The sequence below is a fragment of the Bubalus bubalis genome, chromosome X (genome assembly GCF_019923935.1).
Source record: "Bubalus bubalis isolate 160015118507 breed Murrah chromosome X, NDDB_SH_1, whole genome shotgun sequence".
Classification (NCBI taxonomy): Eukaryota; Metazoa; Chordata; class Mammalia; order Artiodactyla; family Bovidae; genus Bubalus; species Bubalus bubalis.
Genome location: NC_059181.1, coordinates 3042824 through 3331181, shown reverse-complemented (window position 1 = coordinate 3331181; position 288358 = coordinate 3042824). Strand labels below are relative to the sequence as shown.

The 288358-nt window shown below is 42.9% G+C and overlaps 1 long non-coding RNA gene and 1 pseudogene across 1 annotated transcript; both read left to right on the top strand.

Annotated features, from left to right (window-relative positions):
- Positions 1–53420: 53420 nt before the first annotated feature.
- LOC123331822 lies at positions 53421–152108 on the top strand. Its single transcript, XR_006548615.2, has 5 exons — positions 53421–53553; positions 78658–78761; positions 109952–110108; positions 150681–150737; positions 151032–152108. It is a non-coding gene; the product is annotated as an uncharacterized LOC123331822 (long non-coding RNA).
- On the top strand, positions 94504–94943 carry LOC102393568 (annotated as a pseudogene).
- Positions 152109–288358: the final 136250 nt, after the last annotated feature.

Below are 288358 nucleotides of genomic sequence, written 5' to 3'. Positions count from 1 at the left end.
GTCTGACTCTGTGCGACCCCATAGATGGCAGCCCACCAGGCTCCGCCATCCCTGGAATTTTCCAGGCAAGAACACTGGAGTGGGTTGCCATTGCCTTCTCCAATGCACGAAAGTGAAGAGTGAGAGTGAAGTCGCTCAGTTGTGTCCGACTCTTCGCAACCCCGTGGACTGCAGCCTACCAGGCACCTCCATCCATGGGATTTTCCAGGCAAGAGTACTGGATTGGGGTGCCATTGCCTTCTCCAAATATATGTTTGCATATAAGTAAATAAATAAATGGGCTTCCCTGGTGGCTCAGACTGTAAAGAATCTGCCTGCAACACAGGAAACCTGAGTTTGATCCCTGGATCAGGAAGATCCCCTGGAGAAGGAAATGACAACCCATTCCAATATTCTTGCCTGGAGAATGCCTTGAGTTTGATCCCTGGATCAGGAAGATCCCCTGGAGAAGGAAATGACAACCCATTCCAATATTCTTGCCTGGAGAATCATAGACACAGGAGCCTGGTGGTCTACAGTCCATGGGGTTGCAGAGAATTGGACATGACTCAGTGACTAACACTTTCACATTTTCACTTCATATATATGTGTGTGTATGTATATATGTATGCATATACCCACATACATGTTTTACTATATAGTATATGTAGACATATGCATGTGTATATATGTATATATGCATGTGTATATACATGCATATATATGCATATACACACATGTATAGTATTTATTTTACTATGCCATTAGAAATTGTTTCTATAAAGTTGTTCAGGGCCCTCTGCAAAGGTGTCATTAGATGAACATAAGGCAAGGGTTTTTTTCATCCATTCCCTCCATCTCTCCTGAGACATGATATTTTGTGAGAGGGCTTGTCTGAAACCACCCTGATTCCGTTCCCAGCTCCCACACTCACTAGCTGTTGCCCCTTGGACACATGACTCATATTCTCCCATTTCTTCCCTCCTATACTTTTAGGATGGTAATATAAATAATGTCACATATTAATACATGGGAGGAATGTTTTAAATATTTTTAGGTTTCCCTCTTCTTCTAGTGCATGTATAGGAATGGTATCATCGGAAAAGCATATAAACATTTTTTTAAAGATTTTTTTTTTTGAAATTTATGTTTCACCATGCCAGTGGTCTTTGCTGCATGCGAGCTTCTTCTTGTGCTGACTCCTCTTGTTGTGGAGCATGGGCTTGAGGGCATGAAGGCTTCAGTGGTTGCTGGACATGGGCTTAACTGTCCCAACGCATGTGGGATCTTCCCAGACCAGAGATCGAACCTGGGTCCCCAGCATTGGCAAGCGGAGTCTTTACCACTGGACCACCCAGGAGGTCTCCAAAATATTCATTTATTAAAAATCAGTTCTTTATTGCAAATTCCTAGAAAAAGAATGAGTACTTCTACAGCCTTTTGTTATGTTCTGTTACTCTGGCCACTGTAAAGTATTTTTGTAAACGAGGGTCTTTACCTATTGGCACGTTTTGTATATGTTCACCTTCTCGTCTGCATTGATCCACATTTTCAATGAGTATATATTAACTTTCAGTACTTTGACTTTTTGTTAAGTTATACCTTTTTATTTTTGGTCAAGTGAATTACCTGTAAGTATACTTGTATCCCTTGTTTTTTGGGTTTCCTTCCCTTTAGGTCACCACACAGCACTGAGTACAGTTTCCTGTGCTGTATCTCAATCATTATCTGTTTTATACACAGCATCAATGATGTATATGGGTCAATCCTGATCTCCTAATTTATCCCATTCCCTCTTCCCCACTTGGTGCCCATGCATTTATTCTCTACGTCTGTGTCTCTATTTCTGCTTGGTACATAAATTCATCTATGCCATTTTCTAGATTCCAAGTATGTGTGTTAATATATGATCAGTTCAGTTCAGTCGCTCAGTCGTGTCCAACTCTGCGACCCCATGGCCTGCAGCACGCCAGGCCTCCCTGTCCATCACCAACTCCCAGAGTTTACTCAAACTCATGTCCATTGAGTCGGTGATGCCAACCAACCATCTCATCCTGTCGTCCCCTTTTCCTCCCGCCTTCAATCCCTCCCAGCATCAGGGTGTTTTCCAATGAGTCAGCTCTTCACATCAGGTGGCCAGAGTATTGGAGCTTCAGCTTCAGCATCAGTCCCTCCAATGAACAAGGGAACCAGGCTCCCCATCAGCACCCAGGAAACCTCTGTTGCCTGAAGCCTTGGGAGTGGCCCCGTAGGTGGCGCAGTCTGCTCCGTGTCTGGAAAGACAGCAAAAATGTTGAGGAAAAAAAAAAAAATGAGGCCAGGATGGTCAATGGTATGACACACACAGAAAAAAATGCAACCCAGGGAACCGAGCTTCCCATCGGCACCAAGGAAACCTCTGTGAGGGCACTCATGAGCATCCTTCATAGGCAGCCTCAAGACTGTCAAACTCATTTGAAAATAAGAGCAGGATTCTCTGGTTTCGTAGACTTCCCTTCCACCTCCCTGAGCACTCTTTTCAATCCACTTCCCGGAGGAAACAAGCAAAATCCCAACCAAGATTTTCCTTTCAACCAGCAGCCAAGGAGAGCTATCAACAGGAATATATGAGCATCTATTTTATTAATACCCTTGAATTCCCAGTATATCCTCTGAACATTAAAAAAAATTTTTTAAATCTCTGCAATGAGTACATTGGGAAATTGTGACATCTCAATTGGAGAAGCGTCCACTGCATCAAATACACAAATTAGAGAATGATTTCCGCATTTGCTTCTTGTAAAATCGGACCTAGGAAAGGATGCTGCTGCTGCTGCTGCTGCTAAGTCGCTTCAGTCATGTCCGAAAGGATGCTAGTTATTTCAAAAGCTTGGGCAGAGAAATGTACACAGACGTTTCATCCTCATGCTTCCCAGGTGGCGTTAGTGGTAAAGAATCCGCCTGCCATGGCAAGAGGCACAAGAGATGTGGGTTCGATCCCTGGATCGGGAAGATCCCCTGGAGAAGGAAAAGTCAACCCACTCCAGTATTCTTGCCTGGAGAATCCCCATGGACAGAGGAGTCTGGTGGACTGCAGTCCACAGGGTCACAAAGAGTCAGACAGGCCTGAGCACACACACACACACACACACACACACACACACACAGACATCATTCTCAATCACACTGCTTAAAAGAACTGAGTGATGTGGTATAAACCTGGGGGGTAATGTGTTTTGCATCATTTAGACCATATTCTGTATTAGAATATATCGACTCTGAGGATCCCTCATGAGATGGTCTTCTTTTCACAGCTGAGTCTTCTGTTTCCAAGTGCTAAATGATTTGTATCCAAAAGTGCTTTCTTAAAAATCGGTCTCTTCCAGGGGTGTCTATTGAGTGATTTTTTTTTTCTTTAATGTGTCTGGTTTCCCACATGCTTCTGGGACACGGTTTCACATAGAAGCTGAGCTTCCGGTTTCGCGGAGAAGGTAAATAATAAGAACCTGGAACCAAGAGGCACGTTTTCAGACTGCATTTTGCACGTACAGAACAGAACAGTTTCCTGGTGCATCCTCAGGCAAGACGTGCCCAGGAAACGGAGTTTGGTCTGATGAGAACTGAAAGAATGCAAAAGAGCCCATCATTAGAAAGTTTCGGGGTGGGTGGGAGGAAAGATACAGACTGGAAGGAATTCATTGTCAGGTCAGAAACGTTATGAGGACTGAAGGAAGCCTTGGAGGACTAGATGGAGTGCCTGGGCGTCCAGGCTATGTTGCTTCAGTCGTGTCTGACTCTTGTGACCCCGTGGACTGTAGCCCGCCAGGCTCCTCTGTCCACGGGATTCTCCAGGCAACAATACTGGAGTGGGTTCCATTTCCTTCTCCAGGGGCTCTTCCCAACCCAGGGGATCAAACCTGGGTCTCCTGCATTGGCAGGTGGGTTCTTTACCCCTAGCGCCACCTGGAAAGCCCTTGATGGAGTCCATGTGCTAAAAAGGTGAGGCCGTAAATGTGAACAGGAGTGAAATAGTTATGAGATAGTGGTTCTGTTGAGAGATGGATGGGTTGCTGGCAATTCACAGGGAAGCGACTGCTTTAAGCCAAACAGTGACATGAGGCTTGCATCCACAGAGCTCTGTGAAGCTTGGCAGAGGGCAGAAGCAGAGATGCTAGGGCGAGGTGGGCGGTGAGGAGGTAGGTTTAAAGCCAACTGGTGAGGGTGAGAGAAGGTGGCTTGCATGACATGGTACAGATGAGGAAGGCTGGGTGGCTTCTGTATGGGTCGTGGGCATAGGAGCTCATGGGCTTGCGCTTGGACGGGCCGGGGCAGAGATGGGAGAAGCCAAAAGTCTCTGTTGTCGTTCAGTCGCCCAGTCATTCAGACCGCCTCTTTGCGACCCCATGAACTGCAGCACGCCAGTCTCTCCCTGTCCTTCACCATCTTCCAAAGTCTGCCCAAGTTTATGTCCATTGCATTGGTGATGCCATCCAGCCATCTCATCCTCTGACACCCTCTTTTCTGCCCTCAATCTTTCCCAGCGTCAGGGGCTTTTCCAATGAGCCGGCTCTTCCCGTCAGACAGCCAAAATACTGGAGCTTCAGCTTCAGCATCAGTCCTTCCAACAAGGATTCGGGGTTGATTTCCTTTAGAATTAACACCTTTGATCTCCATTCCCAAACTCTACTCATTGGGAAAAATGCTGAAGATGCCTTCTCGGCATTAGGCAGTGTGGAAATAACTTCTTTTCTTTCTAGGCAAGAAATCAATACGTCTGTCCTGGCCATGAAAAGTGGGAGAGACTTGAGGTGTGATGTATTTGAATGCCTATGTCAAGGGTTCGACACCAGAGCTCACAGAAGAGAGAAAGTGAGCCAAAGTCAATGGTATATGCTATCTGATTTGGGAATGGATGGTTCTACCTATAGACAGAGGTGCCAAGAAGTGGGTTTTTTTTTTAATTTTTAAAAATTTATCTTATTTTGCATTATAGTTGATTGATAATGTTTTTATTATTTTCAGGTGAACAGCAAAGGGATTCAGTTATACATGTATCTATTTTTTTTGACGTTCTTTTCCCTTGTGAAACTGAAAGTCACTCAGTCGTGTCCAACTCTTTGCAACCCTGTGGGCTATACCTAGTCCATGGAATTCTATAGGCCAGAATGCTGGAGTGGGTAGCTGTTCCTTTCTCCAGGGGATCTTCCCAACCCAGAGATTGAACCCAGGTCTCCTGCATTGCAGGTGGATTCCTTTACCAAATGAGCCACCAGGGAAGCCCACATAGCTTTTCTTATATAGGTTATTACAGAATATTGAATAGAGTTCCCTGTGCTGTACAATAAGTCACTGTTCATGATCTATTTTTGATATAGTTGTGTATATATCTTTTTGGGGGCTTCAAAATCACTGCAGATGGTGACCGCAGCCATGAAATTAAAAGATGCTTGCTCCTTGGAAGAAAAGCTATGACCAACCTAAACAGCATATCAAAAAGCAGAGACATTAGTTTGCCAACAAAGGTCCATCTAGTCAAGGCTATGGTTTTTCCAGTAATCACGTATGGATGTGAAGGTTGGACTATAAAGAAAGCTGAGCACTGAAGAATTGATGCTTTTGAGCTGTGGTGTTGGAGAAGACTCTTGAGAGTCCCTTGGACTGCAAGGAGATCCAACCAGTCCATCCTAAAGGAGATCAGTCCTGGGTGTTCATTGGAAGGACTGATGCTGAAGCTGAAACTCCAATACTTTGGCAACCTGATGTGAAGAAGTGACTCATTGGGAAAGACCCTGATGTTGGGAAAGATTGAGGGCGGGAGGAGAAGGGGACGACAGAGGATGAGATGGTTGGATGGCATCACTGACTCAATGGTCATGAGTTTGGGTAAACTTTGGGAGTTGGTGATGGACAGGGAGGCCTGGCGTGTTGCAGTCTATGGGGTTGCCAAGAGTCGGAAATCAGTGAGCAAGCAGACAGAAACAAAGACATGGAACATCTTGTTACGTGTTTAGTAGCCATTTTTGTCTCTTATTTGGAGAAGGATTATTCAATTCTCAATTTTTCAAATTGGGCTATTTGTCTTTTTTTTTTTTTTTTTTTGGCTGCTACACAGTATGCAGGGTCTGAGGTCCCCCACCAGGGATCGAACCCATTAGACCTGCAGTGGAAGCAGGTATTCTTAACCACAGGATTGCCAGGGAATTCCTGGGCTACTGGCATGTTGCCTGCCGAACGAACCTACCTTTAACGTTTCTTTTGGTGCGATAACAGACTGATTTGAGTAGAGAGAATAAAGCTAACTCCGTGGGCGTAGTGATAATGTAAGAACACCTGTAAGATGGTTGTAAAATACAGCCTGTGTGCCTCTCCAATCTTGGTAACTATGTCTGCTTAGTTGCTCAGTCGTGTCCAACTCTTTGCAACCCCATGGACTGTAGCCCGCCAGGCTCCTCTGTCCATGGGGATTCTCCAAGCCAAGAATACTGGAGAAGGTTGCTATACCCTCACATCAAACATCTTTTTTTTTAAAGCTGTACACTGGCTTGACTGTTGGATGATGGGTAGGCTGCAAAGCAGAGTTATTAATACAGGCTATATTTTGTTGCAGTTTTAGCAGGGACAGATACCAACAGTGCCCTCTATGTTTTTAATCAGTAAACAATACACGCATACTAGAAAATATGTCTTATAAAATTCTTTTATTCTGTTATCATGGCCGTGGGCTGACTCCTTTAATTTAGTTACTCTTTAGAGAGTATTTTTGATTGCATTGTTTGCAGCTAGGGAATGCATGCTAAGTTGCTTCATTCGTGTGTGTGGACTGGACCCCGCCAGGCTCCTCTATCCATCGGATTTCTCCAGGCAAGAAGACTGAAGTGGGTTGCCGTGCCCTCCTCCAGGGGATCTTCCCAACCCAGCGATCGAACCGGAGTCTCCTGCACTGACAGGCAGGTTCTTGACCACTAGCTCTACCTGGGAAGCCCCAACTAGGGTATAGCCCCAAAGCAATCATTCCCCCAGCCCCCTGCTCCGACCAGCAAGACACGGATGCCTGACATGACGTGAGTAATACATCATCCTTTCATGAGGAACTGCCTTCACCTTACAAGCCCTGTTCTAAGCTGCAGCATTTCGAAGCCAAAAATCTCATACGAATTTCTCCCATTGCCTTCTAACTTATCTTTCTATCACATGCATGGACTTGACCCATTTAGCGATTTCACTCACGTACACTCTTGGTCATACAAGCTACCTTTCCCTTCAACCACGTTTGCATTCTGTAATCTGAAATCTTCTGCTAGAGAAGTGAACTATCTGTCAGCATCTACTTCTTTCTTTTTTTAAATTTTATTTATTTACTTTTTAAATTATTATTATTTTTGGCTGTGTTGGGTCTTTGTCGCTGTGTGTGGGCTTTCTGTAGTACTGAGCAGGGACTATGCTTCATGGTAGCAATATGGGCTTAGTTACCCTGTGGTATGTGGGATCTTCCTGAACCAGGGAACTAAATCCTGTCCCCTGCATTGGCAGGTAGATTCTTAACCACTGGACTACCAGGGAAGTCCCTCAAAGTCTATTTCTATTAAGGAGTAACAAATGATTCCCCTTTCATTTTTTTTATTGTTGTGGAATCGGAATGATTCTGCCATATAAAGATTCCTAGGACTTGGGCCCCCTTCTGAATGCTAAATTTTCAATGAAATCCAGCTTAAGTCATTTGCGTTGAAGTGTGAGAGCACCTTTCCTCATTCTGCCTTTTGCAACTGCAGAAAGAAACTGCTCTCTTCTGTCCCCTAATATCTCTCTTGTCCTCTTGCTAAATGCCGGTGATGATTTCTGTGGTCTCCACAGATAGATCCTGCTGAAACATAAATGAGAACAGAGTCCACCCCCCTCCCCCAGCCATTTAATGAGCTAAAACTGAGTTACGCCTGTTCATCGTAATTCAATTCTGTATGATTTTCATGTAGTTAGCGCTTCGAGCTTGTTATTGCAATAAGGAACAAGAGACTTAGCACATCAAAGAGAGGACGGGAGATAGCTAATGTTTTATTAAGCACCATCGTCGACCAGGGTTTGTCTGATTAAAGCAGAAGCCACTCTTTGCATGAGTTTGTTCCAGAGTGTGTTCACAGCCTCCCAAATGAATGACTCCTCTCGTTGATTGAAGAGACCTCATTAACAATAATTTTATTGGATGAAGGTCGTGAATGATTGATTTGCACTCTAGAGAAGTTCTTCGTGGTAACAGTAGCAGTAAGGTGCCCCCTACCCGGGCTCTTTCCCCTATATGACATGCTTTCAGAACCCAGGGGGAGGGAACAATTATTTTTTTTCCAGCATCAAAACTATCTTGGGGCTTGCCTGGTGGCTCCTCTTTATTGCTGCATGTGTCCAACTCTTTGCAACCTTGTGGACTGGGCAGCCCTCCAGGCTCCTCTGTCCATGCGATTTTCCAGGCCAAGTATACAGGAGTGGGTAGCCATTCCCTTCTCCAGGGGATTTTTCCCAACCCTGGTCTCCTGCATTGGCAGGTGGATTCTTCACCACGGAGCCACCAGAGAAACCCTGTGTCTCCTTTACTTACTATTAAAGCCAAGATAAGACCCAGAGGCTTTCTCCAATCAGCAGGTAGATGAAGAGTGGGCTTATTAAAACCTCTACCAGTGGTTGTCATCTGACAAGCCATCCAGACCAACTCTGTTGATTTTAATCTGGACTAAAATGCACGCTTCCAGCATCTAAAATTTAGTTGCCTAACTCTGAGAAGTCAAAAGCAACTGAGCCAGCTATGTAAGCTGTAAAAATCAAGCAAGTTTGAATGCATTATTCATGAAGGGTCCCAGCCGCTGAGCTCTGGAATTCGTCACTGCATTTGAATGAAAACTTCAGCCTGCCAAAATTCCTGGCCCGGAAGAAGCCGGGAGACTAAGGCAGGCTTTTTTTTCTGGATGTCACATGATGCCTTTGGCCGGTGACTTTTGACTTTGAGAATCCTCCCACCATCTTCCAGAATTGTCTTTGAACCGCCCTGCAGGGTAGACAAGATGCTTCCTTACCACCACCTCGCTTTCTTCCTTCCAGGGGTCAGACGCTCATCACGGTCTGATGTCTCCTCCCAGCCCCTCCTGGCTCCCTCTCCGTTTCCTCTTACAAGAATTCCTGTTCATAAATGTTTTGCACGTCGAACTCTGTCCCATCTGTTTGTCCCTGTATCCGGACTAACATACAATCCTAGCTCAAGCTAAGAAAGGGCGACAGTCTCCCAAGTAGATGCAAGTTTTCATTCTTGCTTTATTTTAGTTTATATTTTTTAAATCCTTTTATTTTTTTTAATCTGTTAATTTATTTATTCATGGCTATGATGGGTCTTCATTGCTGTGCAGGAGCTTTGTCTGATTGCAGCAGTCGGGGTCTACTCTCTGCGGTGCATGGGTTTCGCATTTTGGCGTCTTCTCTTGTTCCAGACCATGGACTCTAGGGCGTGCACACTTCAGTACTTGTGGCTCCTAGGCTCTCAAGCACGTGCTCAGTACTTGTGAAGCACGGGCTTAGTTGCCCCAGAACATGTGGGAACTTCCTGGATCAGAGATCGAACCTGTGTTTCCTGCATTGGCAAGCAGATGCTCAACCACTGGACCACTGGAGGGAAGGGGGCGTCCCTTATTCCTGCTTTAAATCATGTATCACATCCATCATTTTTTTCATGGAAAAATAGAACTAGTAATTCTCTATTATTTTATTAGCTTCCTTATTCCTGAGAAGAAGGCCCCGACTGTGGGGTAGCCTTTGTTTTTTCCTACCTTTTGACATCCGTCACAGGCACTCACGGCCTCAGATGAAATAGTATCACCAGGAGTGTCTGCAGCTCGACTCAAGACAATCTCATCTGTTTACCAAACAGCGGGTCCCTAATGTTCTATCTGGCAGAGAAGGCAATGGCACCCCACTCCAGTAGTCTTGCCTGGAATAGCCCGTGGACCGAGGAGCCTGGTATGCTTGGGTCCATGGGGTTGCTAAGAGTCGGGCACGACTGAGCGACTTCACTTTCACTTTTCACTTTCCTGCATTGGAGAAGGAAATGGCAACCCACTCCAGTGTTCTTGCCTGGAGAGTCCCAGGGACGGGGGAGCCTGGTGGGCTGCCGTCTATGGGGTCGCACAGAGTCGAACACGACTGAAGCGACTTAGCAGCAGCAAGGTTCTGTCTGAGGCATTCAGGATTCTCCCAAATTTCAGTCCAGTGCCCCGTTCTACTGCCTAAAATACACTCCTGTGAGAACGTTTGTGTGTTTCTTCAAATCCACGTGAAGTGCAACTCCCTGACTTCAGTGGAAGCTGGATTATCTCTCCTGTATCTCTGCCCCAGTAGCAGCCCTTCTACCCACAGGCAAGGGCCGTTTAGATCCAGGGGAAGGCACTCAGGGGAACCCTGATTGCATGATCTGCAATGCATACATGTGACTTCAAAAAAAAAAAAAAAAAAAACTGACTCTGTCCAATAAATTCATTCGTTCGTTTCTCAAGGCTTTGTCCCTCAGAGCAAAAAATTCCGTCAGACCAGAAACGATTACCACAATGCCTTTTATCGTTGGCTCAGACGGTAAACAATCTGATAGCAATGCAGGAGACTCGGGTTCAATCCCTGGGTCCAGAAGATGTCCTGACAAAGGAAATGGTAGCCCACTCCAGTATTCTTGCCTGGAGAATCCCATGGACAGAGGAGCCTGGCGGGCTACAGTCTATGGAGGCCATTCCATGAAGTGCAGTCCATGGCGTCCCAAAGAGCTAGACACCACTGAGTGGCTAATATAACTCCTTTTTATCTGGATAGCAATTGCCAATCTTTTTGTTGTTGTTGTTAAATGGTGAGATAGTAAATATTTTTGGATTTAAGTGCAAACTTTTCAACTTTGCCATTTTTGTGAGAAGGTAGCCATAGATAAGACTTTGATCCCTGGGTTGGGAAGATCCCCTGGAGGAGGAAATGGCAACCCACTCCAGTATTCTTGCCTGGGAAACCCCATGGACAGAAGAGCCTGGTGGGCTACAGTCCACAGGGTAATAAGAATCACACACGACTTAGCAACTAAACCACCACCTACCCATCTGTTTACTCTCTTAGTATTAAAAAAAAAAAAAAAGGATTATCCATTGCTATCCAGATAAAAGGCAGTTCCAGTAGTTTAATTTGACCAGCGCTTGCCAAATGCTGGTATCCAAAAAGCTAGTAGTAATTTTTTGTCTAACAGAACTTTTGTTCTGACGGTCAAAGACTTGAGAAAATAATAAAATAATTTGTTGGACAGAGTGATTTTTTTTCTTTCAACTTGGAATTTCAGACGTTCCATTGAGGAGAGGAAGAGTTAAGGCTTTACTTACATACAACACAGTGTTTTGAAGACCCACCTCACGGTCATCTGATTAACACAACATTGAGTGGTCCTGGAAGTAGTTGAGATTTATCTTGTTACATAAATTCCAGCTGTTTCCTGCTGTGTTTGTTTGTATGTGTAACCAAGCTGGTAACCCCTAGTTTCAAGTACCACTGTTATGCTGGTCTCTGCTGCTGCTGCTGCTGCTAAGTCGCTTCAGTCGTGTCCGACTCTGTGCGACCCCATAGACGGCAGCCCACCAGGCTTCCCCGTCCCTAGGATTCTCCATGCTGATCTCTAGAATACTATAAAAGTAGAAAAAAACATCAAGACAAAGCTTTGAAAGCATTCCTCATACCTTTGCCTTTAAAAAGTGATTTTTGTCCCACACCCTATAACATCAGTTACCACTCACCCTCTTAGCCAGCATTTCTATTCTGTAAAATGACCTTCAGTTCAGTTCAGTCGCTCAGTCCTGTCTCTTTGTGACCCCATAGACTGCAGCACCCCAGGTCTCCCTGTCCATCACCAAGTCCCACAGCTTACTCAGACTCATGTCCATCAAGTCGGTGATGCCATCCAACCATCTCATCCTCTGTTGTCCCCTTCTCCTGCCTTCAGTCTTTCCCAGCCTGTCAGTTCTTCACATCAGGTGGGCAAATATTGGAGTTTCAGTTTCAGCATCAGTCCTTCCAATGAACACCCAGGACTGATCTCCTTTAGGATGGACTTGTTGGATCTCCTTGAAGTCCAAGGGACTCTCAAGAGTCCTCTCCAACACCACAGTTCAAAAGCATCAATTCTTCGGCACTCAGCTGTCTTTAGGATCTAACTCTCACATTCTTGTATGACTACTGGAAAAACAAAAACTTTGACTAGAGGGACCTTTGTTGGCAAAGTAATGTCACTGCTTCTTAATATGTTGTCTAAGTTGGGCATAGCTTTTCTTCCAAGGAGCAAACATCTTTTAATTTTGCAGCTGAAGTCACCATCTGCAGTGACTTTGGAGCCTAAGGAAATAAAGTCTGTCACTGTTTCCATACTTTCCCCATCTATTTGCCCTGAAGTGATGGGACCGAATGCCATGATCTTCACCTTTTGAATGTTAAGTTTTAAGTCAGCTTTTTCACTCTCTTCTTTCATTGTTTTAATGCAAGAACTAGGGGCTTCCTGGTAGCTCAGCTGGTAAAAAATCCACCAGCAATGCAGGAGTCCCCAGTTCGATTCCTGGGTTGGGAAGATCCTGGGTAGGCTACCCACTCCAGTATTCATGGGCTTCTCTGGTGGTTCAGATGGTAAAGAATCCACCTGCAATGCAGGACACCTGGGGTCAATCCCTGGGTCTGGAAGATCCCCTGGAGGAGGGCATGGAACCCACTCTAGTATTCTTGCCTGGAGAATCCCATGGACAGAGGAGCCTGAAGGGCTGCAGTCCAGGGTTTGCACAGAGTCAGACACAACTGACCGACCAAGCACACAACACAGCTGATTGTGTCTATATGAACATATTAAGTGTACAGTAGTTTAACATCAGTTCTTTAGCTACATTTTGTAAGATTTCCCTGGACAGTAGTATTCAGATTTTGTTGTATGGGTTTTAAACCTGAAGTGTGTACATTTGGGCTTCCCTGGTGGCTCAGACAGTAAAGAATCCACCTTCATTTGGTATTTTGTTTTTATTATGAGCGTGTATCCTAAGTCTCTTCAGTCCTGTCTGACTCTTTGCGACTCAATGGACTGTAGCTCACCAGGCTCCGTCTGTCCATGGGACTCTCCAGGCAAGAACACTGGAGTGGCTTGCCATGCTCTACTACCTAAAATTAAATCTTCGTTTACTTACAAAACAGGGTTGTCTGCATGTTTAATTTCCTATCCATAGCGTTACAACTTGAGTTATTTGACTAGAAATTTTCCCTAGCATAATTATTACCCTTTGCTCTAAACCTCTAATGGGTGTTTTATATTGAATGTTGCTTCTCTGAATTAGAATCTCTTAATCCTCTTTCACATTTTCCTTATAAATGTGGGGCAGTATTTCTTTCTGTAACACCCAGCAAAGTGCCATATCTAAGTTATAGGTGGTGCACATAAGTAGTTCAGAAGACTCATTTAAATAGTAAGTAATTGGGTCATTAAACTGAATTATTTCCAGAGATATAAAAACAAGAAATTCATTTGTTTAAAGGTAGCAAATCAGGAACATTTCTAAGCAAATATTTCCAAGTACAGCCGACTCCAACCCAGTGGCCAAGGCAATATAACTCATGTCCATGACTTTAAAATATTTATCCTATATGGTATTCGTTATTAAGAAGTAGTACGGGACTTCCCTGGCAGTCCAGTGGTCCATACTCTGTGCTTCCATTGTCAGGGGAGGGGGCAAAGGTTTAACCCCTGGACAGGGAACTAAGATCCTGCGTGATGTGACCCCCCCAAAAAAAATTAATATGCAGACTCCATCTTATGGCTAAGACCTTAATCAGCACATATATCGCTGTGATTATTTTTAACCAAAAGTCAAAGGCCTTTTAGAAATATGCCCAAATGCTCATACAGAGATGCAGGTTCGATCCCCTGGGTGGGGAAGATCCCCCGGAGGAGGAAATGGCAACCCACTTCAGTATTCTTGCCTGGAGAATCCCGTGGACAGAGGAGCCTGACGGGCTATGACTCCCCGTGGGGTCACTAAAGAGTTGGACACGACTGGGGGACTAAAACGAAATAAAGATACAGACAATCCTGGCCTTCTGATAGAGCTTCAGTTTCACCGTCTCAATAGGAAAGACACAAAACCTTAGGTCAAGAAAACTTAGGGACTTCCCTAGGGGCCCAGTGGTTAAGACTATGCCTTCCAATGCAAGGGACGCAGGTTCGATCTGTGGTTGGGTAGCTCCGATCTCACATGCCTCAAACTCAAAAAAAAACAAAAACAAAAAAAAAATGAAGCAGAAGAAAAAAACATAGGAAACAGAAGGAATATTGTAGCCAATTCAATAATGACTTCAAAAATGGTCCACATTAGAAAAAAAAAACTTAAAAAAAAATAAAGGAAAGGCAGAGAATGTAGTCTATTCTCAGTTCTCTTATCAAGTAGCAAACTCCTCTTTCTCATTGTGGAAGAACCCTTGTAGAACACACTAGCGCTTATCAGCCTCTCTCGTCCCAAAGAAAGGAAGAGAGAGGGTCTTCTTCATGCAGGGGGAGCTCTGATGTGACCTTTGGATAAACCAAGCGAAGGCCACTTGACTGATTTCAGAATCAAGAAACCCATTGGAATTACCACCCTGGCTCGAAGCTCTCTCAGAAGCCCAGTGAATTTTGTCCATATGAGTTAGCCTCCGAGCACAGACTGCCCAGGTGGTACCAGTAGTAAAGAACCTGCCTGCCAATGCAGGTTAGATTTAATACATGCAGGTTTGATCTGCAGATCAGGAAGATCCCCTGGAGGAGGGCAAGACAACCCACTCCACTATGCTTGGCTGGGGAATCTCCATGGGCAGAGTCGGACACGAATGAAGCGACTTAGCATGCAGAGAATAGCGAAAACAGACAGTGACTCTCAACAGGCAAATGAAAGGTATTCTTTTTTTCCTAATTCTGGTATTTCTCAGATAGGAGCCCAGGCCTGGGCTATGCTCACTTGTGTCTGACTCTTTGCAACCCTACAGACTGTAGCCCTCCAGGCTCCTCTGTCCATGGGATTCTCCAGGCAAGAATCCTGGAGTGGGTTGCTATTTCCTCCTCCAGGGGATCTTCCCCACCCAGGGATCGAACCTGCATCTCCTGCATCGACAGGCAGATTCTTTGTCTCGGAGCCACCTGGGAAATTCATGACCCTGTTCTTTGATCCAAGAACGTTTCTATGTCGCTTTGCATCATTTTCCGGAGTCTCATCATTCTTTTTTGAGATACATTAGACATACATTATTTTCTTGTTGGGCTTTGTAGGACCAAAGAATTCAAGATTTTGCCTCTTTTGAGATGATTTTTTCCTTGCCAGAAAATTTTAAAATGCAGTGTTAATATTATTGTTTCTTTCAGCCCAGATTGAATTTAATCAAAGACCTCTTACACTTTCATGATTAAAAACATGAAAACTGTGTGTGTGTGTGTGTGTCCAATAAGTGGTTCAATGTTTATGAGAGTTGATAAATGCATCAGGGTCAATAAGAGCCAATTACTTGTACATATGTTAATCTGAAATTATTTATGTGAGTTTGGTTTGTGTAAAATAAATGATTAACATTTGCATATTTAATTTCAGCTTCAAGTGATACAGTTCTTTAAATAAGATCTGCAATCCCAAATGTTCTCACTTGTTATTTTTGCAAAGACCAGATTGAGATTTAACCATCCCCATCCTAAATCAGTGGACTGACAGAATAAATCAGCTCTTAGGAATAAAATTAAACTGAAAGTGAAGTCGCTTCAGTCGTGTCCAACTCTTTGAGACCCCAAGGACTGTAACCTGCCAGGCTCCTCCGTTCATGGGATTTTCAATATTTTAATACCCCGCTGCCAAGGATGTAGTTGCTTTTATTCTGTCTCTCAGTCGTGTCCAACTCTCTGTGACCCCATGGACTGCAGCACGCCAGGCTTTCCTGTCCATCACCGACTCCCGGAGCTTGCTCAAACTCACATCCATCAAGTCGGTGATGCCACCCAGCCATCTCATCCACTGTCCTTCCCTTCTCCTCCTGCCTTCAATCTTTCCCAGCATCAGGGTCTTTTCCAATGAATGAGTTCTTTGCATCAGGTGGTCAAAGTACTGGAGCTTCAGCTACAGCATTATTTTCCTTCTAATGAATATCCAGGGTTGATTTCCTTGAGGATTGACTGGTTTGATCTCCTTGCAGTCCAAGGGACTCTCAAGAGTCTTCTCTGGTGAAATTATAAAATTAATGAAACTGACTTATATTCTCCAAAAAAGACATAGCAATTTTCTACTCTCTTCCAGTATAAAATCACATTATAAATGCACTTCGTGCACCTTCTTTGTGACCAGAAGTACCAAATCACGGTTGCACAACTGTGGGGATTCAAAAACAGGTGAACGGTTTTGTTTGCTTTAATTTTTCTTCTTAGTTTTTGAACAGTCTGAACCTTGAAAGGATTTATCAAAAGGTGAAAACTTTGCTTTTACATAAACCTTTGCTGCCATCTGAAAGCAGGAATATCTGTTCTTTAACAACCAGCAAATGGTTTCCCTAAATTACAAGACATGATTTTTTTTTCCTGACTTTTCTCAAGATATCAGCAGGGTTAGACACGATATTATTATTTAAGCAGCAATCAGTGACATTCTTTCAGTCCCAGACACCTATGAGTCTCTCATCAAAATGAATGACCTTGGCCAGAAAAATGCACACAGCTGCTTTGCACATAACACACGCTCAGGAATCTTCAACTCACCTATGGATCAGTGGTTAAGAATGCCTCCTTCGGAAAGTAAATTATCCTCAGAGGAACAAGCCGTCTTTCTTAATTTGGGAGGAAGAAGAACTGAAAGGGAGAACTACCGGCAAAGATTCACAATGAAAATGATAAGTTACCAGCATTTCCTGAATGCTTCTGCCTTAAATAAAATGATTTCCAGGAGTGAGACGTTTTCATGACCTCAGTGTTCATAAAGATGTTCAAAGAATAATAGGCGACGCTGAATGCTCAAACACGCTTTTCTAAAGCTGAGTGTTTGTTAGGTAGAAACCGAAGCTAGAGTCGGATACCGATGGATTCTCTATATTCTGTATTCTGATCCGATTCTATATCCCTAATTTTATCACTCTGTTCTGATATCAGTGGAAATCTGGTATCAGTGGTTCCTGGTGGGTACCAGAATGATCGACCATCTTTCTGTTGCGCTCATGTTAGATTTTAGACTCTGCCAAGTTCTGTTTCAGAATATGGAACCGAGGGTTACAATGTCTACGTGAAGTCTCCTGGGCTTCTGTGGTAACTCATTGATGATGCATCTGTCTGCAGTGCAGGAGACCTGGGTCCAATCCCTGGGTTGGGAAGATCCCCTGGAGAATGGAATGGTGCTAAATTGAGACTTTTAAGAGATTAGCATTATTTAAAGAAAAGCCAGACATCTCAAGCTAATGCATTTAACACTTTCTAAGCCTGGTGATTCACTGGTTAAGAAGCCACCTGTAATGCAGGAGATATGGGTTCGATCCCTGGGTCAGGAAGATCCCCTGGAGAAGAGAATGGCGACCCACTCCAGTATTCTTGCCTGGAGAATCCCATGAACAGAGCAGCCTGAAAGGCTGTGGTCCATAGCATTGGACACGACTGAGTGACTGAGCACACAGCATCATGAGCACCACAGAAAATATCTTTGCTTTTGGTAGACATCTCCAATAAATGTAATTATTTGGGGATAAGCATACAACGCTTTCAGCTCCTTAGAAACTGGATAGCAGCGTGGGTCTCCCGAGTGCCTTTTACATCTGAGAATTCTGTGATGTGATAGTTAAATCTGTAGTGGTTCATTTTTAAGCCTACTCGTTTCATGAAAATTCATGAAGGTGGATTTTTTTTTTTCCTCCTTAACCACTCAGTACACGCTAAAGCTGAAACCTTCAAGGCTTCCAAATGAGACCCAAATGCTTTGCCTCACATTCTCAGCAAAGCCATGTGTGTTGAAGATCCTGACAGACCCTTTTAACTTAATGATCTTTGCACGGCTGCCTGTCTCTTGTCTCCGTAGATTTTTCTCTGACATTTGTAAGTAGGACTGCAGTTCCATTTTCGTCTGCCACTGGTAAACAGGTCTGTTATTTATATCAGCTACAGCCTCCACTTGGAGAGAGGTCAGGAATTCATTCTCCCTGGAGTGTGAACACCCAGCTGACCCAGAAATGATTAGCGATACCATGGTTATCATCAGTCACCCAACAAGAAGCCACTTACATCTGTGGTTTGTTTTCACGACAAATTAGAATACAGTGGAACATAGGAAGCTGACATTGCTTGAATCAAAATGGGATAGAATTTGAATCTGGAGCTAAACTTCTTCCCACCACTTCCCACTAATTCCATCCAACTTTTGGCTACAGATTGACCTATATAGATTACAGTCATCTTTTTTTGTTGTTGTTGCTTTTGTTTTCTCCTGTGCTGTGCTAAGTCGCTTCAGTCATGTCCAACTCTGCAACCCCATAGACAGTAGCCTGCCAGGCTCCTCTGTCCATGGGATTCTCCAGGCAGGAATACCACAGTGGGTTGCCATTTATTCCTCCAGGGGAATCTTCCCAACCCAGGGATTGAACCCACATCTCTCCTGCATTGGCAGGCAGATTCTTTTCTGCTGAGCCACCAGGGAAGCCCAAGAATTTACTCCTAAAACACAGAGAATCAGGCCAATAGATAAAAGAGTATGTTTGATAAGTCATTGGAAGAAAAATATAAAGCAATGAAGAATGGAAACTTCCTCGAAGGTATTGGTAGGACTCCAACTGGATTTTTCTTTTCCTAACAGCAGGATAATTCTCATTCTAAAATCTCAGATAGGTCACAGCAGTTACATCAATTTGCATTTGCTTCTTAAATGAATTTGTGCTAGGTTTTAAACCTTTTTTCTTTCATTGCCTTGTGTTGGAGAGAGGTAATTTTCTTTCAGGTTGTATTAAAAGATATTGAATGTGGTTAAGACCAGCAGTCCAGTGGTTAAGATTTGTGGTTTTTAACTGCCGTGGTTCCAGATTCAATCCCTGGTTGGGAAACTTAGATCCCAAGGGCTGTTCGGGGTGGCCAAAAAATAGAATAAAATGAATGTTGGACATTTTCAATTGCTCAGCATTTTTTCTTGAGATACCTTTGGACACCCAGAAAATGCACTGATTTTAAGTACTCATTTTGTTACTTTTTACCAGTTTATGCATTCATATAATAATCCCCTGATATTTGCACAGAATATTTCCATTGTCCTTGACTGTGCCCATCTGTAACCATCCCTCATCAATTAACTCCCCACCAGAGGCTAGCTTTTGTCACTCTGAGAAGCTTTCCCCAGTTCTTATTATTTTTAAAAATTAGACAATGTTATATATTGTGTTTTTCAGACTCCGTATAACATTGCTGAGATTCATCATGGTGCTGTGTATATCAACGATCATTCATTTTTATTTCGTGTTAGCACCCGTGCTGACTTGGACAAATATTCAGATGGTTTACCTTTTGTCCAGATGTTGGACATTCAGGTTGCTTCTAGGTTTGGGCTTGTTACAAATCTAGGTTTTGTAAACATTCCTGTGCATGTCTTTGCATGGACATATTTCTTCATGTTATTGAGACTTGCTGAGTTGCAGAGTTGATGTTCTCTTTAGAGTGTTGATATACTTTTAAGAAAGTACTAAATAGTTTTCCAAAGAAGTTCTCCCGTTTTGTAGTCCCCTAGCAATGGCACCCCACTCCAGCACTCTTGCCTGGAAAATCCCATGGACGGAGGAGCCTGGTGGGCCGCAGTCCATGGGGTCGCTAAGAGTCAGACACAACTGAGCTACTTCACTTTCACTTTTCACTTTCATGCATTGGAGAAGGAAATGGCAGCCCACTCCAGTGTTCTTGCCTGGAGAATCCCAGGGACGGGGGAGCCCGGTGGGCTGCCGTCTATGGGGTCGCACAGAGTCGGACAGGACTGAAGCGACTTAGCAGCAGCAGCAAAACATGAAAATTCCAGTTGCTCCAAGTAGTGACCACAATATGTGGCTTGCCAGTCTTTATCATTTAGACTGCCCTGGTAGACATGGCTTGCATTTCATGTTGAGCAAATTGTTCATAGGGTTATTGGTAATTTTAATGGATTGCACTCTGAATTACACATTTTAGTCTAAGCCATTTCATTCCATTGTTCATCCTTTATCATTTGTTTGTAGGAGTTGTTTGTATAGCATGAAAGTGAAAGTCGCTCAGTCGCATCTGACTCTTTGAGACCCCAGGGACTATACAGTCCATGGAACTCTCCAGGCCAGAATACTAGAGTGGGTAGCCTTTCCCTTCTCCATGGGATCTTCCCAACCAGGGATCGAACCCAGGTCTCCCACATTGCAGGTGGATTCTTTAGCTTCTGAGCCACCAGGGAAGCCCAAGAATACTGGAGTGGGTAGCCTATCCCTTCTCCAGGGGATCTTCCGGACCCGGGAATCGAACCAGGGTCTCCTGCATTGCAGGTGGATTCTTTACCAACTGAGCTATCAGGGTAGCCCTTACATAGTACATACAAATGTAATTCTATTAAATTATAGAATTCAATATAATTTTATCATTCTAAGGTAGGGAAATGGCAATCCACTCCAGTATTCTTGCCTGGGAAATTCAGTAGATGGAGGAGCCTGGCAGGCTACAGTCCGTGGGGTCGCAAAGAGTCAGCTATGGCTAACGTGACTAAAGCGAATTAATTATTAGATAATTGTGAGACAGAAATCTAGGTTCTCGATTTTATTTTTTTTTCAGTTTACTAAATAATATTCCAGGATCATTTATTGAAAGTTGTTTACATACACTTGAGTCTGCTCCTCAATCTCCTGTTTCTTTCTGGGGTATCCTTATCCATGTTCCTGCCACAATGTCACTATTCTGAAAGTAATATTATAGTATATCACTGTCTCTGTTGTTCAGTCGCTCCGTCGTGTCTGACTCTCTGTGACCCCAGGGACTGCAGCCCACCAGGCTTCCCTGTGCATCACCATCTCCTGGAGTTTGCTCAACCTCGTGTCCATGGAGCTGGTGATGCCATCCAATGCCTGGGGGTGTAAATTCTCCCTTTGTTCTCATTTTCCAAAGTCATAACATAACAACCTTTTTATACGTTGCTGGATTCCACTGCCTGATATTTTACTGGGCGTTCTTACCTCTAGATTCGAGAGCTTACTGTCCGTTATTGTCCCTGCTTGTTCGTTTCATCAGGGTTTCATATCAAGGTCATGCTGACTTTCAGAACAAGAGGGAAAAGCATGCATTTTGTTTTCCAAAAGTGTTTCTGGGGTATTGGTGTCACATTTCCTTTAAAAAGTTTTTTTTTAGAGAATTTGCCAGTAAATCTATTGGCCTGGAGGGAGTGTTTTTATGGTAGTTTAAAATGATGATTTTTCAAGCTAATTTGGTGGCTTTATATCTGTTCGAGTTTAATTTCTCCTTATGTCACTTTTGATAAGTGTTTTTTTTTTTTCGTTTTTTTTTGGCAATGTTTATTTTTGTCTAAGTTATTGCGTTTATTACCCTAAAGTTATTCATGGTTATTCATCATTTTAACATCTGTTAGCCTTTTCCCATTCCTGGCTTTAGTAATCTGTGTTTTCTGTGATTTTCTTGATCACTCTTCTGAAACATTTATCAATTTTATTAAATTTTCAGAAAAAAAAAAGACCACTTAACGGTCATGACTATCTCTATTTTGCATGTTTTCTAATATATTATTTTCTACTCTTTCTATAATTTCTTTTTAGTTTCTTCAACTTGCTTTGGCTTCATTTTGCTCCTTTTTTCTTTTTAGCTTGTTCTTGTCAAATCTTAGTTTTTGTTTTATTTTTCCTTAAATCCAAGCACAGTTTAGCTGCATTGTATACACATTGACTTTCGTGTTCTTTTCATCTTTGAGTGTCAACATTTTCTAACTGTATTGTAATTCTGTGTTCATTCTCTGGGTTAAAAACATATATATATATCTTCTTAGTTTCCAAATACGTGGATTTTCTCTCTGTCTCACACACGTACACAAAACATGTATACATACCTCTTGCTTTGTTAAAGTGTTTGAGATGTTTTTTCCTCTTTGATTGCCATTTCCTTCTCCAGGGAATCTTCCTGATCTCTGGATCCAGCCCGTATCTCCTGTGTCTCTGGCACTGTCCAGGCAGATTCTTTAACCCACTGAGCCATTGGGGAAGCCCATTTAATTGCTGCTGCTGCTAAGTCACTTCAGTCGTGTCCGACTCTGTGCGACCCCATAGACGGCAGCCCATCAGGCTTCCCCGTCCCTGGGATTCTCCAGGCAAGAACACTGGAGTGGGTTGCCATTTCCTTCTCCAATGCAAGAAAGTGAAAAGTGAAAGTGAAGTCGCTCAGTCGTGTCCGACTCTTAGCAACCCCATGGACTGCAGCCCACCAGGCTCCTCTGTCCATGGGATTTTCCAGGCAAGAGTACTGGAGTGGGGTGCCATTGCCTTCTCTGCATTCAATTGCTAATGACATCTAATTTCAGATCCTTTTAGTCTGTGAATATACATAATTGCCAACATCCACTGGATCATGGAAAAAGCAAGAGAGTTCCAGAAAAACATCTACTTCTGCTTCATTGACTATGCCAAAGCCTTTGACTGTGTGCATCACAGTCAAATAAACTGTGGAAAATTCTGAAAGAAATGGAAATACCAGACCACCTGATCTGCCTCTTGAGAAATCCATATGCAGGTCAGGAAGCAACAGTTAGAACTGGACATGGAACAACAGACTGGTTCCAAATAGGAAAAGGAGTTCGTCAAGGCTGTATATTGTCAGTCTGTTTATTTAACTTATATGCAGAGTACATCATGAGAAAACGCTGGACTGGAAGAAACACAAGCTGGAATCAAGATTGCCGGGAGAAATATCAATAACCTCAGATATGCAGATGACACCACCCTTATGGCAGAAAGTGAAGAGGAACTCAAAGGCCTCTTGATGAAGGTGAAAGTGGAGAGTGAAAAAGTTGGCTTAAAGTTCAACACTCAGAAAAGGAAGATCATGGCATCCGGTCCCACCACTTCATGGGAAATAGATGGGGAAACAGTGGAAACAGCGTCAGACTTTATTTTTCTGGGCTCCAAAATCACTGCAGATGGTGACTGCAGCCATGAAATTAAAAGACGCTTACTCCTTGGAAGGAAAGTTATGACCCACCTAGATAGCGTATTCAAAAGCAGAGACATTACTTTGCCAACAAAAGTTCGTCTAGTCAAGGCTATGGTTTTTCCTGTGGTCATGTATGGATGTGAGAGTTGGACTGTGAAGAAGGCTGAGAGCCGAAGAATTGATGCTTTTGAACTGTGGTGTTGGAGAAGACTCTCGACAGTCCCTTGGACTGCAAGGAGATCCAACCAGTCCATTCTGAAGGAGATCAGCCCTGGGATTTCTTTGGAAGGAATGATGCTAAAGCTGAAGCTCCAGTACTTTGGCCACCTCATGCGAAGAGTTGACTCATTGGAAAAGACTCTGATGCTGGGAGGGATTGGGGGCAGGAGGAGAAGGGGACGACAGAGGATGAGATGGCTGGATGGCATCACCGACTCGATGGATGTGAGTCTGAGTGAACTCTGGGAGATGGTGATGGACAGGGAGGCCTGACGTGCTGCGATTCATGGGGTCTCAAAGAGTAGGACACGACTGAGCGACTGATCTGATCTGATCTGCAAGCCATTAATGACTTTTGAGGTTTCTTTTAGGGCATAGCCCTTTATCATAGCGAATGCCCGTGTGCACTTGAAAATCATGATACATCGCAAACTTCTTTGAGGTCCTGTTACAAATGTGTCAGTGAGGTAAGTTTTATTAATCATGTATGGCAGATCTGCCATATTTTTACTGAATTTCTGTTTGCTCCATGCTACGAGATGTGAGTGAATTTTTCCCCTTTCTTTTGCACTTTGTCGTTCAGTCACCCAGTTGTGCCCAACTCTTTGTGACCCCGTGGACACCAGATGGCCCTGTCCCTCACCGTCTCCCAAAGTTTGCTCAAGTTCATATCCATCGAGTTGGTGCTGCCATGCAGTCATCTCATCCTCTGATGCGCCCTCTTCTCCTTCTGCCCTCAATCTTTTCCCACTTAAAACTGCATCATTTCCTGCGTTTCAAAGCTGTATCATTAACATGTCTTGTTTCTCAGGTCTGCACAGAGTGCAGTTCCTTCAGCAGTTCATAGTCTTTATACTGTTGTCTTCCAGGCTCCTTTGTTTACACAGAATTGTCAGCATTTCTCCTTCTCCTTGCTTCCCTGAATATGTGTCTTTATTCTGTGACGCCTTTGACATTTATCTTTCCTTTGACTTTCAACAGACTGTGCTGTAGCCGGTCCGCTTTTCTATGTATTTATTCTGCTTGGTGATTGTCAAGCTCCTTATCTTATCTGGGCGATGTATTTTTATCAACCTTAGAATTTTTTTTTTTTTTGGCCATTTTGCTTTCAAATATTTATTCTGCCCCTTTGGGTGCGTCTCATCTCTTTCTGAAATAATTTGTATGCTATAACTTTCGATGTTGTCCATCAGATATCTGATGCTCTGGTTTGTTTTCCACTCTTTTATTTAAGATTTTTGTTTATCATTTTGGATACTGTTCTTCCCTCTGTGAAATGTATATCTACTTTTCATTTTACTGTTCCGCTCTCTTGTGGGGTGAATCCAGTGAATATACCATTCCATAGTTTTAAGTTTCCAGTATTTCTTTGTAATGAGGTGACCCACTCCTGTCTTCTTGCCTGGAGAATCCCATGGACACTGGAGCCTGGGGGCCTACAGTCCATGGGTTGCAAAGAGTCGGACACGGCTAAGCGACTGAACAGGGCTTTTAGCAGTTTCCATATCTCTACCAAAATACCCACTCTTTTTTGAAACTGAAATATATTGGTGCAGTGATAAAGAATCTGCCTGCTAATGACGTTTCGATGCCTGGATTAGGAAGATCCCCTGGAGGAGGAAATGGCAACCCACTCCAGGATTCTAGCCTGGGAAATACCATGGACAGAGGGACTTGGTGGGCTACCATCCATAGGGTTGTAAAGAACTGGACCCAGCTGAGCACACAGACATGCATAGCTGATTTACCATATTGTGTTAGTTTCAGATGTATCGCAAACAGGTTCAGATATCGATGCATAGATAGATCCTTTTCCAGTTCTTTTTATTATAGGTTATTACAAGATATTGAATGTAGTTCCCTGCACTATATGGTGAATCGTTTTTGTTTCTCTTTCTTTTTCTATTTTGGCCATACTGCACAACTGGAAGAGTCTTACTTCCCCAGCCAGGGATTGAACTTGGACCCTCAGCAGTAAAAGTGTGGTGCCCTAATGACTAGTCCATTGGGAAAGTCCCCTGTGTATCTATGTTGTACATAGTGGGGTGTATCTGCTAATTTCAAACTCCTATTTTACCTCTCCTTCTGTCTCCCCTTTGATAACCATAAGTTTGTTTTTGAGGTCAATTAATCCGTTTCTGCTTTGTAAATAAGATCATTTGCATTATTGTTATGGTATTTGTCTTTCTCTGACTTACTTCACTGAATATGATCATCTCTGGGTCCATCCATGTTGCTGCAAATGGCATCATTTCACTGTTTTCTTTTTTTCAGTTCAGTTCTGTCGCTCAGTCTTGTGTCTGACTCTTTGTGACCCCATGGACTGCAGCACGCCAGACTTCCCTGTCCATCCCCATCCATTGTTTTTTAGGGCTGAGTAGTATTCCATTTGGAGAAGGCAATGGCACCCCACTCCAGTACTCTTGCCTGGAAAATCCCATGGACGGAGGAGCCTGTTGGGCTGCAGGCCATGGGGTCAAAAAGAGTCAGACAGGACTGAGCGACTTCACTTTCCCTTTTCACTTTCATGCATTGGAGAAGGAAATGGCAGCCCACTCCAGTATTCTTGCCTAGACAATCCCACGGGCAGAGGAGCCTGGCAGGGCTACAGTCCATGGGGTCGAAAAGAGTCAGACAGGACTGAGCACACAGCACCCTTATATATAAATCCATATGTATGAATCTACCGTGAAGTCTTTTGTATTTTTGACATTATGTAAGGTCCAGCAATTGCATATGGAAGGTCCAATCATGGAAACCTTTTTTTTTTAATCCATACTTAGTATTATAATGAGTGAGCAGTGGAGAAGAAAGAGGCTCACTTTTCCCACAATACACACTTCCATTTCACGTACTACTTTGTAATCCCTGCTCATTCAAGTCTCTATAAAGTTATATTAATAGATTTTATACAAAATTCCTATCTTAGGAAGGCATTCAGTCCTTTGTAGCCTCACATATTAGAACGTTCAAATAATTACAGTTTTACAGTGATGAGAAGAAGTATATTTTACTTTATAAATTGAAGGACGCACATGTAGAATGAAGATAAAGGGTATTACGCATTTTCTGTGCAAGAAGAAAATCTTGGGAATCTGAGGCTGTATGTTCTTTTCTGTGGAGAGGCAGGTGGAAATGATACCCTCCAGGCTCAGACACCATGAAAGGGAAAAATGACATTTTCCCCAAAATCAGAGGTCAAATCACTGTCTTTTCTGTGCCGTCTCATATTTTCCTGACATTCCTGGTTGAATTCCAGATGTTTTCTATTTTGTTTTTACACAGTGAAGAAATGAAAACGTTAGTCGTTCAGTCGTGTCCAACTCTTTGCAGCCCCATGGACTGTAGCCCACCAGGCTCCTCTGTGCATGGGATTTCCCAGGCAAGAGTATGGAGTGCATTGCTGTGCCTCCTCCAGGGTGTCTTCCCGACCCAGGGATCAAACCTGCACCTCTTAAGTCTCCTGCATTGGCAGGCAGGTTCTTTACCACTAGGGCCAATGTGTGTGTGTGTGTGTGTGTGTGTATCAGCTCAGTTCAGTTCAGTTGCTCAGCTGTGTCCGACTCTTTGCGACCCCATGGACTATACGCTCCATGGAATTCTCCATGCCAGAATACTGGAGTGGATAACCTTTCACTTCTTCAGGGGATCTTCCCAACCCAGGGATCAAACCCAGGTCTCCCGCACTGCAGGCAGATTCTTTACCAGCTGAGCCACAAGGGGAGCCCAAATATATATACACATGACCATGTGTGAAATAGATCGCTAGTTGGAAGCTGCTGGGAACTCAGCCCAGGGAACTCAGCTCCGTGCTCTGTGATGACCTAGATGGGTGGTGGGCTGTGGTGGGAAGGAGGTCCACCAGGGAAGGAATTATATGTATACACATGGCTGACTCACTTTGTTGTACATCAGAAACTAACACAACATTGTAAAGCCATTATCCTCCAGGGGAGGAAAAAATAAATTTCATGATGAAAAAGAAAATAAAGCAATAGGAGAGTATTGATGAGGAAAACAAAAATCCCTTGAAGGCTGAAGGTTGGTCATCAAAATGATCCTTAGCTCTCACACATGGGCTGGTCTGCTCTATGTGTGAATTGCTGTTGCATTTTTTAGCAAGTAGTAAGTTAACAGGGGAGTACAGTTTTCAATGGATGCTGAGTGGTACCCAGGTAACAGAGAAATCAAGCTGGACTTTGCTGCCAATTGTGGTCTTACTCATAGGCTGGTGGCTGAAGCATCGTATCCTCAGGCTGATGGTCGCGTAAATGCTGTATGTTACTAACTTCTCGCTGGTCTTGCAACAGGTACTTTCTTTCTAACTGAGGAGGCTTATTTCTTAAATATTGTAATGTAGTTACCCAAGCGTCCTTGGAATGCAAATAGGTCAGCCATTCATCTGTGGTTGGTTCAAGGACTCTTTGCAAATGGTCTTCAAGAGAGAAGCACACTCCATTCGAGAATGCATGAAATGGGGGGCTTCCCTGCTGGCTTACTGGTAAAGAATCTGCCTGCAGGACATGCAGGTTCGGTCCCTGGTCCGGGAACATGGCACATGCCCCAGAGTAATGAAGCCGGGGAGCCACAACTATTGAGCCCATGCTCTGGAGCCCAGGAGCTGCACATACTGAGCCCACCTGCCAAGCACTGATATCCACCTGCGCTGTGGCCCGTACTCAGCAACAAGAGAAGCCCAAACACCCCAGCTGGAGAGCAAGGCCCTGCCCACCACAACTAGAGAAAGCTGGTGCAGCAATGAACACCCTGAGCAGCCAAAATAAATTAAAAAATATAATTATTTTTAAAGTGCATGATCTGGATGATTTACATGGACCATGAGTTCAGTTGAGAGATTCCTTTGTTGTATTTGGAGAAATTCCATTTCGCTTTCTCATTTGGATACATCCTGCCTTCCAAAGTAGTTGAAAGGATTGATGGAGTTGTTGGCTGGAGGCCTTTGCCCCGTAGAAGATGGACTTGGATGGAGGGTGGATCAGGGAGAGCCTGGCCTCTTGTCTTTATTTCTTTTTTTAACTGATTAATTTTTGGCCACACTGCATGCTGTGGTGGATCTTAGTTCCCCTACCAGAGATTGAACCCATGCCTCCTGCAGTGAAAGTGTGGTGTCTCCACCACTGGACTGCCGGGGAAATCCCTGGACTTTGCTTAAGAATACGTGTTTGAAAAAGGGTCATTAAATCCAGGGAACACTTGTTTGGAAAATGGGATTATGTCCAGGGGAAACTGAGGACATGGAATGGTATGGTCGCACACTTACATTCTCAGATAATGTTTCAGACTATATCCTGATGTTTTCTTTAAGAACTTAAAAGCAACGTCGGCCAGGTAATAGAAGGAAAATCAACATTAGTCCCACAGCCCTTGCTGGCCGCCATTCTGAAGTCATGAGCAAGATTGGAATTAGGTGAGCGGCTCACATCGATATACTGCTCACAGAGAACGCGTAAGCCTCTTGTCTTTCCTAAGACCTGATATTTATAAAGGCGGAAGCTAAAAGGGTGGATACATGCTGGAGCGTTTACAAAATGGCTTGCACATGCATTAATTTAGCTTGTTAAGATTTCCTGGAAATACAGTTATAGATGGTGGTCACCGTTGGGCACTCCTGCTTTGAAGTGACCACTCATTAGGGCAAAAGTAGAGGTTGACGTGTTGTACAAGGTAGAAAGAGAAAATGCCACCCCTTGAAAATGCGTGTTCATGATGGTGACTTCCAGAAGCATCTACGGCCACTCTATGGCATCACAGTTTTGCAACCTGACCTCCTCACTTCTAAATTCTGAAAAAAAAAAAAAAAAAAAAAGTTGACACAGGGCCCGTCTGAGCCACTCAGCCCCAGCCTGTGAGTAGAGACCAAGATGTAATGTGTTGTCCGTATGTCTTGTCTGCATTTTTTCTACAGCCCACTTGCAGGCAGGAGGTGACCGTGACATAGATCACAGGAACTCAAGGATAAGCCCTACCAGTGCTGGAAATGTTCCATCCTCTCCTCCTATAATATCGGTTCGTGTCTTCATGACCAAAGAGAGTCATGCTGTTGTTCATTTGCTAACTTGTGTCCGAATCTTTGTGAGCCCATGGACTGCAGTACGCCAGGCCTCCCTGTCCATCACCAACTCCTGGAACTTGCTCAAACTCTTGTCCATCAAGTCAGTGATGCCATCCAACCATGTCATTCTCTGTCATCCCCTTCTCCTCCTGCCTTCAGTCTTTCCCAGCATCAGGGTCTTTTCCAATGAGTCAGCTCTTTGCATCAAGTGGCCAGAGTACTGGAGCTTCAGCTTCAGCATCAGTTCTTCCAGTGAATATTGACAACTGATTTAGGATTGGCTGGTTTGATCTCCTTGCAGTCCACGGGACTCTCAAGGGTGGTCTTCTCCAGCACCACCATTCAAAACCATCATTTCTATGGTTTGCATTCTGTAAAGTAGGATTCACAATTTGATGGAAGGACTGGCAAATTGTAGCCATGAGCCTCAGACCCCTAGAGCTTTGTGAGTTTGCTGAAGTCACTTAGCAAGTTAATGATATATCCGAAATAAGCAACTGATGATTCTCGAAGCCGTCAAAGAAGGCAGAATATCCACAAGCCTGTTTTCTATGTCGGCATCTCCATTGCTGCCCTGCGGATAGGTTCATCAGTACCATCTTTCTAGATTCCACAGCACAGGACTCTTCTTGACACAAACCTTAAGACAAGAGTATGAGTGTTTTGTTATTAATCACCCATTGTGCTGACCTCGATGTAATTCTATGACACACGTTATCAGGGACTCCTGATAATTCTAGAAAATTCCATTTGTTCTGTTTGCCAAGGCAGCAGTGTGTGTGATTATATTTTTCATCGGAGTAGAATTGCTGTACAATATTGTGTGGTTTCTGGCATACGTCAACATGAATCAGCCATCGGTATACATATGTCCCCTCCCTCTTCGACCCCCCTCCCACCTCCCTCCCCATCCGACCCCTCTGGGTTGTCACAGAGCTCTGGGTTGAGTGCCCTGAGTCACACAGCAGATTCCCACTAGCTTTATCCATGTTACATATGATAGTGTATATTTTTCCATGCTCGCCTCTCAATTCGTCCAACCATCTCCTCCCCCTACTGTGTCCACAAGCCTGTTCTCTATGTCGACGTCTCCATCGCTTCCCTGCGGATAGGTTCATCGGTACCATCTTTCTAGTTTCCACAGCACAGGGCTCTTCTTGACACAAACCTTAAGACAAGAGTATGAGTGTTTTGATATTAATCGCCCACTGTGCTGACTTTGATGTAATTCTATGACACACATATCTTGCTAGTATAATCTGGTGCAATTTACTATTTCGTTTGTTTTGATAGCCTCACTGAGGTGTAAATGACAAGTAAAAGTCCTATATATGTAGATGTAAAGCATGATAATATGAGTTATGTATCTATTTTTAATAATGACGATAATCAAGGTAATTCACGTATTTATCACCTCACATACTTGCAATTTTTCCACGTGTGATAAAAACACTTAAGATCTACTCCATCAGCAAATTTCAAGTACACAGTACAGTATTATTAATTAGATACATCAAATCGCTTCTACACGTTTTCCTTGCATAACTGAAATTTTTTAATCCCTTGACCGATATCTTCCATTTCTACCAGCTCCCAAGCCCTGAAACTTTAGTCACCTAGTTGTGTCTGACTGTCTGCGACCCCATGGACTGTAGCCCGCCAGGCTCCTCTGTCAATGGGATTCTCCAGGCAAGAATCCTGGAGTGTGTCCCCATTCCCTTCTCCAGGGGATCTTCTTGACCCAGGGATTGAACCTGGGTCTCCCACATTGCAGACAGACTCTTTACTGACTGAGCCACCAGGGAAGACCTCCCAATCCCTGGAAACCACCATTATTCTCTCTGCTTTCCTGAGTTCATTTTTTAAGATTCTACACATAAGAGCCAAATCACCAGAAAACACCCTGATGCTGGGGAAAATTGAGGGCAGGAGGAGTAGGGGGTGGCAGACAATGAGATGGTTGGATGGCATCAGTGACTCAGTGGACATGAGTTGGAGCAAACTCCGGGAGATGGTGAAGGACAGGGAAGCCTGGCGTGCTGACTGTTCATGGGGTCGCAGAGAGTCGGACACGACTTATCCACTGAATAACAAACGACAAGTGAGAGCTATTTGTTTTCTGCAGTATTTTGCAGTATTTGCTTTCTTGTGTCTGCCTTATTTCACTCAGCATGGTGTTCTCATGGCCCATCAATCTCATCATACACAGCTGCATTTACTTCTCTTTCAAGACCCGATAAAATTCCCTTGTCTGTGTGTCTATCTCTACTATCGGTCTCTCCATCCACTTTTTATCTATCTATCCATCCTTCTAATCTATTATCTATGCATCTATCTCTACTATCTTATCTCTCATCTACTATGTCTATTATCGTCTATCTATCTATCTACCTATCTCTGTTATTATCTCCACTATCCATCTGTCTATCTGCCCACCCATCCTTCTATCTCTTCTTCCATCCTTTTCTCTTTCTCACATTTGCTTTATCCATTCATCCATCCGCAGACACGTGGGCTGTTCCCACATCTTGGCCGTTGTGAATAAGACCACGATGAATATTGTCCTGCAGTTACCCTTTGAGGTCCTAATTTCTTCACTTACTCCTTCTTAACCCCTTGTTCTTAGACCGTCAGCCTTGCTAGATCATGCAGGACGGCACTCACATGCCGATCTGGGATATTAATGCTTTTTTCTGCAGTGGGTGGTTGCCTCTAATGCCATCCTTAAATGTTGGCCAAAACCTTTTAGAAACACTGCAGTCGCTAGATGGCTTTGGAGTTCAGTGGCATATTACAGAGTTAGAATTGTTAGCGAGCCAAAGCAAGCTGCTGGCAGTAGAATGAAGAATGAGGTGGCACCATTTGTTTTCTGAATTTTTCTAAGAAGCATTCCCAGCTTCACCCACTCCTGCCACTTAAAATGACTTTCAGCGTCGTTGCCTGCTTTTGTGACAACCAACGTGCATTTTCCAGGTGAGATATTTAGGGATGAGTAACCTCGCAGGTGGATGGCAAGACATGTTATAAACGGAGACAGGTAAGTGCTGCCTTTCACAGTCTTTAAATTTCACACGTGTCTCCTGCAAACCCGACAGTTAATTAGATTTTCATTTTCTCAGCATTTTTCTTTTTCCAGAATAGAAGCAAGCTTGAAACTAAAAAATGATGTTCCTTTTGCAACTTCTAGAAGGATGGGAGAGATTTCAAAGTCTTGTGTCTTTTCAGGACCTCTGTGTATATGAATATGTTCATCATGCATGAATTGCAGCTGAAAAAAAATCAGCTTTAACAATAGATTTTGAAATTCAACTGAAGATACTCTGAAGGATGCATGTCTTTATGTTCTTACTACATTGGAGGAAGGTAAGACCATATGGGGAAAGGATATATTGTATGTAATATATAGATATTTCCAAATAACACATCCTATTATCAAAAATAAATTTTCAGAATTAATAAATGACAAAGTGTGACAAAGGAGTATAATTATTATTATGTGTGCATGCTCAATTGTGTCTGACTCTTTGCAACTCCATGGATTGTAGCCCGCCAGGCTCCTCTGTCCATGGCATTCTCCAGGCAAGGATACTGGAGTGGGTTGACATTTCCTCCTCCAGGGGATCTTCCTGACTCTGGGATCGAACCCAAGTCTCTTGTGTCTCCTCCCTTAGCAGGATTTTTTTGTTTGTTTGTTTTACCACAGAGCCACCTGGGAAGCCCACAGAAGTGCTATCTTGTGGGAAAAAAATAATTACGGCCAAATCAGGTCATTATTATCATCAGATACAAATCTTCCAATGTGAAAGGAATCTTAGACACTGTTTTATCCAACAACTTAATATATAGATGAGAATGCTGAGTACAAAACTGTGTTTTATTTTTACTCTCAGTAATAAAAGACAATTACTGTTCAGTAATTTTTCCATTTTTTTGACTCTATTTCTCAAAAAGTTATGCCCATACTTAGTAGGGAGGAGGAAATTCCCTTTATGTAAGTATGTGGATGCTGGAAAAAATAGGATCCTTTGTGCAGGCGATTTCAGAGATTTTAATATTCTTGTGTAGATTTTCCAAATCTGTAAATCTTATTAGATGCCAGAACACAGCCCCACGTTTTTCTTTTAGAGAATCTCCTTAGATGAGTGTGTCAAGTCATGATACAGTTTAGAAAAGATGAAGGTCTGTTATATCCTTGCTCTTTCCCCAACTTCCGTGGAGATTGTTAGCTTCAATGAGTCCATATTATTTCTGCCCCTCCAAGACTGTGTTGGTAACTGGTCTACCATGATAAATCTGTAGGAAATGCTTTGTTATGTGCCCCTTTCCTGTCTCAGGTGGGTAGCCCTCTGCATGACCCTTAAGGAGAGAGAGTGCTCCTGAACTCGCTGAGAAGGCTTCAGAAATTTCACGGTGACCTCGTATACCTGTTTCGGAACAGAATTTGTGTAGGTATGCCTAAGTCTTCCTTTTTGAAATACTCCTCTCCTTATGCAGTTAATACAAAAGAAGACGGAGTAGGTTCCTGCTTACTTAGTCGCTCAGTTGTGTCCGACTCTTTGCAACCCCATGGACTGCAGCCCGCCAGGCTCCTCTGTTGATGGGATTCTCCAGGCAAGGATACTGGAGTGGGTTGCCATGGCCTTCTCCAGAGGTTCCATAGTAAAAGAAATATATACCACTTGAAAATAAAAAATGGATCATGCTTATATCTTTATAGTTGCTGATGGAAACACATCATGATGTCATGATGAAATATATATCCAAATAAATATCATAAGCACATATGTGTATGTTATATACATAGATAATTTGTAATAATACATATACAAAATATATATATTAATGTATGTAATATATTAGTGTATATTGCATGCTCAGCCACTCAGTCATGCCCATCTCTTTTGTGACCCCGTGGACTGTAGCCCACCAGGCTCCTCTGTCCATTGGATTTCCAAGGCAAGGATTCCACACTGGATTGCCACTTCCTCCTCCAGGGGATCTTCTCGACCCAGGGATCAAACCTGCACCTCCAGGTCTCCTGCAATGCAGGCAGATCCTTTACCCACTGAGCCATCAGGGAAGCCCTCAAAATTTCTATACATACAGAAAGCAAAGAACAGTTCATATAAAAAAGAAAATTTATAGAATACCCTTAAAAAAAGAAATATGTGGTATTACAAAAATGTGTTTGTATTTTATTCCTGCTCACTGAGTGCTAAAAGCATTAATTAAAACAAAAAGACAACCCAGGATGTTAAAAATAGATTTGGTTTAAGAGAGGTAAAGATGGAAAAACAATGTTATAGTCAGGAAACACGCGATAAATGCCATTTCACCGCAGTGCCCAGGGCCAGTTTGGAAGGATCCCAAATCCATTTGTCAAAACTCAAATTGCCTGGAAAATTTATGGAACTAAATTTGATTTAGCATTCCTTGAGAGGGTAATATCATAGACCTTGCCTCCTTGGCTTCAGTTTCACTTGAATTACAGTGTTCATTCTTGGCAAGGAAGTTCAGGATTATTCAAAAATCCTAGTTACCAAATTACATCCGAAAAAAGGCATTTCCGTGGCATCTTGCAATAACTGGAGTTTCTGTTTTGATTAGGTGTGGTTACAGGACTTTGGTTTTGTGAAGGAAAAATCCACACCATTATTGAAATCAGATCTTTATTCGTTTTTTTCAGAGGGTTTCCCTCAGACATGACCCAGATGGTAAGGAGACCCAGGTTTGATCCCTGGGTCAGGAAGATCCCCTTGAGAAGAGAATGGCAACCCACTCTGGTATTCTTACTTGGAAAATTCGATGAACAGAGGAGTCTGGAGGGTTACAGGCCGTAGGGTTACAAAGAATTGCATATTCTCAGAAGCCATCACTGAATTCATTAAAAAATCACTTGAAGCAGTTGTAGAGATCTATTTTTTAATCCTGTGATTAAATTGAATCCAAATTCAATTCCTTTGAATCCATTTTTTCTCCTGTTTTTCTCCTGTTATCTAAACACATATATATGTTTTTATTTCTCTTTGTTTAATTTCCATTTCACATTGCTTTTCCTAGTAGTTCCCTTTCTGAATTTAATTAACATTTCACATTTCTTAATTTCTTTCCTGGATTTGGGTAATTTTGTCTTATTAGCACTTCAAAGTCAGACGGAGAACCTCAAGGAGAGGCCTTAATTGCGTGAGTGGTTAATTTCCTATTACAGACAAACTCATACATAGTAAGTGGTCTTTAACGTCTTAAATGTTCACAGGAAAGCTAGACTGTGAATGCCATACATCCATTTTTACACATTAATGTTTTCCAAACTTCCATGAAATAAGAAGCTAAAATAATGCATACTCCTGCCATTCAAAAAAAAAAAAGTCAACATCTATTGGGTTTGCTCATATGTCACAATTTTTTAAGCATCTATTTTCCTAAGACTCGAGCTCTCAGATTTGCTGCAGGGTAATTTTTTTGTTGCTTGCCCTTTTTGGAAGAAGTTTCAGCATGATTTTTTTTCATTTTTAAAGCAAGATGATGTATATTTATTTTAGCAATTTTCTTTAGGAAAACGATGGACAGTGTGTTAAGGGTTTTATATGCATATATATTGTATACAGATTATTTATTTGTATTGATTTATTTAACGGTACTGGGTCTTAATTGCAGCAAACAGGATTTTTAGTTGCAGAATGTGGGATGTAGTTCCCTGACCAGGGATGGAACCTGGCCCCCTTGCATTGGGAGCCTGGAGTCTTAGCCACTGGACCACCAGGGAAGTCCCAGGGTTAAGTTTTCTGATGAGAATATTTATCACTATCACCTTTTATAGCTTATAAACAGGATACTTCAGCTTTCTAAATATATAGCAGTAGATTACTGCACAAATTATTTATACTATATGCAAATGTATTCCGTGGATTACTATGGTAATACAGAAAAGTACATAATAGAAAAGGGGAAATTCTTTATAATATTTATCAATTGAAAAAAATGTACCTTTCAAAAAACGTGAGAATATGAAAATATTATGATAAAACACCATATAATATAAAAAGAGTTCCTTGGGCAGTGAGGCCATTAAACCAGCCCATCCTAAAGGAAATCAACACTGAAGATTCATTGGAAAGACTGATGTTGAAGCTCCAATACTCTGGTCACCTGATGTGAAGAGCCAACTCATTTGGAAAAGACCCTGATGCTGGGAAAGGTTGAAGGCAGGAGGAGAAGATGGTGACAGAGGATGAGATGGTCGGATGGCGTCACTGACTCAATAGACATGAGTTTGAGCGAGCTCTGGGAGTTGGTCACGACAGGGAAGCCTGGAGTGCTGCAGTCCATGGGGTGTCAAAGGGTTGGACATGACTGAGCAGCAAAACAGAAATTACAGCAGAGAATGATTGGCAGTTTATAAAGTAAAACGTTAATAGTTACCTCTCAAAAAAAAAAAAAAAAAAGAATAGTCATCTCCAGGTAGCAGATAGAGGCAGGTTATTTTTTCCCCCCTCCTTTGGGTTTTTTGATGCAAGGTAGATTTTCTTTTGACAATGTCTGTGTTTACATAATGAAAGAGTGAAATTGCATTAACGTATGCTTTTGGAAATGTATATTTCCACTGTTTTGAGCAGCTTAGAGTAGGAAATGGCAACCCACTCCAGTATTCTGGCCTGGAAAATCCCATGGATGGAGGAGCCTGGTGGGCTACAGTCCATGGGGTCGCAGAGTCAGACACGACTGAGCGACTTCACGTTCACTTTTCACTTTCAGAGTATATTTAGAGGCTCATGAGTCTAGCAACATAAGGTTGTGTGTTATAACTTAATATACAATAACAACAATATTCACTGTTTCTTGAGTATTTTCACAACCATCTGTTCCCTCCTAGTCATGGATAGCTGCAGGGTGACATGACCCATTGTTGAAACCTTCCTGATTAAAGAAAGCTGAGAAAGAAAAACCAGCATCATATCAGACCTGGGATATGTCACAGAGAACAGGTAATTATTTACTCATACTCCACTAGAAAGCCTGTTAATGTGAGAAAACCATACCCAAGCTCATTTCTTCTTTGCTTTCATGACTATTCCTTTGGGGCTTCCCAGGTGGCTCAGTGGTAAAGAACCTGCGTGGCTATGCAGGAGGCACAGGAGACCCGGGTTTGATCCCTGGGTTGGGAAGATCCTTTGGAGAAGGAAATGGCAACCCACTGTAGTATTCTTGCCTGGAGTATCCCATGGACAGAAGAGCCTTGTGGGCTACAGTCTGTGGGGTTGCAAAAGAGTTGGACACGACTTAGAGACTAAATAAAAATATACCCTTGTCTTTAGCACCTTATATCTGTAAATGTGGCATTTAGAGCATCCTTAAATTGGCCTGAAATGGTTGCCAAGGAGTGACTGACACTGAGGCTTATTTAGGAAAATATGAAAGACTTGGGAGAGCTTCATGTCGAGAACTTATTTTGGGTTCAAGGAAGATGGATCCCATGGACAGAAGAGCCTGGAGGGCTACAGTCCATGAGGTCCTAAAGAGTCGGACAGGACTGAGTGACTGCTTGTCATGGGAGACGGATCCTGTTTTCAGAGCTGCGTACTAGTCCCTCTCTGCTGGAAATGGTGGCTGCTCCAGGCTCCATCCCTTTCTGAGAACAACCCTGGACTATAAGGCATTGCCTACTCTCAAGTCCAAGTCCGTGCCTCCCACCAAGGAAGGGCCCTTGACCCTTGATTGGTTGCTGGAGGACCATAAGCTGGGAGCCACTTAGTTCAGCTTGGCAGAACTCTGGGCATTCTAGGCATAGAGCTCCCCACCAGGTAGGCGAACCTATGTAGCAACTACCTCTGCAGAATCTAGATTGCCAATCTGCTTCAAGACTCTTACGTTCCTCAGAAACTCATGTTCAGCTGGAGCCTCACAATGGCATGTTATTTGGGAACGGGGTCTCTGCAGACGTGATGGAGTGAAGGGTCTGAGATGAGGTCCTCCTGAACAAGGGTGGCCCTAAACCCAGGGACAGGGTCCTTATAAGACACAGAAGAAGAGAGACATGGACACAGAGGAGAAGCCACGTGGAGATGGAAGTGGAGACAGGAGGGAGGTGGCCACCAGCCCAGGGATGGACGCCTGGAGCACCCAAAAGTTGGAAGAGATGGGAAGGGAGAACTCTGGAGGGAGTCAACCCTGGGGCACCTTGACCTCAGAACAGGACCTGACTTGAAAACAGGGTCTTTGCAGACGTAAAATGAAGGATTTGGAAATGAGGTCCTCCTGGATGCTGGGTGGCCCTAAACCCAATGTCAGGATCTTTACAAGACACAGAAGAGGAGAGACGTGGACACAGAGGAGAAGCCACATGAAGACAGAGGCAGAGATGGGAGGGAGGCAGCCACAAACTCAGGGATGCCTGGAGCCCCCAGGAATTGAGAGAGGGAGGCTTGGAGCAAGGCAGCTTCATTCATGCTCTTGAATTCCTCCACCAGGGTCAACAGGCTCTTTTCTTTTGGAGATGTTTGAAGACCTTGGTGGCCATCACTGAGATCCGTTCATTCACAAGGGGCTGAAAAATAGGGATTCTTTCCTTATGCCCATCTCTGTTAATTTTTCACTTGAAATTCATCAATAAAGAAGAATTCCCTCCATCAGCTGTGCAGGTGCTAGAAAGCAAAGCTGTCTAAGACTTCTAGGATGGTATCAAAGACACGCAAGAGCCAACTTGAATGGGCTCCCACTGGCTAAAGAAGACACACTCTGGCCATTAATAAGGATGGTGACTTTTTTTATATACACATACAGTGTTTACTCACTCAGTTGTGTCTGACTCTGCAACTCCATGGACTGGAGCTCACCAGGCTCCTCTGTTCCTGGGAGTCTCCAGGCAAGAATACTGGAGTGGGTTGCCATTTCCTTCTCCAGGGGATCTTCCCCACCCAGGGATCAAACCCAGGTCTCCCGCAGTGCAGGCAGACGCTTTATCATCTGAGCCACTAGGGAATCCCTATATATACTTCCCTTCCCTATAGGGAAATCTATATAGTCTTTTTATTTCCCCACTTGTCCCCCTCCACTCAAATTCTCTTCAAAATTAGATTAGCGCATTTATTAGCATCTTGTGTGTTCATCCTTTTCTTTTTTTGATTTTTGTTTTCCTCTTTCTTTTTTGTTTTTTTTTTAAATTTTGCAAGTCTGATAACACATTTACAGGAGACTTGGAAAAACACGAAGCAAAGTTGCATATAGTTCCACTATATATTACAATGAGTTTTTTAGTAGGTAAATTAAGATTTTTTGCTGGAGTTTTGATATCAAGCTCTCAAAAATTGATAGAATGAGTAAGCAGGAAAGTAGAAGGGTACTTAGTAGGCCTGAAAAGCACCATGAACCAATTCAGCATAAATGAGATGTATATAATCTTAACAGTAGGATGGAAGTTCCATTCAAGTTGCCATAGACTATATAAACTAGGAGACACGGGAACATATAAGGATAGCCATTTTAATATACAAATTTTCAGATTCCCTGGCAGTCCAGTGGTTGCCCTCTGTGCTTCCAATGCAGGAGACTCAAGTTTGATCCCTGGTTGGGTAACTAGGATCCCACATGCCGCGTGATGCAGCCAAAGAAATGAAGAAATAAATAAAAATGCAAATTTTTACTACATGGGTGAGTTCATGATCATGCTATAAGTAGGGACACTGATCATCTCTAAAAAATACTTGAGAATCAAGTCATGCCTTTGCAAGCTATTAAATACAGGGAAAGAAGCAAGCGTATATCTTGATTTTTCTGTACAAACTGTCACTCAGACCAGTCAATGGATTTTTAATTTTTAAAAATTGAACGATTCAATTTTTCGTCGACTCACTCTGAGCTGTGTAGGGTGTGAACATGGATCTCCAGCTTCTTATATAAATCTGTTAACCACGTATATTATTCATGTTAATGTAAGGTCCTCACAATAACATAAGAAATGACCGAAATATCACCCCAAAGTCGAAGCAACCGTGGTGCACTTTAACAGCAGTGTGGAACCCACTGGGCTTTTTTTCCAACGTGAGATGCCAAAAGCTAGTCAGAGTTGTATTTGGTGTGTCAGGAAAGCATTTTTCCTATTTTGTTGGCTGGTGGCACATAGTATATATCTTTGAGTAAAACTTTGGAAGAAATAAAGATAATTTATAGGAGCATATTAACTGCTCATTATTGCCTGCAGTGTGATTTACTTCCTAATGATTCCATTGGCTCTAATAGGAGATAAATAAAGCCCAAGAAAATAAGGATGAGGTGAAAGAATCCAGTCAATGATGACAAAATGAGATAAATATGAAGTAAATTATAACCACCCTCTTAAAAATACAAATGCAATAATGTCAGATAGCTTGATTTTTAACTTCCAGCCGCATTGGTTATGTCATGCATTGGTTCCTAAGTTGACTCAGAAGCAAAATGAGCCATCGTGGTGATTCCAGCTCCTGCCAGCTTTTAAAGAAATGGTACTTTAGCACGAATGGGCTTCCCAGTTGGCTCTGGCGGTAAAGAAGCTGCATGCCAATGCAGAAGACATGAGACCTGGGTTCGATCCCTGGGTTGGGAAGATCCCCTGGAGAAGGAAATGGCAACCCACTGCAGTATTCTTGCCTGGAGAATCCCCTGGACAGAGGAGCCTGTTGGGCTACAGTCCATGGGGTTGCAAAGGGTTGGACACCACTGAAGAGACTGAGCACACACATTTTAAATCAAAGGGAAATAGACACAAAGGTGGAAGCTTGGGACTCTCACTAGAACACAAAATGCTCTGATGCTCTGAAGTCCCACAGGTTGTAAATCAATGAACAGGACAAAGATAATTGAATAATATTCCAGGCATGGTTCCCAGACTTCTCTTTTTTTTTTTTTTTTCCTGCTGTCACTGGAAACACATCCAAGGAAAAAAATATATCAGGCGGCAGAAGCACAGAGTATTTTGCAGAACGGAGGCTAATTAATCTCCTTGTCACTATCGTCCTCGTAAGGCATTACTGTTGGCTGTTGAGAAAAGAGATTTGGACTTTGAAACACATATACTTTTCAAGAGCCATTTCGTTTTAGCACTTAAAGTCTAACCTCTACTAATAAGGTACGAAAAATGTGCATCTGAACAAGGGCTGGGGTTGAACAGAAACAAGAGGACCACGGATTCCTTAGAGCTGGCTTAAGAGTTCCCCATATTTGGAGATGGTGGTGAGAGAAAGGAATACTGTTGTTACTGCTGTTCCGGGCTTCCCAGGTGGCGCAAGTGGTAGAGAACCAGCCTGCCAATGCAGGAGATGTAAGAGACACAGGTTCGATCCCTGGGTGGGGAAGATCCCCTGGAGAAGGGCATGACAACCCTCTCCAGTATTCTTACCTGGAGAATCCCATGGACAGAGGAGCCTGGCGGGTTACAGTCCACAGGTTGCAAAGAGTCGGACAGAACTGGAACGACTTGGCACGCATGCACCACTTGCCAAGGCATGTCCGACTCTTTGCAACCCCATATGCTGTGGCCCACCAGGCTCCTTGGTCCATGGGATTCTCCAGGCAAGAATACCGGAATGGGTTGCCATTTCCTTCTCCGGGGGATTTTCCCGACCCAGGGATCGAACCTGCATCTCCTGCCTTGGCAGGCGGCTTCTCTACCACTGAGCCACCAGGCAAGCCCAGGAATACATTTTTATATAAATTATTTTTGTTATCTCTCCAAAGAACAAGCTGTGAATTATAATCCCCCAGACTTAACAGTCAGATAGTCTTGGATTCCAAGTCTCATACTGGCCCTTCTTCGTTCTATATTCTTGGCAAGTGGGCTAAACACATATTTTTGGGGGCTTTTGTGAGAATTCGAGTTAATGAAGCGAAAATCCTTGGCACAACGTAGCAATTCAAGAAACTGTAGCTATTACTCTGTGGCCAAGGCACGGGGCTGGCAAAGATTTGAACATGCCTTCCTGAGCAGAGGTTTTTAAAGGACTCTCCACTGCCGTGTTGGAGAAGGCAATGGCACCCCACTCCAGTACTCTTGCCTGGAAAATCCCATGGACGGAGGAGCCTGGTGGGCTGCACTCCATGGGGTCCCGAAGAGTCAGACGTGACTGAGCAACTTCAATTTCACTTTTCACTTTCATGCATTGGAGAAGGCAATGGCACCCCACTCCAGTGTTCTTGCCTGGAGAATCCCAGGGACGGGGGAGCCTGGTGGGCTGCCGTCTATGGGGTCGCACAGAGTCGGACACGACTGAAGTGACTTAGCAGCAGCAGCAGCAGCAGCCACTGCCGTATCCTGTTTTAACCATTCATTTGCTTATTTGCACATTTATATAATAGACTTTAAGCTCTGCACCCTAGCTAAGCATAAACATACCTGACAGATGCATACATCTTTTTTTCTTTTTTTAAACTGAAGCATAGTTGATTTACAATGTTGTTTTAATTACTTCTGTAGAGTTAGGTGACTCAGCTACACACATATGCTCGCATGCTCAGTTCTGTCCGACTCTTTGCAACCTCATGGACTGTAGCCCGCCAGGCTTCTCCATCCATGGGAGTCTCCAGGCAAGAATGCTGGAGTGGGTTGCCGTTTCCATTATCCTGGGATCTTCCTGACCCAGGGATCGAACACAGGTCTACTGCATTGGCAGGCAGAGTCTTTACCACTGAGTCACCTGGAAAGTCTATTCATATCTATCTATCTATCTATCTATATATTTTTTTCATATTCTTTTCCATTATAGCTTACTCCAAGTTGGAGAAGGAAATGGCAACCCACTCCAGTATTCTTGCCTGTAGAAATCCCATGGACAGAGGAGCCTAGAGGGCTACAGTCCATGGGGTCACAAAGAGTCAGACACGACTGAGTGACTGACTCTACTCCAAGCCTACTAGAGTCCCCTGGGCCTAGAGTATTACCTGTTGATCCATCCTACATATAATAGTTGCCGTCTGCGAATCCCAAACTCCCCGGCTATCCCTCCGACTCCTAGCTTCCCCTTGGGTACCCCAAATCCGTTCCCTATGTCTGTGGTAACTCATTTTGCTTGGATTTTATTCTCTTTAATCAGAGGTTTGATGACCATTTCGACTCCACAGCAGTTGTGAAGACCAGTAAGGTTCATGGTAAGCATGTCTCATTGGATGTGGGTGTCTTTGTACCTGATTTCAACGATGAAGTAATTTTTCTAGACTTGACATCTGGGCGATAGGACTCAGGCCCATCCCCAAAGGTAGGATGACCACTTGTTATACTTTATTTACACATTGCCTGATGGAGAAGGGAGTGGCAACCCACTCCAGTATTCTTGCCTGGAGACTCCTGTGGACAGAGGAGCCTGGCTGGGTACAGTCCATGGGGTCACAAAAGAGTCAGACTCAACTGAGCAAATGGCACACACAGCTTGGTTGAAATGCCAACCACACTCAGTAACACTTCTTAAGTGCAACATCCATCCAGAAATACAGTTATATGAAAACCTGATTGAAGAACCCAAGTTACTTTCGGCTACTAGGAGGTTATAATTCCCCTATTGAAATCAAAATATTGATTATCTTGGGAAGACTTCCTAAAACTTGAGCAGTTCATTCCCTGGTTGGTTTTTTTCTTTCCATTTTAAGGGAACATACAACTTTCAGCATCATCTGGGTCTGATTCTTCTCCTGTCAGTTCCTCTAAATCATTATTTTTTTTTTTTTCTGCAACCCTGTGACATCACTTTTTGTGAATTCCTGCTGCTCTGAAATTTTTCTGGAGTAGCTCATCCTAGCAGTGACATGTCATAATTCCACATTTTTATAGCTAACTTCTGAGAGAAGCCGGGTCATTCATGCAGAGACACAAGCAACTTGATTCTCATCATTTCAAAAAAATGATCAAATTAGAAGCAATTTTGTTTCTTCATTGGCCTCAACACTTTTATAAGAAGAGTCTATCTCTCGGGACTTCCTTGGAAGGCTGGTGGTTAAGACTCCTCTGCTTTCAACATAGGAGACAAGGGTTCAATCTCTGGTTGGGGAACTAATACCCACATGCTGTGAGGTGAGGCAAAAAAAAATTTTTTAAACTGAAGTCTGTCTCTCACCGGAAAGGTCCCTTTGGAAAAGACCTTGATACTGGGAAAGGTTGAAGGCAAAAGAGGAAGAGGGTGGCAGAGGATGAGATGGTTAGATAGCATCATCGACTCACAGATATGAATTTGAGCAAAGTCTGGGAGATAGTGAAGGACAGGGAAGCCTGGCATGCTGCAAGTCATGGGCTTGCAAAGAGTTGGAAATGACTTTATGATGAAACAGCAACAACAGTCTCTCACTTTTGATACTCTAAGTATAGTTGACCTTTTTCTTTTTTAATCTTGAACAAAAGTCACAAAAAATAGATCCAATTTTATTTATTTAATAAGATGAAAGTGTTTCTGCCAATATGTTTTCACTTAAGACGTGGGGGAAATTTTAGCTTTCGTGTATATGTTTGCACGCGTGCATGTGAGTTTGGTCTCTCCAGTCAAGTCCGACTGCTTGCAACCCCACGGACTGTAGCCTGCCAGTCTCCTCTGTCCATGGGATTCCCCAGGCAAGAATACAGGAGTGGGTTGCCATGCCCTCCTCCAGGGGATCTTCCCGACCCAGGGATCAAACCTGCATCTCCTGCTTTGGCAGGTGGATTCTCTACCTGCTGAGCCACCTGTGAAGCCCCATGTATATGTTTAATTTTAATATATTTTATATTGTACGTTTCACATATATTTTTAAACTAGAATGTTGGCTTCAGTTCAGTTCTGGGGAGGCCGTACAAATAGCTGTGAAAAGAAGAGAAGTGAAAAGCAAAGGAGAAAAGGAAAGATATAAGCATCGGAATGCAGAGTTCCAAAGAATAGCAAGAAGAGATAAGAAAGGCTTCCTCAGCGATCAATGCAAAGAAATAGAGGAAAACAACAGAATGGGAAAGACTAGAGATCTCTTCAAGAAAATTAGAGATACCAAGGGAACATTTCATGCAAAGATGGGCTTGATAAAGGACAGAAATGGTATGGACCTAACAGAAGCAGAAGATATCAAGAAGAGATGGCAAGAATACACAGAAGAACTGTACAAAAAAGATCTTCACGACCCAGATAATCACAATGGTGCAATCACTGACCTAGAGCCAGACATCCTGGAATGTGAAGTCAAGTGGGCCTTAGAAAGCATCACTATGAACAAAGCTAGTGGAGGTGATGGAATTCCAGTTGAGCTATTTCAAATCCTAAAAATGATGCTGTGAAAGTGCTGCACTCAATATGCCAGCAAATTTGGAAAACTCAGCAGTGGCCACAGGACTGGAAAAGGTCAGTTTTCATTCCAATCCCAAAGAAAGGCAATGCCAAAGAATGCTCAAACTACTGCACAATTGCACTCATCTCACACGCTAGTAAAGTACTGCTCAAAATTCTCCAAGCCAGGCTTCAGCAATACGTGAACCATGAACTTCCTGATGTTCAAGCTGGTTTTTGAAAAGGCAGAGGAACCAGAGACCAAATTGCCAACATCCGCTGGATCATGGAAAAAGCAAGAGAGTTCCAGAAAAACATCTATTTCTGCTTTATTGACTATGCCAAAGCCTTTGACTGTGTGGATCACAATAAACTGGAAAATTCTGAAAGAATGTTGGCTTACAAGTGAACAAAATTACAAATTATCAAGAGTGATTCACCCAAACTCCCTTCCATATAAAAAATGTATCAGTCTGCATCCCGTTGTGTATTTCCCAAGTCACACAAGAAAGATGCAGGATGTCATACTGGTCCGGCCAGCTGTTGTCCGGAGGTACTCTTTGCTTTATTTCTTCGTGTTTCTGATTTATTCATCATGGGGGAAAACGGAAAATCATCTGACTACCTAAATGCATAAAAATATGGCACAGATTCATGAATAATTCAAGCGGACCAAAGCCACGGTCCCTCTCCTCAAGGGAACCTGGGACGTATACTGTGTATAATATTAAAGCCTGTCCCCTCCCTGCTCTTAAGAATTTCAAGATTAAATGAATGTCCCAAGAAGGGCAGCATATAATCAGTCCCTTTCATTCCACTTAACGAGAACAAAATAAATCCTCCTTTCAATTATGTTAATGGAATCCCACGGGGATCAAACTTCCAGATAGTTTGCAAAGAAACCTCGAAAACAGCAGTCACTTCCTGCAGTCACGTCAGCTCCGTCCGAATTTCCCAGCAGCGGGTTCATTAATTCTGCGGTTGGGACAAAGTCCTTGGCAAAAAAAGTTTCCAGCTACTAAAAAGAAAATGCACAATGCTCAGTTGTGAGTTTAAGTTTTTTCCAGGACAAAATGAAGATGATAGCCTGGGAGACAGCACATCAGACAGCTTGGAGAGACTGCTCCAAAGAGGCACAGAGGAAGGTCAGTATATATGTGATTTTGCTGAAGGGGAATGCATGCAATCAGGCACATTTTTTTTTTTTTTTTGGCAAAAGTTTTCACTAATCACGAGGAACAGTCATCATCATGAAGGAATTTAGTACTTTTCTGCATAGGAAGAGATACAAAAACTGGGCTCAAAAAATCAGCTCCTAAGAATATCTAACTGTCTGAAAACCAGTTTTTCCCTGAGCAGGGATGCCTCGAGTCTGCTCTCCACCCTGAACTTTCCCGGGGTGTTGAAGGTGAGCAGCTGCAGCAGCATCTGACTTAATCCTTGCAGACCTGGATAGCAAGTGTCCACGGCAAGTGCCGATGCGTAGTTGACACCTGGGTTACCATCGCATTGCTGTCTATATTTGGAAGCCCCTCATTGAGGGAAAACAGAAGTTCATGAGTTTGAGAGAATTGGCGACCTTGCCATTTATGTGAAACTGATGTAAAACATGGTGCCCATTCTGAATTAGTTGTCCATGCAGGCAGCTCAACGGTAGAGGGGACTTTAGTCAGCCTCCCAGATTGCCTTCACGGGGTCATCAAACATAATCACCGGCTGCCATGAGCATTGGCTGCTGACTGCACACAGCTTCATTCTTTTCCGGAAGAATGTCCTTGGAGAGTTTCCCAACTCGGTTTCTATTGATGTCTGAGGCTGGATCTTTCACAGCTGTGGGGGCTGCTGGGTGCTTTATAGGATCCTGACAAGTATCTCCATTCTTCACACCGCAGAGCTCCCTCTAGGATAAACTCTCCAGCTGAAGCCTTTCTTGTTGTTTAGTCACTAACTTGTGTCTGACTCTTTGTGACCCCGTGGACTGTAGTCCACCAGGCTCCTCTGTCCCTGGGATTCTCCAGGCAAGAAGACTAGAGTGGGTTGCCATTTCCACCTCCAGGGGATCTTCCTGACCCAGGGATCAAACCCACATCTCCTGCATTGACAGGCAGATTCTTTCCCGATTTCACCAGCAAAGCCCCGACCCGAAGCACAGTTTTGCTTGACTTGGTCTTCTGTTCCTTTTTGCTTCCATCGCTTCCTTACCAGTTTGTATGAATAAGTTATTTATATCAGGTGATTTCTCTTAGGCAGGGGTCCCCAAACTCTGGGATCAAACGCCTGACGATCTGAGGTGGAGCTGATGGGATAATAAAAAAAAAATAAAGTGCACAGTTAGTCTTATGCACTTGAATCATCCGGAAATGACCCCACCCTCCACGGTCAGTGAAAAAGATTGTCTTCCACGAAACTGGTGCCTGGGTGGCCCAAAAGGTAGGAATTGTGCCCAAGAGAACAATGTATTTCAATATCTTTCTTCCTTCTCTTCATCATCATTTAATAGGCACTGTCCTCAGGTATGGGCTTGCCAGGTGGCTCAGTGGTAAAGAATTTGCCTGCCATGCCGGGGAGACACAGGTTCGATCCCTGGGTTGGGAAGATGCCCTGGAGAAGAAAGTGGCAACTCACTGCAGTATTCTTGCCTGGGAAATCTAATAGACAGAGGAGCCTGGCGGGCGCCAGTCCATAGGGTCACAAACACACACCCCTGACTGAGCACACACAAAAGAATTATAGTATTTCCCACAAATAAGTAACCATCTTGATCACCTCTTCCTATTAAATTCAAATACTATGAAAAGATTATTTCTAAAGGCAAATACATATTTCTGGATAGAAAGACAGTTTGTTAGATGTATATTATGTATATCAACTGAAAAAAGAAAAGAAAAAGCAAAAATACACAGCCTAAATGTTGAGATGTGTGTTCGATTCAGTGGAAAAAGCTGAGGACTTAAGCCCGGTACACAGCATCTCAGGTAACTCTGAGGGGCTGCTCTGATGAGACAAGGGGAAAGTCAGGATGTATAGGAGTTTTTGCAGCAAAGGCTAGGTACTCACATTATCAGAAGTTTCAGTTCAGTTCAGTCGCTCAGTCGTGTCCAACTCTTTGTGACCCCATGGACCGCAGCACGCCAGGCCTCCGTGTCCATCACCAACCCCTGGAGTTTCTTCAAACTTATGTCCATTGAGTCGGTGATGCCATCCAACCATCTCATCCGTCAACCCCTTCTTCTGTTACTTTAAAGAAAATCAGATATCTCGAAGAATTGATGGTTTCAAATTGTGCTGCTGGAGAAGACTCTTGAGAGTCCCTTGACAGCAAGGAGACCAAACCAGACCATCCTAAAGGAAATCAGTCCTGAATGTTCACTGGAAGGAGTGATGCTGAAGCTGAAACTCCAATCCTTTGGCCACCTGATGCAAAGAACTGACTCATTAGAAAAGACCCTGATGCTGGCGAAGATTGAAGGCAGGAGGAGAAGGGGACGACAGAGGAGGAGATGGTTGGATGGCATCACCGACTCGATGGACATGAGTTTGGGTAAACTCTGGGAAATAGTGGAAGACAGGGAAGCCGTGCGTTCTGCAGACCATGGGGTTGCAAAGAGTTGGTCAGACATGATTTAGTGAGTCAACAACAACAGACATCTCAAATTAAGGAATTTATTGCTTTTCTGTGTACGAGAAGACGCAAAAGTCTGGGCTCACCAAAATCATTCCTTTGATCTGCCTCTCAGCTGTTTGGGACCAGCATACTCTTTTTCGGGCTTCCCTGGTGGCTTAGTTGGTAAAGAATCTGCCTGCATTGTGGGAGACCTGGGTTCGATGCCTGGGTGGGGAAGATCCCCCGGAGAAGTCCGTGGATACCCACTCCAATATTCTGATCTGAAGATTTCCATGGACTCTATAGTCCCATGAGGTTGCAAAGCATCAGACATGACTGAGTGACTTTCACTTTCACTTATGTTTCTTTAGTCTGAGCCACCATGGAGTTTGGTTTCTCTCCTGAGTTCCCTCAGGGCTCAATGTTGGGCAGATGTAATGTGATGGCTTGCTGTCTGCAGCATCCTTTTTTGACCAATATGACAGGCAATATTTTCCTTCACGGATAATATATGCATTACTCTGTGTGTGTGTGTGTGTTCTCATAACATGGGCTAAAAACTCGAGGAAGGAGCATACAGTCACGCGTGAGAACACACACGTGAGTATCCCCAGGTGTGACATCTGTGCCCGGTTTTTTTCACATTCAGAAACTCCATGGTCTTGTCTGCAGAGAGGCAACTCAGTAATTAGTTTTAAGGTCTGAGGTGAAACGTTTGTTTGTTTTGATTGTAGACAAGAGGTCTCCAGGTCCACAATATATCATTCCCTGTGGGCCCCCAGCCCCCTGATTTAATTCCCCGATGCCTAAGTCATCTCTCTCTAATGGGAAAGTGGACGAGAGGTGAAGTCATCTTGGTTCCTGCTTTGATGTCCAGGGTCACGTCCTCCTTAAAGATCCACAAACATCTGGAGTGACCGCCTGGCTAAATTTGTGTGCCGAGCAAGCCCTTTGTATTTATAAATTCTAAACAATATCTCGTGCTCATTTGTCAGTGTCCCTGGACCAGCATATTTCTGTCTATCCTCTGCCACGTTTGATCTGATACCACTATATCTTTATTTGGAAAAAGAGGTTTTATTTCTTTCCTTATTTTTTTTTGTAATTGGGAGAAAATTGTTGTACAATATTGTGCCAGTTTCTGCCATACCTCAACATGAATCAGCTGTAAGTATACATGTGTCCCGTCCCTCTTGAATCCCCCTCCTACCTCCCTCCCCATCCCACCCCTCTAGGTTATCACAGAGCCCCAGTTTGAGCTCACTGAGTCACACAGCAAGTTCCTACTAGCTGAGAGTTGGACTATAAAGAAAGCTGAGTGCCGAAGAATTGATGCTTTTGAACTGTGGTGTTGGAGAAGACTCTTGAGAGTCCCTTGGACTGCAAGGAGATCCAACCAGTCCATCCTAAAGGAGATCAGTCCTGAGTGTTCATTGGAAGGACTGATGTTGAAGCTGAAACTCCAATACTTTGGCCTTCTGATGTGAAGAACTCACTCTTTGGGAAAGATTGTGATGATGGGAAAGATTGAAGGTGGGAGGAGAAGAGGATGACAGAGGATGAAATGGTTGGATGGCATCACCGACTCAATGGACATGAATTTGAGTAAGCTCCAGGAGTTGGTGATGGACAGGGAGGCCTGGCGTGCTGCAGTCCATGGGGTCACAAAGAGTCGGACACGACTGAGCCACTAAACTGAGCTGAACTGATCTTTTTTACAGCCAGTAATGTATATGTTTCCCTGCTACTCTCTCAGTTCATCCCAGCCTCTCCCTCTGACACTGTGTCCACAAGTCTGCTGTCTTTGTCTGCATCTCCAGTGCTGCCCTGCAAATATGTGCCATGGGTCCCACCTCATGGGCCCTACCTCTCTAGAGGCTATACATGTCCATTGAGTCCGTCCTCATGAGGTGCGTGAGCCTAGACTCTACTGGACAGAGCGAAATCAACCAGAAAGAGAAAGAGGTTTCATTTCCAATAACAAGAGACAGAGTTATAACACCAACTCTTGTCATCCAGGCCATTATTGCAAGAGGACGATAGTCTAGGTTCCCGTCCTCAAATCTGGAATATAATTCCTCATGATCGAAATTGGAGAGAACTCTGCCAGCCTCCAGAGAGCCATCGGTCCTGTGAGGAATATACTCTGCGAGCCTCTGGTCGCTCTCAGTGCTGCGAGGTAATAGGCAAGTAAAGGCTGCACTTTATTTACAGAGTAGCGGGGCTGTGCTAGTGTGGCCTGAGAGCATCATTTACTGCTTCCTCATAAATAAATTCAGAAGCCACTTTCCCCAAGGCAGCCTTGGTGTAGGGAGGAGCCCTGCAAATCAGAGTTTTATTCCTAGGTGAGACCCTGCAGTTCACATCCCGTGGAAGATCCCCTGGAGGAGGGCATGGCTACCCACTCCAGGATTCTTGCCTGGAGAATCCCCATGGACAGAGGAGCCTGGCGGGCTGCAGCCCCTGGGGTCGCAAAGAGTCAGACAGGGCTGAAACACAACGTAGGAGATACAAACAGAAGAACTCCTGCCTGATTTTTCTCTGCCCGGGGTCTTCAAATGGGTGCATTTCTCCTGACCGGAAGGTGGACTCTCCTCTCTTAGTGTCCGCCCAGATTGCAAAGGCCCTTGAGTTCTGAGGGGCCCTCAGGAAGCCTCAGATGGCTTCTGGTGTTTCGTGTTCCCCGTTGTTTGGGTCAGAATGTTACCATCACCCTCCAGGTTTTGCAGAAATCTTTCCTGGGACACTCGCCAGCTGAAGAAATAGACAATGAGAGTGAATTTTCTTTAGGTAGCTGGTGTGTATGCGTGTGGCTGATAAGATATGAATGAATGGATGCATAATAGATACCTAGATACAGAGAGAAGGTGGAGTGTTGGGTGGATAGATGGATAGATACTGCTCAGTCGCTTCAGTCGTGTCTAACTCTTTGTGACCCCATAGACTGCACTCAGCCAGGCTCCTCTGTCCCTGGGATCGTTCTGGCAGGAATGCTAGAGTGGGTTGCCTTTTCCTTCTCCAGGAGACGCCCCTGACTCAGGGATCGAACCCTCTCCTCTTGTATCTCCTGAACTGGCAGGTGAATCCTTTACCATCATGCCACCTGGAATAGATACATATACAAGTAGATACATGGATCAATACAAATAGATGGATTGATAGATTATAGATAGATGGACTGATAGATATAGATGGATTTATAGATAGGTGATACAGACTATAGATAAGATAGATGGATAAATATAACAGATGGCTGTATAGACAACTGATAATGTATATAATTATAACATAATGTATACAATTATATATATAAATAAATATAGCATGCTTAATTTACTGTTTGGAGTATCAAATATCAAAAAAGGCATGTAACTAGCTATAATTAATAAATGACAGAATTATAATCTGGATTCAATTTTAAACTTAACCTTTCATGCAACAAAAAGATGTTAGGTGTTTATTAATGAAAATCTGTAGTTTTTCAGACTTACAGAAGATGCTACTTCTTCATGGCAATGGCATTAGGAGTGTGGAGTCATTATATATATTATACATAAAGTTGTATGAATATAATATATTCATACTATATTATATAAATATATTGTATTTATATTATTATAATACAGATATATTACTTATAATGAGCAAAGACAATTTATCTAGGTATACATGGCATGTATACATTATATATATATATATATTTACAATGTTTCTAGATATATACATGTTATGGACTGAATGTGTCTCCTCAAATTCATATTGTTGAGGCCCTAACCCTCCATGTGATGGTATTTCAATGTAGAAGGGATGGTTAGATTTAAACAAAGTCATGGTAGGGGTCCTGTACAACAGGATTAGTGCCCTGTTTAAAATAAATGTATGTGAGCATAAATGATAATTTTCCCCTTCTATCCACTCAGGTGGATCAAACCAGTCAATCCTGAAGGACATCAACCCTGAATATTCATTGGAAGGACTGATGCTTAAACTGAAGCTCCAATACTTTGGCCACCTGATGTGAAGAACTGACTCATTGGAAAAAAAACCCTGATGCTGGGAAAGATTGAAGGCGGGAGGAGAAGGGGACGACAGAGGATGAGATGGTTGGATGGCATCACCGACTCGATGGACGTGACTTTGAGCAAACTCCACGAGATAGTGAAGAACAGGGAAGCCTGGTGTGCTGCAGTCCATGGGGTTGCAAAGAGTCAGACGCAACGTAGTGACTGAATACCAACAACAATCCACTCAGGTAATGCATGAGTTGCTAGCCCTCTGTGAAATCGGTGCTTCTCCCATCATAGAACTTAAACCACATTGTAATTGCTTTCTTACTTCCTGTCTTCCTGAACACAGTTGAGAAAGGGTCAGTTGAAATTTTAGTCATTTAATGCATCTGTGGAACTCAAGGGCACCCATGAGAAGCTCATTAGAATTTTTCTGAATGAAGAGAGATTGAGCTGGACGGCTGTAGGTTACATTTCAGTGCCTGTACTCTTTTTCTGGTTTAGCTGAGATAGAAATTGACATATCCCATCATATTCGCTGTAGGCGAACACCATCATGGTTTGCCCAATTATTTGTGGGATAGACTGCAAATTTGGAAAAATGAGGGAACCTACCCCAGCTCTGTTGACAAGCCTGAGGTCCTGAGCAAGGCAAACAGTGGGTGATTCTGTCTTCACATAAGTGATGTGGGCCTGTTCCTATGGTTGGCGGGTGGGGGGTTTGGTGGGATTACAGCAGGTGAGACTTTTGATGGAGATGGGATTGTAGGGGAGTAAACGTTTGCAGGTTGCATTGGTTGGGTGGTTTACCCCAGATTCTGTGTGCATCTCTGTGCATGTAGAGTAATATTTGTATGTGTGTATGCCTGCTAAGTCGCTTCAGTCACCTCCGACTCTTTGCAACCCCATGGACTGTAGCCCACCAGGCTCCTCTGTCCCTGGGATTCTCCAGGCAAGAATACTGGAGTGGGTTGCCGTGCCCTCCCCCAGGGGATCTTCCCGACCCAGAGATTGAACCTGTGTCTCTCATGTCTCCTGCTTTGGCAGGTGGGTTCTTTACCATTAGCGCCAACTGGGAATCCCAAGTGTTAGTCACTGAGTCGTGTCTGACTCTTTGTGACCCTGTGGACTGTAGCCCACCAGACTCCTTTGTCCACGGAGTTCTTCAGGAAAGAATACTGCTGTGGGTTGACTTTTCCTTCTCCAGGGGATCTTCCTGACCCAGAGATCAAACCTGCATCTCCTGCATTGCAGGCACATTCTTTACCATCTGAGCCACCTATTTGTATATGGACATCTAAATCTGTATCTATTCACAAGTTGCCACAAAATTGCCAAGAACATACCATCATTAATTTTAAGGAGAGGAAAGCAGAAATGTAGAGCAAAGGCAAGTATTTCCATATGACTGAGGGAAATTCGGACAAAAACCAAGGAAACTTGCTAATAACTCATTAGGCCTGACATCCCAACATTTTCCCAGACACGGGAGGCTGATTAGAAAAGGGCTCTGTTGGTCAGAGTGGACCACATACAACAAAGTTCTCTTACAGGTCGTCTCATTATTATTTTAATATATTTTTGAAACTTTTTTATTGTAGATAGTTGGTGATGGATGAGGAAGCCTGGCACGCTGCAGTCCTGCTAAGTTGCTTCAGTCGTGTCTGACTCTGTGCCACCCCATAGACGGCAGCCCACCAGGCTCCGCCATCCCTGGGATTCTCCAGGCAAGAACACTAGAGTGGGTTGCCATTTACTTCTCCAATGCATGAAAGTGAAAAGTGAAAGTGAAGTCCCTCGGTCGTGTCCGACCCTTCGCGACCCCATGGCCTGCAGCCTACCAGGTTCCTCCGTCCATGGGATTTTCCAGGCAAGAATACTGGAGTGGGGTGCCATCGCCTTCTCCGATGCTGCAGTCCATGGGGTCACAAAGAGTCGGACACGTGACTGAGCGACTGAACTGATAGTCGATTAACAATGTTAGGTTAGTTTCAGGTGTACAGCAAAGTGATTCATTTATACGTGTATCCCTTCTTTTTCAAATTCTTTCCCCAAGATTGTTACATTTTATTGAGCACAGTTCTCGGTGTTATACTCAGGTTGTCGCTCAGTCATGTCCGACTCTTTGTGACCCCACGGACTGTAGCCCGCCAGGCTCCTTTCTCCATGGGATTCTCCAGGCAAGAATCCTGGAGTGGGTTGCCATTTCCTCCTCCAGGGAATCTTCCCAACCCAAAGATTGAACCCGCATCTCCTGCATTGTGGGTGGAGTAAAACAATTTCAAAGGAACCCATACCCATCCGTTTTCTCCAGACACCCACGTCTGTTACACATGCTGGATTGGGAAGATGCATGAAAAATTAAGAGTTTCCTTTAGTTTTCCCTGATCTGAGCATCACACGTTTGGCAGAATTCCAGCATGGAATCCTGAAAACCTTTGCTGCTTCCAGGGGCTGCATTAAATTAAACCTCCCCCAGGGCTCAGGAAAGCTGGCTGCATCCTGGACGGAAGGTCAGACAGGATCATTACTTCTCTTGTAAGAGACTGCAGTTGTTTGATTCCAAAGAGCCTGGGAGGCTGTTTATATGCAGCCATCATTATATGAAGGGCCTACGATTTTTATCAACACTGAACATGCGTCTCCTCTCAGCTGCACACCCCCCACGACTTAATCTCAGCTGCACACCCCCACGACTTATCTCTGACCCCTAACAGCGAGTCACCAAGTCCCAGGGAATGGCCGGCGATGAAACAATTTATATTCTTTAAAGGATGCAAAAGCGTTTGATGGTATCTGCACCCTCAGACAGAGGCTTAAAAATGAAGTCTGGGTCCCATTATAAATCCACCTTGTTGTTCAGTCACCAAGCCATGTTTGACTCTGTGTGACCCCATGGACTGCAGCACACCAGGCTTCCCTGTCCTTCACCGTCTCCTGGAATTTGCTCAAACTCGTGTCTGTCGAGTCAGTGATGCCATCCAACCATCTCATCCTCTGTCATCCCCTTCTCCTCCTGCCTTCCGTCTTTCCCAGCATCAGAGTCTTTTCAAATGGGTGGCCAAAGGATTAGAGTTTCAGCTTCAACATCAGTCCTTCCAATGAATATTCAGGGTTGATTTCCTCAGCTGCGTTCTCTTCATCAGCTTTTAATTATTATTTTTTTTAATGATCCTAGGTTATGCAGAGAATGACCTCAGTCTGATAAGTCAGTTTTTCTGTTCCTCTGCCAATGGCAGGCGTGAGAACTTAAAAATCCCACAAACACACATTTAAATGACCTTTGTCCCGAAATGTCAGAAATGAACATGCATAGCCGAGAAATCATTTCTGCAGGGACTTTTTCTCCCTGACAAATCTGAATGGCATTTTCTGCCCTTGAAATGCATGGCCCTTTTACAGCGAATAAAAGAATATTTCAAATTGGGTAGAAAGCACTACCTCTAAGGCACGTTTTTGTATAAGAAAGACCTCTTTTGAACTCTGTCATGGAGATTTGCATACCGAAGTAGGAAGACCAGCCAGTGACATTTCCACAATCTGTACATAAATAGATAATGACACAGGGTATGAAATTACGCAGACAGAGAGCAGTAAGGGAACCTTTTGTCCAACAGCCCTTTTGCCTCCTAAGGCAATGGATTTGATGGTGGTTTTCGAAAATATGAGCAAGGCAAAGAGCCTGTATATCCACAGTTCTGTTTATTTTTCAGTTTGTGTCAGCAATAAGAATTTGTGTGTGTGTGTGTGTTGACCATGCTAACGTTTCAGACCTAAAGCACATTATGTCTTATCTATCTGCTTTTATAAAAGCATATTTATATGTCAAAGCACACACTTAGATATTTATGTATTCAGAATCAACAACGATAAGATGCTCATATTGGAAGTTTTATTCTGTTTCTTTCCTGGGGGGGAGGGGAACTGTGCTATTTCTTGCAGACGTTTCTTAAGTAATATTTGTATATTTTAAAAGAAAGTAGAGAGTTCTTCATGGGGTCACAAAGAGTTGGACACGACTGAGTGACTGAACTGAAAAATTTCCCTGGTGGTCCAGAGACTAAGGCTCTGAACTCCCAATGCAGGAGGCTTGGGTTCTGTTTCTGGTCGGACAAATAGATCCCCCGTGCCGCATGTAAGACCCAGTGGAGCCAAACACATAAATAAAGAAGAAAAGAAAATATTTTTCTGCTGTTAAAAGGTGGATCACCACAAAGATATGTGACCTATGAATCCTGTCTCCCTGTCACGAACTGAGTCTCAGGAACCAACAATTGCTGTGGAAGTTGAAATGAGAAAGGAAGGAAAAAGACGTGGAGGATAGATGGACAGAATCCGATAATCTTATGTCTTTTTATTTGTCTTCGCGTCATCAGTCAAGAGCATTGCAGTGAATGAGGCGAGTCTTTCATTAGAGTTTGGTTCGACCGGGGAGAGTGTTATATGGAAAAAGGGAAAGTTGCTCATTCGTGTTCGACTCTTTGTGACCCCATGAATATACAGTCCGTGCAATTCTCCAGGCCAGAATACTGGAGTACGTAGCCTTTCCCTTCTCCAGGGGATCGTCTCAACCCAGGGATCAAACCCAGGTCTCCTGCATTGCAGGCGGATTCTTTACCAGCTGAGCCACCAGGGAAGCCCACATATAGGAAAAACTCAGGTTTTTCAAAAGAATTATTTTGTTGAAGCCTAGTTGACTTGCCGCGCCGTGTAAATTTCTGCTGTACAGCACAGTGCTTGGTAAAGGATATCTGTGTTCTTCTTCGTATTCTTTTTTGCACTGTGACTTATCCCAGGATATAGAATTTAGTTCCCTGTGCTGTATGGTAAATCCTTATTGTTTATCTATTTTACATACACTGGCACATATCCCACCTATTTTATATATACAGTGGCACGTAACCCTCCTATTTTATATGCAGTGGTACATAATCTTACCTATTTTATATATGCGGTGGTACGTATCTCACCTCTCTTATATACAGTGGTATGTATCTGTTAATCACATACTCCTATCCCCTCCGCCCTTACCATTTGGTAACCCTCACTTTGTTTTCTGTGTCTGTGAGTCTGTTTCTATTTGGTAGATACGTTCATTCGTATTGCTTTTTTAGATTCCACATTTAAGTGGTATATAGTTGACTGTTTCAGTTTTTAGTGGAAGTGTAGTTGATTTACAATTTTGTCCCCGTCTGTGCAGTACAGCAAATGATTGTTACGTGTGTGTGTGTGTATTCTCGTTGAAATTCTTTTCTGATATGCTTCATCCAGGATATTGAATATCGTTGGCTATGCTCTATAGGAGGACCTCGTTGTTGATCCATCCTATGGAGAGAAGTTTCTTTCTGCTAATCCCAAACTCCTAGTCCGTCCCTGCCTCTCTCCCTGGCAACCACAAGGCTGCTCTCTATGTAAGTCTGTCTCTGCTTTACAGAGAGGTTCATTTGCATCATATTTCAGGTTCCACCCATATTTGGGCTTTCCTGGTGGCTCTGATGGTAATGAATCTGCCTGCATTGCGGGAGACCAGGGTTTGATCCCTGGGTCGGGAAGATTCCCCTGGAGGAGGGCATGGCTACCCACTCCAGCATTCTTGCCTGGAGAATCCCATGGACAGAGGAGCCTGGTGGGCTGCAGTCCATGGGGTTGCAGAGAGTTGGATAAGACTGAGTGACTTTCAGATTCCACGTCTGAGTGATATCATATGATATTTGTCTTTCTCTGCCTTACTTCAGTTAGTATGATAATCTCTGGGTCCATCCGTGTTGCTGCAAATGGCATTCGTTTGTTCTTTGTTTATGGCTTAGTAGTGTGTGTGTGTGTGTGTGTGTGTGTGTGTGTGTATGTGGTGGTGGTTTAGTAGCTCAGTCGTGTCCGACTCTTGCGACTCCATGGACTGTAGCCCATCAGGCTGCTCTGTCCATGGGATATAGTCTCCCAGGTGACGTTAGTGGTAAAAGAACCTGCCTGTCAATGCAGGAGACTTAAGAGACGCAGGTTCCATCACTAGGTCGGGGAAGATCTCCTGGAGGAGGGCACATCACTCCTTTCCAGTATTCTGGCCTGGAGAATCCCACAGATGGATATTCATCCACTCATCTGTCAGTGGACATTGCGGGTTCTCCCGTGCCCTGGCTGTTATAAATACTGCTGCTGTGAACACTGGGCTGCATATGTCTTTCTGAATTAAATTTTGTCCAGGTATATACTCAGGAGTGGGCTTAGAGGATAGTATTGTAGCTCTATCTTTAGTGAAGTGAAAGTCGCTCAGTCGTGTCTGACTCTGTGGCCCCACACACATGAATTCTCCAGGTCAGAATACAGGAGTGGGTAGCCTTTCCATTCTCTAGAGGGTCTTCTCACCCCAGGGATGGAACCCAGGTCTCCCACCTTGCAGGTGGATTCTTTACCAGCTAAGCCACCAGGGAAGCCCAAGAATATCAGGGTGGGTGGCCTATCCCTTCTCCAGCAGATCTTCCTGACCCACGAATCGAACCAGGGTCTCCTGCATTGCGGGCAGATTCTTTACCAACTGAGCTATGAGGGAAGCCCAGATTTTCTAAAAAAAAAAATCCATACGTTTTTCCATATTGGCTCCACCATTGCTCCCAGCAGTATAGGAGGGTTCTCTTCTCCACACCCTCTCCAGTATTTGTTATTTGTGGACTTTGTGATGATGGCCATTCTGACCAGTGTGGGGTGATGTTCTCATTACACTTTTGATTTGCATTTCTCTCATAATTCGGGACGTTGAACATCTTTCACGTGCCCCTTGGCCATCTGAATGTCTTCCTTAGAGAAACGTCTGTTTAGGTCTTACTCCATTTTTTGTTGTTGTTGAGTTATCTGAGCTGTTTATGTATTCTGGAAATCAATCCCTACTCGGTCTCATAATTTGCTAATATTTTATCCCAGTTCGTAGATTGTCTTTTCGCTTTGTTTGTGGCTTCCTCTGCTGTGCCAAAGCTTGAAAGCTTGATTAGGTCCCTTTTGTTTATTTTTGCTTTCGTTTCCCTCATGCACATTTTCTTTTTTGGCATAAGGCAATATTAATTTCTAAGGAAAATGACCTTTGCTGTGAACCCACATTGCTGGCAATCTCATCAGATACACCCAAGAAGGGGCAAGGTGTTAAAAATCCCAGTAGAGTTGTTTTGCTTCTTGAAATGAATTCATCTGATGACATAATTATTTTCCATCTCTTCATATTATTGATTTTCCTCCCTTCCTTCCTTTAATTTTTGAGAAAGTACTAGCTTTGTCTCTGCCGCGTAAATATTTCAAAACGTACATAATGTAATCTGTTTTAATTACGTATTTAGATGAGGAAATATTTAGATGTCTCTCGAAAAAGATGGTGTTCTTTTTATTGTTCTTTCCTATTCCAACTCAAAATACTGAATCCTCCAAGGTTAAGATTATACCTAAACATCTCCAAAAAGAATTTATTTGGCTTAAAATTCAGTTCATCTAACACTTGAGAGTCTGCTGTGTGGAAAGTTTTGTGTTTAGCAGACGAGTGGAGAATGGCCCAGTGTACTTTCTTCCTCTGATTGGCCCATGCACAGCGAGGGTATCATATATAAATGATGAGTTCAAACCGATTATAGAAACAGACATCTTAGGGACTTCCCTAGGAGTCCAGTGGTTAAGACTCTGTGCTTCCACTGCAGGGGACACGGGTTCGATGCCTGGTTGGGGGAACCGAGATCCCGAGATGTCGTTTAGTGTGGCCAAAGAATAGAAAAAGAAGTAGACATACTAGATACCCGAAAGGAAAAAGGAAGCGATGAATTAAACTTTGGAGGATGTGGGTATAATTTCTTCGGGGTGCGGGTATTTCATCTGACGATGGCAGGCAAGTGAAAGTTTCAATAAAAAAAATGAGGCAAAGAGATTCTGGTCTGTGATAATAGCCTGACTCAACACGTCAAACACGGAAATTAAAAGTTTGCACACAGAAATTTCCATCAGGTTTTATGTTTGAGGTGCAAAGTCAGACCTGACTGAGCTGCTCGAAAGATCTTTACTGGTATAATCACGTACCCTTATTCTGTGATACAAGGTGATAATCACTATGTTAATTACAGTGATTAATTGCTAAAAATATGATAGGCTCATCAAAACAAACAAAAAAAGAAGAAGAACTAATACCAGAAGACAGCAGAATTAAACTGAGATGATATTGTTGTTGTTGAGTCGCTCAGTCGTGTCTGATTCTTTGTGATCCCGTGGATGGTATTAATAAATCTGAAAGGGAGCCAAACAGATATCTTGGGAAGAACAGCTACAGATCTTATTATTTTTAATATATACGTTGATAATCAGAATTAAACATAGTTTGGGAGTGTCTAAGAAAGAATCTGGAAATTGGAAGAGAACAGTTTAAAAAAAAAATAGAATGTGAAAGGATTTCACGGAGAATGGAGGACAGAGACAAAAATAGTCCAACTGTCAAACAGAAGGGGAGAAGCAGAGTAGATGAATACGGATGATATAAAATGCATCTCTTTGGACCCTCAAAGAAAGAGTAGCAATGTACAAATAGCTAATAGGAAACGTGAGCGTTCTGTGCAAAACCGTTCCGAATGCTATCACGTTCCGTAGGTCAGAAGTCTTTCTAACCCACCCTGGGCTGTTTGAAGGATTAACCCTAAGGACTGGAAGCGTTTTCCCCAAATGTTTCCCACCTGGCTATCAAAGGAATACAAAACACTCACCAAGGCCACCAGGAGTGTCAAGACACAGCAAAGTCTTAAGTATCTTTGGTCAAAGCTAGCAATGAAGTGAAATGTTAGTTGCTCACTCGTGTCTGACTCTTTGCAACCCCAGGGACAGACCTGGTTGGATTTAAGTTACTCTCACCGAAATCTTCTTCTAGATGTCAGATTCTAAGATACCTGGACATTTCTCAGGTGGGGTATCAAGGCAGTTCTAAGGGTTCTTGTTCAGTCCCTCAGTCGTGTCTGACTCTTTGCAGCCCCTTATCAACTGCAGCACACCAGGCTTCCATGTCCTTCACCATCTCCCCGAGTCCACCCAAACCCATGTCCATTGAGTCGGTGATGTCATCCAACCATCTCATCCTCTGTCACCCCCTTCTCCTCCTGCCCTCAATCTTCCCAGCATCAGGGTCTTTTCCAGTGAAATGGATCTTCACATCAGATGGCCAGAGTAGTGGAGCTTCAGCTTCAGTATCAGTCCTTCCAATGAATATTCAGTACTGATTTCCTTTAGGATGGACTGGTTGGATCTCCTTTCAGGGACTCTCAAGAGTCTTCTCCAACACCACAGTTCAAAAGCATCAATTCTTAGCCGCTCAGCTTTCTTCACAGTCCAATTCTCACATCCATACATGATCACAGGAAAAACCATAGCCTTGACTAGACGGACCTTTGTTAGCAAAGTCATGTCTCTGCTTTTTAATACGCTGTCCAGGTTTGTCATAACTTTCCTTCCCAGAAGCAAGCGTGTTTTCATTTCATGGCTGCAGTCACCATCCACGGTGATTTTGGAGCCTAAGAAAACAAAACCTGCCACTGTTTCAATTTATTCACCATCTGTCTAAAAGGAAGACTTCCCTTGTGGCTCAGCTGGTAAAGAATCCACCTGCAATGTGGGAGATCTGTGTTCAATCCCTGGGTTGGGAAGATACCCCTGGAGAAGGGAAAGGGTACCCACTCCAGTATTCTGGCCTGGAGAATTCCATGGACTGTATAGTCCATGGGGTCACAAAGAGTCGGACACAACTGGATTTCACTTTCACCTTCTAAAAGGAAAGGGGATGTATTTGTTCTTTGTTGAGACCAGTAGACTACTGGTGCAAAAGACTGCATGCTCAGTCATGTCCCACTCTTTACGACCTCATGGACTGTAGCCCACCGGGCTCCTCTGTCCATGGGATTCTCCATGCAAGAATACTGGGGTGGGTAGCCGTTTCCTTCTCCAGGGGATCTTGCCAACACAGGGATTGACACCACCTCTCCCGCATCTCCTGCATTGGCAGGTGGATTCTTTACCGCTGAGCCACCCGGGAAGCCAGACCATCTTTAACCACAAGCGATAGAACCATCTGGCAGAGGCTCAGTGATACAGGAAACTTCTCCATGTCTCTCCTAAGTAGCCAAAATATTACCTAGCTTGACAAATACAATCACCTCTTTTGTATTATCTATTTCCTCTTACTCTTCAATACTTGTATCTCTCATTTTATTTTTAACAACATACACACGTGATAGCCGCTTCCTATTTACAGTTTGTTCATTATTGAAGACCAGCTCATACATTTTTGATGAGTGATTTCCATTCCTTTTTTCTCGCCCCACTCTCTCTATCTGAGCTGTGGTTTTTGTTCATCACATTAGTCATTTTCTGATATTTCCCCTGAGGCTAAAACTTCATTTTCCAATTCTTTTTTTTTTTTTTTTTTTTTTTTTTGGCCTAGGATTTCATTTTGTGCTGGTTTAGCTTCCCTGAACCCATAGAATAAAATTTAATTTTTAAAACCTGACCTGTTCCTATGATTTCTTTCATTCCACTTGCTTAGTTACAGGCTGTCTTCCCAAAAATCCACCCTGGGGCTGGATTCCACAGGGGCGACCTGGATAATTAGGAAGTATAGTCACTTCTGGGCTTCCCAGGTGATGCTGGTGGTAAAGAACCCACCTGCCAATGCAGGAGACTCGGGTTTGATCGCTGAGTCAGGAAGATCCCCTGGAGGAGGGCATGGCAATCCACTCCAGTATTCTTGCCTGGAGAATTCCATGGACAGAGGAGCCTGGCTGGCTGCAGTCCGTGGGGTCACACAGAGTTGGACACAACTGAAGCGACTTAGCACGTACACACACACACAGTCAAATAATCAGATAGCAATATTTAAAGCATGCTATTTATGTGAGATAATTGCAACTTACACAAACTGCTCAACACAGTAAAAAAAAAGAAAAAAAAGTTAAATGTTTCTGGATCTATGCAGTGAACATATTCCAAGGCATGCTGCTGCTGCTGCTAAGTCGCTTCAGTCGTGTCTGACCCTGTGCGATCCCATAGACAGCAGCCCACCAGGCTCCTCTGTCCCTGGGATTGTCCAAGCAAGAACACTGGAGTGGGTTGCCATTCCCTTCTCCAATGCCTGAGAGTGAAAAGTGAAAGTGAAGTCACCGAGTTGTGTCCGACTCTTCGAGACCCTATGGAGTGTAGCCCACTAGGCTCCTCCGCCCATGGGATTTTCCAGGCAAGAGTACTGGAGTGGTCTGCCATTTCTTTCTCCCATTCCAAGGCATACCAATGGATTTATCACACTGCACCTGGATTTCAGTCTTTACCATTCAACCTCTTTACTTGTGGTGATCATGAACGCTTACCCAGGAGCTCAGTGATGCTTATCTAGGGTCAGCTGTTGAACATGCTGCAGCTTCAGCCATGGCTTCCATCAACAGTTTATACCCATGTTTCACGGTCCTCCAGATTTGATGTTGTTCCATCACTAAGGCATGTCCAACTGTTTGAACCCCATGGACTGTAGCACGCCAGGCTTCCCTGTCCTTCACCATCTCCCAGAGTTTGCTCAAACTCATGTCCACTGAGTCGTGATGCCATCCAACCATCTCATCCTCTGTCGTCCCCTTCTATTCCTGCCCTCAATCTTTCCCAGCATCAGGGTTTTTTCTAATGCGTCAGCTCTTTGCATCAGATGGACAGAGTATTGGAGCTTCAGCTTCAGCATCAGTCCTTCCAATGAATATTCACGGTTGATTTCCTTTAGGATGGACTGGCTGATCAATGATTTGACATATATTCACATCATATAATGATATGACATTTGTTGGGGGCCGGCGTGAGGCACTCCGCCCATGGCAAAGGTCATGAGGAAGGAGGCTTGACATACGCAAAGGCGGGATCGAGCCTCAGGAGTCCCCCTGGAAATCCTCGAGCATCTACCCCCATAACCAGAGCCTGCCTACTTTACTACTTTGTGCTCTCACCTACACCTCTGACTTTACGGGGGGCTGTCCCCCACCACCTCTTTCGGAGAAGGAGTTAACTTAGAGCTCCAGTTAATAATAATTCCTGGGCGTGATAGGAGTGTTTTAACCTACAAACTCCTCTGAAGGTTCTCTAGCCTGCCTGACAGGCTTGTCCGGCCACATGTGATTGCTCACAGCCTCCCAACTGTGAGAGGCACGAGATGCTTTAAACCTTCTAAAAACAGGTTCCTTAGAAAAGTTAGAAAATTATTAGTATAAGTATAATGGGCTGATTAGAAATCATATTGGTGAAGGGTTTTTCATTTGTTGAGCTGATGTTTGTTGCTAAGTCTCCATATCCCCTGCCCTTACACACATTAATGAATATATAGAAGAAATAAGTATTAACCTTTGATATAAATCACGTTAGACCTTAGGCTAAGTAAATTCTTTCCTTAACTAAAACCCACTACACCCTCACCCTATAGGAATGTAACTTTATTTGGGTGGCGTCTGTTTTAAGAATAATCACCCCTGGAGAAATAAGTGTCCTGGTTGACTGACCGCTGTCACAAGGAGAGGGTCGTAAATTGTCAGCAGGCCCCCCGGCCAGAAGATGATGTAACACCCCTAAGACCTCTGTATATATTTGTATGAGGCACCTGACTTTGATAAAAGTCAGGACTGCTGACCCCTCGTGACTTTTGCATAACACCTCAGTGTATAAAAGTAGACCATGGAAAATAAAGAATTGGGATCAGTTCCTCGAAAGACTGGTCTCCCCATGTCTCTCTCTCACTCTGGTTGAGTCTCCATCTGGAGCGCGGAACCCACCATGCTTACTAATTATGCCTGGGCTTCTAAGATCCGACCGGGGAGGCCTCAGTGTCTCCTCTCCTTCGGGAGAACGGAAGGACGCCTGCGGCCTACGTAAGTGGTGCAAGCTTCTTGTCTTGAAGTTTTATTGGTCCCCCGCGTAAACCAAGCTACTCAGCCTCTTTTCTCCACTGAATTTTCCTACTGAGCTATCCTTATTCCATTACTCTTTATATCCTTAATTAACGTTTAATTAAGCAGTTGTTCCCTGACCCTTGCCTAGCCGTCTCTCCTTCGAATACCCTGGATCAGCTGGGGCTGGACCCCGGCAGACATTCATACAATCAGTGACATATGCCCCTCCCTCTGGAGCCTCCCTCCCACCCCCCACCTCTCTGGGTCATCACAGAGCCCCGCGCTGAGCTCCCTGTGCTGTAGAGCAGCTTCCCACTAGCCGTCTGTTTTATACTCGGTCATGTATATATGTCATTGCTGCTCTCTCAGTCCATCCCACCCTCTCCTTCTCCTACTATGTCCACACGTCCATTCTGTACGTCTGCATCTCTGCTCCTGCCCGGGGCACAGGTCCATCTGCACCCCTGAGAGTGAAGTTCTCTCTTGGGATAAACCTGAACCACTGATAGCTTCCTGCACCCTCATGCACTGAACATCCTGGAATCTATACGCTCTCCCTGGACCCGGAGAAGCAGAGACAGGAACGGGTGGGAGATACCAGGCGTTAAGAACGGTCCCCATCCTCCTCTGGAGGGTTGGAGATATTTTCACAGTTTGTTCTTTTGGTTTGTTGGTCTCTTATTGTGGTGGTCGCTTTCATCTGAAGCCTTGGCTTTGCGTAAATGGCGAGAAATCTCTTTGCGCTCTTCTTGTGTGTGTTTGTCACTCAGGCGTGTCCAGCTCTTTGTGACCCTGTGGGCTGATTTTCTGGGCAAGAATACTGGAGTGGACTGCCATGCTCTTCTCCAGGGACACTCTTCACTGTTGTTGCTGTTGAGTCGTTCAGTTGTGTCCGACTCTTTGCGACCCCATGGACTGCAGCACACGAAGGCCTCCCTGTCCATCAGCATCTCCCGGAGCTTGCTCATACTCATGTCCATTGAGTCGGTGATGCCACCCAACCATCTCGTTCTCTGTCGTCCCCTTCTCCTTCTGCCCTCAATCTTTCCCAGCATCAGGGTCTTTTCCAGTGAGTCAACTCTTTGCATCAGGTGAGCAAAGGACTGGAGCTTCAGCTTCAGCATCAGTCCTTCAAGTGAAGATTCAGGACTGAATTCCTTTAGGATGGACTGGTTTCATCTCTTTGCAGTGCAAGTGGCTGTCTCCGACTCTTTGCGATCCCATGGACTATAGTCTACCAGGCTTCTCTGTCCATGGGATTTTCCAGGCAAGAGTACTAGAGTGGGTTGCTATTTCCTTCTCCAGGGGATCTTCCTGACCCAGGTCTCCTGCAGTGTAGGTAAACGCTTTACCCTCTGGGCCACCCGGGAAGCCCCTCTCCCTTCTTAGGTATCTATTGCAGAGGTTGACCAGCTACACACACAAGCCCCGGGACCTGTTTTTATAAAGTTTTAGTGAAACCCAGATAACCTCTATCTTCTGAATGTGGCCAATATCTGTGTGCTGTGTGTGTTAGGCGCTCAGTTGCATCCAACTCTCTGTGCCCCAGGGACTGTAGCCTGCCAAGCTCCTCTGTCCATGGGATTCTCCAGGCAAGAATACTGGAGTGGGTTGCCACTGCCCTCCTCCAGGGGATCTTCCTGATCCAGGGATAGAACCCACATAGCCTGCATTCACAGGTAGATTCTTTACCACTGTGCCACCTGGGAAGTGGCTGACGTCTGCTTTTATTATATCAGTTCAGAACTGACCATCTGGCCCCCAGGGCCAGTAACGCTGATTATCTTTGCCCTTGTAGAAAAATATGACAATCATTTTTCTAAGTTGTAGAATGAAGCTGGGGTTTGCTGTGAGCCAAATCTTGTATAGATTTTCTTGTTAGTTTTTTTTTCCCCCAAAAAAGCTTATTGTTTTGATTCATATTCTGGATTCTTCCCAGGCATGTTGGCACAAGGTTCTCTGTCTTTTTTTTGTAAATGTTACTGACATCTCTCTTGCTTTCTCACTGTATACCTTCTCAGTATAAAGTCAGAAGAGACAAAGTCTTTGTGGTGTCTTGCAAAAGAGTATATCCTGAATAAAGGGTGTATGTGATAGAGACATTTTCTGTTTAATTGATACTTGTAATTTCCTGGTGAGATGGCTTGTACTCTACATTAGATATTCCCAAGCACCTAGAGAAAGGAATAGAAGAGGGTATTTTGCAAGATACAATGAATATCAAGGACCTGCTGTATAGCACAGGGAACTCTGCTCAGTAGTATGTAATAACCTCCATGGGAAAAGAATCTGAAAAAAGAATAGATACATGTATACGTGTGACTGATTCCCTTTGATGTCCACTTGGGATTCAGATACACACGCTACTGTGTGTAAAGTGGACCGCCAGGAGGACCTACTTTATAACCCAGGGAACTCTGGTCAGTATTATGTGGCAACCTACATGGGTGGCTCAGATGGTAAAGCGTCTGCCTGCAATGCAGGAGACCAGGGTTCAATCCCTGGGGAGCGAAGATCTCCTGGAGAAGGCAATGGCACCCCACTCCAGTACCCTTGCCTGCAAAATCCCATGGATGGTGGAACCTGGTAGGCTACAGCCCATGGGGTCGCAAAGAGTCGGACACGACTGAGCGACTTCACTTTCACTTTCACTTACGTGGGAAAATATTTTGAAAGACAGTAGATACACGTATATGTATAACTGAATCACTTTGTTGTATGCCTGCAGCTAATGTAACATTGTTAACTAACTATACTCCCATATAAATTAAAAAAAAAAAATGCCTCTAGCATTAAAAAAGATAATGAAATTAGTGACAGAAAAGTGTTTAGGTAAAAAATGCACAGGTTGTAAATACATTATAATATTATATACAGTATTATATAGTGTAGTATACATACATACTATAGTATATAATACTGTATATAATACTATAGTGTATAACTTTGTACAACAGTATATAATATTATATACAGTATTATGGTTATAGATACATGTATAAGAAAGCAGTTATTAATTGACACAGAATATTCTATCATTAGCTAAAAACAGTCCTTGATTTTTTTGTGGAATTATAACTTAATATTTTATAAAGAATTCAAGGGGAAGAGTGCATTACTGCCAAGTGATCATAATATGACAAAACTCCTGTAACTGCCAGATGAAGACAGCGTGTAAAGGAAAAAAAAAAATAGTTCTTTTATTTTAAAAGGTAAATCAAAAGCGGAACACTTTTGAAATATAGAAAACACGAAGAAAAAAATAGCATTATCCTATCACCATGGAAATAACTAATGTTAAGTACACAGCTTGACAGTTCAACACCTTGTCTCTTTCCCTTTTGCCGAATGATTGATATTTTAATTGCCGTGATGGCTCAAAGTGAAGATAAGAGAAAAAGGGGGCGTTGAAGAGACTTCATTGGCTTCCCTGGTGGCCCAGTGGTTAAGAATCTGCCTTGGAATGCAGGGGACGTAGGTTTGATCCCTGGTTGGGGAGCTAAGATCCCACATGCTATGGGGTAACTATGGCCCACCTGCCACAGCCAGAGAGTCTGCTCGCCACAGGGTAAGAGCTCGTATGCCAAAACTAAGACCCATCCCAGCCAAAAAAAACAGAGAGAGAGAGATTTAAAGCTATGGTGAAAGGGTGTCTAAAATGAAACTCAGACATAATTTAAAAATTAACTTAATGGCCAGCGTTTTGCATGCCTACCTGTGTGTCCGCACACATCAGAATCCCAGAATGAAAATTCAGTCTAATGCCATTGCCCCAAAAAATTCAGGAATCATTTAAATAGGAAATTCAACAGAACGTATTTTTCCTTTGTTAGATCATTTTGAGGACAAATTATAGATAAACAATTTAGCCAAAAAATGCCCTTTGGGAAAATCTTATTTGCTTGTTGAAACATTACAAAGTATTGAACATGATTGAATTTAATCATTCTCTCAAAAGGACAGTTACTTTAAAAAAATAAAAAGCAAAAAACACAAAACTGTACTTTGCAAATAATCATTATTTGGAAACAGTGAATTTTTTGCTTTTTATTTTAATACGTAGCAACTGCTGTGAGCTTATTGCTAAATCATGTATATAGTATTTTATTTTGTATCTAAATGATATTACTTTCTTCTGTGGTGGTATTTTTTTTTGTCGTTTGGGAGGACTATATCCATAGTAAAAATTTAATAATAAAAAGGGTTTCCATTATTTGATCATAATAGGGACTCAGATTGCGTCTGGCAAGAATAACCAGTCATGACAAGTATGACTCTATTGGGTTCAGTATTCTCTCTCTTATCTGCCTTTAAAGATCTCAAGGAATCCTCTGAGACTCAATAGCAGGAATTTACTCTCTTTCCAGTTTTTTGTTTTTTATGCCTGAGAAAACTAGCAAATGATGAAAACTCTCTCTGTCAGGATTTCCTCTATAAAAATAATAAACAAGATATGTGTTATTCGTTTTGGATATTCCTGACTCACAGATCGAACCTGGGTCTCCTGCTTTAGAGGCAGATTCTTTACCATCTGGGCCACCAGGGAAACTCATAGACAAGTTGCATGTGTTTAAAATACAGTCAAAGCATTCAATATGTATTATGCCATTTGTAATATCTTAAGAAAAGTCCTGGCATCCTTCCCTTTTAATATCTGAGCCACATAAACTTCAAATTGTTCAAAACTGTCCAAAGTCTTGAGGGTAGGTCAACAGAAGCTTTTGAGATGAAAACACGGCTTTTGAAACTCCATCCCTTTCACTCTTAAATCACTACATAGTTATGTAACAACATAGGATTGCCTATTTGACTCTGATTCAAAGAGATACATACCTCCCAATGATCATAGCAGTACTATTTACGGTACCCAGGACATGGAGAAGGCAATAGCAACCCACTCCAGTGTTCTTGCCTGGAGAATCCCAGGGACGGCGGAGCCTGGTGGGCTGCCCGTCTATGGGGTCGCACAGAGTCGGACACGACTGAAGCGAGTCAGCAGCAGCAGAACATGAAAAGAACTTTAATGTCCACTGACAGAGGAATGGATAAAGAAGATGTGGTACACATCATGGAATATTACTCAGCCATAAAGCAACAATGAAATAATGCCGTTTGCAGCAACGTGAATGGCCCTAGACGTGATCTCAGCAAGTGAAGTCAGTCAGACAGAGAAAAAGAGATATCGTATGGGATCTCTTCTATGTGGGGTCTAAAACACGATACAAATGAATTTATTTGTAAAACTGAAAAAGACTCACAGAGAAGATAAACTTAGGGCTACCAAAGGGGAAAGATAGGGCAGGATAAAATTAGGACTTTAGGATTATCAGATACACACCACTATATGTAAAACAGATAAACAAGGTTCTACTGTACAGCACAGGGAACTATATTTAATATTTTATAATTATAGTAGAAAGCAAGCTGGAAAAGAATAATATATAAAGAATAATATATGTATAAGTATTCATGGGGTCGCAAAGAGTCGGACACGACTGAGCAACTGAACTGAACTGAAGTATATATATTAATATATATAAATAATACATAGAAAAAATATATATAGAATTACATATATATAATACATATAAGCATATTATAAAAGTGAGTCAGTTTATGCATGCTTTTATATATATATATTTGTGTGTGGGCACTTAGTCCCTCAGTCGTGTCCGACTCTTTGCAACCCCATGGACTGTAGCCCACCAGGCTCCTCTGTCCCTGGAATTCTCCAGTCAAGAATACCAGGGTTGGTTGCCGTTTCCCTTCTCCACGGGGATCTGCCTAATGCAGGGATCGAACCCAGGTCTCCCGAGCTGCAGGCGGGTTCTTTACCATCTGAGCCACCAGGGAAGCCCTATATATAAAACTGAAGCACTTTGCTGTTATAGCAGACAGTAACGCAACACAGGATGAGATGGTTGGATGGCATCACTGACTCGATGGACATGATTTTGAGTAAACTCCGGGAGGTGGTGATGGACAGGGAGGCCTGGTGTGCTGTGGTCCATGGGGTCGCAAAGAGTCCGACACCACTGAGCGACTGAACTGAACTGAACACAGCACTCTAAGTCAGATATACTTCAATTAAAAGAAAAAAAATTGAAGGAAAGACAATGCATGTGATAGGTATTTATTGCCATTGATATAATTATATTATTTGATATTATCATAGATATGATTATACAAAAGGTAGATGCAGGAAGTAAATATTATTCAGCATCTTCTAAAGAAAAAAAAAATTTTTTTAACTTTTTGTTCGTGCTGCAGGACATGTAGGATCTTAGTTGATTGAACCCACAGCTGAGCAGTGTAAGTGTGGTGCCTTAACCACTGGACCACCAGGGAAGTCCTGTACCTTTTTTTTTTAAGCCAAGAAACTGATTGCATTGGGGAGTCATCAGCCTTCTTATCAGTCCAGTCCAGTAGCTCAGTCGTGTCCAACTCTTTGCGACCCCATGGACGGCAGCAACCCAGGCCTCCCTGTCCATCACCAACTCCCGGAGCTTGCTCAGACTCATGCCCTCATAAGTCCATGCTCTTTCCAGGATGTCACCTTCTTTGTGTAGCAAAGCACGTACATATTCCACACGTGGTCCCTCCCGACTCTGCACATGACATGAGCTGTTTCCCCAGGGCTATGCTAGGGTTACAGGCACTGAGTCATCTGCCTAATCCTCTTTAGGAGCAAGAAACATTCATGGGTGAAAAGGCTGACCAGGAAGATGCCTCTGGAGCAAATATAATACTCATAGATGGCAGTGGGAGGCATTTTTTGAGCTGATCTCATTTTTTGCCCCATCACCTTTTCATGGATTGGTTCCTACCAGCACTTAACGATGGTCCCTCCCTCCTGTCAGGGGAAAAGTAAAGCACGATCCCAAAGCACTACATTTTCAAACAAATCCTGGTCCAGAATTGAACACGTGACAGGCTGGCTTCATATGCATGCATGCTCGGTTGCTCAGTCATGCCTGGTTATCTGTGACCTCATGGAGCATAGTCCACCAGCTTCCTCTGTCCATAGGATTCTCCAGGCAAGAATCCTGGAGTGGGTTGCCCTTCCCTTCTCAAGGGGATCTTCCCGTCCCCAAGAATTGAACCCGCATCTCCTGCAATGACAGGCAGATTTTTTTTTACCCACCGAGCTGCCTGTGAGGAAGCCCTTACTTTGTGCAGAATTATTCATAAATTTCTCCTAGCAAGCCGGGAAGGATGCTTTTGGCCATATTCAGAAGTGCATCATGGGTCATCTGATTATCAGCGTAAACAGATGAAGCGGGACTTTGAGGTGGGAATGTGGCATCCGTCAGAAGGGATTATCTAAGCCATTGGTGAAAGGTTGCTGTTTATGTAACATTTTCACTTCACACGTCAGAGGATCGGTTGAGAGGCAGACAGTAAGGGTTGCGTGCCTCTGGCCTGGGGAACCACATATCTGTTACTGTGATAAAAACATATTATACTGAATCGATTCAGAAGGATGGATCACGGGCATGCAAAGGCACGTAGTCCCCAGAAAGGAGGATGTAGTTGCTTTCTTCAATCCGACTTGAGTGATGTATCTTGATGAGTAGGAAACAAGCCTTGGGGACTTCCCTGATGGTCCAGTGTTTGACTTTGCCTTCCAATGTGCTGGGCGGGTGGAGGGGGGTGAGCATGTCCATCCTTGGTCAGGAAGCTAGGACCCCACAATGTTATTCAGTCACCTAGCTGGGTCCAACTTGTTGTGAACCCGTGGACTGCAGTACACCAGGCTTCCCTGTCCATCACCATCTCCAGGAGCTTGCTCAAACTCATGTCCATTGAGTTGGTGATGCCATCCAACCATCTCATTGTCTGTCACCTCATCACAGTTTCCTCGTGTGGCCTTAACTGTCCCCCCAAAGATATCAGTTCGGTTCAGTTGCTCAGTCGTGTCCGACTCTGCAACCCCATGGACTGCAGCACGCCAGGCTTCCCTATCCATCACCATCTCCCAGAGGTTGCTCAAACTCGTGTCCATTGAGTCAGTGATGCCATCCCACCATCTCATTCGGCAGCAGAGAATCAGATCCTGCATGTCTCATGACAAAAAAAAAAAAAAAGCAAAACAGAAATGACATTGTAAGAAAATTCAATAAAAACTTTAAAATGGTCCACATTAAAAAAAAAAAAAAACTCTAAAAAGGAATTACTAAGCTTTAATAGAACCGATTATGTAACAGACCTTCAAGGAAGTGACTTGGCTATGACATGCTTTCATGATGTGTCCTGAGAGGAGACTGCTATCAAAGTGCCGAAAGGAAAGGAGGGGAAATCACTTAAGTAGAAGTTTAACTGAAGGAAGATGTCATAAATTTCTGTGTCTCCCTTCTAGAAATACCATCAAAAAAAATATGTTAAAGGTCTGTGCAGAGGCATGTGAGAAGACTAGCAGGTTGATGGAAAGGTCAGTGGAACATGCAGGAATCTATCCATAGTATCAGAAAATGAACCCAGCCACACACACATATACACGCCCATCGTCCTATGCAGGAATCCAGCGTGCACACCTGGACCCCTTGTTCCTCTCTTGTGTCAGCAGAGTTTCGCCTCTGACCTGTGAAACTGAAAGCATTAGTTGGTCAGTCTTGTCCGACTCTTTGGGACCTCATGGACGGCAGCCCACCAGGCTCCTCTGTCCATGGGATTCTCCAGGCAAGAGTACTGGAGTGGGTTGCTATACCTTCCTCCAGGGGATCTTCCTGACCCAGAGATCGAATCTGGGTCTCATGGATTGCAGTGGATTCTTTACCATCTGAGCCACTAAGGAAGCCCCAATATACAAAATGGTATTATACGAGCACCTATATCTAATATATTTATAATTCTTAGTGCAGTGTCCAGGTCCCATTGAATTCTCCGTAAATCACAGAACTTTTCAGCATCCATTTCAAACCTATTGTTTTATAAGTGAGGATATTAGAATTTTAGAGTTGAGAATGTATTTTTAGGAGCAGCTGAATGCCCAGAGTCACACAATCACCTCACACCACGTCCATAACAAAAATCAGATTTTCTCTTCCCAATACCCTTCTTTAAAAAAATCACTGAAAAGATACATTATTTTATATCTATGCTTTATTATACAGTCTTCATATTTTAAAAATTGCATTATCTTTATATGATTTTTCCCCCCTTTTTTTTTTTGGCGGCCCCTCTCATTATGGGAAACTTCCTCAATTAAAGGATAAATAGCATGCCCCCTGCAGAGGACAGTCTCAACCACTGGACCACCAGGAAACACTGGCTTATTGTTTTCAGGAAAAGAGAAAAATGTTGCTTACTGCACATGAGGTCATATCATGTCAAACCAAGATCCAATGCTAAGCTGTTAAACTTGAGTGCAATTACTTCTTTTCCACAAACAGACATTTGTGAAGGGAGATATGAGATGACCTTGTAAATAACAACCATTTTCATCATTGGAAATTATGAAATAGAAAGATTGAAGGCAGGAGGAAAAGGGGATGACAGACGATGAGATGGTTGGATGGCATCACCGACTCAATGGACATGAGTGTGAGCCAGCTCTCAGAGGTGGTGATGGACAGGGAAGCCTGGTGTGTGCTGGATTCCATGGGGTCGCAAAGAGTCAGACACGACTGAGCGAGTGAACTGCACTGATATTTTGTGGAGCTAGGTAATGTCTGACTAGTACTTTCCCCTGCTGTATATTATTTTGCCATGCACAAAATCTCCCTCTGTGCTCTTTCTGCCTTGCACGTTACTCTCCAGAGACAGCCTTCCCGTGATTAGAAACCATCTCGGAGCTCTGAGAAGCTATTTAATATTTGCCAAGCGAGTGCCTGCAGCCAGCCGAAAAGAGATCCATCACTCCCAAGGTCCGCTGACCTTTGGCTCGGGGGAAAGCGATACCTTTGTGGCCAGGCTAATGATATCTTGTTCAATAGAAAGATCCAGACATGCTTTATCTTCATCAAAACCTGTAATCATGGTCAGGAGGTGGCCCCGGGGAGGCAAGGGGGTGGGTGGGACTGAATTACCTTGGGGTGCACAAAGGCATTAGGAGAAAGGGTTAGACGGAGCTTGGGTTGTCAAGCTGTGATTACGAGGCTTCGGTTAAAATAATGGGGCATCCGTCTGCCTGCTGCCTACCGCATGTACCTCACCAGGGATACAGGCATGCACCACGCCCATCCATCTCTGCACACCCAGAGGATGCTTGTCAGTGAATAGGTGTTAGTCGCTCAGTCGTGTCCGACTCTTTGCGACCCCATGAATAGCAGCACGCCAGGCCTCCCTGTCCATCACCAACTCCTGGAGTTCACTCAAACTCACGTCCATCCAGTTGGTGATGCCATCCAGCCATCTCAAACTCTGTCGTCCCCTTCTCCTCCTGCCCCCAATCCCTCCCAGCATCAGAGTCTTTTCCAATGAGTCAACTCTTCGCATGAGGTGGCCAAAGTACTGGAGTTTCAGCTTTAGCATCATTCCCTCCAAAGAAATCCCAGGACTGATCTCCTTCAGAATGGACTGGTTGGATCCCCTTGCAGTCCAAGGGACTCTCAAGAGTCTTCTCCAACAGCACAGTTCAAAAGCATCAATTCTTCGGCACTCAGCCTTCTTCACAGTCCAACTCTCACATCCATACATGACCACTCGAAAAACCATAGCCTTGACTAGACGGACCTTTGTTGGCAAAGTAATGTCTCTGCTTTTGAATATGCTATCTAGGTTGGTCATAACTTTCCTTCCAAGGAGTAAGCGTCTTTTAATTTCATGGCTGCAGTCACCATCTGCAGTGATTTTGGAGCCCAGAAAAATAAAGTCTGACACTGTTTCCACTGTTTCTCCATGAAGTGATGGGACTTGATGCCATGATCTTCGTTTTCTGAATGTTGAGCTTTAAGCCAACTTTTTCACTCTCCTCTTTCACTTTCATCAAGAGGCTTTTGAGTTCCTCTTCACTTTCTGCCATGAGGGTGGTGTCATCTGCATATCTGAGGTTATTGATATTTCTCCCGGCAGTCTTGATTCCAGCTTGTGCTTCTTCCAGCCCAGCGTTTCTCATGATGTACTCTGCATATAAGTTAAATAAGCAGGGTGATCATATACAGCCTTGACGTACTCCTTTTCCTATTTGGAACCAGTCTGTTGTTCCATGTCCAGTTCTAACTGTTGCTTCCTGACCTGTATACAGGTTTCTCAAGAGGCAGGTCAGGTGATCTGGTATTCCCATCTCTTTCAGAATTTTCCACAGTTGATTGTGATCCACACAGTCAAAGGCTTTGGCATAGTCAATAAAGCAGAAATAGATGTTTTTCTGGAACTCTCTTGCTTTTTTTGATGATCCAGCAGATGTGGCAATATGATCTCTGGTTCCTCTGCCTTTTCTAAAACCAGCTTGATCACCTGGAACTTCACAGTTCACGTATTGCTGAAGCCTGTCTTGGAGAATTTTGAGCATTAGTTTACTAGTGTGTGAGATGAGTGCAATTGTGTGGTAGTTTGAGCATTCTTTGGCATTGCCTTTCTTTGGGATTGGAATGAAAACTGGCCTTTTTCAGTCCTGTGGCCGCTGCTGAGTTTTCCAAATTTGCTGGCATATTGAGTGCAGCACTTTCACAGCATCATCTTTCAGGATTTGAAATAGCTCAACTGGAATTCCATCACCTCCTTGGGCGAGGGGTAGCTCCTGTCGGCCACGCTTCTGCACGGTCCATCACAGAAACCAATACAGCATTGTAAAGCTGTTATCCTCCAATGTAAAATATATAATTATAAAGACATGAATGGGGAAAAAAAAAACTACAACCATGAATACTCAGACCCGTGAGGCTGTCCATCAGATTTGATGGAGAAATGAAATCTTTACAGGTATGTGTACACACATGGCTGTTTTCACTTCTCTGTACAGCAGCAATCAACACAACCTTGTAAAGCAACTATACCCCAATTCAAAAAGAAGAAGAAGAAAAAAGAAATCGTCACAAACATAGTGCCTTAGAAGAGCACTGGTTTATCATCTTGTCATGCTGGAGGTCAGAAGTCCAACATGGGGTTTCGCTGGGCTTACATCTAGGGAGTCCATGTAGCTGCGCTCTTCTTGGGGTTTTAGGGGAGAATCCGTATTCTCGCTTTGTTAAGTGTCTGGTTAGTGAGAGTGTCAGTCGCTCAGTTGTGTCTGATGCTTGCAACCCCATGGACTGTAACCCACCAGGCTCCTCTGTCCACGGGATTCTCCAGGCAAGAATATGGGAGTGGGTTGCCATTCCCTTCTTCCAGGGATTGAACCCCGGTCTCCTGTGGTGCGGGCAGATTCTTTACCCTCTGAGCCACCAGGTCATCTGGAGGTGCCTGTAATGCTGGGCTCCTGGCCCCGCCCTGAGCTGACCCTGCCATCACTGTGACCTCATAGACCCTGACCCTTCCCTTTCCTTCCCTTAGAAAGATGCTCCTGATGACATCGGACCCACCCCGGGATACGCCAGCATCGTTTCAGCATCTCGTGGTCCTTCAGCAAAGCTGCAAAGTCTCTTCTGCCAGGCAAGGTCAGCCTTTTAGTTTGCAGGGGTGATGGTGTGGATGTCTTTGAGGGTTGCCATTGTACCCTGAACAGATCTGTTCTCGATTCTGATTCTGAACGTTTGTTTTGTTGAAGTATGTGTGATTTTCTCTGTTATGTCAGTTTCAAATCTACAGTAAGCTGTGCGTGCTGTGCCAAGTTGCCTCAGTCGTGTCCAACTCTCTGCGACCCCATGGACTGCAGTCCACCAGGCTCCTCTGTCCATTGGATTTCCCAGGCAAGAATACTGGAGTGGGTTGCCATTTCCTTTTCCGGGGATCTTCCTGACGCAGGGATTGAACAGGGAAGCCCTGTATGGCAAAGTGAGTCAGATATATGTGTGTACACACACACAAACACACACATACACACACATACACTTCCCAGGTACCTCAGATGGTAAAGAATCTGCCTGCAATGCAGGAGACCCCATTTGGATTCCTGGGTTGGGAAGATCCCCTGGAAAATGGATAAGCTACCTACTGCAGTATCCTTGGGCTTCCCTGCTGACTCAGACAGTAAAGAATTTGCGTGCAATGTGGGAGATCTGGGTTCCATTCCTGGGTTGGGAAGATCCCCCTGGAGAAGGGCATGGCAACCCACTCCAGTGTTCTTGCCTGGAGAATCCCATGGACAGAGGAGCCTGGTGGGCTATGGTTCATGAGGTTGCAGAGAGTCAGACATGACTGAACGATGAAGCACAGCACACCACTCACACGTATATAGGCATAGATCTATATAGATATAGTTCCTATTCCTTTCCATTAAGGTCTTCCCTAACAGCTCAGTCAGTAAAGAATCTGCCCACAATGCGGGAGACCCCAGTTTGATTCCTGGCTCAGAAAGATCCCCCGGAGAAGGGATAGGCTACCCACTCCAGTATTCTGGCCTGGAGAATCCCATGGACAGTCCATGACGGTAGCAAAGAGTTGGACACAACTGAGCGACTTTCACTTTCACACTCCCTTTCACGTTTCCGTTATAGGTTATTACAAGATATCGAATATAGTTCCCTGTGCTGTACACCCTAGGTCCTTGTTTATCCATCTGTGTATACCAGTTTGCATTCTGGAATCTCAAATTCCCAATCTAACCCTCCCCCAATCTAACCCCCAGTCTAACCGCCCTGGGCAACCGCCAGTCTGTTCTGAATGTCTGATTCTGTTTCTGTTTCATAGGTAAATTCATTTATATCATATTTTAGATTCCACCGAGAAGCGGTATCATATCATGTTTCTCTCGTTTCTCTCAGTATGATCATCTCGAGGTCCATCCATGTCGCTGCAAACAGCATTTGTCATTCCTTTATATGACTAATATTCCATTATATATATATATATACATATATTTATATTTGTATATATCACATCTTTTTCTAGAGTGATGCTTTTAAAAAAAATCTAGTGGAGTATAGTTGATTTACAATGTTGTATTAGTTTCTGGTAAACAGCAATGTGAATCAGTTATCAGTTCACTTCAGTCGCTCAGTCGTGTCTGACCCTTTGCGACCCCGTGGGCTGCAGCATGCCAGGGCTCCCTGTCCATCATCAACTCCCGGAGTTTACTCAGGCTCATGTCCATTGAGTCGGTGATGCCATCCAACCACCTCATCGTCTGTCAGAGGATGAGACAGAAGATAGAATCAGTTATACATATACATATATCTACTTTGTTTTAAATTCTGTTCCCATATAGGTCATTACAGAGTATTGAGCAGAGTTCCCTGTGCTGGACAGCAGGTCCTTGCTGGTTCTCCATGTTAAATACAGCAGTGTGTCCATGTCCATCCCAAACTCTCTAACTATCCCTTCCCCCATCCTTCCCCCTGGGAACCATAAGGTTATTACAGAGTATTGAGCAGAGTTCCCTGTGCTGTCCAGCAGGTCCTTGCTGGTTCTCCATGTTAAACACAGCAGTGTGTCCATGTCCATCCCAGACTCCCTAACTGTCCCTTCCCCCTCACCTCCTGGTAACATAAGTTTACTTTCTGTTTTTTGTTTCATAGATAAGTTCATTTCTGTCATATTTTAGATTTCACTTAGAAGTGATATTACATGATACTTGTCTCTGTCTGACTTACTTTACTCAGCATGACCATCTCCATCTCCAGCCATGTTGCTGCACATAGCATTATTTCATTTGTTTTTATGGCTTAGTAATGACTGGAATACAATATATTCCACTGTATATATAATGCTATTGTTCAGTTGCTCAGTCATGTCTGCCTCTTTGCAACCCCATGGACTGCAGCAGGGTCCAGGACTGCAGGAAGCCAGGCTTCCCTGTGGTTCCATCTCCCGGAATTTGCTCAAACTCATGTTTATTGAGTCAGTGATGCCATGCAACCATCCCGTCCTCTGCTGCCCCCTCTTCCTTCTGCCCTCAGTCTCTCCCAGCATCAATGCCTGTATATGTGTGTGTGTGTGTGTGTATGAACGTGTGTGTGTCCATGTGCGTATGTGCTGAGTCCCTTTGGCCATGTCCACCTCCTTGCAACCCTATGGGCTATATAGTCCACTAGGCTCCTCTATCCATGGAATTCTCCGGGGGAAAATACTGGAGTAGCTTGCCATGTCCTTCAGGGGATCTTCCCCACCCAGGGCTTGAACCCGCATCTCTCGTGTCTCCTGCTTAGCGAGTGGGCTCTTTAGCACTAGCGCCACCTGGAAATCATTCAGCTAAATATATATTTGCTCAGTCAGGTCCAACTGTGACCCCATGAACTGTGGCCCACCAGGCTCCTCTGTCCATGGGATTCTCCAGGCAAGAATACTGGAGTGGGTTGCCATTCCCTTCTCCAGGGGACCTTCCCGACCCAGGGATCGAACCCCAGTCTCCTGCATTGCAAACAGATTCTTTACCATCTGAGCCACTGCGGAAGCCGTACACACACACACACACCATATCTTTATCCATTCGTCTGTGGATGAACATTTAGGTAGCTCCCATGTCTTGCCTATTGTAAATAGTGCGGCAGTGAATGCTGGGGCACGTGTCTTTTTGAATTGGTCTTTTCTGTGTCATTCCCAGTTCTTAGCTCAATATCCATTAAGCTGCCAAGGCGGGCCCCTGGTGGTTCCCAATTGACAGAGTGAATAAGAGCCGTGAAGACCGCTTGGCTGAGTGGAAACAGCCAATTAGACTTCTCACTTCACTTTATTTAACTGTGTTGGAGAGATTTAACTATTGGGAATATTGCTCTATGAACTCATATGAGCCAGGGCTATAAATTTTCAACTGTGTTGGGATTTCATTTTCATAGATATTGGGAAGGTGAACGGTGTTTGCATTTAAAATGGTTGTGTGGATGAATTAAGGAAAAATATATATGATTGATGGACGGGATGATTAGAAGCAATATTCAAGGGGCGATTCCTTTCACAAATGATCATTCAGCTCTCTGGGCGTGGAAAATGGATGATATCTTACTTATTGTGCCAGTAAAGATCCTACAATGGAACCTATTTATAAATACATTCCTAACTACTTGATGAATTTTAGAAATAAGAAAGCCACATCGATCAATTTTGAAGGGCGGTTTTAAGACTATTGCAGGAAGGAGAGGGTTCGAGTGAGATTTAAAATGCCACAATTGGAGGTTTATTCAAAATATTATGCCCCCTAATGGTATTCTAAGTTTATTAGTACATTCCCCCCACCCCGATTCTTTAACCATTTCTGTGCAAATAAAGAGAAAATAGTTATACTGTTCCTTAGTGGTAGAAATTGACCTAGTCCCTTATTGAGCTTCTAGACACATAGATTTATTAAGAAATGCTTGGGGAAGGTCTTCCCTGGTGGTCCATATATGTTCTTTCCAATGCAGGGAGTATGGGTTTGATCCCACATGGCTGGCTCAACAGTGGCAAAGTATAACAAGTCCTCTTCTGAGGTGTGCAGAGAATTTAGTACGATTGCAGTTTGTGAGGTCGTAGGACAGATACTTGGCAGAAATGGCAAGGAAGCAAAATTAAGAGGAAGGGAAGGGACATCTTTTATTTTTCAAAAACAATCACTTATTTATTTGGCTGTGCCGGATGTTAGTTGCATGTAAGATCTTTAGTTGTGGCATGTGAGTTATTGTATATAGCATATGGGATCTAGTTCCTTGATGGGGGATTGAACCTGGGCCCCCTGCATTGGGAACAGAGTCTTAGCCACTGGACCACCAAGGAAGTCCCAGGAAGGGGCACATCTTAAAAGAGCTTCTTGCTAAAGATTTTCTTAGGGGTAGGGCACCCCCTAAGAGATACTTGCCATCTGGTGAGTACCTTGATCAGAGTTGCCTTTAGAGTTTCTGCAGCTGCCCTGCAGAACAATTGATGGGATTAAAAATAGGACCAAAGGATACATTCAGGAACACTCAACCAAGGATGTGGTGGTTGGTTGAGGTGGCTGGGTGGCATCACTGACTCGATGGACATGAGTTTGTGCAAGCTCTGGGAGTTGGTGATGGACAGGGAGGCCTGGCGTGCTGCGGTTCATGGGGTCGCAGAGAGTCGGCCATGACTGAGCGACTGAACTGAACTGAACCTCCTTCTTGAACCTCCTTCCCGCCTCCCATCCCATCCCACTCCTCTCGGTTGTCACAGAGCACTGGGTTTGAGCTCTCTGCATCACATAGCGAATACCCACCAGCCATCTATTGTACATATGTTAATATATATGTTTCAATCCTACTCTCTCCATCCATCCGCCCCCCCCACTTCCATCCCTCACTGTGTATATCCCAGTGTTCACTGTGGCACTATTTCCCAGAGCTAGGACACAGGCTTCCCTGGTGGCTCAGCTGGTAAAGAATCCACCAGCAATGCAGGAGACCTGGGTTCCATCCCTGGGTTGGGAAGATCCCCTGGAGAAGGGAGAGGCGACCTACTCCAGTACTCTTGGGCTTCCTTTGTGGCTCAGCTGGTAAAGAATCCACCAGCAATGCAGGAGACCTGGGTTCCATCCCTGGGTTGGGAAGATCCCCTGGAGAAGGGAGAGGCGACCCACTCCAGTATTCTTGGGCTTCCTTTGTGGCTCAGCTGGTAAAGAATCCGCCTGCAATGCAGGAGACCTGGGTTCCATCCCTGGGTTGGGAAGATCCCTGGAGAAGGGAAAGGCTACCCACTCCAGGATTCTGGCCTGGAGAGTCCCATGGACTGTACAGTCCATGGAGTCGCAAAGTGTCAGACACAACTGAATGGCTTTCACTTTCATTTTTCACTTTCAGGACGTGGAAGCAACCTAGATGTCCATTGACAGATGAACGGATAAGAAAGTGGTGGTACATATACGCCGTGGAATATTATACAGCTGTGTAAAGGAACACATTTGAGTCAGTATATTCTCTTCTGCCTTAGTCACTCTAAGGAATAATGTACATAATTTTCTGTTGAAGTGTAGCTGATGTGCAATACTCTCAGTTGTACAGCAAAGTGATTCAGTTGTATATCTTTTATATTCGGTGGGTTATTGCATGGTCTTGAGTACAGTTCCTTGGGCTCTACATGAGATCATTGTTTATCTGCTTTATAATATTAGTCTGTGTCTATTAACTCCAAACTCCTCATTTCCCCTTCCTTCCCTTCCCTTTGGATAATTATAAGTCCATTTTCTATGTCTGTTGAGTCTGTTTCTGTTCTATGAGTCCATTTGTATTTTTAAATTCCACATGTTGGCCACCTCATGCGAAGAGTTCTCATTGGAAAAGACTCTGACGCTGGGAGGGATTGGGGGCAGGAGGAGAAGGGGACGCCAGAGGATGAGATGGCTGGATGGCATCACTGACTCGATGGACATGAGTCTGAGTGAACTCCGGGTGTTGGTGATGGACAGGGAGGCCTGGCGTGCTGCGATTCATGGGGTCGCAAAGAGTCGGCAATGACTGAGCGACTGAACTGAACTGAAGTGATATCATATGATATTTGTCTTTATCTGTCCAGCTGACTTTGCTTAGTGTGATCATCTCTAGGTCTATCCATGTGTCTGCAAATGACATTATTTCATCCTTTGTTTATGGCTGAGTAATATTCCCATTGTATATATGTATCACATTTTTCTTTATCCCTTCATCTGAGATAACCATTTAGGTTGCCTCTGTGTCTCGGCTTTTGTAAATAGAGCTGCAGTAAACATTGAGATACATGTATCTTTTCAAATCATAGTGGGTTTTTTTTTTTGGTGGATTTATGCCCAGGCGTGGGATTGCAGGATCAAATGGTAGTTGCTATTTTTAATTCTTTAAGGAAGGTCCATACTGTTCTCCATAGTGGCTGCACCATTCCCATTCCCACCAATAGTGTAGGGAGGGTTCCCTTTTCTCCACACCTTCTCCAGCATTTATTGTCTGTAGTGACTTTCTTGGGTGACGGCCATCCTGACTGGTGTGAGGTGATACCTCACTGTAGTTCTGACTTGCGTTTCTCTAGTAATCAGTGATATTGAGAATCTTTTCATGTGCTTCTTGCCCACCCATATGTCTTCCTTGGAGAAATGTGTATTTAAGTTTTCCGCCAGCTCTTCTGTTGGGTCCTGTTTTTGTTTATTGTTGAGCTCTGCATTTGTTTGTTGTTGTTGAGTTGTGTGTCCGTCTGTGTATTTTGGAGATTAATCCTTTGCTAGTTGCTTCATTTGCAAACATTTTCTCCTGTTTTGGGGGTTGTCTTTTTCATCTTGTTTAGGGTTTCCTTTGCCGTGCAAAAGCTATTAAGTTTAATTAGGTCCACACTGAACTCTTTCTGTTGTCCCTCTCTCTGGTTTTAACCAGGACGTACGTGAAGGGTCCTTGCATGGTTAGCTGGACCCTGACCTAACAAGTAGAGCATCCCGCACTCAGGAGGTCAAATACTTTGAGTTGGAAGGTGTTATCTTGTAGCTGGTGTATGAGGCAGGGTGGTGGCGGGGGAGAAATGAGGAAGGAGGAGATAGAAAAAAAGTGAATTTAGGATGGATTTTTATAGCAAGAAATTTGCCAATACAAAGGAATCACACAAAACCTTGAACCATTTTTTCATTAGGAGCAATGGCTAGAGACAAAGGCTAACGCATTACCTAAAAAAAAGAAGTCATTTAATCTCAAAGCTGCATTTCTTATGCTTGCTGGAGTCATTTCTGGAATTTATGTTGCAGAGAACCCTGTGGACATAGATAATTGTGCCTGTATCATAGAGTCTTACCTAAGTATTAAGGTTCCAGTTTTATTGGTTCTGCCCAACTCTTCTTTGAAGAAGACTTTTTAGAATTAGGGCAAGGCTCCCTCTTAGTGAATGTATAGAATCTGCCAGTCTCATCCCGTCTTACCACCTTTTTGTGAATTCAGAAGAATTTTATGGAGCTATCATTTCAGTAACACGTTTTCACAGGGTTCCAGTAGATGTCAGAAGACAATATTAAAAATGTCCTGTGAACCCACAATCTCATTAAAGAAATAAAAAAACAAAAGTATGTTCAACACATGGAAATATATCTAGGGGTAGCCAAATAAGACGGCTTCCCTGGTGTCTCAATGGTGAAGAACCCACCTGCCAATGCAGGAGACGTGGGTTTGATCCCTGGGTCGGGAAGGTCCTCTGGAGGAGGGCATGGCAGCCCATTCCAGTATTCTTGGGCTTCCCTTGTGGCTCAGCTGGTAAAGAATCTGCCTGCAATGCGGGAGACCTGGGTTCAGTCCCTGGGTTGGGAAGATCCCCTGGAGAAGTAAATGGCTACCCACTCCAGTATCCTTGCCTGGAGAATCCCATGAACAGAGCAGGCTGGCAGGCTACAGTCCCTGGGGCCGAAAAGAGTCGGACCCGACCTAGCAACTGAACAACACCCAGCTAAAAGGGAAAGTCTGCTGAATAGTCTGCTGAATAGTAAGATATCTAGCTAAGGCACAGTGGTTTCAAAATATACTCTGTTCTATTATCCATCGTAGGTTTTACAATTCATCTTAAAAAAAAAAAAAGCATCTCAGCATCACCAGCTGTCTCTACTGTTTTTTGTTAATCCTATCATATCCATTTCTGGGAATACAAAATGTGTCAGACTCCAAAAAAATAAAAAAAACATGTGAGGGAGAAAGAGCATATTTTATTTTTGTTCTTTATTCCTCTTGAAATGAGGTCAGCTTGAGACACCTTCAATCCATCAGAAATATATACATCCGAAGCAGTTCATCCCATTCATAATGTATCTTGTGTTTCCCCCCTCCTCCCCGCCCAGCCCGTATTTCTTCTAAAAACATGGGCAGAAATCAGCGAGTATCTAAACTGACACGGCTCTGCCTGGTTTTACTTTTAAATCAGAAATCTGCACGTTCAGTACATAGCTGTACAGAATAGATGTTCTCAAGGGACTGCCTTCTTTCTATTTTGTTTTTCATTATTTCGAAAGTATGGGAAATGACTCATTGAGTTGAGCTTTTAGAAACTGGAATGCTTTTCTTGTTGTATCACCTCAACCTTTCTCAGTAAAAGCTTGAGTTGTTCTTTGGTTCTCCAGCTGTTTCACCAATTTGTGTATGTGTGGTTTTAGGCATGTCCAGTTCTTTGCAACCCCATGGGCTGTAGCCCACCAGGCTCCTCTGTCCGTGGGATTCTCCAGGCCAGAATCCTGGAGTGGGTTGCCATTCCCTTCTCCAGAGGATCTTCCTGACCCAAGAGTCTAACCCACGTGTCTTGCATCTGCTGCATTGGCAGGTGTATTCTTTACCGTTGAGTCACCTGGGAAGCCCATTGCAATCTATGCTATTTGCAAATGGCACCCCACTCCAGTACTCTTGCCTGGAAAATCCCATGGATGGAGGATCCTGGTAGGCTGCAGTCCATGGGGTCGCTAAGAGTCAGACACGACTGAGCGACTTCGCTTTCACTTTTCACTTTCATGCATTGGAGAAGGAAATGGCAACCCACTCCAGTGTTCTTGCCTGGAGAATTCCAGGGATGGGGGAGCCTGGTGGCTGCCGTCTATGGGGTCACACAGAGTCGGACACGACTGAAGTGACTTAGCATAGCATAGCATAAATGGATGTTTCATTCCTCTTACATTAAGAATCATGTTTTTCTATGAAGGCTTGATTTTTTTCCCTGAAATTGTTCACGTTATCATTTCTTATTTTTACCTTGCCTGGTAAAATCCCTTAATCATTCGTTAATGGAATTCTAAGAACGGGAGCATCAATCAATTTGAACCAGGGGCATTATTCAGTCTTTAGAATTATTTCATGTGTATCTGCCAGTTTTGAACCGACAAAACATCATATTTTATTTTTTTTAAAAAAGTAAATATGGGAAATAATGGGATTCCCAGGTTTTGCTAGTGGTAAAGAACCTGCCTGCCACTCCAGGAGACTTAAGAAATTTGGGTTAGATCCATTTCAGGAAGACCACCTGGAGGAGGGCATGGAAACCCACTCCAGTATTCTTGCCTGGAGAATCCCTTGAGGGGCTACAGTCCACAGGGTCACAAAGAGTCGGACACGACTGAAGCAACATAGCATGCATGCATGCATGGGCAATGATGAAATTATTATCTGTCACTTGCTCCTTAATGTCTCTATTGGTGTTTTTGTCATGAATTCCACTCCTACTAAAAGCAAACTACATTTTTTTCCTCTTTTTTTATTCTGTGGCAAATTCAGTTCTGGTCATTTTATCCCCATGGCAGTAAATGCATAGAGGCTCAGAGTCAATGGTGTTAAGCCATCAGTTCAGTTCAGTCGCTCAGTTGTGTCCGACTCTGCGACCCCATGAATCGCAGCATGCCAGGCCTCCCTGTCCATCACCAACTCCCGGAGTTCACTCAGACTCATATCCATCGAGTCAGTGATGCCATCCAGCCATCTCATCCTCTGTCGTCCCCTTCTCCTCCTGCCCCCAATCCCTCCCAGCATCAGGGTCTTTTCCAGTGAGTCAACTCTTTGCATCAGGTGGCCAAAATATTGGAGTTTCAGCTTCAGCATCAGTCCTTCCAATGAACACCCAGGACTCGTCTCCTTTAGGATGGACTGGGTGGATCTCCTTGCAGTCCAAGAGACTCTCAAGAGTCTTCTCCAACACCACAGTTCAAAAGCATCAATTCTTTGGCTCTCAGCTTTCTTCACAGTCCAACTCTCACATCCATACATGACCACTGGAAAAACCATAGCCTTGACTAGATGGACCTTTGTTGGCAAAGTAATGTCTCTGCTTTTTAATATGCCATCTAGGTTGGTCATGAGTACCATAAATCAAGCTTGCATTGGCTTTCCAAATTCTATTTCATTTATTTGGGTCACAAAATTCCATCATAACTGGAAACTGTGTTAAGATACATTCTTTCTCAAAAACTGCACAGATGACTAAGCAAGGGGAGAGCACTTCCCCATGGTGTTAGTTAAACCGTTTCTTCGTTGATGCCTTTCGAGGGCACATGGTGACCAACCCTAGAGGGAAAGAAGAAAAGTCAGCCTCCATTACCCACCTTCCTGGAGATGCAGGAGAAGGGGGGACACATTTTTTCATATGTAAAATTACATGATGTTGAAGATACACATCATACATCTGCTGCCTGTTTTTCCCACATAGATACAGATGATGTTTTTAACATTTGCACAATTATAGAAATACCTGTGTTACACTTCAGTACTTTTGTTATTGCCTTTTTTAAAGATTTCCTTTTTTGATGTGGACCACGTTTTAAAAGTTCATTTATTTATTTTCGGCCTTGCTGGATCTCTGTTGCTGTGTGCGGGCTTTCTTCTAGCGGTGGCGAGCAGGGGCTACTCTCCAGCGGGGGGTTCTCCCTGTGGTGGCCTGTCTTGCTGCACAGCACAGACTTTAGAGGCACAGGCTTCAGTACTCGCAACACGTGGGCTTCAGCAGTTGCCTTTCCTGGGCTCTGGAGGACAAGCTCAGTACCTGTGGCATTTCAGTTCAGTTCAGTCACTCAGTCGTGTTTGCCTCTTTGTGACCCCATGGACTGCAGCATGCCAGGCTTCCCTATCCATCACCAACTCCCTGCATCTACTCAAACTCATGTCCATCGAGTTGGTGATGCCATCCAACCATCTCATCCTCTGTCGTCCCCTTCTCCTCCTGCCCCCAATCTTTCCCAGCATCACGGTCTTTTTCCAATGAGTTGACACTTTGTATCAGGTGGCCCAAGTATTGGAGCTTCAGCATAACTGTATTTTCTGGCTATTATGCTGTTCTTGAAACTATACACATGCTTATTCTTTCTAATTCATACAACCCAGTAAATTTGTCATTGACATCATCTTTTTACAGATGTTGAAATTAGATTTCAAAAAGCTTTAAAAAAAAAATGTATGTTTCACTCTGTATCTTCACCAAAGTATGGGCATTTCAGAAAAACTGAGGTCAGTAAGGCAGGTCAAATTGACCAATGTCTGTCCCATAAACGGGCTTCCCTGGTGGCTCAGACCGTCAAGTATCTGCTTGCAATGAGGGAGACCTGCGTTCAATCAAGATAAAGTGAAAGTCGCTCAGTCATGTCTGACTCTTTGCGACCCCATGGACTATGCAGTCCAGGGAATTCTCCAGGCCAGAATACTGGAGTGGGTAGCCTTTCCCTTCTCCAGGGGATCTTCCCAACCCAGGGATCGAACCCAGGTCTCCCACATTGCAGGCGGATTCTTTACCAGCTGAGCCACCAGGGAAGCCCTTGTTTAGATAACTCATGCATAATACGCATATGAGTAGGAAATCGTGGACTGGCCAGAAAGTTCATTTGGATTTCTCCATAACCTCGTACAGAAAAACCCCAACAGACTCTATGGCCACCCCGGTATATCTTATAACATTCTCTACAGATGGACATTACATATAATGAAGCTGTTTCTTTTCTGCTGGGATTTTCCTTAAATGAAAAAAAAAAAAAAAAGACCTTTATTCAATACCTTTCAGCCCTGGTAGCGATTTCAGATATATGGTGGTGATAGTCATAGGTTTAATCAAATGATACAAGAATTTACGTTTGTTTTTGAAAATAGCCCTCAAGTCACCACAGTGAATTTTTCTTTAAACATCATTGGATTCTGTTTGCTAGTTTGAAACAGTTCTACCAGGGCTTCCCTAGCAGGTTCAGTGGTTAAGATGTGGTGCTTCCAATGTTGGGGGTGCAGCTCCCCTGGCTGGGGAACTAAGATACTACCTGCCTTGTAGTGTGGCCAAAATTAAAAAAATACATATATATCAATTTGTTGTTGTTTATCTTATATTTGCTGAGTCTTGCTAAGTGCTTTGCTAGCTTTGTAATAAAAACATGGGACTGTTTTCCTTTCTCTGTGTTCTGAAACAGGGTACATATTAGCAAGTAAATCTTATTTTCTTTCATACTTGTATATATATATATATATTATTTTTGGCTGAGCCAGGTTTTCATCGCTGTGCATGCAGGCTTTTCTCAAGTTGTGATTTCAAAGAAGGAAATTGTGAGTGAAGTCATATGGAAAGGCTCTCCTTGAGAGGGTGAGTGGGTCAAGCCAAGAATGAAGTTCGGGCTCTCTGGGATTATATCATTAGTTTCCAATTTCTCTTCCTTCTTGGTGGACAAATGCAGGCACAGGAAGTCATCCCTTTTTATTCAAGCTTTCAAATGCATTTGCACCACCTGGGCCCAAGAAGTTGATTTTGATTCTTTAATATCCTTCTTAGCTAAGATTTTCTCTGATCATCTCTTATATTCTTCATATGGACTCCACACATTTTATTACATTTATTGTAGAAAACCATTTATCCGTCTTATTTTTTCTTTTCCAAAGTACCCATCAAAGTCAAAATGTAAGTCGTTCAGTCGTGTCCGACTCTTTGAGACCCCGTAGACTGTAGCCCGCCAAACCCCTCTGTCCATGGGATTCTCCAGGCAAGAACGCTGGAGCGGGTTGCCATGCCCTTCTCTAGGATATCTCCCTGACTTAGAGAACAAACCCAGGTCTCCCACATTGAAGGCAGATTCTTTACCACCTGAGCCACCAGGGAAGTCCTTATAGAACCCATCCTAGGTGTTGTTTAGCAACTTTTATCCTCGTGTACCTTTAAAATCTTTTAATTTTCATTAATTTCCCTCTAATTCCTGCAGCATCTATGTATTTTTGGCTCTAGTTGCATTTGGCTTTTTGCTTGGAAAATGCAATATGTGGTTACAAAACTTCCCTTAAGCATCAGTATCATTCAGGAGGCTGAACTAGTTTCTGGAATAATATAATTCAGTTACTCAGTGTAATTCTTTATGGTTGCAGCACTCCTGGCTGCAGCGCTTGGAAATATTTCTATTTAAAATTTCATGCCCACTAGGTATAGACCGTATCACAAAATATTTCCAAAATGAATATGAGAAAATAGCATGAATTTCTGCCAGCAACCACAGCAGAAGACTTTAAAAATATACTTTGGGAATTTAGCCACGGTATTGTTTTCCAAAAAAATGGGAAGAAGTCAGTGATGTTTAGTGGAAAACGTTAAGTTTTAAAATTTTCCCATCAACTGAAGCCTATTTAGTGAAAAGTGCTCATCTGTTATTTCTTCTCTCTTTCTCCTGCTGAGTTTGAATTACTCACTATTTGACTTAGGAATTTCCAAGCATATGCACAATGATAAGAATGCCAGAGTGTTTCAAATAAAGCTTTTTTGGTTGTCAAATCTGGAGTAAAAATGGTTCATTCCATGAACCCAAAACATGCATTTTGGTCCAATTTTTTGGCATTGCCACACAGCTTTCTTTGTTTTTGATAAGCTCAGTGGTAAATTTGGCCACTTCAAAGTGGCTCAGGGGTAAAGAATATCCCTGCCAATGTAAGAGGCATGGTTTGCTCCCTGGGTCAGGAAGATCCCCTGGAGAAGGAAATGGCAACCCACTCCAGTATTGTTGCCTGGAGAATCCCATGGACAGAGGAGCCTGGCAGGCTACAGTCCTTTGGGTCTCGAAAGAGTCGGACATGACTTGGCGATTAAACGACAACAAAGTTGGGTTTCTAGTATGATAGACACCTTCAGCGGTTTCACTGTATCCGTATGAAATCATACTTTGTACTGAAGAAATGTGATTACTCATAATAGCAGGAATGGAAAATGTCTTCAAGCAGATCGTTTTCAATAAAAGTGTGCTGCGTGTCTTGAAACCTAACTAGCCCTGGTCATTGAGGTGGCATCCTCAGAAAATTATGTGCTTTTCAGAATTTTAGCACCATCTTGCTTTGTTATTTAGCAAAAACTTGTAAAATAAACTGACTGAAAGAAAAACCTGTACATCAACTCGTAACAGCAAGGATTTTTAGAGGTGGCCTTGAAAGTTACTCCTCTTTTTTTATCATTATTTGTGTGTATCCTCAGTCTTGTCCAGCTCTTTGCCACCCCGGGGACTGCAGCCCGCTAGGCTCATCTGTCCATGGGATTTCCCAAGCAAGAATACTGGGGTGGGTTGCCATTTCCTTCTCCAGGGGGATCTTCCCAACCCAGGGATCCAACTAGCGTATCCTGCATTGGCAAGCAGATTCTTTACCACTGTGCCACCTGGGAAGCCCATAATTATTTGTGTGTGTGTGTGTGTGTGTGTGTGTGTGTTAGTTGCTTAGTGTTGTCTGACTCTTTGAGACTCCATGCACGGTCACCTCTGTCCATGGAATTCTCCAGGCAAGAATACTACGGTGGATTGCCATTTCCTTCTCCAGGGGATCTTCCCAACCCAGAGATCCAACCTGCGTCTCCTGCATCAGATTCTTTACCATCTGAGCCAGCAGGAAAGCCATATACACACACACACACCCCTTTTCCTTTAACTATGTACCCAGCACTGATATTGCTGTATTACCTGGTCATTCTAGTGTTAGCTTTTTGGGCACACTCCATAATCTTCTCCATACTGGTTGTGCCAGTTTACATTCTGACCAGCAATACAGAAGGTCCATCTAGGCAAGCATATGCTTTTTCCATTACTCATGTATGGGTGTGAGAGTTGGACTGTGAGGAAGGCTGAGTGCTGAAGAATTGATGCTTTTGAACTGTGGTGTTGGAGAAGACTCTTGAGAGTCCCTTGGACTGCAAGGAGATCCAACCAGTCCATTCTGAAGGAGATCAGCCCTGGGATTTCTTTGGAAGGAATGTTGCTAAAGCTGAAACTCCAGTACTTTGGCCACCTCATGCGAAGAGTTGACTCATTGGAAAAGACTCTGATGCTGGGAGGGATTGGGGGCAGGAGGAGAAGGGGATGACAGAGGATGAGATGGCTAGGTGGCATCACTGACTCGATGGACATGAGTTTGAGTGAACTCTGGGAGTTGGTGATGGACAGGGAGGCCTGGCGTGCTGCAGTCCAAGGGGTGGCAAAGAGTCGGACACGACTGAGAGACTGAACTGAACCAAACCACATATATGATTTGCAAATATCGTGTCTCATTCCTTATGTTGCCCTTTCATTTTGTCAATGGTTTCTCTTGCTGTGCAGAAGCTTTTTTGTTTGGTTTAGTCCTGAGTGGTTTTTTCTTGCTGCTGTTGTTGCTGCTTATGCCTTTGAGGTCCAGAAAAATCATTGTCAACACCAGTGTCAAGAAGTATTTCTGGGACTTCCCTCGTGGTCCAGTGGTTAAGACTTCATCTTCCAATGCAGGGGCTGTGACTTCAGTCCCTCATCTGAGAACCAAGATCCCACAGCCTCATGTCCAAAGAACCAAAGCAAAAAGCAGAAGCAATATTGGAAGAAATACAATAAAGACTTCAAAAACGATCTGTACCAAAAAAATCCTTTAAGAAAAGAGTGTTTCTTTCCAACCCCGGCCCTGCAGGATGGCTCCTGCAAAGAAGGGCGGTGAGAAGAAGAAGGGCTGGTCCACCATCAATGTGGTGGTGTGAGAGAATACACCATCAACATTCACAAGCGCATCCATGGAGTGGGTTTCAAAAAGCGTGCCCCTAGGGCACTCAAAGAAATCCAGAAGTTTGCCATGAAGGAGATGGGAACCCCGGAGGTGCGCATTGACACCAGGCTCAACAAAGCCGTCTGGGCCAAAGGGATCAGGAATGTCCCATAACGGATCCGTGTATGGTTGTCCAGAAAATGTAATGAAGACGAAGACTCGGCAAACAAGCTCTATACTTTGGTTACTTACGTGCCCGTCACCACCTTCAAAAATCTGCAGACAGTCAATGTGGATGAAAACTAATTACTGATGGTCCAATACAGTTATTGAACTGCCAAAAAAAAAAAAAAAGAGTATTTACACTGTGTTTTTTTTTCTAAGAGTTTGACGGTTTCTGGCCATTCATTTTAAGTTTTAACCTATTTCAAGTTAATGTTCGTGGATGGTATGAGATAGAGGTCCAGTTCCATTATTTTCTCGTGGTTATCTAGTTTTTTCATCAGTATTTATCAAAGAAAGTATCCATTGAGTATTATTGGCTTTCTTGTTCAATATTGCAGGCGGATGCTTTACTATCAGAGCTGCCAGGGAAACCCCTGTTCAGTGTTAGTTGACATGTATTACATGTCAGTTTTAAGCTGTGATAATTCTAGGCAGACCATAAATTCTGACATGTGTGGGTTTCTTTAGTAATTTAACTCTGGGGAATCAAAGGGCTGTCATATTGACACAGGTTATCCAAAGCAAGAATCAACTCACCCTGGCTTATATTCATTCTTTCCTTTGGAATGTCCAGTCCATGCTAGCTAAAAGAGTAAATAATCACATGATTATTTACGTTCAAATGTAAAGTCATGTGAAGTGAAAGTAGCTCAGTCTCAGTCGTATCTGACTCTCTGCGACTCTGTTGACTATATAGTCCATGGAATTCTCCAGGCCAGGATACTGGAGTGGGTAGCCTTTCCCTTCTCCAGGTGGATCTTCCCAACCCAGGGATGCAACCCAGCTCTCCCACTTTGCAGGCGGATTCTTTACCAGCTCAGCCACCAGGGAAGCCCATGTGAAGTAGATTAGTGTCTTAATGTTCTTTTAAAAAAATGCTTATTTGTTTTTGACTGTGCTGGGTCTTCTTCCTGCGAGGGCTTTTCTTTAGTTGTTGTGGCAAGTAGAGTGGGGTAGTCTCTCATTGTGGTTCACAGGCATCTCATTCTGGTGTCTTCTTGCAGACCACAGGCTCGAGGATACGTGGGTACGTGGGCTTCAGTTGTTGTGGCATCTGGGTTTACTTGCTCTGAGGCATGTGGGGTCTTCCTGGATCAGGGATGCAAACTGTGTCTCCTGCCTCAGCAGACAGATCCTTTACCACTGCACCACCAGGGAACTGGGCCCCCCGCAACCCCGCCCCACTGGTGTGTTAATATTCTTTTTTAAAATTTAAATTGATTTATTTTAATCGGAGGCTAATGACTTGGCAATATTGTATTGGTTTTGCCATACATCAACATGAATCTACCACGGGTGTATTCTTAAGGTAAGTTTCCTGGTAGCAAATCGTGGTTTCCAGTATTCTGCCATCTAACCCACCTGGTGTAATCCTCTCACAGCGTATATTTGGGTGAAGCGTGTGATGGCGACCGTCAGACAGGAAAATAACAACACAGCGCACACGTGCCCGAAATTCTCTGCTGTTTTGTAGGGAGGCAGGTTGTGTAGGGCCCGTGGCTTTGAGCAACCCTAGGGGAGCAGGATTCATCTCAACGTTTCCAGGTGCTGACGGGCCTAATACAAGACTCCGTGTCTCAGATTGACATGTTATAGTTTCAGCTCCTCTTCCTTTCTTCTCGTGGAAGTGCTAATAAGTAGGAAAATGGCCAAGAGGCTGTCAAAAAAGAAACAAAAAAAAAATAGGAAAAGATATCTGTTTGTGACGTGACTGCATTTTAAAACAGGGACTGAAACCCTGTTGACACTATTGTTCCATCATCTTTGTGTTTTAGAAAGTATTCCTGTATTGTGCTGCATAACCCGAAATCAACTGGAACAGATCTTGCTGGTTAATCAGAGAGAGGAAGGAAAGAAGAGAAAGAGAAAGTAGGTTGAATATTAAAGATCATTATTTAGAATTTTAGGCTGCGCCCCCCACCTCTGTTTTATAGTCAAGAATACTGTATTTATTACCAGCAAATAGGTCTTTTGCAAGAATTATCTGAAAGCAAGATGGCACTGGGTTAGTAATTGTCATAAGCATGACTCATGGGGACTTCACTGGTGGCCCAGTGGCTAAGACTTCTTCCATTGGAGGGAGTGTGTGTTCCATCCCTGTTTGGGGAGCTAAGATCGAACATGCCTGGCGGGCCAGAAAAGCCAGAGCCTATGAGAGAAACCATATTGTAACAAATTCAATACGGAGCTTACAAATGGTCCATATTTAAAAAAAAAAATCTTAAAAAAAATGATGCATGGAAAAGAAAGAAAAGGAAATAAGGAAATGCTCTTCCTTCTAAGGTCAACCAAAGTTGTACGTTTGGTCTTATTGAATCCAAGAGTATCAGCAGATGCAATCTTTCTCCATGTTCTTCAGTCTGTCCTTCACATGGGATTCAGATTTGCCGAGTTGCTCTCTGGGAAGATACCAAATGTGTGTATGCTTATACATATGTGATATATAGCAATGATCTGAGGGAGAAAAGCTATGAACCAGGATATATTTCTGGTTTCTAGATGGTAGATATTGTGCAACTCCCACGATGATTTGCAGCTACATTTTCTTCTCCATAAAATTGAGTTAATAATGCTTATCTTCCTCTGAGTTTTTTTTTTATTATTATTCTGAAAGAATAAAAAGAGAAAATGCTTGGAAAGCACTATGTAAATTCCACAGCTTTATAAAGATGAAAAGTAGGATTACTCACTCATATTTTTATGCTTCACTTGAAAGCTCAAAGAAAAGAGTCCTTCCTATAAAGGGCGGTTTTGCTTCTTCCTGAAATAAATTCTGATACTAGAAAGCATCAGATGTCTTTTTCGTTAATGAGACATGGGGGATAGCCCTGGTGGTCCAGTGGTCAAGACGTTGGCTTCCAGAGCAGCGAGTGTGGGTTCAGTCCCTGGTCTGTGAGGTAACCCACGTGCCTGCTGCTGCTGAGTCGCTCCAGTCGTGTCCGACTCTGTGTGACCCCATAGACGGCAGCCCACCAGGCTCCCCTGTCCCTGGGATTCTCCAGGCAAGAACACTGGAGCGGGTTGCCATTTCCTTCTCCAATGCATGAAAGGGAAAAGGCAAAGTGAAGTTGCTCAGTCGTGTCCGACTCTTCGCAACCCCATGGACTGCAGCCAACCAGGCTCCCCCGTCCCTGGGATTCTCCAGGCGAGAACACTGGAGTGGGTTGCCATTTCCTTCTCCTACCCACATGCCTGGTGGCCAGAAAAAAAAAAAAAAAAAAAAAAAAAAACAGAATGTAAAACAGAAGACATATTGTAATAAGTTCAGTGAAGACTTTTCAAAATGGTCCATGTCAAAAAAATCTTTTAAGGAAATGGAGAGACAATTTCTTACAGTATTTTCTACCACTGTCTTGAATACAAATGTGTGAGATGGACTTTTGTGTGAAAGGCATTCTTTAAAGTGACCGATTCGCTAGGACTTTGACAGCTATCCAACCATCATGCTCATTGTTGTAGCTCTGCATTCCTGTAGACTTCAGCCTTAACCAAGCAGATAGGTGAGCACACCTGTGTTTGAACTTCTAAGCTGTGTGAGAATACAATAGGATCTGGGTCCATTGAGGATTCATTCAGGGCTCAGACACTCAGTCATCTCTATTTGGCGACCCCATGGACTGTAGCCCACCAGGCTCCTCTGTCCATGGCATTCTCCAGGCAAGAATGCTGGAGTGGATTGGCACGCCCTTCTCCAGGGGATCTTCCCGACCCAGGAATCGAACCCGAGTCTCTTGCATCTCCTGCATTAGCACGCAAGTTCTTTATCAGCTCAGCCACCAGGAACTTACCCCGCATGTAGATATCTCCTCGTATCTTATTATCTTTAAGACTCGTAATGCATGAAATTGCAGAGCATAAAACATGGTGAACCACGTCAAATTAAATGTCAAGAGCTGTACGACTGGTTGCGATGCATGTATGGAGAAGTGACCTTTTCATTTTATTTAAACTTTTAAGTAGATATTAAAGCACTTATATGGATTTTTTTTGATTAAAATTTTGATAAATTTTTTAAGACTGATTTCTTTATTTCTGGCTGCACTGGGACTTCATTGGACTCTGCTGGGACAAGCCTGTGCTTTCTGTGTTTGTGGCAAGCAGGGTCTAGTTGTAGTGTGCAGACTTATGGCATTGGCTTCTCTTGCTCTGGGGTACGGGCTCTAGGCACTCTAGCTTCAGTCGTCTGGGCACACGGTCTAAGTTGCTCTGTGGCACCTGCGATCCTTCTGGACCAGGAATCAAACCCGTGTCTCCAGCATTGGCCAGTAGACTCTCATCCACCCTACCAGAAGGGAAGTGCTATTGCCTACGTTTTGAAAATGCCTTTTGCAGGAGCAACACTTTTAAAAATTTCTGTCGCAGGGCACAGTGTACATCATCCTTGGAATTTGTACGTGGTGGTTGTTTTTTTGAGGCTGCCTCTCCCTGTCTTACACGCCACAAGTTGAAATTATGAAAAGCATACTGATTTCCAGAAAACGTTTAAACATTAAAGACATTTTTTTTCAATGTTTTGAATTGGAAACTTTGAGTGAGCGCTCTCATTTTTGATGCTGTTTGTTTAGTGATATGTACACCCTGTCAAAATATCTGCCACTTGATTGATACTCTTGTGAAAATAGGCAAATTGCAATGGAATATGTGACTGTCAAATTTAGATGAGACGAAACTAACATTGCAGTGTAAATTTCAGTTTGACGGTTTCCCCCAATCGCAAGGGTTTGAAAGGAAACAGTTTTCCAAATTGCCTTTGAGCTCTTCTTAAGATTTTCCGGTAGCTAATGTAGCACAGTGTTATTGCTGATTTCCAAATTCTGGATTGGGTGGTTGTTATTTAGTCGCTAAGTCAACTCCGACTCTTTGTGACCCTGTGAACTACAGCACACCAGGCTCCACTGTCTTCCAGTATCTCCTGGAGAAATTTTTACTGGCGTTTTAGTTGATTTACAATATTGTTCAGTTCAGTTCAGTTGCTCAGTCGTGTCCGACTCTTTGCAACCCCATGAATCACAGCACGCCAGGCCTCCCTGTCCATCACTAACTCCCAGAGTTCACTCAGACTCACATCCATCAAGTCAGTGATGCCATCCAGCCATCTCATCCTTTGTTGTCCCCTTCTCCTCCTGCCCCCAATCCCTCCCAACATCAGAGTCTTTTCCAATGAGTCAACTCTTTGCATGAGGTGGCCAAAGTACTGGAGTTTCAGCTTTAGTATCATTCCTTCCAAAGAAATCCCAGGGCTGATCTCCTTCAGAATGGACTGGTTGGATCTCCTTGCAGTCCAAGGGACTCTCAAGAGTCTTCTCCAACACCACAGTTCAAAAGCACCAATTCTTTGGCATTCAGCCTTCTTCACAGTCCAACTCTCACATCCATACATGACCACAGGAAAAACCATAGCCTTGACTAGACGAACCTTTGTTGGCAAAGTAATGTCTCTGCTTTTGAATGTGCTATCTAGGTTGGTCATAACTTTCCTTCCAAGGAGTTAGTTTGTGATATATAACACTGTGAGTCAGTCATAAGTATACATGTAGCTACTCTCTTTTAGATCACCGATAGGTTGTTACAGAGTATTGAGTAGAGGTCCCCGTGCTATCCTTGTTAATTATCTACATGTAGTCATGTCTATATGTCAACCCCACCCTTTCCATTTATCTCTTCCATGGGAAAGATTGCAGGCAGGAGGAGAAGGGGGCGACAGAGGATAAGATGGTTGGATGGCATCACTGACTCAGTGGACATGAGTTTGAGCAAGCCCTGGGAGATGGTGAAGGACAAGGAAGCCTGGTGTGCGTCAGTCCTTGTGATTGTGAAGAGTCAGACATGACCGAGCAACTGAACTGTCTTTGCTTTCCCACCTTGTAACCATAAGTTTGGTTTCAGTGTCTGTGAGTCTGTTCCTACTTTGTATATAAGGGGTTTTTTTTTTGGCTTTGTTAAGATTCCACATGTAAGTGATGGCATGTGATATTTATCTCTCTCTGACTTACTACACTTTGTATGATAATTTCTAGGTCCATCCATGTTGTGGCACGTGGCATTATTTTGCTCCTTTTTATGGCTGAGTAATATTCCATTGTATATATGTACCACATCTTCTTTATCCACTGTCCCTCTCTTGATGGACAATTTGGTTGTTTCCATGTCTTGGCTGTTGTACATAGCGCTGCTGTGAAGATTGGGGTGCCTGTATTGTTTCGAATTATGGTTTTCTCTGGATATATGATCAGGAGTAGTATTGCTGGGTCATATGGTAGCTCTGTTTTTAGATCTCTCCTACGACTGTGATCTTATTTGGAAACAATGCTTGCAGATGTAAGTCAAGATGTCATGTGGGCATAGAGTGGGCTCATCATTAATAAGACTGGTGTCTTTATAAGAACAGAAGAAATACAGAAATATACATGCAGGGAGGGCCTTCCCAGGTGCTGTAGTGTTAAAGAATCCGCCTGCTGATCCAGGAGATGCAGCTTCGATCCCTGGGTCCGAAAGAATCCCTGGAGAAGCAAACGGCTACCCACTCCAGTATTCTTATCTGGGAAAGCCTAGGGACAGAGGAGCCTGGCAGGCTACAGTCCATGGGATCACCAAGAGTTGGACACAACTGAGCGACTAAGCACATGCCCAGAGAGGAGACTTCCATGTAGAAAGAGAGACACTTGAGGAAACTCATGTGATGATAGAGGCAGAGATGGGAGTGATGAAGTGACAAGTCAAGGAATGTCAGAGGCTGCTGGGAGGCAGGGGCAGATGGTTTCCTTGGATATTCTGAGAAAGGACACAGCCCCAGGGACACCTGGATTTCAGACGTCAGCTGCAGAACCATGAGAGAATGGATGGCTGTGGTCATTAGCTACATCCTTTGCGATAGATTGTTTTAGCAGCCACAGGAGTCCAAGAGTTTTTGGGGGTTTTTCTGTGTGCTTACCTATTTAAAAAAAAAAAAATTTTGGCTACTCCCCGAGCCACGGAGGGTCTAGTTCCCCGACCAGGAATAGAACCCAGAACAGGAGCCCCTGCACACACTCACGTCCGTTGAGTCAGTGATGCCATCCAACCATCTCATCCTCTGTCGTCCCCTGTTCCCTCTTTCAATTTTGTATCTCATGGTCGAACCTTTGTCTTGTATCTCCCTTCCCTGATTTCGTGCCTGTCTAGCTGTTTTATTTTTCTTTCTTTTTCCATGTCTGGTTTCTTTTCCCTGTTTACTCCCGCACTGGCAAGGCAGAGAGTCTACATGGGAAGGTGCTACTTGAATCCAGGCTACAGAGCTCTGTGAGTTCTATGTAAACTTCGATCTGCACCATTTTTTAAATCTTCCTTGAATCTGTGGCAACACCACCTCTGTTTTAAGTTTTGGGTGTTTGGCCGTGAGGCGTGAGGGATCTTAGCTCCCTGACCAGGGGTCGACCCCACACCTCTTGCATTGGAAGGTCAAGCCTTAACCACTGGACCACCCGGGAAGGCCCAAGATCTGTGGGTTTTCGTCCTCCTTGGGCACACGTGTCAAGAATCTCATTCATCCCCAACCTTATCTCTGGGCTTCCTTGTCGTGGAAATGCCTTAGATCATCTGAGAAGACAGATCCTAGTGGATACAAGGTTTCCATGGACTTTTGAAACTGATGCATAGATTGATATTTGACATGTGACGTTGCTGAATGTATATATTTTTCTGATTCAGTGTGTCTATCTGTAAAATGTAATGTTGCATAGGCAAACATCCTTAATCTCTTCCCACCATGGCTCTATGCCCGTTCATGGATAAACTGTAACTCTGTTTTCCCATCTTTCCCCCACCTGCGATGTCTCACTTAGCTTCTCCCCTTTAAATTCCAGAATAGATTTCTATTAATTTATTATAGCACTGCACTCAGCCTCTGAGACGGTCTCCTGGGGACACTTACCAAGCCCAGTGACACCACCCTCAATGATAAAGATGTTGAGCTTGATTTTAGATTATAACATTCTCCCAATAAGCTGCATTTATGAAGAATTATTATTTTTTTGTCATTTTCTTTAGCCTGATGAGACTGGAATCATATTCTGAGTCAATAGAGCTAAGAGTGACGTATAGACCTTATCATAAAGTCTCCATTTGGTCCATAGTTCAAATAAGCTGGCACAGTGTCCTCAAAATTCACGCAAACCTTTGTAAGTTTCTAGACATTTTATGTCAAACCCAGAAGCTAACCTCATTGGAAAATCACGTTGAAAATATGGAAGTGATGGCAAGAAAAAAAAGTAAGTAAGGTACAAAAAATGGATTAATGATTAAAAATAACAAATGGCAATAGCAGCAATGTAAAAGGAAATAAAAGCTTTCTAAATATTATTATTTATTCTTTTGTAAAGATTTTTTTTTTTTTTTGATGTGAACCATTTTAAAAGTCTTTATTGAGTGTGTTACAATATTGCTTCTGTTTTATGTCTTGGGGGTTTTGGCCACAAGGCATGTGGAATCTAAGCTCCCCATCCAGAGATCAAACCTGTACTCCCTGCATGGAGAGGAGAAGTCTTACACCCCTGGGGTGCCAGGGAAGCCTCCTGTTCTTGTCTGTAAGGGACTGTATTTATTCATTCGCTTCTGGCTGTGCTGGGTCTCTGTTGATGTCTGAGGGCCTTTCTCTAGTTGCAGCGAGCCGGGGCTGCTCTCGAGCTGTGCTGTGTGGGCATCTCACTGTGGGGGCTTCTCTATTTGGGGACCATCAAGTCTCGGGTGAGGGGGCTTCAGTGCTTGTGTTGAGTGGGCTCAGTAGTGCCTCGGCACGAGTATTCCTCCTGGACCAGAGATGGAACCCATGCGCCCTGCCCTGGAGGGTGAAGTCTCAGCCACAGGACTGCCAGGAAAGTTCCTATTCTTGATTCAGTTCAGTTCAGTCGCTCAGTCGTGTCCAACTCTTAGTGACCACATGGGCTGCGGCACGCTAGGCCTCCCTGGCCACCACCATCTCCCGGAGTTTACCCAAATTCATGACGTCCATTCTTCTTTAGATGTACTGTTTTTTACTCTCAATTGAGAAGGCTTTGTAACTTAAAAGCGCGATGGTCCCATTGATGATAAGGGAGAACTGATTAAAGGTTGATGCTCACGTAGGGATTCAGTTTTATCTGGAACAACAGGAGGGTACAGTCACGATTGTGTACAGAGGGAAAATGGGAGGGTCAAAGTAATGGAAACGCAGCGACGGGCATTACTTCTGAAAATGCAGATGGTTGATGTCTCTGCGAGTGCTTCTTGGGTGTGAGATTTCACCGGTGGCTGGCTTTGTGATTCCATCATTCTCTGCTGCTCCACCCTTCAGTATCAGTCATCTCCCCTGCCCCCCTCTCCTGTGTGAGTCTCCCCTGCTCCCCTGTCTCTCCTGTGTGAGTCTCCCCTGGTCCCACTCCTGTGTGAGTCTCCCCTGCTCCCCTCTCCTGTGTGAGTCTCCCCTGCTCCCCTCTCCTGTGTGAGTCTCCCCTTGTCCCCTCTCCTGTGTCAGTCACCCCTGGTCCACCATCCCATAGCCAGATGCTGCTATCACAAATCCCTGTGGAGAATTAAAGCCATTGTCCAGATAGCTTGGGTTTTCACAGCTGCTCAAAACCCTTCATACCACCTCCACCCCCCGCCCACCTCCCCACCCTGGCACAGTCTCTGAGGTTAACACGATCAGTCTCTGTTCTTTCGAATATTCTCCCAAATGATCTGTTTTTATTTCCTTTCAAAATGATGGATCTAGTGGCCATAATATGATTATTGTAGAATAAAAAGCTTTATGATGAAAAAGAAGGATGTCTTACTAATTTTAATGAATATGTAACAACAGGGGATCGGGGGACTTCTGTATGGGAAGTATGACTGCATACTCCCAAAGCAGGGGCCTGGGTTTCAATCCTTAGGCAGGTAATTATATCCTACAGGCCACAGCTAAGATTGGTGCAGCCAAATAAATAAGTATTTAAGAGAAAAAAGGATCTTCATTAAATTCAGAGGCTACTTCAAATTGATTCTCCACGAACATTTATTGAATGACGGTCTGACATATAGTAGGCACATATGTATATATGTATGTTATATACAGAAATTCTGGTTTAAATAATAAACTATTTTTTCTATATCTATGCATGTTCCTGTATGTGTATGTATGTTACATACATTTTTATTTCAATGATAGGATCATTTTAGGATAATTAATAGTAAATCAATCTTCAATTAATAGTATTAACATAAAATAATTAATTGATATAATTAATTACTTATTAACTAATATAATTAATTACTATTAATAAATAATGTAACAGGTAATAATAGTATAATTGCTTTAAATAATAGAACAATAAAATAAAATAAAAAAGCAATATTTTTGCTTTAAATAAATAAGTCCATATTATAAGGACTTCCCTGGTGATTCAGATGGTAAAGAACCCACCTTCCAATTCAGGAGACATGGGTTCGATCCCTGGGTTGGGAAGATCCCCTGGAGAAGGGCATGGCAACCCACTCCAGTATTCTTGCCTGGAGAATTCCATGGACAGAGGAGCCTGGCAGGCTACAGTCCATGGGATCACAAAGAGTCAGGCACGACAGAGCGACTATGCAACAACATGTATATGTATACATATATGTGTGTATATATGTTATATATATGAACTCTGATTTAAATAATATACCATGCCTATATATATGTATATGTGTACATATATGTTACCTATATATAAATTTTTTGATAAATAACATAATATCCCTTTTACATATGTATTGAATATATTCAATATATATAAATTTTAGTTTAAATAATACATTATCCCAACATATAAAAATATGTGGTATTATATATAGATATATAATTCTATAAAATGTATAGTATTCTGTCCTTCTCCAGGGGATCTCCCCAACCCAGGGATCAAACCTGCATCAGCAGGCAAATTTTTTCCAGTGAGCTACCTGGGCAGCCCCTTCGAGGCAGTTGCTCTCACTCAAAATCCATTCTAAAGATTATCAGATAATTATAGCAACATTAATTGCAATATGGGCTTCCCTGGTGGCTCAGTTGGTGAAGAATCTGCCTGCAATGCAGGAGACCTGGGTTCGATCCCTGGGTGGGGAAGATCCCCTGGAGAAGGAAGTGGCAACCCACTCCAGTATTCCTGCCTGGAGAATCCCATGCACAGAGGAGCCTGGCAGGTTACAGTCCATGGGGTCACAAAGAGTCAGACACGACTCAGCAATTAAGAAAAAAAATTGCAGTATCACTGAATATTGGAAAATTGTCCTTGAAGTGTTTGAAAATGACTTTGATGTCTCCTACTTTGGTGGACATCTAAAGACTTTGTTGTAAGCACGGTCACCTTGTCCATCAAGACCAGTAAGACTACTGACTGCTTCCATGCTTGAGACTGTGGAAAATGGTTACTATTGAGAAAGAGGAGAAAGTTCCCTGTGGTCCAGTGGTTAAGACTCTGTGCTCCCAATGCACGGGGACCTGAGTTCAATCCCTGGTCAGGGAACTAAATCCCACCTGCCACAGCTAAGACCCTGTGCAGCAAGATAAATAAATGTAAAATTTTTTTAAAAAGAAAGAGGACATGCCTATGTACATAGCCTTAAAATAAGAGATATACATTCCAAATTGACTGTGAAAAAATGAAACAGAAGCCCTGAATTGCCTGAATTTGTTACTCTGTGTCAGGCGTTGGTGAACCATGGCCCTCAACCAAGTCGAACCTGACATCTAATTTATAAAATAATCATTATTGGAAAATAACCCTGATTCATTTCTGTGGCTTCGTGAGACCTAAAGGAACAGAACTGGATCTTTCCAACAGAACCTTTACGTCTGCGGAGCCTAAAATAATTATTATTTTGACCTTTTAAAAACAGTTTTCTCACCCTGTCCTAGATTCAAGCAGAGTGTGTGTCTATATTAAAAATGATATGCTTGTTACATGAGCCGTGTTAGTGGAGCCTCCTGTGGATGTCATTTGACAGTATTTCTACATCAAACCATCATGCTGTATGCCTTAAACTTATGGTGAGATACACACACACACACATCAGTTATTTCTCAATAAAACGGAAAAAAACAACAAAACCCGTGCTGAGAGAACGCACAGTAGCTGTGGTCCACATTGAGACTAAACACCATGATATTTATATGCGCTTACTTTTTTCTTTAGAAGAAAACAAAAAAATCATAATAATGATTTTTATTAATGGTATAAAATTAGTGATTTTTATTAATGGATCATAATAATGGTAGTAATAGCAATAATGTTTCTTTAATCTCAGACAACACCGTCGTTGTGCATCTGGCATCAAAGAGAAATTACATTGTATCACTGGGGCCTTAAAGTCTTTCTTCAGGTATTTTATAAGGAAAGAGCATATTCTGGGGACTTCCCTGGCGGTCCAGTCTTGAAGACTTTGCCTTCCACTGCAGAGGATGTGGTTCAATCCCAGGTCAGGGAACTAAGATCCCACATGCCTCCAGGCCAAAAAAACAAAGTATAAAACAAAAACAGTATTGTAACTAATTCAAGAAAGACTTTTAAAATGGTCTACATTAAAAAAAAAATCTTTCTTTAAAGAAAGAGCATATTTTGTCTATCCATTTTGTGGTTGAAACCACATACAAAACCCTCAGAATTATGACCAAAGAAACCAAAATTCCCATCAGTTCAGTTCAGTCACTCAGTCGTGGCTGACTCTTTGTGACCCCATGAATTGCAGCACGCCAGGCCTCCCTGCTCATCACCAACCCCCGGAGTTCACTCAGACTCACGTCTATCGAGTCAGTGATGCCATCCAGCCATCTCATCCTCTGTCGTCCCCTTCTCCTCCTGCCCCCAATCCCTCCCAGCATCAGAGTCTTTTCCAATGAGTCACCTCTTTGCAATTCCCATAGGTTGGCATAATTTTGGAAACAATCCAATCTGTATATATAAATCTTGCAGTGTGCGTTGAAATGCATGGAGATACTTTTAAAGGATGTTTTTAAGGGTTGAATTTGCACATGGTTATGAAATATGTGGAATTTCATGTATGGAACTCATTCTTTGAAACTAGTGTCTCTGAAAACATGCAAGTTTATAACTTGTAACTAACCCTGGCTGGTGGTTAGCATAGAGTACTGCTCAGACATAGAATATTTTCATCACTGCAGAGACAGTTCCACTATAAAGTACGGTTCTAAAATGTAGGAGAACAGATTTCTAAAAGTTTCTAAAAGGCAAATCACTCATAATTTTCAATATTGTGACATCTTTTCTAAAGGGAATATACTTTATAATGCATTTTTCAAACTCCTCTGTCTAACGATGTTTTAAGAATTACGACCGTTTATAAACCACACGGGAGCACAACTGAAATTGCAGCGAGATTTCCTTTATCCGAGAGAGGGTACCTTTGATTTCCCCCCGCCCCCTACAGTCAGTTTTGAAATATACATCTTCTGTATCTAGAGAGTTCGTTTGAATCCAGCAAAATAAAAAAAGAAGAAATGGTTCAAAAGATGACCTTTTTGTGCAAGGTAACTTAAATGTGCTTGCATTATCATAACTTATGTTTTATTATTTCTGTGTCCGTCAGCTCAATGCAGAGTGAAAAATGCTGGCTATCTTTTTTTCTCCCCCTTAAACTTAATAAAATCTTATTAAGTGGACCCTTGAAGGCATTCGTTCAATCTCTACGAGGCAGACCGCTAGGACCGTCGATACCCTGGTTATTGCTTTCAAGGGTCTAACTTCATAATTCAGAACTAACTTGATTTGTGTGCTCCCTGGACTTGGTTTTCAAGGGACAGTATCACTTTTCACACACACAGAAGTGGAAACTTCTGTCAGAAATCGATGGCCATTTCCATGCATCTCAAATAAGTGTTTGTCTTCTAAAAATCAACAAACCGCCTCAGGATCAAAGACTCAGGATAGACTCAGTGGACTCACGGGGGTATTCCTGGAGGGTTGTCAGCGTTACTTGAGAAGAAAATGGAATGAAAATTCTGTTCTGTAGAACTTTCCTCACCTCCCACGTATTCATTTTTCCTAGAAACGTAGTCTTCACTCATTCCTCTGATCGAGTCTTTTAAATGGACTTTAACTACCTTTCTGTTAAGCAAAATCTGTCTCCTCGGGGATAAGGAAAGAGACAAAAATTAGGGAAAAAAAGCAATGATTAAAAAAATGTTCTGAGAAATGGAACTTCCCTGGTAGTCTGATGGTTAAGACTCCACATTTCCACTGCAAAGCTTCAATCCCTAGTCAGGGAACTAAGATCCCACAAGCTGTGCAGCGTGGCCAATAAATAAGGAAAAAGTAAAAGCTACAGGAAAAAAAGTACAAGAGTATATTAAAAAAAAAATTCTAAGAGAGGATATCAATGTTCATCTAAGAATTGCCTTCCAGTTAAATCACTGAGTTGATTATAGAAAGAACCTCTTGTTACTCCCAAATACTACCCAATTATTATAATATTACTTAAAATGAAGACTATTTTCAAGAAATGTTTTTAATGCATTTGCATCAAACTATGTAACTTATTGAAATATTTATGGCACTGCTTTTTTTAATTGGTTGATCCTAACTGATAGGGTGGGGAACCTTTATTTTTTTGATCTTTAAATTTTTTTAAGAATTAAACTTTATTGGAGTATAGTTGTTTTACTATACTGTGTTAGGGCTGTGTTAGTTTCTGCTGTAGAGCAAAGTGAATCAGCTCTACGAATACATATACCCCCTCTGTTTTGGATTTCCTTCCCATTTAAGTTACCACAGAGCACGGAATAGAGTTCCCTGGCCGTACAGCACTTTTTCATCAGTTATCTTTTCTAAACATAGGGCTTCTCTGGTGGCTCAGATGGTAAAGAATCCACGTGCATTGCAGGGGACAGGGGTTCAATCCCTGGGTCAGAGGGCATGGCTACCCACTCCAGTATTCTTGCCTGGAGAATCCCATGGACAGAGGAGCCTGCTGGGCTACACTCCACGGGGTATCAAAGAGTCAAATACTACCGAGCACAGTTATTTTATAAAATAAAGTATTTTCTAACATATACAATAAATAATAGTTACTATAATCGATAAATTAAAATATAAATCTGTATCAACCCATCATGTTCTCGCTCACTCTTTCCCCTTCTCTTTTATATGAAGAGTCTCGAGAGATACTGTCCACGATCCATGAGACCCACTCATGTTCCTGAGAACGTTTTGCTGAGAATGATGACTTTCGAGCCACCAGAAACTGCATGTTGAAGAAACTTAGCGGAGGCAATGTCACACACTGAAATCCAGCATCCACTCTCTCCAGGTACAAATGGAAACCAATCACTCACCCGGTGCATTTCCTTCTGCGTTATCTTCTTGCTCACGTCGGTGGTCTCCTGAGTTCTTGTCTCCGAGAGACAGCGCTTGGCTAATTTTTTTTTTTTTTTAAGTCAGCACTGTCTCCTCTATCTCTGTTAACACTTTCTCAGGGTCTGATGCAGCTGACACTCTATTTTTAGTCCAATGGCCTAAAAACTTACTACTTTGTATAGGTATAAACTGGGGATTCCCTGATGGGCTTCCATGGTGGCTCAGAGGTTAAAGCGTCTGCCTGCAATGCAGGAGACGTGGGTCCGATCCCTGGGTCGACAAGATTCCCTGGAGAAGGAAATGGCAACCCACCCTAGTATTCTTGCCTGGAGAATCCCATGGACGGAGGAGCCTGGTGGACTATAGCCCATGGAGTTGCAAAGAGTCGGACACAACTGAGCGACTTCACTTTCACTTTCCCTGATGGCTCAGAGGGTAAAGAACCCACCTGCAATGCAAGAGACCTCGATTTGATCCCTGGGTTGGGAAGATCCCTTGGGGGGGGAACTGACAACCCACTCCAGTACTCTTGCCTGGAGAATCCCATGGACAGAGGCGCCTATGGTCCATGGGATCTCAAAGAGTCGGACATGACTGAGCAACTAAGCATGTGTACAAATTTGTACCCTGTGAATCCTTGGTTGTGAGTTGATAGCTGATGTCACACAGAGTATAATTTAGCTCAGTTCAGTTCAGTGGCTCAGTCGTGTCTGACTCTTTGTGAACCCCTGGACTACAGCATGCAGGTCTCCCTGTCCATCGCTCACTCCCAGAGCTTGCTCAAACTCATGTCCATCAAGTTGGTGATGCCATCCAGCCATCTCATAGCATATCGGGCACCTACCGACCCAGGGAGTTCAGCTTTCAGTGTGATATCTTTTTGCCTTTTCATACTGTTCATGGGCTTCTCAAGGCAAGAATACTGAAGGGGTTTGTCATTGCCTTCTCCAGTGGACCAGGTTTTGTCAGAAGTCTCCAGCATGACCTGTGCGTCTTGGATGACCCTACACGGCATGGCTAATAGTCTCACTGAGTTAGACAAGGCTGTGGTCCATGTGATCAGTTTGGTTAGCTTTCTGTGACTGTGATTTTCATTCTGTCTGCCCTCTGAGGGATGAGGATATAATATAGCTTAGGATCCTAATTATATCAATGCCATTATCTCTCTAAATTAATTACTTAAGATGGCATCTAATAAAAAGACTTTATTGATTTATTCTCATAATTCCTAAGAATGGTTTCAGCTTAAATGAAAGGAGGAAATGCATATCTTTTGGTGTAACTTTCTCTGATCATATAATGCATGAAAATGGTTAGTATATATTGTGCGTTTTGGTTTTTTGTTAAATATACTTTTATTTTGAAACAGTATTAGACTTAACAGAATTATCGTGAAGATTGTTTAGCAAGTTCTCATAGACTTCATGCCCAGCTTTTCTTATTATTATCTTTGTCTATTGGCATGACACATTGCTCACAAGTAATGAGCACTAACAATTGATGCATTATTATTGTGACCCCATGAACTGTAGCCGGCCAGGCTCCTCTGTCCCTGGGACTCTCCAGGCAAGAATACTGGAGTGGGTTGCCATGCCCTCCTCCAGGGGATCTTCCCCACCCAGGAAGGAATTTTACCTCCATGCCATGATAACAATGTTTTTTTTTTTTTACCCCTTCCTGAAACACCACACTTAGACTGTGGGTTTACTTGGTCATCGGACCCAAGAGAAAGCTCCCAAAGCCCACAAGTTACACGTCCATATGTGAAGAAAGTTAAGTGATAAAGGCACTTGGGGTGGATAGAATATTTGAGGAGGGTTGTGGAGAGGGGCGTGTCTGTCCTTACAAACGTGGATGAATTTCATCCAGGTAAGCACAATCCTGGTGGTTCAGATGGTGAAGAATCAGGAGACCTGGGTTCAATCCCTGGGACGGGAAAATCCCCTGGAGAAGGGAATTGCAACCCACTCCAGTATCCTTGCCTGGAGAATCCCATGGACAGAGGAGCCTGGCGGGCTACAGTCCATGGGGTCACAAAGAGTCAGACACAACTTAGTGATGGACAGACACAGTGACAGTACAGACCCAGCGTGACCTGGGTGATGGCAAGAGTTTGAAGTAGTAACAGTGAAAAATGCAGGCCTTTTTTTTTTTTTTTTTTTTAATATTTACTTGGCTGTGTTGGGTCTTAGCTGCGTCACTCTGCTTCTTCCTTGTATGTGGGCTGTTTCGTTGCGTTGAATGGATTCTCCAGTTGTGGTGGGCGGCCTTAGTTTGTCTGAGGATTGTTGGATCTTTGTTCCCTGACCGGGGATTGAACCTGCGTCCCCTGCAGTGGCAGGCAGATTCTTAACCTCTGGACCACCAGGGAAGTCCCCATGCAGCTCTCTGAAACGGGGACCTCTCTGGATGACTCCAGGCTGATGTAACATGTTATGAATTCAGAGAGCACCCACAGGGACAACGAGCGGTTGGCAGAAACGCTGAGGGAGCTGGGCCGGTGGAAAATGGGAATCTTAAGAGCTGTGATTACCAGGCTCTTTCGGGCTAGGAAAGCAGTGTGAATCCCGAGCCACATGGTCTACATGGCTCACGGTCCACACGGCTTTTCCAACACTGTCGGGGCATGCCACAAGAATCAAGCTAAAATCACTGCAGACGTGTGAGAAGGGTCGTAGATTTGTGAACGTGTTTCATAATAAGCAAGTAATCTGCAGCAGAAATGAACATGAGAGCTGTCGACCCAGACGCTGGCCCCCAGGGAGCGGGCAGAGAGTTGGCATGGTGTCTCAGTGATGGACTGTGCTTTTCTGCTTGTCCGTGACCCTGTTCTAATCCATCTGTTGGCGTGGGTGGCCTGGGGCCAGTCTGAGGACAAGACCTGAGCCACTGGGATCTTTCTGTCCTCTGATGAGGACCACCTCCCGAGGCGAAGACACCAAGAACCAACGGAAGAACAAGGGAGGAGGTTTGCTCTTAGAAAATGGCATCTGGGAATCCTGCTTCCGACTCAGATAAAGAATTTCCACTGTCATCTTTCCTAATCACTTTGGGGTTTCATGCACATCTCCTCTCTCCCCCACCCCCATACACACGCATCCGCAGACACTGTCTTATCTGTCCACTGGTCAGCTTTTGCTTCCAAGGCCCATGCAACTTAAAGTTGAGAACTTGCAGCCTCAAAATAGGAAAACCCCAATTATTGTCATCCTTTCTCCCTTTCTCTTTTCTTCTTTCTTTCTCTTCGTCTCTCTCTTCTTTCTTTTTCTTTCTCTTTTCTTCCCTCCGTCCTTTCTTCTCAGTGAAACATGAAAATTGTTGTTGTTTAGTCGATAAATCATGTCTGACTCCTTTGCCACCCCATGGACTGGAGGCCGCCAGGTTCCTCTGTCCATGAGATTCTCTGGGCAAGAATACTGGAGTGGGTTGCCATGCCCTCCTCCAGGGGATCTTCCCCACCCAGGGATCGAACCAGGGTCTCCCGCATTGCGGGCAGATTCTTTAATCTGAGCCACCAGGGAAGCCCAAGAATACTGAAGTGGGTAGCCTATCCCTTCTCCAGGGGGTCTTCTCGACCCAGAAATTGAACCGGGGTCTCCTGAATTGCAGGTGGATTCTTTACTAGCTGAATTACCTGGGAAGCCCATAGTCCTCAAACTGCTGCTGCTGCTGCTGCTAAGTTGCATCAGTTGTGTCGGACTCTAGCACTAAGTAAATCATTTTTCAAAACCTCATAAAATCACTGAAATTTTGACATTATGCCCTTTTATTCTGCACATTTATTAATAAATGCATGCGATGCTATTAATTCCATCACTTTGGCTTAAAGGACTCGCAGGCAGCGTAGCCAGGCTGCAGGTCAAAGGCAGTGTCAATGAGATCCCCCCCCTCCACCATTTCTACTCTGTTTTATATTTCCCGCCTTGGTGGAACGAGAAGAAGCCGGAACTTCCGGTGACGCGGTGTTTCAATGACCCAGTTCAGTTTATCAGATGTCTACCATTGCCGACTCTGCCGGCTACGTATTCTTACTAATCTGGCTTCGACGCAGAATTTAAACCAGAGCCTCCGTGTGGATGAGTCATTAAAAAAGTGAAGAAGACCGTCACGAGGCAGTGGACCTCTGTTACTCCCAGTCTCCCAGATCATCCTAACCACCCTTCTTAGCTCTCAACCCCGCGTGCACACGTCTGCTTTCTTTGCATCGCTACTCCAGCTCTGCAGTTAGGTTCATCTGGACTGGGTGGCATTGGGAGGGATTGAGGCTCAAGACGGAGGGGATATACGTATACACAGAGCTGATTCATTTCTTCGTACATCAGTAAACCAACACAGCATTGTGAAGGAACTATACCCTATTTGCCGGGCAAGAATACAGAACAGATATTGAGAATGGGGGCTTCCCTGATGGCTCAGCTGATACATAATCCGCCTGCCATGCAGGAAACCCCAGTTCCATTCCTGGGTTGGGAAGATTTCCCTGGAGAAGGGATAGGCTACCCACTTCGGTGTTCTTCGGCTTCCCCCGTGGCTCAGATGGTAAAAAATAGGCCTGTAATGTGGGAGACCTGGGTTCGATCCCTGGGTTATGAAGATTCCCCTAAAGAAGGGAAAGGCTACCCACTCCAGTATTCTGGCCTGGAGAATTCCATAGACTGTATAGTCCATGAGGTTGCAAAGAGTCAGACACAACTTAGCGACGAAATACCAACATACATCAAACATTAATACCATCGACACATATACACTGCTGTGTGTAACATAGCTTGTGGAATGCTGCTGAATAGACACGGAGCTCAGCTGGGTGCTCTGTGATGACCTAGAGGGGTGAGTTGGCTCAAAAGGGAGGGGAAATATATAAGACTATGGCTGACCTGTGTTATTGTGTGGCAGAAACGACACAACATTGTAAAACAATTATCCTCCAATTAAGGAATAAATTAAAAACACAGAGATAACAGTAAGAGAGACCACAAAAAACTGTACAGCGAAATTTCAATAGATCCAAAAGAATTCTGTTTCAACCCAAGCTAATTTAGGGTCACCTTCTCCCAACCCCTGGTTGGGATAGATGACTTAGGTGTACCAGAAGCCTGGGGCAATATTTTCAGCCATCTCGTGTTGTCCAATAGTCTTTCCAAGGCTCATGCAAATATCCGTGCGGGCTGTTTTCTCAAAGCCAAGCCACTTAACAAAGTGAGTTTTATCAAAGGACTAAGTCGTTAATAAATGAAGAGTGTTTATCCACAGGCGGGCTTCAAAGCCCGTTTTGATTGAGATGAGCTCTTATTTCTGGGTCGCAGCTGGCCTAGCCGGAGCTGGGGAAATTCACAGCCCAGGGTTGGGCAGGACTCCAGAGCGCTGCGAGAGGGGACGTCCAGGCTGCCCGGAGGGTTTCACTGCAGGTGTTCCTTCCGAGTATGGTTTAGACGGTCTCTGAAATGAATCTGGAGAAGAAAGGAGGTCACTTCCAGACCATGCCGTCTCCTTCAATTTCAGAAGCGTTGGAAGAATGAGCCATTCCTTCAGCACCGGGACTTTCTCTGTGCTATTACTGAATCATTCTAAAATTCAGGTAAAGCAGGCCAGTCCTAATTATTTGGGAGAATCCTTCAATTGAGATGTAGGTCGAGCTTGCAAACAAACAAAAAGGCCTAGAGAGTAAAATAAATGTTAGCATCCCCCTGGTATTGATGAACCTCTTGGCAGAACAGCAACAGAGACACAGTCGTAGGGAACAGACTTGTGGTCACAGAAGGGGAAGGAGAGAGTGGGATGAATGGAGAGGAGCTTGGAAACATACATTACTATATAAAGTATAAAACAGCCAGTGGGAATTGGCTGTACGACTCAGGGAGCTCAACCTGGGGCTCTGTGACAACCTAGAGGGGTGGGATGGGGAGGGAGGTGGGAGGGGGGTTCAAGGGGGAGGGGACACATGTACCCCTATTTCTGATTCATGTTGATGTATGGCAGAAACCAACACGATATTGTAAACCAATTGTCCTCCATTAAAAACTAAATAAATAAATGGGGGCTTCGAAGATGGCTCAGTGGAGAAGGCAATGGCAACCCACTCCAGTACTCTTGCCTGGAAAATCCCATGGACGGAGGAGCCTGGTGGGCTGCAGTCCATGGGGTCGCTAAGAGTCGGACATGACTGAGCGACTTCACTTTCACTTTTCACTTTCGAAGATGGCTCAGTGGTAAAGAATCTGCCTGCCAATGCAGGAGATGACAGACATGCGGGTTTGATCTCTGAGTTGGGAAGATCTCCTGGAGAAAGGAATGGCGACCTGCTCCAGTATTGTTTCCTGGAGAAGTCCATGGACAGAGAAAGTAAATACACAAATGTCACCGTCCCAAAATAGAATCTACAGTAACAATGGGATGCAAAATGGGAATTAGAGGATACGGAAGGAAAGTGAAAGAGGTCTGTGGGGATGCTTAGGGAAAGAAGGACTTGGCATTGTTGTTACCATGACAACGGAGCAAGACGAGGCTCATCATTCCCACTGGTAGCTGAGTGTCTTCTTCTAGCGGACAGAAAGCACAGTTGGCTTTCTGCTTGGCTCTGGAAGGTAAATGTGTGGGTAGCCAGCCTATGAGTTATGCGGCGATATTATAGCAAACATGATGCAGATATCCTTAGAGACACGGACCATCCAAGAACAGACCAACTACGTAGTCGCTGAAGTCATGGTGAGCTCAGTCAGTGATGAAAACGCAGATGTTTGTTCCTCCATTATTTGAGAGTTGTTAGTAGTTATTAGAAAGTTTAATTTCGCTTACATTTTGCTCTGTTTTTAAATTATCCACAAATTGAGTTTCCTGTCTCCTGACCATCTTTTTTTTTTTTTTTTTTTTTTTTTTTTAATTTCGGCTGTGATGGGTCTTCATTGCTGAGCGGGCTTTCCTCTACTTGAAGCTAGCAGGGTCTCCTCTCTAGTGGGGACGTGAGGGCTTCTCATTGTGGCGGCTTCTCTTCTTGTGGACTACGGTCTTGCAAAAGAATACGCCTAGAGAATCACATCAATGTTACCATCCCAGAAAATGGGAGTTGCGGTCCTGGGCTTAGCTGCTGTGCTGCATGTGGGCTCTTCCTGGACCACAGATGGAATGCATGTCTCCTACATCGACAGGCGGATTCTTGACCACTGGACCACCAAGGATGTCCATCTCCCCACCATCTTTATTTCAACATCTGGAAGGCAAGCTTTGGCAAATAAAGTAGGCATAAGATACTCTTTGACCATCTCCCTTTTTTTTTCATTTTTATTGGAGTATAGTTGCTTTACAGTATTGGGTTTGTTTCTGTTGTACTGCAGAGTGCTTTAGCTCTATGTAAATGGCAACCCACTCCAGTGTTCTTGCCTGGAAAACCCCATGGACAGAAGAGCCTGGTGGGCTACGGTCCGTGGGGTCGCAAAGGGTCGGACATGGCTTGGTGACTAAACAGCAGCAACATATATCCCCTCTTTTTTGGCTTTCCTTCCCATTTAGCTGACCACGGCCCTGAGTTCCATGTGCTATACAATAGGTTCTGATTATTTTTTGTATTTTATGCATGGTGTCAGTAATGTATGTATGGGCAGGGAATTTGGGGGAGGATGGATACATGTGTATGTATGACTGAATCCCTTTGCTATTCACCTGAAAGAGTCACAACATTTTTAATCGGCTATCCTCCAGTACAAAATGAAAATTTTTAAAAAAAAATAGTATATATATGTCAATCCCCATCTTCTAATTGATCCCACATGCCCTTGGTCCCTTGGTATGCAAATGGTTTTTCTCTCCATCTGTGTGTCTCTTTCTGCTTTGCAAATAAGTTAGCCTATACCAGTTTTTCCAGATGCCACTAATATATGTTCATATACATATTTGTTTTCCTCTTTCTGTCCTACTTCACTTTGTTAACCGTCTCTTGATCAACATGATGCTTAGCCGTTGACAGCGTTATTAATACCTGGGACTGAGATACTCAATTTGGAAAGATCGTTTTGGAAGAGTACCAGTGTAATTTTGAGCTTTCTTCTTGTGTGTGTGTGTTGACTTAATGACTATATATATATATATTTATATATATATATATATTTTTTATGCAAGGACCAGAAATAATTACCTTTCAAAGTGGAAGTGTTAGTCAAGTCACTCAGTCGTGTGCGACTCTTTGCGACCCCAGACTGTATCATCACCAGGCTCCTCTGCCCATGGAATTTTCCACCTAAGAATGCTAGGCTGGGTAGCCGTTTCGTCTCCAGAAGATCTTCCTGACCCAGGGAATGAACCTGGGTCTCCTGCATCGGCAGGCAGATTCTTTATCATCTGAGCCACCAGGAGAAGCCCAAGCTCACCAAAGAGACTAGTTTTCTAGAAGTGGAGGAAGTCCTTGCTTGAGATGAAAACCACACCATTGCCTAAATGTTGTTGTTTTGTTTAAATATTCACCCTCTATACACTCACTTTTTTTGTTTCCAGTGATAGTAAGTGCACTAGATGAGGAAAAAAAACATCCAGAGACCCCGTGGACTGTAGCCTGCCAGGCTCCTCTGGCCATGGGATTCTCCAGGCAAGAAGACTGGAGTGGGTTGTGTTGCCCTTCTCCAGGGCATCTTCCCGTCCCAGGGATCGAACCCATGTCTCTTACATCTCCTGCATTGGCAGGCGGGTTTCTTTATCACTAGCACCAGCTGGGAAGCCTACAGCATAGCACGCCTCGTTAATAATTTCAAGCAGTTTCTCTGCACCACGGTAGCTGGATCTATCACATCTATGACTATTTATTTTATTTCGGAAAAATTTGAGTTGATGTTTTCCATGGTCTCATGTGTCCTAGTCGGCCAGCTGCTACACCAGCTGTTTCCAACTGACAGAGCTGAGATGAAAAGCCTGCAGAAGTCTATTAATGCACAATGTTCTCTACTTGTAAGATTAGTTACTAAATTTTAACGGCTTTAGGTCTCACAGAAATCAGCCCATGTAAAACCCAACCTCGCTGATGAGGCCACGTATCATCAGAATTGGGCTTCCCTGGTAGCTCAGTTGGTAAAGAATCTGCCTGCAGTGATGCAGAAGATCTGGGTTCCATCCCTGGAGAACGGAATGGCAACCTACTCCAGTATTCCTGCATGGGAAATCCCATGGACAGAGGAGCCTGGTGGGCTACAGTCCATGGGGTTGCAAAGAGTCGAACGTGACTGAACTAATATATATTCACATATGGGGCAATATGCTTCCCATGCTGGGCTAGTAGTAAAGAACATACTCGTCAATCCAGGAGATATGAGAGATGCGAGTTCAACCCCTAGGTGGGTAAAATCCCCTGGAGAAGGACATGATAACCCACTCCAGTATTTTAGCCTGGAGAATCCCATGGACAGAGGAGCCTGGTGGGCTACAGTCCATGGGGTCACAAAGAGTCAGACAGGACTTAGGGACTAAACCATCACCACATCGTCAGAAGATTCTATGGCTTAAAAATAATTCAAGAAAACAGTGTGGTTCTGAGAATCTTACACTGGGTGTATAAATAAGGTCTTTCATCACACGCTTTGGGCTTCTGCAGTGACTTAGCAGTTAAAAAAAAAATCTGCCTGCAATTCAGGAGACATGAGTTTGATCCCTGGATCAGGAAGATCCTCTGGAGAAGGGCATGGCAACCCGCTTCAGTATTCTTGCCTGGAGAATCACATGGACAGAGGAGCCTGGTGGGCTACAGTGCATGAGTTTGCAAAGAGCAGGACACGACTTACCGAGTGAGCACACACACAGTCATATGCTTTTGAGCTATTTACTATTTTGCAAGCCAATACATTTTTTTGTTTGTTTCTTTGCTTAGTATGCTTTTGAAGAGCTATGCTAAAGATTCCCATCCATCTTGGTAAAGATACCCATTCAGTCAGATATGACTTTGTCAACTTAGTGGACACGTACACACACACGCACCTCTGGATACCTGACCCTGGGGATGTCTCAAGGTAGCTGTTCTGTCTTTTTCTAAAACTTTGTATTTTGTATTGAGCTACAGCCAGTTAACAATGTTGTCTTGGTTTCAGGTGGACAGTGAAGGTCTCAGCCACACATGCACACGTATCCATTCTCCCCCAAACTCCCCTCCCATCCAATCTGCCACATGACATGGAGCAGAGTTCCCTGTGCTGTCCAGCAGGTCCTTGCTGGTTCTACATGTTAAATACATCAGTGTGTCCGTGTCCATCCCAGACTCCCTAACTATCCCTTCCCCATCCTTCCCCCTGGGAACCATAAGGTTATTACAGAGTATTGAGCAGAGTTCCCTGTGCTGTCCAGCAGGTCCTTGTTGGTTGAATAAGGACCATTTAAAACTCCATGTTAAGTACACCAGCTTGTAGCAAACATACGATTTAAAAGCCACCCCTTACCATTGTGATCTGCAGCCCGTTGCGATGACTCGTAAATTTCTTGTGCGTGAAGACAAGAAAGGGTCTTGTCTTAGATTTAAGACCCTTAAGTCTACAATCTTCAGTTGGTGGGAAGTGCCTGGGGAAGATTTCAGCATTTGTCTCCCTCCGCACGAATGGCCCTAAATGTACTTTCTCACTGTCCTCCATAAATTTTGCATCATTTTGCCTGGTACGGAGACAAAGTGGGAAATTGTCCAAAGCGCTTGACGAAGGTGGATGAGAACATTGAAGAAATAGGACAGTGCTGGATTATTGCTTTTATCACGTGATCCAGACTTCCCATTTTAACGCGTAGTGTATTCATTCACCCCTTTAGGATTCACCTCGACTCTGTGGGAACACAGCATCATTCAATCTTGAGGGACGATAGTCACTTCTGACATCCTTCAAGTGTACACTCTTTATCCTTTTAAATTTATTTTCACATGTTTATTGTTTATGTTAATGTCTCTGGAAACATAAATTAAAAAAAAGAAACAAGTTGCTTTCCCATGTTGTGTTGGTTTCTGCTGAACATAAAAGTGAAACAGCTATATGTGGACATAGGTCCCCTCTCTTTTGGATTTCCTTCCCATTTAGATCACCAGGGAACACTGAGTTCTCTGAGCTATCCAGATGAACCTATTTGCAAAGCAGAAGTAGAGACAGAGACGTAGACCACAAATGTGCAAGACACCAAGGGGGAAGAGGAAGGTGGGATGAATTGATTACACTGTTTATTGTAAGAGTTTCCTTTGTAGAATATTTATGCTAAAGGTGCTTGAAATATATGTGGAGTTTGGGGGGCATTAAGTGCTCTTTTGCACAGGTCCTGTGTTTCCCTGTCCAGAAGCAAGATTTTTGTGCATTCTTGACAGTTCCTGTGACTTGCAGAACATTTAAGGAGCTGCCTTTGAATTCCATGCTTTAACAACAGGGAAAATCACATCTTCCAATTCTACTTTGATACAGTGTATTATATATTCTAACATAGGTGGGTATTTGTACCCTTAATTCTGTTCTGCACATTTATTACAAATATATACATATTACACACATGTATGCACAGTGTTATGTGTGTATTCTTAGTAAGATCGATACAACCTGGCTTTTATCTTTAGTAATGGTGATGTTTAGCCTCCATCTGTAATGTATATATTCTTTCTTTCTTCCTTGCCTTTATCTTTCTGTCCTGGAAGCAGTAAACACTTGTGGGTTACAGCTAGGGATCCTAATAATGCAATATAATATAGGTATCTGTGTACTAGTATATATACACATATATATATATATATTTCATATACAATGTAGATATCTTATGTATCTACGGTTGCATATATGGATATGTACATGTATGTAATACTCATCTATATATAATCATATATATACATATATACTCATGCATATATAATGTTTGTGCAGTTTAGAAATGCCTTTCTCAACTATATCAGTGAAAGTGAAAGTCACTCAGTTGTGTCTGACCCTTTGCAACCCTGTGGACTATACAGTCCATGGAATTCTCCAAGACAGAATACTGAAGTGGGTAGCCTTTCCCTTCTTCAGGGGGTCTTCCCAACCCAGGAATCAAACCAGGGTCTGCTGCATTGCAAGGAGATTCTTTATCAGCTGAGCCATCAGGGAAGCCCAAGTATATCCGTTTATATTACTAATTTAGCATATCTTACTAACTTAGTAAGAGTAATAATATTCTTGTGGTTTTGTTGCTCAGTCATATCTGACTGTTTCTGACCCCATGGACTATAGCCTGCCAGGCTCCTCTGTCCATGGGATTCTCCAGTCAAGAATACTGGAGTGGGTTGCCACACCCTCCTCCAGGGAATCTTCCTTACTGAAGGATCGAACCTGCATCTGCTGCTTGGCAGGCAGATTCTTTATCACTCAGCCATCAGGGAAGACCAATATAACCCACTCCACTATTCTTGCCTGGAGAATCCCATGGACAGAAGATCCTGGTGGGCTATAGTCCATGGGGTCACAAGCGTCGGACAAAACTTAGCAACTAAGGAGAGAGAGTAATATATAGAGATATATGGAGGTTTATTTATATAGAGGTAATAGAGAAAGAGAGATTACTTGGGGAGAGTTAGTGATATATAACATGTATTAACAACAGAGATTTAGTATTTATTACTAAATTGCTTGAATATATTTATAATTTTAATTTTTCATTTGAAATCTATCACAAGGACATTAATAGTGAATGCCACAAGTTCCTCAAGAGATATTTGTCTCCCTCCCACCCCTAGACCAGCTTATTATAAACCCCTGGTCTTTAAGTTTTGAGTTGACTTGATTTGTTCTGGCAGTTCCTTACCTTGTCACACTGCGTTACCTGCAGAATCAAGTCCAGACGATTTGAAGAGACGTCGCACGCTCTGCAGGGACTCATTTTTTTCATGCAAACATTTGTCTGTGGAAGCTGTGAGGGTGCTGAGGGGCTCCTGGCTCAGAAACACGAGGACGCAAAGGCAGCCGCATCATGCTATTGTGACTGGCCTGGCGTTTCTCAATTGTTAGACCCACCATTTTTATTCCAAAGAAAGGTCTTGGTGCCGGGGACCTAGAATACACTTTCTAGTTGTAACCCAAGGAAAAGCATCATTCACATGAGGGGAAGTGAGACATGCTCTTAATCCATCATTCTAGCTTTTTGGATTTTTTTAACTTATTTTTATTGAAGGATAATTGCTCTACAAAGCTGTGTTGGTTTCTGCTGTACAACAAAGTCAATCAGCTGTGTGAAAAGTGTTAGTTTGCTCCGTCGTGTCCGACTCTTTGCGACCCCATGGACTGTAGCCCTACCAGGCTCCTCTGTCTCTGGAATTCTCCAGGCAGGAATGCTGGAGTGGGCTGCCATGCCCTCCTCCAGGGGATCTTCCCGACCCAGGGATGGAACCTGGGTCTCCTGCATTGCAGGCGGGTTCTTCATCGTCTGAACCATGATGGAAGCCCCATAGGTATACGTATAACCTCTCATTCTTGAACCTCCCTCCCACCCCTCTAGGTCATCACAGAGCCCCGAGCTGGGCTCCCTGGGCTATACCACACCTTCCCAGTAGCTATCTATTTTACACATGGTGGTGTGTATGTCCTGGAGAAGGGAATGGCACCCCACTCCAGTACTCTTGCCTGGAAAATTCCATGGATGGAGGAGCCTCGTAGGCTATAGTCCACGGGGTCCCAGAGAGTCGGACACGACTGAGCGACTTCACTTTGCTTAGTGTGTATGTCAATGATACGTTCTCAATTCGTCCCACCCTGTGTTGTTTAGGTCCCAGTTGAAAAGCCTATGATTCTAACTCACCTGAAATGAGAAAAAGAAGCTGCCTTCAGGCAGCCAGGATTCAATGTGTAAAGACTCAAACAAGTATGATTGAAATGTTTCTGTGGTCTTGGATTTCTTTCTGCAGAGTTTTATAGTTTTCAGAGTACACGTCTATTATTACCTCCATGAAATGAAGTGAAGTGAAGCCGCTCAGTCGTATCCAAATCTTTGTGACCCCATGGACTGTAGCCTCCCAGGCTTCTCAGTCTATGGGATTTTCCAGGCAAGAGTACTGGAGTAGGGTGCCATTTCCTTCTCCAAGTGATCTTCCCTACCCAGGGATCAAACCCGGGTCTCCCGCATTGTAGGCAGATGCTTTACCCTCTGAGCCACCTGGGAAGCCAAGGAGTTACCTCCTTAGGAAAGTTTTATTCTTCTTGCTGGAATGGTAAGTGGGATTGTTTCCATACTTTGTCTTTCTGCTTGTTATTACTGTATAGAAAATGCAGCAGATTTCTGTGTATATTAATTTCATAAACTGCAACTTTACCAGATTCGTTGATGGGCTTCCCTGGTGGCTCAGCTGGTAAAGACTCTGCCTGCAATGCAGGAGACCTGAGTTCAATCCCTGGATTGGGAAGATCCCCTGGAGAAGGGAAAGGCTACCCACTGGCCTGGAGAATCCCGTGGACTGTACAGTCCATGGGGTCACAAAGAGTCACAAGTCAGAACAGCTTTCACACTTACAATAATTTTATGGTAGCATCCTCAGTATTTCCCACGTCATCTCAAACATGGACAATTTTACTTCTTCCTTTCAAATTTGGGTGCATTTTATTTTAGCCACTGCTGTGTCTAGGACTTCCAAAATGCTGTTGAATAAAAGCGGTGACTGTGGGCATCCTTGGCTTGTTTCTGATCTTAGAGGAAATGCCGTCACCTCTTTACCCTTGAATATGATGTCAGCTGTGGGTTTGTCCTATGTGACCTTTATTATGTTGCGGGATATCACCTCAGTGCCCACTTTCTAGAGAGCTTTTCTCATCACTGGGCACTGAACTTTGTCAAATGCTTTTTCTGAATCTACTGAGACGGTCCTGTGATTTTTTACTCTGTAATTTCTTGATGTGGTGTATCACACTGATGAGGTAGGTTCCCTTTATGCCCACTTTCTGGAGACTTTTTTTATTTTTTGCCATAAGTGGATGTCAGAACTGATTGGTCTAGGGATTGGTCTAGGATTCTTTGAAACCTATGGAACCAATTAGATCCCTTATTCTAAACTTGAGTCTAATATTATTCAGACCAGGTCTTCCTTAATGATGGAGAGTTGGTGTTTCCACTTTCATAGTTAGTGGTCCAGGGGCTAAGTCTCCAGGCTCCCAATGCAGGGGGACCGGGTTTGATCCCTAGTCGTGGAGCTCGTTTGATCCCACATGCCACAGCTAAGTGTTATACATGAACTTTTAATGAGCTTTCCATTGACCGTCTCAGCCTTGCTTTCACTGAATAAAATATGTTGAATCTTTGCTGCCTTTCATTGTGAGTTCCTTTGCAATACTTAGATGTTGACATAAAAGCAAGAAATACGATTGGGATGTTGGCTTAAGAGAGAACATGATGAAAGTTTTGAACTGTTACCAGTAGAACTTTGTTCTGTTCGTTTTCAAAGACTGTATAAGAAGTGTCTAAAGTACTGATCTTCATTACAAGTCCTAGCAAGAAGGATTCACTTGCAAATGTGAGAAAATCTTGAAAAAGGCGGTGGAAAGTGGAGTGGGGATCGGAGGTAATAAACATTGGTGATTAATTATCACAAATGAAAGGGTGAACCTTTTTATAAAGCAAGGCAATCAAGGAGACATCTCCAGTCTTCCTTCAAAAGGAATTTCATTCAAAAAAAAATAATTCTACTCCTTTTCATTTCCACTCTTTTTCACATGCTTACATCCACTCTCAAACCAAGTATTGATTAAAAAGTGTTCGTTGTTAATTAACAATGTTGATTGCTTATATTGTTTACAGCGATTTCATGTTCCTAAGTTGTATATTCCCCCTTGAATTTGAATTTTATTTTGCCATATTTACCTCCTGTAGTAAATTTCTAAAATGTAAGTCCTTAACCCTTTGATGGATTTTTTTTTTCTTTTCTAAAAACTATTTATTTGTTTGTTTTTGGCTGCGGTGGGTCTTCATTGCTGCACACTCGCTTTCTCTAGTGGCATTGGCAGGGCTTCTCTTAGTTGCAAGGCGTCTAGTTGCAGTGCCCTCTCTTGTTGCAGAGCAGAGGCTCTAGGTTGAAGGTTTCAGTCATTGTGACATGTGGGCTCGGCAGTTGGGCTCTAGAGTGTGGGCTCAGTATTCGTGACGTGGGGACTTAGTTGTTCCTTGGCACGTGGGATCTTCCTGGACCCAGGATAGAACCTGTGTCCCCTGCATTGGCAGGCAAATTCTCAACCACTAGACCACCAGGGAAGCCCCCAAAGATGCATTTTATGATGACATGTAAACGGATGGTAGTTTTCATGAAATTAATCAGCTAAATAACCATTCGTCAATAGTCTTGTTATGTCATTTCAAATTACTAATGAACTAGATGAATAGAGATATATAAGTTGGGTTTTTAAAAAAATTTACATATTTTTATTGACATAAAATTGACATGTAACTTTGTATTAATTTCAGGTATGTGTGTGTATGTATGCACACTCAGTCGTGTCCGACTCTCTGCGACCCCATGGACTGTAGCCCACCAGGCTCCTCTGTCCATGGGATTCTCCAGGCAAGGATACTGGAGTGGGTTGCCATTTCCTTCTCCAGGGGATCTTCCCAAACTAGGGATTGAACCCACACCTTCTGCACTGGAAGGGGAATTCTTTAACTACTGAGCAACCTGGCAAGGCTATAATTTCAAGTGTACAATGTGATGATTCCCTATTTGTATACATTGTGGTGTGATCATCACAGTAAGTCTAGTTAACATCCATCACCACCTACAGCTACACTATTTTTTCCTTGTGATAAGAGCTTTTAAGACCTACTACTCTCTTAACAAAAATATTCAATACAGTATTATTAACTGCAGTCATCATGCTGTAACCTTATATACCCAGGGCTTATTTACCTTATAATTGCAAGTTTGTCCTGTTGAAAGTGAAGGGAAAGTCGCTCAGTCGTGTCTGATTCTGTGATCCCATGGACCGTATAGTCCATGGAGTTCTCCAGGCCAGAATACTGGAGTGGGTAGCCTTTCCCTTCTCCAGGGAATCTTCCCAACCCAGGGATCAAACCCAGGTCTCCCAATATTGCAGGCGGATTCTTTACCAGCTGAGCCACCAGGGAAGCCCAAGAATACTGGAGTGGGTAGCCTTTCTGTTCTAGAGGGAATCTTCCCAACCCAGGGATCCCAGCATTGCAGGTGGATCCTTTACCAGCTGAGCCACCAGGGAAGCCCAAGAATACTGCAGTGGGTAGCCTTTCCCTTCTAGAGGGAATCTTCCCAACCCAGGGATCCCAACATTGCAGGTGGATCCTTTACCAGCTGAGCCACCAGGGAAGCCCAAGAATACTGGAGTGGATAGCCTTTCCCTTCTAGAGGGAATCTTCCCAACCCAGGGATCCCAATATTGCAGGTGGATCCTTTACCAGCTGAGCCACCAGGGAAGCCCAAGAATACTGCAGTGGGTAGCCTTTCCCTTCTCCAGTGGATCTTCTCGACTCAGGAATTGAACCAGTGTCTCCTGCGTTGCAGGCCAATTCTTTACCAGCTGAGCTACAAGGGAAGCCCAAATATGTCCTGTTGGGTCATATTTAAATCCAATGTGTGAGCAATTTGGTTTTTTTAACGACCCCAGAGAAACGTTACATGTATAATTTAATGATAGGGCACATTTTAAGAAAAGTGAGATCTTTGTATGAGGATGGGCAGAGGGAAATTTTTATTTTACATCAGAATAGCTTTATTTTTGAGGAAGCTATTAGAGAATGTAATGGGGCTTTTTTTTTTTTAATTGCCGTATCATTGCTTGACGATGTTGTGTTAGTTTCTGCTCTAACAATGGTGTGAGTCAGTCATAAGTACACGGATACCCCATCCCTCTTGAGCCTGCCTCCCTCCTCCATCCCAGCCCTCTGGGTCATCACAGAGCGTTGAGCTGAGCTCCCTGTGCTGTCCAGCAGCTTCCCACTAGCTGCCTATTTCACACACGGCAGCGTATATATGTCACTCTATTCTCTCCATTTGTCCCACCTGCCGTTCCCCTACTGTGTCTGCAGGTCCATTCTCTACGTCTGCATCTCTGCTCCCGCCCTGCAAGTAGGCTTATCTGTAGCCTTATTCTAGGTCCCATGTACATGAATTATTAGGCCGTCTTTGCTTTGCTCTTTCGAGCGAAATTTCCTAACTCTCTGGCAAGCAGGATGGTCTACACTCATCAATGATAAAATCACCAATTCTAAAGACCTGATAAATTCTAAATTTTTAAATTTAGAAATTATAAAGAATTCCATAAATTCTTTATAAAATTCTAAAGAATTCTTATGAGCAAAGTGCATGATGTCCGTGGACTCCACATCTACGCATCTCTTCTCTGCAACTGGGATGTGGTTTTCCACAGAAACGTGGGTAGAAACCCCACCCCTTGCCCAGTGTCCACTGGTGGCTTTCTGTCTGTGACCAAAGATGTCTCGTGAGAACTAGGCCAGTATGTGACATCAGTACCTGAACCAGGAAACTAAATCACGTGGAAAAGAAGGAGCAGGAAGACCTCATATCTTGCTGGGTACTTGTCACACGATGTAAATTCCAGAATCAACAAATAGGTGGTTGTCAAAACGTGTCACTTCTCTGCAGTGGCGGGCTGACAACGCATGAGATATTTTAGGTGTGTTTTGACAACAAGGAATAATGAACCGTGGTTGCATTTGGGAAAGATTTTTTTTTTTTCCTGAGAAGATCAGCTGGCCCAGATTTCCCCGGTAGGCAATGATGTTGTCAGCAAAGGCCCTTCTTCCTCTGTATATGTTGTCCTGAGGCTTGCTCAAGGACTGGAGCACCAAAGAATTGCTCTTGAGCTGTGGTGCTGGAGAAGACCCTTGAGAGTCCCGTGTACAGCAAGGAGATCCCACCAGTCAATCATTAAGGAGATTACCCTGAATATTCATTGGGAAGACTGATGCTGAAGCTGAAACTCCAATCCTTTGGCCACCTGATGCAAAGAACCGACTCATTGGAAAAGACCCTGAGGCTGGGAAAGATTGAGGGCAGGAGGAGAAGGGGACGACAGAGGATGAAATGGTTAGGTGGCATCACCGACTTAATGGGCATGAGTTTGAGTAAACTCTGGGAGTTGGTGATGGACAGGGAGGCTCGGCGTGCTGCAGACCATGGGGTCGCAAAGAGACAGACACGACTGAGCGACTGAACTGAACTGAATTCACATTGGTTATAAGAAGAGGAGTTACAAGTTTCTACTCACACTGGTTATAAGAAAAGTGATACTTAAAGATAAAAAGTTTTGTCTTCTAGACACTGGATTATTATCCAAGGGAAGCATCAGCTTTTAAAAATACAGTTCAACGAAATAGAGAGGTTTTTTTTTTTTTTTTTTTTAAGTAGGCAAGGGAAGCATCAGCTTTTAGAAATACAGTTCAACTAGAGAGGTTTTTTTTTTTTTTTAAGTAGGTAATCTGTGGATGCAATTTTTGCCATGTGTTTGTTGTTGAATCACGACGTTGTTAAATTCCTGAATGCAGTTGTCCCAGGCTCTGTTCCCATCAGAGGCTGTGGTGCAATCGGTAGCTAAATTGGTGTCCCTACAGATATAGATCATTAAAAATAAAAGCACTTTTCATTGGAGTATACTTGCTTTACAATGTGTCCGTCTCTGCTGTACGGCACAGTGAATCAGCTGTAAGTATACACACGTCCCCTCCCACCTGAGCCTCCGTCCCTCCCCCATCCAGCCCTCTAGGTCATCACAGAGCCCCGCGCTGAGCTCCCTGTGCTGTAGCGCAGCTTCCCACCCAGCGTCTGTTTTACACACGGTCGAGTATATGTGTCGAGTGATGCTCTCTCGATTCATCCCACCCTCTCTCTTTTTAAATTAATTTTTATTGGAGTATTTGATTGTATTTTCAATTTTTAAATTAATTTTTATTTTTATGGTCCTAACACAACCTTATGGTGTTGTGTTAATTTCTGCTGTACAGCAGAGTTAATCAGCCACGCATGCTGCTATTGTTTCTTTGCTAACTCATGTCCGAATCTTTGCGACCCCACGGACTGTAGCACGCCAGGCCTCCCTGTCCATCACCAACTCCCGGAGCGTGCTCAGACTCATGTCCATTGAGTCCGTGACGCCATCCAACTCTCTCATGCTCTGTCACCTCCTCCTCCTGCGTATAGAAATCATCTATCTGTGCATATGTACATCCCCTCTTCTTTGGACTTTTGTTTCCCATTTAGGTCATCACAGAGCCCTGAGTGGACTTCCCTGAGCTCTATACATGGGCACTTTCGTTGCATTAAGACATGGAGCAAAAAAAATCCTGGTGATCACTTTAGCTTCCAGTCTTCTGCAGTGTGTGTCTTTAGTCTTTAAATCTACACTAGCATCATGAAGACAAGAACTCGGTTGTGTCGTGGGTCATTCAAGTCTAAATCATCACATATTTATATAATGGCTGCATGCTCAGCCATATCTGACTCCTTGCAACCCCCATGGACTGTAGCCAACCAGGCTCCTCTGTCCGCGGGATTCTCCAGGCAGGAATACTGGAGTGGGTTGCCATTTCCTCCTCCAAGGAATCTTCCTGACCCAGGGATCAAACCTGCGTCTCTTGCATCTCCTGCATGGGCAGGCGGGTTCTATACTGCGGAGCCAGTGGGGAAGCCCTTGTGTAAGTAATGTGATTAATTTTGCTACTTAAATATAAATTTTAAGGGGCAAATAAAGAAATAATTTATTGAAAGGCGCTTTTGTCATAATTATGTTTAATCCTCCTCTGCTCTGTGAGCACAGGCTTTTTTCCTGGGTGGCAGGTAGCCAAGGAGAATTTTCATCCTAAAAGGAAACAAAGAATCTGGGCTCAACAGGACAGCCTTCTTTGTCACGTATTTTTAGAATGCTACAGATTTAGGACAAAGAGGAGCAACTGTGATCGTGTTACATAAGGCGTTCACACATCTGTCCTAAAACGGATATTGTATCTTGGGCAAAACGTTGCTCTTTTGGGGCAATTTGTCATTTCTTTTCATCATCGATGGGTTTTTATGTCTCATGAAAAGGAAGGGAAAGCCTTTGCAGTGAAAATACATTAGATGCTGACTAGACATAGAATTTACTTGGGAATAAGCTTTTGCTGCGTCCCCTTGAAAATTATTTAAAACTGGGTATTAGCGTGCTTTTGTTGTTCAGTCACTCAGTCGTGTCTGACTTCTTGTGACCCGTGGACTGCAGCACGCCAGGCTTCCCTGTACTTCACCATCTCCCGGAGCTTGCTCAAACCCGTGTCCATTGAGTCGGTGATGCCATCCAACCATCTCATCCTCTGTCGACCCCTTCTTCTCCTGCCCTCGATCTTCCCCAACATCAGGGTCTTTTCCAATAACTTCAGATTTATACTTTTCCTTCTTACTTAACAAGCATCATTTGGGACCAGTATATATGGGCAACTAATGTGATATCGCATATGGGGTTTGAAGTTATATCCAACACCATGCAGGCAGATAAGAATCTGGACCGTTGAGTTAAAAATTTTCTTCCAGGCTGGCAGTTCTGATAGGAGCTACTTAATTGGATTTGCTAATCTAATTATTATTGTTGCAGTCATGTCTGACTCTTTGGGACTCCATGGACTCTAGCTCACCAGGCTCCTCTTTCCATGGGGATTCTCCAGGCAAGAATCCTGGAGTGGGTTGCCATTTCCTCCTCCAGGGGATCTTCTTGACGCAGAGATTGAACCCGGATCTCCTGCATCGGAATGCATTATTGATTGTTGTTGTTTTTAAACCATCTGAGCCACCAGGTAAGCCTTCCTCTTGTCCACACAAAATCCTGACTCTTTTCCTCACTTAAAGCCTGCTTGGGACACATGACCTTATGAGTTTTAAACGTTTGCAAATTAAAAGTTAAAAACAATGTTAAAAAGTTAAAAAGACCTGGGAAGTCCGGTGGCTAAGACTCCGTGCTCCCAGTGCAAGGGGCCCGGGAACGATCCCTGGTCAGGGAACTAAGATCCCACATGTGACAGCGAAGATCCGGCTCAGCCAAATAAATAAATACTAAAAAACAAAAAGGTTGCAAAGAATGAAAGGCAGTACTCCAGCCACAGAGAAACGTAAGTTGCCTGAATAGATCATTAATCCAGGGGGCTGATAGCATGTAGATATTTACTAAAGAACAAAAAATATGTATATATGGTAAAGCCTGTGATGTTGGAAAAGACTGAGGGCAGGAGGAGAAGGGGCAACAGAAGAATGATGGTTGGATGGCATCACCGACTCCGTGGACACGGGTTTGAGCAAGCTCCAGGAGATGGTGATGGACAGGGAAGTCTGGTGTGCTGCAGTCCATGAGGTAGCAAAGAGTCAGACATGACTGAACGACTGAACAACAGCAAACAAATATATAAATGGTGGTGAATAATCCTTTAGACATGAATGATGCAACCTTTATCGTCCGCAAGCCATCCAATCATAAATAGTTAATTAACTGAGCCAGGATACATGGGAGACCTTTCCTAGTTTTCTTATTAGTGCCTTCAGATGGCTTGAACAGGAATACAATGCACAGTTTATAAAAATGTGTCTGAAACCCCCTCGGTGTGCCGTGAGGAGGGTAGGTAATCAGAACAGTCCACCCTGGATCACATTCTGCTTTCATCCATCCAAAGGCATTTCTGGCATCTTCCAAATGGGCAAACTGTATATTAATATTAACATACACAGTGTTCACATCTTCTTCCCCTTAATCCACTGAGAGATGTGATGACATACATTTAAAAATGATTAGATCTCACAGAGGACTTGAGAAGAGAAAACCCAGCATTACTGACCCAATTTCTTTCCAGACACAGAGCAGCAAGCCCCTCAGGAGACAATCTCCAGTTGTCTAGACACAAAACTCCACAGGAGTAAGCCTCGTATCCATGGCACTGAATCTTCCACACCGTGAAGCTGAAGGTCTGATAATATCTCCCTTTTCCTACGTTTCAGTGGCTTCTTCAAAAGAGAGAGAGAGGGACACTGCTGTTAACCACTCTCGGGCACTAGGAATAATTCATTGTCCTGTGAGATCGTCAATCCGGAGGTTTAGATGCTATGTACATATTTGCAATAGGACAAATGGTTTTCCTGATAGCTCGGTTAGTTGGTAAAAAATCTGCCTGCAATGCAGGAGACCACGGTTTGATTCCTGGGTAGGGAAGATCTGCTGGAGAAGGGATAAGCTACCCATTCCAGTATTTTTCGGCTTCCCTGGTGCCTCAGATGGTCAAGAATCTGCCTGCAATGCAGGAGACCTGGGTTTGATCCCTGGATTGGGAAGATTCCCCTGGAGAAGGGAATGACACCCACTCCAGTATTCTTGCCTGGAAAATCCCATGGACAGAGGAGCCTAGTGGGCTACAGCCCAGGGAGTTGCAAAAGAGTCAGACAAGATTGAACAACTAAAAAGCAAGAACATACATTACTAATAATTAATATATACCTACTACTAATAGGTTACCCACTTCAGTATTCTTGGGCTTCCCCGGTGGCTCAGATGGTCAAGAATCTGCCTACAATGTGGGAGACCTGGGTTTGATCCCTGGGTTGGGGAGATCCCCTGGAGAAGGAAATGGCAGCCCACTCCAGTATTCTTGCCTGGAAAATCCCATGGATCGCAGAGCCTGGTAGGCTACCGTCCGTGGGGTCGCAAAGAGTTGTACACGACTGAGCAACTTCACTTTACTTCACTACTAATATATAATAAAATATAAATATGCATGTATATAAACACTTTACAGTATATAGGAATATATTAGTGTGCATGTATGTTGCATGTTAATAGTACTTTAACATTAATTTTTTTTTTGTTTGCTGTAAGTATGGAAATGTCCAAGAGACTTTTAAATATGTTAAACCCATTTAAAAAGCCATAGAATAAAAGCTTTGTTTGTAGAATGAAGAATTCTGTGGATGAAAACAGAATGGAAAAATAAACTCAGGACAGTATAAAAATCAGCACTCGTACATTACGAGAACATTTCCAGTGGCAGCCATGCAGTGTGCAAACCTGATTGACTTCAAGTATTCATTAGTTGAAGATGAATTTGATGTTTATGAACAGTTGCATTTGGTCGTCGTCGCTTTGAAGAAGACGGTTTCAAGAGCGTGTGGGAAAGTGCACAAAACTATGTCACGAAGTGAGGAGGAGATAAAGTCGTGTTTCTAAATTAAGGTATTATTTCCTGTTAAATTAAAATGCATGCAACTTCATTAGGGATTTGATCATTTCATCTAATTCTCTAAATATTTATATATTCAAATGACATACATTTATTTTTAAACCTCTCTCATTAGAAAGATTAAACATCTCCCTGAATTCAGGATGGAGGGATGAATTCAGTGATGCCCCCGCTGGGCCAGGGACTATGGAATGTTTTGAGAGTATAAAGATGAATTTAAAATGTTGAGACCGCATTCATGGACGTCTCTGTCTGGTGGAGGCGTTAGAGAAACAGAGACTATTTTATTAGAAAGAGAGACTATTTTATTAATGTGAGGGACTGGGTAGAATGAAGGTGCTGGTGGTGAGGGTTTTGCCACTAAGTCGTGTCTGACCCTTGAGAGTCCATGGACTGTAGCCTACCAGACTCCTCCGTACATGGGATTCTCCAATAAAGAATTCTAGAGTGGGTTGTCATTTCCTCCTCCAAGGGATCTTCTTGACCCAAGGATTGAACCCCAGTCTCCTGCCCTGGTCTCCTACATTGGCTGCATGGAAAGAATACTGCTGAGCCACATAGAAAGTCCCATGTATGTTCTGTATCTAGTTTAAAAGTAATTCTGAGGGATGGGATGGGGAGGGAGGTGGGAGAGAGGATTCAGGATGGGGAACACATGTACACCCATGGCTGAGTCATGTCAATGGATGGCAAAACCACTACAATATTGTAAAGTAATTAGCTTCCAATTAAAACAAATAAATTAAAAAAAGAAAAAAAAAAAAAAGTAATTCTGCTTTTTTTTTTTTTTTTAACATTTCCAAAAGTAATACTACCTGAAAGTGTTTTAAAATGAACCGAGCTTGTCAAAATCCTACCTGTTTTATGTCAGACACCTGCGGTTTCTCCACATCAAAAACAGCACTTCACCTAAGAGAATTCTTTGCAAAAACTTCACTGAAAAAAATTTTATACTGGGATCAAAGTTCCTCAAAACTAAGGACGTTATTTTCTTCCATTATTTATAATCAACACTTCCATATCACAATGGATATGGAACTCACAATGGATATACAACTCAGAGTCTTATAAATGTATTTTATACTTTGAATAAATGGCTTCTCTTGTGGCTCAGCTGGTAAACAATCCACCTGCAATGTGGGAGACTTGGGTTCGATCCCTGGGTTGGGAAGATCCCCTGGAGAAGGGATTGGCTACCCACTCCAGTATTCTGGCCTGGAGAATTCCATGGACTGTGTAGTCCATAGGGTTGCAAAGAGTCAGGCACAACTCAGCGGCTTTCCCTTTCACTTTTTCTCTTTGAATAAATAGAGTAAGTTTAGTTTATCCTCTTTGGGCGTCTATAATGTTCAGTTATATATGTCATAATTATTTCTTTTATTATGTTTATGACTATATGTTATGAATCCTTCAGATTGTTTTCCCATAAAAACATTGATCATAAGGGTCAATATAGTCTGTGGCATAATAAAAAACTGGAGGCTGCTTTTGAATCTTAGCTTTTGCTGAATTTTGTCCACGTTTAAAGTCTATGTGATGCAAAGTAGATAGAAAATATGTTTCCTTCTTCACCTAGTAAGCCAGGATATGGATCTGTTGAAGTAAAGATGTTAGACACTCAATCCTGTCTGACTCTTTGCAACCCCCATGGACTGTAGCCCCCCAGGCTCCTCTGTCCATGGGATTCTCAGGCCAGAACACTGCAGGGGGTCGCCATTCCCTTCTCCAGGGGATCTTCCCTGACCCGGGAATCAAACCCGCCTCTTTTGCATTGCAGGTAGATTCTTTACCATCAGGCCACCAGGAAATCGACTGTTTATTGTACTAGAAATTCAGGTGTATGTGCAATCCAAATCATGTGTTTAAAATTTTATTTTAATTAATTATTTTTGGTGGTGCTGGGTCTTTGTTGCTGCACATGGGCTTTCTCTAGTCGAGGAGAGCGAGGGTGATTCTCTAGTTGCCGTGCACGGGTTTCTCATGCGATGGAGCACGGTCTCTAGACAAGCAAGCTGCAGTAGTTGGAGCCCACAGGCTCAGTATTTGTGACATATGGGCTTACTTGCCCCAGGCATATGGGATCTTCCTGGACCCTAGATCAAAGCCTGAATTGGCAAGCAGAGTCTTAACCCGTCATGGCAAATATATGGGGAAACAATGGAAACACTGATAGACTTTATTTTCTTTGGCTCCAAAATCACTGCAGATGGTGACTGCAGCCATGAAATTAAAGGACGCTTGCTCCTTGGAAGAAAAGTTATGACTAACCTAGACAGCATACTAAAAAGCAGAGACATTACTTTGCCAACAAAGGTCCATCTAGCCAAGACTATGGTTTTCCAGTACTTGTGCATGGAATGTGAGAGTTGGACTGTGAAGAAAGCTGAGCACTGAAGAATTGATGCTTTTGAACTGTGGTGTTGGAGAAGACTCTTGAGAGTCCCTTAGACTGCAAGGAAATCCAACCAGTCCATCCTAAAGGAGATCAGTCCTGGGTGTTCATTGGAAGGACTGATGCTGAAGCTGAAACTCCAATCCTTTGGCCTCCTGATGTGAAGAACTGACTCATTGGAAAAGACCCTGATGCTGGAAAAGATTGAGGGCAGGAGGAGAAGGGGACGACAGAGGATGAGATTTTTGGATGGTATCAGCGACTTGATGGACATCACTTTGAGTGAGCTCCGGGAGTTGATGATAGACAGGGAAGCCTGGTGTGTTGCATTCCATGGGGTTGCAAAGAGTCAGACACAACTAGCAACTGAACTTCTTAACCCCTGGACTACAAGTGAAGCCCCTGAATAGCGTATTCTTTAAACATAAGCATATTTGAGCTAACTTATGTTTCTGGAAGGTGCAACCCTCTGGACATAGTAATGCATCTCTACTGGATAAATATGCTTTCCTCTGGAAAGGATTTATGGTTTGGGGGGCTTCCCTGTTAGCTCAGACTGTAAAGAATTTGCCTGCCAACGCAAGAGATGCAGGTTCGATCCCTGGGTCGGGAAGATCCGCTGGAGAAGGGAATGGCAATCCACTCCAGTATGCTTGCCAGGAGAATCCCATGGACAGAGGAGCCTGGTGGGCTACAGTCCATGGGGTTGCAAAGAGTTGGACAAGACTGGGCAGCTTCACTTACTTACTTACAAGAATTGGTATTGTGTTAGCAGGTGTCTTCATTTCTCCGTTGGCACCAACCTCTCAAAAATGCAAATTGAGACATTCACATCAAAGGCTTAGATGTGACTGGGCAAACATGAATGCACTGGTCCCATTATTTTGTCTCCCATGAGGATGAGTAAAAATATATTTTAAGAGGACAACCAACTCTTGATTTGGTAGAGGGTCTTCAACCATTACTCCACATTTTAGACAAGACACGTTTTAGAGACATAAAATGTGAATAAATAAGTGGCTTTGTGTTTTATTAAATGCATATTCAATGATGAATATTTTTACTTGAAATAATTTTAAAAAATGTTCAAAGCACTCAAATATGCAGAAACATAGAGCATAATGTGTAATGAACACTAAATATTCTTTCTCTGTATTTAACAATGTTTTGTATCTTATTATGTTTGCTTCATTTATATTTGTTTGGTAAAGGATGTCAAACAGGACATGGTTTTTTAATAGGTAGATACTTCAATATCCTTTCAAAACAACATATAGCTCTAGCTTTATTTATGAAAATCAGTAACTATGAGCAGTTCCATAATATTTAATACCCAATTGCACTTCTTTTATTATCTCCCAAAATATATTTTTGATGTGCACCATTTTTAAAGTCTTGATTGAATTTGTGACTGGATGGCTTTTGATTTGTGCTTCAGTTTTTTGACCTCGAGGCAAGTGGAATCTTAACTCCCAGACCAGGGGTCAAACCCATGATGCTCTGCCTTGGAAGGTAAGCTTTTAACCACTGGACCACCAGGGAAGTCCCCTCTGAAACACGTTTTAATCTTTGCTGATTCAACCCAGAATCAAATCAAGGACTGACTGTAAATCTGCATTCTTTTTAAGGAAATGAAGGACAGAGCTGAATGCCTTTCATTATAACATGTGTTCTATAACATCGTACAGTATTTTTTATTCCACAACACTTAAGATGAAGACATGTTAGAGCACAAAATAGATGATAATTACTAAATTATTTAGTCATTACTCTAATAACACTAAATCTCCACAATCACCTAAAGAGAGAAAAGTAAAAGTGAAGTCGCTTAGTCGAGTCCGACTAAGTTTGCGACCCCATGAACTGTAGCCTACCAGGCTCCTTTGTCCATGGGATTTTCCAGGCAAGAGTACTGGAGTGGGGTGCCACCTGAAATTGTAACACTTTAAGTTTCAAATATCACCTTCATAGAGTGTAATTTTGCTCCACCTTAATAATAGCTTTTTTCTTTAAATAGTCTCCATTTTCTTTTCTGCCTTCTTACTCATTTCTGTGAGTACCTTTATGCAGCTTTTATGCATTAGTTAATCATTTTCTGTAACATTTAGAGTTTTCAACAATTGATTTAAGGGCTTCCCTGGTGGTTCAGACAGTAAAGAATCTGCCTCCAATGCAAGAGACCGGATTCGATCCCTGGGTCAGGAAGATCCCCCGGAGGAGGAAATGGCAACCCCTTCCAATATTTTTGCCTGGAGAATGCCATGGACAGAGAAGCCTGGTGGGCTGCAGTCCATGGAGACACAAAGAGTCAGACAGGACTGAGCGACTAACACACACACACACACAATTGATTTAACGCTCATCCACCCAGCCTGTGAGCACTGACCTTTCTTAGTCATTACAATAACTATTTTAATTTAGTGGCACCGATGAGAGTTAGCATCCTAAGGTCATAACATAAAGGGGATACACAAATCCATAACAAGAGAAGGAGTTTGCCCTGTGGAATTCCTTGGCAAATAGTATTGTTTACAAATGTATTGCCAGAGAGTTAATGATCTGAGCCTTTCTCTGAAGTCAATAACAAATTAATTAAGTTATAAAAATTATAAAAGAAGCCCACAGATTTTTCCTTGTCGGCCAAGTCCGAAGTATAAAACTGTCTCAGGGAGGAGGAGAGAGAGAAACAAACAATAATTATCAAGAAACTGCTGCAAAGAAGTCCCCAGCTTACTCCAAGTATGTTGTGCTTTTATGGCAATGAGGTCTTATAGTAAATTTGGGCTAAATCGTGTCTCCTGCATCCTTCTACCTTGTGGCTGCCTCCAGTGTTCTGAAAACAAGGGACGTTTATCACACAGAAGGATGCGCACACTTGCAGGAGTTAGACGTGTTTCCGAGCTCCTGGTGTGCACTCGTTCACTGTCGGGGTGTTTAAGAAGACGAAACACAGTTGCATGCCTGTTTTATTCACTACACCTAGGCTACTGCGTATGAAGTAGGTGCTTAATGAACATTTAAGATCTGAGTAAGTCTGATGGTTTCTATCGCCACTCTCCTAATATATGAAGAAGCTGCTTTTTTTCCCCCATCATTATCATTTGAAAGTGAAAGTGAAGGTCGCTTAGTCGTGTCCAAGTCTCTGCAACCCCACGGACTGCAGCACACCAGGTCTCCCTGTCCATCACCGACTCCCGGAGTTTTCTCAAACTCATGTCCATCAAGTCGGAGATGCCATCCAGCCATCTCACCCTCTGTGGTCCCCTTCTCCTCCCGCCTTCAATCTTTCCCAGCATCAGGATCTTTTCTAAAGAGTTAGTTCTTTGCATCAGGTGGACAAAGTATTGGAGCTTCAGTTTCAGTCCTTCCAGTGAATACTCAGGACTGATTTCCTTTAGGATGGACTGGTTGGATCTCCTTGCTGTCCAAGGGACTCTCAAGAGTCTTCTCTGACACCACCTATAATATCCTATGCCCAGTCCATATTTTGTGATACAGAAATGTCCCAGCTAGGATACTGAATATACTTTGGTGATGAACAAAACAAAAAATAATTCCTTACATTGAGAGTCTTATATTTAGTAAAAGAGTCAATGAAGAATATCATAAATAAACTAAAAAGTAGTTTAGAAGAATAAAATAGCAAGGGCCATTGACACGGTTGATGTAGAGCAGGCAGGGTCGAGGCAGAAGTGTGGGATTGTGGGCTTCAATTTTCACTAAGATCTAAAGACATAAAGGGCTTCCCTTGTGGCTCAGCTGGAAAAGAATTCGCCTGCAGTGAAGAAGAGCCGGGTTCGATCTCTGGGTCGGGACACTGGAGAAGGAAATGGCAACCCACTCCAGTGTTCTTGCCTGGAGAATCCCATGGGCAGAGGAGCTTGGCGGGCTATGGTCCGTGGGGTCGCAAAGAGTCAGACAGACTGAGTGACTGACACTCTCAAAGACAGAAAGGGAAAATATGACAGGCATGAGAGATTTCTTGGAGGAAGATTTGAAAGGAGTAAGTGAGGAAGCTTATACAGACTTGGGGTTCAACCAGGGCAGAGACCCAATGGCAAGAGTGAGCAGGTGTCTGCCAGGTAACCTCTGGCCTGAAGAAAGAGAATGTAGGAGAAATACAAGATAAGGACCTGCATGACAACTCCTTGTGTGACAGCTTACCCAGCGTTAAAGTCTGTTACACTGACTTCCTTGGGTTTCTATTGCAAAGCATCGGGCAAGGCCGTTATCATGTCCTTACGTGTTCAGGAGACATCTCAGAGGTGTGCCCCCGTGGTGGAGACCAGGGATGCAGAAATTCATGGGGGGAAAAATGAGCAGATCTTTCAGGGCAACGCTGTGGATTCATGGGAGGAAAACAGAGACAGGCTTCACAGCGATGGTGTTGAGTTTGGTCACAAGTGGTACTCGATTCTTGGTATATGTCCAAGGTTTGGCCAAAAGGATCCGTGTAACCGACTAGAGAGACGTAGAATATGGAAGAATAGACCGAAGGCTGGCCACAGTTTTAGAAACCTGTGAACCGCTCAGCTTCAAGAGCAAACAGCTAAACTCAAAGCCCACACTTCCGTAACCCTCTGAATGGGGATCTGTTTGAAATCTATCATTTTCAAATAGGAAGGAATGTTATTGTTGTTAAATATTAGTGGCTGAATCACAGGGGTCATTGAAATTTTCGTATTCAGTTTCTTTTGTTTTTTAGTGTATTTCACTTTAAAGCATAATGACTTATCCCACCCTGCATTTCTGGGTTACCCTCACTTTAAAAAATTGTCTTCCAGCTAGACAACTCTGTTCTGTAGAGAGCTTTGATATTCATGAAATCAGTGCTGTCTTGCTATCTCATTAAACGGAAACAAAAAATAGTGAGAGATTCTCAAGGGAAATTTAAATATGTGTTTGTGATATCTGAGAGGCAAATGGGCTTTTTACTAACACTTGAAACTATGAAGATGCATGGCTTTGAAAAAAAAAAATGTTTTGGTATCTTTTCTGTGTTGGTTTCCTATTTTTAAAACTACAATTTCTATTTAAAATTGTATCAAGGGAGTGGGAGGAAGGCTCCAGAGGGAGGAGATACACGTATGTGTACAGCTGATTCACTTTGTTGTATAGCAGAAACACAACAGCGTAAAGCAATTATACTCCAATTTTTCTTTTTTAAACAAAAAAGAATTTACCGGTGGTGGGGGGAGGGAAGTATATCAAGAAAATTTCTAACATGGCATAATTTTTAATTCTCTCAGTGTTACTGATGCAAGAACTTTGGTAAGGCAAAAGGTAAAAGCAAACACATCTTGCAAAAGTACTGGGGAGAGATGGGCCAGCCAAAGCCAGCAGCAGCCAGCGGCACCACAACATTAGATTAAACAGTACTAGTTAAAAGAAACAACCTCATACATGGGAGGGATTTTTCTAAATTGTATTTATCTGGGGCCGCACTGGGTCTTCCGTTGCTGCAGAGACTTTTCTCTAGGTGTGGTTCGTGAGTTTCGGCTTGTAGTGGCCCCTCTTGCCGTGGAACGTGGGCTCTAGAACACGGGACCAGGAGCATACGAGCTTAGCTATTCCGAGGCACGTGGGGGTCTTCTCGGATCACGGATTGAACCCCAGTCTCCTGCATTTGCAGGCGGATTCTTTACCACTGAGCCGCCAGGAAGCCCCCCGGGATGAATATTTTTATTTAAAAAAATTGTCCCCTGGTACCTTTGAAAAAAAAAAATTATTTTAACCGACAACAAATCACTAAGAGCAGAAGGAAAATAATTCGTGTGGACAATGCAAGCAAAAAATAAATGAAACCCTGAAAATTCTCTTGACTCTTCATCCGTTTTTTCTATTTGAAGGAGGCTTCAGTACGTGGTCATCAGTACTGCCAAGGGTTTATAGACGCGAATGAGCATGGATTCATAGCAGTAGGTCAAAGACAGAAACAGGGATCTCTTTTTTATATGAAAAGTCAAGGTTCCCCTGCATACGCAGCATCCTGTAGGAACTGGGAGACATATTTAGAATGTACTACATATGTATCAAATTGTATATTAAACATGTAACGGGGGCATGTTTCTTAATTTATAGAATCTAAGCATGTGTCCCTATTTCTGCTTTGTGAATAAGATCGTCTGAACCATTTTTCCTGGATTCCATATATATGTGTGTGTGTGTGTGTATATATATATATATATGTTAATATGTGAAACTTGTTTTTCTTTCTAACTTAGCTCTGCATCACACCCTTTAGGTCCATACATGTCTCTAGAAATGGATACCAAGGGCAAAAGGGTGGGGTGGAAGGAATTGGGAGATTACCATAGACACAAATACACTAGTTTAATACTATGTATAAAACAGATAACCAATGAAAACCTACTGTAGAGCACAGGGGACTCTACCCACTACCCTGTGAAGACCTAGATGGGAAGTAAATCCAATACATATAAATATATGTATATATTTATACATATAGCTGATTCACTTTGCTGTACAGTAGAAACTAATACATTTTAAAGCAACTATGCTCCAATAAAAATGAATAAAAAACACATAGTAAAAAATAAATTTGTAATATACTTTCAGATTAAAATTAATTTTAATTCATTTTTAAAGTAATTTTTAATTAATTTTTGTGAAATTAATTAATTTTCATAGATATAAGCGATGCATCCATCTCCCAGGAAACCACACACATTGACAGCTTGGGAGAAACTGTGCTTCTGCTGCTAAAATTGCTGTCTGCATTAAAGCAAAAAAATCAGTCAACTAGATAAGAGAGTTTGAACATCTCATATCATGCCAAAAATATTTTTCTTCATATTAGCTGAATTAAAATGTACTAAAATTTATCTGTATGAAGGTCAAAAAAAATGATGCATTCAGAACATACAGATTAAATCTATAATGGTTGAATAAATATGAGGAGAATTTGAATAATACTCTCAGGCACTCAATAACCTTTTGGTTAAAGCTAATGGAAATTAGTTATTAGCCACAATATACAGAATAAGTAGTCACTTATGTGCATACGTGTTCAGTCACTTCAGTCGTGTCTGACTCTTTGGGACCCCATGGACTGTAGCCCGCCAGGCTCCTCTATCCATGTGATTCTCCAGGCAAGAATCCTGGAGTGGGTTGCCATGCCTTCCTCCAGGGGATCTTCCTGACCCAGGGATCAAATCCGAATCTCCTGCATTGCAGGCAAATTCTTTACCACTGAGCCACCAGGGAAAGCCAGTCATGTATAAGCAAGGCAAAAAAAAAAAATGTATAATGAAAATTTCCCAGTGGAACTCATTTAAATATTGCAGTTGAAAGCTACTATAAACTCAGAATCTCTTAGCTCTAGCAAAATCATCTAAAAAGTGTGAAGTTTCTAAAATCACTTGTAAAGAAAATCATTTTCATGGATAATGATATTAGACCTAAGCTGTATAGAAGACTCAATAGGCAAGTTTTCAGTCCTATTTTTGAAGAGTAATTCTGGCTTTTGTCAGGTACCACTCATCTATGAATGGATCGCTTTATCCAGCAAATAAGATACCCTTATACCCTCTTTTACCTTGTATGGTTCTTGTTAATTCCTTCCTGTGCTCATGGATATACTTTTCAAAGGGAACTCGGGACTTCCCTCATGGACCATCCAGTGGTTGAGACTTTGACTTCCAATGCAGGGTATGCAGGTTCGATCCCTGATTAGGAAGTTAAGATCCCACATGCCTCGGGGGCAAAAAAAGAAAAAAACATAAAACAGAAGCAATATGGTAACAGATTCAATAAACACTTTAAAAATGGTCCACATCCAAGTAAATAAATAAGGGAACTCAGACATTCTGAGTACCATTGAAAAATAAGTACAGTAAAGAAAAAATCTTTGGATAAATTAGAAATTTGTAAATCATTTGATTATTAAGTTAGTGCATTTAGTCTTGCTCACAAAGATAGTGAAAATCAGACAAAGAACAATACGATGAAAACGAATATATCCATAAGCTGGAGCATATGGAGATGATAAGCATAAAATATATTCCATGCCACATATTCAGGGTTTGATCCCTGGGTCAGTAAGATCCCCTGGAGGAGGGCATGGCAATCCACTCCAGTATTCTTGCCTGGAGAATCCCATGGACAGAGGAGCCTGGTGGGCTACAGTTCATGGGGTCGCAGAGTTGGGCGTGACTTACCAACTAAGCAACAACAACCTTGGTGTTGTGCGTGTTAAAAAAACCCAGAGTTGGACAGAACTGAGTGACTGAGCAAGCACATGCATAGGAAAATCATGTCTTGTTTATAAAAACCGACTCGCCTTTCGTTTCTCTCTCTATTTTGTGTAGCACACAAAGCTGGCTGAGATTGTGCACTGTTTTGTTTTGTTTTTTTTTCCTCCTCATCAGCTGACACCCTCCTATGACTGGAATGCAGGGAGGATTCGTCACAGACCACAAGCTGACAAAGCTCAGCTGGAACCATCTGAAACAACACCCTTTGTAAAGGAGAGAACAAGACGCTGTACCTCTGAAAATGCAAAATTGGGGCCATGATCTAGCTTCAATAATTCCTTTTGCTAAAGCCTAGCAGGCAAATTAAAAATACATCATTCACACTTATAATGGTAATTAAAAAAAAAAAACAGCCTGTAATCCAAAGGTGTGAAATGGAGGGGAAAGTCTTGCGTTCTTTTCCTGAAGTTCAAACGTGACTTTATCCTTTTTCCAACATCTTGAAAAAGGCAATTGTGTTTAAAATCTTCATAAGACATCTACTAATGCAGGAATTATGCTCTATAAAAATTTTAAAAACTTGAATGTTGATACTTAAAATAGTAAATTTTATGTCCTCTGGACACTAGGGAAGAGAGAACGTTACAAATTATCAAGATCCCTCATACGTAAAGAGTTTCCTTTTCAAGAGCAGAGAATAAGCAGGGATAAATGATTAAAAGATTTCTTAGTCGGTTCACTTACAAGGCAGTTAATGAAAGTAAAAGACAATTAAATATTAGCAAATAAACCAATACAATATTGTAAAGTAAAATAATAACAAAAATTTTTTTAAAAAATTAAAAGAAAATATTAGCAAATCAGTCACCACCGGAGACTGAATTAGCATTTCTTTTTGCTAGAGTTTAACTATTCTTCTTGTTGGGCTTCCCTGGTGGCTCAGCTGGTAAAGAATCTGCCTGCAATGTGGGAGACCTGGGTTCAATCCCTGGGTTCGGAAGATTCCCCTGGAAAAGGGAAAGGCTACCCACTCCAGAAGAATTCCATGGGCTGTGCAAGTCGATGGTGTCCCAAAGAATCCGACACGACTGAGCAACCTTCACTTTCACTTCATTCTTCTTAATGTGCTTAGTTGCTCGGTCGTGTCCGACTCTATAAATTTTTAGGCAATTTATTAAAAAAAAACAAAACTGTATAAACATCAGCGCAAATGCTGTTTAATTTTTTCCAAATGTGTCACTGATGAAATCTAAGTTAACTAGTTGTTTGACTTAGGTATTACTAATGAATGATTCATTTGCCTGTCTCCTTTTTTTAGAGTGCTCAGGGCTTATTTAATTAAGCAGGAATGTGACTTTCCAGCTTTGATTTTTTTTCAAAGCAGCAATCCATCTTTTAATTTTTTTTTTTTTAAATCTCAGGCATCTGCTAGAGCTATCTAAGAGTTTATTTTCTCTTGATTTCTCTTAAAAAGCTCCTCAGATTTGCAACACTGATGTGTGAACATGTGTAACGCTTTTATGATGCTTGAAGCCTATGTATTTACAGTTTTCAGTTGCTTTACTAAAAACATTTTTTTTCTCTCTAATTGAAGTGTAGCTGCTTTACAGCATGGTGTTAGTTTCTGCTGAACAGCAAAGTGAATCAGCTATCCCTTATACACTGCTGGTTGGTTTAGTCGCTCGGTCGTGTCCGACTCTTGTGACCCCGTGGACTGTAGCCCGCCAGGCTGCTCTGTCCATGGGATTGTCTAGGCAAGAATACTGGAGTGCGTTGCCATGTCCTTCTCCAACATCTTACACATATATCCCCTCTTTTATGGATTTCTTTTCCATTGAGGTCACCACAGAGCTCTGAGCAGCATTCCCTGTGATATACAATAGATTCTCATTAGTTACTTATTTTATACGTAGTGTCAAGTGTTTATATGTCCATCCCTGTCTCCCAATCCATCCCACCCCTCCTATCTTTCCCCTCTTGGGGTCCATATGTTTGTTCTCTATGTCCGTGTCTCTATTTCTGCTTTGCAAATAGGTTAAAATATATATATATATATATTTTTTTAATTGATGGACATTAGCATCCTTATCTTTGAGAGGCTTTTTTTTTTTCCTGGTATAAAAGTATTCAGTTCAGTTCAGTTCAGTCGCTCAGTCGTGTCTGACTCTTTGCGACCCCATGAATCGCAGCACGCCAGGCCTCCCTGTCCATCACCAACTCCCGGAGTTCACTCAGACTCAGGTCCATCGACTCGGTGATGCCATCCAACCATCTCATCCTCTGTCGTCCCTTTGTCCTCCCACCTTCAATCTTGCCCAGCATCAGGGTCTTTTCCAATGAGTCGGCTCTTCACATGAGGTGGCCGAAGTACTGGAGTTTCAGCTTTAGCATCATTCCTTCCAAAGAAATCCCAGGGCTGATCTCCTATAGAATGGACTGGTTGGATCTCCTTGCAGTCCAAGGGACTCTCAAGAGTCTTCTCCAACACCACAGTTCAAAAGCATCAATTCTTTGGCACTCAGGCTTCTTCACAGTCCAACTCTCACATCCATACATGACCACAGGAAAAACCATAGCCTTGACTAGACGGACCTTTATAGGCAATGTAATGTCTCTGCATATTGGGTTGGTCAAAAAGTTCATTTGGGTTTTTCTATAACATCTTATAGAGAAATCTGAATGAAGGTTTTGGTTGGCCCAGTTATATTTTCATATTAAGAATGCATTTGTAAGTATTTTATGAAATACTACATTTTTCTTACAAAATGAAATGGTTGCATATATAATCCCTTATTATTACTATAATCACCATGCTGAGCATTCAATGCTCAGAAGTTATTCTTGAAAGTGGCTGAGAGTAGATCTTACCTGTTAACACAACCAAAATAAAATAAAATAAAATATATACATATATACACACACATATATATATAGTTAGGTGTCAGTTCTTCAGCTGTTGAAGTAAAGCCAGGGCTGGCATGAGGAAGAAAGGGTTGGAAAGGCAAGGGGCTGAACAGAAAAGAAATTAAATTAGGTCACACTTCTGGAGGCTTCTGAGTTTCGTGCAATACAATGCCTGTGATCACTTCATACCCAGCTTTTTAAAGGACTGTTACAGGTTCATTTTATTCACTGGCCCAGAGACTAAATCAGTAGATTTCCACAGCCTTTTCCTCTAAAGCTTATTCTGATTCTCTATATAGTATCACATTAATGATAGTTTTTTCTTATTAATTATCTTACAGCAATTGCCGCCTTCGAAGATTTATTTTTGGAGAAGGCAATGGCACCCCACTCCAGTACTCTTGCCTGGAAAATCCCGTGGATGGAGGAGCCTGGTAGGCTGCCGTCCATGGGGTCGCAAAGAGTTGGACACGACTGGAGCAACTTAGGAGCAGCAGCAGCAGCAAGATTTATTTTTAATTTCTTAGTCCTTTTGCTGATCCTACTTACAGGCATAAACTCTTAGTATCAGTACAGTGAGGAACATGGACAAGTGTGTAAGTTAGAATGCTTGTAGCTGAAAGAAAAAATGAACTAAACTGGCTTCCAGTCCCCGCTGGGGAGGCAAGTGGCAGCTCAAACCACTCAGTGACTCTGACGTCATCAAAGGCCTGAGAATCTTTTCCATCTTTATTTTGTGCCTTCCTCAAGTGTTGGTGGTTTTTCTGACTTCTTCCTCCATGGTCTTATAACATCTGTCACAAGTCCAGCTATCAAAGGCAGATATCCATGACTAGTTAAAAAAAAAAATTCCTTTCTTTTATATCTTTTTTTTTAAGAGAGAAAAATTCTTCCCAAACAGACTCTCCTAACTTCTCTTCAATGTCTCATTGGTCAGAATTGCATTCCATGCCAATGTCCTAATCACTACTGCAGAAATGTACCTTTATAATTAGCTGAAACATTCAGGTTTGCTTCATGGGAGCTGAGGCTGAGGCCCAGCTTCTCATGCGAACATGTAATTCGAACATGTAGGTATTTGAATTACACTAAGGGTCTAGACGGGCTTCCTGTGTAGCTCAGACAGTAAAGAATCTACCTGCTAGGCGGGAGGCTTGAGTTCAATCCCTGTGTTGGGAAGATCTTCTGGAGGAGGGCATGGCAACCCACTCCAGTATTCTTGCTTGGAGCCTCCCATGGAAAGAGAAACCTGGAGGCCTTACAGTCCATGGGGTCGCAAAGAGTCGGACACGACTGAGTGACTAAGCAGTAAGCAAAGGTGTAAAAAAAAAAAAAAATATATATATATATATATACATATGCTATGCTAAGTCGGTTCAGTCGTGTCCGACTCTGTGCGACCCCATAGACGGCAGCCCATCAGGCTGCGCCATCCCTGGGATCCTCCAGGCAAGAACACTGGAGTGGGTTGCCATTTCCTTCTCCAATGCATGAAAGTGAAAAGTGAAAGTGAAGTCGCTCAGTCGTGTCCGACTCCTAGAGACCCCATGGACTGCATGCAGACTACCAGGCTCCTCTGTCCATGGGATTTGCCAGGCAAGAGTACTGGAGTGGGTTGCCATTGCCATCTCCTATATAAACATATATATACATGTAAATATAAATGTAAACATATATATACATGCAAAATATATGTGCATGTAATATATAGTTAGGTGTAAAATATATGCAAAAATACATATATATATATAAAGTTAGGTGATGGATATGTTAATTATCTTGATCTTGGTAAAAATTCCACAATATATACAAGGGTATCAAACCATCACATTATATATATTTGTTGTTCAGTCGCTCAGTCGTGTCCACCTCTTCAACCCCATGGACTACAGCACACCAGACTTCCCTGTCCATCACCAACTCCTGGAGTTTACCCAAACTCATGTCCATCAAGTCAGTGATGCCATCCAACCATCTCATCCTCTGTCGTCCCCTTCTCCTCCTGCCCTCAGTCTTTCCCAGCATCAGGGTCTTTTTCCAGTGAGTAGGCTCTTCACATCAGGGTATTGGGTTCAATCAAATATAGTTTAAAAAATTAATTTATTCTTTTTTTTTTCCCCATGTGATTACTTGAAAATCTGACCTTATGTGTATCTGGCTCGAATTCTGAGCTGAGATACAGGATAGATACTCAGATGTTATTGCAAAAGCTTTTACTGTCATTGAATTCAGATTTTACCTTAAGTACTTGTTATGGTGAAAAATGTGAAGCCAGCAAAGTGTCCATCACTGTGAAAATTGTTAAACCAGTCATGCCGCATCCATATCATTAGATTCCTCAGAGCGAATAAGGAAACGGACCTAGATTCCTATCTCGAGATATGAAAAGTTTTCTAAATTCCAGCTTCTTATGGAAAACAGCAATAACCCAAAGCAGGACGTAGATGGGGTAGTGTTAGGACAGAAAATTGTAAAATTCAGGTTTTCTAGAGAAAACAGAACCTGATTTGAGGCATACCCTGCATAGTGGCCCCCTCTCATATTTACTGAGTCAGACTCTCAAGTTGGATGTGAAGAACTGTCATGCAGCCCTTTCCTTAAGATGTGAATTTCTGGGACTTCCCTGGCGGTCCAGTCGTTAAGACGTCGCCTTCCAATGAAGGGGGTACGTGTTCAATCTATTTTTGGGGAGCTAAGATCCTACATGCCTTGGGGCTGAAAAACCAGAACAGAAAACAGCAGAAGCAATATTGTAACAAATTCAATGAAGACTTCTTAAAAAATGGTCCACATCGAAAATGGAAGTTTTTCAAAAAGCACTTTCAGCCTAATAATTTCCCTTTTCCTTTTCCAGGACATCAGTGCTAAAGAAAAGTTCAAAAACTCATCCGTTGTTGCTGTTGTTTAGTTGGTAAGTTGTGTCCGAGCCTTTGCGATACCATGGATTGTAGCCCACAATGCTCCTCTGTCCGTGGGATTCTCCGGGCAAAAATACTGGAGTGGGTTGCCGTTTCCTCCTCCAGGGGATCTTTCTTACCCAGGGATCAAACACGCGTCTCCTGCATTGGCAGGCATTCATTTTCTTTACCACTGAGCCAGCTGGGAAGCACAGCTCATTCATAACCATACACATCAACTGCAGTAGAATTAGCATCTGTATTTCCTACTTTTATATTTTTGTTGTATGTTTTCTTTCATTATGCAGGCGTCTTCTCTCACATTTAAAGCAGAGGAATGGACAGCCTGTGCTGGTAGAAAGATAATGCCGACCTTCAGGTACAGTGATATTTTAAAGCGTGGGTAGAATAGTTTTAGGCTCAGCTGAGCTGCGGGGTCTGGTTTTGTCGAAATTAATTGTCATCAGGAGTGTGTTCTGCTAAGTGGGTAATAGCGGTGTGTGTTGAAAAGCTGTACACGGGAAAACTTGCCGAACCTGTGTATTAACCCAGTGTTACCTCTTGTCTGTATCAACTCATCTTACAGAACAACACCCCTACACCCTGGGTGTACCTGAATCCTGAGATAGATAGTTCTTAAGCAATTCGGCCACCATGGGTGTTATACTGAGCAACTGTGAGTCAAGGAGTCCATGCTCTACAATGACGATGAGTGTGCAAACTGTCCTGAAATGTTGCAGAAACTGATATCATACTTTCCACACTGATATTAAACTTCCAGAGGTTCGTTCTCAGATAAACAAGGGTAGCCTTGCGATATCACACTCATCATTGTCAACAGTTTAGCGTGGGAGTTCCCTGGTGGTCCACTGGATAAGAATCCACCTGCCAATGCAGGGGACATGGGTTCGATCCCTGGTCTGGGGAGATTCCATGTGCTGTGGGGCAACTAAGCCCATGTGCCACAACTACTCAGCCCACATGCTACAGCTCACGAAGCCTATGTGCCTAGAGCCCATGTTCTGCAAACAGAGAAGCCACCCCAATGAGAAGCCCACTCACCGCAACAGGAGAGTAGCCCCCACTCACCGCAGCTAGAGAAAGCCCGTGCAACAATGAAAGCCTAGCACAATGAAAAATAAATATTATATTAAAAAAAAAATAGATAACCAGTAGGGACCTTCTGTGTAGCAGAGACAACTCTGCTCAGTATGATGCAAGAATTTAAATGCGGAAAGAATTTGACAAAGAAGAGATCCATGTCCATGTGTAACGATACTGTGCTGTACATCTGAAACTAATACAACATTGTTAATCAACTACACTCCAGTGTAAAATAAGAAGCTTAAAAAAGAGAGCGTATTTTGCTCAACCTACAAAGCCCCCCAGAGGCCCGTCTTGGCACACCAGACCGACAAACATGCCATGGATCTGCGTTGGTTCAGGTGGTAAAGAATCCGCCTGCAATGCAGGAGACCTGGGTTCAATCCCTCGGTTGGAAAGATCCCCTGGAGAAAGGCATGGCAAGCCACTCCAGGAGTCTTGCCTGGAGAATCCCGTGGACAGAGGAGCCTGGCGGGCTACAGTTCACGGGGTCCCAGAGTCAGACACAACTGAATCAACTTAGCACGCATGTCCTTCTAAACTTCCTTTCTTCCTTTTATTTCTTCCTTCCTCTCTCCTTCTCATTCTTCATTCATTGTTGATTTCTTACCAGACTTCATGAGACATCGACTATCCATCAGCCTGGGGATTGTAAAACTGAAGACCTTGCCTCAAGGAATCTACGCATGATGCAGAAAGTTGCGTAGATAATCACAGTATGTAATAGTCAGTAGTTTTCCACTTTATTCTGACATCTGCAGCCTCCCATATCTTACGACATTTGTCCTGCCCCATGACTCATTTCAACAGCATTTGAATATTCTTAATATTCACAGCAGGTAAAGCGTCTCTGCTCATTCTCTTCACCCTAGGCTGTTTCCTTCCCTATTTCTTCAGATGAAATACATTGAATTGAATAAACACAGCCTGCTGCTCACCTTTTCATATGAAAACAGCAAATCGTACCTGTCTTATACAGCCTCTGCCTCTTTCCTGTGTAAATCATTGCTATTCAGTGCATTCAGGGTAATGAGTTGTATAAACACCACATCAGCGCTATGCCAACAGAGGCAGGAAAGAGAGGAAAAGGCACATTTCATGTCTGCGGTTTCTAGAAAGTATTTAAAATTTTTTATTTCATTTATTTTTGACTGTGCTGGGTCTTCACTGCGGTGCATGGTGTTCTCTACTTGTGTCGAGCAGGGGTTACTCTCTGGTTTTGGGAACACGGGGCTCAGTGGTTGTAGCACTCATGCTTAATTGCTCCGTGGAAGATTCCACATCTTCCGGAACCAGGGATTGAACCCGTGTCTCATGCATTGTGTCATATATGATTGTGGGAGTGAAAGTCACTCGTTGCGTCTGACTGTTTGTGACCCCATGGGCTATATAGTCCGTGGAATTCTCCAGGCCAGAATACTGGAGTGGGTAGCCTTTCCCTTCTCCAGGGGATCTTCCCAACCGAGGGATCAAACCCAGGTCTCCTGCATTGAGGGCAGATTCTTTACCAACAGAGCCACCAGGGAAGCCCAAGAATACTGGAGTGCGTAGCCTATCCCTTCTCAGGCAATCAAACCTGGGCTTCCTGCATTGCAGGCAGATTCCTTATCAACTGAGCTATCAGGGAAGCCCAGCGTTTGTGGGAGTTGGACCATAAAGAAGGCTGAGCGCCAAAGAATTGCATTCCAAAAGGCAGGTTCAAATGCTAATCAGAGAAGGGAGGGGATGCAGAAAGAAGGGAGGAGCTGCAGGAAAACAATAGCGCAGCCTTGGGGCAGGGTCCTGGTTCCTGCTAGAGGAATTAGACCTAAAAATATATCCCTGAGCACGTCTGCAGGAACTTGGCACTCCCCTCTCCCCCAGGGTGGAAGATGGTAACTTCAGGCTGAGCACAAGCACAGGGCCCCCAGACTGGTTGGAAGCAGAAGACGGACGATTGAGATTTCATGGAACACTACCCCATTGCCTCATTTGTGCGTCCCAAGTGGCTGCACTCATGTCTGACTCTTAGCAACCCCATGGACTATAACCTGCCAGACTCCTCTATCCATGGGCTTCTCCAGGCAAGAATACTGGAGTGGGTTGCCATGCCCTCCTCCAGGGGATCTTCCCGACCCAGGGACTGAACCTGCGTCTCCTACGTCTCGTGCATTGGCAGGTGGGTTCTTTACCACTAGTCCCACCTGGGAAGCCCTCGCATAACCTCGCTACCAAGCAGTGAAAGTTTGCGTACCCTTCGGCTTTCCTTCAAAAGCTGCCTATAAAAACCCTTCCCTTAAAACCATCTGGGAGTTCAGGCTTATTTGAGCACAAGCTCCTTGTTCTCTTTGCTCTGCCTTTGTGATGAACGTTGCTGCAAACTCTGAAGTTTCATGTTGGTTGGCCTCACGGTGTGCATCAGGCACACGCACGTGGATTCCGCAGCCGTTCTGGCGAGGCAGCCAGCAGTCCGTGCCCAGGGCAGGTTGACCCCCATCCTGGATTCCCAGCATTTACTGGAGCTCTTTCTGCTCCCAGGAAGCTGGAGGGACTCTCCCTGATGGCACTGGCCACGCTCCACATGAGGACTGAAGAAACTGAATCGGGGTCCACCTTCGGTTTTGTTCTGGGGTGAGTTAATTCTTGCAAGGGCAAGCTCACAGTTCTTCTGCTCTTTTGATTCTTTCTCTTTGGGAGGTGAGTCAGTCTGGGCTCATCATTCTTTACGGAGCCAGGCCAGTCTGTTTGGAAGCCTCCATCTGGGAAAAGGGCAGGGTGGTGGGAAATTTTTGGACTACACTTCGTCTGATCTGTTGTTTGTGGGGCCATGTTTATCATTTCTGTTTACCTGTGTATGGGTACATGCGTTATCTGGTTGAGACATCTTTGGTATGTAATGGAGATAGTGATGGTACCTGGGTAACCTTCCCTATTGGGTTGGTCTTGCATATGGCAGGGCTCTCATTGGGATTTTCCCTTTTGGGCTAAGGCTTGGTCATTTGGCTTTGTTTCTGATGGGTCACTGGTTGGGGTTCTCTCCTTTAGACCCAAGCTTGATCACTTGGCTTCACCTCTGATGAGACATTGGTTGGGTTCTGTCCTTTTGACCCAAGCTTGGTGACTTGGCTTCATCTCTGATGGGTCACTGGTTGGGGCTGTCCATTTAGGACCAAGCTTGGTTGCTTGGCTCCATCTCTGATGGATTATTGGTTGGGGTTCTCTCCTTTAGACCCAAGCTTGGTCACTTGGCTTCATCTCTGATGGGACATTGACTGGGTCCATCCATTAGACCCAAGCTTGGTCACTTGGCTTCATCTCTGATGGAGCCCGGGTTGGGGTTGTCCATTTAGGACCAAGCTTGGTCACTTGGCTTCATCTCTGATGGAGCCCTGGTTGGAGTTGTCCATTTAGGACCAAGCTTGGTCATTTGTCTTCGTCTATGATGGGACACTGGTTGGGTTCTGTCCTTTAGACGCAAACTTGGTCATCTGGCTTCATTTCTGATGGAGCACTGGTTGGGTTCTGTCCTTTAGACCCAAGCTTGGTCATTTGGCTTTGTCTCTGTGGGTCACTGGTTGGTGTTGTCTATTTAAGACCAAGCTTGGTTGCTTGGCTCCATCTCTGATGGGTCACCGCTTGGGATCCTTTCCTTTAGACACAAGCTTGGTTTGGCCCCTTGGCTCCATCTCTGATGGATTATTGGTTGGGGTTCTCACCTTTAGACCCAAGCTTGGTCATTTGGCTTCATCTCTGATGGGTCACTGGTTGGGGTTGTCCATTTAGGACCAAGCTTGGTTGCTTGGCTCCAACTCTGATGGGTTATTGGTTGGGGTTCTCAACTTTAGACCCAAGCTTAGTCATTTGGCTTCATCTGATGGGTCACTAGTTGGATTCTGTCCTTTAGTCCCAAACTTGGTCATTTGGCTCCATATCTGATGGGACACTGGTTGGGATTTTCTCCTTTAGACCCAAGCTTGGTCACTTGGCTCCATTTCTGATAGGGTATTGGCTGGGAACCTCCCTTTCTGGGGCTCAGGAACTGTGACCCTGAGGGAGCGTTTTGCTTTGCATTGGTTTGCTGTTTGCCTGATACATGGCAACACATGCTGTAAATAACCAGCAGTGGATATTCAGAGCTCTGTCCCATCTTATAACTATTGCAAAACAGGGCAATCTTCAGCTAGGCTCTCATGAATGGCAGAAAATGATACTTTGTTATAACACTGCTGAGCCTCAGTTTCCTTGGGATCTGGAGAACAATGGACTCTAAGGGTTCTGAATTACAACACCATCTTTCAGCTACCACTGTTTTCTAAAAGGAAAGGGAAATGGGACTGACTTTTTAATGTATAGGCTTTGACGGTATTGTATCAAAATGAATCTTTTGTAACTGGAGTGGTATTTATCTCAGGAGCATGTGTGAGTGTCCTGCTGAAGTGAAAAGTGAAAGTGCTTGTTGCTCGGTTATATCTGACTCTGCGACTCTGTGGACTAGCCCACCAGACTCCTCTGTTCATGGGATTCTCCAGGCAAGAATACTGGAGTGAGTTGCCATGCCCTCCTCCAGGAGAGCTTCCCAACCTGGTACATGAGTCTAAATCCTATTCTCTCCTCCTGGTTTTGACTCTCCTTAGGGGTCTTGGTAACCTGAACACTTATTTCCATTCCTCCAGAAGTGAGTCATGTGGACATGAATCATATGTATTATTGTCTATTACTGCTATAAATTATAACTGAACTGAAGGAAGTCTTCCCCTGAAAATAGCCTCAGTGAAACTGCTCGGACGTTTTATAACTGATTTTCGCACCTGTGGTTAAAGGAAGGTAGTTTTCTAGAAGGAGCTTGCAATTCTCCTCCTCTTCTTTTGAGATGTAAATTATCTCTCAGTGTTCTCAGGGACTTTTATCAAATCCTCTGTCATTTCTGAGACTGAAGAAAAGAGGCCTTTTTTAAACTTGAGCAGGAAAACTATGAGATCTCTGTGTGGATGGATGGATAGATGGATTGATGGATGGATGGGTGGATATGTTCATTACAGATATGTCTTTACCTCTGGCTGATATTATCAAAATTAATTTGTAAATAAACCTGATTTAATCAAGTTAAAAGAAATTGCTTCTTGTAATTTTCAGAAATATGACACAAAGCTGCCTGAAAACAGAGGCTTAGTAACATGTATATCTCCCGTATTCATAGGAGATACCCGGGCAAACTCACTGAAAGTCTCCAAAACTGTTCAAGGCATCACTTTCAACACTATTTTTAGCTTAAAGATGAGACCAGTGGGGGAAGAGGGTGTCAGTTCAGGAAAGTTACCAGGAAAAGCAGGGTATGGTTTTTATGCAGATTTCAATTCTGCCTTCTCTATTGATAAGAATTTCTAGAGGTTTGGTGTCAATCTTCTCTTTCTGGTCCAGAGAAGGAAGCACTCTTACGAATGGAGGTTTCCCTTTGCAAAACCTGTTTTTACAACAGAGCAACTTCTGTTTTTACAACAGAGCAACTTCTACTCTGTTTCTGGGAAAGACTGAGGGCAGCAGGAGAAGGGGGCGACAGAGGATGACATTGTTGGTGGCATCACCGACTCGATGGACATGAGTTTGAGCAAGTTCTGGGAGGTGGTGATGGACAGGGAGGCCTGGTGTGCTGCAGCCCATGGGGTCACAAAGAATCAGACACGACTGAGTGACTAAACAACTTATACTCAGTTTTCAAAGCTCCTCCTGTGTCTGCTGTCTTTTTCCCAATTTTTAAAAAGAGTCTGGCTGCTCAAGGTCTTAATTGCAACACCTGGGGTCTTAGTCTTCACTGTGGCCTGTGGGATTTTTTAAATTTTTTAATTTTTTCAGCATGCAGACTCTTTAGTTGACTCACATAGGATCTGGGCTTCCCTGTGGCTCAGATGGTAAAGAATCTGCCTGCAATGTGGGAGACCCCGATTCAGTCCCTGGGTTGGGAAGATCCCCTGGAGGAGGAAATGGCAACCCACACCAGTATTCTTGCCCCGCAGAATCCCATGGACAGAGGAGCCTGGTGGGCTACAGCCTATGGGGTCACAAAAGAGTTGAACATGACTGAGCGACTTTCGCCGTCACATTCATAGGATCTAATTCTCTGACCAGGGATGTAACCTGGGCCCCCTGCCTTGGGAGCTTGAAGTCTTAGCCACTGGACTACCAGGGGAAGTTCCCCTGCTGTTTTCTAAAAGTAACCAGCAGTTACTTTTAACAAAACAGTTCTTTTGCCAATAAGACATATTTTGGGGTGGCGTGTTCTGTTGCCCCTCACCACCATTTGATTATCTGTTTGCACATTGATGAACTTTTGCGTGGTCTCCAGCTTTTTCTGATTGTAAATGGACTTGATGGAAATTGAGTCTCTGTGTACAGATGCCTTCTTTTCTCTCGGTTGAATTTCTGAAGTGGGATGGCTGGCTCTCTGGTGAGTGTTATATGGTGGAGGTTAAATGGTGGAAGAAATGGCCAAATTGGTTTGCAAAGTATCTGTGACAGCCCTACCAGCCATGGGGGATGATTCCAGAGGCTCCCTGTCCTCACCAACACTTGGCATTGTCCGCATCTTTTTCTCTCCCTGTTGCTAATAGACGTGCATTTTAAGCTAATGGGGTGTCAACTTGTAAATCTCTACTGTTTTCTATCAATTGTTTGTCTTGTGTATATCTTCCTGGTGGAGTGTGTGTTCAGATGGGTTGTCTGACTTGGAGTTATGCTTCCTTGGGCTTCCCTGGTAGCTTAGCTGCTAACGAATCTGCCTGCAGTGGGGGAGACCTGGCTTCAATCCCTGGGTTGGGAAGATCCCCTGGAGAAGGGAAAGGCTACCCACTCCAGTATTCTTTTCTGGAGAATTCCATGGACTGTAGAGTCCATGAAGTTGCAAAGACTCACACAAGACTGAGTGACTTTCACTTTGTATTTCCTTACTATTGTATTCTGAGAGTTGTTTCTATACTCGGTATAACGAGTCCTTTATTGACTAACTGTTTTCAAATATTAATAGTTACTCCAGGCCTGTGACTTTTCTTTGCCTTTTTATTTACAGTTTCTTTTAAAAAGTTGATCTTTTTTTGATACATTTCCATTTTTTTATTCTTCAGTTCTTCATTTTGTGTGTGTTCTAAAAAAAATTATTTGCTTAGCGTGTGCTTAGTCGCTCAGTTGCGTCCAGCTCTTTGTGACCCCATGACCCGCCAGGGTCCTCTGTCCATGCAAGAATACCAGAGTGGGCAGCCATTTCCTTCTTCAGAGGATCTTCTCAACCCAGGGATCAAACCCGGTCTCCTGCACTGCAGGCGGATTCTTTACTGTCTGAGCCACCACGGAAGCCCCTTGCTTAGCACAAGACTTGGCAATTTTCTCCTGAATTTTTTTTTGAGAAGTTTGCTTCTAAAGCTTCCATTTTAATCTGCTGCTGCTACTGCTGCTGCTAAGTCGCTTCAGTCGTGTCCAACTCTGTGCGACCCCATAGACGGCAGCCCACCAGGCCCCGCCATCCCTGGGATTCTCCAGGCAGGAACACTGGAGTGGGTTGCCATTTCCTCCTCCAATGCATGAAAGTGAAAAGTGAAAGTGAAGTCGCTCAGTTGTGTTTGACTCTTCACAACCCCATGGACTGTAGCCCACCAGGCTCCTCCGTCCATGGGATTTTCCAGGCAAGAGTAATCTGATACATATCAACTTACTTTTTAGTACAGTCTGGGAAACCCATTAAGTTTAGAGGGGTATATATATATATATATATTTTTTTTTTTTTTTGCACATGGATGTACAATTATTCCAGTTCTAATTGTTGAAAACCTGTCATCTCTACTGAATTAGCCTTGATGCTAGTATCTAAAATAATTTATCTATGTGAACCCATCTCCTGATGATTGAATCTGTTTCAAAAACCTGTGCCTGTGCTTTTGCCAAAATTCCACTCTCTTGAACACCAAGCTTTTAAAATAAATTGTGGAATTCAGTCATAGGAGTTTTCCAGCTTCTGTGTTCGAGCTTCTCTACATTGCTTTGATCACTCTGGGTTCACCGCTTCCACGTGGAAAATTTTAGAAGCAGCTGTCAGTCTCTCTAAATCTTTTGCTGTGAATTGTTGGGGATTATGTGAAATCCAGAGATCAATTTGAGAACTAACCTCTGGCCAGCGTTCCTCTCTGATTTCTCTCATCAGTATTTCGTCTTCAGCCTACAAATCTTGCATGTACTTTTGTCAGCTCTATGCCTGAATCATTTATGGCTCTGTGCTATTATAGATGTTTTCCTTTAAATTTTAATTTCCAATCATTCATGGTGAATATATTTGAATGTCCTGGAGTTCGGGTCAGGCTTCCCCCCCCCCAAATCTGCCATGTAGGTGATGTCATCAGGGATATCATATGCTGTTTGTCTTTTTCTGTCTGACTGGCTTAGTCTGAAGGTCCATCCGTGTGGCTGCAAATGGCATTTTTTCAGTCTTTTTTATGCTTGAGTAGCATTCCATTGGACATATATTAGCACATCTTCTTTATCTGTTGATGGACACGTAGGTCGTTTCCATGTCTTGACTGCTGTGTAAATTCATTTGCATTATTTTTGAGGTTCCACGTATAAGCAATCCTCTATGATATTTGTCTCTGTCTGACTTACTTCACTTAGTATGGTCGTCTCCAGGTCCATCAGAGTTACTGCAAATGTTACAGGAAGGGGGACTCCCTCCAGGGCCTGAGAGCGGGCTCCTGTCCGACACTCAGAAATGATTTTTCCAAGGAGACACACGAGCTGACAAAGCAAGAGAGGCTATTGGGAAGGGTGCACCCAGGTGGAGAGCAGGAGGGTAAGGGAGCCCTGGAAAATGGCTCTGCCTTCGTGGCTCGCGGTCTTGTGTTTTATGGTGATGGGTTAAGCTTCCGGTGTGTCTTTGGCCAATCATTCTGACTCAGGGTCCTTCCCGGTGGCCCATGGGTCACCCAGGCAAGATGGATTCTAGCTAGGAGGATCCTGGGAGGTTGGTATGACTTCAGTTCAGTTCAGTCACTCAGTCGTGTCCGACTCTTTGCGTCGCCATGATCTGCAGCATGCCAGGCCTCCCTGTCCATCACCAAGTCCCGGAGTTTACCTAAACTCATGTCAACTGAGTCGGTGATGCCATCCAACCATCCCATCCTCTGTCATCGCCTTCTCCTCCTGCCCTCAATCATTCCCAGCATCAAGCTCTTTTCCAAGGAGTCAGCTCTTTGCATCAGGTGGCCAAAGTATTGGAGTTTCAGCTTCAGCATCAGTCCTTCCAATGAATATTCAGGACTGATCTCCTTTAGGATGGACTGGTTGGATCTCCATGCAGTCCAAGGGACTCAAGAGTTTCCTCCAACACCACAGTTCAAAAGCATGGCATCTGCTCTCTCCTTGTGACCTTTCCCAAATTATTGCCAGTCGGTGGTGGCTTGTTCAGCGTTCCTTGCCAGGACCTCCTGTTATAAGACAACTCGTGCAAGTGGTTGCTAAGGTGCCGGGCCTGGCCTGAGGGTTTCCATCAGTGTTTCCCCTAATGTACTGATTATTTTCAGTTAAAGTTACTTAAGGAAAGGCTGATGCAAGAAGGATACACTGACCCTCCTTGTTCCCCTGAAAGCAGGAAATAAATCTCCCCTGTGAAAGGTGCCTGCCTTGCACCAGGAGAAAGAGACATTGTTATCAGCAGGGAATTCATGGCCAAGCAGGCTGTATAAACAAACCCTGTTACTTCGTTACGAATTTATTACCTCATGCCCAGTTTTCTTCCTCTTATCGGTTCCTCACAGATTTATTGTTTCTTTGTCCACACGATATAAGAGCTGCTGCTTGGGTTGGTTACTGAAGTCTTATATTTTTATGAGCTCCTGGATGTACAAAATCAAATTTGCTTTTCTCCTGTTAATCTGTCGTATGTCAAAATAATTAGGCCAGCCAAAAAGCCTGGAAGGAAAAGGAAGTCTTCCTCCCCTGCAAAGGCAGCTGGGTTTTTAATGTATTAAGCTTTTTAGCCAGTGTAATTGATAAACTCATTAGTTTTAGAAGATTTTGTTTGAGGCCAGTTAGCATTATCTGTGGGTTTCCCTGGTGGCTCAGACGGTAAACAGTCCACCTGCAGCACAAGAGACGAGGGTTTGATCCCTGGGTCAGGAAGATGCCCTGGAGGAGGGCGTAGCAGCCCAGTGCAGGATTCTTGCCTGGAGAATCCCAGGGACAGAGGAGCCTGGCGGACTGCAGTCCACGGGGTCGCAAAGACTGAGTGACTAAGCACAGCACAGGATAATGCCGGCGATGTCATATGCCAAGCAAGGCATTTAAGGTTCTTCCTTTTCAATCTGTCAGCCTTGGATTCAGAATTTTTTTCTTGATCATTGTACTGAATAGAACTTGCAAAATAGACATTCTTCCTTTTCTTGTGTTTCGCTTTATTGTCCTTTGCAGATACTGTAATTTTTTTTTTCTTTGTACAAGATGAAGATTTGTGGCGACCCTGCCGTATAAGATGATGGTTAACATTTACAAGCAATAAAGTATTTTTTACTGAAGGTATTCAAGTTGTTTTTTTTTTTTTTTAACATTGTGTTATTGTTTAATCGCTAAGTTGTGTCCGACTCTTTGTGACCCCATGGACTGCAACCATGCCAGGCTTCCCTGTCCTTCACCATCTCCTGAAGCTTGCTCAAACTCACCTCCATTGAGTTGGTAATGCCATCCAACCAACTCATCCTCCGTCACCCCCTTTTCCTTTAGCCTTCAGTCTTTCCCAGCATCACTTAATAGGCTGCAGTATATTGTCAACATTACTTTTATATTGACTTTAAAACAAATGTTTCACATGACTCACCTTATTACAGTATTCAGTTAATAGCAGTGGTCTGCAACCAAACTTCTAGTATCTCTGGTAAGATAATAGATAGGCATAGAGATATATGGATATCTGCAGACTATATACATATTATATGCACATATATCTGTGGTTTTCTTAGCTACTTTTTCTTGGTTGAATAGAGGCTTCTTGTATTCCCATTGGAGAATTTTTATCAGTATCGCGTGTTGTATTTTTTGAAATGACTTCTCTGATTGTCTATAAATGATCATAATTTTTAGCTTTTTCCGCCCTCCTCTTTGCAACTAAGGTAAACTGTTTTAAATTGATGTACAGTTGTTTTGCAATGTTTTGAGTATATAGCAGAGTGATTCAACTTTTATGTATTCTTTTTCTAATTCATTTCCATTGTAAGTTATTAAAATATATCGAATATAGCTCCTTGTGCTGTATAGCAGGTCCTGGCTGTTTTTCTGTTTGTATGTAATAGTATCTGTTGATGTCAAATAGGTTTTGTTTGTTTGTTTGTTTGTTTTTACCAATTACGGTTTTCACAGTTGAACTCCCAGCAATCTTGATTCCAGCTTGTGCTTTAAGATTCCCGGGAGAAATATCAATAACCTCAGACATGCAGATGACACCACCCTTATGGCAGGAAGCGAAGAAAAACTAAAGAGCATCTTGATGAAAGTGAAAGAGGAGAGTGAACAAGTTGGCTTAAAACTCAACATTCAGAAAACTAAGATCATGACATCCAGTCCCATCCCTTTATGGCAAATAGATGGGGAAACAATGGAAACACTGACAGACTTTATTTTCTTGGGCTCCAAGTCACTGCAGATGGTGACTGCAGCCATGAAATTAAAAGATGCTTGCTCCTTGAAAGAAAAGCTATGACCAACCTAGACAGCATATTAAAAAGCAGAGACATTACTTTGCCAACCAAGGTCCGTCTAGTCAAAGCTATGGTTTTTCCAGTAGTCGTGTATGGATGTGAGAGTTGGACTATAAAGAAAGCTGCTGCTGCTGCTGCTAAGTCGCTTTAGTTGTGTCCAACTCTGTGCGACCCCATAGATGGCAGCCCACTAGGCTCCTCTGTCCCTGAGATTCTCCAGGCAAGAACACTGGAGTGGGTTGCCATTTCCTTCTCCAATGCATGAAAGTGAAAAGTGAAAGTGATGTCGCTCAGTCCTGCCCGACTCTTAGAGACCCCATGGACTGCAGCCTACCAAAAGAAAGCTAAGCGCCGAAGAATTGATGCTTTTGAACTGTGGTGCTGGAGAACACTCTTGAGAGTCCCTTGGACTGCAAGGAGATCCAACCAGTCCATCCTAAAGGAAATCAGTCCTCAACATTCATTGGAAGGATTGATGTTGAAGCTGAAACTCCAATACTTTGGCCACCTGATGCAAAGAGCTGCCTCATTTGAAAAGACCCCGATGCTGGGAAAGATTGAAGGTGGGAGGAGAAGGGGACAACAGAGGATGAGATGGTTGGATGGCATCACCTACTCAATGGACATGAGTTTGAGTACACTCTGGGCGTGGGTGATGGACAGGGAGGCCTGGCATGCTGCAGTCCATGGGGTCACAAAAGGTCGCAAAGAGTCGGACACGACTGAGCAACTGAACTGAACTGAACTGATTCATATTATGTTTTCCTTGTATTGGTGGTTTATGTATTGAATGGTTTCATCAGAGTTTTCTAATACATTGGTAGAGTATTGATGATAACATTCCTTAATACTATGATGGGCTATCTTCAGTGATGTTAATTTCTGTTAGTGGCAATTTCTATTGTATCTCTCTCTGTATTTCTCTGAAAAGAGATTTACATTAGTGATTGACTTCAGCAAACAGCTTTTCTTTCTTGTTGTTATATTTCAGTTAATAAGTCATGTCTGACTCTTTGAGACCCCATGGACTGCAGCACGCCAGGCCTCCCTGCCCATCACCAACTCCCAGAGCTTGCTCAAACTCATGTCCATTGAGTAGGTGATGCCATCCAACCATCTCATCCTCTGTCGCCCCCTTCTCCTCCCGCCTTCAATCTTTGCCAGCATCAGGGTCTTTTCTAAACAGTCAGTTCTTTGCATCTCGTGGACAAAGGACTGAAGCTTCAGCCTCAGCATCAGTCCTTCCAGTGAATATTCAGGACTGATCTCCTTTAGGATGGACTGGTTGGATCTCCTTGCAGTCCAAGTGACTCTCAAGAGTCTTCTCCAACATCACAGTTCACAAGTATCAGTTCTTCATCACTCAGCTTTCTTTACAGTCCAACCCTCATATCTATACACGACTACTGGAAAAACCGTAGCTTTGACTGTACACGCCTTTGTCAGCAAAGTGATGTCTCTGCTTTTTAATATGCAGTCCAGGTGTATCATAGCTTTTCTTCCAAGGAGCTAGCATCTTTTCTGTCTGCAGTCACCGTCCTCATTGACTTTGGAGCCCAAAATTTTCTATGTCCCATCTACTTGCCGTGAAGTGATGGGACTGGATGCCATTATCTTCGTTTTTTGAATGTTGAGTTTTTAAGCCTGAAGATTTTTTTTTTCTATTTTCCCCTACCAGTGTTTTGACTTCTGCCTTTTATTTCTGTCTTCTGCCTGTTTTGGTGGACGTTTCAATTACCCATCCACAATCTTTATTGTTTTCTGACATAAGCATTTAATGCTTTGAATTTCCCTGCAAGCACTGCCATGGATACATCCCACCAATTTTTATGTACTTTGTTTCCATCCTCATTCAATTAAAAGCATCTTCTATCTTCCACTGTGACTACGTCCTCAACTCATGCTTGACTGATAGGTGACTCTGAAATGCGCTCCTTGATGTCGAAGTAATTAAGAGTTTTTCCAGACATATTTTTTTCTTAAAGTTTGTAATTACATTTTGTTTGCAGCTTTATTCTAATTAAATACGGTTGTAATCACTGAAGGGGAGCAGACTCTCCCATTCTCAATGTGCCACTCTGGCGTGCGGGTTGAAGGCGATTGAGACGCGGCAGACTCAGGAAAAAAACTTTTCTCTCTGCCTTCACTGCCTAAAAGAATTTAGATTTTTAGATAGGGAGCCTGTCTCTGAAAAAGAGTTATTACCAGGGAGAACTTAAAAAAATTTTTTTTTAATTTTTATTTATTTATGTTTGCCTGTGCTGGGTCTTTGTTGCTGGACCTTGGATTTCTCCAGTTGTGGAGATCGGGGGCTACTCGAGAGTGGCATCGTGCACGGTTATCAGTGCAGTGGTTTTCTTGTTGTCACTCACAGGCCCTAGGGCACCCAGCCTTCAGTAGTTGGGCACACAGGCTTCGTTGCCCCGTGGCATGTGGGATCTTTCCAGACCAGGGATCCAACTGCTGTCCCTTGCATTGCAAGGCAGATTCTTAACCTCCGAACCACCAGGGAAGTCCCATACGAGAGACACCGTTTTGTCTGAAAGTTCTATCTCCGCGGCAGGTCAAACTTACAATTTAACAAAACGTCTGTTTTTCTCATCCTGTGACTTACTCCCTGCCGCCTCCACCCTGCCCACTTTGAGGCCCCAAGTCCCTTTCCCATTTCTTAACTCGGGAGAATGTTTATGCTTCAATGGACTTACTTTTACCTTGTGGGGTTGGGGGTCTTATGTCACTGTGGAGCTCTCTGATGTACATGGGGCTTCCCAGGTGGCTCGGTGGTTAAGACCCCACCCTCCTTGTAGGAGATGCAGTTTCGATCCCTGGGTCGGGAAGATCCCCTGGAGGAAGGCAGGGCAACCCACTCCAGTATTCTTGCCTGGAGAATCCCCGTGAACAGAAGAGACTGGTGGGCTACAGTCCATGGGGTCACAAAGAGTCAGACACCACTGAACCAACTTAACATGCATAATTATATACATAATTAAATTTGTTTCTCCTAGTAACCCTTCTTATGCCAATTTAATTCTTAGATTAGCCAACAAACCTAGAAAGCAAAAAGGAAAAAAATTTCCCTTCCTTATATCAGAAAACACACTTACATGATTTTCCACTTTTTAAATCTACAGATGTCTCATGGTCCAGAATATCAATTATATTTGAATATCTTTCTTAGTTGTACTCCAAAACAGTGTGTTGGAGAAGGAAATGGCAACCCACTCTAGTACTCTTGTCTGAAAAATCCCATGAACAGAGCAGCCTGGCAAGCTACTGTCCCATGGGGTCGCAAAGAGTCAGACATAACTGAGCATCCATGCAAAACTGTGTATTCTCGTGTTGACTCTTGGGCCTGTATATGTTGATCATGTCACATGGGTACACAATATTTAGGTCTGCCATATTAATACTGAGAATTTTCTCTGCTTTTCCTGACTTGTTTTAAGAGAGCAGTATTAAAAACTGCAATTATAATTTTGGATTTGTTTACTTCTTCTTTGCAATCTGTCAGATTTTGCTGTATGCATTGGAGGCCCAGTTCTTTGATACATAAACATTTAAGGATTTTAGTATTTTTGGCAAGTTGATTCTTTTATCATCCCATAATACCCTTCTTTATCCCTGGCATTACTTCTTGCTCTGAAGTACACATTTTCTGCTTGCTGTATAGCCAGTCCAGCTTTGTTTTAGCATTTGCATGACAAAATATTTTCAAACTATGAAACATTATGCATCTTTATATTTAACATAAGAGTCCTTGTAGATGGCATGTGTCAATTTTTAATCCAATTTGATAACTTCTGCTTTTCCGTTGGAGTAATTAGATATTCACCTCTATCAACGCTTTATTACAATGCTTGAGGTTGATTCATCATTCCGTTCGTTCTAACTTATCTTTTTCATCTACCTGAATTGTGGGACTTGCTTCTCAGAAATTGTCACGTCCCTTTACAGTCTGTGTGTTCGATTGATTGTAAGGGTCAGGCTTATGATAGTTTTTTGTTGTTCTCAGTCTCTCCCTTACTCTCTCCCTCTCTCACCCAGCTTCTGAGTCTTTCTCCCCATTGCCAGCTATGAAGAATCAAGCTGCTGTAAGTCCGCAGGTTCTGGACCTGTAAGAAAAGGAGTTCTTGCAACAAACTGAGTGTTATTACAGAAGTGTATTGTCAGAAGCTTCCAAAGAGAAGCAGGCCCCCAGATTGCAATCTTGCTTATGATCCAGGTACGGTGTGCTCAGACTCCTGTACCAGAGAAACTGAAAGATAATCGTTTAAAGCTGATACAAGAATGATGCTTTGTTTCGTATCATAAAAACCTAATACTTAGTCTTGCTACTGCTGTTGTTGTTCAGTCGCTAAGTTGCATGACTCTCTGCGACCCGATAGACTGCAGCACACCAGGCTTCCCTGGTTCTTTGCTCTCTCCCAGAGTTTGCTCAGATTTGTACCCACTGAATTGGTGATGCTGTCTAACCCTCTCATGCTCTGTCACCCCCTTCTCCTCCTGCCCTCGATCTTTCCCAGCATCAGTGTCTTTTCCAATGAGTTGGCTACCATCAGTAGTTACAATGAATCTTCAGGGTTGATTTCCTAGAGGACTAATTTGATCTCCTTGCTGTTTAAGGGACTCTCAAGCGTCTTCTCCAACACCACAGTTCAAAAATCAATTCTTTGGTGCTCAGCCGTCTTTATGGTCCATCTCTCACATCCTTACATGACTGCTGGAAAAATCATAGCTTGGACCTTTGTCGACAAAGTAATGCCTCTGCTCTTTTAATTTGCTGTCTAGACGTGTCATATTGGTAAAGGTTCGTGTGTTCTATTGTAGTTTTGTGTTCTGCTCCCTGGTGGAAACAGGAAAAATATTTTTCTCGGTGAAGTTAGCTTTTCCTGGTTATTTGCCTCAAGGGCACACTTGGTGTTCATCAAGCATGGAAGCAGAACCTTTTTATTCTTTGAGTGTCTACTAGTCTCTTCCTGTTCTTCTGGGGATTCATTACAAGGTAGGCTTCCTTTTAATTACATTTGATCATTATTTACTAGGCTGGAAATCCATAAAGAGTGAAAGATTTATTTTTTCCATTAAAAAAAAAAAAACAAACACTTTATTGGATATGCTACAGCGTTGCTTCTGTTTTAGGTTTTGGTTTTTTTGGCATGTCAGATCTTAGCTCCTGAACCAGGAATTGAACCCACGTCTCCTGTATTGGGAGCTTGGAGTCTTAGCCACTTGACCACTAGGTAAAGTCCCTGAGAGAAAGACTTAAGAGATGCCTCACTTCCCAGGTGGCTCACATGGGAAAGAATCTGCCTGCAGTGTCAGAGATCTGGGTTCAATCTCTGGGCTGGGAAGATCCCATCCTGGAGAAGGACATGGCAATGCACTCCAGTATCGTTACCTGGAAAATCCCATGGACAGAGGAACCTGGCGGGCTACAGTTAATGGGGTTGCAAAGGAGTCGGACACAACTTAGTAACTAAACAACATCATTTCCAGCTTCAACCAGGGCTTCATTCCACATACACTTTTGCTTCCTAACACCCAATATGGCAGCTCACACATGGTGTACGATTGTGGGGCTGAATGTTGTGGATGAACTTCCTGTGAAATTCCTCCAGGCACAGAGAACTCTTCCTATTGAGGCAGATGCAGCCACTGATTTCCTTATTTTGTCATAGAAAGCATTGATATGGTGCTTCTACACACCAGCGCTTACAAGGGTGATGAAAGGTTTTATATGCTCATGAGTCTTGAACAAACTACGTGAAGTCATACAGTGAAAGAACAAGGTAGGTACCAAAATTCTGTGTCGCTCCTTCAGCCTCTGATTCTGTGCAGGTGAGGGATGAAGCAAAGAGAGCTATATATGCCATACTTTGTTTATCAACTTGGGTCTTCACCCAGAATTTAGCTACATTATCTCTTCTAGGCCACCATACTAGCCATGAGGTCATATGTGTTGTTGCTGTTGTTCAGTCACCAACTCATGTCTGGTCTTTGCAACCCCGTGGACTGCAGCACACCAGGCTTGCCCTGTCTTTCACTGCCTCCCAGAGTTTGCTCAAACTCATGTCCATGGAGTTGGTGATGCCCTCCAACCATCTCATCCGACGGCTCCCTCTCCTCCTCTAAGATTCCTCATTTACAGATACAAAAGATAAAGACAGTAAGTTTATAATTTGGCCAAAATGATAAAGTTCCTAAGGGAAAGAGCCATTATTTAATCAGGGGACTTGTGCTTCTAACATCTGTTATTTATTTATGTTATTTCCACATGTGAGAAACATATCTTAGTACTTGGCTCATCTTAGGTTTCCTGGGATGGGGTTATGTTGTCCCAACCTACTGAAAACCTGATATACTTTCTCATCCTAAACTCTTCCATGAATTATAGTTTTCTCTGGATATATTCCAGAGAAGGCAATGGCACCCCACTCCAACACTCTTGCCTGGAAAATCCCATGGACGGAGGAGTTTTCTGTTACCACAGAGAGTTTCTCCCGGTGACACTTTAACTTGAATTCATAGTTTGCTTTTAAAATATCTCTACTGAAAGTTGCACGCGAATCACCAAGCACGTAATATTAACAACCCTCGCTATTTATGCTGATAATATTCAGATCACTGTCTGTATATGCCTCTGCACCTAAGGATCACTCTGAAGCTCCTTGTATCTCATTTCCCAAGGTCACTCACATATAAGAAGATTTACAGTTCTTTTAGGATAATGGAATGTGTAGGATAACCTTTCCAGGAGAGCTATGTGGGAGATTTTAAGCATTTAAGTTCTTAAAAGACTTCAAGAAGGTGGCAACTCATGCCGCAAAAGTCTTTTTCATCAGATCACCTAAATATCATGCACTGTGTTTCTGTAGGAAGCTCCTGTTTTTCCAATAGTCATTAAAATATTAAAGTTCTGTTAATCTTCTTTTACCAAAAATTAAACAGTCACTAAGCCAGGAAGTGGAGAAGGCAATGGCACCCCACTCCAGTACTCTTGCCTGGAAAATCCCATGGATGGAGGAGCCTGGTGGGCTGCAGTCCATGGCGTTGCTAGGAGTCAGACACGACTGAGCAACTTCAGTTTCACTTTTCACTTTCATGCATTGGAGAAGGAAATGGCAACCCACTCCAGTGTTCTTGCCTGGAGAATCCCAGGGACGGGGGAGCCTGGTGGACTGCCATCTACGGGGTCGCACAGAATCGGACACGACTGAAGTGATTTAGCAGCAGCAGCAGCAAGCCAGGAAGTAGGGAGGGATAAAATAGGAGATTGGGACTGACGTCTACACACTTCTAAATGAAAAACAGGTAACTAACATGGACCTACTGTACAGCACAGAGAACTCTGCTCAATACTCTGTCATGACCTATATGAGAAAAGAATCCGAAAAAAAGTGGATACATGTATATGTGTAACTGATTCGCTTTATTGTACAGGAGAAACTAACAGAACATTGTCTATCAACTACATTTCAATTCCAATTAGAAATTTAAATATTTAATCTCAACACAGAAACAAATAAATTAATCATTTTCGGTTATCTAATAGCTTGTTTTGCATTCTGAATATAGTATATATGTTTTATATGTTTGTGTTACCGTGTGGGCTCAGTCTGTTAAGTCGTCTCTGATTCTTTGTGACCCCATGGACTATAGTCCACCAGGCTCCTCTGTCCGTGGGATTCTCCAGGCAAGGATACTGGAGTGGGTAGCCTTTCCCTTCTCCAGGGGATCTTCCTGACTCAGGGATTGAACCCAGGTCTCGTGTGTCTTCTATATTGGCAAGCAGATTCTTTACCATGGTGTCACCTGGGAAGCCCTTATATTACTATAGCATAATATTTGATACTTTCAGAATTAAGTTTGTGGTCATCTAGGAGAGAAGGGCCCTTGTGGCTCAGATGGTAAAGCATCTACCTGCAGTGCAGGAGACTCTAGAAAAGAGTCCTGTGGACACCAAGGAGATGAAGCTAGTCCATCCTAAAGAAAATGACTCCAGAATATTCATTGGAAGGACTGATGCTGAAGCTCAAGCTCCAGTGCTTTGGCCACCTGATGCAAAGAGCCATCTCATTGGAAAAGACCCTGCTGCTGGGAAAGATTGAAGGTGAGAGGAGAAGGGGACGACAGAGGATGAGATGGTTGGATGGCATCACCAATTCAGCGGACATGAGTTTGAGCAAACTCCGGGAGATAGTGAAGGACAGGGAAGCCTGGCATGCTGCACTCCATGGGGTCGCAAAGATTCTTACACAACTGGGTGACTGAACAACAATAAGACTTAAAATCAGAATCAATGTCCTTATAGGAGGGAAGCCTTCAACAATATCATAGTTTCCCCTGCTGCTGCTGCTGCTAACTCGCTTCAGTCGTGTCCGACTCTGTGCTAGAGCCAGAAAAACACCACAACATATCTTTTTGTTTTTTTAAGATTTTTTTTTTTACTGTGTGCCATTTTTTTAAGTCTTTATTAAATTTATTACACTATTCCTTCTGTTTTATGTTTCGATTTTTTGGCCATGAGGCACGTGGGATTTTAGTTCCCTAACCAGGGTTCCAACACACACCCCCTATGTTGGAAGGCGAATTCCTAACCACTGGACCGCCAGGGACTTCCCACCATGACATGTTTTAATATAAGAAATTACATGTCATGAATTATTACACGCTATTAGGAGTAGGAGGGTTTCTGTTTAGGAAATTTTAAGTTTCTCTCACATTTTTCTGATGGTTTCACTAATCCAGTAAAATGGTACTAACTTAACATACGGGCAGTGAGATTCAATCAACACTGATTATGGGGATTTAATCATAATAATTAGTGTGGGATTCAATAACTATAATTCATAAGGATGCCAGCACTTATACCAGCTGTGAATTTTCATCTAAAGTTTTACTACAGAAGCAGATTCTACAAACCCTTTCAGATGCATACCACTTGTACTTACTGATTCGACATCCTATGAATAACAGACCGTGGCAGGCCCTTCCTGGGTGGAATATCTTTATATATTAGAAAAAAAATGTTCCAAAAAAGAAACATTTATTAAGTGCTTTGAAAGATTGAAAGTGAGAGTGGCTCAGTCGTGTCCAACTCTCGGTGACCCCAAGGACGATACAGTCCATGGGATTCTCCAGGTCAGAATACTGGAGTGGGTAGCCGTTCCCTTCTCCAGGGGATCTTCCCAACCCAGGGATTGAACCCAGGTCTCCCGCATTGCAGGTGGATTCTTTACCAGCTGAACCTCCAGGGAAACCTTTGTGCTTTATTCTCTTATAATAACTCTTTGTAAAATGTTGCATGATTTATGGAGTTTGGAGTATAGAAGAGACACTCATGTCATTCATGTCCATTGAAATTCATGTTATGTAATCATTATAAACTGTATGTTTGCTCCTGAAATAAAACACGCTCAAGCCTTCATGCATTTTATACAGATCTTCTCCAACTTACTATCCAGTGAGCTTGAAATTTTTTAAATATCTAATTACACTTGTGAATTCAGGATATAAAGAAATCACCTCCTGTCAGTATTGAAAATTAATGTATTTTTCTCATTCTAATATGCAGCATTTGACTACAAACACCAAGACAGCTAAATCCTAGGTGTATGCGTATGTCATTCATGATTTGGTAACCCTTTAAAATACCCTTTAAAAACTGTTAAAAACCCATAAAAAAAACCCACCACCTTATAGCGGGCTTCCCAGGTGGTGCTAATGGGTAAAGAACCCACCTGCCAATGCAGGAGAGAGATGTAAGAGACTTGGGTTCTGTCCTCTGGAGGAGGAAACGGCAACCCACTCCAGTATTCTTGCCTGGAGAATCCCATGGACAGAGGAGCCTCGTGGGCTACATTCCACGGGGTCACGAAGAGTCAGACACGACTGAACGACCAAAAGTTTCAACGCTATAATCCCTTAGCAATAGAACAACACAGCTCGGATCATGACGTTTAACTGTCTCCTTTCATTGAGAAATACTCTGATGCTCCCCATATAACATTTAATGGGGAATTTAACATTTGATTAATTTAACATTCATATTAACACTAATTCAGCATTATAATCGTGAAGCTAACCAAAAAACTATTTAAATACCCTGACGGTTGTGGCTAAAACACACTGTTAGCTCAGGCACGTCTTCTCACTGAGAGTCACAAGCCAAGTGTACTTTGAGACTCGCCAGGCGTCCTCAACAGCACCAAGTTGCTGAAAATCACGACCTTCCTCTGAGTTTGCTTTTTAAAACTTTCTTTGTCTTTGGCTGTGCTGGGTCTTCACTGCTGTGAAGGTTTTCTCTAGTCATGGTGGGCGGACAGCTCGTTGCGGTAGCTTCTCTCGTGGAGCACCCGCTCTAGGCTTCCCTGGCTTCAGTAATTGTGAGACGCCGGCTCAGTGGTTGCAGCTCCCCAGCTCTAGAACCCAGGCTCAGGAGTTGTGATTCACTGGCTTCATTCCTCCACAGCATGTAGGAGCTTCCCAGACCAGGAATCGAACCCACATCTCTGGCATTGGCAGACAGACTCTTTACCGCTGAGCCACCAGGGAAACCCTGTTCAGTTCAGTTCAGTCGCTCACTCCTGTCCGAGTCTTTGCGACCCCATGGACTGCAACACGCCAGGCCTCCCTGTCCATCACCAACTCCCGGAGCTTGCTCAAAGTCATGTCCATCGAGTCGGTGACGCCATCCAACCAGTTTACTTTTGGTCACTATCTCAGTGGAAGGAGCATAGAGCAGCACCTCATGACATGACTGAGTGACTGAACTGAACTGAACTGATATTCAATTAATACCTCAGTGTATTTTCATGGACAGGGAATCCCAGCATGGTGCCGTCCATGGGGTTGCAGAGTTGGACACAACTGAGCCACTGAACTGAACTGATATTTTCATGGACAAATGGAATATTAAAATAATTAACCTTATTTGAAATGGATCCCAAGTGAAAATCATATAAATCTTTATAGAGAGTTGAAAGAACATAAAATAATGTGCAAATCATTATAGTTCCCTAAGTAAAACATAGAGGAGGGGAATGTTAAAGTTTTAAAATAGACTATTAAATCTAAGACTGATGATATTTAAGATTCAAAATTTATAAGGCTGTTAACTATTCTTGGGGCTTCCAAGGTGGGGCTAGTGGTAAGTAATCCAGCCTGCCAGTATAGGAAATGCATGAGACATTATTTTAATTTGCTTCCTTGGGTCGGGAAGATGCCCCAAAGAAGGGAATGGCAACCCACTCCAATATTCTTGCCTGGAGAATCCCATGGGCAGAGGAACCTGGCAGGCTGTAGTCCATGGGGTCATGGAAGTGTCAGGCTTGACCTAACCACATTGCCACAGATAATTAACTATTTTTATTAGAAGTCTATTTTCAACAATGCATATGTAATTCAAAAAGACAGGTGTTAACTGGAAACATATTATTTACATGTTACCAATTGTATTAAATGTGTATATTTAGTAAAATGAACACTATTTTGCCTTTTGGATTAAAGTTAGTAGAATTCTCTACTGGGATTTTATGAGGATGAAAATCCCAAACGTTTCCACCTGGGTTAAGAAAGCATTATATCCAAAACTTCGATTCCAGATGGCACAGTAAGGATTTCACACACAATTCACTCACTGACTTTTTTTTAAACATATTTTGACTGTTTATTCTGTAAGGCCGCAAATACCCCCAAGAGTGAATTGTTTGCAGTTATTGAGAAGTGATTAATAGTTAGCACAATTTAATTGCTGTCTCTGTGTTGCTTGCTGTTTTCCATTCTACTCTGAAGAACGTTAATAGTTATGGAAAGCAAAAACAAATTATTAGAGCAAATTCAGCACTTACTGAGCATTGCTGTTATGCTAAAAATGATAAACAACTTATGGCAACTGACAATTTTTTTAAAAAAGAAAACATGGCAAAACTTCAGCAAATCTTATGATTCCTTTTACAGGATAGTAAGGATTTTGGACATTTTGAGCCTGTTCATCGTTGACTAATGACTTCCCTGGTGGCTCAGATGGTAAAGAATTCACCTGCAAGGCAGGAGACCCTGGGTTGATCCCTGAGTGGGGAAGATCCCCTAGAGAAGGAAATGACAACCCACTCCATTATTCTTGCCTGTAGAATTCCATGAACAGAGGAGCCTGGCAGGCTATAGTCCATGGGGTCTAAATTAGGGGAAATACCTTTATTCTAAATCTATTAAAGTTTTAACTTCATAGAAATAAAGTATTTGATATGCTATCTAACGAAAACTTGTATTTTCAATGGCTTTTCCCACCTCTTTGCTGTAATATCTTTTGATCAAAAATGGGATTAGATATGCCACGTTTGTGTTTCCCATGAATGTTTTCAAAATTGCTATAGTTAACACATTATTGACCAGAGACTTATCAATATGTTTTTAGAAACTGTTGCAATTAATTAACATCACCATGCGAAGATGTTAGAGCTTAGCATTGATCAAGGGTTCATTATGCTACTGAACTATTGTTACCATTCACATTTGGCTCCGTGAAGTTTTTCTTTCCCCCTTGCGTCTGTTATAAACACAAGTTTGTTAGTCTAAGATTTTCAAGAAATGAGCATTTTTTCAAAAGTGAAATTTTGAGAGAAGAAGAATTGTACAGTGAATTTTATGCAGATAATGTTCTCTGACTGCCTGAGTGACATGTCTTAGAAGATGGTAGTTCTTCAGAATATAGTTCTGGTTCAGACGATGTGAATATTAGACCAACAAACGGAGAGAAAAACCCTAGTGATTGATTCTGATATGAAACATCAACATGAAACTCACCATGCTGGAGAAGATGTGTATGGTGTGTGAGATGTAACTGTATATTCTTTTTTTTTTTTTTTCTTGGTTGTGCTAGGTCATGGCAAAGCTATGCCTGGGCTTTGTCTAGCTGTGGCAGGTGGGGGCTACTCTCAGGTCGTGGTGGGTGGGCTTCCCAGTGCAGGGGCTTCTCTTGTTGTGGAGCACAGGCTATAGACTCATGGGACATGAGTTTGGACAAGCTCCAGGAGATGGTGAAGGACAGAGAAGCCTGCCTGCTGCAGTCCAGAGGGTCGCAAAGAGTCAGACACGACCGAGCGGCTGAACAACAGCAGATTGTAGAGCAGAGGCTGAAGAGTTGTGTTCACGAGCCACGTGGGATCTTCCCGCATCTGGGATGGAACCCATGTCCCCTGAATTCGCACACAGATTCTTCACCATTGAACCACCAGGGAAGCCCAGGGGTTAATTACTGGACTCGAAAAGAAAAAAAGAAATTGAAGTCGTTCAGTCGTGTCTGACTCTTTGTGACCCCACGGACTGTAGGCTGAAGCAGGCTTCTCCATCCTTGGGAGTTTCCAGGCAAGAGTACCGGAGTGGGTTGCCATTCCCTTCTCCAATTGTTGAACGTGCTAACCCACAAAGTGTTGGTGAAATAAGAGAATTAATTGTTGGCCAGTCAAAATAAAAAAGTGCCGGTCACAGGCGTTAGAGTTTCTGCAGAAATCCCCCGCTCCGTGATGTGTTGAAAATGATTCACCACCATATAAAACCTGATGTGTACTGTAATCAAATGCTGAATCCACAAGAAAGTTTGGGAGTGGCAGGTGTGAGGGAATGGAATCATGAATGGCAGTGCTGAGAGTTTTTGATAATCAGTCATCTGGCCAGAAGGCATAACTGCCCATCCATTTCAATCTCCTTAAATGAATTTCATTACACCTCCTGGTTACTCAGTTTTTTTTTGAGGAGATTTGCTATAAATTTGGGTTGGGGGGAATGGTGTGAGTCTCAGTAGCCTACTTAGAATTTGAGTTGTACTTTGAAATATAGGTTCACTGAGAAAAAGTATGGCTGATGGGGAAATAACAGAGAAGGCGGTTCTCTTACTAAGATGAGTTGCTCAAAAGATTCACATGAGAATTAAACATTGACATAGACATATATAGAGTTGTCTTGTCACTAAGTCCTGTCCAACTCTTTTCGACGCCCATGGATTGCAGCGTCAGCCTCCTCTGTCCATGGGATTCTCCAGGCAAGAATACTGGAGTGGGTAGCTATGCCCTTCTCCAGGGGATCTTCCTGACCCAGAGATTAAGCACACATCTCCTGCTTTGCAAGGGGATTCTTTACCACTTGCTTTGCAGGTGGCTTCTTTACCACAGAGCCACCAGGGAAGCATATATACAGTACTATGTATAAAATAGATAACTCTTGAGAATCTGCTGTATAGCACAGGGAATTCTCATTGCTCTGCTGCTACCGCTGCTAAGTCGCATCAGTCGTGTCCGACTCTGTGCGATCCCATAGACGGCAGCCCACCAGGCTCCGCCGTCCCTGGGATTCTCCAGGCAAGAACACTGGAGTGGGTTGCCATGCCCTTCTTCAGGGGATCTTCCCAAACCAGGGATCAAACCCAGGTCTCCTGCATTGAGGGCAGATTCTTTACCAACTGAGCTACGAGGGAAGCCCAAAAAACAACTATACTCCAATTTTAAAAATAAATGAAGTCTGGAGAAAGGCTCACAACCATCAGGAATTAATAAACAATGATGAAAATGTATCATAGTGGGTTGGCCAAGAAGTTTGTTTGGGTTTTTCCGGTAACGTTAAAAAAAAAAAAAAAAAAAACTTGAATGAACTTTTTGGCCAACTCAATACATCTTTTCCATCTCATTTGCTTTATATAAATACCTGTCACCAGTACAAACTGTTTCACTATACCTTAATGAGTTGGGATGAAATATGACTGACTATATCCACTTTCCTATAGATTCATGTCAGATGCAATTTATAACAATCTCCTTTTCAAATACAGAGACGTGGAGCTCAGAGTTCAATTCTGGGCAGAAAAGGATTTGATTTTCTAGTAGGAATTATTGATCACAGAAGCAAAGTACATTGCCTCCATGTTCCATTTTGAGATGACGTGATCTGAAAAGTGGGCTTCTCTGGTGCCTGGGGGGTAGAGAATCCACCTGCCGATACAGGAGACGTGGGTTCGATCCCTGGATTGGGAAGATCCCTTAGAGAAGGAAATGGCAACTGGCTCCAGTATTCTTGCCTGGAGCATCCCATGGACAGAGGAACCTGGTGGACTACAGTCCATTGGGTCGCAAAAGCGTCAACCATGTGACTTAGCAACTAAGCAACATCAATAGCATGTGATAAGTATGACCATTTGTTGAAAATTACAGACCTGTAATGTGTGAGTGAGACCAAAAAAAATACATGGATGTGTTCCAAATTCATGGTAGAATGCATCATTTCTTCACTTACTTGCAGATATGCGTCTACACCTGTTTTAACTTGTTCAAGAGCAGTCTGTATTTTTGCAGCTGTTCACTTCTTTCAAGTCAAGGAACAATGTGAACCATTCCATGTGGATGCACATATGCTTGGAAATGCCTTCAGGATCGCCCGTGATGTGCACCAATCCTATAGCACGAAACCCCACGTGAAGATAAAGCTTGTGTATCTCCTTCCGTCCAGTGGACGCAGAGTTCTTTCCATGGCTCCACGTTGTATGAAACGATAGAGCTTCAAACAGGAGGCTCTCATTCTACGTCTTGAGATTCTTAACCGTTGTCCAAGACTTTCTAGAATTGACAGCAGCTGAAAAGACATTGGCTGTCTTTCTTTGGGCACTTTCTGCTGGAGGTCTTTTCAATTCTTTATCTTGTTATTTTGTTGTCCATTCTCTGACCGCCAAATACAGTTGAGGTCGTGTTGAGAGCCTATGTTATACAGCATCTTTTTTTTTTTTTAATCATTTATTCCTAGACTTTTGCTATTTAATGGGTGCTCAGTTAATATCAAGATATGAAGTTGAGCCTTTTTCATATTTGGTGCAAATGTAAGTTAACTCTGCTTGCAATGTGATTCTTTTTCTTATAGTTTGGCTCTGCAGCATGCAGGATGTGGTTCCCTGACCAGGGATCATACCACACCGGCTGCAGTAGAAGTGTGGAGTCTTAGCCCCTGGACCACCAGAGAAGTCCCTGATTCTTTTTTTTTTTTTAATTGAAGTATAGTTGATTTACAATGTGGTGTTAGTTTTTCTGCTTTATAGCAAAATGATTCGATTATACAAATAGAAACATATATGTGCTCTCTTTCAGATTCATTTCCCTTATAGGTTATTACAGAATATTGAGTTTACTCGACTGTGCTATGTGATATATCCTTGTGCCTTATCTATTTTATATTAGGTAGCATGTATATGTTAATTCCAAACTCCTAATGAGAGTCTGCAATGCAGGAGACCTGGGTTTGATCCCTGGGTGGGGAAGATCCCCTGGAGGAGGTAATGGCCACCCACTCCAGTATTCCTGCCTGGAGAATCCCATGGACAGAGGAGCCTGGCGGGCTCCAATCCATGGGGTTGTGAAGAGTCAGACACGACTATGTGACTAACTTTCACTTTTTCAGTTTGATTCTAATATGTCATTCTAACTATATTAGTCCATTTTCTTGTTTCATTTCTCTACCTTAAGATGCAACAGTTTTTTATGTAGTCATTACAATTTTCTGTAAAGTTCATGTACTTCCACTCATATTTATGATTATGCAGCCCAGTACTTACAGACTGGGAATATGTCTGATAACTCATTAAGTATCAAAATAAGGAACATTTCAGATGTGGTAGAATGAATATGATACATGTTATAATAAAATACTCTCCATTTCCTCCCACAGTGATTGATAAAAAGAAAAGATTTCTTCTTCTTCCAAAACATAGGCTAGGCATATTGTTTCAAACAGGTTTTCTGGCTGTCCAGTACTTAAGATGTCACCTTCCAGTACAGGGGATAGAAGTTCAATCCCTGGCAGGGGAGTTAGGACTTCCCTGGTAGCTCAGTTGGTAAAGAATCTGCCTGCAATGCAGGAGACCCTGGTTTGATTCCTGGGTCGGGAAGATCTCCTGGAGAAGGGATAGGCTACCTACTCCAGTATTCTTGGGCTTCCTTTATGGCTCAGCTGGTAAAGAATCTGCCTGCGATCCTGGAGACCTGAGTTCGATCCCTGGGTTGGGAAGATCCCCTGGAGAAGGGCAAGGCTGCCCACTCCAGTATTCTGGCCTGCAGAATTCCATGGACTGTATAGCCCATGGGGTTGCAAAGAGTCAGACACGACTGAGCGACTTTCACTTTCGTTTTTTCACTTTTCAGGTGAGGTAAGATCCCACACCCCTTGTGGCCAAAAAAAAAAAAAAGAGAAACAGCATTGTTACAAATTCCGAAAAGACTAAGAAAATGATCCACATAGAAACCAATGCAATACTGTAGAGCAATTATCCTTCAATTAAAAATAAATTTTAAAAAATCTAACAAAAACTGCTCACATTCCTTCAATGGGCAAGCATTGACAATTTTAAATACACATGCAACTTGACTTGTTTTTATTTTTTTAATGGCTTTTGTGTTTACCACTTGGAAATGGTATCAGTGTATCTCTTTGACCTTCAGTCTCCAAGGATCTCTAATAGCTTCCATGCCAAGCAAATCCACAGCACACAGATTTACAATTTCATTTCAGCTCCATTAGTTCCAGATGGCGACTCTATAAGCTTGTTTGGTACATGATGCCACGGAGGAAATTTTGTACAACACTTAGAAGGTTCTTCAGCGTCTTTACTCATCAACAGCTTTCATAACTGCCAGACTTTACTTAGCAATGAATTTATAAACTCTCTGCTTTCTCGTTGACTGAGGAGCCTCTTTTATTTCCCCCAAGAGCCCCGGTCGCCGTGACGACTGCCTGTTCAGCTACTATTTTGAGCCATTCCGAACTGATTTAAAATTCAGAAGGTCCTCTGTGCACTTGGATAAAAAGCAAGAGCCCTTTCTGCCCTTTCCACTCTGATAAAAAGCAAGAGCCCTTTCTGTTCACAAGAATAGAATATTTTGTACCTGTACAGCACGAATGACTTTTAAATGTGATATTCTATTTGGTGACATTTGATGAAAGGAGACAGGAAAGCAATGTTTCACTGAGGATGAACAGCGTGTACCAGGGATTGCGGAAAGCAGGCAGACCTCCCCAGCTATTTCTTCCAGTGGTGACATCTCATGATTTTCCGAGGATGCCCTGAGCTTCAGCTTGTGATAAAGAACTGCAGAGCAAGGTAGATAAAGAGAGGGGTTTGCCCAGGAGGGGGTCGTGCCCAGCCTAATTTATTGTCAAGCACTGAAAGTGCAGAGACACCCTCTGCAGCGGTTCCTGCCATAAAGGCGGTCCCTGAGACCTGCCCTCTCAGCGTATAAAAGGCTGTGACCATCACCTTCCGGGGCTTCACGCTTTCATCAGCTCCCTGATGTCTCTCTAAACAACACCACCCGCACTCTCCTCCAGCCCATCCTGGGTTACAGAAATATCTGACTTTGTGCTAAGAATACACTCGCTTGCTCTACTTTCCAAACCTAACTTGGGTTACTGGTTGCTTCAGGCAGCACAGAAATGATCTGAAATGGCTTGAGTTGAATCCTTTGCGTCTGCATGCCGGTTCAGTCATGTCCAACTCTTTGCAACCCCGTGGCTCCCCTATCCATGAAATTTTCCCAGGCAGGAATACAGGAGCGGGTTGCCACTTCCTTCTCCAGGGCATCTTCCTGACACAAGAGTCGAACCCACATCTCTTGCGTCTCCTGCATTGGCAGGCAGCTTCTTTACCGCTGAGCCACCTGGGAAGCCCAGTGGCTAATTACTTGGTATTTTTAATTTTGGCATGGAAAAAGTCTACTGGTGGATGTTATATGTGGTTGCTTTGGCTTCCCAAGTTATGAAATAAACTGCTGAGACTTATATAATATTATACAACTGTGAAAAATGAAGCAAGATCCCCTGGAGAAGGAAATGGCAACCCACTCGAGTACTGTTGCCTGGAGAATTCCAAGGACGGAGGAGCCAAGGACAGAGAATCCCACAGTCCATGGGATCACAAAGAGTCAGACACGACTGTGTAACTAACTTTCACTTTCATGAAAAATGAAAGTGTTTGTCACTCAGACGTGGCAGACTCTTTGCAACCCCCTGGACTATAGCCCACCAGGCTCCTCTGTCCATGGGATTCTCCAGGCAAGAACAACGGAGTGGGTTGCCATGTCCTCCTCCAGGGGATCTGCCCCACCCAGGGATCAAACCCAAGTCTCCTGCATGTCCTGCATTGGCAGGCGGGTTCTTTACCGGCTGAGCCACCAGGGAAGTCCAGTTGAAACCTTTGACCACTGGTTAGTTAGCAACACAGATGACATTTCTCTAATGATCTGGTCACTGGGGGACTTCCCTTGGTAGTCCAGTGGTTAAGACTCTGTAGTTCCAAGCAAGGGGTGCAGGTTCGATCCCTGGTCAGGAAATTTAAGATCCCACATCCCATGCCAAGGGAGAAAAAAAGCTCTCCATAAAGCCTTTCTTGTGAGCTATTTAGCTCTTGAATGAGGAAGCAAGTCTCCACCCAAGAGAGTATTAGACACTTTCAGAGTCACCCGAATCTGTGTTCTTTTATTTTGCTGAAGTAATTCCCCTCTCTGCTCTGAACTGTACAGTCAGGAAACTGTAGAGTTGGCAGACGATTAAGTATGAGAACTCCCCGGTAAGGGAAAGGAAGTATGATCTTTTTGCCAAGGACAGAGAGGCTCTCACGGTGAGAGAATCCCAGGTATAATTGGACTTGGCCTTGAATGGCACGTTGATGACTAGAAAAATCGAGGGCTGTGTTGCAGAGCATAGTTAAGATTTATAAAGTACTTTATACAAATGACACATAGCTTCTGTGTGCTTAGTCACTCGGTCATGTCCAGCTCTTCATGACCCCATGGACTGGGCCCCTCCAGGCTCCTCCATCCATGGGAATTCTCCAGGCAAGAATACTGGAGTGGGTTGCCATGCCCTTCTCCAGGGGATCTTCCCAACCTAGAAATCGAACCAGGGTCTCTGCATTGCAGACAGATTCTTTACCAGCTGAGCCACCAGGGAAGCCCCCACATAGTATATAGGATAGACTTTTGACGCGTCTGACCTATATACTTTGTGGAATTCCTTGGTGGGTCAGATGGTAAAGCCTCTGCCCGCAATGCGGGAGACCCGGGTTCTATCCCTGGATAGGGAGGATCCCCTGGAGAAGGAAATGGCCACCCACTCCAGTATTCTTGCCTGGAAAATTCCATGGATGGAAGAGCCTGCAGGCTACAGTTCATGGGTCACAAAGAGTCAGACACGACTGAGTCACTTCACTTTCTTTCTTTTTCTTTGACAAGTCTGACAGAAAGGACACAGCTTGAGACTTCACTGGTGGTCCAGTGGGTAGAACTCTTCATTTTCACTGCCAAAGGGCCCAGGCTCAATCCCTGGTTGGGGAGCTAGGATCCCACAAGCCTTGGGATGCCACCGAAAGAAAAGATAAATAAAAGTAGCAAGTTTTTTCTCATAGACTTGGGAAAACAGTTACTAAACAAATGATTAAAATAGCCATAGTTACCAAGTGCATCCTGTTAGATTAGAAAATTAGGAAATATGACCCAAGTGAAAGTTATAGGGATTGGAACAGTTCTAAATCTGGGGAGAAATGAGACTGAAGACAGAAATTCTGTTCTTTATTGACAGTGATGATGTTGTTGTTCAGTCATTCAGTCGTGTCCAAATCTTTGTAACCCCATGGACCCAGAGTTTGTTCAGACTCATGTCCATTGAGTCAGTGATGCCATCCAACCATCTCATCCTCTGTAGTTCCCTTCTCCTCCTGCCTTCAATCTTTCCCAGCATCAGGGTCTTTTCCAAGGAGTCAGCTCTTTGCATCAGGTGGCCAAAGTATTGGAGCTTCAGCTTCAGCATCAGTCCTTCCAATGAATATTCAAGACTGATTTCCTTTAGGACGGACTGGTTGGATCTCCTTGCAGTCCAAGGGACTCTCAAGAGTCTTCTCTAGAACACAATGAAAACTATCCCCCACCCACCTAGAGAAAAGCCCAGGCAGCAGCAAAGAGCTGTATCAATTTACATTCCTATCGATGCTGCAAGAGACGTCACCCTCTCCAGCATCTGTTTTTGTAGATTTTTTTTTTCTGATGGCCATTCCGACTGCTGAGATGTCATAGCTCACTGCAGTTTCTATTTGAATGTCTATAATAATTAGTGGTATGGAGCATCTCTTCATGTGTGTCTTGGCCATCTAGGACCACTGCATTCTGATATTGATCAGCAGACAGACAGGATAATCCTCTTTTGAGAAAACAGAGAATTGATGGGGTGAACCTAGCGTTTTGCTTGGGTGCGAATTCCCGGTGGGTGGGTGGGCGAGCAGCTTAGAATAGTCAAGTGGCTCTTCTGAGCTGTGAAGGTGCTGGTCTCATTTGTTAGAACCTCACGTGGCTGGAGTCTGCGGGGTCAGGCAAGCAGGATGAGGAAGCTGTACGAACAGGCAGCCCCGAATCTGGAAGGGTGTTCTCTGGTATCTCTGTGTCACTGGGCTGGTATGAACAGAGGGCTGGTATGAACAGAGGGCTACAGGTGTTGCCAAGGAGATGAACCAGGGAAAGAAAGAGATGAGCAGAAGCAAACCTTGGAGAACTCGAACCTCCTACCCAGTCAGAGCAGGTCCGTCAGGTAGCATCTCATTGTGCATGGCAGAACTCAACTTAGTGAAGACAAGCACAGAGACGCTCACTTATAAATATTCTTGGAGGGACAGATGAGAACATTTTACTAAGCATTTACCTCTAGGAGCCAGGAATGGGCTTCCCTGATGGCTCGGTGGGTAAAGAATATGCCTGCAACATAGGAGATGTGGGTTCGATCCCTGGGTCAGGAGGAGCCTTGTTGGTGCAGGAGATGCAGGAGATTCAAGTTCTTCAATTTTCTTATGTCATACCTCAGATGGTAAAAAATCTGCCTGCAATGTAAGAGACCAAGGTTTGATCCCCAGGTGGGGAAGATCCCCTGGAGGAGGAAATGACAACCCACTCCAGGATTCTTGCCTGAAGAATCCCATGGACAGAGGAGCCTGGCTGGCTACAGTCCATGTAGTCACAGAGTCAGACACAACTTAGTGACTGAGCAAGCATGAAGCTGCTGCTGCTGCTGCTGCTAATTCCCTTCAGTCGTGTCTGACTCTGTGCGACCCCATAGACAGCAGCCCACCAGGCTCTGCTGTCCCTGGGATTCTCCAGGCAAGAACACTGGAGTGGGTTGCCATTTCCTTCTCCAATGCATGAAAGTGAAAAGTGAGAGTGAAGTCGCTCAGTCATGTCTGACTCTTAGCGACCCCATGGACTGCAACCCACCAGGCTCCTCCATCCATGGGATTTTCCAGGCAAGAGTGCTGGAGTGGGTTGCCATTGCCTTCTCTGAAGCATGAAGCACTGAAGGACCAGTGTTTTGGAGGCACTGAATGGCTTGATGTCTCTTGTGGTTGTCCATTTTTAATGATATCTTTTTTCCCCTTATCAGATATGACTTTTGCAATGTACCTTTGAGCCTGTGAGAGTGTTAGTCGCTCAGTCATGTCCGATTCTTTGCGACCCTACAGAGTGTAGCCCACCAGGCTCCTCTGTCCGTGAATACTGGAATAGGTAGCCATTCCCTTCACCAAGGGATCTTCCCAACCCCAGGTCTCCCACACTACAGGCAGACTCTTTACCATCTGAGCCATCTGACTTTTACAATAAAAAAGGTCAAAATAAGTAGTGTTTGGGAAATAGTATATATCCTTTAGTGTGTTTCTTTTATATGGAATGTATATATTTCAGATAATATTATGTTTCATATAATATTCCATAAATCTTGAAATATATACAGAATGATATTTTTACATGATTTCTCGCCAGTCACTATCGCCATGAAAACCTCAGCTTCCAAAATGTCCTGTTGAAGGAAAACGGCCAAGAAATTAGAAGCCCTGTCTAATAATGTAAAAAATGATCAGGAAGTTCATTTTGGATGGTACACTGTGTAGAGAGCGGTCCTTTCGAATGAGGGTTGTTTATCAGAAACACCTCAAGAAACAGATTACAAATTATGCACTAGGCTTCTTTTTCTGCTGACAGTTTCCTACGAATATGTGTGTTCAGACAGGAATGAATTTGTGGACACCCCCCACCAGGCTGTCAGGGTAACGCGTCCTCAACCAGATTATTGCCGGCCCCAGACTGCTAATGCAACATGAGGAGAATTGTGTTATCAGCACAATTCAGTTTGATAAAGATTGAATCACTAGATGAAGCAGCATTGCGGAAAAGCCCAGAGATTAGGGAGAGAAGGCGAGCTAAACAAGAGCAAACAGGACGTGCATTTCTTTTCCACGGTTATCCTTAAAGCATCTTAAGGTCTTGGGAGTTTTTGTGGGATTAACGGACTTGAATGCTGTTTCAGCTGTTACATTGAAAAGTCGATACAGTATCAATTATTCGGGATGGTATTATTTTGCTTGACAGGCAGAGTTGAAATGTGTTGATTATTTGTACATATTCTTGGACATCTAGCTTTCCTGGTGGCTCAGCCGGCAAAGAATCCACCTGCAATGCCGGAGACCTGGGTTCGATCCCTGGGTTGGGAAGATCCCCTGGAGAAGGGAAAGGCTACCCACTCCAGTATTCTGCCCTGGAGAATTCCATGGACTGTATACTCCATGGGGTCGCCAAGAGCGGGACACAACTGAGCAACTTTCACTTCATTTCACTTTGGACAACTAAAGAAATACTTAAGCATAGAAAGGAATAAATCTGAAGTAAAAAAAAAAAAATAGTAAGGGACCACTGGTTCAGTGGTTAGAACTCCAGGCTTCCACTACGGGGGGTGTGGATTTGATCCCTAGTCAAGAAACTAAGATCCCATATGCTATGCAACTTGGACAAAAAAAAAAAAAGAGGAAGAAATGATAGCATGCTTATGTGATTCACATATTTTATGGGCATTTCCATTAAGCAGCAGTTTCCAATGCTGCACTAAACTCTGTGTGTGTGTTTAACTGGTTTCATGACTCCAGCTCTCAATGTATCTGGAAAGTAGAGCATGCCTTCTGCTGGATTTTGCTAAATGTTTTATGTTTAAATGGTAACGTTTGTTGATTTGGAAATGAGGAAAGTAGACTTGTACCTTTCAATATTATTCTCTGTTGTTTCACTGAATTTTCAGCTTCTATCCTCCGTTGATGTACCATGAAAGTAATGATAACCTGTCTGAGGAGTTCATGTTTCCAAAAAGACCCTTTATTTCTGATTTGTGTGTATGTCTGTGTGTGAGCTCAGTTGCATTGGACTGCTTTTGACCCCATGGACTGCAGCCCACCAGGGTCCTCTCTCCCTGGGATTCTCCAGGGAAGAATACTGGAGTGGGTTGCCATTTCCTCCTCCAGGGGATCGTCCTGACCCAAGGATCGAACCCACATCTCCTGCCTTGCAGGTGGGTTCTTTACCGCTGAGCCACCAGCTATTTTTATTGACTAATTTTCCCATTTCCTGATGGCTTTCAAAACACATACCATCTACTCAGTCTTTCAGGGGGAACTAGGTCACTATCTTTCTTTCATGAGTCAATTTTGGTCACTTAGAGTAATAGGAGTCTAGTTGTACCACAATATGTTAGTATGTGTGTGTTGTATTTTGGGGGTAATTCTGCCACGGAATTATAAGCAGACACCTTGCCACATACATTGGCATTTCTATGCCATATTTACCAAGGCTCAGTAGACAATGAGCAAATAGTCAATTCCCTTTTTTTTAATGCTTTCCTTTCTTTAATACAAAATATTTTTACTTGACTACCTCCATAAGATGGAAAGTTCCTTAGATAGCAACAAACTTCTTCTGGTAAAAGTTAGTCACTCAGTTGTGTCCGACTCTTGGTGACCCCATAGACTGTAGCCCACCAGGCTCCACCATCCCTGGGATTCTCCAGGCAAGAACACTGGAGTGGGTTGCCATTTCCTTCTCCAATGCAGGAAAGTGAAAAGTGAAAGTGAAGTCGCTCAGTCATGTCTGACTCAGCGGCCCCATGGACTGCAGCCCACCAGGCTCCTCCAATCCATGGGATTTTCCGGGCAACAGTACTGGAGTGCGCTGACGTTGCCTTCTCCGATTGAAATCTCTTAATTCTTTGCAGTTCTTTTTGTATTTTTTTTTCCTTCATGTATTTTGAAGTTCTCTTATCAGATGCATAAGATTGAAGAATCTTATGTTTGTTTCTCAGCCTTCTGGCTAAGATCAAGTGTGGTATGGGGGTTTCCCAGATGGCTCAGTGGTAAAGAATCCACCTGCCAATGCAGGAGACACAAGAATTGCAGGTTCAAACCGTGGGTGGGGAAGATCCCCTGGAGGAGGGCACGGCAACCCACTCCAGTATTCTTGCCTGAAGAACCCCATGGACAGAAGAGGCTGGCGGGCTGCAGTCCACAGGGTCGCAAAGAGTTGGACACGACTGAGTGCACACGTTCTCTTGATGAACTGAACCCTTTATTATTGCAAAAGCAGCTTCTTTTTCCAAGACAGTAGCTTTTGCCCTGAACACCCATTTTATCTCATGCAAATTATAGATTTCTCAGCACAGTTTTGATTAATGTTAGCTTGTTACATTCTCTTTCATCACTTTGTCTTAACCTTTGTGTCCATTTCATGTGTTTCTTGTAAACAGAATAAAGTTAGGTCTTGCTTTCTATATGTTCTGAGAATCCATCTTGTAATGAGAAGTTTCCAATCTTTTATATCTAAATTGGTTGTAGTCAGGAATAAATGCACGATCACTTTTATTTTTTTTTTTTCTATTTGTCCACCTGTTGTTTGTTATGCATTCTCTTATTTTCCTCATCCTTTTGGGTTGCCTGAATAATTCTTATCCTCCCATTGTGTCCAATTTGTCATCATATTAGCTCTAATTCTTTTCTTTTTACACATTAGCTCTTTTTCTTGTTCTATTAATCATTGACTTAGTTTTTATAGTATAAACCTTTAGCTTGTCACAATTTACTTTCAAGTGATATTACATTCCTTCATAGATGGTATAAGAACTTTGGGAAATTTTTACCTTTCTTCTCTTGCAGTGACTAACTTTAGTTTCTCCTCTTCTGAATATAGTGCCATGTTCTCACGCATTTGAGTTTTCCATATGCTGTAAACCACAAAGTACATTTTATTTTTTGTTTCAATTTCCAATGATCCATTAAAGAGATGACATAAAATAATCTTATGCACTTACACGTGTACTTTTTAAAAAAAAAATATGTATTTATTTATTTTTGGTTGCGCTGAGTCTTCATTGCTATGCAGGCTTTTTCTAGCAAAACACAGGCTTAGTGGTTCCACAACATATTTGATTTTCCCAGACCAGAGATAGAAACCATGTCCCCTGCTTTGGCAGGCCGATTCCTATCCCTCGTACAAACAGGGAAGACACACTCATGTACTTCTTATTGTACTTCTTTATTACTGGGATTAGATCCATATTCCCACTGGGTAAAATTTATTTTCTGCATGAAATTTCTTATACTACAGGTCTGCTTCTGATAAACTACCTCAAACTTTCATATGTCCAAAAAAAAATTTTTTTTAACGTTCCGAAAGCAAGAAGTATTTTTCAGTTCAGTTCAGTTCAGTTCAGTCCCTCAGTCATGTCTGACTCTTTAAGACCCCATGAATCGCAGCATGCCAGGCCTCCCTGTCCATCACCAACTCCCGGAGTTCACTGAGACTCATGTCCTTCGAGTCGGTGATGCCATCCAGCCATCTCATCCTCTGTCGTCCCCTTCTCCTCCTGCCCCCAATCCCTCCCAGCATCAGAGTCTTTTCCAATGAGTCACCTCTTCGCATGAGGTGGCCAAAGTACTGGAGTTTCAGCTTCAGCATCATTCCTTCCACTTGGTATCAATTTCTAGATTGACCATTGTTGGTTTGTTTCAGTTATAAAATTTTCTGTGAGTATTCTTGAAGTTTGTTCTCAGACCCTGTTGAAAATAGTTTGATCTTTCTAGATTTTGCTTTTAGGATATTTTTTTTTCCTGGAAAGATCAGAGTTGTACTCTGTGATACTTCTCAGTTTGAGTCCAGGGCTCCTGAGGGGGTGCAGTATAGAGTACACTTAATTTTTTTATATGAACTATTCCACAGGAGACCAGCATGAGAGTGCATGTTGGATTTCAGAGTCTTGAACTCACTGATCAGGGGACCTTAGAAAATGAAATATCTTAATTGGTCTTGTTGTTCACTTGTTAAGTTGTGTACATCTCTTTGCGACCCCATGAATTATAACACTTCTGGCTTCCCTGTCCTTCCTTGTCTCCTAGAGTTTGCTCAGATTCGTGTCCATCGAGTCAGTGATGCCATCCAACCATCTCATCCTCTGTTGCCCCCTTCTCCTCCTGCCCTCAATCTTTCCCAGCATCAGGGTCTTTTCCAATGAGTCAGCTTTGCATCAGGTGGCCAAAGGATTGGAGTTTCAGCTTCAGCATCAGTCCTTCCAATGAACACTCAGGACTGATCTCCTTTAGGATGGACTGGTTGGATCTCCTTGCAGTCCAAGGGACTCTCAAGAGTCTTCTCCAACGCCATTGTTCAAAAGCATCGATTCTTCGGCACTCAGCCTTCTTTATAGCCCAGCTCTCACATCCATACATGACCACAGGAAAAACCATTGCTTTTACTAGATGGACCTTTGTTGCCAAAATGATGTCTCTGCTTTTTAATATGCTGTCTAGGTTTGTCATAACCAAAGAGCTGCTGCTTGATACACAAGGAGGGGAATTTTCTAGCTCTTCCTGGCAAAACCATAAATCAGTATCATAGGAGATCACAGATGTTAGCCAATGTTCAGAGTCATAGCAACTCATTGACGCAGGACTCTTTCAGTGAGGAAGGAGCATTACTGAGGAAAGAGCCTGTAAATAATTCACGGGTGTATGATAAAACTCAAGTCTACTCCTGTTGCTTTCCCCGAGAGACCTGCAGCCATTCAGCAAACTGCAGGCGTTTTCCTGAATGAACATAAATAAGGGGAAAAGACAAACTTCTAGGCAATTTTTAAATACTATGATATTAATTGGCATATTAAAATCATAAATATGGTTGTTTCATAGTCTTTGCAACCCTGTGGAGTGCAACCCACCAGACTCCTCCATCCATGGAATTCTCCAGGGAAGAATACTGGAGTGGGTTACCACTTCCTTTCTCCAGGGGATCTGCCCAACCCAGGGATCGAACCCAGGTGTCCAGCATCGCAGGCAGATTCATTCCCACCCGAGTCACCAGGGAGGTCCATGAATTTTTACATCCTCTCTTAATATAAAAGGAATGTCACACAGCAGATGTTAACAGGGAAATGATCTATCATTACGTTCATTGCAGGGAAATGATTTATAGTTATGTTGGGTTGTGAATCTTTCTACATAATAAATCTCCTAAAGGAATGCATTCGATGATAAGCCCTTTAAACTGGAATCTTCACACTTTGTTTTTCCTTTTTGAGAATCCCACACTTAGCTGGACGTTTATATTCATCGCTCCTTGAAACAAGACTGGCTTTCCCCTCCGAGATATCAGCGTGAGAAGGTGATAATAAAGATAGACATTCTTGTGGTTTCACCAGTTGTAAAAAGGAAACACTTTTAAAAATAATTTTATTTATTTTGGGCTGTGCTGCGTTGCTGTGAGCGGGGCTTCCTCCGGTCTCGGGGAGCAGGGGTGCTCTCTAGCTGTGGTGTACCGGCTTCTCATCGCTGTGACTTTTCTGGCTGTGAAACATGGGCTCTGGGAAATTCGGGCTTCAGTGGTTGCGGCACGTGCGCTCGGTATCTGCAGCTCCCAGGCTCTGGGAGAGCAGTATTTCTGGTTCAGCGGCTTATGTGTTCCATGGCATGTGGGATCTTCCAGGACCAGGGATCAGACCCACGTCTCCTGCCTTGGCAGGCGGATTTTTATCCACTGAGCCCCTGGGGAAGCCCCAAAGTGAACATTTTTACTAGAACTCTTGTAACAGACACAGCGTGGGTTGGAGTCAGTCCTTGATTGGGGAGCTGAATCCCACATACCTCGAGGTCAAAGAACCAGAACATGAATGTCAGAAGAAATACTGTAGCAAGTTCAATAAAGACTTTAAAAATGGTTCACGGGGGTGAGGGTAGGGGGGTGGGTCAAAAAAATCTTGAAAACAGTTTTGTATTTTGTCATTTTCAGATATGACAATATGCTCATCAGTCATTGCTGTTTTATTGTTATTTCTCTTGGCTTTTGGTGATGTCATTTTTTTTAATGCCTTCAAGTACCTAATCATTTCAAATGGAGGACCAGACATTATACATGAAAACATAGGAATAACTGTAGGTCTTGAATGACTTTTTCTTCATTCAGGGGGGAAAAAAAATTGCATTTGCTGCCACTAAATGGCTGTGGGCATTGCTAATACTAGACAATCATGACATATTTTCCAGGGTTGATTGAGTTTTCACTCTGGTGCTGGGTAGACGTCTAGCTCACACTTATCACTAGGGTATAACTTTTAGGATCTCCATCCAAAACAGAATATCTTATCAGTGCCTGTGGGCACTGCATCCAATTTTTCCTGCACAATGTATGAGGCTACTAAAATATTTGTTCAGCATTTCAGCTGCCTCTTCAACAGTTAGGAGACAGTCTTAGGAGAAAATCACCACAAAATGCCCTAAGAATTGACCTAATGACTATTGTCACACTTTAAAAAATTATTTTGCCCAGCTTTTCTAGTGTTTTTTTTTTTCCATTGTAAATTCTTATCTCATTTCTCTTTGTTGTTCAGTCGTGTCCAACTCTTTGCGACCCCATGGACTGCAGCACGCCAGGCTTCCCTGTCCATCACCGTCTCCTGGAGTTTACTCAAACTCATGTCCATTGAGTCAACGATGCCACCCAACCATCTCATCCTCTGTCGTCCCCTTCTCCTCCCACCTTCAGTCTTTCCCAGAATCAGGGTCTCTTCTTTTCTCTAGTTTGCCATTATCTGAAAGATACAGTCTCAAGAGCTTTTCTAACCCTTGAGTTTTCATCTTTCTTAGTTGCCAGAGCCTGTTTTCTGCTGATTGTTTTGAAACTAACTACAGAGAGCAGAGGTTAGTCAGGGTTTCACAGTGTTCTTCAAGCAGCTGAACAAAGCAGGACTTCCCTGGTGGTCTAATGGTTAGTACCTCGCCTTCCAATGCAAGGGGTGTGAACTCCATCCCTGCTCGTGGAGGTAACCCACATGCCTTGTGGCCAAAAAAACCCAAAAACCTAAGGAAGGGAAACAGTATTGTAACAAGATCAATAAAGACTTCAAAAATGGTCCCCATCCAAATAAAAAATAAACGACTTAAAGGAAAAGTTGAAGGAATTAAGCAAAGAAAGTTACACCACAACTATGCTTATTTTTCAGAAAGTCTTTTTTTTTTTTTTTAAGAACTGAAGACACAGCATCTGAACATCAGTAGAGCTAAAGTGTTGGTGAAATGCGTGCTTTCCAGGTGGCTCAGTGATAGAGAACCTGCTCGCCAATGCAGGAGACTTGGGTTCGATCCCTGGGGTCGGGAAGATCTGCTGGAGAAGGAAATGGCAAACCCACTCCAGTATTCTTGCCTGGAGAATCCCGTGGACGGAGGAGCCTGGTGGGCTACACGGTGCATGAGATGGCAAAGAGTCAGACGTGACTGAAACGGCTTTGCACACAAACAGTCTCTGGTCTCAGCTGTCGGACTTAGAAGCAGGTGGGCCTCCCTGATTGTGGCATGTGGGCATGGTCACCCCGAGACCTGTGGGATGTTAATTCTTGAAACCCAAGTCCCCTGCTTTGGGAGGAAAGTCCTGACCTCAGGGTTTGGCTTCCTTGTTGGTTTTAATCCCCTAGCTTGCCAAGACAGGTAATTTCCAATGGTGATGATACAACCAATGGGAAACAACCGGTGACTAAAAAGCCTATTTTTCAGTATTTCCATGCCAAGCAAGTCAACATTCTCGAAAGATTTCCTTTAGACACCATGATTTAGTAATCTCAATCTTCTTATTTAAATATCAAGTATCCTACTGAAATGGAGAAGTTCTTTTTTTAAAAAAAATGTATTTATTTTAATTGGAGGCTAATTACTTTACAATATTGTAGTGGTTTTTGCCATACACTGACATGAATCAGCCATGGTTCAGGATGGGGATGTTCTTCCAAAGGAAAGCTCTATTGAAATCACCTTGCCAGTATCTTAGCTACAGTTTGGAGACAATATTGGAATGAAAAAGAAAAAAACCAAAAGTGATGAATATAAGCAGACTCATGATGTCTCTGAACCACAGGACATGACAGGAAATGGAAATTGATGTTGATCAGTACTGGAGGGAAAGCTGGAAAGCTAGACATCGTATTAAAAAGCAGAGACATCACATTTGTTATCAAAGGTCTACATAGTCAAAGCTATGGTCTGCTGTGTACAGGTGTAAGACTTGGACCATAAAGAAGGCTGAATGCCAAATAATTAATGCTTTCAGACTGTGGTGTTGGAGAAAATTCTTGAGAGTCCCTTGGACTGCAAGGAGATCCAACTAGTCCATCCTAAAGGAAATCAGTCCTGAATATTCATTGGAAGGGCTGATGCTGAAGCTGAAGCTCCAGTACTTTGGGCACCTGATGCAAAGAGCTGACTCATTGGAAAAGACCCTGATGCTGGGAAAGACTGAGGGCAGGAGGAGAAGGGGGTGACAGATGATGAGTTGGTTGGGTGGCATCACCAACTCAATGGGCATGAGTTTGAGCAAGCTCCGGGAGTTGGCGATGGACAGGGAAGCCTGGCATGCTGCAGTCCATGGGGTCGTAAAGAGTTGGACATGACTGAGCGACTGAGCAACAAATATCAGGATGAGAGCCACCAAATCTTTGAAATTTTGATACTTTTGGGTATCATAGAATTACTCTGTACCCAAAGTAGGAAGACAAATGTTAAGCATTTCAATAAAAAGAGTATTATTCAAACATCTATTTCGAAAGCAGGTTTTGTGAAAACAGAATGTGCTTCTATGGAGATGTTTTGCGTTAATGTGGGGTTTATTTTTAGCTCCCTCAAGGACAGCCGCCAGCTTATGAGCGAAAACCTGCAACTCCGTGGGTCAATGCATCTTAAAAAACATTACGTTACTATGGAAATTTGTTTTCGGAATGAACTCTGCAAGATTATACCCAACAAATAAACAGAGAGGAGTACAGTGTTTCACATATCTGTTAGATGAATTCACTGTATTTTTCTATGCATTATCTGGTATATGGGAAAGCAGTATTATTTGGGGCATAAAGGTTTCCAATTTACATAATTGCAGCAAAAGAGCTAAATATTCAGACTGTGTTCCTTTGTTTTGGGGAGACGAAAAACAAAATGCCAAGCACCGGCATTTGAGGTATCTGATACATATTTGGGAAATGTCGAAACTCGTGTTTTTTATGACAGAAACAGAGTAACGTACCTGTTAAAATAGTTTGACCCTGGTTAATTCCTATTTACCATATTAACTGTTAACCTATATTATTAACTACTAACATTATTATCAGTTATTCATGCTTGCTAAGTCACTTCAGTCGTGTCTGACTCTTTGTGACCTTATGGACTGCAGCCTGCCAGGTTCCTCTGTCCATGGGATTCTCCAGGCAAGGATACTGGAGTGGGTTGCCATGCCCTCCTCAAGGGGATCTTCCCGATCCAGGGATTGAAACCCTGTCCCTTACGTCTCCTGCATTAGGCAGGCAGAGTCTTTACCTCTAGCACCACCTGTTAGCAGTTATTAACTATTAACCAGCTATTAACCTGTATCTCAGAGAAGGCAATGGCACCCCACTCCACTACTCTTGCCTGGAAAATACCACAGACGGAGGAGCCTGGTAGGCTGCCATCTATGGGGTCGCACAGAGTTGGACACGACTGGAGCGACCTAGCAGCAGCAGCAGGTTTAGTATATGTATATTTGTAAAACAGATTAACCTATTTTATTATGTTTGCCTGGCTTTATGAAAACCAGCAGGACTTTAGGATACTTTTATAACCGTGTTGACTGGCTCTGTTCCTAATATAATTTATAATGTGCGTATGTGCTCAGTCTTGCCCGACTCTTTGCGAGCTCATGGACTGTCGCCCACCACACATCTTTTCTCCAGGACTGTGGGTCTGTTTCTAAATTCATTTGTGTCATGTTTTAGATTCCACATACAAGTGATATCATGGGATACTTGTCTTTCTCTGTCTGCCTTACTTAAGTCACTCTGATGCATTGGTGTTGCTGTTTCTTTTTTACGGCTGAGTAATATTCCACCATGTATATGTACCACAACCTTTTCATCCTTTCTTCTTTCAATGGGTATTCGAGTTTTTTCCATGACTTTGGCTATTGTGAATAATGCTGCTATGAACAGTGGAGTGCATTAATGTTTTCTCTGGATGTATGTCCAGGATTCTGGCATCATATAGTAATTCTATCTTTAGTTTTCTAAGGAACCTCCTTTGTGTTCCCTACCGTGGCTGTACCAATTTGCGTTCCCACCAAAAGTGTTAAGAGAGTTCCCTTTTCTCCACACCCTCTCTAGTATTTATCGTTTGTAGACACTTTAATCAAGGGAATTATTAAAGTGTGAGGTGATTCCTCATTGTCCATTTGACTTGCATTTCTCCAGTAATTAGTGATGTCGAGCATCTTTTCACATGCCTCTTGGCCATCTGTATGTCTTCTTGGGAAAAAGGTCTATTTGGGTCTTCTATTTTTTTTTTTTTTTTGATTGGGTTGTTTTGTTGTTGTTGTTGACTTATATGAGCTGAAGAGGCTTTTATAACATAAGTAACTGCTGAAAACTCGAAACAATACAGATGTCCACCAACAGCGGAATGAACAAATTTGTTGTTGTTGTTATTGTTTAGTCTCTAAGTCGTGTCTGACTCTTTGGGACCCAATGGACTATAGCCCAAGGGATCCTCCTGACTGACAGATCAAACCTGCGTCTCCGGCATTGGCAGGCAGATTCCACTGAGCCAGTTGCGAAGCTCTGAATGAGGAAATACGTGGAAACTATTTCCTGTAAGCACATCTCTGAAATGATGAAAATGAATAACTTCTTGCTACATCACACCTAATCTCCTTTCACATTTGAATGTCCCCACTATAAGGATGAGCCGAGACATCTGCAGTTAAAGCGAACTTGCAGAATCATTTCCTTGGTGTTAAATCTCAGGGGGAGAAAGTTGCTGTTTGGAAGAGAGTAGACGTCTCTATGGCAAGTACACATCTCTTTAGCAAGAGGTGGGCTTGTGAAGTCCTGCTCAGGTTCTGTTCTTTGATTTGGTGATAGTGGTAGTCGTATATTGGGAAGATCCCCTGGAGGAGGAAATGGCAACCCACTCCAGTATGCTTGCCTGGAGAACCCCATGGATGGAGGAGCCTGGTGGGCTACGGTCCATGGAGGTGCAGAGTTGGACATAACTAAGCATTCATGCAAGGAGTGCAACGCATATCTAATAAACCCATGGAAAACAAAAGTACTGTGCATTTCCTCACATATAAATTTTATGATTAAAATGCATCTTATTAGGAGCTTTCCTGGTGGTCCACTGCATAACACCTTGCCTTCCAATGAGGAGGCAGCAATTTGATCCGTGGTCAGGGTGCGAAGATCCCTCATGCCTTGTGGCCAAGAAACCAAGACATAAAGCAGAAGCAATATCGTAACACACGTAGTAAAGACTTTAAAAATGTTCCACATCAAAAAAAAAACACTTTAAAAAAGATTAGTACATCTTATTAAAGTACATGACATTTTAATTTCAATGATCTTAAAGAAGGAAATGGCAACCCACTCCAGTATTCTCACCCGTGAAATCCCATGGAAAGAGGAGCCTGACAGGCTACACTCCATGGGGTCGCAACGTGTCGGATACAACCGAGCAACTAAACAAAAAACGTGTGTGTGTGTGTGTGTGTGTGTGTGGCTTGGAACATCTGAAAATAAAAAATGAAAGTAGATTCAGCACAGTGTTACAGATACCTCTGGGAGTATACATGTACTTCACTTTTTACAATTTTTTTAAGTTTTGTAAACTCCACGTGTATGTTTATAGATATTAAATTTTTAAGGAAAACAGTTGCAGTGAGATTGCAAATAAAACGAGCTCATTTTTGACAGCATTTTCTGGTAAACCACTGTGAAGTTCTGCCACTAGAAAAGGTGAGTTTTGCGAGAGTTCCAAGTCTGCCTTGCCAACGAAAACCTTTGGCTGTATGCAGTGTATTCCCAATGCAAAGGTTGTTTATCTTGTACATTGTAGTTGGTCAGTCTTAATCCCGAATAATCCTCCTCTGGTCTCCATCTCCCGACTGGTGACCACTAGTTTATTTTCTGTATCCATGAGTCTGTTTCTGGTTTTACACATACCTTCATTTGCTTTATTTTTTTTTTAGGTTAAACACTTAAATGATATCACATGTATTTGTCTTTCTCCCTCGGACTTAACTTCACTCAGCGTGACAATCTCTAGGTCCACCCGTGTTGTTGCAAATGCCAGAATTCCATTCATTTTTATCTTCCTTCAATTGAGAAAGTTCTCCTTTTCCCCCTCCTGCATTTTGCATCTAACCCAGCTCCAGTGCCCTGTCTCTGATTGTAACTACATCAAATATTTAAAACACACACACACACAGAGGAGTCAACAATGCTAACTGATTTGTCTATACACTCAGTATCAAACTGTATGTAACGTTGATTGCTCTTAGATCCCCTTTGTCAATGAGATAAAGTTTTCCTATCCAGAAAAATAATGCATTCTGTGGCATTCACTTACAAATTTGTATGCAAAAAACCTTTGAGGTAATAATTCATGAACTGGCTGGTGAGCAGAGGTAACTATACACAGTGATGCATTTATCTTAAAATAAGCAAGCCTAATAATAGACTTTAGGGCAAAACACTCCATACACAGGGGAAGTCATGTTCTGACAGGATTTTCCAATAATGTTATTACCTAACGAGGCAGACACAAGAGAAGTCTGTAGGTGAGTGCATCTGTGATGGATTCAGTGGGCATTAATCCTTTCATGGTGCCCATTCCTGCTGGCTTTGTGTGATCAGACAGAGTGACAGAGACTGGAGCCGCCAAGCATCAAGCCCCAAGCAGGCACCTGGGAACATTAGTCAGAACCCCTGATGGCAAATGACCGGGGAAAGCCTCAAATCATGTTCACACACTGAATCATTATTTTAATTGTTTATTTTTAATTGCAGGATAATTGGCTTAACAATATTGTGTTGGTTTCCGCCATACATCTACATGAATCAGCCATAGGTATACATATGTCCCTTTCCTCTTGAACCTCCCTCCTATCGTCCACCCCATCTAGGTTACAGACTGGATCATTTTTACACACCAATGATGTACAGGATTGTGGTCCAAGTTGGCATCTCAGTGGACCAAGCCCACATATCTGTGGACAAAGTCTTCATTTCTGTGGGCCAAACCTGCATCTCTGTGGACCAAGCCCCCATCTCAGTGGACCAAGCCTGCATCTCTGTGGATGAAGTCTTCATTTCTGTGGGCCAAGCCTGCGTCTCTGTGGACCATGCCCACATCTTTATGGACCAAGTCCTCAATCTCTGTGGACCAAGCCTGCATCTCCATGGACCATGCCCACATCTCTATGGACCAAGTCCTCAATCTCTGTGGACCAAGCCTGCATCTCTGTGGACCATGCCCACATCTCTATGGACCAAGTCCTCAATCTCTGTGGACCAAGCCTGTGTCTCTGTGGACCAAGCCCTCTTCTCTGCGCAGTATGCTGCTGCTGCTGGTAAGTCACTTCAGTCATGTCTGACTCTGTGCGATCCCATAGACGGAAGCCCACCAGGCTCCCCCATCCCTGGGATTCTTCAGGCAAGAGTACTGAAGTGGGCTGCCATTTCCTTCTCCAAGGCATGAAAGTGAAAAGTGAAAGTGAAGTCGCTCAGCTGTGTCTGACTCTTAGCGATGCCATGGACTGCAGCCTACCAGGCTCTGCTGCCCATGGGATTTTCCAGGCAAGAGTACTGGAGTGGGGTGCCATTGCCTTCTCTGTCTGTACAATATACTTTTTCACAATCTGCCCACTTGGATAGTCATCTTTTTATGGAGACGACTTAACCTTATTCTTATGTCTAAAACTATAGACAAAACAGTTACTGGGCTTTAGGGAGGAGGTTGCGAGCACAAATAGCCAGAAAGTGCTATTTTTAAGTTCTGTTTGGGCTGGTACCATACTGTCTTGATGCCTGTAGCTTTGTAGTATAGTCTAATGTCCAGGAAGTCTGATGCCTCCAGCCCTAGAAACCAACACAACATTGGAAAGCAAATTTCCTCCAATTAAAAAATACATTAAAAAATTTAAAATAAAGGTCTGTTTGGGGACTTCCCTGGGGGTCCAGTGGCCAAGACTCTGCAGTACCAACGCAGGAGGCCCCAGTTTGATCCATATTCAGGGAACAAGATTCCACATCCCACAACCAAGTCTTCTTATGCTGCAGCAGAGACCCAGCACAGCCAAATAAATAACAATAAATATTAAGAAAAAAAAGAAAAGTCTGTTTGCACTCATGCATGTGTGAATGCTAAGTCACCTCAGTCGTGTCCAACTGTTTGTGACCCCATGGGCTATAGCCCTCCAGGCTCCTCTGTCCTTGGATCCAGGCAGGAATACTCATGAGGTTCAAGCAATAAGGATATTGTGCCTAGCATAATACTGTCAACCACAAGCCAATATCATATCAGACTTTCCATCCACACTGTAAAATCCAGAACTGGAATATAATAGTTACCCTGTGAATACATTCTCGATCAATATTATCAGGCGGCTCAACTAGCATCTTTAAATAAAAATTTTCTGCATTTTTCATATTTTTTAAATTTTATGAAAGTATAGTTGATTTGCAGTGTTGTGTTCATTTCTTCTACATGGCAAAATGACTCACTCATGTATATGTATTGTAGACTTAAATGCACAAAATGAGCGTTGCCAGCTAAATTTTGTTTGCCCAGGGCAGAGCCCAGGAGGCAGCACCTCAGATAGCTCTGAAAGATACTCCAAAGAGGCAAAGGGGAAACTCAGTATATATGTCATTTTGGTGAAGGGGAATACATGCAGTCAGAGGCTTATTTTTTTTTTTTTTTTTTTTTTTTTTTTCAATTTTATTTTATTTTATTTTATTTTTTTTTTTTTTTTCTTTTTTTTTTTTTTAATTTTATTTTATTTTTAAACTTTACATAACTGTATTAGATTTGCCAAATATCAAAATGAATCCGCCACAGGTATACATGTGTTCCCCATCCTGAACCCTCCTCCCTCCTCCCTCCCCATTCCATCCCTCTGGGTCGTCCCAGTGCACCAGCCCCAAGCATCCAGTATCGTGCATCGAACCTGGACTGGCAACTCATTTCATACATGATATTTACATGTTTCAATGCCATTCTCCCAAATCTTCCCACCCTCTCCCTCTCCCACAGAGTCCATAAGACTGTTCTATACATCAGTGTCTCTTTTGCTGTCTCGTACACAGGGTTATTGTTACCATCTTTCTAAATTCCATATATATGCGTTAGTATACTGTATTGGTGTTTTTCTTTCTGGCTTACTTCACTCTGTATAATAGGCTCCAGTTTCATCCACCTCATTAGAACTGATTCAAATGTATTCTTTTTAATGGCTGAATAATACTCCATTGTGTATATGTACCACAGCTTTCTTATCCATTCATCTGCTGATGGACATCTAGGTTGCTTCCATGTCCTGGCTATTATAAACAGTGCTGCGATGAACATTGGGGTACTCGTGTCTCTTTCCCTTCTGGTTTTCTCAGTGTGTATGCCCAGCAGTGGGATTGCTGGATCATAAGGCATGTCTATTTCCAGTTTTTTAAGGAATCTCCACACTGTTCTCCATAGTGGCTGCACTAGTTTGCATTCCCACCAACAGTGTAAGAGGGTTCCCTTTTCTCCACACCCTCTCCAGCATTTATTACTTGTAGACTTTTGGATTGCAGCCATTCTGACTGGCGTGAAATGGTACCTCATAGTGGTTTTGATTTGCATTTCTCTGATAATGAGTGATGTTGAGCATCTTTTCATGTGTTTGTTAGCCATCTTTATGTCTTCTTTGGAGAAATGTCTATTTAGTTCTTTGGCCCATTTTTTGATTGGGTCATTTATTTTTCTGGAGTTGAGCTGTAGGAGTTGCTTGTATATTCTCGAGATTAGTTGTTTGTCAGTTGCTTCATTTGCTATTATCTTCTCCCATTCTGAAGGCTGTCTTTTCACCTTGCTAATAGTTTCCTTGATGTGCAGAAGCTTTTAAGGTTAATTAGGTCCCATTTGTTTATTTTTGCTTTTATTTCCAATATTCTGGGAGGTGGGTCATAGAGGATCCTGCTGTGATGTATGTCAGAGAGTGTTTTGCCTATGTTCTCCTCTAGGAGTTTTATAGTTTCTGGTCTTACGTTTAGATCTTTAATCCATTTTGAGTTTATTTTTGTGTATGGTGTTAGAAAGTGTTCTAGTTTCATTCTTTTACAAGTGGTTGACCAGAGTTCCCAGCACCACTTGTTAAAGAGATTGTCTTTAATCCATTGTATATTCTTGCCTCCTTTGTCGAAGATAAGGTGTCCATATGTGCGTGGATTTATCTCTGGGCTTTCTATTTTGTTCCATTGATCTATATTTCTGTCTTTGTGCCAGTACCATACTGTCTTGATAACTGTGGCTTTGTAGTAGAGCCTGAAGTCAGGTAGGTTGATTCCTCCAGTTCCATTCTTCTTTCTCAAGATCGCTTTGGCTATTCGAGGTTTTTTGTTTTTCCATACAAATTGTGAAATTATTTGTTCTAGCTCTGTGAAGAATGCTGTTGGTAGCTTGATAGGGATTGCATTGAATCTATAGATTGCTTTGGGTAGTATACTCATTTTCACTACATTGATTCTTCCAATCCATGAACATGGTATATTTCTCCATCTGTTAGTGTCAGAGGCTTATTTTTTGCAGAAGGTTTCACTAATCATGAGGAACAGTCATCACCATGAAGGAATTTAGTGCTTTTCTAGATATGAGGTGAGCCACGAGAACTGGGCTCATAAAATCAGCTCCTGAAAATATCCAACTATCTGAAGACCTGTCCTGGCAGTTTTCCCAGAATGCCTTGTTTCTGCTCTCCACCCTGAGCTCCTTTCAGGGGATGCTGACATTCAGCAGGTGCAGCAGCACTTGATTTAATCCTTGTAGAGGTGGATGGCAGGGCCAATTTGTAGCAAACTGTGTGTGTGCATATATATAAGTATATAAAAATGTATGCACACACTTACATATATTCTTTTCCATTCTTTTTCATATTCCTTTCCATTATGGCTTATCACAGGATAATGATTATACTTCCCTGTGCTCTACAATAGGACCTTATTCCTTATGCATATTATATTTAAGTTAATTTTTAATGGGATGATAGACTCACCAGGGTGAAGATCATGAGGTATTCCACAGCCAAGAGTCTTTATATTTACGCATGAAGATTTACAAAGTACTTAGAAGGGGGAAAAAAAATTTCCACTAGGATTTAGTTAACAGATTGAAGGTCAGAGTAAAACAATACAAATTTGTGTGTGTGTGTGTGTGTGTGCATCAGGGTAAAAATAACACTAGGGTGATGGAAGTGGGAACTCTTATCATGAAAGAGAAGGGTGACAAAAAATATCTGCCTCCTGAAAATCTGCAGAATATTTTGTGGACTTTTACGCTAGAATTGATAAAAATGAAATACTCACTGAAACACTGAATAGGTGATTTGTAACATTGTCTTAGTTTCTGCTGTACGGCTCAGTGATCCAGTTATGCATATATGCATCCACTTTTGTTCAGACTCTTTTCCTTTGAAGATCATTGTGAACTACTCAGTACAGTTCCCTGTGCTATAAGGTGGGTCTTTGGTTATCTATTTTATATACAGTAGTGTGTATATGTTAATCCCAAATCTCCTAATTTGTTCTCCCCATCCCTTTCCATTTTGGTCATCACAAGTGTGTCTATGTCTGTGGATCTATATCTGTCTCACAGATAAATTAATTTGTGGGACTTCCCTGGTGGCTCACACAGTAAAGACTCTGCTTGCAAGGCTGGAGACCCAGGTTCAATCCCTGGGTGGGGAAGATCCCCTGGAGAAGGAAATGGCAACCCACTCCAGTATTCTTGCCTGGAGAACCCCTTGGACAGAGGAGCCTGGCGGGCTACAGTCCATGGGGTCACAAAGAGTCGGACACAACTGAGCAACTAACACACTGATTTATATTTTACACTCCACACGTAACCAATATTACATGATATTTGTCTTTTGTCTGACTTACTTCACTTGGTATGATCATCTCTAGGTCCATCCATGTACCTGCAAATGGCATTATTTCCCTATGTAATATTCCATTATATATACATATCATATCCTCTTTAGCTATTCATCTGTTGATGGACATGTATGTTGTTTCCTTGTCCCAGCTGTTGAAAATAGTGCTGCCCTTAACACTGGGGAGCATGAGTTTTTTAGTTTTCTTCTTTTCTGGATTCATCCCCAGGAAAAATACTCACTTTTTTAAATGAAATATTCCTTTAGTTACTGTATCCTCTACAAGTTTCTAGCTCTGGGTTTTGGGAATAATCTTTCATCTTTATCCAGACTCAATTTGCTTCTGTCAAATGGGAATAATCATTCCAGGCTCAAAACTGTTGAAAAATATATAAATAACATATGTTAAGCTGTAGGCAGAACTTAGCCCAGTAAGCAATCACTGCTGCTGCTGCTACTAAGTTGCTTCAGTCGTGTCTGACTGTGTGCTACCCCATGGACTGTAACCCACCAGGCTCCTCCGTCCCTGGGATTCTCCAGGCAAGAATACCGGAGTGGGTTGCCATTTTGAGTGGGACTTGTTATTAGAGTGAGTGTTCCAGATAATCTAATCTGCCTGACCTTTGTGTCAAAAGAAACATAAGGCAGGAGAAAAACATTAGAACAAGGTTCATCATTTTGATTATGCCCCTGTGGTTAATTAATTATCTGCTGAGGGATCTTGAACCAGTTTTCCAGTTCCTCTGGGTCTCAGATTAGGAGTTTTCTTGTTCTACAATGCGAATAAGTCATAGGAACTCATCTTCACCGTTTGTATAAGCTGTAATGTTACAAGTTCTTGTTATGTCTGTTCTCCCATCAAAAAAAGACCCAACTGAGCCCCCGAGGCTGCTTAATTGGCATCATAAGCAATTAGCTTCTTGTTCCTGAAAGACAGGGTGGCCTTCAGCTGTATTTTCACTCTGGTTGCTCTTAGTTAACTCACGGTTACATCTTAAATCTCATAGATTTTTAAAATAACAATCACAAACACGATTCAATTCAGTTCAGTCACTCAGTCGTGTCCGACTCTCTGCGACCCCATGAATCGCAGGACACCAAGCCTCCCTGTCCATCACCAACTCCCAGAGTCCACACAGACCCATGTCCATTGAGTCAGTGATGCCATCCAACCATCTCATTCTCTGTCGTCCCCTTCTCTTCCCACACTCAATCTTTTCCAGCATCAGGGAAAGATGAGTCAGCTCTTCGGGTGGCCAAAGTATTGGAATTTCAGCCTCAACATCAGTCCTTCCAATGAACACCCAGGACTGATTTCCTTTAGGATGGACTGGTTGGATCTCCTTGCAGTCCAAGGGACTCTCAAGAGTCTTCTCCAACACCACAGTTCAAAAGCATCGATTCTTCAGCACTCAGCTTTCTTTATAGTCCAACTCTCACGTCCGTACGTGACCACTGGAAAAACCACCATAGCTTTCTGGACGCACAAGAGTAGCTTACAAATACAACATCAATGTTTTAGGGTTAAGGAAAAAAAAAAACAAAACATTGATCTTCGTTTGTACTTTTGTTCTTGTTCAGTGGCTAAGTCATGTCCAAGTCTTGATGACTCCATGGACTGCAGCATGCCAGGCTTCCCTGACTTCCACTATCTCCCAGGGTCGACTCAGGTTCATGTTCATTGATCTGGAGATGCTATGCAACCATCTCAATCTCTTTCACCCCCTTCTCCTCCCGCCTTCAACCTTTCCCAGCATCAACGTCTTTTCAATGAGTTGGTACTTCAAATCAAGTGGCCAGAGTATTAGAGCTTCAGCATCAGTCCCTCCAATGAATATTTAGGGTTGCTTCCTTCAGGATTGATGGATTCATGTCCTTCCTGTCCAAAGGACTCTCAAGAGTCTTCTCCAACACCACAGTTCAAAGTATCAATTCTTCAGTGCTCAGCCTTCTTTATGGTCCAACTCTCACATCCATACATGACTGCTGGAAAAACCACCATAGCTTTGGCTATGTGCATCCTGTGTCAGCAAAGTGATGTCTCTTATGAATTCTAATTTATCTTTTTAAGAGAAAATGTCGAGGACAGGGCTTCATTGAATAAGTTGATGTAATGAATCTTGAAGTAGGGATAAGTCTTGTCGAGTTGGTTGAGTCTCATTAGAATGCCAGGCAGGAAAGCTTAATTAAGAATGATTAGGCACAAGAATTGAGTATCAGGGAAAGTTCAGGATGTCAGAACCAAAGCAGCTAACGACAGATGTAATGCAAAGTGAGTAGGCTTGACATGTAGAGGAAGACATTGAAGAAGATGTATTCCCCAAAAATGCATGGCATAATAAAACAGGACTGAAATTTTTGGTAACATCAATTTAAAATAACAGGTTAAGTGCTTTGAGGTTTTTTTTTAAAAACATGTACATATGATGTAAACATACAGTAGCTATACATGTACGTATAATGTTCCCTGATGCTGGGAAGGATTGAAGGCAAAAGGAGAAGAGGGTGGCAGAGGATGAGATGGTTGGATGGCATCACTGACCCAATGGGCGTGAGTTTGACCTAACTACAGGAGATAGTGGAAGACAAGCAAACCTGCTGTACTGCAGTCCGTGGGGAGGTAAATGGTCAGACACGACTTAGCAACTGAACTACAACAGTAAATAATGCACATATATCTCAATCTATAGCTAGGCATGAAGAATGGACTCTGGAGTTTAAGGCAGGAAGCACTGTTTGCAAAAATGCTTTTGTAATTGTTATTTTATATTATGCTCAGTCATGTCCGACTCTTTGCGACCCCGTGGACTGTAGCCTACCAGGCTCCTCTGTCCATGGGATTTTCCAGGCAACAGTACTGGAGTGGATTGCCATTTCCTTCTCCAGGGGATCTTCCTGACCCAGGGATCAAACCCGGGTCTTCTGCATTGTAGACAGATGCTTTACCCTCTGAGCCACCAGTCAAGTCCTATAGTTGATTGACAATGTTGTTGGTTTCAGGGGTACAACAAAGTGATTAGGGTATACTTATACATACATCAGTTCTTTTTCAAAATCATTTCCCATTTAGGTTATTACAGAATGTTGAGTTTAGTTCCCTGTTTTATACAGTAGGTCCTGCTTGGTTATCTATTTTATATATCATAGTGTGTGCATGTTAATCCCAAACTACTAATCCATCCACCCCCTCGAACCTTTCCTATTTGGTAACTATGCGTTCGTTCCCTAAGTCTGTGAATCTGTTTCTATTTTGTAAATAAGTTCGTTTGTATCATAGTTTAAGATTCTACATATAAGCAGTGTCATATCTGTCTTTCTGTGACTTAGTATGACAGTTTCTAGTTCCATCTATCGTGCCGCAGATGGCATTAGTTCATTCTTTCTTATGGCTGAGTAATATTCCGTTGTGTATGTGCATCACGTCTTCTTTATCCAGTTCTCTGTCAATGGACTTTAATGTTGCTTCCACGTCCCAGCTATTGTAAACCGTGCTGTTATAAACACTGGGGTGCGTGTATCCTTTCAAACTGTGGTTTTCTCTGGATATCTGCTCAGCAGTGGGATTGCAGGATCATAAGGTAGTTCTTTTTTTTTTTTTTAAAGAACTTCCACACTGATCTCCATAGTGGCTGTACCAGTTTCCACTGCCACCAACGATGTAAGGGAGTTCCCCTCTTCTCCACGCTCTCTCCAGCATCTGTGGTTTGTGGATTTGTTGATGATGGCCATTCTGACGGGTGTGACCTGATACCTCACTGTAGTTTTGATCTGCATGTATCTAATAATTAACAATGTTGAGCTATTTTCACGTGCCTCTTGTCTATCAGTATGTCTTCTTTAGAGAAATGTCTCTATGGGTCTTCTCCCCAGTTTTTTGATTGGGTTCTTTGGTGGTTTTCTTTTTACTATTTTTATTATTGAGTTGCATGAGCTGTTTGTAGATTTTGAAAGTTAACCCCTTGTCAGTTGCATCGCTTGCTAGTATCTTCTTCCCATTCTGTGGGTCTTCTTTTTATTTTGTTCATGGTTTCCTTTGCTGTGCAAAAAGCTTTTGAGTTTAGGAGGCAAGACTATATAATGGAAAAGGGACAAGTCTCTTCAATAGGTGCTGCTGGGTAAACTGGACAGGTGCTTCTAAAATGAAATTAGGACACTCCCTGACACCATACACAAAAATGAACTCTAAACGGATTGAAAACATGTATATAAGACCCAATACTAATAAAACGCTTAGACGAAAACGCATGAAAAACACGCTGACATAAATTGCAGCAAGATCTTTTTCAGTCCATCTCGCTGTTGTTGTTCAGTAGCTCAGTCGTGTCCGACTCTTTGTGACCCCATGGATGGTAGCACACCAGGCTTCCCTGTCCTTCACCATCTCCCAGAGCTTGCTCAAACTCATGTCCATTGAATCGGTGATGCCATCCAACCATCTCATCGCTTCTCATAATGTCCTCAATCTTTCCCAGCATCAGCATCTTTTTCATTGAGTCAGCTCTTCGCATCAGGTGGCTTCAGCCTCATCATGAGTCCTTCCACTGAATATTCAGGGTTGATTTCCTTTAGGATTGACAAGTAACGGAAATTTAAAGAAAACAAACAAATGGGAGCCAATGATAACTGTATTTCTCAAGTTTGAAAATTTAGTATGTGTGACAGAAAAAAATAATTGCACCTCCCACAAAAGGTTCCCACCATCTTTTTTCTACTAGAAACAGCTTGTTTTTAATCTGCTGTGAATCATTAGTGAAGTTGCACAGTCGTGTCCAACTCTTTGCGACCCCATGGACTGTAGCCTACCAGGGTCCTGTGTCCATGGGATTTTCCAGGCAGTAGTCCTGGAGTGGATTGCCATTTCCTTCTCCAGCGGACCTTCCCAACCCAGGGATCGAACTCAGATCTCCCACATTGTAGACAGACACTTTACCGTCTGAGGTACCAGGGAAGTCTTACAACTTCAATGATTCAATGTTGTGAATCATTACAACATGATAATAAAAAGTGAAAATTTGTATATGTGTTTGGCAAACAGTAGCTCTGAGAACATGCCTCCAAAACTTGTCTACCTTTTTTTTTTTAAATTTGAAACACCTGTTGGAAAATGGCCCCATATGGATGTACATATGAACTTGTATATATGCAGACAGATAAAGGACAGGCAGGTTCCTTACCATTAGTGCATCCCTGGTGGTACTGGTGGTAAAGAACTCACCTGCCAGTGCAAGAGACATAAGAGACACAGGTTCGATCCGTGGGTTGGGAAGATGCCCTGGAGGAGGGCATGGCGACCCACTCCAGTATCCTTGCCTGGAGAATCCCATGGACAGAAAAGCCTGGTGGGCTACAGTCCACGGGGTCGCAAAAAGATGGACACAACTGAGGTGACTTAGCACGCACACAGATAAATGAGTGGAGACAGAATTAATCGACTCGAGAGGAAGGAGGAAAATAGAGAAAGAAGAGTAAATGTTTTGGTCAATGAAAGCCAGAGAAAATGGTGTCAAGTACAGTGTTTTTGATACATTTAATTCAAAACCATTTAACCAAGGTCTGATGCAGCCAGTCCTGTCTGACCATTTGAGACCCCATGGACTAAACAGTCCATGGAATTCTCCAGGCCAGAATACTGGAGTAAGTAGCCGTATCCTTCTCCTAGCGGGGAATCATCCCAACCCACGTATCGAACCCAGGTCTCCCGTATTGCAGGCGGATTCTTTACCAGTTGAGCCACCAGGGAAGCCCCAGCCAAGGTCTAATGCACAGCTGTAGAGTTGATTTTTTTTTTAATATTATTAATTTATTTTTGGCTGTGCTGGGTCTTCATTGCTGTGCAGGCCTTCTCTAGTTGTGGCGAGCGGGGGCCTTTCCCTTTTAATCCTTGTATTTAAAGTGTTAGCATTTAAAACCAGGGGCTTGCCAGGTGTCTCAGATGTTAAAGAATCTGCCTGCAATGCAGGAGACCTGGGTCCTATCCCTGAATCAGGAAGATCCCCTGCAGAAGGGAATGGCCACCCGCTCCAGTATTCTTGCCTGGAGAATCTCATGGACAGAGGAGCCTGGTGGGCTACAGTCCATGGGATCAAATAGAGTTGGACTCCACTGAATGACTGTTGTTTATTGACATAACTGGATAAATATCTAAGATATTTGTAATCACTTCATTTATTGTACTTGGGATTTTTTGGTTTGCTTTTATTTCCCTAGTTTTCACCTCTCTGTTTAAGAGTATATCTTAGTTTTTGAAAGTATTTTATCCACTTATTTTTGGCTGAGCTGAGTCTTCATTGCCTTGTGGCCTCTTCTGTAGTTGCAGTGCCCCGGCTTCTCCTTGCGGTGGCCTCTCTTGCGTCATGCCAGCTCTAAGGCCTGTGGGCTTCAGTGCTTCCAACACGTGGGCTCAGTAGCTGTGGCTCCCCGGCTATCGGGCAGAGACTCAACAGTTGTGGTATACAGGCTTGGTTGCCCCAAGGCACGTGGGATCTTCCCGCACCAGGGATAGAACCCTTGTCTCCTGCATGGATGGCCAGAGTCTCATCCACTGTGCCACCACGGAAGCCCTGTACTACTGTATTTGAAATTAATTTCATGTCATTAGATTTTGGCTCCTAATTATAAGAAGGTGACTTTGATCTCACCTTTTTCATCTTTGTCTTCTGTTGACATCGTTAAGAATCAGGTTCTCTGTCCAACCCCAACCCTTGGCAAAAGAAAACCCCCGAATACCAAAGCATTTTTATGTCCAAGTTGTCAGATTATACTGTTCATCTACAGGGGATCCAATTTCCCTCTTATGGCAGCTTCTAGATTTTATTTTCTTTTTAAAAATGAATTTATTAATTTTGAATTGGAGGCTAATTACTTTGCTTCCTCATACTACTAATACTAATAATATTGTATTAGTTTCTGCCATAGTATGAATCAGCCATAGGCATTCATTTGTCCCCTCCTTCTTAAGCCTCCCTCCCACCTCCCTTAAAATCCCTTCCATCAATAAGATGGATACCAAAAGTGATAAAATATAAAAAGTATCATGTGCCATAAACAACTTTTGCAGAGAACAGAATTTCTTATCACCGTATAAACAGAGCATGACTTCTATAAGCATATGTTCAGACATGGAAATAGGTTCACTATCTACACCCCCAATGGTGTAATACAATTTATCAAAATGGCATTCAATATTCCCTATATGTTCACTACCTCACTGCCAGTTTCCACATGCATCTATATCTGTGTACATTTGCATGCATATACAGATATGTGTTGTATAGCTGTGTGGAGATCTAATATTAAAAGATTTACCTAGATTTTGGGCTTCCCAGAGTGGCTCAGTGGTAAATTATCCGCCTGCCGATGCAGGAGACATAAGAGATGAAAGTTCAATCCCTGGGTCGGGAAGATCCCCTGCAGGAGGGCATGGCAACCCAGTCCAGTGTTCTTCCTTGGAGAATCTCATGGACAGAGGAGCCTCCATGGAAAGAGGAGCCTGGCCAGGCTACAGGTCCATGACTGAGCATAACTGGCTGGCCACAGTCCATAGGGTCACAAAGAATTGAATGCTATCGAATGACTGAGTGAGCACGCATACACAGATATTTGCTTACACGTGTGTGAGAAACTTCCATGTGAAAGGATCTGGAATTTGAAAAAGAAATCAAGAATATTTGTCACAGAATTTCCCTGGTGGTCCAATGACCAGGACTCTGCACTCCCAGGGCAGGGAGCTCACATTCCATCCCTGGTCAGGCAAAGTAGAGTCCACGTGCCTTAACTAAAGATCCTACAGGCTACCAAGAACTGGGGCAATTCAGTTCACTCTGACAAATACATCGAGAGTAAAACGAGCCAAACGTCACTAGAAGACATACTGCATTTCCTACATGATCTGTGTGAGGGAGTGGGGCATTTTAAAAAATAACCTTAAGATGCTACGGACCACAGTGGGGCCTTCTTTCATTCCACCTATGGAAGCTTACTACGTTGGGCATGACTTTGTTGCAAAACTTCATCATGAAAACAACCACAGGAATGTGAGTAAACATATATACAAATGGGAGCCATTTGTCAATTTGATTCTGTGCACAAAGCTCTTTACGTACATTTAAGTTGATGGGCGCTTGCTCCTTGGAAGAAAACCTATGATCAACCTAGACAGCATATTAAAAAGCACAGACATTACTTTGCAACAAAGGTTCATCTAGTCATAGCTATGGTTTTTCCAGCAGTCATGTATGGATGTGAGATTTGGACTTTAAAGAAAGCTGAGCGCCAAAGAATGGATGCTTTTGAACTGTGGTGTTGGAGAAGACTCTTGAGAGTCCCTTGGACTGCAAGGAGATCCAACCAGTCCATCCAAAAGGAAATCAGTCCTGAATGTTCATTGGAAGGACTGATGTTGAAGCTGAAACTCCAATCCTTTGGCCACCTGATGTGAAGAGCTGATTCGTTTGAGAAGACCCTGATGCTGGGAAAGATTGAGGGCAAGAGGAGAAGGGGACGACAGAGGATGAGATGGTTGGATGGCATCACCGACTCAATGGTCATGAGTTTGAGTAAGCTCTGAGAGTTGGTGATGGACCAGGGAGGCCTGGCATGCTGCAGTTCATGGGGTCTCGGAGGGCCGGACACGACTGGGCCAGTGAACTGAACTGAACTGAAATTGATGGAAAGGGATACTGCAGGTAAACTTTAAAGACATCATGCAGATAACTGAATTCTAACGTCTATTCCTTTTTCTGATTGACACCATACAGGGATCATCTTATTCCCCCCGGAGACCTAACATTCAGGAAAAATGAACAACAGAAGTGAGAAACCAATTCTAGGAGAGAGGACTAAATCGTAATAGCTGTTTGCTCACTTATGACAGCTGTTTATTCTTCCCTTTTAAATTGATTTCTGTTTATCTCGAGGTGGTGTCATATAATATTGATGAGAAAGAACCACCTTAGCCTTTGAGTTAGACTAATTAGGTGCTTGGTTAATTGTTCAGAGGATGTGAAATCATTTAAAGGATGATTTCCACGTCTATAACTTTGTAAACATTCCTTCTCCTCCAGAGTTATACACAAACAGTCATGAACATGTGAGCACGTGTATCCACACACAGACACACCCAGCAGGGTGTTATGGATTGCGGAGTTCACGCATGGATATTTACATGTCTAGCTAGAAAGAAAGGTATATTGATTAATGTCAGCTCATAATACATGCACGTTTGCTAATCCATTCATTCAGTTGACTTTCCTGGAGAGTTTATCTGGTGGCTCAGACGATAAAGAATCTGCCTGCAGTGCAGGAGACCTGGATTTGATCCCTGGGTCAGGAAGATCCCCTGGGGAAGGGAATGGCAACGCACTCCAGTATTCGTGCCTGGGAAATCCCAAGGACAGAGGAACCTAGTCCACGGGGTCACACAGAGTCAGACACAACTGAGGAACTAACACACATACGCAAGAATTCATCACTGTTTTTCTCTCAAGATGGATTCGTCTCTGCAATCCATTAAATGTGGGAAATTGAAGTGATCATTTGAAGAACTCCAAACCCTGAATTATATTTTATCTGAAATGTTGAGGTAATTTGATTATAATAATAAGGGACAACGGGTAGAAAATGACTTCTATTTTCAACCCTTCCAAAATGCTGAGATGCGTAAAGTTAAATTCAGAACTGTCAATCACGTATTTCCATGAAACGTGGAAACGGGAAACGTGTTCGTTTGTAGCAATTATATGCTATTTCCCCCCTCCCCATTAGCAATTTGAGCAAATCAAAATGCACTAATTTCAACTCCCAACAGTAAGACTACACCAGTTCTCAGGCAGCTGTTTCTGTAGCTTTATGCAGCATTCATACAAATGAACTCCAATAACCAGAGTGATCCTTTTTAAATATACTGACATCCAATTAATAACAGAAAAAACAATGACTCGTTTTTAAGTTGTGCAGGGGGCTTCCTTGGTGACTCAGCAATAAAGAATCCGACTGCCAATACAGGGCTCCTGGGTTCCATCCCTGGGGCGGGAAGATCCCCTGGAGGAGGAAATGGCAACCCATTTCAGTATTCTTGCCTGGAGAATCCTGTGGACAGAGCAGCCTGGTGGGCTAAAGTCTATAGGGTCACAGAGAGTCGGACATGACTTAATGACTACACAACAGCAGTAACCGATGCCCAAGAGTGGGACTGCAGAATCATATGGTATTTCTATTTTTAGCTTTTTAAGGAACCTCCAAAGTGTAGCAAGGTTCCCTTTTGTCCACATCCTCTCCAGCATCTATTGTCTGTGGTGTTTTTGATGATGGCCATCCTAGCCAGTATGAGGTGATACCTCAGTGTAGTTTTGATTTGCATTCCTTTAATAATGAGCATGACAGAGGATGAGATGATTGGATGGCATCATCGACTCGATGGACATGAGTTTGAGTAAACTCAGGGAGGTGGTGATGGACAGGGAGGCCTGGCGTGCTGCAGTCCATGGGGTCGCAGAGTTGGACATGACTGAGCCACAGAACTGAACTGAATAATGAGCAAAGTTGAGCATCTTTTCATGTGTCTCTTGGCCATCTGCATGTCTTCTTCAGTTGAATGTCTGTTTAGATCTTCTGCCCAGTTTTTACTTGGGTTGTTTGTTTCTTTCACAATGCCAGTCTGCTTTTTCCATTCCCTGACGGAGCCTTTTTGGACATATTTGGCCAAAGATCCGCCCCCTGCTCCCATGGATGTTAGACAAAGCCTGTGTCTGATTTCTGCAGTACACTCGCCAGTGCTTTATACATGAAAGAGTAAGGTGTTTACACCTCCCAAGATCCAACTGCTATCTCCATGTCGGTGATGTTTCCCTGGTTGAGAATATGCGGTACAGGTAAACAGATTCCACATTAATATCACACAGATTCAGTGGTGGTTTGGTCTTCTGGACACATTTAAACCTCCAAGATAACAGTGAGAGGAAGAGAAGGATCTTTGAATAGACTGAATAAGCCCTCCAGTCTTAAGCCTATGCTTATAAAATACGGACGTCGTCTTTCTCTCTATGCAAAATCCCTTCCCTGCAGAGCTGGTGCCAATAACGCAGAGCCCACTGGTGTCCTGACATTCTGATTTAGCCACCCTATTTGTGAAGAAGAAGGGAACATAACAGGATGGCAAGCGTTTTTTTATACGTTTCAGTGCAGTTCAGTCGCTCAGTCGTGTCTGACTCTCTGCGACCCCATGGACCGAAGCACGCCTGTCCATTACTAACTCCCAGAGTTTACTCAAACGCATGCCCGTCCGGTCGGTGATGCCATCCAACCATCTCATCCTCTGTCGTCCCCTTCTCCTCCTGCCCTCAATCTTTCCCAGCATCAGGGTCTTTTCCAATGAGTCAGCTCTTCGCATCAGGTGGCAAAAGTGTTGGAGTTTCAGCTTCAGCATCAGTCCTTTCAACGAACACTCAGAACTGATCTCATTTAGGATGGACTTTTGTATGTTTACCTGGAGGCAAATGAATCCCCCATCTATCACTCTTATTGTGTGTATTCTTCTCAACTCCGTCCCCAGAGAGCTCCATTGAACATTCCCAGACTGGACCATGTCTGTTCAGCCTCTGATTCCTAATTATTTCGTTTTCATGTGATTTGTATCGTTTTTGTAGCTGTTACCCTAAAAACCTGCCATTCTTAAGACAAAACCAACTTCAGTATCTGATACAAAGCTTTCTCCCATTTTGGCAATTGTATCTATGACCTTGGCTTAGCCAGCTCTTAAGCCCGATTAGAATGCAAGATTTTGTATTTTTTCTGCTCTTTTTTTTTTTTCCCTCTATTGTATCTTCACAAGATCTTTGTTGTCTGAATAGATTTCTGTAAATATCAAGCAACTCAATACCTTTCCAAGTATTGACCTAACCCACTTCAACACTGTAGTTTTTTTTTTTTTTTTTTTTTCTGAAAAATACTGGGCATTTCCTAACTTCTGTGACTCATGAAACTTTCTCCTGTGGCGGACGGGAATATGATACTTATATTTCAATGTAAATGAAGACTATTGCGGGCTTCAAGTCACTTCTCACATCATGAAAGGAAGTTAAATCACTTTAGTTTTCAATCAGACGTGAAGGAAAATATATCCAGCAATGAAGTATTAAGTGGTTTGAATGCAGCGACCCTTGCATAAATAATAGGTATCTTAATATCAAGAGGGAGAATGTATTAAAATGAGCTGTGTACACTCTTGAAAGCGATGTTGGTTTTGGATACAATTCTTGAGAAATGAAAGGCATGAAGTCTCAAATTTTGTGTCTTTTTTTTTTTTTTAATGGTTTGTCAACTGTAGAATGTTTACAGGATTAACAAGAAGCTCAAACCTTCGCTCAAAATATAGAGTGCATAATAATAGGGTAATTTATTTCAGTATGCATTAAGGTGAAATGTTGACAAGATGACTTAAATCGCACCGTGATATCGATCTTCTCATTTCACGAATCTGTTTCCGGCATACCGGCCCTTCACTGAATTATGACTTTTAGAGCATTTACGGTCTGCAAAATTCTATTTATTTATGCAACTGTTTTTACCTATTCTGGTTCTTCGTTGGTGCACACGGGCTTTCTCTAGCAGGGGCTGCCCTCTGGTCGTGTTGCTTGGGTTTCGCATTGCCGTGGCTCCTCTTGCTATGGCGTAGGGACTCGAGGGCGTCTGGACTTCACTAGTTACCACCTATGGGCTCTAGGGTGTGTGACCTCCTTAGTTGCAGCTCCTGGGCTATAGGGCTCCTGGGTGCAAGAGTTGTGGCCCATGGGCCAAGTTGCTCCTTGGCACGTGGGATCTTCCCGGACTAGGGATCCAACTGATGTCCCTTACATTGGCAAGTGGACCCTTAACCCCTGGTCCACCAGGGACGCCCTCGGCATAGTTCAAAACAACCACGATCAAAGTAGTGTCTTAAAAAATATTTATTTACTTGGCTGCGTTGGGTCTTAGTGGGAGCACTTGGGGGTCTGGGTCGTGCCATGCGGGATTTTCCATTGAGGCATATGAGCTTCGTTGCCCCCCTGTAGCGGAATGTTAGTTCCCTGACCACGAATCAAACCCAGATCCCCTCGCACTGCAAGGGGGATTCGTAACCACTCAACTGCCAGGCAAGTCCCTGATTAAGTATTTTTCTTTTAAGTCTTCATTTATTTATTTAACAAGAATGCATTAAGTGTGATGGTTTACTTGGCCAGCTCTCATGGACTATTGAAAAATAAAATTAGAGAATCTCTATTATTGCAAAATAATAATGACAACAAAAAAGACCTTCTTAATTACTATCATGGCAAATAGATGGGGAAGAAGTGTAAATAGTGGCAGCTTTTCTTGGGCTCCAAAAATCACTATGGGCTGTGATTGCAGCCACAAAATTAAAAGACCCTTCTTCCTTGGAAGAAAAGCTATATGAAAAACCTAGACAGTGTTTTAAAGAGCAGAGACATCACTTTGCCTACAAAGGTCTGAATACTCAAAGCTATGGTTTTTCAGTAGTCACGTACAGATGCGAGAGTTGGACCATAAAGAAGGCTGAGTGCCGAAGAATTGATTTTTTCTGTAAACTGTGGTGCTGGAGAAGACTCTTGAGAGTCCTTTGGACAGGAAGGACATGAAACCAGTCAATCCTGAAGGAAATCAACCCTGAATATTCACTGGAAGGACTGAAGCTGAAGCTCCTATTCTTTGACCGCCTGATGCGAAGAAATGACTCATTGGAAAAGACCCTGATGCTGGCAAAGAGTGAAGGCGGGTGGAGAAAGGGACGACACAGGGTGAGATGGTTGGATGGCATCACCGACTCAATGAACATGAATTTGAGAAAGCTCTGGGAGATGGTGAAAGACAGGGAAGCCTGGGGTGCTGCGGTCCATGGGGTCGCAAAGGGTCGGATCGGACACTACTTAAAGACTGAGCAAGAAATCTCCATCATGGCTTTGTGGAAGGGGAAAATAATAAAGTTTAAGCTTTTATCAGAAAAAAAAGGTGCATCACTGACAAGAACAAGCAGAAGCTGGCTTGCTCCCTGCAGTGGTCCAATCGTTATTCCCTCGTGCCTGAGGACTCATTGATTGCTGTGTGCCCAACCTCATTAGACAAGATCAGAAAGATTCTAAACTCTGTTCATGTGGAAGGACTCGGCAGCTAGATATCCCCATCCCAGAACTGTACTACTCCCAGGCAGGTGAAGGGCTTCCCTAATAACTCAGCTGGCAAAAAATCTGCCTGCCATGCAGGAGATCCTGGTTCAATTCCTGGTTTGCAAAGATCCACTGGAGAAGGGATAGGCTACCCACTCCAGGATTCTTGGGCTTCCCTGGTGGCTCAGCTGGTAAAGAATTCGCCTGCAATGTGGGAGACCTGAGTTCGATCCCTGGGTTGGGAAGATTCCCCTGGAGAAGCGAAAGGCTACCCACTCCAGTATTCTGTCCTGGAGAATCCCATGGACTATACAGTCCATGGGGTTGCCAAGTGTCAGACAAAACTGAGGGACCTGCACTTCAAGCAGGTGAAAAAAAGAGTCAGGTTCGTTCATGATCAGTCGGCACACGTGCTAAACACAGAGACCTTCTAAAGCAGTAGAGATGATGGATAAAGGGTTTCAATAGACTCAGCTGGTCACAGCTACTTGGGACTTCTGTGTTGTTTTTATAAATCGACTGTATTGTATGTAATGTGGTATTTCTTAGGTTCAGCCCTCACACTTACTTTTTTTAAGAATTTTTTTAATGTGAGCTTTTTTTTTGGACAATTTTTGTTCTTTTTAAAAAAATTTGTACTGATTGATTTTTGATGGTGCTGGGTCTTTGTTGCTGCATGGGCTTTTTCTAGTTGCAGTGAGCAGGGTCTACTCTGTAGGTGTGAAGTGCAGACTTCTCATTGCGATGGAGTCTCTTGTCACAAAGCACAGACTTTAGGGCACTGAGAGTTCAATAGTTGCAGCTCCTGAGCTCTAGAGCATGGGCTCAGTAGCTGGGGTGCACGGGCTTAGTTGGTCCACGGCATGGGGGATCTTCCCGGTTCAGTGATGGAACTTGTGTCTCTTGCACTGGCAGGCAATTTCTTTAACCACTGAGCCACCAAGCAAACCCTGATATGGACTGTTTTTAAAGTCTTTATCAAATCTGTTACCATATTACTTCTGTTGTTTCTGTTACCGTTCTTTGATCAGGAGTCATGTGGGATCTTAACACCCCGACCAGGGATTGAACCCATACCCCCTGCATTAGAAGGCAAAGTCACAACTCTTGATTGACCGGGGAAATGTCACACACTCATTTTTAATGCACATCACCATGTTGAATGAAGTCACAGCTGAACACACATTTACATGCAGGTTGGCTTCCCTGGTGGCTCAGACAGTAAAGCATCTGCCTGCAATTCGGGAGACCCGGGTTCGATTCCTGGGTCGGGAAGATCCCCTGGAGAAGGAAATGGCAATCCACTCTAACATTCTTGCCTGGAAAATCCCATGGACGGAGGAGCCTGATAGGCTACAGTCCATGGAGTCACAAAGAGTCAGACACGACTGAGCGACTTCACTTTCAGTTTCTGGTAACTCAATGACAGGCGCTTGCTTCAAAGCTGGTTCAGGTCCCACATAAGAAAGTTCTCATTTCAACCAAGAGGGTTCTAATAGGGTAACTGTTGTTCCTGCAGCCTTGCATACAGGGAGTATGGTGTTAGTTGCTCAGCCGTATACAACTTTGTGACGCCATGGACTGCAGCCCACCAAGCTCCTCCATCCATGGGATTTCTCAGGCAAGAATACTGGAGTGAGTTGCCATTCCCTTCTCCAGGGGAATTTTCCCAACCCAGGGGTTGAATCCAGGTTTCCTACAGTGGCAGGTGGATTCTTGACCATCTGAGCCTACAGGAAAACCCTGGTATCTGGAGCTTGGCAGTAAATAAACCATTTCAGAGAAGAGTGAGGGAAAGTCTACCCACTCCAGTATTCTGGCCTGGAGAATTCCCTGTATAGTCCATGGGGGGACTATATAGTCCATGGGGTCACAAAGAGTCGGACACGACTGAGCGACTTTCACATTTCATGGACTGTAGCCCGCCAGGCTCCTCCGTCCATGGGATTCTCCAAGGCAAGAATACTGGAGTGGGTTGCAGTTTCCTTCTCCAGGGGATCTTCCCGACTCAGGGATCCAACCTGTGTTCCCTGCATTGCAGGGGGATTCTTTGCCCTCTGAGCCACCTGGGAAGCCCAGTATGATCCTTCTTTTCACCTTAATGCTTTTCCATCTGTGTCTTTAGATTTCTCTACATTAAAAGATTAACAGCTTACAGCAGTGTCTTGCTTTTTCTTAAAAAAAAAAAAATCAGCCTGAAAATCTGTCTTTTAACTGGAGCACTTAGTCTATTTTCATATAACGTAATGTTTCACATGGATGCATTTCAGTGGGTCAGCTTGACATTTATTTTCTGTTTGGTCCATCTGTTCCTTTTTCCTCTGTTATTTCTTTTCCACATTGTTCTGTATTTAGCATACTGTTTGCACTTGAACTGTTTATTATTTTTAGACATTTTTTCAGCATTTATTCCAGTGATTACAATATCCCTGTTAGACTCTTTTGTTGCTGTCCTTCAGTGACTCAGTCGTGACTCTTTGCAGTCTCACGGACTGCACCATGCCAGGCTTCCCTGTCCTTCACCATCTCCTGGAGTTTACTCAAACTCACGTTCACTGAGTCGGTGATGCCATGGAACCATCTCATCCTCGGTCGTCCCCTTCTCCTCCTGCCCTCAGTCTTTCCCAGCATCAGGATCTTTCGCATCAAGTGGCCAAAGTATCAGAGTTTCAGCTTCTGTCCTTGCAATGAACATTCAGGGTTGATTTCCTTTAAGATTAACTGTTAATGTTTTTTTTTAAATGCAATTTTTCACACAAGTGAAGAAATCCACAACAGTAAATTTGCATTTACCTTCCTCAAGCCGTTCTTGGTGCCCTCGTGAAATAGACTTCTACATTGTCATAATTCTCACAGTGTATTTGATTTTGTTTAGTAATGGTTTTAAAGGAAGTCAATGTTTACTCAAATAGCATCTGCATTTACCTGCATATCGACATTCCTGTCGATTTTCATTCCTTCTGCCTGGGTCTGCAGATAAATTCCTCATTTTTCAGAAGCTGCCTTTATTTCACCTTATTTATGAAAGTAATTTTGATATAGAATTCTATATCTATTTTTTAATGCTTCCACATGAGTGCCTTTCCAAGTTCATTGATCTCCCAGTTGTATACAATCCTCTGTGATTTCCATTCAGTGACTGGACTTCAAATAGTTCTTTTCAGTTCCAGAATATTTTCTTTTTACAGCATTCTAATCTTTCCTAAAATGCCCCCATTTTTTCAGTTACTGTATTTAGTTATTTCTATATTGTGTTTTCATGATTGATAATAATTATTTTAAACTCCATGTTTGATTCCAAAACATGGGGCATTTGTAGATTTTTTACTACACACTGATTTTCTTCCTTTAAGATAGTCTAAAATTTTTATATCATTGTGTTGATACAGTTGTATATCAAAATGAGTGGCTGAAATAAACATTAGTAGTTTAAAACAGACCTTAAAATAATTGTATTAAAAATTAAAATTGATGAGCTAAATATTTCCTGAAATTGTATGATAAAGGAAGAAAGAAGTCATATATTGGTATTGTAGGAATGAAACATGCAATTTAGGGAATTAACAAGAATATGACAACAAAGGAATTTTTTTGTCAAGTCTGGAAAATATTGGTGAAATTTTGTAAAGAATAATAAATAGAAGTCATAAGTTTTTTTTAAAGCACAAGATAAACTGTGATACAAGACTGAAAATATAAGAATATTATCCACAATTAATATTATAAAAGAATATCAGACAGCTGTGTCTATATTTATGTGCATATCAGCAAACAGGTGAAAATTACAAATTGTTAGAATTGTATATTTTATCCAAAAATTCAGTGAGAGAGCCAGTCTGAAGAATCTCAGGCTCTTTGGAAAGTGAATGAGACCTTAAAATCCCCACAAAGTAAACAAATAGGCAGATGGTGTTCATGGCAAACACATCTAGCTGTTGGCTTTCCAGGTGGTGCTAGAGTTAAAGAACCTGCCTGCCGAGGCAGGAGACTTGGGTCCAATCCCTGGGTCAGGCAGATCCCCTGGAGAAGGGCAGGGCAACCCACTCCAGTGTTCTTGCCTGGAGAATCCCATGGACGGAGGAGCATGGTGGGCTACAGTCCGTGGGGTCACAAGAGTCGGACACGACTGAAGCAGTAACGTGAAAAGCAATGAATACAGTCGAACACAGGAAATATGAAGAAGGTTGTAGGACACAGCCATAACAGCAAAGTAGAACTTTTCGAGAGTAACCGGGATATAGGATCGCCAGGAGACACAATGATACCATTCCTTGAGAAGAACGTAAAGTTCTTCAAAAGCAGAAATGTGTAGCTCTCATGTCTCCAGGGTGCTTTCCAGCTTGGATTAGCAATGTCCCGTGTCAAAAATCCATGTCAACATCTAACAATCCAATGAAGAAAACGCCCTGGGGAAACAATATTATAAATATTAAGAATATTATTGAAGGAGGAAACAGAACAGGCTCTGTCTTGAAAACAGGACTCCACCTCGGGCCAGACTGTACACTTTGAGCTCTATGCCTAGTATCTATGGAAAGGACAAACCAGCTGGAAAACCAGGCCCCTGGAAGGAAGAGCCCCAGGGCTCGTACCTAGACTGTCCGTGGTCTAAAAGAATACCCTAATTATCTGTGTAACCCAATCGAATCATACATTCTGTTATGCTTATTGGGGTATAACCACAGGTCTATTGATAATTGTACACCATTAACTACCCTGGTAGGCTTCAGTCCATGGGGTCGCTAAGAGCCAGACACGACTGAGCGACTTCCCTTTCACTTTTCAGTTTCATGCATTGGAGAAGGAAACGGCAACCCACTCCAGTGTTCTTGCCTGGAGAATCCCAGGGACGGGGGAGCCTGGTGGGCTGCCGTCTGTTGGGTCGCACAGAGTCAGAAACGACTGAAGTGACTTAGCAGCAGTAGCAGTAACTACCCAGGCTTAAGGCATACGAATCACGGGTTAACTTTGTATCTTTCTTTTCCTTTGTTCAGACTAGTTTCAGGGAATTTGGGGAGGTGGGTTTTGGCACATACACTTAGGGTATGTAAGATTTTCACAAAAATTGGTTGGGGTCCTTGGCTAAGAGGAGACTCTGCCTTGGGCCCGCTTGGTGTAATCAACTGCACCCCACGATCTGCATTGTCCTTCTGAGTGAGTTTGTTTCCCGGAACGCATGGCTACAACATTAAAAATAAAAACAGGTATCCTGTTATGGGCTGACCTCTGGTCCTCCCATGTTGACATTCATATGTTCAAGTCCTAAAGCCCCAGGACCTCAGAGTCAGACTGTTATTTGGAGATGAGGATCTTTAAAGAGGTGATGAAGCTAAAAATGAGGTCACTTGGGCTGGGCCCTGACCCCATAGGACCGGGGTCTTTATACGAAGAGGCCATCAGGACACAGAGGCACACACAGGTTATAAGAAGAGGCGATCAGGACACAGAGGCACACACAGGGACGACCACATGGGGACAAGGAGCAGACGGCCGTCGACACACCCAGGAGACAGAGGTCTCAGGAGGAGCCAGCCCTGTCCACACCTGGGTCTTGAAGGTTCAGCTTGACTTTCAGACTTTTGGTGTTAAAACTAAAATTGTAGCATTCTTCCACCAAAGTAGAACTATGACTGATAATAATAGTTTTCTGACGCCTGGCAGACCATTCATATGTTAATTTCCTTCCTTTCTTCTTCATTGACCTCTCAGAAGTAGGGTTACCAGATTGAGATTTAACTCACAAAGTAATTGCCATCACAGAACTGAGGCCGTAGTCTTTAGGAACTTGCAAGTCCCAACTTTTCCTCTTTGACAAGCCACTGAGCCATCCCTGGAAATACCCTTTTTCCTCAAGAGACAGTTTCTATTCTTCTCATATGTAAATGCTCCCACTCTGAGTTTTGTGGTTTTTTTTCCAAGGGAGCAGACAGTGTGACCAAGACATAAAGCACATTAAAAAACCTCAGAGCTCAAAGGAATTTTATTTCCTCTCCTCTACTTTATGCAGTACGTGAAGTGAAAGTGAGAGTCGCTCAGTCGTGTCTGATGCTTTGCGACCCCATGGACTATACAGCCCATTGAATTCTCCAGGCCAGAATACTGAAGTGGGTAGCCTTTCCCTTCTCCAGGGGATTTTCCCAACCCAGGGATTGAACTCAGGTCTCCCATATTGCAGGTGGATTCTTAACCAGCTGAGCCCCACCAGGGAAGCCCAAGAACACTGGAGTGGGTAGCCGTTCCCTTATCCAGGGGGTCTTACCAACTTAGGAGTCTAACTGGAGTCTCCTGCATTGCAGGCGCGTTTTTTACCAACTGAGCTATCAGGGAAGCCCTTATGCAGTATAAATATTTTCAGTTATCAGTGTTCACCAGGTCTGTACCACTGACACACCGCAAGGAAATGATAGTGATGTCTATCAACTTTATTTCCCCACTTTATCATCTCCATTGAAGGGTAATCCCGTGACAGTCAAATTTTGAATATGATCTCTGTTTAAGTGAGATGGGACTATAAGGACCAGGAATTACTCAATTGTCTGTTACGGATTTTTTCTTTAATTAATTACTTTTTGTCTGTGCTGGGCCTGTCAACTAAAAAATATAGTCACAACATGAACATAAAGAGTTATTTGGTGGGAATGTTTAGGACTCCGAGGGTAAGGCGAGTGCAGAGAAAAAGAGAATGAGACGGGCATTCAGGCAGAGAAACATTTATGATAAGGAAGAAAGAAAAGGACTGGCTTTAGAGAAAAACCAGTGCTCACCCTTTGCAGCCAACCCTTCTCATAAGCCTTTGGGTGGGAAATTGTGCCCCAAAGGAAGGGCGGCCTTAGTTTATCTTTAGCCTGAAGCTGAGGTTTTGTGATCACAGAGTCGAAAGGGGGTCACACAGTCTGGAGAAACTGTCTCCAACAGGGAAAAACAGGATATCGCCTTAAGGAAAAAAAAACAGAATGCCCACCAGGGCAATGCAGCCAGTGAGGCTTCATCACTCATTTCTCAGGTCACCACAACAGACCATTTTTAAACTATAGGCTATGAACCTAACCTGGTGTTGTGGACCTAACACCAGCCAGGGAGACAGCATCTCAGAAGCTCTGAGAAAACTGCTCCAAGGAGGCAGGAGGGGAAGTCAGGCTATATACAAGTTTGCAACAAATGGAGCAGGTAGGATACATCCCAAGGATGTAAAAAAGTGATACATAAAAGATCAGGTATCAAGTTAAGGAATTTAGCTTTCTGTGAATGGGAGGATGCAATCCTCTGGGCTCAGTGAATTCACTCCTTTCATAGGCGTCTCTGCTATCTGGGGACAATCCTGTTTCCTTGTTCATGTTGCTTCTTGTATTCACTCCCCCAGCTCCTCAGCAATCACCATGGGGGGTGGTGTATTGCAGTATGGGGAGCCCCCACTCACATTTCAGTTCAGTTCAGCTCAGTAGCTCAGTCGTATCCAACTCTTTGGGACCCCACGGACTGCAGCACGCCAGGCTTTCCTGTCCATCGCCAACTCCTGGAGTTTACTCAGACTCATGTCCATCAAGTCGGTGATGCCATCCAACCATCTCACCTTCTGTCATCCCCTTCTCCTCCTGCCCTCAATCTTTCCCAGCATCAGGGTCTTTTCCAAATGAGTCAGTTCTTTGCATCAGGTGACCAAAGTATTGGAGTTTCAGCTTCAGCATCAGTCCTCCCGATGAATATTCAGGGCTGATTTCCTTTAGGATGGACTGGTTGGATCTCCTTGCAGTCCAAGGGCCTCTCAAGAGTCTTCTCCAACACCACAGTTCAAAAGCATCAATTCTTCAGCGCTCAGCTTTCTTTCTAGTCCAACTCTCACATGCATACATGACCACTGGAAAAACCAGCAATCCCTGATGCCTGTGACATTTCTTGTTGATTAAAATGGGAGGAGGTATTTTCCTTTCACAGGTCTTTGTTGCTGTGTGGACTTTCTCTAGTTGTGACGAGCGGATGTTACTCTCTCGTTGCAGTGCACGATTTCTCATTGAAGTGGCTTCTGTTGTTCTAGGACATGGGCTCTTAACTATAGGCTCAGTAGTTGTGGTCCATGGGGTTAGGTACCCCGTGGCGTGTGCGATCTTCCAGGACCAGGGATAGAACCTGTGTCTCCCGCATTGGCAGGCTGACTTCCAACCTCCAGGGAAGTCCAGTGGTCATTTTCTCATGCTCATATACATTCCTGGACTGAGAAAAATTGGTGAGAGGGTGTGCCGCTTGTCAAAGAAGGATGGTGGTGGGGTGGAGGCAAGATGCTTGACATTCCAGAATTATTGACAAGCTCATAAAATCAGCAAGAAAACTAGCTTTCCAGGTTTTCCTCAGGGTGGCCGAAAAGAAGCAAAACGTATCGCAAGAGCGTTTTCAGTGGTCTTCTGAAAAGAAGAAAAGAAGCTTCCTAAACAGGAGTGCAAAGTATTCACTCTTGTATGCAGTTCCCATCAATGGGCAGGAGAGTGTGGTTCTTGTGTTTATCTGAAATTACAACACATTCATGGTATTACCCAGCCATCATATGTCCTGGAAAACTGAAGATTTTGCTAAGAGAGGTGGAGGAGCCCAGAGGTTTTCATTTGATTTTCATTATTTTTATTCTCTAGTATTTAAAGAGTATCACTAGCATCCATTTCTTCTTTTGTTTTCTTTATTTTTTTATTAACATTTTTGAAATTTCTTGTTCTGTATTTATTTTCAAGCGGAGGATGATTGCTTTTACAACATTGTGTTGTTTTCTGCTGTACAACAAATTGGATCTGGCCCATGCATACATATATCCCCGCCCTTTTCAGTCTCCTTCCCCACCAACCCCCATCCCACCCTTCTAGGTCATCACAGAGCAGCAGGCTGAGCTCCCTGTGCTATACGTCAGCTTCCCACGAGATGTCTGGCTTACACACAAACATATACATGTCAGTCCCACTCTCTCAGTTCATCATCTCCTTTCCTCCCTGGGTCCATGAGTCTGTTCTTTACAGCTGCACCTCTGTTCCTGCCCCGGAAACAGGTTCATCTGTACCTTTCTTCTAGATGCCACACACATGCACTGATGCCTATCAGCAGTCCCACTCCTGGGCACATGCCCTGAGAAAAATCTTAACTCCAAAAAGACATGTGAACCCCAGTGTCCATTGCAGCACTGTTTATAGTAACCAGGAAACCGAAGGGCTTCCCAGGTGGCAATCTTGGTAAAGAATCCACCTGCCAACTCAGGAGATGTAAGAGATGTGAGTTTGATCCCTGGATCACGAAGATCCCCTGGAGGAGGAAATGGCAATCCATTCTAGTATTCTTGCCTGGAGAATCCCATGGACAGAGGAACCTGATGGGCTACAGTCCATGGGGTCGCAAAGAATTGGACACGACTGAGGGACTTAACACAGGACGTGCAAGCAACCTCAATGTCCATTAATGGGTGAATGGTTAAAGAACACATGGTCTGTATATACAATGGAATACTACTCAGCCATAAAAAAGAATGAAATTGGGTCATTGTAGAGACGTGGATGGACCTAGACACCATTATACACAGTGAACTGACATTTTTTTTTAAACCATGAAAAGCATAGCTGTTTAACCTAACTCGATTTTCAAGCCACCTCTCTTTGGCTTCTGTGTATTGTATTTGTGGAAAATCATTACAAAAGAATTCTGAGTTCTATTGTTGGAAAGAGAAAGCCTAGTTTAATTTTATTTTACTGTAAAAAGATTGATAATATTCATAATCACCTACAAGACCAACATCATCTACTGGCTGATATGTTATATACTGACATTGCCAACCCTTTATAAAACTGTACTTCCTACGTGAAAATAGCACTTTGGTTCAGTTTGCAAATCTGAGAAGGAAGGAAATTAATGTGCATTCCATTTGAGTATGGTTTCCTTGGTGGCTCAGTCAGTGAGGAATCTGCCTGCAACACAGGACACGACCTGTAATGCGGGAGACCCAGGTTAGTCTCTGGGTCAGGAAAATCCCCTGGAGAAAGAAATGGCAACCCACTCCTGTATTCTTGCCTGGAGAATCCCATGGACAGAGGAACCTGGCAGGCTACAGTCCACAGGGTCACAAAGAACTGGACAGGACTTGGAAGAAACACAAGCTGGAATCAAAATTGCCTGGACAAATATCAATATCCTCAGATATGCAGATGACACCTCCCTTATGGCAGAAAGGGAAGAGGAACTAAAAAGCCTCTTGATGAAAGTGAAAGTGGAGAGTGAAAAAGTTGGCTTAAAGCTCAGAAAACGAAGATCATGGCATCCGGTCCCATCACTTTATGGGAAATAGATGGGGAAACAGTGGAAACAGTGTCAGACTTTATTTTTCTGGGCTCCAAAATCACTGCAGATGGTGACTGCAGCCATGAAATTAAAAGACGCTTACTCCTTGGAAGGAAAGTTATGACCAACCTATATAGCATATTCAAAAGCAGAGACATTACTTTGCCAACAAAGGTCCGTCTAGTCAAGGCTATGGTTTTTCCTGTGGTCATGTATGGATGTGAGAGTTGGACTGTGAAGAAGGCTGAGCACCGAAGAATTGATGCTTTTGAACTGTGGTGTTGGAGAAGACTCTTGAGAGTCCCTTGGACTGCAAGGAGATCCAACCAGTCCATCCTAAAGGAGATCAGTCCTGGGATTTCTTTGGAAGGAATGATGCTAAAGCTGAAACTGCAGTACTTTGGCCACCTCATGTGAAGAGTTGACTCATTGGAAAAGACTCTGATGCTGGGAGGGATTGGGGGCAAGAGGAGAAGGGGACGACAGAGGATGAGATGGCTGGATGGCATCACTGACTCGATGGACGTGAGTCTGAGTGAACTCCGTGAGTTGGTGATGGACAGGGAGGCCTGGCGTGCTGCGATTCATGGGGTCGCAAAGAGTCAGACACGACTGAGCGACTGATCTGATCTGATCTGATCTGATAGTGACTAAACCACCAATAAGATCTTTGGCCATCTGAACTACAACATATACTGGTATGTGTCTGAATGCTTGAGAAACATAATACACTATTTGTCAAGAGTCCATATTATTGGCAGATGCTAAAAAAACTAATATGCCACCTAATTTTGTACACATTAAACACTAAAACTCTAACCCATTGAAACTTATGCTTTGATAAAAAGCACCAAATTCTTTTCTCTTCACTTTTCTTCTAGAATGAAGTGGGATGTGAGGAGTTTATATAATAGTATAAATATCAACTCTCAGTTATGCAGAACAAAAATCAGGTTAAATACATGTCCCTTGCACTGGTATGATTGCTATTTGTGCTGTAAGCAGATGTAGAAGTTTCACTAGGCTTTGTGGCTATGGATTGTCAAGTTGAGAAACATTCACAGCTTGAAAGTTGAATGTTCCATTTCATGGGAAATTTTAGGACTTTGAGTGTGGGAACCGGAATCTTAAGTAACCCTGCAAGAACTGCTCTGAGGAGGCGAGTAGGGGAGTGAAACGATGCAGGAGTTTTGCAACAAAGGGCGGGTCATGTGACCATCAAAAGATGACCGTTAATGAAACAAAATCAGATATCCCAAGTTAAGGAATTATGTGCTTTTCTACATACGGTAAGATGCAAGAATCTGGGCTCACGGAAGTCATTCCTTTGAGCCACACCTCAGCCATCTGGGGCTAGTATCCCGTGTGTTCACATCGTCAGCTTCCTCAGGGCTCACCTTGGGGAGTGGTTGCAGTCTGATGCCTGCTAGATGGCAGGTATCCTTTTTCCTGAACTTCCTCAGGGCTCACGAGGTCTTATTTGATGTGGCTGCAATCTCTGTCCATCCGTCAATGGGCAGTTAAGTTGTTTCCATGTCTTGACTATTTAAATAGTGCTGCTGTGAATATATTGGAGAAGGAAATGGCAACCCACTCCAGTATCCTTGCCTAGAGAATCCTGTTGACAGCGGAGCCTGGTGGGCTTCTGTCTGTGGAGTCACACAGAGTCGGACACGACTGAAGCGACTTAGCAGCAGCAGCTATGAATATATAGGTGCATGCATTTTTTGAATTATGGTTTTCTCTGAATATGTGACCAGGAGTGGACTTGCTGGATCAAATGATAGCTCTATTTTTAGTTTTATTTTCTTAAGGAACATCCATACTGTTCTGCACAGGGGCTGTACCAATTTACATTCCCCCCAACTTGGCAGGAGGGTTCCCTTTTCTCTGCATCCTCTCTAGCATCTGTTGTTTGCGGATTTTTTTTTTTGGTGGTAGCCATTGTGACCAGTGAGAAAAGCAGAGGTTAAACACGGGCCCATTGTGATCAGTGAGCTTCTCTGGTGGCTTAAATAGTGAATAATCTGCCTGCAATAGGGGAGACCTGGGTTCAATCCCTTGGTTGGGAAGATCCCCTGGGGAAAGGAATGGAAAGCCACTCCAGTGTTTTTGCCTTGGGGAATCCCATAGACAGTGGAGCCTGGTGGGCTACAATCCATGGGGTCCCAAAGAGTTGGACACGACTCAGTGACAAAGACTCTGACCAGTGAGAGGTGACATCTCATTGTAGGTTTGATTTACATTTGTCTAATCATTCACGATGTTGAGCATCTTTTCATGTGCCTCTTGGCCATCTGTAAGTCTTCTCACAAAGGAATCTTCAGTCTCTCCGAATATGGCATGGAGAGCTTAAGTCCAAGGTTATCATCCCAGTTGTCCCACTAACTGCGATTGGAGGAAGATCCTGTTGTTTCTCTCCTAGCAATTTTAAGAACAGAGTTTTACCTCATTACCTTTATATTTTGCAAGAAAAATGTCTCTTAGACCAAGTGTCAGAAATGTGGCTTCAATCCAGTTAGCATCATATAAGGAAATAAAGAGGTTGTTAAGACATAACTTGCTTCAGTGGACGAGATGGTTGCATGGCATCACTGATTCAGTGGACATGAGTCTGAGCAAACTTCAGGAGATACTCAAGGACAGGGAAGCCTAGCGTGCTGCAGTCCATGGGGTCGCAAAGAGTCGGACATGACTGAGTGACTGAACAAAAATAAATTTGCTTTCAAAGCCAGGGAAGGAACATGTATATGCTTCCCAGACAGCAATATTTGATAGTCTGCACAATCATTATTTCAAGAATGAACAGGGACTTCCCTGGAGGTCCAGTGGCTAAGACTCTTTGCACCCAATACAGAGGACCCAGGTTAAATTCCTGGTGAGGAAACGAGGTCCCACATGTCTCAACTAAAGATCCCGCATACAATGAAGACCCGATGCTGCCAAATAAATGAACACTAAAAAACAAAACGAAACAAACAAAAAAACAGTCACACCATTGAACAAAGTCAATCATCTTATCTAGCTGATACCTTTAGGTTCAATGGACAGGAACTTGGGCAAACTCCGGGAGATACTGAAGGACAGGAAAGCCTGGTATGCTGCAGTTCACGGGGTCTCAAAGAGTCAGATGTAACTTGGCGACTGAACAACCTTTAGGTTATAGTCATTTCTTTGCTGTTATTATCCAGATGATATTTGAGGGTTACAAATACCTTTAGAGACCAAATAAACAGTCGAAAAACATTTCCCCTGTAACCAGCTGTTTTGGTGGGTTTCCCCGGTAGCTCAGATGGTAAAGAATCTGCCTGCTGTGTAGGAGACCCGGCTTCGATCCCTGGGTTGGGAAGATCCCCTGGAGAAGGGAATGGCAACCCACTCCAGTATTCTTTCCTGTATATTTTTGGTCCCATTCTGTAAGCTCTACCCAATGACATTCTTACGAGTGTGTTTGAGTACATTTCTCTATAATTAAGTACCTAAAAATGGGAGTTTAGCCCCATAAAATTTACCACCACAAATTTACTCACCACCAAAACTCCCTGCCCTTTCTCTCAGGCTTCCCTAATAATAAGATTGCATTTAATAGCTTGCTCTTGGGTGTGTGTTTTTAATGCCAGCTGTTCTGCCATTTATTGAAACAAGAATATGCCATCAATTGTAATCTTTGCAAACAACAGAACAGCTTGGTGATAGCCCCAAAGCATTAAAATGTTAAAATGGTATATTAGATCATCTTTTTTTTTTTTCCAAGCATGGCCTATAGCCTAGAATTTTATGCCTGTGTAATTCTTTGTGGAAGCAAATTAGAAATAGAAGGTAGGATTTATCTGGTACACAGTTAATGAGTATCATATTAGATAGCAGCTATTCTTAAAAACATGATCCTATATTAAGAGATTAGACTATCAGTCTGTCTTGATGGACCCACGATTTCACTTCCATCATCTTTATGACAATCACGATGCTGTTTGTCTTTCCCCTTCTGGAAGGAGGCAAAAGTATATCGAATAAAAGCATAACCTTCTTCTTCTAGGATGTGATTTTTTTTCTGTAATACATACTGCTTCCAGTGTAAATACATTTTTTTTTTTTTTTTAGAATCGTGGTTACAGTAAGTGCACTGAGTATTTTATGACTATTCTCATAAAGAGAAAATGTATGTGATGGAAGATAAATTGTAAAAACTTACTTTCTTGGCTCATTTTGATTTATTTTTGTTTCTGTTAGTCAGTGACGGATGCCATGACAAAATACCATAGGCCGCATGGCTTGAACAGCAGAGGTTGTCTCATAAACTGGGAGGTTCTTATTCTGAGACCCAAGTGTGGGCAGAGCTGGTTCCTCCCGAGGCCTCTCTATGGGTCCTTACATGCTCGTTTCTCTGTGTGTGTCTGTGATCTGATCCCTGCTTCTTATAAGGACCCCAGCCCTATGGGATGAGGACCCATCCCATAGTGATTTCGTCTTAACTTCATCCTCCCCTCTTTTTTTAAAAATTAAAAACATTTTATTTCTTTATTTACTCTTTCCTTCTTTTATTTTGCTGGTCTGAGTCATAATTGCTGTGCACGGCCCTCCTCTAGTTTTGGCGAGCAGGGCTATTCTCCCGTTGTCATGCATGGGCTCCTCATCGCAGTGGCTCCTCTTGTTGAGGAGAATGAGTTTTAGGGATGCAAGCTTCGGGAGTTGCCCCACAGCCTGTGGGAACTCTCTGGACCCGGGATCGAACCCATGTCCCCTGCATTGACCGGCGGGTTCTTAACCACTGGACCACCAGGGAAGCCCCTAACTCCTTTGACTTTGATTCTATACAAACCAAAGCTTCACCCCTTTCTCTGCTCTGAAATAATGCATTTTAATTTACAGATGGAGACCACGTATCCTTTTCTTCTGATTATATAGACTCTATTCTTCTACCTACGTCTCTTGGTACTATTTAGGGGGAGAGAAATTCCCTAATACTATCACTATGAACACCAGTGTTAGAATTCTGCTAAAAGGAAAATGGATGTAAATTTGCAGAAAGGAGCTGGCATTAAATATTACTACGTATTTGAAGTCAACTTTTAAAATTAGTTGCTAAGTCCAACTTTGTGAGCCCATGAACTGCAGCATGCCAGGCTTCCCTGTCTTCACATTCATGTCCATCGAGTCGTGATGCCATCCAACCATCTCATCCTCTGTCGTCCCCTTCTCCTCCTGCCCTCAATCTTTCCCAGCATCAGGGTCTTTTCCAATGAGTCAGCTGTTTGCATCAAGTGACCAAAGTACTGGAGTTTCAGCTTCAGCATCAGTCCTTCCAACGAATATTCAGGACTGATTTCCTTTAAGATGGACAGGTTGGATCTCCTTGCAGTCCAAGGAACTCTCAAGAGTCTTCTCCAGGACCACAGTTAGAAAGTATCAATTCTTCAGTGCTCAGTCTTCTTTATGGTCCAAGTCTCACTTCTGCACATGACTACTGGAAAAACCATCACTTCAGTTCAGTCACTCAGTCATGTCTAACTTTTTATGACCCCATGGACTGCAGCATGCCAGGCTTCCCTGTCCATCACCAACTCCCAGAGCTTGCACAAATTCATGTCCTTCGAGTCAGTAATGCTAACCAACCATCTCAGCCTCTGTCGTCTCCTTCTCCTCCTGCCTTCAATCTTTCCCAGCATCAGGGTCTTTTCCAATGAGTCAGTTCTAAGAGTTTCCAATGGGTCAGCAATGGGAAAACCATAGCTTTGACTATATGGACCCTTGTTGGCAATGTAATATCTCTGCTTTTTAATACACTGTCTAGGATTGTCATAGGTAGAATTCAGTTTAAGAATTTGCAAATTGAAATTTATCCTGTAGAAGTGCATCTCTAAACATTTCCTTCAGTCTCCAAATTTCATCAGTCCTGTGGGAGTTTCCTTGTTGTATATGGATGTATTTTATTTTGCTCCAAATCTGACAACAACATTTTATCTGTACCATTTACTTCCTGCCCTTCCTGTAGCAGACTCATAAATATATTATGAAGATATCATAAAGTTAAATATTTAACTTCCTTTTAGGTCTTATGGAGAAAATTACAAATTTTCAATTACAGATGACAACTTCTCCAGTCAACGCAAAATCTTCTTCTCGAATCTGTGGGGAGGAGACTGAAACCTCTTGCATTTTTGCTTTACATGTAGTTACCAAATTGTTCTTTCTGCCTTGGTTTGTCAGGCACTGAAATATAAATCTGTTTCTTGGGATAACCAGGTGATTTTTGACAGCAGGACAAGAGAGGAAAAGAATTAGGAGGCATGTATCTTTATGGGAATGAAATATAACTTAGTAAGAATGAAAATACCAGATTTTATCAGTTGATCACTTTTTTAAAATGTTATTATTATTATTTTTTACTTTACAATATTGTATTGGCTTTGCCATACATCAAATTTTAAATTATAAGAAAGAATACGTGTGCGCTCTGTCACTTCAGTAGTATCTGACTCTTTGCAACCTCCTTGACTGTAGCCTGCCAGGCTCCTCTGTCCTTGGGATTCTCCAGGCAAGAATACTGGAGTGGGTTACCAGTCCCTCCTCTAGGGGATCTTCCTGACTCAGGGATCAAACCCGAGTCTTCTGTGACTCCTGCATTGCAGGTGGGTTCTTTACCACTGAGCCACTGCATAAGTAAGAATAGAAAGGTTAGAAATTGGCTACTTGGGGGGTTTCTTCTCTATCTCATTAATATCTGTTGGTCTGTCATTTTCATTTGATGTAAATTTGACAATATCACTGACCACCTCCCCCCACCATAGACCTTCTAGAAAAACTATACTCTTATATCAGTGGTTTACTATAAAGAAAGCTGAACGCCAAAGAAATGGATGCTTTTGCACTGTGGTGTTGGAGAAGACTCTTGAGAGTCCCTTGGACTGCAAGGAGATCCAACCAGTCCCTCCTAAAGGAGATCAGTCCTGGGTGTTCATTGGAAGGACTGATGCTGAAGCTGAAACTCCAATCCTTTGGCCACCTGATGCGAAGAGCTGATTCATTTGAAAAGACCCTGATGCTGGGAAAGATTGAGGGCAGGAGGAGAAGGTGACAACAGAGGATGAGATGGTTGCATGGTATCACCGACTCAACGGACATGGGTTTAGGTGGACTCCGGGAATTGGTGATGGACAGGGAGGCCTGGTGTGCTGCGATTCATGGGGTCGCAAAGAGTCGGATACGACGGAGCTACTGAACGGAACTGAATGACATTAGTTGATGGATTCTTAGCCTGAGCTTGATCGAATTGTGTAGAAAGCCGTGCGATGGATCTTTCTTGGGAATAGGGTCACTTCAGATGCAATTAGCTCCAGTGAGGTCCTACTGGAGCAGTAAGTGTTAGTTGTTCAGTCGTGTCCAACTCTTTGAGACCCCATGGACTGTAGCCCATCAGGCTCCTCTGTCCATGGGATTCTCCAGGCAAGAGTCCTGGAGTGGGTTGCCATTCCTGGCTCCAGGGGATCTTCGTGACCCAGGGATTGAACCTGGGTCTCCTGCATCGCAGGCAGATTCTTTACCAGCTGAGTCACCAGGGAAGCCTAGAGAAGGTGCTGGTTATACATCTTAGATGTTGCACGAATATTCATGCTTATTACTAGTCCAACAGACTTTGTTCAGTTCTCGGACTAAAGAGAAGAAATGTTATCAAGGGCTTTTTTTTGTAATAAAATTGATTTAGGGCTTCCCTCGTGTCTCAGCTGGTAAAGAATCTGCCTGCAATGTGGGAGACCTGGGTTCAGTCTCTGCATTGGGAAGATCCTCTAGAGAAAGGAAAGGCTACACACTCCAGTATTTTTGCCTGGAGAATCCCATGGGGTCATAAAGAGTCAGATACAACTGAGCAACCTTCACGTTCAAAGTTGGTTTGATTTTTTTTTTTTTTTAAACTCTGGAGTAGGAAATGGCAACCCACTCCAGTGGGTCCTTGCCTGGAGAATCCATGGACAAGAGGTTTTCATTATAAAATACAAGTATGTATTTACATAAAATACATGTATGTATTTACACATAGTGTCAAGTAGAAAAAAAATTTGTGTGTATAATAAAGTTGGTTTGGTTTATATTTTTAATTCTCTTTTTTTATTGGAGCATAGTTGCTTTGCAATGTTGTATTAGTTTCTGCTGTAAGCAACATGAGTCAGCTGTACATATACCCTCTATCCATATAGGGGATATGGGATATAGGTATATCTATATATCCCTATATATACCTATATAGGGATATATGCATATACACATATCCCCTCTCTCTTTTGGAGTTCCTTCCCATTTAGCTCACCACAGACCAATGAATAGAGTTCTCTGTGCTCTACAGCAGGTCCTCATTTGTTATCCATTTTATACATAGCATCAGTCATGTAACTATGTCCATGCTAAGGTTGCAATTTATCCCATTCTCCCTTTCCCCCCTCTTCTTGGTGTCCATCTGTTTTTCTGTGTGTCTATGACTCAGTTTCTGCTTTGCACAAAAGTCCATCTCGGCAATTTATCTAGATTCCACATAAAAATGAAATTATAGGATACTTGATTTTTTTTTTTTCTCTCTGACTTCCTTCACTCTATATGACTGTCTCTAGGTCCATCCTGGTCTCTACCAGTGTTACAGTTTCGTTCCTTTTTATGGTTAATATTCCACTGTATACGTGCACCACATCTGTATCCATTCCTCCGTGGATGGACATGTAGGTTGCTTCCCTGTCTTGGCTATTGTACATAGTGCTGTGGTGAATATTGGGGTCCATGTGTCCTTTGGGCCCATGTTTTTCTCTGGATGCGTCTTCCTTGGAAGAAAAGCTATGACAAACCTAGACAGCGTATTTAAAAGCAGAGACATTACTTTGCCAACAAAGGTACATCTAGTCAAAGCTATGGTTTTTCTGGTAGTGAAAGGTTGTTGCTGAACTACGCAAAGACGCTGGGATTCTTGGCCTCCGGAGGAGAAGAATTAAATCTGGGGCCAGTGATGAGGCTTGATCACTCAGAGCTTTTGTGTAATAAAGTTTTATTAAAGTATAAAGGAGATAGAGAAAGCTTCTGACATAAGCATCAGAAGGCGGCAGAAAGAGTGCCCCCTTGCTAGTGTTAGCAATGAAGTTATATACTCTCCAATGAATCCAAAGAATGTCTGGAGGTTGTAAAGACCTCACCAGACCTACTCCTGTAATTTACATTTTAAGATAACAGAATTAGCCAGAAGGTTTAATCCAGAGACTGTCCTCAGGCAGGATACATTACTGTTACATAATCCTAAGGACTGTAGAGGAAAACAAGTTTGTCCTTTCTTCCTCCTTGAGAATTCCAGACCCCTCTCTCCTTGGAGACCCCTAGACTTATCAACCTGCCTAGGAAATGACTCTCTCAGTAGTCATGTATGGATGTGAGGGTTGGACTATAGAGAAAGCTGAGTGCCAAAGAATGGATGCTTTTGAACTGTGGTGTTGGAAAAGACTCCTGAGAGTCCCTTGGGCTTCAAAGAGATCAAACCAGTCCATCCTAAAGGAAATCTGTCCTGAATATTCACTGGGAGGACTGATGATGAAGCTCCAATTCTTTGGCCACCTCCTATGAAGAACTGACTCATTGGAAAAGACCCTGATGCTGGGCCTTTTGAAGACTGAAGGCAGGAGGAGAAGGGGATGACAGAGGATGAGATGGTTGGATGGCATCACCAGCTCAATGAACGTGAGTTTGAGCAAGCTCTGGGAGTTGGTGATAGATAGGGAAGTTTGACGTGCTGCAGTCCATAGGATCACAGAGTCAGACATGACTGAGCAGCTGAACTAAAAACTTTCTCTAGAGATATGCCCAGGAGTGGGATTGCTGGATTATGCGGTAGCTCTATTTTTAGTTTTTTAAGGAGCTTCCATATTATTCTCCACAGTGGCTGCTCAAATTTACATTCTCATTAACAGTGTAGAAGGGTTCCCTTTTCCCCACATCCCCTCCAGCATGTTTTATTTGTAAGAAAATAATCATTTCTTAAAAACAGGTAATAAGTCTTTGATGTAGGCTTCACCCCATCTTAATTTTAAAGCCTTAAGTATCTTAAATGATTTGAACTAAGTAGGATTTTTCATTAAACATCAACTACAAGTGACCATATAATGAGAGTTTACTTTGCTTGGGGAAATACATGTCAATAATATCAAGTTCAGCATCCATGGCAACCCAGTGACAAGCAGATGTATGGAAACCACGAGAAAGAGGTCGTTCCAGGTTGATGGCAATGTGCAACTTACAGGATTCATTTCACTGGAGAACTCAATTTAAAATTTCATGAAAGAAGGTTTTCTGCTCACCCGTCAAAGGCCATTTCTAATGAAGGGTAACAGTTGGGTAATGATTGAAATTTATAAGGCATAACTTTCAGCATCTGTTTTTATTTTGTATTTTTCCTTTGGATTTTCATTAACTGGATGGTAGGCAGTAATTTGGGGTTTCATTTCATGGGAAAAGTATATGCTGTCTATATAATTAGCAATATTTTATTTTTCCACCAACTTGCTGAAAGTCATCTGACGGCTTCCTATTTTCACGCTGCAGTAATGGGTCCCTTAGTCAGTGAGAGAATACAGATAAGTATCAGTGTCAAAAATGGAAGAGAAAAGAGTACCTGTTTACTTGAGGGTGTTATTTGCCTCTATCGCTGTGAATATTAGGTATAGATGGGCGGAAAAAGTGACAGAATTAAAAATTAGTCTTCCCATCTGTGCTTTTAAAAATTATTTTTTAAACATTTTTAGGAAATTAATTTTTGAGTGCACTGGGTCTTTGCTAAATCCACCAAAAGGTGGATTCTTAACCACTGGACCACTTAACCACCAGGAAAGGCCTTCCCATCTGTGTTTGAGTCACAGTCTGTGAAATTGCTATGAAGGGCAAGAAGATGTTATCATAAGTACCTGCTGCTGCTGCTGCTGCTAAGTCACTTCAGTTGTGTCCGACTCTGTGCAACCCCATAGACGGCAGCCCACAAGGCACCCCGTCCCTGGGATTCTCAAGGCAAGAACACTGGAGTGGGTTGCCATTTCCTCCTTCAGTGCATGAAAGTGAAAAGTGAAAGTGAAGTTGCTTAGTCGTGTCTGACTCTTTGCGACCCCATGGACTGCAGCCCACCGGGCTCCTCCATCCATGGGATTTTCCAGGCAAGAGTGCTGGAGTGGGGTGCCATTGCCTTCTCCATCATAAATACCTACACACCCTCAAATTCTACAGCATCGTGTTTTGTCTCTTCTTCCCCCAGCTTTTGCCTGGAAATGATATCCTGTTTCCTCAGATGTGATTGTTCTAGACCAGGAACATATACACATTTAGGAAGATGGCTGTGTCAATATGTTTTCCATTATCATGATTCAGTTGTGTCCTAGAGGACTAAGGATTAATCTAGAGATGAAGAACTTGTCAGGTGATCCATATTAGTCAAATGTGTGTAGGCTTAGTCCCTCAGTCTTTGTGAACCCAGGGACTGTAGCCCACCAGGCTACTGTAGACCACCAGGGAGGTCCAGGAAATATACATTTTTCAAGCTAAATCATTTCTACAGAAAGTCAGTTTCAAGCAGACAATATCCCTCCTACCTATCGCTAGAGATACCAGATGTCAATTGAGTCTATACCATTCCGAGTTTGTTTGGCATAAAAAGGTTCAGATATGATCGTAATGGGCTTCCCTGGTGAGTCAGATGGTAAAGAATCTCTGCCTGCAATGCAGGAGATGAGGGTCCGATCCCTGAGGTCGAGACGATCCCCTGGAGGAGGGCATGGCAACCCACTCCAGTATTCTGGCCTGGAGAATCCCATGGACACAGGAGCCTGGAGGGCTACAGTCCATGGGGTTGCAAAGAGTCGGACAGGACTGAGCAACTTTCACTTTCATAATCGTAATAGCCACAGAAGCAGAAGAAAAATTAATATGCTTAATTTTGCACTTTTCCATGATTTCATCCAAGCCAGCAGCATTCTGATTAACTTGAGGTCCTGGATTCCTCGCTTGTCCTTCTTTTCAAACTGAAGTCACTGCCTGTATAGACTTGTGCAGGCTGCATCCAGGATTGCAAAGATGCATGAAAGCAGAATTGCAGACGATACCATTTCCAACCACTTAAGGGGGAAGATGTCTTTTGTGTGGTGTGACGATCACTTTGCAATGTGAGGAAACTTTTTTTCAAATTTCATGTTTACTTTCTGCTTCATCTGCTAAAAATTCTGCAGTGTGAGTCTCTTAGAGCCTGAAGCCAGAGCCCTGCTATCAATTTTGCAGAAACTTTGCTTCCTTATGACCCACCCTCGATTTTCTGGCTGAAGCCCAATGAAATGTCCTATAAAACTATTTTAACTTGTGTGACCACTTTGTCACTGAAACCTCACATGATTATCTTTCACTGCTGCTGCTGCTGCTGCTGCTGCTAAATTGCTTCAGTCGTATCCGACTCTGTCTGACCCCACAGACGACAGCCCACCAGGCTCCCCGGCCCTGGGATTCTCCAGGCAAGAACACTGGAGTGGGTTGCCATTGCCTTCTCCAATGCATGAGAGTGAAAAGTGAAAGTGAAGTCGCTCAGTCATGTCCGACTCTTAGCGACCTCATGGATTGAAGCCTACCAGGCTCCTCCATCCATGGGATTTTCCAGGCAAGAGTACTGGAGTGGGTTGCCATTGCCTTCTCCAGCTGAAGGAAAATGATAAAAAGGAAAAAGGAAAATGATGTCTATGTTACAACATGCTAAATGTAGTCTCTGTGGGGGTACTATAGGTCTTTAGAATATAAGACATTTTTTAAAAAATATTTGTTTGCTTATTTATTTCGGTCCCACAAGTCTGAGTTGTGGCATGTGGAGTCTAGCTCCCTGACCACGGATTGAAGCCGGGTCCCGTGGATGGCGTGTTAGCTGTCTCAGTCCCTGGACCACCATGGACGTCTTTAGACTTCATGCATAAGTGAAAGATGGTACCCACTTGACTGACATCTCCTCAACTCCCCCTAGCCCCCAGACTACGTGCAGCAGCAAAGACCCAGCACAGTTTAATTTCGTTTAACTGGAGTGAAATTGCTTCGTAGTGTTGTGTTGGTTTCTGCTGCACAACAACGTGATCAGCCATATGTATGCCTATATCCCCTCCCTCTTGAGCCTCCCTACCTCTCTCCCCACCCCCTAGGTCGTCACAGAGCACAGAGCTCCCTGGGTAATAGAGAAGCTTCCCACCAGCTATCTCTTTTTCACATGGTGGTGTATATATGTCTGTCTACAAAGTCTGTTCTAAATTTAGGCCTGTCTCTCTATTCCTGCCCTGAAATGCAGGAATATTGCAATTAATGTTTGCATGCCACGACTAAGAGTTTGCATGCCAACAGTAAACATTCTGCATGTTGCAGTTAACTCCCACAGTTCAGTTAAGTTCAGTTGCTCAGCCATATCCGACTCTTTGGGACCCCATGAAGCGCAGCACGCCAGGCCTCCCTGTCCATCACCGTCTCTCAGAGTTCACCCAAACTCGTGTCTATTGAGTCGGTGATGCCATCCAACCATTTCATCCTCTGTTGTCCCCTTCTCCTCCTGCGTTCCATTTTTCCCAGCATCAGGGTCTTTCCCAGTGAGTCAGTTCTTTGCATCAGGTGGCCAAAGTATTGGAGCTTCAGCTTCAGCATCAGTCCTTCCAATGAACACCCAGGACTGATCTTCTTTAGGATGGACTGGTTGGATCTCCTTGCAGTCCAAGGGACTCTCAAGAGTCTTCTCCAACAGCACAGTTCAAAAGCATCCATTCTTCGCCACTCAGCTTTCTTTATAGTCCAACTCTCACATGCATATATGCCCACTGGGAAAACCATAGCCTTGACTAGACGGACCTTTGTCGGCAAAGTGATATCTCTGCTTTTTAATATGCTGTCTAGGTTGGTCATAACTTTCCTTCCAAGGAGCAAGTGTCTTTTAATTTCATGGCTGCAGTCACCATCTGCACTGATTTTGGAGCCCAAGAAAATAAAGGCTGCCAGTGTTTCCACTGTTTATCTATCTGCCATGAAGTGATGGGACCAGATGCTATGATCTTACTTTTCTGAATGTTTAGCTTTAAGCCAACTTTTTCACTCTTCTCTTTCGCTTGCATCAAGAGGCTCTTTAGTTCTTCTTCACTTAACTCCCACAGGCCTCAAGTAAGACCTGGTGCAGCCAAATAAATATTTTTTTAAAAATTACTTGATTCAAATCATGCCACTTCAGCTATCATCTATATGAGTACCCTTGACACCTCATGCCTACCTCCCTTATCACCTGGCATCAGCTTTGGCTTTATCTCTCAGGCAAGTGCATTTATTTGGAAGAACTTAAAAAGTTGCTATCTGCATAGACCATTGTCTGGAAAACAATGTAGCAGCTACAGCTTTTGGGTCCTTCTTTCAGGAAAGGAAACGAAAAGAAGATGATCATCGGTGTTTTGAGAGGCAGCCCACGTTGTCAGCCGCAGGTGCTGGTTCTTTTGCTTGTTATGATGTCTGTCCTCTGCAGAACCCAGGTGCTTGTGCAAAGTGCCATTCAAACGCAAGCTCTTTTATCTCTCCCGGGAAACAAATGAAGCAAACGCAGACCCCTGGCCCGCGGAATGCGGGTATTGTGCTGGCAACGGTTTCCGTTCCATCTCTTTCTTTTGTGCATTCTCTGTCTCAGTCGGCAACGGGGTCTAATAGACATTGACTTTGTGGTAGCCGCGCCAACGTTATGTCTTTATCATCCTGACAGCTTTCCGCCTCTCTGCGTCAATGTAGAGCTTTCCTGTTTTGATTTTCTCCGTATCCTCGATTCATCACTACCTTTGTGTGGGTGGAAACGGAAACTTATGGAAGTCCAGGGTTTGCTATGGGGGATAACGCTTGTTAGTAGCATCTCAAGCTGATGTGAGAAAGGGCCATAGACTCGGGGTCTTAAGCACCAGATGTTTATTCCCTTCTGGTCCTGGAGGCTGGAACTCTGACATCCAGGTGCAGGCTGATTCCTCCTGAGGCCTCTCTCCTGGGCGTGTCGACGGCCGTCTGCTCCCTTGGTCCCTCTTCCCTCCTCTTCTTATGAGGACCCCAGTCCTTTTGGAATATACTGTTGTTCAGTTGGTGATCCGTGTCAGACTCATTGTGACCCCATGGACTGCAGCACTCCAGGCTTCTCTTTCACTCTCTCCCAGAGTTTGCTCACGTTCATGTCCATTGCATAGGGACAGTGAAAGCGAAAGTCGCTCAGTCGTGTCCGACTCTTTACCTCCCCATGGACTATAGAGTCCATGGAATTCTCCAGGCCAGAATCCTGGAGTAGGTAGTCTTTCCCTTCTCCAGCGGGTCTTCCCAACCCAGGGATCGAACCCAGGTCTCCCCCGTTGCAGGTGGATTCTTTACCAGCTGAACCACCAGGGAAGCCCAAGAATACTCGTGTGGGTAGCCTTTCCCTTCTCCAGGGCATCTTCCCAACCCAGGGATTGAACCCAGGTATCCCGCATTGCAGGCGGATTCTTTACCAACTGAGCTATCAGGGAAGCCCTATTGAACGAAAAGTAGCTGTTATCCCCCTGAAACGAATGGCTTACTCATATTCCCTATATTGCTAAGTTTCACCCAGGGGTCATACACTTTTTCAGCATTGAAGAATTTATCACTTTTGTCTCCTTCCCAAGGCAAGACAACACTTTTCCAGTATGTTAAAGACGCTGTGTTTATTTTTACCTTCTTATTCTTGTTGTTGCAAGGAAATTGAGTCAAAATATAGGCAGTACGTGAAATGATTTGTCTGAATGGAGGTTGAATAAAGCATGCTGCTTTCACAACTGCAAGAGTTTGGAAAGCTTCTGTGGGTAATTCTTTGACAATTTAATACCAAGTCCAGCTCCACTGCGTAGCTTTTGAACAGCAGACATGAATCACAGGGCTGGAAGCAATGATACCAATTAGTGAAGCTGGGTGACATGTTTTATTATTCTTCTTAGAAAAGAAAGGGAACACTGGAAATAGAAATTGGCAAGGGTAGCATCCATCACAGCTCCGCTCGTGTTATTCATTTCAGTATGCACATAATTCATGGCCGTATTCTCCCCGCTCTTCTGTCCTTAGAGGGTTTACATAATAGCCGAGTTTTGACCTAAATTACAAACCGACCGGCCCAAAAAAAAAAAATTCTTTATAAAGGTTCTGCTGACTTCTAGGTGGTGCATTTGGTAAAGATGCAGGAGACACAAGAGACATGGGTTCGATTCCTGGGTCAGGAAGATCCCCTGGAAAAGGGCATGGCAACCCACTCCAGTATTCTTCCCTGGAGAATCCCGTGGACAGATGTGCCTGGTAGGCTAGAGTCCATGGGGTCACAAAGAGTCAGACACAAGTGGACAACTGAATGTGCACGCTGATTCCTAAGCATTGCTCAGTGGCCAGGCTCCCTTAGACTGGGATAACCCAGCCAGCAGCTCACGGAAAGAAGGAGGAAAGGGGAAAAATGGACTCCACAGACATCTTTTCTGGATGTAGATCAGACTGAATCTGCTTGCAGCTCCTCTCCTAGACCTTAGGAAAATTATATCGGCATGGATTCTCGGTAGAAAATGCTCCAGGTAGAATAATTTCATAAACCTTCAGGTCAATTATTTTTATTAATTTAAATCAAGTGAAAAGCTTATCGTTTGAATTTTAATTTTAAATTAGCTTCATTTGTTTATAAATGAAAGGAAATTAACTCAAAGTAATTACTACATTACTTTGTATGCATTATTACAGGAGTGTGCATTATTACAGGAAAATTAGAGGGATACAACTGGGAACATTGAAAACAGATTAGAATATACTTGTAAATAGAATTGTCCCTTAGATTATTTTGTTCTTTATAAGTACCCATGATTGGCTTTTGAATAAGACATCAAAATTTCTCTAATATGATACATAATTTCATTTACAATTATTTGATTTGATTTTTTTAGTTTTTTAAAAAATTAATTTATTTTAATTTTAATTGGAGGCTAATTACTTTACAATATTGTAGTGTTTTTTGCCATACATTGACATGAATCAACCATGGGTATGATTTTAAACTTTTTTTGCTCATTTTTCTGGTCTCCCAGAGAAGTTCTAAACATACATTCAGTATTTTTTTTTTAATTTTTAAAATTTAAATTTTAGCCCCAAACTGCCCAAGAGACTAATTCACGACCTTACCTGGAAGAAATATCCCTATCTTTTGAATTCAACTGAATTTTCGACTCTGTATAGAAATATTTCAATCTCACAGTTACATGTGAGTAACCTTTTCTTGATATAATGTATCTCCATAGGAATAAGCCTGCAGGTATTTATTTTTGCATGCATGTAAGCACCTGCACAGAATGAGAAAATGTTACTTTCTCATATTTTCTCATATTTATTTATATATTCAGTGTGTTTTTTAAAATCTATTTTTTATTACAGTGTAGTTGACTTACAGCCTTATGTTAATCCCTGCTATATAGTAAAGTGATTCCATTATACATACATACATTCTTTCTTATATTTTTTTTCCATGATGGCTTATCACTGGATATTGAATAGAGTTCCCTGAGCTGTAGGGTACAACCTTGTTGTTTATCCATCCTATACGTGATAGTCTACAACTGGTAATTACAGACTCCTAAGTCCAACCAGTCCATTCTGAAGGAGATGAGCCCTGGGATTTCTTTGGAAGGAATGATGCTAAAGCCGAAACTCCAGTACTTTGGCCACCTCATGCGAAGAGTTGACTCATTGGAAAAGACTCTGATGCTGGGAGGGATTGGGGGCAGGAGGAGAAGGGGACGACAGAGGATGAGATGGCTGGATGGCATCACTGACTCGATGGACGTGAGTCTGAGTGAACTCTGGGAGTTGGTGATGCACAGGGAGGCCTGGTGTGCTGCGATTCATGGGGTCGCAAAGAGTCGGACACAACTGAGCGACTGAACTGAACTGAACTGAAGTCCTTCCCTTTCCCTCCACCCTTCCCCTTGAAAACAACTGTTGTCTGTGTCTCTGATTTTGTTTCTCCTCTCTAGATAGGTTCATCTGTGTCATATTTTTGATGCCACGTGTATGTGGTATCAAATGGTATTTGCCTTTCTGACTTTACTTCGTATGATAATCTCTAGTTGCAACCCAGTATGTTTTTATCGATATATATATATTTTTTTTCCAGATGTTCAAGCTGGTTTTATTTTATTTTTTTTTATTTTATTTTATTTTTAAACTTTACATAACTGTATTAGATTTGCCAAATATCAAAATGAATCCGCCACAGGTATACATGTGTTCCCCATCCTGAACCCTCGTCTATATAAGAAAACAAATGATGAAGGGATGAAGGTGGAATATTAGAATGAAGGTGGAATATTAGAACTAATTGAGAGGTTTTTGTTGGATTGAAGCATACCTGTTGAACACTTAGGTTGCCATTTCCTCCTCCAGGAGATCTTCCTGACCAAGGGATAGAACCTGCATCTCTTAACGTCTCCTGCATTAGCAGGTGGGTTCTTTTTATCACTGGCACCATCTGGGAAGCCCCGTAGAAGAAAACTTAAAGAATTAAGCAATGAAGGTAAACTATTAGAAATAGTTGAGAGGTGTTTGTTTGCTTCAAGCATACCTGTTCAACACTTTAGAGTTTCTTTGCTGCTGCTGCTGCTAAGTCGCTTCAGTCGTGTCCGACTCTGTGCGACCCCATAGACAGCAGCCCACTAGGCTCGCCCGTCCCTGGGATTTTCCAGGCAAGAGTTTCTTCAGTATCTTTTTAAACCATTTTGATTGACATACAAAAAACTGTATGTGTTCAATACATACAACTTGGTGAGCTGGGAGACAAGAATATTATATACCTGTGAAAGCATAACGTATGCCAGGAATGTTTCCATCACTTCCAAAAGTTATATCATTATTGTTATTGTGTTATCATTATTGTTATTTTTTGTGATAAGAACGATTAGGATCTACTGTCTTAGCAACCTATTGAAATAAGCCAGACAAAGAAGGACAAATACTTCATGGTACCATCTGTATAAGGAATCTGGAATACTCAATCTCATAGAAGCAGAGAGTAGCATAGTGGTTCACAGGGGCTTGGGGGAAGAAGAGGTTGGGGAGATGTTAGTCCAGGATGTACAAGCTTTTGGTGATGCATGAAGTCTAAGGCACTTCCCAGGTGGTCCAGTGGCTGACTGAGCTCCCAGTGCAGAGGTCCCAGGTTCGATCCCTGGTCAGGGAACTAGATCTCACATGCTGCAAGTAAAGATCCACTTGCCACAACTCAGACCTGCCACAGCCAAATGAATAAATAAGAATAAACATTAAAAAAAAAAGATGTCTTGTGTTTTAAAGATCTACTGAACTGCCACAGAGTTTTTAGAGCATTTTCCTTGATTTGAAAGTCATGTCTGACTTTTTGCGATGGATTCTCCAGGCCAGAATACCAGAGTGGGTAGCCATTCCCTTCTCCAGGGGATCTTTCCAAACCACAGATCGAACCCAGGTCTCCTGCATTGCAGGCAGATACTTTACCAGCTGAGCCACCAGGGAGGGTCAAGAATACTGGAAGTGGGTAGCCTCTCCGTTCTCCAGCGGATCTTCCCTACGGAGGAATCAAACAGAGGTCTCCTGCACTGCAGGCGGATTCTTTACCAGCTAAAGGATATTATGTGAGGTTTCAGTCATCACATGGTTAGGCATGTTAAGATAGTTTTACAGGATGACAGTAAATCAAAAGTGTTTATCAAAATATGGGCTACCCTGGTGGATCAGTGTACAGAATCCGCCTGTAATGCAGGAGATCCGGGTTCAATCCCTGAGTTGGATGATCCCCTGGAGAAGGGAGTGGTAACCTGGCAATTGCCTGGTGGGCTACACTCCATAGGGTCGTAAAGAGTTGGACACAACTAAAGCAGCTTAGCATGCTTGCACACCAATTGACATATTAATTAATTAGCACACCCCAGTTTTAATTGGAATTTCAACCTTATTGGTGCACCTATGCTTGTCGTCAGATTTATTTACACTTTGGAATCGAAGTGGCACTTCTGCTGAAAGTGAACCCCGGGTTGTCATGGAAGTTACCTGCGTTGGAAAATAGGATGAAATAAACACGTCAGTGTTACCTCGAATGTCAAGTGATAAGTGCATTAAAGCTTGTCAGGTTTATTTGCATTTTAGAATGGGGACTGAGAGATGAATTTATACGCAAATTGATCACCTTTGGAATTTGAACTTAAAAGTAACTTTAAAAAAATTTTGTTTATTTTTGACGGTGCTGGGTCTTTGTTGCTGCACGTGGGCTGTCTCTAGTTGCAGAGAGCGGAGGCTGCTCTGTAGCTGTGGTGAGCAGACTTATTGCGGTGGCTTCTCTGGTTGTGGAGCACCGGCTCTTCGCACACGGGCTTCAGGAGCTGCAGCAAGCTGATTTATTTCAGTTGTGCATGAGCTCCGTTGCTCTGTGGCACGTGGGCTCTTCCCTGACCAGGGATTGAACCCGCGTCACCCACACGAGCAGGCGCTTTACTTAACCACTGGACCACCAGGGAAGTCCGAGAAGTCAACTTTCCCAGCGTGGAGTTTAAATATTTAAGCATCTGTTCTCTGAAGTCGGGAAAGAACAGCTAGAACGCTGTGTTACTTGTTATCGGAAATGATATGTGTACCGGTGATTGTTAGAGGAGATATTGAAATGCTGAAGATAGAAATGAAATGTAACGCAGTCATTTATCAGTGTTATTTGGAATCAGAACTAATAAGGGCCACAGTATATGTTATGAGATACTAAATTCTGGATTTTAATTGAAATAAGAAGTAATAATTACAGCACTATTATTTGAAATTGGAACGAATAGCTGTTGCAGTGCTGGATACCAATGCAGCTTATATTTCAGAACTTGAGTTGGAACTTGAATTAATAAGACTCGAAATCCTATTTGCAGTTTACGCTAATAAGTGCATTAGTATTTGTTACGGATAAATTAAGATAGAAATAGAAATTAGAATCATTCCAAGTTAATAAGTATGCTAGTGATATCTGGAATTGAAAATAATAACTGTTCCCGTATTTATTCTTAGTTATTTCAATTTTGAAATTTGAATTGGAAATGGAAATAAACACACTAGAATTACTGCATGCATGCTAAGTCGCTTCAGTCATGTCCAACTCTTTTCGACCTCGTGGACTGTAGCCCACCCGGCTCCTCTGTCCATGGGATGCTCCAGGCAAGATTACTGCAATAGGTTGCCATTCCCTTCTCCAGTGGATCTTCCTGACCCAGGGATCGAACATTTCTTGCATTGACAGCTGGCTTCTTTACCACTAGAACCACCTAGAATTATTAGGAATAATTAATTAGCATTTTAACTTGATGCAGTAAGTACACTGATGTTATTAGAATTTGAGTAAGTATGTCAGTGCTTGATCACTGGGTTATTCAGATTTTGAAATTTAAATTTGAAATACATATCCCAGTTCTACTTGGAATTTGAACTAATAAGTCCACCAAAACCGGTTTTCAACTATATTAGTCATTTGGACTTTAATTTGGAATTATAATTATTTGTATATAGTGTTATTGGGAGTTTGAATGAAAAATAAACTTTTTCCTGTTATGAGAGATTTCTCATCTTGTGTGATGATTCCCTAGTGCGCTGGCTGTTTAGAAATTTTCTTCCTACTGAAATTAATCCTGTTTCTTAATGGTATCAACTCTCCTAAACCATCCATCTAGCTGTTTTTCTCAAGTGGCTTCTGCAAGACTGACAGCAGTCTAAACATTGATGTCATATTACAAATCACTCTCAAGCCTTGCCGAAAAAAAGCATAATTTTTGGAAGCCAAAAATAATACTGAAGCTGAAGCTCCAATACTTTGGCCACCTGCGGTGAAGAGCCGACTCAATGGAAAAGAGCCTGATGCTGGGAAAGATTGAAGGCAGGAGAAGGCGGCAACAGAGAATGAGATGGTTGGATGGCATCACCAACTCAATGCACTTGAGTTTGAGCAAGCTCCAGGAGCTGCTGATGGACAGGGAGGCCTTGTGTGCTGCAGTCCATGGTGTCTCAAAGAGTCGGATACTACTTAGGGACTGAGCGACAAATAACATATATGTGAGTCCCAGTCTTCTAATTCATTCTTCACTCACTTCCCCCTGATAACCAAAAGTTTACTTTTAATTTCTGCAGGGTAATTCCTAATTTTTAAACACTGAACTTGGAGGGTGCACTTTGAGGGGTCTTTTGATCCAGTTATAGCAGGATAATAAGGAACCACCATACTAAATTTCTTCAGCATTTTTCCAGTTAATATTGACTGTTAATGATAATTAGTGGAGAAGAGAAAGGGAGTAACTTAACCAAATGGGCTTCCCTGGTGGCTCAGTGGTAAAGAATTTCCACCTGCCAAGGCAGGAGATGCAGGTTCGATCCCTATGTTGTGAAGATCCCCTGGAGAATGAAATGGCAACCCACTCCTGTATTCTTGCCTGCAGAATCCCATGGACAGAGGAGCCTGGCAGGGTACAGTCCATGGGGTCCCAAAGAGTCGGATACGACTGAAGTGACTTAGCACGCATGCACATGTGTGTGATAACCTGAGTAGAAGCTCTGAGGATGGGTTAACTATCTCTGAGGTGGGCACCTGGAAGGAGAAGGAACACCAAGTAGAGAAAGAATGACGATAGAAGAAAGTAAGCCAGCTTTTCTGCTTCAGATGACTTCTATTTGTGAAATTACATCAAGTCACTGTACAACTCAGACATCAGAGATGGCTCCATACTCTTCCTTGACTGAAGGGATGGAATAAACTCACTCTGTAGATCATGGTGTGGGGTGGGAGGCAGGGCTCAAGAGGTAGGGGATACGTGTATACACGTAGCTGATTCACAAAGTTGCACAATGGAAACCAACACCACATTGGAAAGCAATTATACTCCAGTAAAGTTTCAATAAAATGAAATTTTAAAAATCACTGTAGAGAAATAGTAGCCTCTCCTATTCTTTGAAGTTGACTTGCCAACACGTTGAGGGTGTACTTCATGTACATATATCTCTCCTGTGTTATGTCTTTCAGGACATCATTGCAGCAGAAATAAACTAAATGTTGGACATTTTGATAAGGAAGGGTTTCCCTGATAGCTCAGTTGGCAAAGAATCCGCCTGCGATCCAGGAGACCTCGGTTCTATTCCTGGCTCAGGAAGATCCCCTGGAGAAGGGATAGGCTACCCACTCCAGTATTCTTGGGCTTCCCTGGTGGATTAGCTGGTAAAGAATCCACCTGCAGTGAGGGAGACCTGGGTTTAATCTCTGGGTTGGGAAGATTCCCTGGAGAAAGCCAAGGCTACCCACTCCAGTATTCTGGTCTGGAGAGTTCCATGGATTTTATAGTCCATGGGGTTGCAGAGTCGGACACGATTGAGCTAATTCCACTTTCACAAAGAAAACGTTTGTGAAGGCAAGACATGATTTAAATTAGGTTGCCATGTTTCAGTTATTTACTTACTGGTATTTTTTTACTGTCTTGGAAACTTGAGAGTGAAAGAAAGCACTTTTATTTTTCCCTTGGATTAAAATTGAGGAAGGTATGGGAAAACAATCATAGTTTGCATGCATGCCTACTGAGTTTCTCAGGTGTGTCCAGCTCTTTGCAACTGTATGGAGCTACCAGGCTCCTCTGTCCATCGGATTCTCCAGGCAAGAATACTGGAGCGGGTTGCCATTTCCTTCTCCAGGGGATCTTCCCAACCCGGGGATCGAACCTGGACCTCCTGTATGTCCTGCCTTTGAGGCAGGTTCTTTACTGCTAAAGCCACCTGGGAAGCCCCATATTTTGCATATTTGAATGATTTTCAGACAGTGGGAGCAAAGTGATATAAGTAGAAACAATAGCAATACTTAATAACTCTTAATTAAGGTTGTACTCTAGACTTTATTTTTTAAATAATGGCCTCTCTGTATTTTCTTTTTTTTGTATTGATTTTCCTTTGTGGAAATACTAAAAAATGACCCCAAACAATGGGGGGGTGGGTGACAGGTGATTTAATACACAAATTTTCACAAATGTATGTTGTGATGTTAATTTCTTCAGAAAAAGCTTATAGTGACTTCTCAAAGTACATAGTTAGTTAACTTAATCACCTTTTCTTCTCAGCTGCACTGGCCCCCGAATAGTCATCTTGGAGTCCGTGAAATGTTTTAAACCTTTGCTTTTTTTAATTGGTCATTTCTGTTTAGAATAAGGGTGATGGAAGGAGCACAGCCATAATGCAGAGATATTTACATAATTGCTTTGTGCTAAGGTGAGCGCTATAGAGAAAACCCAATACCCCTTAAAACCAAATAGCAAAATGTTGCTAAATAGAAGGAAGTCATTTTCTCTTACCTTCAGTACACTCATTGCTGACTGGATAACTGAACATTTAATCTCTTTTAGGGACGAACGGCCGTGAGTGTGTTTTAGAAGTGACAGTTAGAACACTAGAGTTATTATCTTTGCAATTATAATGTGGGTTTTACTTAATCTATTTACACATTCCTCCAAATGTTTAATGAATGTCTAATGCAGTCTAGTTCAAATGAGAGTAGCTTCAAGTAGCTTTATTAATGTTTTAATGATTAAAGAAAATATAATTTTGGAAAGGTCATGTTTTCATCTCCTGTCCCTGGTGGGTATCCTTCTGGGATCTGAGGCTACATGTATGCAATTATAATACAATGATATTATTAAATGATGCAATTTACAAAATGGGTATGCTGATCTCCACTTGTTTAAATTACTGGTAACCTTTACTTGCAGTTATTCATTTATTTCTATTTTTTTCCTTTTAATTGCTGGTGGATCTAAATTTGCGTGCACTGTATATTCAGAGTGGTAATTATTTTGTCTTTCCCACTCTGATTTTTTTTCCCACTGAAGCTCTGGGAGAAGATGTACTTGACTTTGTTTATTGTTACCATTATTACATTATTGTGTGTGTGTGTGTTAGTCACTCAGTCGTGTCCAACTCTTTGCAACCCCATGGACTGTAGACCACCGGGATCCTCTGTCCATGGGATTCTCCAGGCAAGAATCCTGGAGTGGGTTGCCATGCCCTCCTCCAGGGGATCTTCCCCACCCAGGGATTGAACCCAGGTCTCCTGCATAGGCAGGCAGATTCTTTACCATCTGAGCCACCAGGGAAGACCATTGTGTTATTGGTCAATGCTAATTAACTGACACAGTATTTCTTCATTGGATAGGCTAGAGGTAATTTTTATTGAAAGGATGTATTTCTTTATGAAGAATATGTGTGCAATTTCACTCTTTTCAATAATCTTGTGTTTACACACAAACATGTAAAGCATTGTTTACATTTACATGTAAAAGAAGGCAAGTTAAAATTGTAACATATGGGAATATTTACAGATACATGCATGCTATTTTTGTTCAGTCGCTAAGTTGTGTCCAGCTCTTTGCAACCCCATGGAGTCCAGCATTCCAGCTTCCCCTGTCCTCCACTATCTCCTGGAGTTTGCTCAAATTCATGTCCAGTGAGTTGGTGATACTGTCTAACCATTTCATCCTCTGTCGTCCCCTTCTCCTCCTGCCTTCAATCTTTCCCAGCATCACGGTCTTTTCAAGTGAGTCAGCTCTTCACATGAGGTAGCCAAAGTATTGGAGCTTCAGCTTCAGCACCCGTCCTTCCAATGAACATTCAGGGTTGATTTCCTTTAGGATGGACTGGCTGGATCTCCTTGCTGTCCAGGGACCTCTCAAGAATCTTCTCCAGCACCAGTTTGAAAGCTCCAGTTCTTCAGCGCTCAACCTTCTTTATTGTCCAATTCTCTCACATCTGTACATGACTACTGGACAAACCATAGCTTTGACTATACAGAGCTTTGTCAGCAAAGTAATGTCTCTGATTTTAAATACATTGCTTAGTTTTGTCATAGTTTTCCTTCCAAGGATCAAGTGTCTTTTAATTGTACATCTACAATTTTATTTATGTAAGAATACAACACCTGGGTTATCAGTTCAGTTCAGTTGCTCAGTCATGTCCAACTCTTTGCAAGTTGGGCTGCAAACTCCAGGACTTTGGACTGCAGCACGTCAGGCCTTCCTGTCCATCACCATCTCCCAGAGCTTGCTCAAACTGATGTCCATTGAGTCGGTGATGCCATCCAACCATCTCATCTTCTGTCGTCCCCTTCTCCTCCCGTCTTCAATCTTTCCCATCATCAGGGTCTTTTCTAGTGAGTCAGTTCTTCGCATCAGGTAGCCAAAGTATTGGAGTTTCAGCTTCAGCATCAGTCCTTCCAATGAACATTCAGGGTTGATTTCCTTTAGGATGGACTGGTTGGATCTCCTTGCAGTCCAAGGGACTCTCACGAGTCTTCTCCAACACCACAGTTCAAAAGCATCAATTCTTTGGTGCTCAGCTTTCTTTATAGTGCCACTCTCACATCCATACATGACCACTGAAAAAATAATAGCTTTGATTAGATGGACCTTTGTTGGCAAAGTAATGTCTCTGCTTTTTAATATGGTGCCTAGATTGGTCATAGCTTTTCTTCCAAAGAGCAACCGTCTCTTAATTTCATGGCTGCAGTCACCATCTGCAGTGATTTTGGAGCCCAAGAAAATAAAGTCTGTCACTGTTTCCATTGTTTCCCCATCTATTTGCTATACAGTGATGGGACCAGATGCCATGATCTTAATTTTGTGAATGTTGAGTTTTAAGCCAACTTTTTCACAGAGACTGAGCCTGGGTTATAAGATATGCTTGTTTTGAACTTTGCTCATGGTGCTAAAATAGTCTTAAGTCACTATTCCAATTGTAATATAAAACATCAGCTAGGGAGAGATTTCATTTACTCGGGAGCATTATTGCCAGTGCTTGAGAGCATCAGCTTTATACTTTCCGTTACTCTGGGAGACGAGGTCTGTGTATGGTTTTCGTGTACATTACACAGATGACTTAAGAATGGCATTTTGATATCCAACTAAACAAAGTGTCTGTTTTATTTTTTACTAAGTAGGCTGTCTTTGTATAATTTATATAAAACAATGTTTTAAATGCTAGAGATGAGCACTTTGTTGGGAATATCTAATATTAGACATTGTTGCAATTATCTCTATTTAGTAGCTTGTACTTTCATGATTTAATGGCATCTTGTGAAAAAACAAAAATTTTTTCCCCTTTTTTGAAACTTTAAATACTTGATACACAGTATTGTGTTAGTTTGTGGTGTCCAGCAAAATGATTCCATTATGGTTTTCCCAAGGGCTCAGTGGGTAAAGAATCTGCTAGCAATGGAAGAAACACAGGAGATATGGGTTTGATCCCTGGGTGGGAAAGATCCCCTGGAGGAGAGAATGGCAACCCACTATGGTGTTCTTGTCTTGGAAATTCCATGGATCAGAGGAGCCTGGTGGGCTACAGTCCATGGGGTCGCCGAGTCTGACATGACTTAGCAACTGAGCACACATATATAATTATAGTAGAACATGTATATTATATTTTTCAAGTTCTGTTCCATTATGGTTTATTACAGGTCATTGAATATGGTCCCTGTGCTGTGTGGTAGGTCCTTGTTGTGTTATCTATTTCAAACGTCGCAGTTTTACATCTGCTAATCCCCAAATCATAATTTGTTCCTCCCCGCTTCCCCTTTGGTAATCAGACGTTTGTTTTGTACATCGGTGAGTCTGTTTTGTAAGTAAGTTCATTTGTATCACTTCTTAAGATTCCGTGTATAAGCAATATAATATTATATACGTCTTTCTCTGTCTGACTTATTTCACTCAGTATGACAATCTCTAGGTCCATCCATGTTGCTGCAAATGGCATTATTTCATTCTTTTTCATGGCTGAGTAATAGTCCATCGTGTGTATGTACCACATCTTCTTTATCGATTCCTCTGTTGATGGACATGTAGGTTGTTCCCATGTCTTGGCCACTGTGAAGAGTTTTGCCATCCAGGTTACCAAAGCGCATTTAATTTCCTTTTCAGTCTTGTCGTCTGTGATGGTCTTCTGTGTTTCTTGTTTATTTAAGATCTTAACGCTTTTGAATAATACTCAAATGTCACTCAGGTTGGTGTGCTTTTGGGTCAAATGTCCCTCAGGTTGGTGTGCTTTTGGGTCAAATGTCCCTCAGGTTGGTGTGCTTTGGGGTCAAATGTCCCTCAGGTTGGTGTGCTTTGGGGGCAGAGATACAGTAGGAGTAATACTGGATCCTTGGTGTCTCCTCTCATTCACCATGTGGATGTCTTATTACTGGTGATGTTGACCTTGGGCACTTAGTGAAGATGGTAATGACAGGCATGTAAAACTCCTATTCTGATATCTCTAATATCTGGATTTTTCTGTTTGGTATGTTGGTTTTTTTTTTTTTTTTTTGGTCTCTCCACATTTATCTTGGTTTTCAGCTATTTGTTAGTGTTTCCGTGTGTATTTGCTATGTTGGGTTTTTAAAATTTTTACTGGTGTATGGTTGCTTTACAACACTGCTACTTTCTGTTACACGGGTACATTGTTTGAATGTTGGCATTGTGTAAAATAATTTTGAGAAACAAAATTTGCCTTGGGATAGTGTGGTCTTCCTTCCAAGAGGGTCTGTTTCTTTCTTGATCTAATTGTGTGTGAAGTCACTCGATCATGTCTGACTCTTTGTGACCCCGTGGACTGCAGCCTGCCAGGCTCCTCTGTCCATGGGATTCCCCAGGTAAGAAATGCTGGAGTGGGTTGCCATGCCCTCCTCCAGGGGATCTTCCCAACCCAGGAATCGAACCCACTTCTCTTACATTCCCTGCATTGCCAGACGGGTTCTTTAACACTATTCTTACTGCATACATGTCCATCACAGTCTCCTAAATCATCCTACACGCCCCGACCCCTTGGTGTCCGTAGATAGGTTCTCTACATCTGTGTCTCTCATTCTCTTTGACACATAAGATCATCTATACCATTATTCTTGATTCCATATATTTCTGTTCTCCATATTTGAATAGTTTTGGGAGTTACTTCACTTTCCTTTTCAAAGCTTCTAAAAGATTTAGGAAGCATTTTCATGCTTGGCATTATGCACTCCAAAATGTGCATAATTGCTGTGTTTATTACTGTTTAACCAACCTTCACTTTTTGCCTTGTTTGTTTTAGTTTCATGCCATAAAGTTTCTACAACTTGAATCGTTGAATGTTTGAATGTTCCTGCTTTGTAAAGATCTGAAGGCACAGTGCAGATGATATATGCTTGCAGATGCTTTTTTATTCCACTTACACCTTCTTTATTTTTAACCAGCATGTATAAGACTTTTCTTGGTCACTTGAAAATTTAAAAAGAAGAAGGAAAAATTAGTGGCATCATTTGTACCCTCAGTTTAAGAGATAGCTTGGAAATGTTTAGTTATGCTACTTGTATGATGATAATAAACCTACAGGACATGACTAGAATTTTTTCTTCCAGCTTTATTGAGATATGGTTGACATACAGTACTGTGTAAATTTAGATACTGTATAAGTTTAAGTTTAGATACTGTATAAGTTTAAGTCTAACAGCATAAATGACTTTTGGTTTTATATCTCATAATTACTTGAGAACTTTTAGGATTTCCTCTCTTAGCAGCTCTTGTATATTACTATGCAGCTTTGCTCTGGTCATCACGTTGTGTGTTACATCTGCATTATTTATTTATCTTGTAGCTGCAAGTTTCTCTCTTTTGACCACCTTTATACAATTCCCTCACCACCTACACTCTGCCTCTATGAAAGTGAATATAGATCAATAGATTATATAATACAATTATATATGAATAATTAATATAATATCATATCATTAATAAATATATTAATATTATATTCATAATATAAATTAATAAATAATATATTATAATTGTAATATAGTATAATGTAAATATAATATTTACAATATTGTTGATTTCTTTTTTTTCTCATGAGTTTGTTAGCTTCTTTTTTAGATTCCATATTTAAGTGAAATCATGCAGTATTTGTCTTTCTCTTAACTTTTAGCATAATATACCCTCATATATATATATGATATATATATCATATATATATATGTGATATATATATCATATATATATATGTGACAATATATGTTGTCACAAATAGCAGGATTTTCTCATTTTTACCAGCTGAATGGTATTCTTATATTTTCTTCATTCATTCACCTCTTCATGGAAACTTGGGTTGTTTCCACACCTTGGTGATTTTGAGGAAAGATGCGATGAAGAGTACAGATATCTCTTTGACGTAATACTTTTGTTCGCTTCAGACAAGTACCCAGAAGTAAACTGCTGTATCATTTTTCAGTTCTATTTTTAATTCTTTTTTTTGGGGGGGGATGCCACACAGTTTTCTGAAAAGGAATTGTATACTGGGAGACAGAGGAGTGGATAGAATAAAAGATCCACATCCGAAAGCATGAATAAATCACGAGAAGGTAAAAGATGAGTGAGGACCAAACATTTGAATCTCTGAGAAGAAAGTGAAGGAGAGGGAATGATTTGAAGTGAAGGCAACTCTCACGTTTGACCTAAAGAACACCACAGAGCCTGCTGACTTTCAGTTCAGGAAATAAAGCAAGAGGTATCAGCTTTCCAGTCGTTGTACTTGAGACAAGTTAACAAAACCCTTTTCCACATTTCCTTCTTTTGTGAACTTTACAGAGTCCAAAGAGTTGTAACTTGTTGAGACTCTTAAATGTTTAAATAGCCTTATTCTCCAAGCTAAGAACCTCTCGAGAGCAGAAAGTGAAGCCTGCCAAATGCATCCTCAAGGTTTCTGGAAAATGTAAGGAAAAAACTCAAAACCTTCGGTGAAAGGGATACATCCACTCTGGGGTTGCTCCGAAGACCAGCTTTAACCTCTCTCTCTCTTTGGTGGTACAAGCTGTTTAATCCTGTTGTGCCTGTGTGTGTGTGTGTGTGTGTGTGTGTGTGTGTGTGTTCTCCTGGCATTCCACGGGAAAACTCCTTATACTGGTTCCCTTCTTTCCTCCATAAATTAAACAAAATTAATGCACATATACTAGATAAATTTACCAGGGCTTAAAGCTTGAAAAACCTCTGTTTTCTTTTTTCACTATCTCCAAAATTATCTTCTCTGCAGAAAAAAAAAGAAACTGGAACAAATTTTAAAAAACTTCCAAGAGGTCTTTGAACAACCTTGACTATTGAAGATGCACTTAAGATTCACATATGATTTGATCCTATTTTCCACATAACTTTTTAGAATTTTTTTTAACGTGCACCATTTTTAAAGTCTTTATTGAATTTGTTAAAATATTGCCTGTGTTTTATGTTTTGGTGTCCCACATGCCTGGAAGCATGTGGGCTCTTAGTTCCCTGACCAGAGATCAAACATCTACACCCCTACATTGGAAGTTGAAGTATTAACCACAGGGGCTCACATTATTTCTGGAGAAGGCAATGGCACCCCACTCCAGTATTCTTGCCTGGAAAATCCCATGGATGGAGGAGCCTGGTGGGCTGCAGTCCATGGGGTCGCGAAGAGTTGGACACGACTGAGCGACTTCATGTTCACTTTTCACTTTCATGCATTGGAGAAGGAAATGGCAACCCACTCCAGTGTTCTTGCCTGGAGAATCCCAGGGACGGGGGAGGCTGGTGGGCTGCCATCTATGGGGTCACACAGAGTCGGATGCGACTGAAGCGACTTAGCAGCAGCAGCAGGTTCTCAGTGATGGACAGCAGTCTCCTCGTAGATATTCCTCGGCCCTGATCCCGCTGACCGTTGGCTGTGTGAGTTCTGTTGTACAGAAGGTGTGGTCCATGCCGGCAGGAGCTCAGAGTGATGTGTGTGTGAGCATCACTTGGGGTTCTTGGAGAAAGCCCCAATCCTAGGACCGCAGTTATTCATGGCATCTCTCGTATCCTGGGAGGTGAAAAGGAGTTTGTTTTTGTTGTTTAGTCACTACATCCCCTCCGACTCTCTCTGACCCGGCAGACTGTAGCCCACCAGGCTCCTCTGTCTATGGGCTGCCAGTTCTGTTCTGCACAGAGTGTGGTCCATGCTGGGAGGAGCTCAGAGTGATGGGTTTAGGACCATCACCTGCGGGTTCCTGGAGAAAGACCCAATCCTAGCACTGCAGTTTTCCATAGAAACTTTCTTATCTTAGGAGGTGAAAGGAAGTTTTTGTTGTCTAGTTGCTCAGTCATGTCTGACTCGTTGTGACCCCATGGGCTATAACCCTCCAGGCAAGAATACCGGAGTGGGTTGTCATTCCCTTCTCCAGGGGATCTTTCCGATCCAGCGATTGAACCCGGGTATCCTGCATTGCAGGCAGATTCTTTGCCATCTGAGCCACCAGGGAAGCCCCCAAAGGGAGTTTAGTGTTCCCAAAAGGACAGACCCTGAGAACTGATTTAGGCCACAGGCCGTGAAACTTCAAGCTTGGGTGGATCTTCCATTGGAGATGAGTCGCGGCTTTTATCCTCTTATTATCTTTAAGGTCGCTGTCATAACAGAGCAGTAAAGTTTCATTTGGTCATGTTTCATAGTAAAACCACTGATATTACAAGTTCCGGGAAAATGTTCTTAGGAAGGCCAGTAGTGAAATATGATCTCTGCTCCGGGCAAAGATGACCAGCAGCATGGGTAGTAAATGTGATAGTGAAAATGCTTGAGGTAGAGGAGAATTCATTAAATCTTGATATTTCCAGAGAGAAGGTGAGGGGAACATTTTAATTTCCTGTGGCGACGTATAGTAACTGATGAGCCTCAGGATTTACCTGGAAACGGGCTTCTTTACTCTTCTCTACCTGAGTTAGTAAAAAAGTAAAGTGTTAATTGCTCAATCGTATCCAACTCTTTGTGACCCCATAGACTGTACCCTGCCAGGCTCCTCTGTCCATGGAATTCTCCAGGCAAGAATACTGGAGTGGGTTGCCATTTCCTTTTCTAGGGGGTCTTCCAAGGAATCTATCTGAATTAAGGAAACATGAAGTAAAAATCACACACGTTCCCCAGAAGGCTATTAACTTCCTTCTGCATGTATTTAAAAGACTAAGATTTATATATAGAGAGACAGGAGCAGACTTATCAGTTACCAGACAGTCCTTTCTGAAACCTATAATAAAAATCAGGGGAAAAGAAAACTCCATCTAAATTTGAATGAGGGATGAACCCTAAGCTGAACGACCAGGTTGTTAAAAGAAGCTGGATGGTGGTGATATCTTGGCAAAGCTGTACCAGGAACAACACATGTCTCCCATTTTCTGTGAGGCTGAGAAATTACCGCTACCTATGTTGGGCTTCCCTGGAGGCTCAGACGGTAAAGAATCTGCCTGCAATGCAGGAGACGCAGATTCAGTCCCTGAGTCGGGAAGATCCCCTGGAGGAGGAAAAGGGAACCCACTCCAGTATTCTTGCCTGGAGAATCCCATAGATTCTTGACCGAGCAGCCTTGTGGGCTATGGTCCGTAGTGTTGCAAAAGTCAGAAGAGACTGAGTGACTAAGCGCACATGTTTAAAATAGCATTACCATAGGATCCTTCTCGTAGATGATAGAAGATTCTAGATGAGTCAGAATGGAAGAAACAAGAGTATTCATCAAAGGTGCAATTCAGTCATTCCCTCCACAATATTTCCCTTTTCCCTTCATCCCTTAATTCCTGTCCTTTTCTTGAAAACAGCCCTTTATGAGGTGTGACACTTTAAAGTATGCAACTCCCAGTAGATATCAAATACACATTTTTGGGGGGCGGGGGCACTCTGCACAATCTGTGGAACTTTTCTGACCAAGGAGCGAACCTTCAGTTCAGTTCAGTTCAGTCACTCAGTCATGTCCGACTCTTTGCAAACCCATGAATCGCAGAACGCCAGGCCTCCCTGTCCATCAGCAACTCCCAGAGTTCACTCAGACTCACGTCCGTCGAGTCAGTGATGCCATCCAGCCATCTCATCCTCTGTCGTCCCCTTCTCCTCCTGTCCCCAATCCCTCCCAGCGAACGTATGCCCCCTGTATTGAGGGCATGGAGTCTTACCCACTTCTTGGGTTAAGTTCCCCACCAGGGAAGTCCAGCAGATAAACATCTTGAGCAAGATGCATGGAAACCCAGTCTGTTTTCCCCTAGATTTCTCTGTTATGTGACTTGGCCCCCAACTATTCACCCTGGTTGCCCATATTTAAACAATACTTTAGTACCTATGGCTGATTCATGTTGATGTTTGACAGAAAACAACAAAATTCTGTAAAGCAGTTATCCTTCAGTTAAAAAATAATTAAAAACTGGGGGGAACAAAACTCCAATATTTTACCATCAATTCTCAGCCATTTCTGATAGGTCTGCCATCAAAACAGAACCTGAATCAGACTGCTGCTCACTGCTCACCTCATCCATGGCTACCACCTTTGTCCAAATATCACCATATTCTACTGGAGTATGAATTGCTGTCTTTTTCCCCAAAAATAATCTGAATATTTTATTTGAGATAAGTATTAGTTGACATAATTGGGTTCCAAAGTGGATCATTTTTCATTTTTTTTTTGTTTTATGTTATGAAAAGCTACTCTTAAGCAATCTGCTTGTTTTACTCATCCCGCTGCCCCCAAATCTTTGGTATCCACCTCTCAAATACTTATACTCACACCCAGATTAAGCCCAAAACCTTCATTCTGTTTTATCACTCTTTTATTTTTTTCCTTTACAAGGCTGTGTCAGTTCAGTTCAGTCGCTCAGTCGTGTCCACCTCTTTGCAGCCCCATGGACTGAAGCACGCCAGGCCTCCCTGTCCATCACCAACTGCCAGAGTCTACCCAAACCATGTCCATCGAGTCGGTGATGCCATTCAGCCATCTCACCCTCTGTCGTCCCCTTCTCCTCCTGCCTTCAATCTTTCCCAGCATCAGGGTCTTTTCCAAGGAGTCAGTTCTTCGCATCAGGTGGCCAAAGTATTGGAGCTTCAGCTTCAACATCAGTCCTTCTAAGGAATATTCAGGACTGATTTCCTTTAGGATGGACGGGTTGGAGCTCCTTGCAGTCCAAGGGACTCTCAAGAGTTTTCTTCAAGGCTATGTGTGTTTTACTTAATCCGTGTGTTCCCCTCCTTTCCCATCTAGGGGGCAAATTGGCTTCTGACCCCGAACTTCTGGCAGCATGTTCAGTGCTGAAGTCAACTATGGGGAAGTCGTGACATCTGAGCATATATGGCCTTGAAAGATCAGCTGGGGTAAGTAGGCTGAAGGCCACCGTGATACACACTGTATGCAGATGACCCGTGTATCTTGGTTCAAGGTGATTTGGTTCACGAGGAATTAAAATGAGGCAGTAGCCTTACAGAGAATTGGAGTTTCCAAATTGGTTTTGCCGTGAAAGCCTGATTGTAGACTGACGATGTTGGAGATTGTGGTGCTGGAGACTGGTGAACCTGGATGATGTCAGGGGGCGAGAGAGAAATGAAGAGGAAGTAAGTATGTGTTTAGGTTGATCATGATCTGCTTTAAAAGTCACCAACCAGGGTCGTACCTTCCAGTTGTTCCTGAGGCAGATTTGTGCCCCTTGAATCTCCTGGCTCCATTCTTCAGGTGCATCTTTTAATTTCATGAAAAGCCACTGAGTATGTTGGCTCTGAGCTGTGACTCTCATACTTGGTCAAGTGTGTTTCAGGATGTGAGTCTGATGGCCTGGTGTCCGTCTACAGCGGGGACAGGCGAAGATGAATTGTGAAGTGTGTCTGTTGTGGTTTTCCAGTAGGATTAAGTGACTGTTGAAGGTCAGCGGTAACACGGAATCTAGTTTGTTTTCTGCAGTTTCTTTGTCTGCCTTGAGGATTCTGGTATCTCCTGGTGTTTCGGAATATAAGGTGGAGACGCTGTTACTGTTATATTTTGTGACCCCACGAGGGTCACAAGTGCTTGTGTCTGTGCGTGCGTTCACACTCATGCACCAGTGTGAGTTTCTGTAACCCTGAAAGCTTCGGGGTCTGCGACTCATCTGCAAGCCTTTGTTTTCACGGTTGCATATGGTCTTGATAATTATCAGTGTCTGTAAAATGGAATGATACTGACTTGCAATCAACTCAGCAGACTCCTGGCCCTAAAAAAGTGTTACCACCAAGAAGTGATGCTTTTGCACTGTGGTGTTGGAGAAGACTCTTGAGAGTCCCTTGGACTGCAAGGAGATCCAACCAGTCCATCCTAAAGGAGATCAGTCCTGGGATTTCTTTGGAAGGAATGATGCTAAACCTCATGCTCATGGCCACCTCATGCAAAGAGGTGACTCATTGGAAAAGACTCTGATGCTGGGAGGGATTAGGGGCAGGAGGAGAAGGGGACGACAGAGGATGAGATGGCTGGATGGCATCACCGACTCAAAGGACGTGAGTTTGAGTAAACTCTGGGAGTTGGTGATGGACAGGCAGGCCTGGCGTGCTGCGATTCATGGGGTTGCAAAGAGTTGGACACGACTGAGCGACTGAACTGAACTGAACTGAACTGTGTTGTGGGTGGGCGCTTAGAACAGAGAGAGAACCAAATCTAACATTCAGTGAATGACCTGTTTGTTGTTTTGTTTTCAGTCCGACACCGTGGAGTTATTTTAATGTTTATTCAGTTATCTCAATTGAAGTATAGTTTCTGTGCAGTATTATAGAAGGTACAGGTGTGCAACATGGTGACACACAGTTTTTTAAGGTTATACTCCATTTATAGTTATTATAAAATATTGGCAATATTCTGGATGCTGTGCAGTATGTCCTTCCATGTAGCTTATTTTATACCTGATGGTTTGTACCTTTTAATCCCCTCCCCACTTCCCTCCAAGCCACAGGGAACCACTACGTGCTTTCTGTATCTAGTGAGTGTTCTGTCTTGTTGTATTCACAAGTTTGTTGTATATATTTTAGATTTCACATATAAGTGATGTGATTCACTATTTGTCTTTCTCTGACTTATTTCCCTATGCACAATACCCTCTACGTCCATCCATGTTGCTACAGATGGCAAAATTTCATTTTTTTATGGCTGAGTATTATTCTGCTGTGTATATGTGCAACATCTTATTTATCCATTCATCTGTTAATGGACATTTGGGTTGTTTTAATGACTTGGCTATTGTAAACAATGCTGGTGTGAACATTAGGGTGCGTATGTCTTTTCGAATTAGTGTTTTTGGTTTCTTTGGGTATACACTAAACAGTGTAATTCTCCTTGACAACGACAATGGGCACTCTGAGCAGTTAAATAATTGTAAATAAGGATCACACCAGGACTTTTGAAATCAGGACAAAGAAAGGAGAAATATGTATCTTTAGAAGTTGCATAAACGATTTTTAAAAATAGGGATCTAACAGTCAATTAAGCCTATACTTAATAACCCCCCAAATCTCTAGGTAATTAAGTCCCTTATAAAAACTCAAGAAAGTAAATGCCATTATTATAATGGTCAAGAGGAACACATGACAGCTTCAGAAGGTAATCATAATGGGACTTTAATTATTGCTGAGTTAACTTTTTGTTTCTTTAATTGATTAACCTTTCTAATAGATGCCAGTGCATCTGTTTCCAACGTATCCTGCTGTTTTATCAAAATGAGCTCCCTTAACTTTCTTTGGAGTTGACAAAAAGTTTTCCACTTTACTACTTTGAAATATTTTTTGAAGTAGAATTCTTTTGATTTCTATTTGAAAATTCAACAGAAAATTCAATTCTAATCGAAAATTCAATTCTATTTGAATTCTTTTGAAAAGAATGCTGTGTTTTGAATAACTGTGAAGATCAGGAATTAGAGTATGGGTTTTCTTCAGATTTAATTGAGCACCTCTTGGAGTGGCTTATAGAGGTTAATAAGGGATTATTATATATTTAAGCAAGACAAATTCAGATTTCTAGAAAAGATATTTTATTCCTTATACTTTAAGTGTCTTGGCTCTGTAATGGCTGTGCATGTATAGGCTTGCATAGTCTATTTCTTTCTTTCTTTGTTTTCTGAGTGAACCTGTAAATCACAGAGACCCATGATTCAAATGTGAGTTTACTTAATGTCATTGGTTAGTAGTTTATAAGAAAATACTGAAATGTTTGCTCCATAGTTTGTTCTTATTTAAGACAAATACTGTGAGTTATTACAGAAGTAAAAACTCATGTAATGTATTTACCTAGATACTTTTTATAAAAATTATGTATATGTAAGAATTCTGTTTTATAAATTGTTGCTGGCCATATCTTGATCTTATCATGATCTCATTTAAGCAAGTCTTCACTTTATTTTTTTTTTTTTCTGAAAGCCTAAATACTTTGAGTTGTATATGTATTGGTGCATTTTCAAGATGAACCAATACATATACAACTCAGAGCATTTAGGTTTAAAGTATTGGTTCATCCTGATGCAGCAATATCACAATCTGTATGTGTTACAATTATAAAATAAGTGTTTACTGAAACTAATTATAGGCCATAGCTGTATGGTAGGGGATTCATTTGTTTTATCTCCAAAGAAAAATAACACTGTATAAAAATCAGCAAAATTGTGTGAAAAGGGTTTACAGTGAGACTTCCCAATTAACAGAAGTTAATTTCTTCATCCTTCATAAGAGTAAAGAGTTGCTGTTTTTATTTTTCATTTGAACAAATTGAGTACAATTTTGAATCTATATAAAAAATTAACTCCTAAGTGAATTTAGAAGAGACTCAAGCTGATAATTTTACAAAGCAAATAAAATTAAATGAAAATACTGAGTTGGCCAAAAATTTCATTCGACTTTTAAGCTCTTAGAAAAAAACTCGTAAGGACTTTTTGGCCAACCCAATAGAAAAGAAAAAGAGACAAAGAGTTTAAGAATATAATCTAGTAATTATCTAAAGGTCAGGAGGGGCAGAAGAGAACAAAGAGGTTACACACACAACTCAAAAGAAGAAACAACTTCAATAAAACAGAAGCAAAAAAAAAAAAAAGAGTGGCAAAACCAATCTGACATCGCTTATAAAAATAAATATCCATGAAGTAGAAATACTTCCTAAGACAGACATTATCAGGCCAGCTCTTTGCTGTGTCTGCAAGACACCAGTGTATTAAATGTTCCAGATAATAGATCTAAGGAGAGAGTTGTGTGTCTGGTGCGTATCTTGTACGATTTCTAGAAAAGAAAGTTGTCGCTTTTTAGATGATACCTGAAAGGGTCAAATTGAACTACCCAGTGAGAGTGGGTTTGAAGAAACCTGTTCTAGGATGAAAATGAAACGTTTCAGATCTGGCAAAGGATGAGTAGACTACAGTGGGGTCCAAGAAGGATTACCTAGAAATGTCAGGTAAAATCCAAAATAATGTGATTTTACAGAAGCCAGAGTTTAGGCACAGGGGAGTCCATGGTCATATCTTAGGGGTTATTAGATCATCTGAAAGATGTCAGTCCTGAGGACCTCGCTGTCAAGTTCTTATAAACCATCTACAGAGGAGTTCTGCCTGATTTTGTCGTTTAGTCGTTAAGCCGTGTTTGACTCTTCTGTACGGGTCATCTGTACGCCAAGATTTTCATGACACGACTCTTAGGTTTTGTTTTTGTTTCTCTGTATTGTTTTTGAGGCATGATGGGACTCAGGAAACAATTTCAGCAGTACCTGGTAACACCTGTGACGTTTGCTCTTTTCCAAACCGATTCAGTTCTCAGGAATGAGCTTACTGGGTTCTTCCCCTCAGAATGTGCCACGTCCCTGTTTCTTTCTTCTTGGCATGCTCTGTAAATAACAGCTTCGGTTGGAGACTTTGCATGGAACAAGTTTAGAGGCCGAGCTTTCCTGCCCCATGAAGGTGACTAAGCTTTGATGTGCTCGCAAATATTTAACTCGTTTGTGAGGGATGTAAAACAAAGACAAACGTGGAAGGTTGCTGTTGCTCAGTCATTAAGTCGTGTCTGACTCTTTGTGAATGCATGGGCTGAAGCACACCAGGCACCTCTAGCCTCCACTGTCTCCCGGAGTTTGCTCAAACTTGTGTCCATTGAGTCGGTGATGCTGTCTAAGCATCTCATCCTCTGCTGTCCCCTTTTCCTCTTGCCATCAGTCTTTCCCCGCATCAAGGACTTTTATTCTTGCCTGGAGGACCCCATGGATGCTATGAAAAGGCAAAAAGATTGTGAATGGCTTCAGTGCTCTTTATGTGTAAACCCTAGGGTGGATGACAGAGAACGTGTAAATTAAAAAGCATCCTCTAAATTTATGTTGTGACTGGCTTTTTTTAATGACAGTGTTAAGTGCCACTCTGGAGTCCCAGAACCAAAATGAATTCTTCGACACTCACACACTTAAAAATAGAGCTCTTCGGACTTCCCTGGTGATCCACTGATTAGGACTCTGTGTTTCCAATGCAGGGACGTGGGGGGCACAGGTTCAACCCCTGGTCAGGGAACTAGGATCTCACATGCTGTACAGGGTGGGCAAAAAAATAAATAGAGCTCTCTGCCAGTTAGGCCAATTATGTGTTTTCAAAATAACACATTTCAGAAGAATTCGTATAATTCATGTGTAAAAAATAAACAGTGTATCTTCCCCATCATGGTATATAGGGCTTTACTTGTGTTGAATTATTGGAAAAGATGTGTGTACAAGCCAGTGAGACAATTTCAGTGATATAAAATCAGCATTGCTGACTTCTATATAGAGAACAAAGTGGGAGGGAGTTGGGGGCATCCCTTGAATATCTATGAAGCTCTAAAGAGAAAGATGTGATTATTCTGACAAACAAGTGGAAACGTTCATGTAGATCGGACTTGGCATCCCAAAATTCTACTCCGTTTTGTATATTGCAATAAATTCCTTAAGGACATTAACTCATATTGGTCGGGAAATTGACTTGCATCATCTAATCAAACTTCACTTCTTAAGACCTAATACAGGTTGAATCCATCTTTCAAATGATGAATTAACTAGAAAATTGGAAAGCTTTTAAGAATTATTTAATCTCTGGCAATACAGTAGCCCTCACATTAAATGAAACTCGTAATTCTGAAAATGCCAGTAACCTGTATTTTCTGAATGAAAATGGATTGCTTCTGAGTTACCATCATTGTTTTGTTTGGGTGTGTGGAGACTCGAGTCTAGGGAGAAAGGGCCCCAGATGTATACACGTGACTGGTTTGTGATGCTAACGTTGCTCATTATTTACACAAAAGTATTTACTGTCTCGAAACTGACAGGTCGTTGGGCTGGACAAGTGGTTATCATGGGTAAGAGATGAAGGATCTCAGAATACCATGGGTCCTTTTCGTTGTTGTTGCTGGATCCCAGGGTACACAGGAAGTTCTGCCAGTGGCCAAGCAACTCTGTAAAGTTGCATCAGTTAAAACCACAATTTTCAGAATATGTCATTTAAAAAAATTTTTTTATTTGGTTTTTCTGCATCTGAGTTGCAGCATATGGGATCTTTAGATATGATATGTGGGGTCTCGTTCTCTTGTGTGCACACGCGTGCTCAGTCATGTCTGACACTTTGTGACCCCAGGGACTGTAGCCCACCAGGCTCCTCTGTCCATGGGATTGTCCAGGCACGAGTACTGGAGTGGGTTGCCATTTCCTCCTCCAGGGGACCTTCCCCACCCAGGGATCGAACCTGGGTCTCCTGTATTGGCAGAGCGGGTTCTTTACCACTGGTGCTGCCTGGGGAAGCCCCTCTAGTTCCCTTACCAGGGATCAAAGCCAGGTGCCTTGCACTGGGAGCTCAGGGTCTTAGCTACTGGACCACCAGAGAAGGCTCAAGTATATCATTCTTTTAAAAAAATTTTTTTTATTTATTTGAATTGGAGGCTGATTACTTTACAATATTGTAGTGGTTTCTGCCAAACATTGACATGAATCAGCCACGGGTGTACATGTGTCCATCCCAAACCCCCTTCCCACCTCCCTCCCCATCCCATCCCTCTGGGTCATCCCGGGGCACCAGCCCTGAACATCCTGTCTCATGCATCCAACCTGGACTGGCAGTCTGTTTCACATATGATAATATACATGTTTCAATGCTATTCTCTCAGATCATCCCACCCTTGCCTTCTCCCACAGAGTCCAAAAGTCTGCTTTTTACATCTGTGTCTCTCGCTGTTCGCATATAGGATCATCATTACCCTCTTTCTAAATTCCATATATGTGCATTAATATACTGTATTGGTGTTTTTCTTTCTGACTTACTTCACTCTGTATAATAAGCTCCAATTTCTCCACCTCATTAGAATTGGTTCAAATCCGTTCTTCTTAATAGCTGAGTAATATTCCATTGTGTATATGTACCACAGCTTTCTTATCCATTCGTCTGCTGATGGACATCTAGGTTGCTTCCATGTCCTGGCTATTGTAAACAGCGCTGCGATGAACATTGGGGTACACGTGTCTCTTTCAGTTCTGGTTTCTCGAGTATGTCATTCTTGACCCACCCACAAAAATAGCATGTACACCAGCTAGCTGCAGAGGAGGGTTAAATATTGGAAGCTGTTTGCCAAAGCACTGAGAGAGCTGGAAGGACCTGTCAGGAATGGGGGAGCCTTTCAAGGCATGAGCCTCCGCACCCTCCAGGGAGTTGAGGTGCTGAAGCCATGTCAGGATTGGGACCTTGGAGACAGAGCTTCCTGAAGAGGAGAAGCAGCGGAGTTACCCAGGTTCTCACCTCCTTTGCCCGTCCCATGTTCTACCTCAGGCTCCTCTGGCTGAGTTGAATTAAAGATGAAGGTTGGCAAGGGAGCCTGGCACCTGCAGGCAGAGCAAGATGAGGGTGAGGGCAGGTCTCAGAGCACAGAGGCAAGTGAAGAACACACACACAGATGCATGCACTTGTTGATCACACATTGTAAATATCATCCAGCCTTAAAAAAAAAAAAGGAGGAGATCCTGCCATGTCTGACAACACAAATGCCCCCAGAGGACATTGTGCCCAGAGAAATGAGCTGATGACAGAGATGCACAGTCTCCCTGACACGTGGACCCTTCACAGGGTCACTCGCGGAAGCAGAGAGCCCGAGCCCAGTAGGGTCGGCCCATGTCTCACGGCTGCAGGACTGAGGAGTGGTCATGACAAAGTTCCAGTTACGCTGGATGAATATATCCTAGAGACCGAGTGTACTCTGCACACCTCTGATAAACAAGATGATGTCCTATGCTGCAAACATTTGTTGCAAAGGTAGATCTCATGGGGAGTGTTCTCACCACAAGACTAAACCACAGGGACACAAGGAAACTTGGGGATTTGTTACAGGTGTCTGTTCAGTTCCGTTCAGTCGCTCAGTCCTCTCCAACTCTTTGCCACCCTATGGACTGCAGCACGCCAGGCCTCCCTGTCCATCACCAACTCCCAGAGTTTACTCAAACTCATGTCCACTGAGTCAGTGATGCCATCCAACCCTCTCATCCTCTGTCGTCCCCTTCTCCTTCTGCCTTCAATCTTTCCCAGCATCAGGCTCTTTTCCGGTGACTCAGTTCTTCACATCAGGTGGCCAGAGTATTGGAGCTTCAGCATCAGTCCTTCCAATGAATATTCAGTACTGATTTCCTTTAGGATTGACTGCTTTCATCTCCTTACAGTCCAAGGGACTCTCAAGAGTCTTCTCCAACAGCACAGTTCAAAAGCATAATTCTTTGGTGCTCAGCTTTCTTTATGGTCCAACTCTCACATCCATACATGACCACTGGAAAAACCATAGCCTTGACTAGATGGACCTTTGTTGGCAAAGTAATGTCTCTGCTTTTTAATATGGGTCTAGGTTGGTCCTAGACCCTTTTAAAAACACTAGGTCGAGGTTTTAGGTCTAGGTTGGTCATAGCTTTTCTTCCAAGGAGCAAGCGTCTTTTAATTTCACGGCTGCAGTCACCATCTGCGGTGATTTTGTGGCCTCCAAAAATAAAGTCTCTCACTGTTTACACTGTTTCCCCATCTATTTGCCACAAAGTAATGCAAGGAGATCCAAGCAGTCCATTCTGGAGGAGATCAGCCCTGGGATTTCTTTGGAAGGAATGATGCTGAAGCTGAAACTCCAGTACTTTGGCCACCTCATGCGAAGAGTTGACTCATTGGAAAAGACTCTGATGCTGGAAGGGATTGGTGGCAAGAGAAGAAAGGGACGACAGAGGATGAGATGGCCGGATGGCATCACTGACTCGATGGACGTGAGTCTCAGTGAACTCTGGGAGTTGGTGATGGACAGGGAGGCCTGGCGTGCTGCGATTCATGGGGTCGCAAAGAGTTGGACATGACTGAGCGACAGATCTGATCTGAATGGGACCAGATGCCATGATCTTAGTTTTCTGAACGTTGAGTTTTAAGCCAACTTTTTTACTCTCCTCTTTCACTTTCATCAAGAGGCTCTTTAGTTCTTCTTCGTTTTCTGCCCTAAGAGTGGTATCATCAGCATATCTGAGGTTATTGCTGTTTCTCCTGGCAATCTTGATTCCAGCTTGTACTTCATCCAGCCCAGCGTTTCTCATGATGTACTCTGCATGTAAGTACATATTCTTCACTACTAGAACTTTTATGACACCCAGCACACAGGAGGGTGAGTTCTGATCCTGTCCATCTTCAGAAGGTAGTTTTCCATGCTTGGCCACTTGTTCTATAGAAGTGTCAGGACCCACCTTAGCTTGTAAAGGAAGACGCATATAGATGTGGGCATTTTTAATAACACTAGGACATGTACGCGGTATTTGCGAAGGGGCCAGTATTCTCTGAGACCAGTTTCTCTCTGAGCTTCACAGGGAAAGTGGTTGAGAATTTGGTTAGCACCCATGTGGAACTTAGAAAGATGTGAATGATGGAGGGTCTTCTTATATACATACCTGTTGTGTATTTCTTGGCATATTTAATTTTTTTGGTATCATGCAGTCCAATATCTTATTTCTCTCCTTAAAGTATTTGATCTCTTTTCTTAGCTGCTTTATGCATAGGTGTATATTATGTATTCATGTATACACATATGCACATACATGTATACTCACATATATACATTGTATGTGAAGTGATGTGTATTGATTCATAGATATATGTCATATATAGCTAAGTCTATGAGTCCTTACTCCCTCAGTCATGTCTGACTCTTTGCAACCCCGTGGACTGTAACCCACCACCCACGTTTCTCTGTCCAGGGGGATTCTCCAGGCAAGAATACCGGAGTGGGATGCCATGTCGTCCTCCAGGAGTTAGGTGTATATTTGATGCTAAATTATAGTTTTTTGAAAAATTAATTCAAGCTTTCTTTTTAAAATTGACACATTGTATATAAATCTTTGTTGCTAGTGGAGAAACCCTTTATTCTGTAAGATTCATTGCTTCCAACTGAATAAAAACTGTGTTGGTAGGCAAATAAATATATTCATCCAACAGTAAAACTCCTGGTAAATTGATGAGAACTCAAGGGGCACGGAAGCTGGCCAGAGGAGTCTAAAAAAGCACTTAGCCCAGATGTGGACAATGAATACAAATGAAATGCTTAGTCACAGTGTTGCCAGGAAATTAATAGTTGGATCCTAGTCATTTAAGTGGAAAAGTAAAAGTGATTGAAGATAGAATTGAGTTCTGTGGAAAAAGCACTTTAAGGCTGTGCTTGGAAGCCATTCAGAAATCTTTGGCTTTTCCCAGTAAACTCGTATTACGTTGTAACTTAATCTTTGGCCGGCCTGCACGTGTTTGAATAATGTGCCACAGAAAGCTGAGATAACTTTTTACTCCCGCTTAATTCAGTAATTTAGATGAACAGAGTTAAAATTATGTTCTTCAGAGGATTGTTTTTGTCCGTGTCCTAAAGATCACTTAAATGACAAGTATCCCTCATCGTGGGTACAAAAGCAACAAAAAGAGAGTATGATATTACAGTGTAGTGAAAAAAGAGTCCATCTCTGGTTGAGAATGAAAATAAAAATATAAGCGCTTTAATCTCACGGATATTACTTCTGTAACGGCAAATACTGCTGTAAAGCATTTGGAATGCACGTTCTGAGTACCTGATTTGGAAAACCAGTTAGTCCTCTATTTCATGTTTATATATATATGTATGTATGTATGTATGTGTGTATGTATGGGCTTCCCTAGTGCCTCAGTGGTAAAAAAATCTGTCTGCCAAACAGGGGATACACATTCAATCCCTGAGTTTGAACGATCCCCTGAAGGAGGAAGTAGCAACCCACTCCAATATTCTTGCCTGAGAAATCCCATGGACAGCGGAGCCTGATGGGCTCCAACTCTCCACAGAGAGTTGGACACGACTTAGCAACTAAACAGCAACAAAAACATCTATATGAAATGGGTTGTTTGCTTTCCTTCTGTTTGTGTAGCATTTGGCTGAGAATATATGTTTCTAAGGAAGAAGGGTTTTCTTTTTTGGGGGGGATTTGTTTTGTTCTGTCTTAAATCCTCTGTAGGAGTTTTCTCTTTAATTCAGTAGTTAAGTACCTAATTCTTGACTTGGAAATATTTTCTTTAAAAAAAATGCAATTATGTACACATTTTAAAATAATTTCATGTTATTATATTAATACCTTATGCTGACCTCCTTTGTTTCTTAAGGTGACTTTAAAACATGTGAACAGTTGTGGCATTTGGGGTAATTTGCACTGGAACTTTCTCATGAGATCCCTCTTTCTTAAGTGATGAGTTTAAAGATAGATAACTGGATGTTTTCCAATAAAAGTAGCATTGACAACTTAAATTATTGCCATAAATTAAGAATATAGCCTTTCAATATTAAACAAGAAACTTGATGTTTTCCATAATGTTTTCGCTTAGTAGTCGTTACACACTGCTTAACTTAATGTCATTTACCAGCTTATTACTTGTGTCTTTAAGTTTTAAGAGTATATTCTCCTATTTCGTGTGACTTCTTCAATGCTAGTGTGTCTGAGGAGCGTTTTCTTCCAGAAACCAGTAAGATAAGAGAACCCTTAGATTTGTAAAAATCCATCAGTTCCAAAGCAAGAAGAGGGAGAGAAGAAATGCTGCCATTGATATATAATGTTCCCTCACAGTCTGTCAATGCTTCCTTCAGAATCTCACCCAGAGTCTTTCTGAGTTCTTAACTCTGCTGGCAGAGTGTTGGCAATTAATTATCGTTTCTTCTACAAGCTTGAGATTTCCGCCTTTTGCTGTGATGTATGACCTTTCCACAGAGAGGCGGTTCTTACTGCTGTTGATTTAATTACACAGATGAACTTTAAGTGCTGAAGGGTATTGTTCCAACGGTGGAAGGCAAACACCTCTCCTCTCCTTTGTCATAAAAGATCCTGTGCGTGTGTGCAAAGTCATGTCCGACCGTCTGCGACCCCCATGGACTCTAGCCCTCCGGGCTCCCGTGTCCATGGGATTCTCCAGGCAAGAATGCTGGAGTGGATTGCCATGCCCTCCTGCAGGGGATCTTCCCGACCAAGGGACTGAACCCACATCTCTTATGTCTCCTGCATTGGCAGGCAGGGTCTTTAGCACTAGGACTATGAGAAGATCATATTGAACATCAAACCTGGCAGAATCCACTTGAGTTCCTACTGGCTTTCCTGACATGAGCCTAGAACTTTCTCCTCCTTCATTCTTCCTACTCTTGTTAACTGTTGTTATTTTATGTAGAATGGTGTACTCCTTAGCTTTAGACTTGCCACTTTAGGTTTGGATGAATATTTAAATCTGTTTTAAAAGGTGGAAACCGTGACAAGCAGTGCCCTTTCATCTGTGTAATATGAAATGAAACGTTTACTTTGGTGCCTTAGTCCTTTGGATTCACGTTTGCTGTTTCTCTTGGAGCCAATTAAATGCTTTTTGTGTCCTTTATTTTTCTGTCAAAGAGAAAACACGGGTAGGAGAAAGAGGGCAGACAGTGGCTATCCTGAAAGATGGGTCCGAAACAGCCCAGCTTCTTCAGCGTCTGAGCCACCAGAGACGCCCCAGTAATGCCAGCTTTCAGCAAATCAGTCCTTTAAGTACTGTCGACCTCGCTGGTGACGCTTGGAGATTTTGAATTCGGTTGAGTGTCTGTGACGTTGGAACAGGTGTATTTAAAATGTGTGTGTGTTCGAGCTGGAGCCGCCTAAACCCGTGTTCTGACATGAGCCTCACAGCCCTCACTCACCTGTCGTAGTAACAGAAAAAGCCACAGGGTTGGCAGCCCTGCAGTGTTATTTTGAATGCCTCCCTCAGGAAACAACCAGTGCCTCCTACCCCGAGCCTGCCAGCTTCCCTCTGTAGAACATTTAACTTCAAGAGGACGAAACCCTGCATGCAGGGATCGGGAAGCATCGTGCATCCCATATAGGTGCAGCTGGCTCTTGCTGTGATTTTGAAAATCTGTTCCATCCTTCCCAGGCGGCTTCCCAGGTGGCTCAGATGGTAAGGTGTGTGCCAGCAATGTGAGAGACCCGGGTTCGGTCCCTGGGTCGGGAAGATCCCCCAGAGAAGGAAATGGCCACCCACTCCAGGACTCTTGTCTGGAGAATCCCATGGACAGAGGAGCCTGGCGGGTTACAGTCCATGGGGTTGCAAAGAGTCAGACATGACTGAGCTACTTCACTTTGGTTCCATCCTACATCCTCATTATATGGAAGTTAGATAAGAGCAAAGGTGAAGTATCCACCATATATGCTCACCTCTCGGTGTTTGGACTGCTGGATAACCTTATAAATAAGAATAAGATTGTAATTATAAATTGTGGGAGAGTTGATACCCCAAACTGGCATCAGTTCAGTTCAGTTCAGTTGCTCAGTCGTGTCCAACTCTTTGAGACCCCACAGACTGCAGCCCGCCAGGCCTCCTTGTCCAGCACCAACTCCCGGAGTTCACTCAAACACATGTCCATTGAGTCGGTGATGCCATCCAACCATCTCATCCTCTGTCGTCCCCTTCTCCTCCTGCCCTCAATCTTTCCCAGCATCAGGGTCTTTTCAGATGAGTCATATTCAAATTGGCATGTTGGCTCCAAAATACGTGGATATATGTAGGGACAAAGGAAAGGTTCTCAGGAAGATGGATCAGAGGCACAGAGGTAGACAGTCGTTAAGTCCAATATTCAAGATAAGGCTCCTGCTGTTTGTTTCCTTCCTCAGCCATTAAGACATTTTACCAAAAAGAAAAATATCAGGTACTTGAGATAAATACTCATGGACCAGCTCTTGTAGTGAAGCAGAATAGTTTTACAACATAATTGCATCCTCTGGACTCAGTTTAGTCGTCTAATATGTGACCTATTTCTTTCTGTAAAGCCAATCTTAGATTATGTTTAACCTGTACTCTGCTGCTTGGAAATAAGTAAAAGTGTCCTTCTCCTGAAATAACCAAATGGAGAGTGAGGTTTCCAGGGAGAATTCTCTTGAGTCGGGTGCCCTGTTTATAAATCAGACCCAGCCATATAGAAAAAAGATACAATGGCCTTCTGTCCAGAAACGTGAGGTGGGTTTAACATGGGGAAATCAATTTGTGATTGTCTCCGTAATTCTGTTACTAGCGTAAAGATGGACAACTGTATGCACAACTGAGTAGATGCAGAAAATAGTGGGGGAAAATATTAACTGAATGAAATTCGTTGGGAGACTAGGTCTGCAGATTGCCATGGGATATCACTCACTGAAAAAAAGAAATAGAAAAATCAGATCCTGATGAGTGAATCGTATGGACGGCTCTCACAGACGTTAGGTTGACTGAAAGAAATCAGATACAAATTAGTGCCTATGTGTATGTTGAATTTAGGATTGTGTGAAGTTCAACAACAAGCAGAAAAAAACAGACTGATTTAATGCAAGACAGAAACAGTGGTCTTCAATCCTGGGAGGAGCTTAGGCGAAGTTTTTCTAGCCATGAGCATACACTCCATCTGGGCTGATTCATGGGATTAGCAAAATATCGAAGCACATGTTTCATGTCTGGGCATTTCATGGTATGCAATTTTTGTCTCAATATGTTTTGAACAAGCAGAAGCAGCTCACAATTATGGGCACAGCATGCATTAGTGGAAAAAAAAAAATGGAAGGAAAACCAGTAGCCATACCCTGAAGTAGCAGTCCTCAAGCAAAGATCTTTTTCTTTCTTTCTTTTTTTTTTAAAAATATTTATTTGGCTGCACAGAGTCTTAGTTGCAGCGCGTGGACTCTTTAGTTCTGGCTTACGAACTCATAGCTGCAGCCCGTGGGATCTAGCTTCCTGACCCGGGATCGAACCTGGGCCCCCTGCATTGGGAGTCTTAGCCACTGGACCATCTGGGACGTCCCCAAGCAAAGGTCTTTGACATCCCATCTTTGGGTCAGTAAAATCCACATCCATTTCTTTCAGTCATAATGTAAGTGTTCAGTGTAAAAATGACATTTTTAAACCATTTGCCTTGGGAAACAGTGATTCTTGGTGATGTGATCTGGTTTTCCCTGTCCTTCACACACTGTTATAATCTACAGATTCTCAGAGTATGGAGTTGCGGGTGTCTAAAAATGTGATTCAAGGTTGAAGCACAGAGGGACTTCCCTGGTGGCCCAGTGGCTAAAACTCTGAGCTCCCAATGCTGGGGGCCCAGGTTCAAACCCTGGTCAGGGAAGTAGATCCCACATGCCACAACTAAGAACCTGCAAGAAGCAATTAAAAAGAAAGAAAGAAAAGGATCCCACATGCTACAGCTAAGACCAGGTGCAGCCAAGTAAATAAATAGGTAAAACAATATTTTAAAAAATAATGAAAGAAGAGAGAGGAAGAAGCTCGATGCTTTCGATCTGCCTTGACAGTGTGATTCTTCTGGGGTCTCTGTCACCTGATAGAGGAAAAGAGCCAGACTCTTTTATCTCTTATTTAGAAGCTGCTTCTCTTTCTGCCAGTAAACTTTTATCAGCTCCCACACTTCATCAATGCCAATGGGAGCCATTTAATTAGTTTGGCCCCTGTCGGATACAGATCCTTTCACAAATGAATCCCGGTGGCACCGAATGCTCTGTGCAGTGAACGAAGTTGTCAGACACACACGTCTCATACCTCATGAAAGGCCCAATGGGAGTCAAGACGCCATACCGCGTCATGGTGACCATTGCCAGTTGATAAGGGCTTCCCAGGTGACTCGGGGGTAAAGAACCCGCCTGCTGATGCAGGAGACTCAGGTTCGATCCCAGGGTTGGGACGATCCCCTGGAGGAGGAAATGGCAACTCACTCCAGTATTCCCACCTGGGAAATCCCATGGACAAGATGAGCCTGGCAGGCTACGGTCCATGGGGTTGAAAAGGGCCAGACGCAAGTTAGCAGCTGAGCACACACACACACACACACACACACACTCCCAGTTGATGGGGAGGTCACCTCTTCCAAATGATGCTGTCACTCTGGGATGACCCCACCAAGCCCAGCCTTCTGGAATCTTTCCTTCCCTGTGTTGACGCAATTAAGTATTCACCACTCGCTCTGGTTTGCATGCTCATTTCCCCATCAGTGTATAAAAAAGATGGGCCAAGATGAGACAGTTCTTCTCATGCCTGTTTGGCGATCCATTTGACTGACTGCTTTGAAATACAATACCCACGGTAAAATATAATAATTTGCTCAAACATCTCATTTACACTGTCACTCGGATTGGCAGGGGAAATGACACTTTTTAAAAATGATATTTATTTACTCTGAAATCTGTCCTTCTTTTCAAGTCCCAACCTGCTTGATTAGTTGGAAAAAAAAATCGACGACCTTTTGACATGGTTTTAGCATCTTGATTTCACTATATTAATTTGAATAGTTTTTTTTCTTATTATTAGCTCAAATTTCATGGAAAGAAATCTCAAGACTCTCAGCCTTCTTTAAAAAAAAATACTTCATTAATGACTGTGCTTTTTAAAAAGGTATTTATTTGGGGAAAAAATCAACTACCTTTTGACAAGGTTTTAACATCTAGATTTCCTTATATAATTTTAAATTTTAAAATTATTTTTTATTATTTTATTAATTTTAACTAATTTTTATTATAATATTATTATTAGATAGAATTTGTTGGAAAGAAATCTCAAGACTCTCAGCCTTCTTTAAAAAAAAAAACTTCATTAATGACTGTGCTTTTTAAAAAGGTATTTATTTGGAGAAAAATCAACTACCTTTTGACAAGGTTTTAACATCTTGATTTCATTATATAATTTGAAAATTTTAAATTATTTTTATTATTTTATTAATTTTTAATTAATTTTATTATAATATTATTTTATTATTAGAATTTGTTGGAAAGAAATCTCAAGACTCAGCCTTCTTTAAAAAAAGTTTATTAATGACTATGCTTTTTAAAAAGATATTTATTTGGAGAAAAATCAGCTACCTTTTGACATGGTTTTAACATCTTGATTTCATTATATAATTTGAAATTTTTAAAAAAACTATTTTTATTAATTTTTTGTTATTTTTATTATAATATTATTTTATTATTAGATAGAATTTGTTGGGAAGAAATCTCAAGACTCTCAGCCTTTATTAAAAAAACACATTATTAATGACTGTGTTTAAAAAAAAATGTTCATTTGGATATGGTGGGTCTTCGCTGGTGCATGTGGGCTTTCTCTGTTTTTGGTGAGCAGGGACTCCTCTCTAGTTGTGGTACGTGGGGTTCTGCTTGCCCTGACTTCTCTTGTTGAGGAGTGTGGACTCCGGGGTGCACACGGCTCAGTGTTTTCTGTACACAGGCTCTGTAGTTGTGGCACACAGGCTTGCTTGCTCCTGGGTGTGTAAGAACTTCCAGGACCAGAGATAGAACCCGTGGTCGCCTGCATGGGCTGGCGGATTCTGAACCACAGAGCCACCAGGGAAGCCTGACGCTCAGCCTTCTCTCCTCTGCCTCTCCCCCTGAGATGTGGAGGAGAGCAGCATCTTTGGAATCCTGGATGCAGGGAAGAGAGGGGATGAGTGGATGCTTGTTGGACTTTCCTGGTCATTGGCATCAGCTTTGTCCACCTGTGCCTTTTCTGAACTCGTGGCTCTAGCTGGTGCTGTCCACATTGTCTCTGGCTGCCACATCTTGGCCGTGGGTGCCACCGTGGTGGCCGACCCCAGGGCCCCCCGTTCCATCTGACCTAGGAGCCTTCCTGGTCTCTGCTCTGGAATCCCACGACGCTGGCTTGGTCCTAGTGGGCTGGAAGACTCCTGTGGACCCCAGATATTGCAAGAGATGGCCTGAGGGCAGGGCTGTCTGTTGATTTTGTTGTTGTCTTTGATTTTTACTGGGCTGTTCCCAGGTGGCTTCCCAGGTGGCTCAGATGGTAAGGTGTCTGCCAGCAATTCAGGAGACCCAGGTTCTATCCCTGGGTTGGGAAGATTCCCCAGAGAAGGAAATGGCAACCCACTCCAGGACTCTTGCCTGGAGAATCCCATGGACAGAGGAGCCTGGTGGGCTACAGTCCATGGGATTGCAAAGAGTCAGACACGACTGAGCTACTTCACTTTCGTTCCATCCTACATCCTCATTATATGGAAGTTAGATACGAGCAAAGGTGAAGTATCCACCATATATTCTTGCCTCTCGGTGTTTGGACTGCTGGATAACCTTATAAATAAGAATAAGATTGTAATTATAAATCGTGGGGCAGTTGATACCCCAAATTGGCATCAGTTTGGTTCAGTTCAGTTGCTCAGTCATGTCCAACTCTTTGAGACTCCACGGACTGCAGCCCACCAGGCTTCCTTATCCAGCACCAACTCCTGGAGTTCACTCAAACATATGTCCATTGAGTCGGTGATGCCAACCAACCATCTCATCCTCTGTCATCCCCTTCTCCTCCTGCCCTCAATCTTTCCCAGCATCAGGGTCTTTTCAGATGAATCATATTCAAATTGGCATGTTGGCTCCAAAATACGTGGATATATGTAGGGACAAAGGAAAGGTTCTCAGGAAGATGGATCAGAGGCACAGAGGTAGACAGTCGTTAAGTCCAATATTCAAGATAAGGCTCCTGCTGTTTGTTTCCTTCCTCAGCCATTAAGACATTTGACCAAAAAAAAAAAAAAAAAAAAAAAAAAAATCAGGTACTTGAGATAAATACTCATGGACCAGCTCTTGTAGTGAAGCAGAATAGTTTTACAACATAATTGCATCCTCTGGACTCAATTTAGTCATCTAATATGTGACCTATTTCTTTCTGTAAAGCCAGTTCTTTCTCAATGTGGAAATTCTATCCGCTGTTTCAGCCGGCTGTTCCTGTTGTCCATTGCTCAGTCGTGTCTGACTCTTTGCAACCCCGTGGACTGCAGCACTCCAGGCCTCCCTGTCCATCACCAACTCCCGGAGCTTGCTCAAACTCATGTCCATTGAGTCGGTGATGCCATCCAACCCTCTCATCCTCTGTCGTCCCCTTCTCCTCCCGCCTTCAATCTTTCCCAGCATCAGGGTCTTTTCAAATGAGTCAGCTCTTTGAATCAGGTGGCCAAAGGATTCGAGTTTCAGCTTCAGGATCAGTCCTTCCAGTGAGTATTCAGGACTGATTTCCTTTAGGATGGACTGGTTGGATCTCCTTGCAGTCCAAGGGACTCCCAAGAGTCTTCTCCAACACCACTGTTCAAAAGCATCAATTCTTCATCACAGAGCTTTCTTTATAGTCCAACTCTCACATCCATACATGACCACTGCAAAAACCATAGCCTTGACTAGGTGGACCTTTGTCAGCAATGTCTCTGCTTTTTAATACGCTGTCTAGGTTGGTCATAGCTTTTCTTCCAAAGAGCAAGCGTCTTTTAATTTCATGGTGCAGTTACCATCTGCAGTGATTTTGGAGCCCCCAAAATAAAGTCTGTCATCGTTTCCATTGTTTCCTCATCTATTTGCAATGAAGTGATGGGACCAGAGGCCATGATCTTAGTTTGCTGAACGTTGAGCTTTAAGCGAACTTTTTCACTCTCCTTTTTCACTTTCATCAAGAGGCTCTTTAGTTCCTCTTCGCTTTCAAGTTCCTGTTGCACTAGGATTAAAATGCAAGGTTGTTTTTTTTTTTCTTAGCTCACACACAAGGTTTTCAGGAGTGTTGGGCCCTCCTCAGAATGTTGTTCAGTTGCTCAGTGTCTGACTCTTTGAATGGTGCTGTGAGGTCGTGAAGGGAGGATGAGCCCAAAGTCAGAAGGGAACACTTATATACTTCACTTTCCCTCAGGGACTCTTATCAATGAGCCACCTCCCTGCAGCTTGTGTATAGTGAGCAGGTACTAAGTGTCCTGATTTACATACAGTCAAAGCCTTTGACTGTGTGGATCACAACAAACTGCGGGACATTTTTAAAGAGATGGGAATACCAGACCACCTTACATGCCTCCTCAGAAATCTGTATGCAGGTCAGGAAGCAACAGTTAGAACTGGACATGGAACAACCGACTGGTTCCAAATTGGGAAAAGGGTACGTCAAGGCTGTATATTGTCATCCTGCTTATCTAACTTATATTTAGAGTACATCATGAGAAACACTGGGTTGGATGAAGCACAAGCTGGAATCAAGATTGCCAGGAGAAATATCAATAACCTCAGATATGCAGATTTCACCACGCTTATGGCAGAAAGTGAAGAAGAACTAGAGCCTCTTGATGAAAGTGAAAGAGGAAAGTGAAAAAGCTGGCTTGAAACTCAACATTCAAAAAATGAAGATAATGGCATCTGGTCCTATCACTTTATGGCAAGTAGATGTGGAAACAGTGGCTGACTTTATTTTCTTGGGCTCCAAAATCACTGCAGATGGTGACTGCAGCCATGAAATTATAACATGCTAGCTCCTTGGGAGAAAAGGTATGACCAACCTAGAGAGCATATTAAAAAGCAGAAATATTGCTTTACCAACAGAGGTCTGTCTAGTCAAAGCTATGGTTTTTTCAGTGGTCATGTATGGATGTGAGAGTTGGACCATAAAGAAAGCTGAGTGGCAAAGAATTGATGCTTTTGAACTGTGGTGTTGGAGAAGACTCTTGAGAGTCCCTTGGATGGCAAGGAGATCAGTCCTGAATATTTAGTGGAAGGACTGATGTTGAAGCTGAAACTCCAATCCTTTGGCCACCTGATGTGAAGAACTGACTCATTGGAAAAGACCCTGATCCTGGGAAAGATTGAGGGCAGGAGGAGAAGGGGATGACAGAGGATGAGATGGTTGGATGGCATCACTGACTCAATGGACATGAGTTTGAGCAAACTCTGGGAGATGGTGATGGACAGGGAAGCCTGGCGTGCTGCAGTCTATGGGGTCGCAGAGTCTGAAGACTGAATGACTGAACTGATCTATTGGCCCTGACTTACATAACAAGGGAAGGGAAGGAAGGAAGGGGAAGGCGGTGTGTTGATTGAATTCACGTTGTTTTAGGACTCTTGGAAATACATATAAATAAGCCCAGTTGGTAGAAATGAATGTTCCCAGGTTGCCCTGGGGAGACTACTTTTCCGAGTAGCTTTAATAGTCTAAGTTGTTTATGAAATACAGAAAGGTTGATAAAATATACTGCATCTGAATATTCACCAAGCTATCTTGAAGCTTGAAATTTTGTTTTCTTGTTTGGCTATCCATTGTGTTTATTTTTAAATTTATTTTTAATTGAAGGATAATTATTGTTGGTTTCTGCCGTACAACAATGTGAATTAGCTGTATGTATTCATGTATCCCCTTCCACTTGAGCTTCCCACCCCCCATCTAGGTCATCACAGAGCCCCGTGCTGAGCCCCCGTGCTGTGCATCAGCTTCCCACGAGCGGCCTGTTTTACACGTGGTCGTGTATATATGTCAGTTCGTCCCACCCTCTCCTTCCCCTGCTGTGTCCACAAATCTGTTCTCTATGTCTGCTTCTTCATTGCTGCCCTGCAAATTGGTTCATCAGCGCCATTTTTCTAAATTCCATATATATATATATATATATGTGTGTATATATATATATATACACACACACACACACCCAGTAATGCATATATATATATCCATTAGTATACGATTTACTTTACACTGTATGACAGGCTCTCGGTTCATCTGCCTTGTTTCAACGGAATCAGATTTGTTCCTTTTTATAGCTGAGTAGTAGTTCATTGTTTATTCGTACCACATCTTCTTTATCTGTTCCTCCGTCAGTGGACATCTATGTTGCTTCCGTGTCCTAGCTATTATAAATAGTGCTTCAGGGAACACTGGGGTACATGTGTCTTTTTGAATTACGGTTTTCTCAGGTGGTTGCCCGGGAGGGCGATTGTTGTAGCTACGTGTTCCGGGAAACAGGCTCACTCAGAAGGACGATGCAGATCGTGGAGGGCAGTTGGTTATACCAGCGGGCCCAAGGCAGAGTCTCTTCTTAGCCAAGGACCCCGACCAGTGTTTGTGAAAACCTTATATGCCCTAAGTGTACGTGCTCAAATCCACCTGCCCAAATTCTCTAAAACTAGTCTGAACAAAGGAAGAGAAAGATACAAAGTTAACCCGTGATTCATATGCCTTAAGCCTAGGTAGTTAACAGTAGACAATTATCAATAGGCCTGTGGTCATACCCCAATAAGCATAATAGAATGTATGATTCTATCTGGTTACACAGATAATTAGGGTATTCTTTTAGGCCTCAGAGAGTCTAGATAGGAGCCCTGGGGCTCTTCCATCCAGGGTGTCTGGTTTTCCAGCTGGTATGTCGTTTCCATAGATACAGGGCATAGAGCTCAAATTCCACAGTCCAGCCCAAGATAGAGTTCTGCTTTCAAGAGGCAGCCTGTTCCTCCTTCAGGATTGGCGGCTCCTGTGGTATAGTTTTATTCCTAGTTTTATAAGGAACCTCTATACTGTTCTCCATGGGAGAAGGCAATGGCAACCCACTCCGGTACTCTTGCTTGGAAAATCCCATGGGCAGAGGAGCCTGGTGGGCTGCCATCTATGGGGTCTCACAGAGTCGGACACGACTGAGCGACTTAGCAGCAGATACCGTTCTCCATAGTGGTTGTCTCCATTTACTTTCCCTCCAGTAGTTGAGGAGGGTTGAGTTTTGCTGTATGTTTGACTTTGGCTCAGTCTCTGTTGGGTCACAGCGAGCAGCCCCAGGACAGCTGCCATAGTCCTGGTGAAAGGGCATCTCTGAGAGAGTCTCTTAGGTTCTCTTTGCGCCTCCCTGGAAGCTCAGCTGGTAGAGAATCTGTCTGCAGTGCAGGAGATCCTGTTTCAATGCCTGGGTCAGGAAGATCCCCTGGAGGAGGGACACAATACCCACTCCATTTTTCTTGGGCTTCCGTGGTGGCTCAGCTGGTAAAGAACCCGCCTGCAGTATGGGAGGCCTGTGTTCAATCCCTGGGTTGGGAAGATTCCTTGGAGAAGGGAAAGGCTACCTACTCCAGTGTTCTTGCCTGGAGAATCCCATGGACAGAAGAGCCTCATGGGCTACAGTCCATGGGGGTCACAAAAGGGTTGGACATGACTGACCGACTTTCACTTTAACTTCTTTTCTGAGTCACTAAGGTTTTAACTCAAGCCATTTCTTTTTCTTTTAAGTATAATAAGCAGAGGGAAATGATTATTTTCTATGGACTGCAGTTGATTTCTGGTAACATTGAGCAGACTTTACCTTTGCCTTTTCACTTAGGCATTTATTTTTCAACCATAATTTATTTTTCTTTTTCATCTATTTTTTAGAGAATCCATTTATTGTACCTATACTAAAATGTGTTCCTAAAAGGTAGTTGTCTTTACTTTGTATTTTCACTGTTACATTCTACCTGAACACACACACACACATTAATGCATTTTGAGACATTTTTGAAAAATACTCATTTTCTATTTCCTAACACCATAACCTGTTGACAGGCTTTCAATTTTGGAAGCAGATCTTAAGGTTTTAGTGAGCAGAATATAGATGAATTGTCAGGGATTCTCAAGGACATAGCTTGCCAGTATATATTTTCTTTAAGGGGGAAAAAAAAAAGAAGAAAACATGAGAAGTCAGCATTAATCAGGCTACATTTTCAGAACCCTGAATAGTTCCAATATACATTTCTTTTTTAGTTTTCTTTTAAAGTGCCATCAAACAACGATCTCTTGTTAAAATATGTAAATTCAATTTTGGTTAACTTTCAGAATCAATTTTATTTTCTTTGGTTGACACATTTTATTGACCTTAAGGAAGTCTAACCTAGAAA